Below are 220,761 nucleotides of genomic sequence, written 5' to 3' on the forward strand. Positions count from 1 at the left end.
CAGTGCTTGAGAAAAAAAAAAAAAAAAAAACGAAAAGAAAAGAAAAGAAACACTGACCTCCTCAAACTGCAAAAACACCGAATCAGTTTGTTTTCCTTAACAGCATTACTCTTTAGAAAAAGGATGTGAGCATCAGACCTGGGCTACTTCTGTGTTGCAACCTACCACAGTTACATTTCCTGTCCTCTGTGCATGGGATCTCCATTGGGACGCTTTGTTTTGCTGAATAAGTCACCACACTGCTGTAAAAGACAATGCCACACACATCTGTTTGTCTCATTAGAGATAATAGAGGGGCAAGGTAATATCAGGGCACTGAACTCAAGCCTTTCACTCCTGCTACAGCATCAGTACTTCTGAATGATGAAAGCCCAGTTCTGACGCTTACTGTAAAACACTAATTATCCTCATAAACGTAATAGCAATGCCTGCAATTACTTGAGCTTGCTGTAATGCATCAAGTAGCCATCAAGTACATACTGTCAAGAAGACTCATTTTCCACAATACATACATGCTTGTGTTTATGAAGGAGAAAACTAATTTAAAGGGTTCAAATTTAAACACCCGCTGACTGCAATGATAGAACTTGGAATAGCCAGGACAATTTTTATATAACTCCGACTGGATTCATCTTAAAGAAAAAAAGAAAGTACAAAAAAGTACATATATAAATAATAGCAAGTGTCTCTAGGCAGAACAGATGGAATCTTTAGTAATGTTTTCGATTATCTGAGTTTGATTCAAAATAGAATCAACTTGATTACATTTTTATGTAAACACTGCTAACTTATTTTAAGGTTTAGCCTATTGTAACTGATTTAGCCTATTAAATTAAAGTAAACATACAGATGACCCTGGATTTAAATGCATTTGTTTTTATATTCTAAATACGGTGCCAAAAACAATGATTCTAGGTTTAAAAAAGAGATCACAAGAAATATTATCTATCACAAATAATCTATCTATCTATCTATCTATCTATCTATCTATCTATCTATCTATCTATCTATCTATCTATCTATCTAATAAGCTATCAAAATATGGCAAGAGCAGACATGATTCATTTGATTCCTTATCACTAAAAGTGTAATACAGTCTGAGTCTGCTGGCTCAGGGGGGTGTGATGGCTCATTAATAGTGTTGACACAGTGAATTCTTTCTCATAAAGGGAAACATGGACACAAAGGGGAGGTGGCACACGGGAGAGAAGGGAAACTTAGTGAAAGCATGTTTCCTACAACAGGAAGAGCCTATATGCCAATAAAGCCTGTCTACAAGACCATAAAAGTGCCAGAGCCATATTTAACACACTGATCTGCTAGAAAAGAAAGATGATGATGTGACACTTCTATTTGCAGCCTTGTTTCTATTTCTCCTTATACTCAAACTACTAGGTTGATCACATAACAGAAAAACAGGAAAATTAGGTAAAACTTAAATTTAAATTGTTGTTAATGACCACTAAAGACATTGATTTAAATGCAATTCAAATACAATGTTACTTCCAAAAATAAACAAACTGTCATCATTTACTCAAGCCAGTGTTGTTCTAACCCATGTGACGTTATTTCTTCAGAAGAACACAAAAGTAGTTTGGCTTCAGAAGACTTGGAACAGTGTGTCCTAACTGGCTTAATAGTGCTTATCCGTTCCTAAATATTCAGCATCACAACAAAAGAAATCATAATTTACATGAGTTCTACATATGACTTTACAGTCTGTATTGAATATGATGCAAAAGGGAAATAAATGCAAAAACAAACATATAACATGACCAGTGTAGTCTGATTCATGAACAAATTATGAGACAGTTTTTAAATTTAAAAAGATGAGTTACCAGTTTAAAATCAGTTTAACTGAAACCATCAGTGGCTAGTGAATCTTCCCACAAATATGCGGTTTTCCAATAAAGAAAGAATGAATTGCAATAAAAGTATTAGTAAAGAGTCACAGACAGAGACCATCAACATTAGAGAATACAGTCTGAAACCCTTTAACTATAGATTAAATAAAAAAATAAGAATTTCATATATATATATATATACATAAAATCAGTGTGTGGTTCAGTGCAATCAGTGTGTGGTTACGGAACCTTCTTCTGACTCACTTACTGAACTACAAATCCAACATACGTGTTCCAAGAAATAAAGAAAATCATATGCAAATAGGATGAGTGAACTTTTGCTTTGGGATGGAGCAGTTCCTTTGTTGTTGTTCTGACATGCACTAAACTGTTGCCTTCACAATGAATTACACATCCATAGCCTGTTCAGTGTCAGTGCAACCTCAGACAGAAGATTAGACGGACATGTTGTGTTTCAGTTGTGTGCTCATTTCTCTGGTTATTAATCTCAGGACTTTGACTCCTCCAGAACTGTTAACCCCCGGAGCTCTGCTGCTGAATGGGGTCCCCGATGCCATTGCTGAAAAGACACATCATACATCACCTCCTTGAACACACACACAAATGGAATTCCAGGCACACTTTCACCAGTCTGACCAGATGTCGACTCATCATGGTTAATCATTATTTTGACTACAGCTGCTTTTTCTCATGATTCACAAATGCTTTTTCAGTGAATGCACCTTTGCGTTATACAACCGAGGCTTGATTGTGGCTCTAGAAAACGGTTCCAGTGGACGATAAGATCCCTGTGAGATTAACTCCAGAAAAAATTATTTGTTGCTTGACACCGACACCTCAACACCAGCGGTCTCCATGCCTTAATGTCCCATCAACACATCTGATGTGAGCATCAGTTCAGAAGAGCATATAATGGTTCCTTCAATTGCTAAATCACTTATAGATGTATTTTAACTTAATACTGCTTAGCTAATGGACATGATGCTCATTCAAGCTAAATATGAAGCAAAGGCTCAAATTATTTATCATCATCACCATTCCCTACAAAGGCTGAAGAATTTAATTACTACCATACAAGAAGAAGGGACGGGTGCTTTAGAGAAGACATGATATGATGCAATCTCTGAGTAAATTATGTACAGTGAACGGCAGAGACAGCTGTTGATAAGTGTCCAATAACTAAATGTTATTGTGCAGTCAGGAACTGATTATCCCCAGTGTATAAACAAGTTTCTAATAATCATTAATACGGAATAGAAAGTAAAATTATTTCACAGGAAGTTCATCCATTTGGTCACATAAAAAGCATTAGTGCATCTGTAACTCAAACATAAACCAAGAATATTAGATCCACCAGTGTTGTTTAGTGATGTGTGAGGGTGAAATATCGTAAAGATCTTCTTACACTCCACGTGTCTGAACTGAACTGGAGCTCCACCTGTCTGAACTGGAGTTCATGAAGAATGCGATTAAATTGGAAATGTTTTGCTGCATGCCTACAGATGTATGAGTCTCATTTCCTTCCTTAAAATTAATCTTAAGACTGTCAGAGTGCTATGGATCCATATAGTGACACCCTACAAAAGACAAATCTCACTGGACAGATCCCCAGCTCTGATTTCATGAATTATTATCTGTACATGATATGGCAGACGCATTTACCCGGCTGGTTTCTAATTAGAGTCTAAAAAAAAAAGTGAAGTGAATTGACATACAGCCAAGTATGGTGACCCATACTCAGAATTCGTGCTCTGCATTTACCATTCAAAGTGCACACACACACCGTGAACACACACCCGGAGCAGTGGGCAGCCATTTATGCTGCGGCATCCAGGGAGCAGTTGGGGGTTCGGTGCCTTCAAAATCAAAATCAAAATCAAAAAGTAGTCTTGTGGCATTTATTTCACATCTATTAGTTCTGGTGCCTTCTGCTTGTGTATTCCTAAAAATTGCTCCTAAGATAAGCGAAACATACAGCCACTAAGATCTTAAAGAGGTCATATGATGCTGCTAAAAAGAACAGTATTTTGTGTATTTGGTGTAATGCAATGTGTTTATGCGGTTTAAGGTTCAAAAAACACATTAATTTCCACATACTGTACATTATTGTTTCTCCTCTATGCCCTCCCTTTCTGAAACGCGTTGATTTTTACAAAACTCATCGTTCTGAGAAGTAAGGTGTGCCAACTATCCAGTGCGTTGTGATTGGCCGAATGCCTCAAGCATGTGACAGAAACGTTACACCCCTTACCATACTGTGATGCGTGTCCTGGTCAGAACACTGGCACGTCAAGACAAAAACAATATAACCCATTACAAACAAGCCATTTGTTGCATCCAGTGGGGACATAATTACGGATTATAATGACAAATACTGACTTTTTACGCATTGCGTTGCATCATGTCTGCATTTGTGATCAGAGAAACGACAAACAACAAGCACTACTATACACTGCTCAAAACTCACGTTTGAATCATTAGTGGCAAATCCTTTAAATATGTAAACGTACTTACAGACTGAGAGTCAGAACAGCCAGAATTGTAGTCTACTCTCCTAGGTTCAGGAAACAGTCCTCCATAAAATGTGTTGCTAACATCTGTATATTTGGGTTGGACTGTTCTGGAACAGTGTTCCGGAAATACAACTTAACCACTGATTTCTAGTTGTGTCCTCTTTTGGAAGGCCAAACAAAGTATTTTCGCTTTCACAACAAAACAGCATCTCCACAACATTGCGCAGACGGCAAAATTGAGAATCAAAGTTACACATTCTTTCTTTGCATGAACATTTGGGTGGCGTTATGCAAATCTTCCCACGTCGTGACCTAGACATGTGGGGGCATGTTTAAATGAGCCATTTTAGGAGGGTGTGGACGAGTTTAAACTTTTATTAAGAATATCTCTTTGAGTTTGAGATTTTAGTCTTTGCAACTTTAGGGATCTTATCTATTCACGAACAGCTTGTAACACCCTAAAGAGAAAGGAAAACTTAAAATCACATCATATGACCCATTTAGATTTAAATATCTGAATAAAAGACCCAGCTGGTCTTTGTATCTGGGGTGTAGGCAGGATTTTCTCTTTGGATTAGTCTCCAAAATTGTGCATTGTGGCTGGGTGGGCACGAATGCAGGTCCATGCTAGCCCACCCGAAATGTGCCTGTTTTATATGCACAGTTGTGGGTATATGCTCAATGCATCTGTGATGTGGTGGCAAAATCTTTAGGAACTTTTGGGTCTCCAAGCACATTAAGTTCCCATGGTGATAATGGCAACCAAAAGGTAAAACAAAAAACTTACGGTCCACTTCATTTCTTTCAAAGAAATCAGTTATTAGTCTTCCATCTCCCCTACTGTTGTGGGAATTTTGGCAAGACCTAGTCGTGCTAAATTAAAAGGGTAGTGAGTTAAAGGAGACAGAGATTCCAAGTTCTACTATTAGTCATGTCATGCAACAGTGAATGCACAGCTAAATAAATAAATAGTATACACACATGATCCTTCAGAAATAATTCTAATATGCTAATTTGGTGCTTAATGTTTTTACTATTATAAAAGTTGTGCTGCTTAATATTTTTGTAGAAACTGTTTTTTTTTTTTTTTCCAGGATTCTCTAATGAAGGAAAGTATTAATTTCTTTAAAAAAAAAATCTTACTGACCCCAGCGGTAGCGTATATAGTAATTTGTAATTTTTAAATCATATTTACAAATAATTTAATCAAATACTTCAATTATAAAATAAAAAAGAAAACGTTTTTTTTTAAATGTCACAGTATAAAATGTGACAGCATAGTAGAAAAAAAGTATTGTATTTATTGTACAAACTGTATGTGCACTGCACTTTAAACTACCAGCACCAATGTGTTTCTGAGGACATTCATACAGCTTTTACAGCTACAACTGCAGGTGGTTGCCCAATACATTACCACCTTATAAGATTCAATAAACGACTCAGATCTGAAGGCAAGTCAGATCAGGGAAAAATCCCCAAAGTATGGAGCCGGTTTACATTCCTCTTAACAGGTCAGCCTTTGATTCCAAACAACATTAAGAGCATATCACTGGCTGAGGTAATTCATTTGTGGCTTCATAGTTTATTTGAATAAGCTTTCTCCACCTGCCTACACTCTAGGCTCTCCCCTGGAGCAACATGTACAGACTTGTGCTGGGAGCAATTCAAACATCAACATTTATTTCCCTCCTCTGAGCTTTCCCTCCCCCTTTCCTTTTTCATGCAGTGTACATGCTGAGTAAATATTTTAATTGCCCATCCACCTTCAAAAGAATCCACACAGCGAGGCAGAAATTAGGTAAAGCAGTGATTAAGTGATTTCGTCATACACATTTGTTCATGACTGCAGGAGATTTACAGTGGTGTTTGTAGTTTCTGTGCCATAAACATTTTACTGAATTCTGATAAACAATGTTCACGTTAAACGAATAATAAGAACACAAAGTATTAAAAGTATCATAAAAGTGTAGTCATACAACATGTGTGCTTTATTTCTCTTCTACGCACAATAGTTTGGTTGAGGAACAGTATAAACAGTATAAACTCCCTATGTATGTGCAATAAAAGTTATTTTGTTTCTGCTCAGTGGGCCTATGTGACATTTATAAAGTCTATTCACAACGTACAAAAAAAAATGCTATAATGCAGAGTGTATATTTTAATTTCAATGTTTGGTTAAGATGCCTCTGCATTTGTGTATGGCTGAGTGAAACGTGGATAAGATTTTAATTATATCCTCTGTTTATTTTGAAATGCTCCGTAAATAAACACTTTGTACCATTGGCTTTGTACCAGTTTCTGTTCATAGTATAGATGTTCCTAAAAGGAGAAGAGCATTCAGAATAAAACATCCAGAAGAGAAGATTAATCAAACACTGAATATATCAGTTAGTACCTCAGTAATCCCAGGTTGACACAATGCCATAAATATAATTTCTTTTAGGCTTTTTTTAGGGAGTGGAAAACCTGTCATATGTTAGAAAATCTCTGCCAGCAAACTCAAGGACCAAGAACAATTGAATTTGGCTGGCATGATATCATCAGGAAAATAAGTTCTAAAGAATCAAAGTTGTGTACACCAAGCAGAGGATATTATGGAATGGTTGTTCCCTGATAGCTTGCTTTGATGTGTCACAAACACTGTCATTCATACTATTTAACAGGGCCATTGAGGAAATGGGGGAAAAAACAGGATTGGAAAACGCAATATAAAACTATTATACTTGCGGGCTTTATTGGTTGGTTTCACACGTCCATATTTTTCTTTCGTCTATACACAGCACATTGCAGATATCTCTGGCGACTGTAGCAGCTCTAAAAGATTGAAGACACGAGGCAGTAATCGAAGTCTGGGAGTCAATAATATTAAGCAGTTCGCTTCCGTCATCTACAGTTCATTCACCAGTATTACAGTAATTCCAAACAAACGCAAGCCTCAGCCGAATTAACACTAAACGAGAGAGAAATTATGTATTTTTTAAAATCCTTTAATAATGTTGAAAGTTTTAACTGTAAAATATACATTTATGAAGCGGGTGACCATGTATTCATGGAAGGGACTGTTACATATATAAGGGACATATATTATCCAGATCAGTGGACTGAAAACATTCTGATCTCAAGAGGGCGCTGTATGATCTTGTAAAGTGCCCATTAAGCGGCAACGTTGGCATGTTAGTCTACTACACAATGTTTTATAAACGTATAAAAATGTCTGAAAACTGATAACAATAGTTGTTAAATAAAATTGATGTCGAATTCAAAAGTATGTAAATAATGTACAATTTATGATAACACAATAAATAATATTAGACAATTTACATATTTCAGAGTGCTTCATGTTCAGTGTTTTCTCAGAGCTGATTCATTCATTCATTCATTCATTCATTCATTCATTCTTGGAAAGAAACACTTCATATCTTAATTAGCCCACAAGTATAATGCGATTGAATACGTATTATATATATATATATACAACGAATACAAACAGATAAATTAACTCTGGTTGGCATTAATAATTTCTGCACAACATAAAAAAAAAAATCCAACTTCACTGTAATCCTCTAATGACTTTTATTTTGACACGTTTCCTCAGCCGGTGACATTTATGTTGTACCTTAAACTTTCTCCCTTCACAGTTTAATATGCAGTGATTGTATAACAAGCTCTCATGCTAGATAGTAGTACACAGCAAAACTAAAACGAGATCTGAATGGATTTCACGTTAAACGAATAAATCATTTAAAAGAGTCGGGTCGTTGTGAAGGTTTGTTGTTTAATGTTGTGATTTTTAGAAGTCGTGAGTTGAGTTGAGGGCGAACAACAATAATAATATGCTAGCAGTTAGCATTTAGCGCACAAGCCTATACTATTAGACAAATCGCTATTTAAATAGTTTTCAATTTGAAAGTGAATAACCAAATATCAATTTAACCACATTTGTTTTCAAATTGATCCATTCATCGCGTTGTTATTGTGTGTTACTTTGACATTCGTGGCTGCTGTAGTGTTCAGTTATTGTGTCTTTTGTTATGTTCGTTGACAGTTACTGTAATTGTTCAGTACAGATGCTTTAACCATTTTAAAGAGATATTTACGACACAAAATAAATTTTAAAATGTGATTGTTATATGAGCTTTTATAATTCAACGGTTTCCCTGTTATTAAGATATTTTTACCTTGATGGCTAAATAATCAAATATGTCCAAGATTACAGTCTTAGATCATCCCTGTTCACAGTTACTTGGTAATGCCAGTAGAAGGTAACAAGGACCAGGCCCTGGCTCCTCTGTCCAGCCCTGTCAGTGCCCTAACTCCTGGAGTCCAAGAAGACAATGGCCTTTCCATCCCAGGAAGCAGTAAGGAAGAGCCAGTGGCTACATGTCCGGAGAATGTTGGTTCACAGATTCCCAGAAAATCACAGGCCCTGCTCCAGATCAACCGTCAGGAGATCCAGTCAGTGGACCACAGCTCTCAGGCTGCTGAACTGCAGGGATTGGGAGTGGATGTGTACGACCAAGATGTTCTCGAGCAAGGTGTGTTGCAGCAGGTGGACAGGGCCATTCAGGAGGCCAACCAGGCTGCGGCTAAAGCTGAGGCTGAGAAAGAATACGAGTCCGTACTGGACGATGTCAGGTGAATTTATGCTTTCTTTGTTGATCTTGAAACTACGTTATTTATGTCTTGTCATAAGATGAAGTTAAAAGCTAAATATAGTGTATATGGTTTGTAATGCATTTCAGGTCATGTACTACTGCTATGAAACACATCAACAAAATTTTAGAGCAGTTAACCCCTCATGCTGCCTCTAGCAAGGACATCAGTCGGAAAATTGAGTCTGTCAAACGACAAAAAGAGAACAAGGTAAACATAAGCTGGAATTTTTGTAATTTGTTTTATATTATTTTGACTTGGTTTACCATGTACCACTGTGGATTTTATATTGTTGGAAATGTATCAGACAAAATCTGCCATCTCAATGAGAAAGCTTAATATTTTAATTAATATATATATTTTTTAATTGATTGATATTTTATGTTTAATATATTTGAACTTTAAGTCTTTTGCCTTTTACAGGAGAAGCAGTTAAAAAAAATCAGAGCCAAGCAGAAGAGATTGCAGGCTGTTCTTGACGGAGAGGATGTCCAAAAGCTTGAGGCAGAATTATTGATTGAGGACGACGAAGGTTAGTTTAAAGCACAGCTCTTTGCAGAGGCTTTATATGCATTATTATCCTTATCAGTTAAATATATTGGAGCATCATAAGCTCTTTTGAGCTTGCTGAACAATCATTTCGTGTATAAAGTGAGCACTGCATAATTTACACTTATAGAATATCTGTATCATGCAAAGTTGTCTTTCCTTTAATATTTGCTTGAAAATGTTTTTGTGGAGTACTTACACAATAGTGGTTCTGCTCACTGCATAGGCTGGGGCTCGGAATTTATATATATATATATATATAATATATATATATATATATATATATATATATATATATATATATATATATATATATATATATATATATATATATATTATTTTTTCTAGACATAAAAAACCTCTTAGCATATTGTTTTGTTTTTTTTTTTTATTTATGAGAACTGATTCAATGAGCTAAAATAAATTTTAAAACTGACAATTATGGTTAATATTATATTAAATTATTTAACATTGAAAAAATAGTTGTAAATAATGCACAATTTATGATCACAATTAATGCTACACCTACAATTTAAATATTCAAAAAATTCTTTATACTAAGTGTTTTCAGAGCCAATTTATTTATTTATTCATTCATTCATGAAAAACACTTTCTGCACATTTAAACATGGAAAGTTAATTTCCCTTATTGTCTTTCTTCAGTATTTGCTTTAATATGCTTTTGTGGGCCTATTAGTGGTTCTAATCTACACTCTGTTTGTTTCTCTTAGAACCAGGTCCATCCACCTTGGGCAGCATGCTTATGCCAGCTCAGGAGTCCGAATGGGAAGAGCTCATCCGCACAGGTCACATGACCCCCTTCGGTTCACGGATCCCTCAGAAGCAAGAGAAGAAAGAGCCTCGAAAGGTAATGCTCAGTGAGAACTCCGGATTCGACAAGTACCTTGCTGACCAAGCCATGTTAGCAGATAGCAGGAAGAGACCCATATTAAAGAAAAAGATCACTAAGAAGAACTCAGGACAGACCACGGATGGCAAAGAGCAAAAGAACAAATCCCTCTCCAGCAAAGATAAGAAGCTCCAAAAGCGAATGCGTAAGCTCCAGAGGACTGCTCTGAAGGCTCACCCCAAAGCCAGGCCTAAGGTGGAGAAGGAGCAACCCCGAGCCAGGAGGAGGAAAGGCGATGGAGAGCAGACGTCCGACAGCGAGGGCTCAGAGTACATCCCGAGTGATGAGCTGATGGATCCTGAGGAACCAGAAAGAGATGATGAGGATTTCTGGGTGGATGAAGACGACGAATACCAACTTAAACCATACAAGAAGAAGAACCAAGCCAAAACCAGGAAGCCCAAGAAGGAGGATGAGAGCGATGAGTACATTCCCAGCAGCTCAGAGGATGAAGACTCGCAGAAAGGCAAAAAAGTCAAAAAATGTAACGATGATGGAGATATTGAGTATTACAGGCAAAGGATTAGGTAAGTTTAGTCTGAATCCATTATTTCCTAAACTGTCACAATCATTACAGTCAAAGGCCATTCATATGTTTAGTTACTTTGCCTAGCATGTATGCTAGAACAGATAGCCTAATCCACTGATGAGATTGGCAGCTGTTCCTTGACTAAGCAAATTCAATGCCTATTCATATTTTCTCATTATGGTATGCATGTATTTATTCCAGTGTTAACGTGCAAATAGATGGAAGCAGACCTAACAAGATTTATGCATTTGTATTTATAGTAAGCAAATTGAGTTGGCATACGCTCTCTCTCCATAGTTTCTCCACTCTGGTTGGTTTAAATGTGAATGTGGCTACTCATTTCTGCTATGGTGGAGCGCAAGCAATACCGAGCGATGGAGGAAAGGGGGGAAAGCGTAATTAACTGAACCAATGCTTAGTCTTGACTTAATTACAAGTGCAGTCTCGGAAGCCCCAGATAAAGGGAACGGTTTCATTGCGGAGTGACAGGACCAACTCCAAATGAAGATGGATTTTTTTTCCCTACACTCCTCTCTGTGTGCCTTTCTTGGGGAGCTCAAACTCCTAATTGTCTGTATCAATCTTAATTTGCCTTTCTGACGACTGCCACTAACTGCTGTAGCTTTCCCTGAAGCCAGAAATGGGTCAATTAAATCTGGCCTGCAGGAGTGAGGGGCAGAGGAAGGGAAAGGTCTCTCGCTCTTGCTCTTATTGGTTTCCGTCTTTGTCTGTCTGTAGTTCTTTGGCCAGGAAATTAAAAACCGAGGCCAGGGACTTTTGGTACCTGCCTGTACCTTGCAAACTTTCCCGTAGGAGGCATCTTTAACGGAGTCAGATTTTAAATGTCAGCAGTAGACTTGTTTTAGTTTGAGAAGATTGTTAATCAAATACGTTATGTGAAGTCTTCAGCATGGGAAATGTCTGTGGGGTCTGCTGTTCAGCGTGACACTGTGTCCACACCAGTCTGTGGTGCGTTTCTATTTCAGCACAGCTATTCGAGCCACTTTGTTACTGAACTGTAGCCTTGTGCTTAGTGGTCGACCGAAATATGAATTTTTTGATGGACGATATCATGCAGAGCAGGGTGGCTATAGCCATAATAAAGCAAATACATATATGATTTCACATATCACACTTAATTTAAAGTGTAAATAACACATGCTGCAATGAAATTTCTATATATTTTACATGATGTGTGTTAGAGATTAGAAATAAGTAATTTGAAAACGAATCAATATGAAAAAATATTTTAGTTTGTTGAAAAATAAAGCTGTAAAATAAAGTTATTTATACATTTGATAGCAGTTTCTTGATTCTGTAATCCTAATATTTTTCACAAATAAAGAAATAGTTAAAACATGTCTAAAAAGGAAGTATGCTCAGTAATCTGTGCACACTGTGAATCACATTCAGGTTACACTAATTTTACACACAGTACACAGTGAATATAAAATAGCGGCTGGATATAGCTCAGCTTAGTTTGAATTCAAATAGTTCAGATCAGCCAAAAAAAACTATTTGGCCAACGGCATCATTAAAAAAGGCCAAATATTGGCAAGGCTGATATATATTGGTCAACAACTACTCATACTTAATGCTGATTGGTCTGTATTGGTGAATGTTCAGTGATAATGTGCAGATTCAAAGGGCCTCAAGTTGATGTCTGTAATGGCATTGTTGTGGTTTTGTCTTCTTGCAGGAAGTGGAAAAGGCAAAGACTTCGTGAAAAAGAAGTGAAGAGAGAAGCAGGAGAGGATGAGTCCGAGGAAAGTGACGTGGAGTTTGATGAAGGATTTAAAATGCCTGTTTTCCTCTGGAGGAAACTCTTTAAGTATGGCTCAACACAAATCACACATACAGTACTCTAATAATGAAAGAAAAGAATCAATAAGTCATGGTTTTCTTGCACATGCTCATACAATGGGAAATATTAACTGTGTAAAAAAATGTTATGAGTCCCGAAAGCCTGAGCTGTAAAGGAGGGGAGGGGTGAAGTGCTTTAGACTTCTGTTGTGTTCTGGTTGTGTTTTACAGCACATCAATTGGGCAACACTTATGGCCCATTTATCCAGAATCAATAGTGATAATGGCCCTATGATTAATTCATCAGCCACTGTGTTTGTATTTGTGCTGGATCTGCGTTTTGTACGACAAAACGCTTGCTTTTGTTGTCCAGGTATCAGCAGACAGGTGTCAGGTGGATGTGGGAACTGCACTGCCAGCAAGCAGGAGGTATTCTGGGAGATGAGATGGGCCTGGGCAAGACCATCCAGATAATTGCTTTCCTGGCAGGCCTTAGCTACAGCAAGCTAAAAACACGTGGCTCCAATTACAGGCAAGAGACTCCACTTGGTCATAAATTTTTAGTTTGTATATCTACTGTATTTATGGAAATCTGTTTCAGCTTCAGAATAAAAAAAGGATTTTATAAGTAATCAAAAAGTAATTGATATATTAAAATTCCCTTTTTATTTAATATCTTAAAATCTAAATTTGATCTAAGGCAGAAATGGGCTTCCGTAATAATTGTACCTACTCTCTTTCTTCATTCTGTCTTTTCTTTGAGTCTTGTCCTCTCCAAAATATGCTCATCATCATCATCATCATCAGCCACCCAGTCACACACACACACACATACATGTGTACAACCACTCGTAAACACTAACATACATAAACACAGCCGTCAGCCGTCTCCCCCACCCCTCCCAGACGCAGAGTCTCAATTGCGATGAATATTTCAGCAGCTGGATTTCTGGTGGAGAGAGGTTTGGCGTGAATTATTAAAGACGTTTCAATTATGATATTCCTCTAATTCTCTTAGTGGCGGCATCAAAGGAGAAACAAGGACGTGACATGGAAGAGAGACTGCTCATTGGGCAGGGAGGGTGGAAAATTAAACATGAAACATGTAATTAAACATGTTTAAAGTAGTGCATTTTTACTTTTTTTTGCTTTTCTTGCCATACACACTTGAGGTGGAGGCACTTCTGGATGGTCAATAAGCTGTCTGGCGTCCATCCGCAAATTGATTGTTTGCAAACTCAATTATGGCTCGCTATCAATGGCTTTCACAATCTGGAATATCATATCAAGCCGTAATGCTCCCAAAGCCATTTTAGTGCATTCCGTCAGTTCATCTCTTTTAGTGAACACTCACGTAGAGAGGAAGAGCAGACCAGCTGTGGTGTAAGCTCATGGGGTTCATCACCTTGAAGGTAATGTGTGTAATTGCAAGTAAAACATTTGTAGGTGAATTTCACCAAAAAGGACTACGGATAAAAAGGCAATAATGGTATTGACACAAAACTCGCCTCATTGCAATGTGCATGACATCACTGAAGTCAGATGGTGTTTCAGTAACCGGTCTGATGGACTCAGTTCAGAGAAAGGTTGGTCTACAAGATGCTTTTGAATCACTAAAACAAACTGACTCATAAGAGCCATCTGTGACAACTCTATAGAAAGCCAGTAGACTGCAAACTCACATTCACAACATTTATATTATTTTATTTACTTATTTATTTTATTTTATTTACAATTATATTATTTACTTTTTAATATATACATTTGTAATTTATTCCCATGGTGGATTCAGTGTCACAGAAATTATTGGAATATACTAATTTAGTGCTCAATAAATATTTCTTTATTATTATTATTATTATATTATAATTATTAAAAAATAATAAAAAAAATAGTTGTGCTGCTTAATATTTTTGTGGAAACTTTATGTGATTGAACGGAAAAATTAAAACAGCATTTAATTGAATCAAGAAATCTTGTGTGTCATTCTAAATGTCTTTACTGTCACTTTTGATAAATTTAATGCATCCTTGCTTAATAAAAGTATTAATTTCTTTTTTTAAAAAGTCATCATGACCCAAACTTTTTAACGGTATCATTTATTTATTTATTGCTTTACCGCTGAAGAAAGTGGGGCTGGAATTATATTTAGTTGAAGGCTTTTGTTTACCCCATATGAACACCAGAGGATTGGTTGCACATTAAATACCTAGTGCATATTAAAACTAGTAATCCAACTCTCATAGTTATCCCAGTGTTGTGACCACATTCTCCTCTCATGTAGGTATGCTGGATTGGGGCCCACGGTCATTGTGTGTCCGGCAACAGTCATGCATCAGTGGGTGAAGGAGTTCCACACTTGGTGGCCTCCATTCCGTGTTGCTGTCCTCCATGACACGGGCTCCTTCACCAGCAAAAAGGTGAGTCACGCTTTGCTGGAGCTAAGAACATCCATTCTTGAGACTCCATAATGTACACTGTTTTGTTCCACTCTGTATGTAATCTCAACACCCAAACTTTCCATGAAAAGAAACAACATGACAACAAGATTAAGATGAACTGTGTCACTTCGGCCTGTTACGTTTATGCCAGCATGAGATTTTCCCCTTGTCAGCAAATATCCTAGTGTGTGGACTCGAATTTGCTCCAAGGAAATGTTAAATTAATTAAAGCCAAGGTAGCAGGAGCTGCAGTGGGGCGGCTGTGAAGCGTTTACTGTGAGTGGTCTTCACTGCCCCCCTCCCCATCCTGCCTGACACAGTGATTAATGGGAGTTGTTGTCTGGCAGTCCGTGCTTTGCCCTCTAGGTGGAGAGTTGGTCTCAAGAGCTTGTGGGAGAGAGACAGAGGAACGTTTATGCAGCGTTGGCACCTAATGATACCGCCTTCACGCTAACACTAACACTCCTGTAGAGCAGATGTACCTGATTAATTGGCTACAAAGTAAAAAAAAAAGTGTGGGGGGGTGGGGCTGGGAACAGAGGTTAGTTGCTTTGCAGGTCTATAATTGGAACACACTTGAGACCGTTCATGTGAGACATCAAAGCAGATGTATAGACTAGTCGTTCTGATGAAGACGCTATCGCCAGGGGCCCGATACCGGCAACCTATCGCAATTTCCTCAATTTAATTAACAGCCAAAAACGACATTGTTGTGCAAGCGAGTTTACTTTCTTTTATGTTTTACTCCTTTATTCCTCATCTTCAGGAGAAGCTCATCCCAGAAATAGTGGCGAGTCACGGCATCCTCATCACTTCCTACTCATACATCCGTATTATGCAAGATTACATCCAGAAGTACGACTGGCATTACGTCATCCTGGATGAGGGTCACAAAATTAGGAACCCCAACGCTGGGGTTACTATGTCATGCAAGCAGGTGACCGTTGATTTCTTTATGAAAGATTTCTCCTTCATTTTACAATCAAGCAATCAATTGAAGCCTCAGGGGTATCGTAAAGGATCACAAGTAAAGCTAGTAGACCTTTAAGGAATGATCTTTGTTTAGTGTGCATCAAATTATATGAGCTCCAGTGCTATTGATCGCTATATAAAAAAAAAAGTCAATTGGAAATTTCACAACGCTTTGATTTGGTATTGAATAAACTGAAGCTAATGGAGCTTTAAAACCAAATCCATCATAAAGGGAGCTTTATTGTCAAGTAGTATCTAACTGCTTGTGCAGGTAAGCTCGAAAACTATTTTGATCTCGTAAATTATGAAGGATTGTCACTGATTTCTGTTTTTCTTTTTTCTGTACAGTTCCGGACACCCCACCGTTTTATTCTCTCTGGCTCACCAATGCAGAACAACCTGAAAGAGCTGTGGTCGCTTTTTGACTTTGTGTTTCCAGGGAAGCTGGGGACTCTGCCCATTTTCATGGAGCAGTTCTCCGTGCCCATTACCATGGGAGGATACGCTAATGCGTCTCCAGTGCAGGTGAACCACTCATCACCCAGAGCTTACCGATCAATGCAGTTAAAATTCTCTCATTATTCAAATATAAGGCTATAATTTGCATCAAATATAACAGCATAATGAACACAGAACACATTGTATATTACACAGAGATGGAAGTGCCTGTATTAATTCAAAGGCATATAAAAAAATTCTAACAGCGTAGTGATTGCTGTATGGTGAATGGAATCTAGATGCACCATTATTAGGAAACCTTTTTAATAGCACACTTACTTTATGGATTTCATTTCCGAACTGCTTTAAAAGGCTATTGATGTTTCCTCTGCCAATAATAAAATCCTTTACTAATTATTAATGTTATTAAATGGTTGTAGATAGCTAACCCCTGACTCATGGCGCTCTCTCCTTTCCCAGCTGTCTGCACAGTCCTGCTGACCAGCCTCATACGTTCATAAATTTTGTTTTAGTGGATATTCATTTGAGAAATGAGAGAAGATTTTACAATCTTGCAGTTAGAACACTTACACTTTATGCAGTATGCATTTCTTTGCATGAAAAATATATATATGGAGTTTTTAATTTTGTGATCAAATTGAACTCCCTCATTTCATGATAATATTTTGTAATGATCATTTAAATCTGACTAATTTTCATATTGTTTGTCATAAATCAACATCTCAGGAAAATGTTATGGGGTTTCAAATCAGAATATGACTTTCTTATATATATGTCCACTTAAAGGATGTTTATTATGCATTTTGGGAGACACAACAAGTGAATATGGAAAGAAATTTTATAACAATATTCCTATGACATATTAGATATTATGATGAAAATCTTGCCAATTGTTACACTTTTACAAACAGGATTTTTAAAGTCCTAGTGAGTACATAGCATAGCATATGAATAAAATATTGTTTATCAAAAATGTTATTTTTCCATTTTTTCTTATTCTCTAAATAAAGTAATGACATGCAAAAATAATAAATTCACAAAACTTGTTTTTCTAAAAGTCAGGAGGATATATGTGTGAAATATTCCTTCTTTCAAAAATCTTCTTTAAAAATCTGGGTTTCAGAATTTAAATCTGGAGAAAAAAAATATATAGGATTTTGAGCAAGACAACATTATGACATTATAAATGTTTAAGATGCTATTAAACAACAGTTTGCTAATTATTTTATAATTATGCATGCAGCATTTACATCTTTATATGCTGAGAAACTACATGTAAAATTTTTTTAGTATTGCTGGACGATTTCAAATTAAACCGTGAAGGGAAAGTTTTTTTTTTTATTTTTTTTATTGTTTACAAAATAAAAAAGAAAGAAAAGAATGATGGCCCTAAGTCCAGAAAGAAGGAAACATGAAGTCTTGAGCTCTTTTGCAGCCAGCTTCATTACTGAAGCATATGCTGTGTCACTATTTATTCACACTTCTCTCTCTGTATCTCTCTCTCTCTTTCTCTCTCTCTTTTGTCCTCTCAAATGGGCCCTAATCCGGGCTCGTTGTACGCCCTGCAGTGTTGTGGTTCAACTGCAGGCTTTCTTTTGATCTGCAAACCCCTTTAAATTACAGCTAAATGGCATTTGGCCTAACGCTGGATCAGGAGAACATTATTGATAAAAGAGTGCAGCCCCCTCTGGAGTCCAGCAGCACTCTTATGAATCTTTAATGTGTCAATCTGCTGATAGGAGGAGAGAAAGAGAACAAGCGGCTGTTGACATGCCTCAGGACACACAGATTTGTTTGCCTTTCATAAAGTGTATTGAAGTGGATGCTTGTTAATTAGCCAAAAACATAGATAGATTTCAGTTGGTGTGTTTACTTGCAAAAAAAGTTAAAACATATACACTGCTGTTTAAAAGTCTGTAAAAAAAAAAAAAAGGTATGTTTTTGAAAGAAGTGTCTTGAAAGATCCTTACCATGCATTTAAAATGCATTTATATATATATATATATATATATATATATATATATATATATATATATATATATATATATATATATATATATATTATATATAAACTAAAAAAAAGTACAATTAAAAAGAACATTTTTATTATTCTACATTTTATATTTTAAAATGTGATTTATTCCTGTGATGGCAAAGCTGATTTTTCTTCATGATTCTTCAGAAATCATTCTAATATGCTGATTTGTTGCTTTTTTCATATTTATTTTTAATGATGAAAACACATGTGCTGCTTAATATTTTTGTGCATTTGTTCATTAAAAAAGCTCCTTTATTGTCACTAGCCATTTTAGACTTTTTAAGTCTAAGTATTATCAACCGTGTTCATGTTCCAGGGGAATGTTGTTATTGATTTGTCTCTAATGGTTTAATTTTTTAATTTCTATTCCTTAGGTCCAGACAGCCTATAAATGTGCTTGTGTTCTTCGTGACACGATTAACCCTTACCTGCTGAGAAGAATGAAGGCTGATGTGAAAGCAAACCTCTCTTTACCTGACAAAAATGAACAGGTGCCCTTATAATACATATAACAAATAAATCTATACTCTACTATTTGTCTGTGCATTCCTTCTTACAGCACAGTTGCGAGTAAGAGATTGCTTTTAGTAACTTGCATTTCAGACACAGTTTGGCCAGTTATTTTATAACTCTGTTTTCTCTAAAGATTTTATTTTTTTTAATGAAGCCAGAACATCAAGCTTTATGTCAGCAAGCAATTCCAGAAGATGCAAACATTGAAACTTTCTACTGTTGTTTTAACTGATGAATAATTATTTAATATATTTTAGAATAATTATTAAATATATGTAGCTTTCCATCCAAACATCAACAATTATAGCCTTTAATGTTTTATTTTCCGAACAGGTCCTGTTCTGCAGATTAACAGAAGATCAGCGGCAGGTTTACCAGAATTTTCTGGACTCCAAGGAGGTTTATCAGATTCTGAATGGAGACATGCAGGTAAAGGATCCATGTGTGAAACACTAATGTGATTGTTTAAAATTGATGATCTTCTGTTCCTCACATATTCATTATCCATTTATTTGAGAGCGGTGGCAGGCTGTATCATTATATGTTCACAAACATGTTTAAAACCATGTTTGTGAACCATGGTCACTAAAAAAAAGCTAATTTGCAAATCATCAAGTTGTAAGCTTTTAAAATTGTGGAGTTCTTGCAGCTCAAACTGAGTCAAACTGTAAACTTTTTAAGCAAATTATGCAGATACCAGTGTGTAATGAAAATAAAAAACTGTTAAGTTAGAAAAATGTAAAAGTGGACTTTTGAACTGCACCTTTTGTTTATAATATGTGTATAGATACATTTTCTTTATTGATAATTACCTTGTCACAGGCATGCAGAATCTTTTTCATTGATAAATGTCATGTCAGTCTTATACAGCTGTTAAGATGCTTGTTGCATTAAAAAAACAGTCCCTGAGATATATTGACACTCTTTATGTGCAAAGTGTCACAGCAAGGAGAAGCTCCTTTATTCAAACTATTCATCACAATGCTTCAAATGTGTTTTGTGGAGGCAAAAGCTGTGGGTTGCAGAGCAGTTTACAAACCCCTCTTATGTGGTCACAAACTCCATTAAGCCACATATATAATGCAAAGACTGCTGCATTTACTTCAAGGAAGAGACTTTACTTTGCTCTGGTCAATTACCTTCATTAAATTAACCAGGTTTATTAATATTAAGATTTGTGTTTGCTATTTCTTATGAAGGAAAGGAAACTGTTTTTCTACCTCCATTAAATGTCCATCCGGTGTATTAATCTCAATACCCCACCCTGTGGTTCTAGGTTTTCTCAGGCCTCATAGCTCTGAGGAAGATCTGCAACCACCCGGATCTGTTCACAGGCGGGCCACGGTTGCTCCGAGGCATCCCTGAGGAGCAGCTGACTGAGGAGGAGCACTTCGGTTACTGGAAACGCTCTGGGAAGATGATTGTGGTGGAGTCACTGCTGCTCCTGTGGTTCAAACAGGGACACCGAGTTTTGCTTTTCACCCAATCCAGGCAGGTCAGTAAGAAAGGAGTGACAAAAATAAGGATAGAAAATTTTTTTTTTGCAGGATGGCAATTACATGATTGGTGGATTTTAGGCAAATCCATCCAAATAGATCCATCAGGCCGTCGCTGAAGTAAAGATGTGCGAATAAACCAACAGTATTGATGGATAAGCTGCACTCTCACTATCTCCAGCAGCACCACTAAAGGACCAATAAAGTTATTATGTCATTTTGCCCTCTAATAGAATTCATTAGGAGATCTTATTGCATTGTAGGGTGTCTGTCAGGACCCAGCTGTCTTTGTTCAATAGAAATGAGATTTGGCTTCAGAGAGAACCTAAAACCCACACAGTTGGTACTTCTGTACATGTAATATTAATCTCACTTAATCCTATTAGCACTAATCCTGTTCTCAATGCTCTGTCTGAAACCATTTCTCCCACACACATAGATGCTGGAGATCTTGGAGGTGTTCGTGAGGGAGAAAGGCTTCTCGTATCTCAAAATGGACGGCACTACTACCATTGCATCCAGACAGCCTATGATCACTCAATTCAACCAGGTGAACAAGAGCACGGTCCCTGTGTTATGCTCTCTGTTATGGTTAAGGAGCTTTTAAATCAACTCCTTAATTGCATTTTTTTTTCTTTTTTTCCAGAACAAAGACATCTTCGTCTTCATTCTGACAACAAGAGTTGGAGGTTTGGGAATTAATCTAACTGGAGCCAATAGGGTTTTAATCTACGACCCAGACTGGAACCCCAGCACAGATATTCAGGTCGGCCAAAGCAGTATCTTGCATTTAGAACGCATGTTCTTGCTGTATCTGATGCAAACTATTTTTCTTAAAGCGTGCAGCACTGAATGGTATTGATGTGAACTGTTGACCTCTTCCTGTAGGCTCGTGAGCGTGCCTGGAGGATTGGGCAGAAGCAGCAGGTGACGGTTTACAGGCTGCTGACAGCTGGAACAATTGAGGAGAAGATTTACCACAGGTTAGTTTCCTAGGATTGGGCATTGAGATGGAGCTGGTAATGGTGAGGAAGACTATTATAATCCATAATGTCCTACTTCTGTCTGCAGGAGCTCAATAGACAGTAATTGAAATGCATTAGTTTTTTAATTAGATATCAACACAGTTTGCTAATTGGTTGCTAAAGGCTGTTGTAGACTACTGGGTTATTTGTAGGGAGGCGATGGGAATTTGGAAAGGACTGTGAAGAGCGGAATTGTTTGCATATTAATTTTGCAATTTCGAACTAACCCGAGACACAATGTATTTGTTAAGCAGATAAACCATCCAGCAGGGTGAGATTGTAGCGTGTCAGTGTTTAAGCTATAAAGGAAATCAATCAGGAAATGTGGGACTAGGGTGTATGATAATGATGACTTAAAAAAAAAAAAAGTACAGTATTTCTTGTTTCTTTTCATAGACAAATCTTCAAACAGTTTCTCACCAACCGAGTGCTAAAAGATCCTAAGCAGAGGCGGTTTTTCAAGTCTAATGACATTTATGAACTTTTCACGCTGAGCAATCCTGACGGCTCCCAGGGAACAGAAACCAGTGCAATATTTGCAGGTAATTCATGGATATATTAACAAACTGAACATATTTTCTTTTGGAAGAACAGCTCTGTTCATGTTGAATGTGTTACATGTGTTGAAATCATTGTAAATACAATTTAAAAACATTTTATTGGTACGCTGTCAGAAAAAAATGCTTGTCACTGGGGCAGTACCCTTAAAGAGACAACTTTGTACCTCGACTACCCTGAAAAGATGCATATTATTATTATTATTATTATCTTAAGGTAGCAATATATGCCGTTAAGTTACTACAATTAACCATTTAGGGATAAATAAGACACAAAGTTGACCTTTGCACTAGTGACCAGCTGAAGTTACAATTTTAGCAAATGTTTTCCCTAAGAGTGTAAATACCTAACTTTATTAAATTGTGTTGTCTTTTTTTTCTTATTTTATAGGCACAGGGTCAGATGTGCAGGTTCCAAAAAGACACAAGACCTCCTGTCCTTCTCAAGGGACCTCAAGACCATCATCTTCATCTGCATTTTGTGTTGACGACCAAGATAACACTTCTCTGTCAGGAAATAGAAACGCTACCTCAGTCAATGGACTCTCAAACAACAATGCTTTTGGGTCGCAGAACAATAGCCTTGAACCTCATTCCACTGCTGATCATTTGACAAACAGCACTAGTAAAGATCATTCTTCTGGAAACAGCCCTCAAAAGCAAAGAGAGAAGAAAAAGCACTGTGAAACACCAGAAAAGGACACGTTACCCTCAGACAGACACAAGCGCAAGCATAAAAAGCGCAAGCACTCTGAAGACGCTAAGTTTGAGGGCTGTCGCATTTCTCACCTGGTGAAGAAAAGAAGGTACAAGAAAGAGGAAAATGAAAAGGAGGACGAGGAAAAAAATGAGAAAAAGGGTGACGATTATGTTCTAGCCAAACTCTTTAAAAAATCAGGGATCCACAGCGTCATGAAGCACGACACCATCATGGAGGCATCGAACCCGGACTATGTGCTTGTGGAAGCTGAAGCAAATAGGGTTGCAAAGGATGCGCTGAGAGCTCTGAAGATCTCCAGACAAAACTGCAGGCTTTCTTTCTCAAGAGGGTCAACAACAGCAACCCCACCTCCAGTCAAGTATGTCTGTTTTGATTTTATTAAACTGAATGGAAATTAAAAATAATGTGTATTGTTATATTATCAAATTTGAATACATTTTAGTAAATAGTCAATTTTGCTCTTAGGAGAAGGTTTGGGCATAAGAAAAACTCACTTCTGTCTCAAGCGTCTGGGACAATGGCAAAAGCAGCAGAGAAATGCAAGGTATGTCTATAAGGATACAATATCCTGTGAACCCCCAAAAGAATAATAAATGGTTGTTGGGCACTCATGTTGTGTTTTTTTTATTTATTTATTTTTTATAGGATGCAGATATTATAAAGAAGTCAGTTGTAAAGAAGCCAGGATATGCTGCTCACTTCAGCGGTGAAGGAGCGCAGGAGGAGTCTGGTTCTCTCTCCTCATCTTCTCTCCTTGCTAGAATGAGGGCCAGGAATCATCTTAATCAACCCCAGAGACAAGAGGATGAGGAAGAGGTAGAGAGAGGGTCTGCTGCTGTGCATGCTACCGCTACAGAACACGATGAGCTTCTGGTTGACCTGAGGAACTTTGTGGCCTTCCAAGCTCAGGTGGATGGCCAGGCGAGCACCAAGGAGATCCTGGAGTACTTTACCCCGAGACTCACTTCCACACAAACACCAGTGTTCAGAGAACTGCTGAGGAATATTTGTGAATTTCACAGACTTCCTGGACAGGAAGGGATGTGGAAGCTTAAAGCTGACTACAGGTAGACAGAGCAGAGCATATTAAAAGCTATTAACTGAGAAGCTCCAAATGGAATATATACCTCACACTTCAGAACAGGTGATCTGATACATCAGTTATTTTAAGATTACAAAATGTGTAAATAAACCTCCTAGAACTTTCCAGGTTGGCCATAAAAAGTATACAAAAGAATTGTATTGGTGCTATTATTGTAAAACGCTCCTATTGTATGAAAAAAATGTAATGTCATCCTATTGTTGGTTTTTGTACAATTACTGGAATTTACTTGAACTTGGAAATCTCTTGAAAATGTGCAATTCATGCAGTTATTGTAGAGACCAGTACTTTTTTTTCTATATATTATAATACTATTACAATGTCATTGTAATACTGCTGTAATTTTCTTCTTTATTTCTTTTTTATTATTATTCACTCAATTATTGGTACTCAGTTTTATCAATAATTTGGCAATAATGTAAAATGTACATTTTATATAGGGTTTCTACCCTATAAAGGTGCTTGGTGCCAATTTGTTTCCATTTTAGTAAGTGCAGGTGATTTTGAAACTTATAAAATCAACATTATTTGATGTCTTGAGAGTATCTACCTCTGCCTTTCACTTACTATTTGTTCACCGAGAACAAATGAGATCTAATGTAATTGCAATGTGTAAAGCCAGTGATGAAGTTGAGGGAATACTGTACACATTTTAACAATTAAATGGATTCATCAAAAGTTACCCAATAAGCATCATCCTTTAGATCAACTCCTTAGTACATTTTATTAATATGATCTAGAAAATGTAATGCATCACTAGATGATGAGCCAGATACACCACCTCACAGGGGCTTATAGGATCTCATTTTGAAAAGAACTATGATTTTCTGTTGTTGCACATTAATCACAAGGCCATGGCCTCTCAGGGACAGGCTTTTATTTCTTGTAAGTTAATGTGTCAGAAATTAGTGTCCGTCGTTTATTGTTTGTCAGTGCGAGTTAGCACACGAGCAATTAAAAATAAATATTTTCAAAAATACTTTTTTATTATTAGTGCTTTTGTTAAAATACTTTTCAAATAAGAACGTAGAAATCTTTAAATGAACTATCTGCAAAATGCTTTTTGAAACAATATAAAAGTTGAATTTATATTATTTATATTTCAACCTCATTAAAACTTTTTATTCGTATGCAGTCGATAATGGGCTCAGAATAATAATTTACTAATTCGTTTGTAGTATATTAATCAAAAAGTTATTTTTAATGTTGGATATTTGTGCGCGAGCTTTCCTGTCGCTGACCAGGGTACTGAAAGTTTTTCTTTTCTTTTCTTTTTTTTTTTTTTTTTTTCTTATGAGGCCTCATGCACACACAATTATTTTGTTAGTTAAAAAATTAAAACAGCAATTATTCAGTCGCACGTGCACTCTAAAGACATGTTTTAAATAGAGCGCTTTATGACACTTATTTCATCTGGCACATATACTGTTGTAATACACTCCCAGTCAGACTCTCGCGATCGTAGAAATCACTTGATCTATAGGTTTGCTCAATCTAAATATATCTCCGTTTCTTATAATATTACAAATGTCAAGAACTTATACAGAGCTCGTCCCCCAGTTTCCGATGCATTTTGACGAGATCATAACACCAACTTTATTTTCAGCGGTGCATAAATTAATTACACGCATTTAATAACTAAAATATCATTATATTCCCCTCTTAATATCATAAACGTTCTACGCCAGGGAAGCACTTAATAGTGAGGGGGGCCATAACAGGCTATTATCCTTGTGTAATGCTATTAGAGAACCAATTATGCACCATTACACTTGCTTTTTTGCAGTTTATGTGATTTCATCCAATACCGTCCTGCACTTCAAAATTTCAGCTGCTACTCGGAGCCTCATTTCCAGCAGCAAAGGAGCTGTGGTGTCTGCGCGCGACGTCCCGCGTGCGTTTTAAAAGTAATTGAAAGGGTCCCGCTGCATATCATTTACGCGAGAGTGGGAAATAAATCCTTGGACCCCTTGCTGTGAACAAAATCAAAATTTGGACCTGCGAGCGCGCAGCCAGTGGATTCTCGTATAAAGTGGACCCCTAACCCATATAATGAGCGATTACTGGTCTGACAGCCAATTTTAAATTCAAAAACAGTCATCTAGATTTTTAATATAAAAAGCAACTGTGTAAAAAAAAAAAAAAAAAAAAAAAAAAATTGCATCGTGCTTGTGCCCGTGTGTTTGTGATTTGGGAATATGCATGCATCGAGCTAAAGTTTCTGAGTATTGATGCCTTAGAGGATTTAGACGTTTCCACCACGTGCGCAAGCCGGCTGGCCGAAGAGAACCTATCCAAATGACTTGAAAACGAAAATCTGATTAATTGCAGTTACGTAGGAGATTATAAAGGCAAGTGTTGTCATGCTCTAAACAGTCACAAAGACATCTGGTCACTCCCTCCTTATGCGCGAGAGAGCGGATAAACTGAAGCGCTCAGTGATTGACGGTGGGAGAGCGATTGCTTTGCTGAGGTTGAGCTGGAGACACGAGAATCGCGATTGCATAAAGACCATCTATTGGTACAGATGCTTTTTTACTTCATGTACTTCAAACCGGTTGCAGAAACGTATTAGTATTGTTCAAAGTTATCTTTTTAAGACGTATGCGATTGCAGTAATAGTTGAACATTACGTTGACGCTTGGCCATATTTTTATTTGCAGAGTGAATATTCTCTCCACTCGCAAAGCACTAGGAAACATGTTTTACTTTCACTGTCCTCCACAGTTAGAGGCAGAGTGCTGCAGGACCAACACATGTAAGTAATATCTACTTCAACAATAAAAATTCATCTAAAACTAAAACTTTAACTTTTATTATATTATATTAAGAGAAAAAAAAATATTGAAACGCTTTCTGTGGCAGTTTATAGTTCCATAATTTACCTTCATAATGTGCATTACTATATTTGACAATCAAAGTTACTTAATAATAAGCCTATGTTTGTGTTTGTTTTATGGTGTTTAATATTTTGCCACATGGTAACGTGATCGAGGGGCTTGAGAGCCGCCCAGCTGAGACTTTTTGTTGCAGTCTGTCTGAGAACAGATGTTAGATGTCATGCCTTTCAACTGGCGTTTAGTTGGTCACGGTTTCTCATTGTGCCCAGCGATAATTCAGGTCTCTAGCAGATGAATACAATAAATCAACTGTTCCCTGTGAATAAGTGCATCACGATTAAGTGAGAGACAACCGAGGGGAATCATTTTTTCCATCGCATTTGGGGACATAAGAGAATGTATTTTTTTTATCCTATGGAAATGTTAGATTTTAAAAGTGTCGCGTTACTGTTTTAAATAGTGAACACAAATGGGTTTGGGAATCACGCCTCTGGAGACTTTGATGATGGTTTTCTGCGCAGAAAACAACGCAGAAACAGGACGACCTTCACTTTACAACAGGTATCAAGTCAGTGAGGAGCAAGATTTCCAATAGATACAAAATAGAACTACTGTTCTTAAACTTATTAACATGGTAATGTTGTTTTTTTAAACGTACTATGTTTATTTTTGTTAATTTGTTTTTTATTTTTTGGACTAGGCATGCAATATGTAGATGCACATAAACATAATATATTGCGAAGATACCGCTTTTTAGAAGTAAACTCGTTATTTTATTTGTAAATTAAAAACCTAGCATTTGCTTATTTAGGTTAAACATCAGGAAAGGCCGAAGAGCTAAGGCCTGTTGAACATATTTGTTTCAACATCCATTAAAAGTGTCACAACAATTCATGTTATTTGTAAAGCATTTTTAAATCAACGATTGAAAAGTAGTCGAAAAAGTCTAATGACTTCTCCACCACTTAAGACAAACAATTTTACAGTTTTACAGTGCACTATGCATGTAATTTTTCATTCTCAGCAAACGCAAGGAATACAAGATATTTCTTTCTGAATTATAATGCATAAATTCAAGAAATGAATAGGCCTATGTAAAATATGTTTTACAGTTGGAGGCTTTGGAGACGGTTTTTGCACAGACCCACTATCCAGACGTGTTTACGAGAGAAGAGCTGGCTATGAAAATCAACCTAACAGAGGCTCGTGTCCAGGTGAGACATTTTCCACAACTGTCCTGATCCAGAGATATAACGAATAGATCACGTAAAATGCTCACCGAGCACGTTTGGCCAAAGAAAGTAGGCAAAATGAAGCCACTCTGTCATTTCCGTGATGCGCTTTAATAACATCAACATAATGTAGAATATTAGATTAGGTTGATTAATCGGTCATTCATAATTAACTAGTGATAATGTTCTACACTAATTTGCCCTTGTCTCTAAGGTATAAAAAATTGCTTAGATGCACTACCATTTCCGTGCTTCAGCAAATGGAGAGAGGGTGCAGTGCGTTTCGACCAAGACAAACGTCCCGAGAACGATTTTGCTCTGTTATAAAGCACTCGTGCACCTGAAACCTCCGATTTCATATTCTGCGGCCTTGCAAAACATCCGCAGTAATATCAAGTTGGCCACATATAATTGCATTCAATGTGTCTGGATGCAATTTCCTGCATTCCAGATTTGCTTTTGGGTTTCCTTCTGAGCTCAGATCTAATTGTGGGGAATATAATAGTTTCCCTTTTGTTCCCCAGGGTCATCTTACTATCGCTTAAAACCAATGACTGCGACGCGATAATGGAATTCGCTGCTGTAAATTAGGGATTGTAAACAAATTATTTCTCTCTAATCGGATTACCCGATTCCTTTTATTAAATCTGAACATGAATCGGTCTCAGCATGCAGGGATATTAAACTTACATTATTATTAGGAAATAAATTTTCTTTTTGTTGTAGTATAGTGGGCATCCACCGTTTTTAAAGTGTCAATTGGCTTGTGCTGCATTAAGAACAAACTGCAAATTGAGATTAATGGTGCAATTATGGAGCATTCAGTGCTGGGGGATCATGACTTCTTGCTGGAAGGTGCAAGGGTGAGATAATGTTGCCACAATTACATTGTGAATATTGTTGTCCTGCCAGTAAACTGTTGTGTCATATTATGTGGGGAGAGCAGCTATATGTGTGTGGCGTTTTGTTTGTTTGCATCATTGTACCTTTGCACAATGCTGGCCAGGCACTGGAGATATGGATGCATTATGCAACCTTTCCCATTCAAATATGATTAATGCCTTAGAGAGCACAGACTTAATCTAATCTGATGTTGTCAAACAATCACTAAATAGAGAAATAAACGACTTCATCATGGTTCTCTCTCAGAAGCAGGGAGACTGTCAGTAGGAAGTCATTAAAAAATGATAATGAAAAATTGCTCAATTAAATGTTGTTATAGGCAATGACCTTCATTCAATTAACATACAAGAACTTCGCTGCATATGCTCAGCAATTGTTTTTGTGAAGTTTTAAATAAGTCACTGGCTTGTTAGATTCTGTAGCACATTTCAGAAATCAGCACTGGGTGCAAATAATAATTCTAATATTTATGCAACTGCTACTTAACAAGTGACATTTTATAGATTGGGTTTCAGCAGAGGTGAACTTTGTCCCCAAAATTAAAATTCTGTCATTTATTCCCCCTCATGTTGTATGACTTTTTTTTTCTTATGTGAAACACAAAAGGAGATGTTAGCCATCTTTTGACTAACATCTCCTTTCTGCAGAAAAAATCAATTCACAGGTTTGGAATGACATGAAATTGAGTAAATGACAAAACAGAATTTTTATTTTTAATCAAACAAAGAGAATATTAATCATTATTACTCTATGTGCCTCTTTAGGTGTGGTTCCAAAATCGAAGGGCAAAGTGGAGAAAAACAGAGAGAGGAACTTCAGACCAGGAGGGAAGCAAAGAACAAATGAGTGACGGCACCCCTCCTGCACGAAACCTCAACCAGTCTCCTGTTGACCACGGCAGAAATAAGAAAGAACCAATGGAACTACAGCAGAAGTGTGTAGATTATCAAATTAAATGTCCACATAGGATATGTTTGTTTTTGTCAAGAGATATAATGCCAAATTCTTTCCTTTATCCACAGTATTAACAGAGTGGTGGGTTCAGGTGGACCTTTTTTCCCATCTTGTCTGCCTGGGACTCTGCTGAACACAGCCACTTACGCACAAGCCCTTTCACAAGTGGCAACTTTAAAAGGTAAGATCAAGGATCTACTGAATGTTATCATGGAAACGTGTCAGATAGGTTTGATATTTTAGTTTTTTGTTACTGCAACTGATGTGGATGAAACTACAACAGGTTGTTATCATATTTTGTTGTCTCTGTATATATATATTTAGAAACGTAGAAAGATTGCATTACCTAGTGAGACCTTATTGTAAAGTGTTACCAACTGACACATAGATAGATAGATAGATAGATAGATAGATAGATAGATAGATAGATAGATAGATAGATAGATAGATAGATAGATAGATAGATAGATAGATAGATAGATCTATAGTTCTATCTGCATTCTGAGCGGGTTTGAGATATTGAGCTTTAAAGATTTTCAGCTTTAAAAATGTACACAACTTAAAAAAAATCACATGATGTAAATAAGTGGTCACAGAAGCTGTAAATAACTAAATTTTGAAAAAATGACAGATAGAACCTTATATAATTCTAAGTGGACAATAGGCTGCCAGATTATAACACACTCTTCTGCTCTTATTAGGAAGTCCACTGTGTTCGTGCTGTGTGCCTGACCCAATGGGCCTCTCCTTCCTGCCACCATATGGGTGCCAGAGTAACCGGACAGCCAGTGTCGCAGCCCTGCGGATGAAGGCCAGGGAACATTCGGAGGCAGTGCTGCAGTCAGCCAATCTGCTGGGGGCAGGGTCTACAACCGGGACTGGAGCAGGTCCAGGGGTCGGGCTGGGCCAAAGCACTGTTTCTGTGGGAGGAAGTGATTCCAGTCCTATCTCCGGTACCAATAAGATCACATCAATACGGAGAACTCCAGACAAACATCTGCACTGCCAAAAGGAGGGTCCTGATAAGAAATGAAGGAGTCTTGTTTTTTTCCTAATTTGAGGACACACTTTGGATTTACAGTATAATCAAACATTGACTGCCTGCTGCCTCTTTTTTGAGAGCACTGACATACCTTGGACAGGACGGTGTTAAGTGCAATCCCTTGTTGTGTATTTTGCGAGTATGTGTCAAACTATTCATTCAACTGTAATTTTTCCTCTCCTCGTTCACTTTTACTCATGATTCTTGCCTTTGGTTTTCCCTGTTCGGGTGTATGTGGGTGCTGCAAATCAGTTTTTTTTGTGGCAGAATGACTTTTGAACATGCTGTATGGTAAAAGAAAACTCCCTGGTTGCCAATGTGAACTTATTTAATTTTTCACAATCCACTTTGATGTTTGACTTGTGTACTATGAAGTCAGGTGGTGACAGACATTCTGCATTGTGTCAAGATATATGCCATGCTGAAATATAAATGTACTATTGTGAAATAATATATGTAAGATAATATCAAGGACAGAACTGTATATTATGTGGTTTGTCATGTTTTATGATATGATCCGGCTAACTCTTATTCATGCTGATGTGATGGTAACTGACATCTCTAGTCATCACATCTGTACATCCACGATAGACTGCAAGAGTTCAGACACTGGTCCTGTTTTGACATGTTCTATAAAACAATTAAACATGTAGGCAATCATGTACATCTCCTGTTGCCTATTGCTCATACCATCTGGCTATGATCAATTATTAATAAGTTCACAAGCAGTAGGGCTGCAAAAATGGAAGCAATGGTTGGTCTAATTATTATTTTCCTTAAAGTACATCATGACTTTCTCAATTCTTTTTATTTTCTTTTATATTAAAAAATACAAACAAAACCACAATGTTTTAGATTATCGGTGCTATTATATGATGAGGAAAAGACATTTAGGAGCATACAAACCATCAAATAAGTTATTAAAAGGAAACGTGAGTACTGGTTTTCAAAGAAACACTTAGCAATATTAGAAAAGCATCTTAGTTTAAGAACACTTAACTGCTACCTTTGAAAAGAAGCTGGACTGATTAAATTCTCGTCCTTGAGGATTTTCAGGAAATTACTTTTGATAGTCAATAACACAATTGAGTAAACTGCACACACATTAGCATTAATAATTGATGTTGAATTATGTATTATCACAAAGTAGTGATTTAATTATTCATGATGTGACACCCTGGTGACAAAGCAGAGGCAGATAATGTCAAAAGTCTGGCCTGATGAAACAGTGCAGCTTGGCATTGGCATTGTTTGGTGACAATAATATATGCTTTGTTCAAAATCTGTGTAAAATATGGTATTATTTAGATTGAACTTTCAAACAAAGTAAACTCTTCTTTTTTTGCTACAAATAATATGAATGATGACAATAATAGAAAATGAGACTATTATAATATATACAAATAAGGTTAGAGAAAATTAAGTTTGACCAGGCCACAATATCTTCGCTCATCTCCATATAACAAGAAGAATTACTATTACTCATAGCATGACATTAAGTGCGAAACAAATGAAAATTCTCATATCACACAACACATGCAAACAGATGGAAGAATGCACTGAATCTACAACAAAATATACTGAAAATAACTGTACATGTTCTCCATACTCAAACTAGTTAAATTAGTTGTGCTGTTTTTAATGCCAGATTTTATACATTGGGATGAACTATACAGGTACATCTAAGTCTTCCATGTAAAATATTACTAAATAAAGATTAAAAATGTACACACTCCAAAAAATTCTGGGTAAAATATGGACAAACCCAGTGCAATCAAAATTTTTTTATTATTTAATTATTATTTATTCAACTTATTAATAAATGTTGATTTATTGACCATATATATACATGTTAATTTCCAACCTATGTTGGGTTCATTTATAGAACTTTTTAAGCAGAGTTAAATAAATATACCCAAAAGGTTGGGTAATGTCTAAACTTAAATATGAAATCAGAAGTCCTCTCTAAATATTGAATTATGCAAAGTGATGAACAAAGCAGAACTAATTAAGATAAATTAAGTGACAACTGGTAAAGTACTACGTTATGAATGATTAGGGGAGCACACATATTGTGCTTTTTTAAAATTTATGGATTTTTATCACTCTTCTGTCATAAAACAAAGAGATCACCTGGTCCAGCTCATAACTCTACAGGTCCCAAAAATGGGTAAAGACGCAGTGATTCTAAGGCTATGTTTACACAACAAAAATGTAGTCAAAAACGAAAAGTTTTTCCCTTGCATTTTTAAAAAGTTTTATGTATGTTTTCAAAATGATTCGCGTTTACACATATCTGCGAAAATGGCCAAAAATGCTGTATTACATATGCCATGCCAGTAGTTGGCGCTGTTACTTCGTTAGTAAACAGTACCTGTAGGGAAGTGATGATTATATGTTGTATATGATGGTCTCCGATGTTGGTTGTAATATTGGTGAAGTAAATCCACACTTTGCTGATGAAGCGTTAGCTCATGAGCAGCAACAACAGTATCATATAATCCACCATTGTTGTGTATGTTTGTTCGCACTTGCCTTTAAAATCGACACGTACTGCGCATGTCTACATACCTAACACGTACTACGCATGCGCATGACATCACCGTTTTCAAAGATTCCCGTATTGAGTGTTTACACGGAAATGATAACAGTGGCGTTTTTAAAAACTTGCACTAAAAAAAAAAAAAAAAATCTTTATTATACATTTTGGCTAGGGATGCATCGAAATGAAAATTCTGGGCCGAAACCTATGACTATTATAGATCAGTGGTCACTACACTGAAATAAAGTCGGCAGCAACTTCTGGTTCACGCGGACTTTAACTCAACAATTTTAATGATACTGAATTAAAAAAAAACAAGCCAATGAAATAATCACAACTGCTCCCCGGGCGCCGCAGCATAAATGGCTGCCCACTGTTTCGGGTGTGTCTTCATGGTGTGTGTGTGTTCACTGCTGTGTGTGTGCACTTTGGATGGGTTAAATGCAGAGCACGAATTCTGAGTATGGGTCACCATACTTGGCTGTATGTCACATCACTTTTTTTCACTTTAATAACGGAAATTACAGTTACCTATACAGCACACAGGACTAACAAAAACAACATGACAGACGATTTTCTGATAGGGAAATACACATGACATTTCTCACTAGCGAGGTAATAACAGGGTTGTTTAGAGACGCTGCTGCAGAACACTGTTGAGGGACGCACAGAGGTAGCCTAATTCACACAAGCCATCTCTCCCTCTCTTTCTTTCTCTGTGTGTCTCTGTCTCTCTCGCTCTCTTTCTAAAAACGTCATTAATAACTGCATTAGAATGCTATCAAAGCCTACATTTCCAGCTTTAAAATTAAGTTTTGGAACTAGCAAAAGAAATAATCCTACTCACAATAGCGATTTAAGTACAAAAAACGGACAAATCCCTTTAAATATATCATCTGATCAGTGTCTTGAGGTGTGGTAACTGTAGTATAAGCGGAATAATTGACTCCGGGCTGTTGATTTAGAAAAATAATGCACACCCGAGGTGTAACGGCCACTCCGCGTGTGCATTATTTTTCTAATAATTCAACGGCCCGTTGTCAATTATTCCTTACATTTCACCCTTTTTTACCTACAGATCAACAAAATGTATTCTAAGGTTTTTGTTTGTTTGTTTTTCTGTGCTGATACATTTTGTATTGAATTGTTTTGTCCCTTTTTTAATAGCCAGTAGCCATTTGTTTACATCACGACTATAGCAAGGCTAGTGCTAGTCAGAAGTATGTGTTATTAGGGGGTGGGACATGGTCATTCTAGAGAGCTTTTGATTTGATGAAATGAGTCAGTTCAGGATGAGTCACTTCTTTCACAACTTTATTTTCCGAAATTTTGGTGCATGCCTAATTTGGCATTTGTAGTTTGAGAGGAGTGTGTTAATCTAATCTTGTCAATCGAAGTGCAAATTAGCCTATATTGTAGCCTATTATATCAATTTAAATGATTAAATATTAAATAATTTTTATTAGTTATATAGCCAATGGGAAAGTTAGAAATGGAGTTTAACAGCAAGCGAAATATGTTTATCTTGCAATGATTTGAAGTGATTTGAAATGGTATAAAAATGTGAACTCATGAGCTAGGCAATGTGTCAAAACCAGGCAAGACGCTGGACATAACAATCACAGTTTTTAAATGTCTAAACCTAAAACATGTTTGCTCCATATGTGACCTGTTTTCCTCCATATGTTTCTCTCATACAATAGAAATACTATTGTAAGTGCACATTGCATCGGCTGATAAAGATGTCTCCACTTTGAGAAAACCCAAGGGAAAAATCAATTTAGACGCTGTTGCTGTTGTTAATCTTTTTTTTTTCTTTTCCAAAATGAATTCCCGCACAGCAGGCAAACAGAGAAACAAATGGCCTGTGATGGTTTTAAGTAATTTAGAGTTATTGTAGTAACCTAGTATTTTTAGAAGATTGTTCATAACATTCATTGCACGTGAATTATTGATTATTCAGTGCAGTAATTCATTCTATTATGAGAAGCATTGTTACATCAAATTAACTGGAGAGAGGCCAAGCAATCCTAAAAAACCCTAAACTAAACTAAATAATGACACAAATCATTTGTTTTAAATTCTGTTTGAATGAAGTTAATGAGTTCTTTTGTTGCATTAATGATACATTGTCAGTGAAGTCATATCCAAACTCCGGTGCTCCAGTTGTTTGAGATATGGGCCTCCTGCAGAGGTCAAGATATGGTCAACATTTGTGCTGTTATCACAGCTGCCTGCACTTACGTTAAAAAAGATCAAAAACTCACTACATTTATTTTGACTGGGAAAGATAAGACATAACTATTGTTCATGGATCTGATTATGTTAAAATGTTTTCTTAGACAGTGCTGAATATTTATTATGCCCCCTTGAATTACTGCAGTTTCACAGGACGAAAGAAAATAGAACTTTTAAAATAATTTTCAGCCAGATATTTTTTTATATATATAAAAACACATAGATATGTTTAGATACATCTGTAATATATATTTCATTGATTTACTATTGAATATATAGTTTGTACATACAAAGTGCAATGCACCCTTTGTCCACTAGAGTGGCCTATTGTGCAGATACTGAATTCCCACAAAATCACAAATATATCACAGCACTGAGGTAAAGAAAGCAATGAAGCTCATTCTAAAGTTTACGTCAGATATTACTTGCATTTCTTTTTAAATTATTTTTTAATGCATTAGCTGTTTAATGGTATCTTTTTGAGAAAACCGCAGTCAGTCAACAAATTTTGATTTCACATTTTTCTTTAATGATGATGTAATGAGTTTCTGAAATACTGTAAAAGTGGTACATTGCAATTAGTTGTTTATAAGGCAATCTTTTCATAGTCATACATCAGCAACCATGGCAAGGTAAAGACAGACCACCCCTTTTTAATATGTAATCTGCCAATGCACATCAAGGGAAAAGTTGTTTTAATATGGCAAGTACCCTTAAACTGAGTTTTAAACCTGACAAATGAAATTTTCATGCATATTGTGGGTCATTTGGAAAACCTGACCAAAAAAAAAAAAAAAAAAAAAAAAGAAGAAGATTTTTTTAAAAATGTTTTTATTCTGGCTGGGTCTAAGGATAAGGCCTTAGCATTACCACTTAAAAGTAACATTAAAAATATACTTGCCTTGAATGTACAGTGTGCTCTGTGGGCATTGTCTTTATTGTATTACAAACAAGTGCACTGCAAAATTATTTTCAACATAATTAATTGGAATGCTTCACACTTCTTCCCTTGACTGTTTTTGACAATAAAGAGCCCCTGCCCACCCTGATTACGGTAACTTCAGCTACAAAAAACAACACGGTTTAACAGCAATCCTTAAATACAAATCAAAAACAGTTTTAAGAACTAATTTAACATATTTAAATGTCACATTTAAATAGCTTAGATATACAGTCATTTAGCTTTAGATTTGTGTACAAACAGTATTTACCTAAACAACTAACTTTGCTTCTCATGAGCTCTCCATTGCAAAGTCCTCTAATTCACTCATAGTTTTAATATCTGTGTGTCTTTCATTGTCGTTTATACTGTTTTCTGCATACAAAGATGGATTGTGATTTTGCTCATGTGACCTGTACAGTATATCAGGGTATTGCTGTGAATCTCTGTTGCTATTCTGCAGATGACCATTCTGACTCCACGGTTCACTACCTCTCTCAAGCGTATCCTGGTTGTCTGCTGATGTCGACATTTCAGATGATGACCTCAAGGGTGTTAATGAAGACGCAGCCATTGGCAAAAGCCCACGATACAGCATGTAGGGAGTGTTCAACATCTCCAATGATCCCGGCTGTGTTAGAGCACCCTGAGACCTCTGACGGACATTCAGCTGTACATATTTACCAGTTTCTGGGTCATAAAATGTCTTTGTCTTAACCAGTAATGGTACATCCACCATGAAGTACTGCCCTGAGTTTGGGTCTTGCAAAAGTTTTCTCTGTGTCACGGGGAAAGGTTGGGTGACTATACTGTGTGCTGGGAGGGTGTGATTTGGCTGGATGTCATACTGTGAAAGAGGAGGTGAGGCTTGCACCTCTAGATGTGTTGACAGTGTGTCCGAAGGTGAAGAGGGCACACCAGAGATGTTTCTGATTGATTTGGACTCTAGCTGGTCTTGGTTTTCAGGTGCCATCTTGGGGGTCTCTGCCTTTTTCATACGTCTCGTTGTAAGTCTTTGTGCTCGCCGAAGAGCTTTTTCAGATTTTGGGGGCACCGCTGGAGGTTTACCGAGTGGCCTCATATCACTACAGGCTGATTCGGGTCTTTCATAGCAGGATGACTCTGGTCTTTCGTAGCAGGCGGACGCAGGCCTTTGGTAGGTGTCTCTGTAACGTTCATGCTTGGGCATGAAGGCTACACTTATGTTGGCCACATCTGTGATGCTCGCTGTACAGTTCTCCATATCCTCTGACATTGTGCTGATGACAGAACGAGTTTCTTCTTCCTCAAAATGTTGGCTCCTTCTCTGAAGGCTCTTTGATTGTTTTGTTGCATTTTCTGCTGAGGGCAAGTTGTTGTGGAGTGTCTCTTTTAATTTATGGAGCCGAAGGGCAGCAATAGCTGGGTCATGGTTGACTGGAGGGTTAGCAGACTCTATGGGGTGAATTTCATCTTCTTTCTCTGAACCGCACTCACTCAGGTGTTCCTTTGGGGAGCCAATCCTGAAGTCTTCAGAAAATGACCTGTGAAAACGTGGCTTGACGGTTTTGGTCACAGATGATGTTCTGATGGTATTATCCTTCACTCTGAACATGACAGGTTTCCCCATGGCTGGAGAAGAAGAGTTGGATTGCGTTCCTGTCGCATGAACTTTATTGTAGTCTATTAAACTTTGCAAAAATGAGTCTTCCTTTTTCTCTTCCTCTGATTTTTCAGCTGGGTCTGTGTTTTGAGACACTTTGAGACTTGGAGGAGGTGGTTCAGGTGCTTCTTTTGGCTTTATTTCAGTGTCAAGAGCATTCACTGTGTAATATTGTAGTTCTTCCATTTCTTCTCCAGGTGGTGATGCCATATTTATTTGGTTGTCTGCTGCTTTTACAGTGCCAGACACTGACAAGTTTGCAAGAGATTCTTGTCTTCCACAATGAGAAAGATTGCCCTTTTCAGTTGTTTTGTCATGAGTCATTTGTCTTGATCTGCTTATTGTTCTGTTGGCTTGCAATGGTACACCTTGGGGATTCTTGGACTGATAAATGTTGTTCCTTTCCCTTCTGTTTGGATGCTCCATTAAAGTTGGTTTAGTGTTTGATTCCTTTTGATTTGTTAGAGCCTTTGGTTGGGTGCCCAATGATGCAGGTTCATTTTGTGAACCTGAAGCTAACGGTGATACAGGTTTTAGTTGAACTGTACTGGGAACCAAGTGGTTTTGGTTTTGAGATAAAGTCTCTTTATCTGTTTGTTTTTTAAGTTGTGATGTTTTTTGCTTGAGATTTTGACATTTCTCCATTGAAATAACATCTCTTTTAGTTTCTCCCCCTATATCTGACACATTTCCATATAAATCTTTATGAATTCTTAAAACTGGCTGATCATAACTGTCAGTTTTAGGGAATATATCAAGCTCTTTCGTATCATCTTCAGCAGAGATAACTTTCAGTCTAGCATAGTCTGCGATAGCTGATATTTCTGGTCTAGTCCCCTTCATGTTCCTCTGAGTAGCTTCTGGTTTGGATACTATACATTCTTTTCTTGTGTTCTGTTGACTTAACCGAGCATGTTCTTGTTCATATCTTGCACTTCCTTTTGTTTCTGGCTGATACTGGTTTGTATTACTCTGTTCACCCTGTTTTGTCTCCGTAGCGTCAACATTTCGTTCTTTCTTCCCTCTGAGGCTGCTTCTGTTTTCATTAACTTTCAAATCACCATCGTTTTGACCACTCAGATTTAATACAGGGTCTTCTTTCTTTCTTTTGTCACTGTTCAGTCTGGGTTGTTTATTATCATAGACTTTTATATCTTGTGTCTCAACTGCACCTCGTCTTGGATTAATTTCTGTCTTTTCTAATTTAATTGGACTGTCTTTCTTAAGTGGTGTGATTTCTTTTCCAACATCATATGTATTTTTGCTTGCCATTTCAATGTGCCCTTTCATATTATCCACAGTTTTGGGTTCATTTTGGACTGTAAGGGACTTCACTGGTAAGTTCTTTTGCTCTGTAAAGTCTTTTTCACCCACAAGTTCAGCTACAACAGCTCCTTTCTTTCCTTTCAGATTTTCCTTCTTTATCACTTCATGTTGGTTTTTGTGGCCTGCCATGAATTCCTTGTTTGATGATACTTCCGCTGTAGACACTTTTATGTCCTCTAAGTGAATTTTTGGGACTACAAAACAGGCCTGGTCTTGTTTTACAACAGTACACACATCCTCACCAATAATGCTAACTTTATCCCTATAATTATTAACATGTGTGGCAGCGCTATCTTTTAAAACCATTTCATTCCTCGTGTTAAATTCAACTTGTAACTTCTCTTGTGACCTTTTCTCCCCTCCTTTCTCATCCTCCTTTCCATTCTTTTGCAGAGTTTGAGCATGTTTTTCTGAGACAGATTCTTGTTTCATAGCCATTACAGGATCCTTTTGTTTTGCCTCATCCACAGTTTTCTCAACTTTTAAGTTAAATACTTCTGTTCCATGTATTTTATTCTTTTGAGATGTAAATGTATCAGCATCATTAAACAATTTTTCTTTACCTTCCACCTTTTGAGATTTCTTTTTAGATTGGGGAATCATCCTTTCAGGAATTGTACTTTCAATGAGTTTAGTAATGACTGTATCCTTTGCCATGGATGAAATAGGTGCCTTTAAAACCTCAGTCTTTGTTGGTCTTGTTGATTCATCTGTTGTTGTAGGTTGTTTAGCCGTCAGGGATACATTCTCAGTTTTCATTGGGGACTCTCTAGAATTAGATACAACATCAATATTTCCTGTCATTTTCAGACTTTGCACTTTATCAGTGTTTCTCACTTGCTCCTCAACTTTCTTTTCCTTCAACTCAATATCATTTCCCCTATTTTGCCTTGATGGTTCAATGTGAGTATCTTGATCTTGTTCAACATTTTCTGTATCTTTGAGTATTATGGTGGCATCTCTTGTAGAATGACCAAGCTCTGGCGTATTGTTTCCTGTACTCTGCTGCTTTTCAGCCATGTTGTTGGAATGAGTTACTGATATGGTATCATAGTGTTGCACTTTTACTTGCTTGATTTCGCTCTCAGTCCCCTTTAAAGGTTGACTTGTAATGGATGCTTGCTGATCAGAAACCTGTCTGGAGTCTTCTGGATGTGTTTGTGTTGTGTCTGAGCTTTTTTCTTTGGATGGTAGAGGTCTGTTCATTCCATGATTTATTGGCTTGTGTGGCAGGCGAGTCTCAGTCTCCTCCTTTTCTTTTTGTTTTCTCTCATCCTGCATATGTTTTGATGTGAGATGACCGCAAACTCTGACTGGTAGTCCATATTTAGCTAAGAGGTCCTCATATGATGTACTGATTCTTCCTGTGATGCCTGACTTATCTGTAGTTGCCGGTGGTTCACACTTTCCAATCTTGTCTTCTTTTTCTTCAATGTTTGAAGACACTTCAGTCTGTCTGTGAACATCATCATGTTCATTTTCCACTCTCGTGTTTTTAATACAAAAGCTTTCATCCTTCACAAATCTGTCAGTTTCAACAGAACTCTCCTCTTCTTGTTTTACCGGATTTTGTTGTTCATCAATATGACACTTACTTGACACACAAATAGTGTAGATCATCGGTTCATCATTTGAAGCTGCTTCTGTTTTGCTTGAGACACAAATACCATAAATGATAGGTTCCTCTACAGGCTCCTTATTGCTTGGTGTAAGAATGGTGATGTTTGATGCACCTGCTGTGGATTCTACATTCTGTGTTAAAACAGGCTGTATATTATTCTTTTGAGTTGCATCCTCCTCTACTATTACTTTATGCTGGGGGGAACTATTTGGTTTTAGTGCATCTTCAGCTGATTTTTGGGGTTTGGAATTGGTTGGATCACTTCTTGAGACGCTTTTGTGGACTTTTGTGGATTGTTTTTCTCATGTGATATTTCTAATAGTCTGGGAAATCCTTGTTGTTGTTTTGGGCTTGCACTTTCTGTTATTTTCTCTCTCTGTTGACAGTTATTTACTACGTCTGAATCATCTTTTATTCTTGAGATACCCTCATGGTTTCTTGGAAGTTCATTCTTTTCAAATGAGAACAGAGTCTTTGTATTTTCATCATCTTGATGGATTTCTTTTTGCTGACAGCTTTCTTTTGCTTCAGCTTCAGCTATTTGTGTTTGTGATTCTTCATCTGTTTCTGGTTTTGAGTGACTCTCCACCATTTGGTTTACAGAGGTTGTTTCTACAGTCTTTACTTGTGAAGTGTTGTTTTGTTGCTTAGCCAAGTCATTTTCCTGTGTTATATTGTTTTTGTTTATTAACACTTGTACATCTTCATTATTGAAAGGTTTTAGTGTTTCTGTCTCCCTGGTTCTTTGTGAAACCAGGTCATTTGTTGGTCCAGAGTTATTTCTGACTGTATTGTCTGTTGATGAAACCTCTGAATCTGAATTGACCCCAGAATTGTGTTTGTAGGTTCTATTTATAAGCTGCTTTGGATCTACATTCAATGTATTGGTTTGAAGGTTTGAGGTGAGCTCTGATTTGGCTGGTTCCATCAGCCGTTTAGCAGGTGGAATTACATTTTTAAACTTAATGTCACTTGATGAGGATGTCAGTTGACTAGCTGCAATCCCAGAGCTATTTTTGATTGGTTCATTTTTAGACTGTTCCACGGCAGCAGTAATCTTACTTTTAAGATGTACATCAGCTTCCTCAACTTTGGGTGTGTTTTTCTCCAATCCCAAGAGAGAATTTTTATTCAAATCACTGTTTGACTTTGTAGTTTCAGTACTTGTAACATGTAAGTCTTCTTTAATTATATCAGCAGGTTTAGTCACAGTTTTTTCAGCGGAAGTATACTGACTCTGGCTACTTCCATACAGATTTTCTTTCTGATCATGCTGAACTGTTTGTTTTTCATTATGCTGTGCAGGTGGATTATGGGAAGTGTAGTTCTCTCTGTAAGTCTTGACTGTGGCTGTAAAGTGACCTGACATCAATTCCTCTGGTGACATTTCATGACTTTGCTTTGCAGATTCCTTATTAGTGTTTATACTCTCTGAGCGTGTCATACTTATTTGTTTATCTCCTGAAATTCTGGATGGCTGGTAGTTTTTATGGACATTATTTTTCATATTTGCCACTGTTGCCCTTCTGTCCTGAGTAGACGTTTCTTTCATCTCATTATCATCAGCTGAATGTTTGTCATTCTGTCTTTCTATAGCCAAAGTTTTGTATTTTACATTCTCATCCTTCTTTTCTGGGACTGCATTCTGATTATCTTCAAAATGAAGAGGTGGTATTTCTGTTGATGGTGGAGATCTATTCTTGGGATGATCATTGTGCAATTGAATTTGTTCTTTGTATTGGGTTACACTGGAATAAGTGATATCTTGAAACAAATGATTCAGCTTGTCTGCTGTGATTTCCTTCTTTACAGAATGACCTTCTTGGCCATCATTATTGATAGTCCCTCTTGTTTTTGTTGCATTTCTCGCAAGAATTGCTTGTTTGGAAAGTCCCTTTTCTTTAATTGCTGATATTTCCTTTTGAGCATGTGCTTTCAATTTCGAAGTCAGTATTTCTTGTTTACTTTGGCTTCTTTCCTTGTAAGAAAGCACTCTTGTTGTGACCTTGTCAGTATCTTTACTCATTGTACTGTCTTTTGTTTCATTTGTATTTTGAAAATCCTTTCTCACATATCCAGGTGATGGACTTGTAATGTCCTGCACTTTGTAGCCTTGTTGCTCTTTTACAGGCTCTGTTATGGTTAGTTTTTCAGCTGTGTCATATTTAATTGGATTTTGTGGGTTTTCTGATTTAGCCAAAACAAATGTATTATCTCTTAACCTCCTTGCTTGCTCATTATCTCTAATGGCAAGAATATCATTTATGCTGAACCTGTTTTGTTGTTTAGTTGGTAAACTTGTATTATTTTGATTTGAGGTATCAATGTTTGGGACGACTGAATCTTTATCTGGCAAAGTAGGATTTGATGCACCATTGTTGGTGGAAAACTCATTTTGATGTATGTGTAGTGTACTTGAAGATGTATTGGACATTTTATAACTGTTGGCACCAGTTTGTTCAATCATCTCTGATTTTTTCTGTGTCCATACACTTTCCTTAGTGTGTCTGTCTTCACTTGTTGATGACATGTGCCACTGTTTGTTAGGCTCATACCTGTATGGCTGATAAGAGTACAATCCTTCATTCTTTTGACCTTTAAAGTCATGAGCTCTCTGATCAAATGTATCTTCTGTCACCATGGTGTTTAAAGAAGAATTTTGCACTGGTACTCCTTTAACAAAATCATTTTTGACACTGAAGCTTTGTAAACCACCATAAACTTCTGTAAGAGGAGATGTTTTGGTCTGGAGACTGTTTTTTGGTATTCTGTATGATTCAATAGGCTTTGAAAATGTGCTTAATTGGTTGTCATGTATAGATTTTTCACTGTAAGATGTTTTCCTGGGTGATACTGTATCTTTCCTGACCTCTTTCTCTTCCTGCTTTGCGAGTCGACCAAGTTTAATGTCTTCATTCACTTTTTGCATGTATGTTTCCTTTCGGACAGAATAGCTGTCATTGGCAAAATAATGCTCAGCGGTGGACTTTCTCTGTTTGTCCATTTCAATCAGTGCTGCTATTTCTCCTCTAAATGGCTGTGATTCAGATCTGCTGTCTGTTTCCTTGACTGAACCAATCTGGTCCCATGGGCATTTTTCTTTAACAGCCTCATTTTGACTGTATTCAATAAATGCTTTTCTTCCAAAGTCCTTTCTTTGTTTTAGATCATTTTGACTTGCGTTATTACTCTGGCCGTATCGCTCTGATGTCTGAGCAGGCAGAGAATGTGTCGGTGGGTAAGCCCTTGGAAGCACATTTGCTATTTCTGGCCTAGCAGGAATAAAAGTACCATTGAGGTCTTTTAAATGACTTTCTGAAGTCAGTGAGCTTTTATCCTGAGCTGAAAGATAGCGTGTTGAGAGCTCTGTGTTAGCCAGTGGATCTGTGCTGGAAGAGTGACCCTCTGAACTTTCACGGAACAATTTGTAATTAGCGACTCTGTCCTGAATTTGAGGTGAAGTTAATGTCAAAATATCATATGATCCAAAGCCATCGGTATAATCTTTAGTGGTGATAGGAGCTTCACTGGGCTCTCCAATTAAGTTACATGAGGCCCGTGCATCCTTTCCAATCAAATTCTCCTGAGCAGTTTCTTGGGATACCAAAATATCTGAAAATCGGGATTCTCGGCCCTCCAGCTTTGACGTCTGCTTATTTCGATCTGTTATTTCTAGCCCTTTAAATCTAGTGGGACTGTACGTACTCTTGACTCTTTTTCGGTTATCTTTGAGGTTGAACAGTAGACTTGAAGCTTTAAATTTGTAGCTGTCATGCATATGTTTGACATCAGTCTGAAGTTTAGGGTCAGTTTCACCCTGGGAAGAATAATCAGAAACAGAAGGAGTTTGTGCAAACCGCAGGATCTCAGACGTCTCTGTTTCTTGTCTTGTGTGAATAACCGGTGTGAGGAGCTGAGTGATGTTGAACGGCGTCACATTACTAGGCAGGTTGCTCTTGACCACTATCTCATGTGTAACTTTGTTATTTCTAAACAAATTTGAATCCGGCCTACATGTTCTCTCATTAGTAGGTGAAACTGTGGAGGGCCGGTTGCCTGGAAGTTTGTTCCTTACTAAGTTATTATTTTTCTTCCAAGGTGGATAGTTGGAAGTCATTTCAGATTCGCACCTCTTCTCAATCGCGGAGGTTTTCTGGACAACTGTGGACCTGGAGCACTGGCTGGCCACAACATCCTGAATTTGTTTCTGTTCGAAGCGCCTACTTTCACACGGAGAGTTTGGAATTCTGTGGTTGTCTTTCAGCTCTTTGTACATGGGAGAATCATACCACCGTGGGAATTCTCTAGGCGACATAAACCCCGACACATTTGTACTTTGGAAGGAGAACCTGTTGTACTCTTCCCAAAGCTGGAAGGGACTAAATTCACTATGGAAAAAACAGTTTGTAGAGTTCAGTGCCTTGAACTTACTTTTAGAAGATTTCATCAGGACTGTTGTGTCCATCTGTGCCACTGTGGCACCCACGTCGGATGTGTAAAAATGGTTTCTGTAAGACTGAAAGGGGCCTGACTTAAAATTCTGATGATATCCTGAAGAGAACTCAGAGAGTTCTCTTTGGATGCTTAGCATAGCTGATCTGTCCCATGATTCACTGCCAAAGTCTCTATACCTATCCCTTGCCAGAATAACGTCACATGTCCCGCTGTCATGGTAACATTCCCCTGAACTAAAGGCTTTGATTAGAGATGACACCCTGGAGGTGCTCCTGCTCTTCTGCCATGTCACCTCCTTGGAGCCATTGCTCATATAAGACAAGCTTCCCTCTCTGAAAGCCTGTTCCTGGTGGGTTACATCCACATAGGAATGCTGGAATGTTGAGGCCATCTCTGACTGTACTCCTGCTTCCCCACATTGCTGAATGCTGTATGACAATGCTTCGTGGGAGATTGTCTTTTGCTGGGTTTCCTCTTCAAATGCCTTGTGTCGTTCAGTAGGAGATGAGGAGAATTCTGAGTCATTGTAAATGGCCTCCTCTCCGATGCTCAGGCTCCTGAAGGCACGATCAGTAAGGTTGCTCACCTCCCTGTCTGTGTCGTCCATAAAGCTGCCGCTGTTGGATGCATCACTGAGGCCATTTGAGTATTTGCGGTGGCCCTGCATGCTTTCCTGCTGGCCTGTGTGGCGCTTTTCCAGGGAGCTCATTTCAAGCGCTCACTCTCATGGGCAGGGCACAGTTGTCCCTGTCAGTCTTCAGATGGCTGATGCAGAGTGTCTTGCATTTGAGTAGTTCACCTTCTAAAAGGTGATCAAAATGCCTTCCTTTCCTGCAAAAGTACGAGAGGTGTCATAAACTTGCAGTTCACTGTAGTTTTCGACAAAGTTCACACTGTCAAATCACACTGCTATTGATGAGTGGTTCAGATTTTTAGTAATTCCAATTTTGTAATGACCTTTAAAACTGATCATTTGTTGAGTTGAGCCACACCTTTGCCTTGTATCCTGCATATATTGTGAAGTATATTTAGAGAAGGAAACTGCTTCACATTCTTACACAGGATCACATATTAACCTTGTCTGACACTTGCTTACATGCTAAAATAGGTCCCACTGGAACACCCTGTACATGGACTTCATATGGTAGTATTGGTAGAATTATAGAAGTATTTGGTTCTAGCATTACATCCAATTTTAGATCATTTAAATGAAGTAATACATATTGCAAAACGGCATGTTTACAGTTGTGAAAATTAAATAAAATTAATTAAATATGGATTCTTTCAATATTTCGCCTTTTATGCAGAGCAGTATTCAGTACAACAAATGTAATGGCAATTATTTCAAGACTCTTGGCTTATTGTTGGGGTATAACTATAAATACTTCCCCCACATCAGTGTGGTTACAAATTTAAAGAAGCGAGTAAAAATAAATTCCCCTGACGCTCTGAAACATGCTAGACATTTCAGTGAGAATACCTCTGGAATGTCTTTTCCTTTGTGTTGATCTAGTATATTCAAGTATGTAGAAGTATGAATGTGTAGACACACACGCACACGCACACACACGCACACGCACACACACACACACACACACACACACACACACACACACACGTGTATATATACACACACACACACACTGATTTTTTGAGGCTGATTCGTATAGTCTTTTAACTATTTTATTCTTGTCCCTGACTGTCCTGCATTCACAGAGCAGTTTGAACATTACAGATGCTACTTTAATACAGGGGTGTAACCACCACAGACACATCCTCTTAATATTCAGAATAATGCTCAACCAAGATTAATTTATTTTATTTTAATGATATATTCCTAAACATTTACATTTATTTATTTTTACATTTGGATACATCCTTGCTTAGTAGTATGAAAACATAATATTAAATAGTAGTTAGGGTTAGACTGTCTGCATGTAAATTTTGTTTTATTAAAACTAAATAAATAAAACTTAAAAGCATAACTTCAATTGAAATATATCATACTTTGCATCATGAATCAACTGAAACTAATGTGTTTAACATTGCAATTTCTATAAACTACATAATAAAGACATTTTAGTTATTTTATTGTTTTAAATACATATTTTGGATGATGGTAATAAACTACATAATAAAGACATTTTAGTTAGATTTTAACACCTTTCATAAACTATATTTCTATAAACTACATAATAAAGACATTTTAGTTAGATTTTAACACCTTGCATAAACTATATCCACATTACATTCTGTACAAGTGTGCTTTTTTCTTACCTTTTGCTATTATATCGCATTTTTTAGTGGAGAATTTTTTTCATGCATGAGTTATTCCTCATCTGTTGCCTATGTGCACCAAAAAAATCTCTTCAACAGTGCTTTTGCTGGGCTCTCCTTAAAGTTGACAAAGTGCAGATGTAAAGGCCACTTTGTACAAGGGAGGGTTCCGAAGCAGAAACACGCTGAAACAGCAGTGGCATCAGGCAGAGATGATTGAGCTGGAAACATACGATGATGGCTTGAGACTGCACACGTATTGGAATAACCATGTGGTGTCAAGTGTCAAGCAGATGAAAACAAAATAAATAAATAAATAAACCCAAGCCTGTAATTCTGTTGTTCCCGGTCAGTCCTTAATAATCAAAATTACATTGTAGCACCATTTGAATGTATAATACCAGGAGAAAAATCCCTGTTGTTTGTGGCTTAACATGTATCCACTTGTAGAGTTGTTGTGGTGGATAGCATGTATCTAACCAGATGAACATGTGCCCACGGTGTAAAAATAGCTTCTTGCTTCACATACAAGTGTCACTCTCTTCTTTTGGCTGAACTGTGCCCATAGACTTCAACAGATGATATCTGACCCCCTCTTTGGGATTTTAAGAGTTAAACATGTCCATTCAACATTTTTACCCCAATTTTTTTTTTACCCCAGTCAGCCCAGTAACTTTCAGTTACTAAAGCCTAAGAAAATTGAATAAACTGGACAGTCTCTGTTGCCAATTACCTTAATATAAGGGGTAATAAAAGGGTCACAATAGTTTGAGCCAGCTCCTCCCCCTTTTAGTCAATCCATTTTCAAATGTCCCCCTGATGTCAAGCTATCTCACACCAGTCTTAACTTTGAAGCCAGGCACTGCTATAATAGGACATGGGTGCAGTGAACTCTTTCCCAGGAGTCTTGGCTGCAGCAAAGGGCCTGGTGTGTAAAGGTGATGGACACTCACATGTGGAGCAGAAGGGCCGCCCTCACTCCTCTTTAGAGCTCTGTTGCTAAGCTCTCATCAGAGCTGTTTCTCCCTCCTCAACACTCACAGCTGTAGTTTGCAGCACTGCCTGATACTGAGCAATTCATTATACTCAGCTGTACAAGATGACATGTTATGACCAAAACAACATGAGTCTAACAGCTGAGAACATGAGAGATGGTTACAATACAACATTTCAGAAATCCATCATTTTTGTTGTCATTAACATTTTTGCATTCATTTGCGCAGTCATGAAATTTCTGATCATGAAAAATAATCTTTTTTACACTGCAAGAAAGTTTTTCTAGTAGAAAATTATAATCATCTATAAAATAAGCTTTACATCAGAAGCAATATTCCATCTTATAGATTTTTTTTTTTTTTTCAGTTTAATTTGCATAGACACCTAGAAATAAAGGTTAAAGTTCACAGTATAAACACATGAACTGTTTAAGTAGGCCAAAACAGCAACATTTAACCAGTGGTGTGAGTTTAGGGACGGGACTATCTGTTTAACTAGCCAGTGACAGACAGTGAGTGTTTAATCATTTTGTGATTTTTTTTATTGACATTAATGACAAATTATTATCTTTTTAAATATAAACAATAGTTACTGACATTTATGTTTAACACAAGTAAATAATTCCAGATTTATATATATATAATGATTATTATTATATTTGTACAGATGTATATATATATATATATATATATATATATATATATATATATATGATTATTATTATATTTGTATATATAGATATATAAATATATATATATATATTTTCCTTCAGTGTAAAAACCTTACATATTACAGTAACTATCACTTTCATGGGTAGATAAGATTTAAAGGGGCTCAGTGGGGTACTGCACCCTTTTCAAAAAACATATGTATGTCATGTAGGTGTTGAACCCCACAACCGGTTAGAATGGTCTCTTCCAAGCACTCTTCATTCCCTCTGTGAATCACCCCTCATGACATTTATGGGATCATACTGCAATTACAGGATTTTGCTTGTCAAATATTTCTAAATGCTTTATCATATAACAGATAACATTGCTCCTTTAATACACTCTTAGTGTATTGTTGCACAGCTGCATCGAAACAAATATCTTGTTGTTAAGATACTGAGACTCCTGCTTGCACACTCTTTCGCTTTTATTTTGGATAAAATATCTACCAATAATAATCAATTCAAAAATGTTCGATACCTATACTGATACCTTGTCTTCGATACCGGTTCCTGAACGATACTTTTTTTGATAACAATTTTATTAAATCCATTTTAACAAGATAACATTACACATTACCTCAAAAAAAAAACTGTTTTATTTTTTCAGCTTATTTATGTTTTTAGAGACTCAAAGACTCATCTCCTGAGCCAATGGAGCAAAAAAGCACAAAGGAACAAAATGTAACCAATACAGTAAATCAGTGCAAATTGTTTTAATATAGTTCATATAGTTTTTAGGCTACGTTTACACTAGTGCGTTTTATTTTAAAACACATAGCTTAGACAGAATCAATTTCTATTAATTTTCCACTGATTTACTGATAAGCAATAGCTTCTTCAAGCTATTTATAATCCGCCCTGTCTCCAATGACGAACGCAAGCCCTATTTGACGAACGTCCATCCGCCCTGTCGTTCAGTTCTGTATGAAACCCAGAAAACATTTGCACGAAAACATGAAGCCAATACACTATCCCATGTGTAGCAATTATCTTTTTATAAAAGAGTACAAATAGCATATTTCAGCAAAATTATATGACCAAAAAAAAGAATACAAAAACAAAATTACATCAAAAAAACACTAAAAAAACAGTGTGCATAAATTTCACATAAATTTCAATTAACCATTTATTGGTTCATCTATTCTGAAACACATCTAAAACACAGTTAAAAAAACCAAAATTGAAATGAAAATGCACTAGTCTAAACATAGCATTACATCTATGGCGGTTGGGACGCCTACACATTACAGCCTCACGTGTGAGCCACATCTCTGGGAGGAACCGGCGTAAACTAGTGTTTTTCCTGATGCCTCACCAGAGCCAATCACCAGCACTTGATTTAGGCACATCAAGCATGCTGCATGCTTATTGGCTTACTGAAACCCTTAGGTATCTAAATTTGGTATACAGAACGACAAGACATTTTTCGATACTCGATAGTATCAAGGCAATTCGGTCTGTGCCTAAAAAGTATCGAGCTCGTTACCCAGCCCTAGTCATGGAATTGTTGTATCTTAACTGAAATGACAGTTGTTATTAAACTGTGTGTATCAAAGGTGAATAATTAACACAGTCAATAAGCACAGTCACTGAAAGTACTTAGGCCATCAAGTATTGTCACTGCTCCCCGGCTCATTTACAAAATGCCACTGAGAGAAAATAACGCATAGCTCTTCTTATGGCACCTGTAATGTTCTCGGATATTGATTGTATCAAGGATATTAGCTGCTCTGTGACTTAATCAGCCACCGCCCCCATGTGGAGCTAAATGACTTCCTCTTGAGAGGTCTGGTCTGTCTCTTTTTATTAAAAACAACCAGGTATTTGAATGAATATGTCAATAGATCTTCCCTTACATCTTTTATTTTAATTCAAATGTTATGGGCTTTTTTAAAATGCTGATCCACTGGGCCTACTACAGTATTTCAGTAGTTCACAGCTAATAAGTTGTTTCAAAAAAATGATCGTTGACATCCAAAGATAATGATTCAAGAGTTTTTTTTTTATTCCCAGAAATTTACGTCACGGTTTACCGATACTGGAGAACAGCAACAGGCTATAATATTTAAATAATCTTGGTCATTAAACAGTCCTATTTCCTTGCTGGGTCTTTTTTAGAGTGCCCCAATGCTGGTCCTCTGCATATCCAGTGGTATAATTATAAAACCAATTAACTGAGAATAATTTGCCCTAATGGCAGAGCCAATAAACAAACAAACTGAGCAAGTGATTTAATGGAAGGGTGTCTTTGTGTTTCTTTGTTTCTTTGAGAGTGGCCCAAATGAGTTTAACAAGAGCTCCCTCGAGATGCTACATATACCAGAGATATGAGAGAGCATCTCCTTTTGATTTCCCCTGGTCCTCGACTCCCATTAAAAACTTTAAGAGGCATCTGTGGAGGTCGGTCAAGCACCTTACTGTACCCAGCACTGACCAAGCCAGAGATGCCCATAGTAGAGACCGGACTGGAAGGCTCCTGTATTAGCTGTTGTTGCTAAGATGTTGTTGATGTGATGTGTGTGTTATTGTGCCGTCTCTCCCGCTGACTTGTGTATTACATTAACAAGCCACTTACTGAATGACTGAGAGCTTCTCTCCATGAGCCCTTTTAATCTACTCTGATATGAAATGCATGATTTCGCTGCAGGAGTCAGGTCTGCGGGTGGGCAATGTCTTAAACTGTAATTGAATAAGTGAAAGAATCACTGTGTCTTACGTTATCAAAGGGTAACATGAAATAAGTGATAACCATTTACCCTTTTTATTGGCACGTACCAGTTTATACACATTTGCTGCAAAATGTCACCCAAAACACAAGCTTCCAGACCGTGAACAAAGTGAACCATTTTATATATTCTTTAACTTTAAAAGCCATATACAGTATATAACTATAAAGTGGATCTCATGTTTGCATATGCGTATATGTGAGTTGGTTCCATGTGATAGGATCTGGCATCTTCTAAGTTGTAGCCACATGGAGTCAGTGTAGAGTCCTGATAGCAGGAATGAATGTGGTATGTAATTATTTCAAAATGAATTAGGTTGTTCTTGCATTATACTGGCATGATTAATTGGTTAATTCAAATAAACAAAACAGGTGTTTTGCAAAGAAAAACCTGATAAATGAGCTTGAAAAAAAAAAAAAAAACTAGTTTCAACTCCAGAAATGATGTCAATACTGTTTGTTTTATTGTCTAATGCTTTTTGGAATAGCCTCGCTTATACTGCTATTTCTGCAGCATACAGTATGTACAGTAAGCCTATCCATGCATTTTCAATACAGCATTCCACAATGCAGAATTTACATTTCCAATATGGTAAAGGAACCAGCTGTGATTTTGAACATTTCTTGACTCATTATTGATGTCACGGTCACTGTACTTCTTTTCAGGATGATAACTGGATGCTAATTCCGTTTCACATTTAATTTAAAAATAAAAATAAAAATAAATAAATATATATATAGCTATAATTGAGTAAATGCATGCTATTATTCCATTTGGAATGTAGTCAAAGATGTAAAATACAGGCCTTTTTTCCTTCTTGTAATGTGAGTTGGAGGCAGTCCTGAAAGATAAGTGGTGGCATTTTTAGAGAATTGTTTATACATAGAATTCCTACTTGTTTAGACTGCTGAGACTCTGATCATGTATTATTGTAGACTGTGAAATTCACAACAGGCTTTGTCTCTAGGCAGCATATTACAACATGCTGTATAGGCCTTATATGCTATAAATTCTTCCTTGATCCAAAGAAAAAGTAACGTTTTTTTCCAAACAATACAAAGTTAAAGACAAAAGTATTGCGCTCGCAGGGCACGTGTTAAGCTGTAGTACTTTGTTGCTATATATTAGCACATTGTGTAATTCTACTCCTCTTGGCAGCAGTTGTCAGGAGAAACCACTAGCTCAGCACATTACCCTACCCAATAAACCATTATGCTTCAAACCACGAGATGGGTGGACAAGAACTGTGTGCTGATAACAGAAAACTTCTTACAACTCCAGAGTTAAGGTTTAAAGGGATAGTTCACCCAAAAGTTGAGAATTTGTCATTATTTATTCATCCTCATGTTATTCCAAGCATGTATGACATTCTTTCTTCCACAGAATACAGTATGATTTTTTTAAAAATATGTTTGGTCATTTTATTACACAAAGCTTTTATATATTTTATATAAATTAGGGTGACCAAACATCCTTTTTTTCCCCGGACATGTCCTCTTTTTGGACCAAAAAAAATTCTAAATCACCCAAAATGTCTTGGATTCGGCTTTTGCGTTCTACAGTCGACATTCATTGTGTGCATATTTGTATTAAAGCTCTGCACAGGACTGTTTTCTTAAACCCGCTCCCAATTTCTAACCATCACCGCCTGCTCCCACAAACATTATAATGTTGAATATAATTTTCACGCATCAGGGAGCTGCTATCAATATGCAGAGTATTTAAATCACCAACAATTTATCCCACGGATATATGTATAATTTCAAAATTCATCATATTTTCTCCCGTGGTTTGAAGGTTTGAAATTGCATAGGAGTCGCCCATGTGGGATGAAGGTTTGAAATATTGCATAGCATTTTATTCCACGGAAATGCTTGGCTAATTTTAAACTTTTAGCTGTGGTTAAAATCAATCTGCAGAGTTGACATATTTTGAACCCCCCCCCCCCCCCCCCCCCACCCAAACTAAATATGAAATATTTAGTGAAACTGAAATATGGTCACCCTAGTATAAATTATGTATAGTGCATGAGTTTTTCAGACTACAGTACTGTGCCTTTTTTAAAGCTTAAAATCCTCAGTCACAATCACTGTGATTGCATGGAAGAAATAAACTACATTACGTAACATTAAAATATCTTAGAGTTTGGATCAACATTAATCTTTTTTTTTCGGTAAACAATTTCTTTAAGCTTTGTGAGAGTCCACTTCAATCATTATTTAACAAAAGGATGTAAATGCTACTAAGACCTGGCTACTTTTCCTACTTTCATATGTTGTAGGTCCAGCTGAAATTTTGTGCTACTTCCAAAGATTCTCTCAGGAAATTACATTTCCTACATACTTTTAACTGGCAGGGGGAGAGATTACAGGATAGAGAAAGAGAAAAAGAAAAAGAGAGTGGGTGAAAAAAAGAGAAAGACTAGGAAAGAGGGGTGTTTCTAACTAGGAACAGAGCACGCACTGTTTCAGATTACACACACAACCACACACACACACTGAGAAAGAGAAAGAAAAGGAGAAAAAAATCCCAGGGACTCTTTTCTTGATGTTTAGTTGGGTTTATGGAGCCTACGGGTCTGCAAAATGAAGCTCTCTGCTTTTGCGATAGTTCTCCTGACTAGGGCTTTTATTGGAGGTAAGACTGTTTATGTTGGCCTATTAATATGCAATGACGAAACAACTTGCAAAATAGCTTTCAGGGGGTACATGATCAGTGAGATAATTTTTCAGACAACAGCTACCCATTTGTTACACATGTAACTGCAGTATTCATCTGCATAAAACTATTTTGCATGCTAAAAAAAATGAAGTAAACCAAACTTTTCTATTTTTATTCACTGACCTCATTTTACATTAAATATACATATTTTTCTTCAGTGCAAAAACATATTGCAAAATGTTGCATTGTTAAGAACAATCTAGACATTTTCAGGACAGGGGTTTATTCAGCATTATTATTGTGGGCTTTTTGTTTATGTTTAAATCTCTCTTGTGATGTGGTTTTTGCATTGAAAACAGAGCCCCAGTTGACCCCTGAGGGATTCGAGTAATTGGGACACAACATAAACACGACAAAGGCTTTTAACAGCTGGATACAATCTTGTTGTCACGTTCCCTGCTCTATCCTGTAGTTCAAGAAGGCAGACAAATGTTTTCCACCTGTAGGTTCTGTTTGGCACGGCATATTAAACCCAGATGCATTCAGATATTTTACACCCTTTATGGGTCATGGATTTGGTCCAAAATAGGAGATATCACCATATATATAGAGAGAGAGAGAGAGAGAGAGAAAGAGAGAAAGAGAGAGGAAGGCTAAGGTAATTAAATCTTAAAATCAGGATAAATTTCTATAGTTGTTTATATAAATTAAACAAATGTTTAATTACTACAGATTTTATTGTATTCAATGATCTTTTTGAGGTATAAAAAGTACTATAGGAAAACATAGTAGTAATAAATATTTTTATACATTGAAATTTTTTGAAAAATAAATGTGCAATTTTTTAATCTCTTGGGTTTTCTTTTTATGATTAAAATCTATTTTATTTCTCTTTTGCCTCTGTATTTAAATCTTTCTTGGATTTTATCATAAAATCAGATATATTTAATATAATACATCTGCAGCTATTACACATCTGCAGCAGCAATACATAGAAAGCCTAAATATGTTTTTATTCTTTTTACTCCATGTTTTTCCCAGAGCTGAGTGAAGCTTTAAATGTGACCGTCACCCCTGGGCCAGTCAGCATGTGTATGAAGGGAGACAACATCACTTTGTCCTGCTTAGTGTCTCAGAGAAAGAGAAGCAGCAGTGTTCTGGTGCTACGCTGGCTCTACTTCCCTACCCCTGAAGACGAGCACCTCGTGGGCAGGATGGGCATGAAGAAGACCAAATATTATGGCAACTACAGCAAGCACTTTCCCCAGACAAAGTTTCACCTATGGGAAGAAATGGACGGACAGATATATCGTTTGCTGATCCTGAATGTGTCCCTCAAGGATGGGGGAAACTATACCTGTAAAGTGCAGGAAATACGGAAGCACAGAAACAATTGGAAAGCCTCGTCGAATGGAACAGGAAGCATGGAATTACGAGGTAACTTGAGGATTTTTAAAGCTGTGTCTTAAATGATGTACAGTACACTATGTACCCAGCCTTCTGGTATATGACATCTTAAGGCTACTATCGTCTGAAATGAAGCACAGTTTGTTTGTGTGTTTTGTTTCACTAAATGGAAGCATTTGCCTTTTTCAGTTGATTTATCAAGTGTGCGTCCTCTCATTTTGGTATTGCCATTAGCTTAAGCATGTTAGCTAAACTGAACCCAAAGCATACTTCAGACTTTCCCTCATTTTTCAGTGTGATCACACTACTTGCACTACTTATACTAATAAATGGCATGGAACAGTGCAGATATATGCAAAATGCAAATGACCAAATTCACAATGTAAAAGCCTTTTAAAGGTGACCTATTATGCCCCTTTTTACAAGATGTTTTTCTCTGATGTCCCCAGATTGTGTGTGTGAAGTTTTAGCTCAAAATACCTATAGATAATTTTTTAGAGAAATTGGCACTTTTAGGGTATGAGCAAAAACGGGCCGTTTTTGTCTTTCCCTTTAAATGCAAATGAGCTGGTGCTCCTAGAGAAAAGGGCGGAGCTTCAAGAGCTCAAGCTTCGGCAATACCGGTGCTAGCCTTTGCAAATAAACACTCCACTATTAGTACAAGCCTGTTATCTTTACAGAAAACACACTCGGTTTAAAAGTCAGTCATCTGATTGTTCTGTGCATAAAAAAAAAAAAAAGCACTTTATGAATTACACACGGGAGCACGGCGTGATAAAAATAACTCATGGTGCCATACAAATTTTATAAGCCCCACTTGTGATTATGAGCTTGACTAATTCCAGCGGTCGACTTAAAATTGCATATCAAAAAGCAATGTGAACTCCCACATTCCTATTTATGATCATTCTGGTAGCACGTGAAGGCAGCATCAGTGATAACAGACAGACAATGGTAGCTTTAGCAACATTAGCCTTACAAAGTGCCAAGAAGCTCTTTCAGAAAGTCTTGATGATACTTACTTCTTCTGGAGGTGTAGCTTCATCCTTCAGGAGCAACTTTTGTGCAAAACCTGCTTTATACTGACCCTCATTCACAAAGCATTCCGGTGTAAAATGATTCGCGCAGACATAAACGAATTTCGGTAGAGTTGAGGGAGCATTTTCTTCGGAAAAAAAATTATGTGGATTCATACATCCAGCTACAGAACACCTAAAACACTTGGGAGACATTCTCATCAGTGCAGCAATGGCGGATTGTGTACAACTCGCTATGAACTCGCTCAGAGCAGTTCTATGTTAAAACGGCAGTGTCTTTCAACATTCGTGGGTGGGGCCTGTGGCTAATGTGACGTCACATTAGCACCAAGACAGAAAACAGGTAGATGGGAGACACTGCTTATGATTTATTAAAAACAAAGTAGTTGGTGGACATTTATGTCCAAACACCATGCAAAAGTAAATTTTGCATAATATGTCCCCTTTAAGCAAGTTAGTAATCTGGAGTATAAAACTAATGTTCAATTCATGAACTAGTAACTTGCGCCAGCAAACACTGTTGTTGGTGACAAAGTTCATTGTTAGCTATTTGTAAACCTCTTTTACAGAGGGGATGGTCTGTCTTTTCAGAACATCACAAAAGAGTGACTATATCAGATTCACATAGTGACATTACTCCATGTCAACAGTTCAAAGCTCAAATCCAAATAGTTTTTGAATGGTCCATAAAATTTCAAATAAACAATGAGAAAATAAGGTGTAAACATTCCCATTTCTCACACTGTAGCCTTTTCCACATGATAGCTTCAGTGTGTTTGTAAGTCTCAGGGTTTGACCTTCCACATATATATACATCATTTCCACTATAAATGGGTTCTGAACCAAAACAAACAGACCATGAGGCTGTTATCAAGAGCAACCTGTGGGGACAGAGAGAGGAGAATTGGCAAGGATGCAACTGAAAACATTTACTCTGGCTGAATTATGAGTTCTCCTATGGTGTTTGGACAGCAAGAGGTCCCCAAAGCCTCAGTGTCCATTGGATTAATCATCTGCCTAATAAATGGCAATTGCCTGATGCTAGTGACAATAAAGATAACAAAGGAGTATTAGTTGCATGCACTTGGAGTGACAGTTCACTCAAAAATAAACATTCTGTCATCATTTTATTTAGGCCTGATTTCTGCAATGATGTTCTTACTGCTGTAGAACACAAAAGGAGATTCTGAAGTATATACTAGAGATTTTAGTCTTTTAAAAATAACTTTGCGTGATCAGTAGATTAAAATCTAAGTAAAAATCTTCACCTTCAAGAGTTTAACTTGAGAACTGTATCAGTCCATGAATAAGTCAGCCCGATTTTGAGAACCGGATCAAGTCATTTGAAAAGATACTTTCTGTTCTCTCAAGGGCGTGCCAGTGAGAACTAGGGCAGATGTAAAGATTTTCATTGAATAATAAATTAGACAAAGCTATTATAGGTTTCAAAAGGATTGGAATACAGTCCACAAGTCATTTTTCTTCTTTTATCTTCCACTGAAGAAAGACAGTCATATGGGTTTGGAACAACATGAGGGTGAGTGAATGATGACACAATTTAATTTTTGGATGAACTATTTATTTAAAGTAGCTCAATAATTTATAACGTTCAAAAAGTTATCTACAGTTATGCTGTTATTTACAAAAAGGTATTTATAGTTATGGTACATCACTGACTATGAATAATCATCTTAAAGATTTCTTTGTATAACTGATGCTTTAGAAGCTAAAAAAACTAAAAGTTATAATCTGTGTATTTTAGAAGTTATAAATCACTGTATATTTAAGCAGGGTTTGTCTAGAAAAGAGATAAATCCAGTAAAAATACTTATTTAAACCATTCCATAAAGTGCATATATGTAGCTGATGATTTATTTGAAGAAAAACCTCAGCATATATTTCACAGACATAAACGTGGTTTCGAAGGAATAAAAGCAACAGAATTATTACTGCAGGGGTTAGACAACCACAGATACCCAACTTAACCGAATCTGAGACACAAAAATACAAGAAAAAATTGTGAAAGATACAACAAAACAATGTCAACCAGCTGAGATACCCTATAAACAAACCAATGCAGGACCACAGTGTGGGGTTAACTACTTCAACCAACTCTACAGCCACAGGGTCAGCCTGAAAATGACTTAATGCTTTTACCAAACAAAAGTGGCACTCAAACATATGCTGTTCCCCACCCGTTTGACTTTGGATGTAGTGTGCACTTTGTTGTCAAATGTTTTTGCACAATGTGTCTGCAGATCTGAAAATGTGCTGAACCCTTCAGTTTAGCAGGGGTTTAACAGATTGGCTTTGACTTGAAAGAAAATGTAGATCAGATATGTAACCATATACCTGCTACAGATGGAGACTAATATAGTGCATGTGAGAGGAGATGCACAAAAGGATCCGTTAAGACTCAGAACACAGAAAGAAGGGTGCTAAAAAGGTCTTTAATACGCTGCTGATCAAGGCTTATGTAGGTGTTTTTGGAAGGGTTTCTTTAGTGCTCAGCCCTTGTGATTTTCACTGCTTTAGTAATTAACAATGGGAAATTTAAATTTTAAATACTTTCTTCTAACTGAATAGAGATTTCCATTTGTAGATTGGTTTCTTTAACATATTAACCTTCGCAACACTAGGATTCAATTCAATTCACACTCGAGCAATGGTGTTGGTTTGGGGGCAGAAAATTCTTGGCTGGCCAATGGCAAATGGAGGACGTGTTCAGGAAACTTAATGAAAACTGTTGTGTGTGTGTGTGTGTGTGTGTGTGTGTGTGTGTGTGTGTGTGTGTGTGTGTGTGTCTGATGATAGTGGCACAAAAATTAGTTTTAAGAGAGTGAGAACCTTTATTGTGTTTCATCATACAATGATCTAAATTTTATTCGGGTAATTTGACATTTTAACTAAATATCATACCATTATTTTTGAAAGTAATTCTGTCCAGCAGTGCCCTCAACATCTGTAAGCAATTTTCCCTGACCTGACATGTTTTTAAAAATAACATGCAGTAAGCGTTTAAAGAAGAAAAATTTATGAAAGAATGAGAAAAATATGATTTTCCATATATTCTCAAAAATCTGAATTTTGTTTCCCAGGCAAACAAATGCTAACAGTATTTAATAATATATTTAAACATTGATGTAATGCATGCTGTATGTATTGATAGCTGTTTATGAGCTTTCTGTGATATATTTATTAAAGCCACATTTCTCAGGGTCAAAGGTTAAATATTTTTAGAGGACTCTAACACAAATTCCTTTTAATCTAAATGTCCTTGCCTGGTCATATCGAAGCCTCATCAAGCACAACCCTGCAAAAAATCTGCACGGAATACAAAATGTGGGGGAGAATGACCAGGTTGAGCCTTGAGTCAAATATGCAACAACGTTAATACATTTATCGTGTTTTTCCCCTAAACTTAGACTGTGAAATTGCAATACAAATGTTAAAAGTTTACTCCAAAATGAAAATTAAGTGAATAATGACAAAATTTTCATTTTGGGATGGAGTATCCCTTTAAGCATGATAAAACAATCCACAACAACTCAAAACCAGTTTGCTTTATATATATATATATATATATATATATATATATATATAGTATATATATAAAAAACCTGACCTAACCCCCCAAAAGGTAATAAAAGCAGTTCTTAATGTTTTCAGTACATCATATAGCGAGCACAGGAAAAGCTGATGTCATAATTTTACCTTTTATTTTTTTTTTAACTTTTCATATTTTTGTCTCTTTTAATGTTTTCAGTACATCATATAGCGAGCACAGGAAAAGCTGATGTCATATGGCGCGTGTTTGAAGGTATGCTGTGACCTCATTATTTTAATAAAATACAACAACATGTTGTTTATTGCAGTCTGGAGTGTCTGTCACTGATCAAGTGGATAGGATCACAGCTTACAGTGTTGGACAGACTTTGGCGAGTGTGTTACATTTCCTCCTTTCTGGTGGAGAAAGACTAGACCAAATTCAACCAAGTGTAAACCAAGTGTGCTCACAGCGTTTGGTTTATTTTTGGGGTCAGCTCTTCCCAAGCTTACAGTATATTGGAATAAGGATTCTTCCTTGGCTTATGATACTTTACAACATTTCCACTACATTATTACAAAATCCACGTCATTTTTTTATACAAATTAGAAAAATGCATTATTGTGGGTTGATAAATTATAGTTTTAATTTCATTACTTTTAAAGGGATACTTCACCCCAAAATGAAAATGTTGTCATTAATCACTTACCCCCATGTTGTTCCAAAGACATAAAAGCTTCGTTCGTCTTCGGAACACAATTTAAGATATTTTGACATGGGGAGAGACAGAGGAGACGAATTGTTGAATAAAGTCGTTATTTTTGTTTTATTCGCGTACAAAAAGTATTCTAGTCGCTTCTTAACGTTATGGTCAATCCACTTATGTCACATTGACTATTCAGACCATGCCTTTCACACCATTCTGAAACAATACATTGTAATTTACTTGGCAGTCAATGGGACAATCACAAGCCTCCCGGTGTTTTCATCCAAAATATCTTAAATTGTGTTCCGAAGACGAACATAGCTTTTACGGGTTTGGAATGACATGGGGGTAAGTGATTAATGACAACATTTTCATTTTGGGGATGGAGTATCCCTTTAAAACTAAAAAAAAAAAAAAAAAAAAAGGTAACTGATTTATCACTTTTCAAGAAAGTTTTTATTTGTTGTCTGCAAGGTCAGTGCTTGTTGTAATTTAGTGTTTACAGCACATTGTTTTGTGATCATTGTGATCTTTCTCAGATTTGTATCTGTGTGCTGCTCTCATCTGCTCTATCGGTCTGGTCTGTATGCTTGTCTTTGCCATGACTATCACATGTCAGCACCTGCAGCACAAACGAAGACTACGAGGTGATGAGCTTTTTAAGATCATTTACAATTTAAAAATACAAAAACACAAAATCAAAAAAAAAAAAATAAAAATAAAAAAAAAATAAAAAAAACATACTAATCTTATTATCCACTTACTATACAAAACATTAAAACATATTATTTATTTATTTTTTTTGCTTATTCAATTTTATCTCTATATAGCCAGTTATTACCTTGTGAAGTGTCCAGAAAACAGGTAAACCAATGCAAAATGATTGATCACTGCTTTACTGTTATAATTGATTGATTGATTCTTAGACTGATTCTAAGAACAACATCATTGCGTTTTATATATCCAGCTCGGGAGAGACAGTAACCAGTGTGTGCAGCTCCTCTCCTACAATGCACAGAAAAGAGAGACGACACAAACCACAGCTCAAAGACGTTACTGAACCACTACCACCACCACAGATACCAGCTAAAGGTACACAGACTGAAACCCTTACATTAAAACACCAAATCAAAAATGACTGGGTTATCAAAATGTTAGATAACACTGTACGTGAAGGTTCAATTCAGTTAAGCTAGTTAATACATTAGTTATTTTGAACAATGAATGAGCATTTATTGCATTTAATAATATACAGTACAGTAGGTTCATGTTAATTTATGAATATACTACTGTTCATTAATTAATTCATGTTCATTTAAAATACATGAATTAAATGTTATTATATATACAGTGAAATTATATGTAGACCAAAGTTAATAAATGCTTTAAATTATTTAATGTTAGCAAATGTTGAACCCTTAAAAGTATCACAATTTTTTTTGGTTTCTCGCTCTCTCCTTTTTTTTTTCTAGCACCTGTACCAAGAAAGCCACGTAGGACCAAACTTTTAAAGGTACAACCTACAAAAATGGTATGAATGCTAACTTTTACTGAACTCGTTTTACATAAGAGCATTATTTTCTTTCATACTAAAGCATTAAAAAGATTAAGTGATGCTGATAGGGTTTCATAATTGTCCTAAATATATATCTTGCTAAATTGCTTGTTTTATAATCAATTTTGTATGCATAATCTTTTTATTCACAATTTTATAATATTTGCGTCAAACAACACACTTTTTTTAGCCTCTCAATTGAATTTTCACATGAAACATACAAGAGGGAAATAATGTGGCTTTCTCAATGAGCTTTATGTTCGCCACAGTTATTGCTATACCAACCTCCATTTATGGGTGTTATAATTTTATTTACTATTATTACTTTCCAAAGCGTGATTATTTATTTAACATGCTTGATTCTTATTAGATTCGTTTCCAGGGAAATCATCACCGAAATGCAGAAAAGCAGCAAAAAATTTGAAAATGTTTTACGGTCCAGCATTGTATTGTGAAGTCCAGTTTTAATCTGGTTGGTCAACGATGACAAGCTTTATAAACTCTTAGCAGAACACAGACTTCCTTAAATAAGTGTGACTGGCAGGGGATCGGAGAACATTTATATGTCTATCCTGCTGTTCTGTCCACTTGCTTGTTTGCATTCCATTTTAGAAGCACTTCCTTTGACCATTTGAAATATATGTTTATCAGATGAAGTGGCTGTTCCGACATACTTGAGACTCTTAGTTAGAACCATCTATGAGCAATCCTAAAATTACACCTATAATTTCATGTTGTTCTGACCCCACATTCCCCAGAGAAACTCCTCTTTCAGACCTCTGACCACATACTGTAGTTTTCATATATCTGAAATGCCCTGTTCTCTTCTCGTCTTCACCAAGGGTGGTAGAGGACAGCCTGACATACGCAGAGCTGGAGCTGGTGGAACCGAAGCCTGAGCTGAAAACAGACTTGACTGGATGTGTACAACTTGAGCCTAAAACACAATGCACAGGGACTGTATATGCCCAAATACTCTTTGTGGAGAAGCAAGTGTAAATATTAGAGTTTCATACCAAAATTATTTATAAGAATAAAATATGTTTTACCTACAAACTGATGTTCTGTTATTTCACGCGTACTAGTATTTCTAGTATAAAATCTGTATTACAACAGCAGCATTTTCTTTTATATATGTATGGGCACATTTATGTACCTTTGAATTTGAGACCTTTTTTTCTTTAGGCTAAAAAGGTAAGGGTTGCATTATGGATTTGACTCCAAACATGTGGAATCTGATGATGCAGTTTTGTAAAGTATGTAACAATTTTATTTTTTGCTGTGTTGTACAAAATAAAGATTACTCCTCTAAAAGCAGAGGATGATTCAGTATGAGCAAACTGATTTATTGTCTCATTTATGCACGCTTAAACAGGTCATCATTGTGTTGTTTATTGAAGCATATCAAAGAACATTTAACCCTCTGATATAACCAGAATAAGACCTGTAAGATCAATTCCCTTGTTTGTTGTAGTTTACTTTCATAACTAAAAATACATATATCAGCTATAGTGCATTAAAGGGCAAGTTATAGATATTTCAATGGGAATTTCAATTGAAATTGCCTGAGACTATTTAAAAATTTAATAATTTTTATAATTCTATTTTTATGTGCATAATATTTACATTTTAAGCAACATACATAATACTTTTCTATTTATGCATATAATGCAATTTATGTAATAAATTCTGTAATATTTTCTAATTCAGAGGCGATCATAATTTGTTACTTTTTACAATTTATTAATTTTGCTTGATTAATCATTTTTATCATCTACAAATAGGCATTTATAATATAATTGAACATACAGTATCTTCAATAGCTAAAACCTGTAACCTACAAAATTAGGTTTAGACTAGATGAGTGCAAGTGCACAGCTATTATAAGCATAAAGTCAATGATGCAATGCACATTATGATGTCTCAGTTCGTCTTGTCCTCTCTTATCGTCCGTTCTTGAGTTTAGTCTGTCTCTTTCTCTCTCCATTTCTCTCACACTAGGGCTGGGCGATGTGGCCAAAAAAAATTATCAAAATAAAATTCAAATCTTTATTTCTTTCGAATTTAAAGGCATATTTTGCTCCTAAGTGAAAGTTGTAGAAACCAGACCGTTAACTGTGGTTTTAAACACACAGCTAGTGCCAGTGACTGTGATGAATCTGTTAATGGTTACATTTATTAAAATCATACTAATTGTAATCATGCTTAATAATTAGCTTTACAGTGCATTATAATTGGGTTAGGCTACAAGATGGTTCTGCCTAGGTGCTATAATTTATTTGATTTAATTATTCAGAGGAGCCCAAATGGTTTGACATTTACTATCATAAACCCACCGACGTATTAAAATTGAGATGGCTATTGTCTTTTGAGAAGGTCATTTGCTTCTCTTTGTGAGATATATGGTGACTATGTTCCAGTCTATTAAGCACCTCTACTTAGCACAATTAGCTGCATGCACAAAGGTTAAAGAGAGCGACTCTCTCCCTTCATTGTGGTCACAGCGCATAATAATGAGCAGATGCAGGGTCAGGATGGCAGAGGGGCCCGAGAAGGAGCTTAGAGGGAGTAAGAGAAGGAGATGCAGTTTCTCCTGTGTCCTTAGCCCTGGATCAATCTGAAACATAAGCATCGATTGAAATACAGCTATACTCTTCATCTGTCTACTAGTCTCATCTAAACCTGCGATGACCTTCTGCGGGCCCGCATTGTTTTTGCTCTGCAGGAGTGCTTATATGAAACAACAGATCCTCTCAGAGAAAGTGTAGTCAAGTATGGTGCTCTGCATTTTACCCATTCAAGTGCACACACACAGCAGTGAGTAGTAAACACACACACACACACACACACACACACCTGGAGCAGCGGGCAGCCATTTTTTGCTGCGGTGTCTGAGGAGCAGTTGGTGATTCGGTGCCTTGCTCAAGGGTCTGGTATTGAAGGTGGAAGAGAGAACAGTACATTCACTCCCCCACCTACAATCCGAGACTCGAACCTTTGACTCGAGACTCGAACTCACAAATGGCTGCGCCTTCTTTTGTATTTAGAACTACAGTGTGTGCAGATGTTGCAAGCACAAAACCCATTGCAAAGCGAGAATGAAAGCCATATTCGGGACAGAAATCCACAAACACAGTGTGTACCACAAACTACACTGAGATGCTTAAATATTAGGGCATCAAAAGCAGAGCGAATTCATTTACTCTCAGTTCTGTTGTTTTGAACAACACCCTTGACCAAATATAAAGAGGCAGCAGCAAAGAGAAAAAACCAACAACTTATTTTCCGCACTCAGCTGCAACTTCAGCAAAAAAATAAAGCCTGTGATTATTTACTCACGCTCATGTTGTTCCAAACCCATATGCTGTTATTTTCGCAGAGAAACTCCAAATGAGAAAATCTTATGATTTTTTTACACCGCTCTTCTTCTAATGGCAACCTAAGGCAGATGTGTAACGCCATGTCATTTTTACATGACAGCCATTTAATGTACTGAGCTTTTAAAGAAAGAGTTAAGCAAACATGTATATCGTTGTTTACTCACGCTCAGGTTTTCCAGCTTATGTGTTTTTATTTTAAACTACAAAGGTGAAAAACTGTTTGTTTGTTTTTTACACTATTTTCTTCACATTCAAAGTAATGTCAATACTCCATTTGCGCCATCCAGCGGTGTGACATCATATCGTCCATGGCAACGCTTTATCAAAAATGAATCAATTTCTCAGTAGATGGTTGTTATTTACGCTTTTGGCATTTTTGTGTATACATTTTTAAATTTTATATTTCTTAAAAAAAAAAAAAAAGAATCACGTCTTGACTCGAACTCTTGGTTCATACAAACGCAACTGGCGCCATATTGCGGTTCAGTTATCGATTGCAGTAAAAATTTACTATTTTTCTATACAAATAAAATTACAAAATTCCATTCAAACTCGCAGATTTGAAGTCACCGTATAAAATAAACCACTATACATGGTGATCAGGTTCTTTTATCATTATTTGGAATAAACTGAAGTTTGGAATAAGCATTATTTAAGCGAACGATTCATTTAAATATAAAAATATATGCAATCTTACTGTAATGAATACAGTGGACTTTAACATTTCTTTATTTTCCGCATTTTGACAGCAACCCCATTTCATTGCTCTCTCTATACACACCGGAGATATAACCTCATGGAACGGCTGAGTTCAGATTGCCATCCCCGGTTTTTATTTATTAATTTATTTTATGGCCCGACCCCCATCGCTGGATTATTCATGCTGTTTAATGACGGCTATTAGGAGAAGACAGTCTCCAAAGGTTGGAGGAGAGCAACAATTAGCCCTCTTCCCCAGAGAGACAAGTGGAGCGTGGCCTGGTGGGAGCTCCCAGTAATCACAGCTCTTTCCCTGCAGTCTGCTTGCTTGAGAGAACCAGACTCAGCCCTTTAATACACAGCAAAGTCTACACAATACATCTGGACAGCTGAACAGAGGAAGACTTCAGTCTATTCAACAAGTCAGCCCTGGAAGCCTGAATATGTAGCCGAGTGTCTAAGAAATAAGTAAAACTACAGACTCTACAAAAAAAAAAAAAAAAAAAAAAATTCTAAAATATGATAAAGATGCATATTTAAGTAACATTTTTTTAAGTATATTAAAAATCAGTAAATTACATTTATGAAGGGTCCATGGTCCACATGTTACTCTGCATGCAATGACCCATATTCATAAACTTAATGGACATCTGTGTTGATTCTATGGCTTTAACTACCGTAGTAGCCCTGACAACTACAAAAAACATTACATCCACTTCTTTATGCTGCCAGGGAACCACATGTACAAATGTTCAATTCACAGAAAGCTTTGGCTGTATTTGCTAGTATTTCTGTGGAATAAACACACTCACTCATGATTCATTAAGGATGTCAGAATCAGGCTGTATGCAAACAGAACCGTCATTCAAGGTCATGACTAAATGATGCTATTCAAATCATAAGAATCATTAGTATTCCTGACATCTTTAACAGATGATGTTACATATACACTTATGTGTTGATGCCTTTAAAATTAATCAGATTAATGCATTGGTGGGTAAAACAGATATACTGTATTCTACATTGTAAAACTGAAGGTAAAATTAACAGTTCTTGAATTTACCACGAGAAGGAATAGTTTGGTAATGATGAAACGAGGTTTGGTTTGTTGGGGATTAAAGCCTGTGATTGAGGGCGAGTACAGTACAAACATGTTTTTTCAATCAAACAACAAAGAATAGTTCTTTCCAGTCCTTTACTACACTGCAAAGACAAAATGTTCCACAATTAAACTCATTCATATTGTATATAAAACTATTCCGATTTGACATTCAGACCAAAATAAAAGGGTTAGAGGTTATATGTTAATATATACTACTGTTCAAAAGTTGGGGCAGTTTTTATTTTTTTCTAAGAAATCAATACTTCTGTTCAGCAAAGTCACATTACATTGATCAAAAGTGACACTTAAGACTTTTACATTGTTACAAAAATACTTATATATATTAAAATATTATATATATCCTAAAAAAAAAAAAAATCACAATTTCTACAAAAATATTAAGCAGCAGAACTGTTTTCAACACTGATAAGAGTTAGAAATGTTTCTTGAACACCAAATCAGCTTAAAATACATTAAAATAGAAAAGAAAAGTTATTTTAAGCTGGTGAGCATAAGAGAATTTATATATGAATGCATTAATGTTAACAAATTTGACTGTTACCAATAATAATTCTTTACACGGGCAAAACAGCATATCACTGTTGTTTCCTGTATGCCATAATTTAGTGGCATTTATTTCAGAATTCTCCAGATCATGGAATGCATGTAAATGCAGCTTTATAGATCCACACCCTCTATGATGGGAATCTGGGGCACATTGCCAATGGAAACGCTGACTCTAATTGGCTGAGGAGGTTGATTCAGCCCTTTAACAGTAGCATGTTCAACACTGAGCTAGCAGGACTGCATAACGAGTGAGCAATTTTATTTGGATTTAATTACAACTAATAAAATCATCTTGATATACAGTATATACTGTATAAAAAAACCTTCCAACATAAAACACAACTAGTAAGCAGAACCCTGCTGCTTTATAAACAAACACCATTCAGTATGTCCACTGGTGTAGTTTAAAACAAAAATACGAAATGGCACAAAAGCGAATGCCTTTGAAACTCCAGCATAACAGTGTTTATAAAATAAACATTACTTTGGTTTTCTGAGGGTCCAGTGAGAGAAAGAGCGCTACTGTACAACAAAACCGATCCACCAAATGGGCCTAATTCATTTTTTTAAATGGCATCATCTTTCATTTCTTAAATAAGCACTGTTGTGTTTCCGGCCCTGGCCAGCGAGCCTCACTCAGTCCAAGAAAGAATGCGTCATCCCTGTAATTCACCAGATCCAGAGTGGGTCTCCTGAAGTCAGCAGTCCTGCTGGAAGTGGTGAGAGCAAAGTGCATACGTAGGCAGCACTTAAGCTGGACTCTCCGCTGACATGTGGCTGCATTCAGCTGCAGTTACAGCCGACTTTAACGCTGACTGACGGATGATTGATTGATCCTAGCTTTCACAGGACCAGCTGTACACCCTGCCCCAGGCATCACCGAAAAAAAGTAAAACAAGCATTCCTCAAAATAATATCAATAAAACATCTCCAACATAAAAAACTTTAAACAATACTCTAAAAAGAATCAAAATCATCATAAGCATTAAACTTTTTTTTAAAAAGACACAAAAGTATCACATTCATCATGTGTCAGGCTTTCTGTGGGTAAGTCAGAATGAACTGCGATGCTAGTAGAGTCTCATGAGTCTCACAGTCATGTACAGAAGACCAACGGACAAGGTCAAGATTTTAATTAAATAATAAATTACATTTCAGTTTTTTTTTTTATTTTTTTTTCCTTCAAGTTTGATGCTGGTCACTGTCCACTGCCATTATATGGATTAGTGCGAGCAGGACTTTTTTTTTTTTTTTTAAATCTCCAAAAAAGAAAGAAGGGTAGTGTATATGGCATTAAAACAACACCAGGGTGAGTACATGATGACTTAATTATAATTTTTAGGTGAACTAACCCTTTAATCCTGTACTGAATCATTTTAAACATTAGAGGATCCATTTGAAACCAGGTTTCAGATCATATTTTGGTATGAGAGACTGGCCTTTCTTCAATACCTTGATATGCCCAGAGCCGTAATCGCAGGGTTATTTTTGCAGCGTCGACGAGAGACGGTCTGATTGCGGTTTAACTCTCGACAGAGCACCAGGTGTCTTTCCCACTTCCATGAGCTGCTGTCTAAGAAAAGCAAAAGCAAGAGTGAGATGTGAGAAAGAGATTATTTATGGTCAGCATGTTGCTAAATTGAGAGAAATACATCTAATATAAAGCCTTCACTGTTACAATGAGTTCCCCCAATTTAATTTAAACGTGTTGATACTTACACGCGCTGACGCTGTGCTGTAACCAATGTGTACCAAATTGGATTTGTTTATTATTGCTTTCTAAATTGCATGCCTACATCAGCAAAATTGCTCATCAGTGTTTACAGGCTGTATGTTTAATAACTTTGCCCCATAATTCCTCGCAGCTAGCCCTAATGCGTCACACAAAACAGTAGATCATTATGAACTTTTCTTCAGATCGCTCAAAAACGAACCTCAGGCTGAGCGGCTGCACCATCACACTTAAGAACAGACATAATCCGATTTATACAGCATTTTTGAAGGATTTCTAGTATTTGGTCTGGCTATTTAATTTCAAACATTACTTGTATATTAGAAAATAACGATTCTCGTGACGTCACGAAGCACATTGTTTTCCAATATTCCAGGAGTGAGTTCCTGTTATTTCATGTTGGTCATTAAAGAAGCTCATGGGTTATAACAGTACTATGAACAGAGGCGAGAACAAAAGCACATATTCACGCTCTAGTTCAATTCTGCACTTAAGGTGAAGTGTATTAGTGTTACCTGCTTCCTCGTGAACTGATGACAAAACATGCCCTTGAGACACCGAGCACTCCTCATGTCCAGGTAATTGTGCTCTAGTATATTCAGTCTTCCATATCTGCAACAGAACCACACGGTTAATGAAAAAAAGAGGGTGAAAATATCAAAAGCGATTGAAGCTATATTCATAAATCAAATCTGCTGGCCATTGATGTCGCAGGTCCAGGCTCCACTTGATGCCTAATTTAAAAAGCATTTTGATTTAATAACTGCTCTTACCTCATCTAAAGTGAGCACATGTAACTATTAATGCTTCTGTGGGACTTCTCAGCCAAGCCTGTGAGCCCCATTTCAATATCCCAGTTACCATATTTTAATATTTTGCAGCTATATTACCTGACTATTAAAGCAGGAAACACTACAGGAAAGATTTATTGCTTAAACACAAAGGTGTAGTCTTCGGAGAAGACTTCTCATTTAAACTCTCTCATTATAAAGTTCGCTACGTGAATGCTACACCTCATCATCTTTCGGTCAGAGCCTTCGGAGGAGCACCGAAAAAGCCCGTTCTGAAGATCTACCCTTACCCGGACAATGCCGTCAGTGCTGCCGGTGATGATCACGTTGCGGGGGTCCCACTCATACTTCTGTGTGAAACAGCAGCACAGAATGTTTCCTTCAGGCCGGCAGGAAGTGTTTAAAGAGGCCAGCAGCTGCCCCTTCATGGTCCACAGGTACAAATGGGTCCCTGCGCATGACACAATCTCACCCTGAGAGGGACAGAATGGCGATTAATGATGCACATACAGTAGCAGGCAAAAGACACAGTATTTGTTTGGGCTCCAAAATTTTTTTTTTTTGAAGAAGAATTCATTCAACTGATCAGAAGTGACAGTAAGGACTTTCACATTGTTATAAAAACACTATTTCATATAAAAAAATTTTTTTTACGTTTGATTCATCAAAGAGACCTAAAAAATGCATGATGATTTCTGCATTCTGTTTTCAATTGTGATAATAGGAAATGTTTTTTGAGCACCAAATTAGCATATTAGAATGATTTTTGAAAAACCATGTGACACTAAAGACTTAAGATTGCATTCAAAAAAAAAAAAAAATTTTTACTGACCACAAACATTTGAATGGTAATTTATCTCTCTCAGTCCACAAGTTTTTTTAAAAGGTTTTTTTAAACTTTCAAACAAGCCAACATTCAAAGTTTGTTTTGAAAAATGTTGTTTTTCCTAGTAAAAAAAAAAAAAAAAAAAGCAACCCGTAAAATGTATGAAGAGATAATAATATATGGGTAAATGACTATAAATACTTTCAATTTGCTATAATCCAAATTATTTGAAGGAGGTTTGGAATTGTATTTCCACACTTGTCTCTCGTGCTTTTTGTAGCAGGTATGTTTCATGCTGTGTAACAGGGGGTTTTAAGCATTAAAGCAGGTCTGAATGGGAAGGATGTGCCCACCCTTCCCTCACACAGCTGGCTGAGGGGAGTTCCAGAAACCACTTTGTGGGTGCAAATGAGCCGGTGTAAATGTGTCATCCGGACGGCAACATGAGCCGAACGGCCCTAACCAAATTAAATGTGCGGGAGTGAGATGGATGGAGAGAGATTTGGGAACTGAAAAATGCAGGCTGACCTCAGAGCGTGTATGTTTTTTCTGGAGTGTACTCACGGTCAGGTCATTAATAGCCAGGGCAGACACGGCAGAGGAATGTTCTGGTAACTGTGTGATGTAGCCAAGGTCCTCCAGGTCCCACAGGATGCAGGTCTGGTCCAAAGAGCCGCTAATAATCATGCTATGTGCTTCTGATGCTACCAGACACGTCACGGTGTCTGTGTGTCCATACAAGGTCTAGGATGGAAAATAAAAGAAAATTAATTTATTTATTAAAAAATGAGACAAACCCACTATTTCGATTATTAAAATTTCAAAATTGCTTTGTGACGCCAAAGCATGAACATGGCTCTCTAGGAATGATAACTCATGTGAATCTGACCTGTCTGAGTCTCATGTGTTTAAGTTTGTCCTTGCTGATGGAGACATCCCACACACAGACTACAGTGCTGGTCCCGGCCGTGATGATGGTGCTGTTGTTGGGACAGGCAGCACATACAGCATATCCCCAGTCCGACAGGCTCTCACACACTGCAAAGCTCTGAAACACAGGTAATAAAGCCATCAAACTTTAACAGCCAACCAGAAGTAACCTTGTTTAATAATAAACAATTCTTCAGTTACACAATAGGAAAACATCAAATGAAAAATGAATCAATGAATGAACACTACAAGCAGGCCCATCATGTTAATTTATTTATGGATCTAGAGAAACTATGAAAGCAAACCTTTTCAGCTGTGTAGCTCCCAAAAGAGCAGGTCTGGTCATAAGAGCCCCAGCTGAAGTATGTGTTCCAATGAGGTGGGATGAGAAGTTTGTTTTTTTCCACGACCAATACATCTTTCTCTCTACACACTATTTGACCAACAGGACCCAGCGTGAGCTCTTTGTAGAGAAACAACAGAAAAGCAGGTTTATGCAGTGTGACATACTCTCTCTCTTTCTATATATATACATATATATATATATATATATATATATATATATATATATATATATATATATATATATATATATATATATATATATATATATATACATATATATATATATATATACATACATATATATATTATATATATATATATATATATATATATATATAATATACATATATATATATATATATATATATATATATATATATATATATATATATATATATATATATATATATATATATATATATATATATATATATATATATATATATATATATATATATATATATATATATATATATATATATATATATATATATATATATATATATATATATTAGTAAATGTTTTTGATCAAATTCATGTAGACTTGCTGAATAAAAGGATACATTTCTTTCAGAAAATAATCTAATAATGACTCCAAACTTGTAAAAGGTAATGTCTATTTAAACATGTTGAACTTGCTATTAAAATGTAAAAATAAAAAAATAATTGAATACTATTACAGAATTTAAAAAAAAAAAAAAAAAAATTAATGGTATAATACTTTTTGCAACTCCCTGTTTATATATATATACACATATATATATATATATATATATACATATATATATATATATATATATATATATATATATATATATATATAATAGATGTTGAAATGGCAATGCATTTTGTCTTTTTACACTTATTGCATCAATCTATCAAGAACTTTTGAACCAGGCATTTAAGTCATTTTAACTGACCATGTTTACAATGTGAAAAAGTTGTTGAAACAACTAAGCATAAAAAGGTTTTATTTTTTTTTTATTTTTTTTTTTAAAGGAGTATTCTACTTTCAAATGACCTACATATGTGAGGACAATCCAAGTCTCCCTGCTCACTGGCAGTACAACATGCAACAACTAAGATGATCGCAAGTTTCTCTCAAGATGCCCTTTAAATCTTTCCTTGAAGGATTTACTGATCAGAATGATAAAGTAACGCCTGATGTGAGAACAAGATATTGAGTGAGAGACAACAGAGCGAGAGAGATGGAAAGAGAATTATCTAATTTTCCAGAGAGATCCTTTTGGGACATTCAGATTATTAAATAAGCCTCAGTGGCTGTATCTTCAAGAGTGGCCTAACAAATAGCTGAATGGAGCTGAGCTGAGCTATGACTGAGAAAATGAGCCTGTGAAAAGGCTAGCCAGCATCTTCTTCCTCACGGCTTCTATTGCTCCCTGTAGACGTGGCCCCATCTTGTAAAAAATAATTGAGGAATGGAATAAAATAACAAGGTGACTATGAATGATTAAATGGAGGGGAGGGGGTCTCTACCTCAGAGCTGCAAATGTTCATTTAAAGCAGTACCTTTAATAGCCTGGGCGGAAAGCTTGAGCTTGTCCAGTTTAAAGAAAAAGGGGGTTATCTGACTGGATACCGATGTCTCTTTCCCAGCAGCACCCTTGTGAGATGTGCGGCTAGGGTGTGGTTTTGTGAAGAGCTGGAAGAATAAAACTTATTTTAGTATTGCATTTAAAATAGAATACAGTATCACAATAAATCATTTCATTACCGGAAAGAACCTTACCAAACATTGGAAATGCTGCATATATTAGGCATGCATGATATAATATCCATTTTCATATAATGATGTGATGCCTAAATTTACTTTTAGCACTTAAGACAACTGATTTTAATTTTTTTAATTGTTTATATATATATATCTCCGAATATTCTTTAAATAGTGTGCTCAACTGGTGTACCTGCTTAGGCATTTGGCCAAAGTTGCTGATGTAGCCAAGGACAGTGCTTTTCACGACAGGGTCCTTCATGCTCGCTCTGTCGTGTTTGTCAGTGTAGAAATATGGGTGAAAGGTGTTGAGGGCCTCTACTGCGGGCGGACCCTGCTGTTTGTATCCGAAGATCAGATCAATCCAAAGATGCAGGCGTGCACTCACGTAATCACTCTCAAGAGCCTGCAGAGAGCGCAAACTCAGTCAGTCAGCAGATCTGGATGGGGACTAATATGCTCTCAGTGATGCCGTAACTTATTTCTGTAGAGGTGCAGGCGGAAAAGCTGTGCTTACAAATATCAGGTCAAAGAGATTGCACAATAATGTATTTTAAAAAGATATTATTCCATCTTGGCGACTGATTACAGTTCAAACAATCTGATATAAAAATTATATTCCAAAAGTCTGTATTCATATTTCATGTTACTAAGTCATTTTTCCTATATATATATATATATATATATACATATATATATATATATATATTTTTTTTTTTTTTTAAACTAAAGTATTTTAGAATTGGCTGAAGTGTCCAAACAAAACATAAACATATATACAAAAGCAAAAAAAAAAAAAAAACACTTAAAATAACAAGTATAATCAAAGCAGCTCTAAGTCACAAGCACTAAATTGTGGAAGATCCCTATATTACCCTTCATTTGCATATGAAGGAAGGCGAGCAGACAGAATAGCTCATTTTATACCATCTGGAAATAATACAAATATTGCTCTGTAGATTGGGAACTGATAAAGCCTGGCCCTTATATGCCTGCAGGCGTAACGTAGTGAGAAAGAAAGCATTCATACCAATAACCAGCAGGCCTCAGTAATGGAGTTACAGGAGAGTGCAGATATTGTACTTGCGCTGAATTGGGCCTGTTATCTTCTAATTACAATGGCGTTAAACAGAGTAATGGGGCTTCCTTGATGAACTCAACAAGTGCTTATTATCTCAAGACAGGCAAAAAATAAAGCAGCTGCAAAAATTATTTAACTACCGCCAAGTTTATCTGGATATGAATGGTGCAGCAACACTGATACTGTTTTAACCCTATGCTTGCTTTCATAAAACTTGGTATGTGCTCTGATTGCACTGACCCTTGTTGTCTTTCACAATATAGTCTAAGAGCAAGTAAAGCAGCATCTAAAGTAGAATTGGATATTGTGATGCTGGTGGTCCACAGTAAGGCATATTTTTAGTTTGATGGACTGCCTTGACCAGAGAAACTGACCTCTCTGTGCACTCTGATGAACTCCTGTGGATCTCCTTTGGCCCATGGTGGCAGAACTACATCATCTAATGGTGTTCCATCCTGCATGCAACCTGTATTATCCATACACACATTTACAGACTAATGAAGCAGACTATTTACAAACAAAATATTAAAAACTAGCTTCTATAACAATACATTCAATTGTTGAGCTAATACTTATGGATTACCAAAGTCAAATTGGTTGGAGTTGACAAGAAAGTCTGGGAGGTAGAAAAATTCTGGAATGAGCTCTCTGACATCACTCATGTTGTCCTTAGATGCAGATTCCCACTCGTTCTGAATGCTGTGAAACATCCGCTCTGGAACATCAAACATTCCGCCCTATGAAAAGAAAAAAAAAAAAAGAAAAAAATTTGAAACTCTGGGAAGGGTGCATTTCCTAATGTTATTTGAAAGGAAAGTGGCATAATGAAAAGTAAAGAAAAATTACAAAGGATGAAAAAAGACATGTCATCATATGTATTTGTTTAACACAAGGTTGGGAGCTCCACCGCCAGCAAGACTAGCCTAGAACACAAAAACGGCCCCATGTGTGTATATGAATCATAGTCAAGAAAAAATTGTCTTGATTTGAGACATTTTCAAGCAATTGATTCAGGCTTTTTATTTTTCAAGGGAGTTTATACGTCCTGATGAAAATCTTTGGAGAAGTTATGTAATTTGCAGTAAAAGCAAATGCCCTCATTGAATGAAAGTAATATACTGTTAGTGGCACAAATCTGGTTATGAATATTACTGTACGGAGGAAAGCTGCTCAAGTGAAGCAAATATCATTGCAAAGTGTTATCCTAATGTTTGCATTATGTTACACCGGCTATCAAATATGCATGACATTTTATTTTAATCAATTGGTTCCATGTGTATAAATGAGATATTCTTTAAAAACAAAATGTGGTTTTGCACACAAGTGACGCAAAAGAATTTATTTGCATACATATTAAAATCATACCCTAATTTGGTTTTGGAAAGAAAAAATGAAAAGCGCACACAAGCCCAAACAAGGCCAAAACCAATAAAGCTCAGTTCATCCTGTAAGTTCAATTTAGAAAAATTGAATTTTATAGAAGTTCTGTCACGCTGATGTGCTTTGTGCTTCATTTGATAAAAAAAAGAGGCCAGTACACATTATTTATTGGAGTTTCTGTAGCACTGTGTGCCCTATAACAACAGTAGTGTGATGTAATTGAGCCTGGTCAAACAGGTGAGAAGTTTACCTGCAGGTGGAGGAAGGTCTGGGAAAAAGGCTCCATCCTCACCAGGTACGAGGCCACTATGATGGCTGAAGAATAGTGTGTGCAGTAATGACACTGAGCAGACAGATCACCTGTAATCATGACATTCACTTAGTAAATGAAAGCATTGGTCCCCAAATGTTTTTTTTTTCCCCCGAACAGCCCTGATTCTGCCTTTATGTTTTAAAGTTGCTCTTGGCAAACTGAATCAGATATTTTATTCATTTATGGGAAAGAAAACATAAAAAACACCCAGAGCCTCCATGTCTGCAGGTGAAATAGACAAACTGCATGAACTTCAGCAGTATGAGCAATAGGTTTTTCGGTCTCAGTTACAGAATAGTTAAAAATAAAAATAAAAAATGCTTTACCATCATTGTTTTCCACCTCATTGTATCTCTGAATGAATTTATCTCTTCTCTTCTCATTTTGAGCTCCCATTGGTTTGGACAGATCTCTGAATGAAGCAGGGCAGGACAGATCCAGAGTCTAATATGCGGTGAATAAGATCATAAAACAAACAAAAATGTTTAGCATTAAAAAAAAAAAAAAAAACATTTTTGGGTCAAAATTTTTAAAGTTTGGGTGCATATTAGTTTTACCTCTGATTCATAATCAGCAATTATCCATGGAAAAACAGGATATTGCATCAAGTCATTGTATGTCCGTCCAGCAAGTGTGTTTAAATGCATAAGGTATTCAAAGTTACTGATTTCTCCTCTCTATGGAAAAAGAAGATACACACTGTCAAGAACAGAAGAAAATAATACAAAAAATATATACATTTGTGTTTTAATGTAAAATAAATTTTCAAAGAGCTTATATTTATTTAATGGCATTCAATCAATTCACTGTAAATTCAGGATGTATATTACTAATATTAATGGTTAATAATGATTCAAGTAGTTAAAGCCTCACACGTTACCTGCCATTTAATTAGGGCAGTCTTCTCAACTGCTGCCATCTTTCTGTATGAGCACAACAAAAGAATAATTGCAGAAAAATTGTATTCAAAGATTTTAATTGTGAAACATTTTGTGATTTTTTTATTTTTTTTTACTTATTTTACACATACTGTGACTTATTGCAATGTCACATAACGTAATGCAAACAGAGTTGTTTACTTCTTAACAATTACAGAATCAAGCTCCTTGAATACAGTGAATTCTGAACTAGTCATCTGAACCAAATCAGCAATGGTTGCATAGCAACAGGTTAAGGAATAGAAAGAGTTTATGGATTTAAACCAAGGAGGGTCTGTCTTTCATCAGACAAAAGGGCCAAAAGAAACACATACATTCTTGTGGGAAAAAAAGGTTTAAGATTTTATTCAGGCAAGCCTTTCCCTCCTTGAAAGGAGTATAGCGCCATCTATAGGTTTTGGAAAATATCTGTAAACACACAGTAACATATTACCTTGGAAGTTTTCTCCTTCACACACATTACTGAATTACAAGATTACAAGTGCAGTTTCTACAACAAGCCATCTAAACATGCAAAATCACAGCTGATTTGATATGCATGCATAGGGATGTTCAGATTTACACTATTAAAACTGGTTTGCTCTGAAATATTTATCACTGCTTATAAATGAGAATATATAAATGAAAAGAAAGCGATGAGAGAAGAAAACGCAAAGTTCAATCTAATGGGCTAATGGGTGAAACAATTAATGTCCTGGACTTCAAAGAACATTCTGGAAACGTAATCTGAGGGAGTGTACAAACACAAATGTTGCAACACTTCTTTCTCCCCTTTCTTTTGTGCAAGCTCCGGTCACAGGACAATAAAACTTTTGGCACCCCGTGCAAGCATTACTTGGTAACAAAAGTTAAACAGGACAAGGTTTCCTTTTGGACTACAGTCTGAAGATCCTCCTCTGATTCTCAAGCAATTCAGCTGTGGACCTCATTTAAAAACTGTGAGTAAGAAAAACGTATTTAAGTCTTCCTTCATACCAGAAAGGGGATGAAATTAATCCTGGGAAACAATAGCTGGTTGGGGCAAACTGATGGTTTGTAGTATCCTTTTACCTGTAATCCTTTTAGCCTTTCTGTTGTCATGTAGCATATTTATGCACAGGCAAAAAAATAAACATAAGGCACCCTAACAATAAAACGTTTCAAGATATAAATATTCTTAATGTGCTTACTGACTGATTTTGTAGGATGAATACAGGTACAAATAGTGGCACAAGTTATACACTGAACCTTAATCATCTATCACATTATTTATATTTGTCTATTACTAGAAAAAAACATTTTACAATTTCAAACTAGCCATTTGGATCACATTTTAAAAACAACAAAAATAGCAAATTAAGAGAACGTGTCTGACTCTATTAACTCTTATCTTTTTTTAGTTATATGTAAGTGTTCAAAATATATTTTTTTAATGAATTTTAATTTTGAAAAAAAAAAAAAAATGTTAATACTCAATTAAGACTCACTGAACAGTTGTTTAAGAGATTTTCAAAAGCATATACATCAGTTAAAAAGTATATTTTGGTAACAAATTGTTACCGGTTTTAAATCATGTAGTTGCAAAATCAATTTCACATCACATGTCACAAAAATAACAATACCATCCAATTTTCTCTCCATTCGGAGGGGTTCAGAATCAGCGAATCACAAACAACATGAAGATGGATCACACCGATGGTCAGCTCCCTGTAATTGCACCTCTCAGATGCAACAGACTCAAAACTAAAGGTCTAATAGAAACAGGATGAACCGTATTAGCCCATCCACCAATGTGATTAATGAGTCGCCAAAGGGCTTACAATGTAGTCACTCCTCCTTTTTAATGGAAAGATATGAAGGGAGCGATTTAAAATTTCTTTCCAGTGTCATTTATCAAAGTACTGATTTGACTCTCTCTACTGCTAGCGCCACCCTAGATCAATCAGATGGAACACAAACAGCTTTTCCCAGAATATGTGTTGGGTGCTCGCCATACCCACTGTTATCTGGTATTAGCCATAATTAGAGAACGACATTATCCCAAAAGATCCCTTTAGGGTGAGTTGGGTGAGTGAGTTGGGTGTAAACATTACACCCCTCTCATTCCCCAAATGGCCCAACACCTCCATGCCCCCGATACTGCCTGCAGGCATACATGATACCACTTTCCCCATCCAAACAGCTAAACTGTCCCATCATTAAGTCATACATGCTTAAAGCTATGAGGTCCTGAGATAATAATTACATGACTTGAGTTAAGACTTAATCAAATTGATGCTTTAGAAACACTTAACCATTAATCTGTGTCTATACAGCTCCATGGCCAAAGGAAAGAGAGCAGGTGGAGCCAAAGGTACGAAGATCACTTTGAAAATGGCTAAAAATGCTCTTAAAGTAACTCCAGATGGCAAACTACGACTTGATCTGAGCAATGTAGGCATCGCCACATTTCCCAAATGCCTCCTAAAATTAAGAAACATTGAGGAACTTGACCTGAGCCGGAACAAATTGAAAATAATCCCAGAATTCATTGGCCAACTCTCTGGACTGCGTTGGTTAGACCTTCACAGCAACCAAATCGAACAACTGCCGGAAAGCATTGGACTCCTGCGATCTCTGGCCTACCTCAACCTCTGTAACAACAACCTGGACTCTGATGGTTTATCGCCTGAAATAGGAAGTCTGAGAAACCTCCAGGTTCTCAACTTGGGTATGAATCGTCTAAACGCCCTACCTCCCACCTTGGCCACCCTGACAAACCTAACAGAGCTGGGAGTTTTTGATAACTTGTTCACACGGATGCCAGAATGCATAAACGTGTTGCCCAACCTGACAAAGCTGAACACCAAACGTAACCCTGTTTCCTATACACAGCGAGACGGCAAAGACTCTGACTCTGTAAAGCCTACAGGAAATCTGTTTTTGGTGAGAGAGGGAGATTTGTGCCATCCCTGCCTAGAGAGGTGCAGAAGGAAAAAGCTGCTTGACAGGTCACAAAGAAAGAGTAATATTTCAGGGCTGATCTCGCCCAACTCTATAGCTCGAGGTAATCAAGAAAATTGGCGGCAGCAGTCTACTACCTCACCTCCAAGTTTTCAAAAAGGACAAGCCAGACCTGCCGGAGATATCAACACATTGTCTTTTATGAATAACCTTTATGCATAATGACATTCTACATAATGACTCAACATTTAAAACTCCTCCTGTACTTTTAGGAAATAAATAGGTTTTGCAGGGGGTCCACCAAATATTGTTGGATCTCAAGCTCATTTACGTGGGAATTTTTTTTTTTTTTAAATGTATGTCAAACACAAAACTACAACAAAAGTTATCTTCAACTAAAGCTAAAATTATGAAGTTAAAGTTCAGCTAACTGTTTCATTGTGCCTCCCAAATAAAGTGTTTTAAATAGAATTAAAGTGTAATGTACATTTATGTACAAACATGACTTTGCACATCAATAATGAATATTTAAATACGCATATACATTATCTGACACTAAAATACATGTTTTTACATGCTAGCCCAAAACTGCAACACTTTTTCACAATATCCCCTCTCTCCCTCTCTCCCTCTCTCTCTCTCTCTCTCTCTCTCTCTCTCTCTCTATATATATATATATATTTCTTATTGTAAGAAAACAACTTTGGCTTTGAAGCCAATGGGACACAATAAACATTAAGTCCATTCCCACTTCATCATGTCAAAATGTCAGGGGAACTTAACATGATAAAACTAAATTGAGTAGAAATTGAAATGGTGAGTTAAGGAATGATAATTTGAACCAAAACAACATCTAAAATAACGAACAGGTAGTAAGCTTATGGCATCCTTGCAAACAATTAACAGCTATAAAATTGTGAGTTGTATTGGCTGCTGATGACTTTGAAAAGTTACTGAGGCTGTTTTAATTGGTAGGAAGTGCTGAAGATGCAGTAATTGTAGTTTCAGTGTAATGCTGGGATATTGTTTAGGGGATTGAGAGTCTTCCTGTCAATCGTTAACCGCACACATAAGAGAGTGTGTTTTCTGGAAACTTTGAAACCACAAAACTCTGTCTGTTTCAGTATAAAAGCATCACATTCTCTCAAACTGAAATAGCAGCAGTCTGTGAGTTCTGGCAGATGCTTTTGACACTCACCTCGCATTAAGTACAGTCTCTCCCCTTCCTTTTAATGAGGAGACCACAGAGCACAGTCTAGAAAGAAAAAAAATCGAGATAAATCAATCAAGTCTGTAACCTCACACAGTTGTTTACCTGCCTGAATCACAAGCACTTTCTTGTTTTACCTTTTATATGCATTGACGTGGTCATTGTTGAAGAATACCAGGAAAACTGAAGTTCCGTTCTTTAAGAAAATTTCCAGAGCATTGTCCTATAGTGTCATAGAGAATTAATTACTACCAAACATGATAAAAAATAATACATATAATGGCTAATAAATGCACTAGACAACACAGACATGTATGCTAAGACAAATTATTTATAAATGACAAAAATTTACATAAAAATCAGTAACATTAAGTTACAAGATTTATCCTATAGAATAAATAAAGTACAAAAGTTTAATGACTATGGGCTCTGTGAATCTCACCTCAAGCAGAAAGCGCATGAAATTGGCCTCTTTGATGTCATCATATGACCAGCGTTTGCAGCTTGGGCTCACTGAGCTTTTCTCTTTAGTCATCATGTTGCAAATATACGAGTCTCTCACACTATAATAAATACCAAAAATTTAAGATACTGTTAAATCTATAAACAAATATAAAGAAAGCTGTTCTCAGTAAACCTAAAGTTAACTTTACTGTGTTTTAATAATAATATAACTATCACATAATTATATACACAAATAAATGATATAATTACACAATTCTGATAAAATGCATCTATTTAGCATTTTTGCTATTTAATACAAAAACGCTCATTGTAAATGATATAATTTTATAATGAAATAATTAAATGTTTACAAATTCTAAAACCTTATTTGCAACTTTAAAGTAAAAAAAGTGATATTTAAAATGTTTTAAAAAGTAAAATATTTTAATATTTTAAAGGTGTTATAAAAATAAAGATACACTACCATTTAAAAATTTCTCATAAAGATTTTTTTAAATCTTAGAAATTAATACTTTTATTGAGCAAGGATGTACTAAATTGATCAAAAGTAAAGATAATGTAAAAATATTTCTATTTCAAACAAATACTGTTCTTTTGAACATTCTCTTTATAAAAGACACCTATAAAATATATCACCGTTTCCACAAAAAATATCAAGCAGCAACTGAACATTCAGCTTTCCAATCGCAGAAAAAAAATAACATTTTTTAATTATAATAATATTTCACAATATTTTTTTTAACAAAATCATAAAAAAAAAAAAAACAAACAAAAAGAAAAATAAGAGACCAACCTCAAACTTTTGAACAGTAGTGTATAAGTAGAGCAGAGAGTTATGCTGAGAGAAAACAGTAGCTTTACTTGGTCTGATGATGGATTCTACAGCACACATCTCCTGTGGAGGTCAGCGTGAAGCCCTCACATATGTAGAGGTCAGCTTTGCCAAACAACAGCACTCCTTCAGTCACTACGTGACCACTGATGACCACCACACAGTGTTTCGCTTTGACCTGAGGTATGGACACATTACAGCAGACAGCATGTGTATCAAGTAGCTCATATAGGAATCTGTGTTGTGCATTGAACTGTTTAAAATAAAGCTGTAATTTGTTTTACATGCTGCCAAATTCAATGAATGAGTAAACACAATGTCAAGCGAAGTTTTCAACAGTTGTATGAAGTGTCACTGCAGCCTGCCTTCTGGATTGTGCCCTGGGGCTAACGTGTCAAAGAAGCGCCACCCCAGTCTTGATTGATCACTGTAACCACTTCATTAACTAAACAATACGGTGGAGAGACAAAAATTAAAGGGAGAAAAAGGCAAGATGCTGAATGGATGTGGTGTATGTGAAACGGGGCCAATCTTCCGCAGGCGGAGTTCGCACGAAACCTCTCGATTATGCACGGCTAATTGTATTGTCTCCCTTCATTTCACACCAATGCAGCTGCACCTGGCCTCAGCCCTGAGTCACCACAACTCTGGGCTCCGGGGATCCACGTCCCCAAAACATATGGGGTCCAGCCGTACTGCCAGCCGCTCCACAATTAATACAAATCAAATCAGAGCCTCCTCTCCATGCAAGCATCCCCTCACCGGCACAGAGAGAGGGCCCCACTGTTTATTACCAGAATTAATCAATGACACAGCAACAATAGCAACACGCTAATTGATTAAGGCCCTGTTTAAATATATTGTCCACCTGGTGGGGTTTTGGTTTCAAACAGAGCTATAAAACAGAATCAGCCTTGACCTGAGTCAGTCCTAATTCTGTCCGGTCTTGGGGATTTACAACAACGTCAAATTACACCTTGCTAGAGGATGTTTTCAAGAGTGCTCTGTTATAGTTTACTTCAGAAAAAGATTAAATATGCACCACTCATCATTTCGTCAAAAACTACGGGCATGACTAAAACCAAAGGGAGCCAATTAATAAATCTATAAGCATTTTTGTTTTGAAGGAAGGTCCTAAAGAAACCAGTTTCAGACCAGGTTCCAAGTCATCATCATAACAACATACATTTAGTTATAAACCAAGCAAATATTTAAATGCATTTCTTCAAAGAAATGGTATTCTAAAGAAAAAAAATGGGGTTAAAATGTGATTTTTTATAAACAAATGTACTTTTGTCAACCCTTTAACTGCCAAACCACACACAGAGATTTTACGGAGTAAGCACTGAGGGATCTATGTAATTAATTAATTAATTAATTAATTATTAATAATAATAATAATACTAATAATAATAGTCATAAAATAAAAGTCATCAAAGTAAAGGCAAAAATAATAATAATAAATAATAATAAATAAACATAACAATATATCATAACAATAGTCATAATAATAATAATAATAATAATGAAATTGTTATTGTTGTTGTTTCTAATAATAATAATAATAATAATAATAATAATAATAATAATAATAATAAATAGTCATTTTCAAGTTTAAATGTGGCCTTTTGGCACCTTTATTGATAGGAATATTTGAGCTAGTACAAGAAATTCTGGGTAGGAGAAGGATTGGGAAATTATATTCGAACTCACATTGCCCACATGTGCACCACAGCTAAATGTGCCACAGCATGTGCACTAACTGACACACCTCAACTCCATACAAAAGCAATAATGAACACCACATAATACTGCATCTTTGAAGTTATTTCCTGTTTGAGCAATAATGAAAAGCTAAGCCTCAGAAGACATGGTGGCAGTAAATTAAAATCATCACATTGCCTCTGGAATTGAGGAGTAGGCCGCATTAAGTGTGTGCATTTCTGTATTAATAAGTATGGAGAGGGCAATTCGGCTGACACGCAGCACAGCAGGACACACCACCTACTGGATGAATACAAGACAGCAGACATCACCCCCTACTGTTCCTTATTAATACTTCTGTCAGCCACTCTTGGCCCTATTAATGCTGAAGAGCACTGTCAGGCTCAGCACACTACAGCTGTCCACACGAGAATGTGTTTTCTGTACCAAAGGAATGTGGCTCCAGGTGAATATGGGTCACTCTCACCTCTTCAGTGGGTTCCAGCTCCTTCAGTATGAGTTGAGTATCCATGCACTGCTCTGAGAAATCCTCAGGCAGAGGTGAGGCCTCATTAAGGACAGGGAAAAAGGTCAAACGCTGACAGTCCAAACTGTGCTCCTCCTCAACCTCCTGGGTTGGCTCGCATAGGATCCTGGGGTCTGGGACACACAAAATATGTACTTTTAAAGAAATGTGCAGATACAGCTGTTGCTGCACAATATAAAAAAAAAAATGATCACTGATCATAAAAATGACAGGAAAAGTGTGATACCTGAATCAGCCTCAATCATTTCTGTAGCTCCTTTGCTTTCTTCAACAAAATTCTTCTGAATGAGGCCTGAAGTCAGTGTTGGCATCTATTTAAAATAAATATATAAATAAATAATATTTAACAGAACATAACTGAAATTGATAAAGAAGACAAATATTTGTATATTTACTGTTATAAATTAAAATATTATAAAAATAAAACCTGCATTTAAAGATTATTCAACAGTGACAGAAAAATGGTTTAACCTGTTAGCCAGCACCCCCCATTATGGGACTCACAGCTGAAAGTGCCTTACCTAACTTAAAAGAAGACCCTTTGGGCTTTACTTTTTATCAACCCGAGTTGATAATGCTCAAAAATATTAAAAGTTATAGACACTGAAGTGTCTTGAAATTTTTTTTACCACACTGATTTTTTTTTATTTGATATAAAAATACATGAAATCAGTCCTGGAGCAATCTAGAAAAGTAATGGGTTGAAAGTCAAATGTCTTGTGAGTTTATATTTCAAATCTGAAGAAGATACCATGAAAAATTAGATTCCTGCAACCATTTTTCTGAGAATATGTCTGCGTTTTTATTCTTCATGTTTTGATGTGTACTGCTTAGACAAATCTAGCAAATACATTCTTTATAAGCTTTCCATTGAAAAACACAGATCTGTCGTCGATGCTTGAGGCTTAAATCTTTATAATGATATATAGTTTGTCAAGATTGAATTTGTCCCGTTTCATTTAATCTATTCGTAAACACTGACACGTGCAAACAAGGAGAGTTCAGTGCACCCACGTCCTGGTGAACGTCAAGAAGAAATAATAACAATAACAATTAAAAAAAATCTAATAAAACCTGCATCTTTGCTTTTTTTAAAAAATTCAGAATTTTGTTCCATCAATATTCTTCAGCCAGAAATGATTATTCTTATGTACAGTGGTATTAGTTCACCTTTATGGATCGATGTAGCTGCTGTCTGCGAATTCGGGATCGTGTGCGGTTACGCCCCTCTGCGGTGTTCTGCACCCAGCCTTGTTTGAGGAAGACTCCTGGACCAGGGCCAAAGAGACCTCTCTCTCTAAGCAAGTCTTCCTCTATTCTTAGCCACTGAATGGCCATACGATCCTTCTCACTATGCATCATCTGTACAAAACAAAAAAGCAAAACAATTACTTTTTTCTGGATTTCTGGAGCACATCATTATAGGTGTTAATGGTAAAAAAATATATATATAAATAAAATAAAAACCTGTGCGTGACTCTTCAACATGCTGTCAAATATGGTCTCACAAGTTTGCCAGTGTGCTTCCATGTCTGAGACAAACCCCTAATGGAAACAAACACACACAACATGACCACACATGAAGGTACATTACAAAGGTAAACATGCAGAAAGTTATATGTATGTAAACGGTCCTCTGTAGCTATTAGGTTTGCACACAGTTACAACAACATTTTGTTATTTGCATTCATGTGGGAAAAACAAGCTAGTGGCTATTTAACCATACAATAAAGCTGTCTCCAATAGTCCTCAGTGTGCTTTAATTAGCTTAAAGTATAATATAAGCGCAGTGTGAGCTGGCTGCTGGCCCTGCACCATGCTCTGTGCCCTGCTGATTTATTGTACTGATAGGCATTAGCCCTCCAGGAAGCCTGTGTACTTCACCACCGACCTGCTCATCTCCAGATTTACTTAAAGGCTCATTAAACCAATCATCACAGTGGTGTCCTCTCGGAGCCAGCCCAACAGCCACACTGACTACAATTCAGAGACTGGAGGTGAATCCAGTACTGGTATAGCCCAAACTGAGACAAAAACGAATTATGAAAGCACAAGATAAATCTAAAACTGGTTAAAAAGCATAACTGCATGAAAATGTGTTCTAAAAATCATCTCGTTTTGTTCTTTTACTGATTTAAAATCACAGTGGACTTAATTTGGCTTTTTTGGTGCATCTACTAAATGCTGACTTGAGGCCGATGAATAGTTATGAACAATACATTTTGACCAATTTGTAGAAACTTCATTTTGACATGAAATAATTTTCCTGTTATTTGTGTCAAATGCAGCAAATTAAATCATCTGTTGTGAAATAATAAAACATGAAAATCTCCTAAGGGGCAAATACTTTTTATAGGCACTGTGTGAAAAGGACTTCTGCAAGTAAACAGGGAAACAACATTTCAAAAGAGCTATAAACTTATAACATTAGGTTTGCAATAAAAAAAAAAAAAAAAAATCATTTATTTTGTAGTTTTTCTTACTAACTCTACATTTTGCTGCTTTGCATGCCATAGCAAAATCAGAAAAATCCCCCCCCCAAAAATCAGGAAAAATATAATTTGGGTACTTTGAAAGACAAACAGTGACAAGTTATAAACCTAGAAAAAAAAAAAAGAAAATTGTGCATTTGTGTGCTAAATGGATGGCGGGATTAAGAAGTGTTACAAAGGAGTTCACAGGAGTAATTTCGGCCCTGTGCTGACAGATAAACACTGAATCATCGCCTAATCGTATTCTTTTATTTAGAGAATCATAAGTAATATATAGCATTAATTACTCCATTTACCCAAACAGCAAACTTATTGGCCTTGTACGCGCGCCACATTAAACAGCATCCCCTCTGCAATTAACATCACACTGATTTCCATTTTAATTACTTTCCACAGAAAAACACTACCTTTGATGATAACATAACAATGTCAGCTTCATTTTAGGCTGTTGGTGAATGTGTAATAAACTTAACTTGATCATTAGCTATGTTAATTATCTTTCCATTATGAAGATATAATTAGTCCGTAGCATATATCTGAAATGAATCCAGAGGAAAGTTTGCCCTGTGCCGTGCTAAAAAGGGAAGTTCTCTGGTGTACAGGAAACTGGATTAGACTGTGTGTGCTAAATAAACGTTTTAAAATGCTGAAATTGATTTAGCACCCATTAGACAGAAATGATGTAATAATAACAAATAACTAGATTGTAAAGTCCGTAGACAAACTTTAAGTTGGCTTGAAAAAGCCAAGCCAGAAAATTTTTAAAAGTTTTAAAAGCTTGAAGTTTGAAGGTTTTCAGTTTGAAGTAGTTTGAAATACTTAAAATAGTTTTAAAGATTAAAATTTGAATGTTTTGAAGGCAATACAGTCTATCTGAAGAACAGACATAGAAAAACAGATCACTAGGGTACCTGGGATGGCTTCTAGGGTGGTTGCTAGGGTACTCAGGGTGGTTGCTAGGGTGTTTCTAGGGTACCTGGGGTAGTTGCTAAGGTATTGCTATGTGGTTGCTAGGGTACTTGGGGTGGGTCCTAGGCTGTTGCTCTGCAGTTGCTCTGCAGTTGCTTAGGTGCCCAGGCTGGTTGCTAGGGTGTTCAGTGTGGTTGTTAGGTTGCTGCTATGCGGTTGCTAGCGTATTTATGGTGGTTGCTAAGAGGTTGCTAGGGTGGTTGAGTTTGCAGTTTTCTTCGTGGTTGATAGGGGGTTGCTGTGTGGTCACCAGGGTAGCTGTGGTGATTGCTAAGGTGTTGCTAGGCTACCTGGGTTGGTTGCTAAGGTGTTGCCATGCGGTTGCTAGGGTACCCAGAGTGGTTGCTAGGGTGTTGCTAAGCTACCCGGGGTGGATGATAAGGTGTTGTTAGGTGGTTGCTAGGGTGTTGTTATGTGGTTGCTTTGGGTGTTGCTATGCGGTTGTTACGGTACTCAAGCTGGTTGCTAGGGTGTTACTATGTGGTTGCTAGGGTACCTGGGTTGGTTGCTAGGGTGATGCTATGCGGTTGTTAGGGCACCCAGTGTGGTTGCTAGGCTACCTGGGGTGGTTGCTATGGTACCCGGGGTGGTTGCTAAGGTGTTGCTAGATAGTTGTTAGGGTGTAGCTATGGTACCTGAGGTGGCTGCTAAGGTGTTGCTAGGCGGCTGCTAGGGTACCTGGGTTGGTTGTTAAGGTGTTACTATGCGGTTGCTAGGGTACCCAGAGTGGTTGCTATCTAGATAGTGGTTGATTATCCAGTTACTAGCATGTTTGCTAACATAATTCTAACATGATTAGCATGTTATTAGCATGATTCTAACATGTTTAACAACTTGCCAGCATGTTTCTAGCATGATTAGCAAGTTGCTAACATTTTGTTAACATGTTTCTAGCATGATTCACAAGTTACTAGCACGTTGTTAACATGATTAGCATGTTACTAGCATGATTTTAACATGATTATTATGTTACTAGCATTATGTTACAATGTTTTTAGCATGTTTAGCAACTGGCTAAAATGTTTCTAGCATGATTAGCAACTGGCTAACATTTTGTTAACATATTTCTAACATGTTTATCAAGTTACTAACATGTTTCTAATAATTAGCACGTTACTAAAACGGTTAGCATTTTGTTAGCTTGTTACAGGCATGTTTCTGGCATGATTAGCATGTTACTAGCATTTTGTCATAAAACATCAATAGTGTTACTAGCATGTTGTTAGCATAACTATGCTAATCCAGCTAAAACCAGTTGATTCAGTAAAAAAAAAAAAAAAAAAAAGTTAAAAACCAGCTAAGACCAACCTGACCTGCTAAAAAAGTGGCCAAACCCACTTTAAAACCAGCTTAAGAGACTTATCAGCTTAGGCTGGTTTTAGCAGTAGGGCTTTTTCAGCATGGAGTTGTTAAGCTTTGCTATAGCAATAGACAGCTTAAATACATCATAAGTCTTATTATATAAAAGGTTTCACCCCCCCAATGAAAGTCTGAGATTTTAGGTGGTTTTGATAGTCTGGTTTAAGAAAACCGTAAGCCAGATCAGTTAGAAAAGACAGACCAACCCGAGTCAGATCAGTCTGAAGGTTGTAGCTTTAAAAGTCTAGGAATCTAAATATATATGAGAAAAAAGAAGTAAAATCCCATTCTAGAGTCTTATCTTGCTGGACATTATTTACATTTTCATAAAATAGCTAGGGAAAAAAGTATTATATTCAAAATATTTCAATGTAGCCCTGCGAATATTTCTGAATGTTATATATCATTTTCTGCATTTGGACCAAAAATTACAATGACTATTAATTGAGCAACTAACACAACTAATCATTTAGTTAAATCTTGCTCAACTGAATTTTCTTCCATGAGCTAAAGTTAACTTTCTATCAAAACTGATTATGTGTACTTCATGATGTGTCTATGATGACTAGTTTCCAGGAGAAATTCAAAATCCACAAAACTCTCAGCAAATTTCAAGCAGCACGTTTCTGAGGAGGACAATTCATCAAGACAGCTGATAGGCTGTCACAAGCTGATATGATACAGAGTAACACAAAATGAATGTTTTCATCGGTTCGGGACTGCCTATAATTACCGCCCCCATGTTTCTGAGGCGGAGACAGAGATAACAGCAGTTGCAAAGAAACAGCAATTTCATGCCCTTGTGCCTGAGTAATATCTCTGTGCATCCTTTTCCAGATGGCGACGTCTTCAGCGGTAGGAACTAATGATGTGGGCCGCGTTTCGGGGGGGAAAAACAACAATAACAGCGTCTTTAACCTTCAACAGCAAACGCAATGTTATAGTGAGTGTTCCCGTGGTAAAAATAAACAAATATCAATTACATTGTCCACTGAGGTGTACTCAGCTGTAATAATCCAAACTGATTTAGAGACAGGATTGAGACAGTGCCACGGGGTAGGTGGTGGCTTCCGGTTGCGGTGACATTGGGATGGTGTGAGAGCACCTGTGTAGGAATTCTCACTGACTAACCCAATCACTTCCTGTCTGTCCATAATATCATTCATAGGATACACTCAGTAAAGCGGTTCTGGAAATCATCGCATCAAGGAACTGGAATATAACAGAAAACGTGTGTTAAACACAAACTTGACTGTCCTACCTCAGGAGTGCAGACTGGATCCTTCCCAAACCTCTTCTGAACAGATTGCAACGCACTGCTGAGAAGTCCTGCCCTCTTCTGGTGACCATTATTTGCTTTTTTCTTCTGAGATTCTTAAAAAAATAAGTTAAAATATGAAAAAATGTTTGCAGCATACAGTATATTATTAATATCCAACAAAATAAGATGACTGACAATAATCTCAAATGCTGACACCAAGCAGAGACTGACCTATAAAGAGCTGCCAAGCTTTCATGGCCGTCTCCTCCCACAGAGGGCTCACATCACCCATAGAAACCTGGCCCTCCTTGCTGCCTGGCTTAGCAGAGAGGTCGATTTTATATGCCTCCTCTAGTGCCTGTCTCCGCTCCCTCATGACTCTATTCCAGGTGCTTTCCACAAGCAGCATCAGCTCCGACTCCACTACTAGGATAACAACCATATTTAAAGCTTTTAATTTGACTTGTGTGCCTGGCAGACAAAACAAAACAAAACAAAGAAGTAAATACAGTGGTGTGAAAAAGTGTTGGCCTGCTTCCTGATTTCTTATTTTTTTGCATGTTTGTCACACTTTGTTTCAGATCATCAAACAAATTTAAATATTAGTCAAAGATAACAAGTAAACACAATATGCAATTTTAAAATGAAGGTTTTTATTATTAAGGGAAAACAAAATCCAAAACTACATGGCCCTGTGTGAAAAAGTGTTAATAATAAAAACCTTCATTTAAAAACTGCATGTTGTGTTTACTTGTGTTATCTTTTACTAATATTTAAATTTGTTTGATGACCTGAAACATTAAAGTGTGACAAACATGCAAAAAAATAAGAAATCAGGAAGCGGGCCAACACTTCTTCACACCATTGTACATACACAGGTGCATCTCAATAAATTTGAATGTTGTGGAAAAGTTCATTTATTTCAGTAATTCAACTCAAATTGTGAAACTCGTATTAAATAAATTCAATAAACACAGACTGAAGTAGTTTAAGTCTATAAATTCTCAACAAATTAGAATACTTCATAAGACCAATAAAAAAAAAACATTTTTAGTGAATTGTTGGCCTTCTGGAAAGTATGTTCATTTACTGTACATGTACTCAATACTTGGTAGGGGCTCCTTTTACTTTAATTACTGCCTCAATTCAGTGTGGCATGAAGATGATCAGTTTGTGGCACTGCTGAGGTGGTATGGAAGCCCAGGTTTCTTTGACAGTGGCCTTCAGCTCATCTGCATTTGTTGGTCTTTTGTTTCTCATTTTCCTCTTGACAATACCCCATAGATTCTCTCTGGGGTTCAGGTCTGGTGAGTTTGCTGGCCAGTCAAGCACACCAACACCATGGCCATTTAACCAACTTTTGGTGCTTTTGGCAGTGTGGGCAGGTGCCAAATCCTGCTGGAAAATGAAATCAGCATCTTCAAAAAGCTGGTCAGCAGAAGGAAGCATGAAGTGCTCCGAAATTTCTTGGTAAACAGGTGCAGTGACTTTGGTTTACAAAAAACACAATGGACCAACACCAGCAGATGACATTGCACCCCAAATCATCACAGACTGTGGACTTAACACTGGACTTAAAGCAACTTGGGCTATGAGCTTCTCCACCCTTCCTTCAGACTCTAGGACCTTGGTTTCCAAATGAAATACAAAACTTGCTCTCATCTGAAAAGAGGACTTTGGACCACTGGGCAACAGTCCAGTTCTTCATCTCCTTAGCCCAGGTAAGATGCCTCTGACGTTGTCCGTGGTTCAGGAGTGGCTTAACAAGAGGAATACGACAACTGTAGCCAAATTCCTTGACACGTCTGTGTGTGGTGGCTCTTGATGCCTTGACCCCAGCCTCAGTCCATTCCTTGTGAAGTTCACTCAAATTCTTGAATCGATATTGCTTGACAATCCTCATAAGGCTGTGGTTCTATCGGTTGGTTCTGCATCTTTTTCTTCCACACTTTTTCCTTCCACTCAACTTTCTGTTAACATGCTTGGATACAGCACTCTGTGAACAGCCAGCTTCTTTGGCAATGAATATTTGTGACTTACCCTCCTTGTGAAGGGTGTCAATGATTGTCTTCTGGACAACTGTCAGATCAGCAGTCTTCCCCATGATTGTGTAGCCTAGTGGACCAAACTGAGAGACCATTTTGAAGGCTGAGGAAACCTTTGCAGGTGTTTTGAGTTGATTAGCTGATTGGCATGTCACCATATTCTAATTTGTTGAGATAATGAATTGGTGGGTTTTTGTTAAATGTGAGCCAAAATCATCAAAATTAAAATAACCAAAGACTTAAACTACTTCAGTCTATGTGCATTGAATTTATTTAATACACAAGTTTCAAAATTTGAGTTGAATTACTGAAAAAAATTAACTTTTCCACAACATTCTAATTTATTGAGATGCACCTGTATATAAAAGAATAAAAACAGACCTTCTGCTGAATCTGTGACACTGGTCTGTGACATCACCCTGTTGTTCTTGTGTAGGAAGATGTGCCTCCAGATGTTTCTTGTGGGTTTTTTATGAACTTCACAGCCAAACCCTTCAAGAAAGCTAGAAGAGAGCAATTTTTTTAATTATTTTTTTTCTTATTCAGCAAATGAATATTAAAAGGAGGTGCCTGAATTTAGGAAAATGTTGAAGTATATCAATTATATTATAAATAACTTTATTGGAAAAAATATAGTTTAATTAACGTTTAACACCTGTTATTTCTTTATTTATTTAGCTAGCTATCTGTCTAAAACTAATAATTTTATGATTGCAAATATTTTATAACCAATGATATGTTGGACTTTTTTAATACTTAGAAATAAGACAACAAAGTGTAACCTGTTAGTGAAAAGTCCCACTATCACTAACAATGAAACCCACCTGCCAGAGCGGATAAGGACAAGGCAGTGCATGAGACAGATGATGAAGTGGACATTGGCATTGTATGTTGCCATGATCACATCCCAGTGCTGCTGTAACATGCGAAGTGTTTGAACAATGAGTTCCTGCTCAGCTGGAGTCTGTCTGGGTCGAGACAGGAAGTAAAGTAGGGCTCGGTTTAGGTTTTTGTACAGAACGCTGACTGTTATTTCCCGATTACCGTGACCTCTCTCCAGTGCCTGATGTCAATACAAACATGCAGTGTAAATACAGGTTTGTCTAGGCTTGAAACAGTAATACAGTATATTGGATAAATCAGAAGATAAACTCACCACTGCTATCTGTTCAGCCATGAAGACCAGGAGGTTCTCTGGTTCTACCACAAACATTCCAGAGTAGAGTTTTTCCACTAGCATTTTACTGAAGAATGCTACATTCTCAACCAAAACAGCAGCTTTTCCATCCTGCTTGGACCTGGATGGATCTGGGACAATATATTGGGACATGTGAGTGGTATAAAAAAAAAAAAATCAAAACCTACTTATTTTTACAATATAATTTCAACCAAAAAAGATAAAAATAAATTTCTGATATTCAACAAATTAATTTAAAGAAGTTTTATATGGTGTCTGATATATTTTACCATCTCTGGTCACGTGAGTAGACTGGCCCTCTTCCTGTCCTGTCATGTGGATGATGTCCATTACAAACTCCAGGAGTTCAGTCTGAAAACTCTGCCTCTGCTCTTGACAGACACCATCTGGGGAAAACTAAACACAAATCATTCAGAATGCTAAAATAATGCTGGGGGAAAAGGTCTTCACTACAGTCCACAAGAGCGCTGTCAGCTTGACTGTATAAACCGCTAGATACTGTCCCCCAGTGAGCAGTAATGTGCGTCTCATCGTCAAAACTGAGCAAAGAGTGGCACCTTATGGAGGAAAAATATTATACACAGTATCAGATGCTGGTTTAACAGTTCAGATATGACTGCGTTGCAATAGAAGTACCTTTTATTATTAACCTGCACTTGAAAAATTATTATAATATATATACATCATTAGTAATATTAAAATAAAATATAAATGTATTATAATTATAATGTATTATAATTTAAAAATAATTAAGTAAATTATTATTGTAATGTATTTTATATATATAATATATAGTATTATTATTTAGTTATAATAATAATAATTCTTATTATTATTAATAACAACAACAGCAATAATGTTTATAGAATGTATACTTAATGAATTATAGATACATAATATTTTGAAAAAGCAGTTTGATTTATTAAATATCAATATTTGACATCTCTTACCTCTACTAGTTGTATTAAAGGATGAAAACCATCTTTGACAGGAATGTTAATGAGGCTGTCCATCAAGAGGATGCGGATGAAGTCACACACCTGCTTCCTGCCTGGGTGGGAGGGACGGAGCAAGAGGGGCTCCCCCAACACTTCGCCACTTTCTTTGATACCCTGGACACCTGTAGAGCTCTGTATGAAAAGCACAATACCACTTCTGTAAACTGCTTGCCTATGGGACAACAAAATGTCTCTTGGGTGTATTTTTAAATTGCACGGAAAAAAGGTACAGTCCCCAAAAGTCTCACCTCTGGGGTTTCAGAGGGGAAAACAGCACTGGCCAGTGAACTTAGGAAATCAGGGGAGGTCCAGAGAGGATCTTGAGGAAACAAACTGTTCACCAGGCAGAGAAACTGCATCACACTACCCGGGTAATGCACTTCCCAGCCATCTGCACTTCCTGTTACAGGCTTTTTAGAGTAATACAAATAGCTGGTTTTACTGGTCTTGCATCAGTGACTATGGTGACACAGATACCGCCTTTAAGTAATTGGATTTTACAACCTCTTTGCAATAAGTGACTGTAATCATGCTAACTGCCTCTCAAAGAATATGTACAAGATTACACCATCAGACATGCAACTGTCTGTCTATTCCAGTACTGCCTTTTTTTGAGCATGATGACTGCTTCCAGCTGCTATAAAATCTGAATGTTTTAAATATAAATACAAGTATTTTGTGTTATGCCAATAAATTTAGCAATTTAGACACACTTACCTTAGTAATGATAACCTTAATCAACTCTAAAAGAACACAAGCTGCATCTGCACATAGTTGAATGCCCTCAGATCTATCAATGCAGCCATCAATCAAACTCTGAAGCATCATGTCAACATCCACCTGCCATCCAAAAGACAATGCATAGTATATCAAAGACATAACCATGAAAGACATAAGCAGAGAGGGGAACTGGTCATTTGAACAATACAAATAAATACATTTTGACATATCAGACAATTAGGCAATGTGACCTCTACCTGCCCAGCAGGAACCTGGAAATCAGATTTTCCTATAAGCAGTGCAGCGATAGCTCCATAAACTTGAGGCAGTGGGATGTGGCTGACAAGAAGCTTCTGCAGGACTTCAAACCCCGGGCAGATACAGCTCAAACATTCAAACGACAATGAGCGAGACTTCAGATTATCTAAAATAAATCAAAAATAAATGTTTGTCAATTTTTTTTAAATAGTTGTAGTGCTGTACATAGCAATCACAATGACGGTACTTTTGAAATTTTATCTAGAATCACCTGTGATATTGGTGGGCATCTCCATGGTCTCCACTAATGTTCCTGGTGACACACCCTCTCTGAACTTGGCCAGGATGCTTGGATATGATAGGAAGTGAGTAAGCAGTGTGAGCACCAGCAGCACTGTGCTGGTGTGGATGTGGCCCTGTAAGAATAGTAGGAACCAGTCGGATCCCAATGCGAAGAATACCTCTTCCTGGTTACTGTCATTTAAGAAACATTAACATATTTAGAACACTAGATTAAATTATTTGTCAGTGGGTTCATAGAAACAAGGATAAAGAGTGCAAAACTTTGTGTTGTTACATTGCTAATCTTGACTCACATGCTTGAATTGTTTGAGATGATTAGAGAAGACAGCATAGAGAGCAACTGGTTCCTGATCCAAACTGATCTCCCAGGAGTCTGACTCCAGCCTAGAGCCACAAAGAGTTTAAAGAGCATGTAAGCAGTGAGCTTCTTTCAAAATTCAAGATTTTGGAGCAAAAGCACAAATCTAAAATCATTAACAAAGTGAATATTTATTGTAAAAATCTGTACCTTGTGACTGATCATCAAAATCCAAATCAGAGAAACTGCATTTCTCGTTCAAAGTCGGAGGCAAAAGACTATGAACTAAGAAGAGTCCAAGCCTGTATGAACAAACAGGAATGTCAAGAAATCACATTGGGTGACATTTTTATTTTTATTTTAAAGCGTTTGTGATTTTCCCAAAATTGTCTGATAATCAACAATGCAACAAATTATTCAAGTTAACCTATACAAGTTAACAGACATGCCTCTTGATGTCTGTGATATTGAAATGTTCCTCGAGGAGGGATCTGATGATGGTGCAGATGACAGACACCTTCCTGCGGGTCACACTGTTATCATGCAGCAGGATCAGAAGTTTGCTCATCATGTTGAGTCTGTGCATGACTTCAGCATTCTGTTGACTCCCACTAGAAATAAACTCACAATCATGAACATGTATCCACTGCAAAAAGCACTGGCATGGATAAAAACAGGAAGTGAGTACACATCTCTTTATGCTGCAAACTAAACAGAAATTCGCAACAACCTGACATCAGTAGCTTACAACGTACCCTGGTGACTTCAGGATTTCAACAAAATGATTTAAAACACAAATGTCAAGATTTTCTGGAGCACTCTGCCACACCTACAGGAAAAAGAAAAAAGAAACTTGAAGAAATGACAATACTTTTGCAATTTCATGTCTCGTGAAACAATAGAAACTAGCAACAAAATTAGCATTTGAATCATGGATTCCCTCTGGATTTTCCTATGAGTTTTTAGGATGGCAGTAAAATAAGGTCTTTTAACTAATTGTATGTAGCAAGGACACATGAAATTGACAATAAAGGCACTTATAATGTTACAAAAGATTTATTTATTTTAAATAAATACTGTTAATTAAATAATTCTGAACTTCAAAAAGAAAGTTTTGACTTTAAAAACAAAAATATTCTACAAATCTCACAGACCCCAAACTTTTAAATAGAAATGTACCTTGCTAACATTGTTTCTACATAAGGACTAAAAGATCTGTTGATTTAATTGCACATCATTAATCAAGCATAAACACTTGCTTCCTTGTTTTGCGTACAGAAAGTACCGTTAGCACTATTTTTATACACGCTAGCCCACATATTCAATAACTGAAAGGAAAACAAGAACATAAAATAAACCTGTCCATGCAGAAATCCTGAAGCTCTTAAAAATGAATTTCTATGTCGCATCTTATTAGATTTGCAGTGGTTTTCAACCTTCATAACACTCTTAAGTATTTGAAGAACATTGTCACTAAATATAGACTTAGCCAGGACCAGATTTGCTTTGTAGTGACAGCAAGCAAGTTAGCCTTCTGGGTAAGTTTACAAATTGACTTCATGACTGAGCAGCTCTTTTAATATTGAGTTAAAACATTCAGAATGGCATTTAACTCAGGAGAACAGAAAATAATGTACCTATGAAGAAACATACCATACCAATCTAAAACTTACCTCAAAGTCACAGAGGATGTCCTGGAAGGCAGTGATGTTTGGAATGCGAACAGTGAAAATGCCCAGCTCCATTGTGCCAACTATGGCCATAATGAGCTGGAAAATTCTGCTGCTGATCAGCTTAGACTTCATCTTCAGCAGGAAGGACAAGAGCTGAAAACACAAAACAAATCAAATCTGCAGCTTGGATTCGTTATACTTGCAAGTCTTAACTTACTTTATTCAACAGCACTACCTTATAGCCATTGGTCCGTTTCATCTCCTGATCCATCACAGGATTTATCTCTAAAACAGAGAGCAGAACTTTGACAGCAGCGTACAAGGAGCTGTCATCTGAGGCCATTGCCACCAAACTCAGAATAGCAGCAGGTCCACCAATATACTGGAAGCTACTTGCAGCACTGTATGACTTGAACGTCCTTACACCTGGAAAACAAGGTTTAAAAATAATCCTTAAATTAAAAGTTCACTACAAAAACAAAAATGCTGCAGTCTTGTCACACATTAAGCAATTTAGAGAAGTAGCTAGTGGACGTTTTACCAAAACAACCAACCAGGGCTGCCCCAATCGTCCGAGCAGTTCCACTGAGGTGCTGGCTGATGTTATGAGCCAGGAAGACAGGAGTAGAATTATCACGTGACGTAATCCCCATCTGTGATCAAAATAATGGATGAATAACTCATGATTTAACAATCAAAATATTCAATGCATGAAAAAAAAAAAAAAAAAAAAAGTAAAAAAAAAGCACCTCTTTGGCTATAAGGCGACAGTCTACCTCATTGTACTCGTCTCTAATATCTACTATTGTAGTGATGGTGGATACAGCCATGTTTATGGCAAAGGAAATCCTTTCCGGGGAGACCATCCTGATTTGAGACATTGCACCATCTGTCTCACCTCCTAATTAGCACATGTACTTGTGTGAATACAGATTTCCATTAAATTCAGAACTATTTTTGGACAGAGAGAAGCAACCTTTCTCACCTTGGGCACTGAGAGCAAGGTAGTTGCCGATATATTTGGTGCCTTGCTCATAAATAGTCTCCACTTGATCAGAACTCAAAACTTCCTCGAACAAGTATGTTGGACCGACCCGCCAGACCAGAGCCGCATGCTGTTTCCATAGAGATGGAGTGCCAATAATCCCACTCACATCAATGACTGCAGAGGGATCCATTGAGATTGACTGACCAGGAAACGGCTGAATGTATTTTATCTGCAAAAAGACAAATAGAGACAGATTTTGTAAGTTAATGCTGACTAACACATATTACATATATTATATGACATATATTGGCAAAAGCTTTTGTCCAAGGCAACTTAAATTCCATTCAACGTATATTATTTTAGGTTATGCACTGCCTGGGACCCATGATCTTGGCCTTGTTAGTGCCTTGGCTCTACTGATTGAGCGCCATGAGAATCAATCCATTATTAAAATTCTGTGACCATTTTCTCATAATTACACTACTATTCAAGTTTGGGATCAGTAAGATTTTTTTTTATTTTAAGAAACTAATGTATTTATTCAGCAAGGATGTTAAATTTATCAAAAGTAAAGTAAAGACAATATTATAAAAGATTTTAATAGTATAATTGTACAAAAATAAGAAATGTTTCTTGAGCATCAATTCAGCATATTAGAATGATTTATCCATGACAGGAATAAATTACATTTTAAAATATAATAATATAGAACACAGTTATTTTAAATAATTAAAAATATTTTTGTAACAATATTATACAATACTGTTTTTAGCATAAGAGACTTCAAAAACATCAAAAAATCTTACAGATTCCAAACACATTTGACTTTCGTGTTTTTGGAAAAATCCTTCATAATGTCCAGTCAGAATATTTTTGAAAATTTCATCTTTTGTTTTCCACAGAAGCTACAAAGTCAGACACAACTTGAAAGGAGGATGAGTAAATGATGAAAGAATTTTCATTTTTGTGTGAACTATCCTTAACTCCCTGCACCAACCTTTGCTGTTCCAATAGATGTTGCATTCAGATAAACATTGACTAAACAGCTCTTCTTGATTCCTTTGGCCATAACCAGACAAAGATGGTGCCACTGGCCTGGTATCAGCTGTTTGGAACATTTAAACCGCACTGACGATGGTAGCGTGCCGGGAATCTGCTCGTCTGGCTCCATCATGTCTGCAGAATAAAATAAGTACTGCCTAAACTAGTACAAAATGGTAAATAAAAAGTAACCTCAAGTGAAAATCGTCACCTAAGGACTGATAAGGTTCCTCCTCAGTGGAAATCACCAAGCAGGCGTCAATGGCAGAGATACTGACAGACAGGCAGCTGAACTGCTGCTCAGCACGAGACATGTGGCGCACTATCGTGAGCAGACGCACAGGGTGGGATTCACAGGCTGAGCTGAACCTACAGATCATAAACCAGCAGGAGAAAGACAGGCCGGCTGAAGGAGGGAAGCCTCTGCAGTCTGTAATGATAAACAAGAGGATACATAAGAAGAACAAGACCTGCATACCACTTTTATATATTATAAAAGCGTAAATGGGTACTTGGGTAAATGGGACCTTTCAGAAGCAGATAAATCAATTTGGAACCAATCTTTTATGAAGTTATTTGAATATAAATTTTTCATACAAAATAACTGAGATGTACTTATGTTTTAGATGGGGTTTCTATTTGAATCTCCAGTTATTTTTATGCAGCAATGTAATTCTATAGATTTTCTTACCAGTGCCCAAGCCTCCTGTGGAGATGAAGTCTGCACTAACACCTTTTACTGTGGCAAGCGATGGCAGAAACAGACATCTGTGGAGACAAAATGGTTATCTGCCATTTAACAGAATAATCAAGGCTTAATTACAAAGTTTAATTAATATATCCATAACTTTACTTCCAGTGACATTTTACATTTGGCAACGATGACAATTGACCCCATTGAGTGTCCTTTAAGGCTGTGGTTGTACAGTATAAATTCATACTTATACACTATAAATTAACCACAATAATTTTGTTATCAAGTTTCAAGAAGAGTTTGTTAAATAAAACCAATAGTTATTGAGGGGTGAAATAAAAAATATGATTACAGTTAACTTCCTGACTTAACATGTGTAAATCAAATGTATTGGAATATTAAATATCATAATAATAATAATATTAAATATGAAATGTTTTTTATTTAAATAATCTGAAGCCATCCATTGTGGTCACTGTGATGACAACCACAGCCTTAAAGGACACACATCTGCACTGTTGCCTATAAACCGATTAATTTATGAGGATATCTGCAAACACTTACCCATAGCCACTGTCTGTCATGTCAAACTCCACAAAGGAAGGGGAAATGGAGACTTTGTGTGGCTGAAAGCTCCGTGGCGATGTTATGGAGACAAGACTTATGATTCTATGAAGAGGAACTACAGTCCCACTGTCTGACGATGTTTTCAGTAGACTGAAACTTCTTTTCATTGTCTTTTTTAAGGATTTTCTGTTATCCTCTATAGAGTCTTTTGTCTGGTCTGCAATAGATAAAAGATAATTATGAAAATCTAAACAGCCTCTTCAATCAACAGATGTAAAAATAGGATTAAATGTTTTCATGAAACAGGAAGTAATCCAAAAAGTAAGCTCGTGAGGACTAAGAGGAACTGTACTTGTGTTTTTGGCCTCTTTACAGCAGACAGAAAGACGATTTTCTCCACTACACATCAGAGGATCCCCAAGACACAGGAACTGCCTAAGATAAAGCACACTATTGTAATGGCATACAAAACATGTACACTTCATCTATCATTTAATATCACATATTTAACATCTGTCATGAGGAATGCATGAGCATGTCGACTGCATCTGCTTATGCTGACCTGAGGCACTTGTGATCCATGGATTGAGATGCGAGTTTCTCAAGGATCCGTACTATGGGCAGGTGTAGTGAATGGGAATTGTCAATGAGGATATCTTTGCAGTGAGTCAGCAGTGTGGACACCAGACCAAACTCACACATGATCTGTCTGTTTCTTTCCGACTTCACCAGAGTCTGCACATGATGAGTCACAGCCAGCTGCAGCTCTTCAGACAACTAAAAAAAAAAGATTGTCTGTAATTATTGTAGTAAATAGTATGCTCAAAAACAAACACATATTTGCTCTGCATACAGTAGTTTTCAAAAGTTTTGGGTCATTATTCTAATTATTGCCTCTCAATCATTACACCAAATAAAAATTATGTAGAAGATATGAACATGATACTGGTTTTACTTACACAAGGGTCACTGGGACAGTAAATACTAGGCAGAAGAGTCATGATCAGCTTAACAGCTCCAGGATGATGAATGGTGAGGTCACAGTAAGCCCTGAATAAGCACTGATATGTTTAACAATGATAGACAGACAGAAAAAGGAAAGCAGAAACGGTACCAGTCTAGACAACAGCAAATCTATATCAAATAACTATTAGGCTGTACATCTTTTCTGGAGTGGTTTATATGTTATTGTCTAGACAATAAATAAATAAACAAACAAAATAAAATAATCTTATATCTATAAATATATAAATTTGATTGAGAGTAACTACCTCCCAGAATCTGTTGATATAAATGAGACACTTGCGGCCCTTGTGTGATTCAACGCCTCATCGTCATTGGATGGCTCCCCTGTCCTCTGATTCTCATCAGCATCATTATTATCATGCAATCCTGCGCATGGATCTGCAACCAAGTTCACACCGGTAGCAAATTGCACCAGGAATCCCAGTAGTTTAACACAGTCTCCTAAAGGTGGTGGCAACTGAGGTTCTGGCCTCTTCGCCGCCTCCACAAACTCTTTGAAAGTCCTGCAGTTTGAGCTTTCGTTGTCTGTTTCCACAGGAACCCCTCTCTGGAAACAGCCCAGCTGCATCAGAGCATCACCCAGCTTCTCGCAGACTCCGGTCGTGTGGAAAAAGTGGCCATTGACGGGGTGCATGTGCACAACAAGGGCAAGGGTATGTAGGGTGAGGAGCAGCAGCTCAACAAGGCTCTGGCGGCTCAGTGAGGCCCATGGTCCTGTTGGGGCTTCCAGCAGAGATCCTTCCATGTCCACGACTATGGAGAGCAGGCCAGTAAATCCTCCAGAAGTGCGGAAGGCGTTCCAGCTGTTTGGGTTTTCCAGAACTTTCATAATAGACTGTGCAAAGGCAAGGCACAAGGTATTATTATTACTAATGGGGTTTATTAATGTTTTTTTTTTTTTTTAAGTCTCTTATGCTCACCAAGGCTCACCAAAAAAAAAAAAAAAAAAAACAGTAACATTTGCAATGTTAACATAAAATAAAATAATTTATTCTTGTGATGGCAAAGCTGGATTTTCAGCAGCCATTACTCCAGTCTTAAATGTCACATGATCCTTTAGAAATAGTTGTGCTGCTTAAAGGGATACTCCACCCCAAAATGAAAATTTTGTCATTAATCACTTAACCCCATGTCGTTCCAAACTGCTAAAAGCTTTGTTCGTCTTTGGAACACAATTTAAGATATTTTGGATGAAAACCGGGAGGCCTGTGACTGTCCCATAGACTGCCAAGTAAATAACAGTGTCAAGGTCCATAAAAGGTATGAAAGTCCTCGTCAGAATACTCCATCTGCCATCAGACTATACGTATGCTCTTCTGTATCATCCACGCCACAAGGATGTTGTTTCTAAGTGTATTTAGCTTTGAATTATTGAATAAAGTCGTTATTTTTGTATTCTTCGCTTACAAAAAGTGTTCCCGTTGCTTCATATAACCCAGATTGCATGTCTGATGGCAGATGGACTATTCTGACAACGACTTTCATACCTTTTATGGACCTTGACACTGTTATTTACTTGGCAGTCTATGGGACAGTCACAGGCCTCCCGGTTTTTTCATCCAAAATATCTTAAATTGTGTTCTGAAGACGAACAAAGCTTTTACAGGTTTGGAACGACATGGGGCTAAGTGATTAAAGACAAAATTTTCATTTTGGGGGGGGGGGGGGGGGGGAAGTAATATTTTTGTTAAAACCATGATACTATTTTTAGGATTCTTTGATGAATATAAAATATTTGATTGAAACATTTAATTGAAATAGAAATCTTTTGTAAAATTATAAATGTCTTTAGTGTTACCTTGATCAATTTAATCCTTGCAGAATAAAAGTATTAATATAAAAAATAGTCTTATTGACCTCAAACTTTTCAACAGTATTGTACTTCAGATGTAAATGCTTTTCAATCAACAATAATATAGCAGTTAGTTTTTACTATGCCTACCCAGGATGTGTTCAGAATATCTGTTCAGATATAATGCATCAATATGAAAAGGGAAACAGGACGGGGTCTCCTGTTTCGAAGAGCCTAGCACTAAATGCATTAACCCTTATTCAATCTACCATGCTAATACATCAAAGAGCTAATGTGTCATAAAATGAAGCCCAAACCTAATTAGGACCAATAGAAGTAATCAGAATGGCTTTGACACATTTCACAGAGTGGTAGGGGTGAATGCAATTGTCAGCAGCCTTAACCCAGTTACACTTTAATGGTCTGCAGGTTAGTATTCCTGCGCTTGAATCTAAAAAATGGGCATGTACAGTAACTGAATAACATAGTTATGCGTAATTGGATTTCTCTCACATTCTCTGATCTGATATTGCTCATAATTTTGTGTGTGTCACACCACAAGGCTGCAAGCTTAATCAAATGAAGCTTGAGTTAACAGCTAACAGTATATTAGCAAATCAATCTGAATTTGGCTATAATAGAATAAGGCTCCCGAAACCTGATATAATAAATTCACCGGCTCATTATGCTTTAAACATGTTATAATTTGTTAGAATTAGGAATGGAATCTGAACTTACAGGCAGGTATATGATACCTGAGCTCAGTTTAGTTTTAGTAGGTTTAGTTCTCATGCTTGTATTTCAACATGTTTACATGCGTAAGAAAACAGTAAAAAACAGAAAGTCAGACATACTGTTAATATGGAGAATCACAATTTCATGCGACTAAGCATGTGGGTTAGCCAAAAATAACAAGCAGCAATGGAGTAAACACCTGTAAGAGATCCTGTTTGAGTCTGATCTCACTCTCAGTGGAGGAGCAGAGGGCTCCGATGGCGGTGCTCATGTATTCCTCTGGATTGACCTCTGACAGCTGCTCCAGGATGCACAAAGCTGGACTGCGGAACTGCTCAACATCCAGAAAGATCTTCACATAGGGAATCATTCCCAAGTCCCTGATGAATACTATTAAGCAAAGAGACTGATTAGATATAATAACTTTGGATGTACTATGGTTTCAAACGCTTTACCTCAAACTGTACATATTTGGCAGATTTAAAAAAAAAAGATTATTATAAATGAATTTATTATTAATTTTAACTATTTCAATTGCTTCTGACCTCTAGTTTATTTTAATTATCTTCTGCATATACTTAAAAAATTGGTGTAGAAAATTTTCACAGTAAATTTCACAAAGAAACAGCAAGTAACATGAAATTTCTATTTTTAACAGTGTTCAATACTTGTTATAAACAAAACTACTTCAACTAACCAGTGTTTCTGACTGACTGCAAGGCCAGGGCTGACACCACATTCAAAATGTTGTTGGTCAACTTCCTCTCATAGCTGTCAGCTTTCTCCTCAACTGAGGAGGAGATCAGGATCAGACATATGCAATTCAAACTGTCTTGTTTTCGTAATTCATAATACAGAGAAAACCAAAAGACTCACCAGCAACACCAGCCTTTCTGATTATCTTTGCCCTTCTTTTAAGCTCAAACAACAGTTGTTCCATCAGTCCTCCATCACTCAGGACTTCAGACAGCAATCCGCTGTGAATGATAAGCCTGTAGAAGCAGTCCAGAGCTGCGACATTAAAGGCCTCTGAACAGCCCTGCTTCAACACTGCTTGGACCTTCCTGATTGTCTCGTGTGGGATGTAGGAGAGCTGGTAGATGACGGTCTCAAGCAGTTCGAAGAAAATGAGGTGAACAGGTGGCGATTTCTGCCACACACACTCAGCCAGCTGAGCCAGAGACTGCAGAGACCACTCCAGCAGGAAGAAGTTAGCCTTTTCCCAAGACCAGATCATCTGGATGGTACGCAGGATTTGGCTGCAGATCACTGTGTTGCCTGAACGCAAGAAGGAGGACTGGATGATTTTGAAGGCTGTGAGGTTCTTCACTGGCGAGCCTGAAAATATTAAAAGACAGTCAGGCACAGTAAGTAGTTAAGCTTATATTCATTGACAATTTCTAATGCCACTCCTAGAAGTATACTGTAAGACAGAAGCATTATTGAAGACATTATATATACTGTAACTAAGAGCTCATGCAATTGAGAACTACAGTATATCAACATCCAAATGCATCAACATATGAAAAAGACTGACTGGCTCTTTGGACAAAGACTCTCTGATGGCAAATAAATATAGCTGCAGAGGGTAATAAGATTGAATTTCACCCATAATTAAAATCACATCAAAGCCAAATGAAATAAAGGTTAAAAAAGGGGGCTGTTTTTCTCTCTCTCAGGAGTAAGGTGCTCTGGTGGTGATGAATGGAGAATTGCTGTATGGATGAGGAGAATGGATGCAGGGTGGCTTAACCGAGTTAGTGAGGAGAGCTACACTTCATCATCTTGGACATAATTGCCTTTTCTGTGGCGTTACCATGAGGTGGCGAAGCAGAGATGCAGAGTGGCACTCACTGTCTGTCATGGCAGCTTACCGTTAGTCAGGGTGGGGTCAAACGTGAAGCCTGGCGGTTGGGGGTTGTTCACACATATGGCAACCTTCAGTTCAGCCTTGCCAAAAAGCGTGAAAGACGCGATGAGGCCTAGCAGGTCTTGAACGGCTAGATACTGCTCCTCTGTCATTTCCTCCTCACAGCTACAAAACGGGCAAAAATATGTCAATATGGCCTTCACAGTAAACACAGTATGAATGAATACTACTGTTTAAATGTTTAGGGTCAGTACAATTTCTCTGAAAGCAATGAATACTTTTGGACATATTCAATTGATCAAAAGTGACAGAAGATTTGACAATAGATTTACAATGTTATACAAAATATATTTAAAATAAACTGTTCTTCTGAACTTTCTATAAAAATCCTTTAAAAAAATGCATTGTGATTTCCACAACAAAAAAAAAAATTCCGCAGAAAAATTTTCAACATTGTTAGTAATTAGAAATGCACCACATTAGAATATTAGAGTTTCATGAGACACTGAAGACTGCCGTAATGGCTGCTGAAAATTCAGCTTTGCCATCACAGAAATATATATATATATTTTTTTATGTAATATATTTAAATAGAACATTTATTTTAATGTTATTTTAAATAATATTTCACAATATTACTGTTTTTCAAAAACATCTTAAAACCCTTAACTTTTTGAATGGTAATGAAGTTACAGACAACTAGATAACAGTGGCCTCATTCACTAAGTTCTTTTAGTTACAGTATGTGCGCAGAACAGTTTTTAACATGAACATTTCTGTTGGATATATGTACAACCAAAATAATGTTTTCACACAGGTTATACTAACAAATAAGTGCGTACACACGCTTAGTGAATGAGACCCATTGTTCAGTGAGGGCCGTTTTGTCCTGCAGTGACCCTTGCTGTGAGAAAACACAGAAACACAGCGAGTAAGAAGGAGCTGGCATGATCAGTAATGTGATTGAGCTCAATTTACTGCTGATCTCATTACGAGCTCTTTAATTATTGAATTCTGCAGCATTCAAAAAGAAACTTGCAGGAGGAAGGAGCTGAGACTGAGAGGAAGAAAAAGAGTTACAAAAGGGAATGGAAAGTACCTAAGAATGAAGTAAACAAATGTATTTTCTGAAGGTGGTGGTCCATCTGCTTGTCAAAGCATCAAAGACATACAGTCCTCCATTTACAAATCAAATTACAGCAGTTGTACAGAAGTATGAATACACAAACTGCTCAAAAACATCATAAAAACGTTCTCCAGAGAAAATTAAGGCACCGTGCGTGCCTTTCATATATGTGCAAAATTAATAACAGTCCCATATTATATTAAAGATTTCCCCCAAAAGAATTCATGAATTTACCGTATTAAGATGGCCTGAAAGATGCTATAGCCATCGTTGTTCTCAAACTCCTCAAAAAGAGCAGGGCTGACTGGATAGGAGTCCTTCACAAAGCTGAAAACACTCACGGCCACCTCAGCTAGAACATGACCAGGGATGTTCTCGCTGATCTTATGCATGTTCTGGATGCAGATCTTCATGGAGTTACTAGCTAAAGAAAACAAAACACACCAAAAATAAGTGTAAATACACTTGTACTGAGTATTTGAGAAAATGCCTGCGCTTCTGGATCATGTTTAGATATGGCTTCTTTTTTGACCTATAGAGTTTTAGCTGGCAACGGCGAATGGTGTTCACCGACAATGTTTTCTGGAAGTATTCCTGAGCCCATGTAGTGATTTCCATTACAGTAGCATTCCTGTATGTGATGCAGTGTCGTCTAAGGGCCCGAAGATCACGGGCATCCAGTATGGTTTTCCGGCCTTGACCCTTACGCACAGAGATTGTTCCAGATTCTCTGAATCTTTGGATGATATTATGCACTGTAGGTGATGATAACTTCAAACTCTTTGCAATTTTTCTCTGAGAAACTCCTTTCTGATATTGCTCCATTATTTTTCGCCCCAGCATTGGGGGAATTGGTAATCCTCTGCCCATCTTGACTTCTGAGAGACACTACCACTCTGAGAGGCTCTTTTTATACCCAATCATGTTGCCAATTGACCTAATAAGTTGCAAAATGGTCCTACAGCTGTTCCTTATATGCACAATTAACTTTTCCGTCCTCTTATTGCTACCTGTCCCAACTTTTTTGGAATGTGTAGCTCTCATGAAATCCAAAATGAGCCAATATTTTGCATGACATTTCAAAATGTCTCACTTTCAACATTTGATATGTTATCTATATTCTATTGTGAATAAAATATAAGTTCATGAGATTTGTAAATTATTCCATTCCTTTTTTTACTCACAATTTTTTAGGCACACCTTCGTTACTGCTCTGCATACAGTGGCCTTACTAACGTGCTCTGCACCCCCGATATAGAAAACTACCAAATAAATATGCATGTGGATGGGGCACAAAAAAATTTTAACTCCCTATGAATTAACAGCCTCCCCATCTACAGTATAAAAAGGCATGCCATTTTTGTCACTTTGACGGTGTCTGGTGTTTAACGGGGGGAGGTGGGGAAATCAAATAATAATAATCTTGCTTACATTTGCATTAAAATGATTTTTACCCCATGGCGAATAATTTTACTATACAGAAGTTACCACAGTTACTGACTCTGAGTATAAGTTACCTCTCTTTTAGAAACGGGCTTGACTTACCCTGCTTTCTCGGGTTTGACAAACCTCCCATTCTGAAATGGAAAACCCAGAGTTTCCCTCATTTCAGGGTTAACATACTCAGAGTTTTCACTTACAGTAACCTCCTTTCTGAAACAGGCCCCTGAAGTATATACTAACAATCCAAATAAACATCAGTAACAATTCTGGAACTAAGTTTCCCTAAATTGGTCTGTAAATTTGTTCTTATTGTTACTGGATTCAAGACAAGATGTCCCCGGTCAAACTTTCCGACTTGATTTTCTAAATGCTACCCTGCCTTATGGAGACCTAATAGAGATCTCCAGCAAAAAAAACATACATTATGTAATCAGAGGTTTGGGACAACAAGTAATTTTAAGTAATCAGCATCATGTGAAAGCAAATCTGATGATGTGCTTACAGTACCTATCTATATTTACCCAAAATATAATCATTTTGTTGACTGATTAGATATTACCTACAGTACACTTACTACACCAATATACTTGTGCACCAATAAACTAATATCCTGATAAGAACGCTCTGATATAAGATACATTTAGTTGGACAATGAAAGGGCTGGAGCTTGTGTGTGTAGTTGTTGACCTTGCAGTGCAGGTACAGTGTTGTGAGCTTGAGCAGCAGACACCGCTCTGAGCACACAAGACGCCTTCTGTCTCCATGAGGGGCTGCACTGATCCCACAGCAGTGTGAGAGAGATGATCACACTTGAAAGCTCCTGGGTCTCCAACAGAACCTCCACAAAACACACATGCCTGCACAGCTGCAACATAACCTAAGCAGAGATGAAGGTTTAAAGAGACATTTTTCTCTTAGTTTGACACCAATGCATTAGATGATTTAGATATGTATGCAAACTTTGTATACATGGTCATACACTGTAAGAAATGAATAATTTTTGCATCTTTCCTTCTGAAACTGGAAGTGCTAATGGGGAAGCAGTATCCCATTTTGATACACAAGTTGAGCATTTGTGGTGTAACTGATTCACAATATAAAATAAAAAATGTAAAAACCTGAATAAGAGTGTCCTGAAAAGAGCATTTGACTTCCTCTTCAACATCATTCCGAGAGACAAAGCTCTCTTTTCGGGGAGGCAAAGCTACAAACAGGTACAGACACTTGACTAACGCAGCCGGTAGACCTGTCTTGATCATGACGCCAACCTCCTGTCAAAAAACAAAAGAACGTCAAAACATGACTAGACTGGATTTTCCTCTGTCAAACAGAGGAATGCTTTCAATGACAGATCTACTGTAGGACATCTAGAACACTGAATTGTATAATAAAACCATAGCAAGAAAAAGGTATTTTCTAGAAGAAAATAATTATTATTTTTATGCTGAATGGAATCATTTTTTTATTTAGCAATCATAAGTAAAATGCTCTTTAACTAAACTTTTAAAAATGCGTAGTTATTAACTAAACACTAGCAATGTAATTATGGAGCTGATTGTATTAATATATTATAGATTTAATAGTAAAACTTACGGAGTCTCTGTTAGACAAAAGAGATATTGATTTGAGCAGAAGCCATCCTTGGTTGCTTCTGACCTCTGACCTCTGAAACAACTGCTCCAATTCATATCGGGCTTCCTCTATTTTAAACAAAGCCATAAAAACAACAGACAGCAAAATTTAAATCATTTGATCTTAGATCAGCATACAACAGATAAGTAAGGTTTTCAGTTCCTTCCACACCAACATTTTTAATAATAATTTAAATAAATACTATAAAAAGAAATGAGAACAAATGCATCACACAGACAACAGAAAGTATGGTCAACATTATCATGCAACTTATTTTGCCGCATGTTTGTGAAATAAAGAAGTGAGCAACTTCCCTTCAAACACCAACAGAACCTCTAAGCTTGCTTTTTTGTTGGCCTTTAGTGACCTCACTAATGCCACTGTCAACTACACCTTTGCAAATGTTATTTTGGGTACCTGCAGGCTTATCTGCCACTCGTTGCTGTATATGACAGACAAGAGCTTCTCCAACCTGCAGCGCCAACTCCTGGAGTTCCAGATCATCAAGGACACTGCTGCTCTCTGAGACCTTATAAAGAGCAAGTGGAATAATTATTTCTGCTAATATTTAAGCATGAACACAAAATAGGTTTGAGATGTTTATAACATGTTTCCCTCAAAGGCAAATATGATAATAGTAAATGGATAACATAAACAGCACTTATCACAAAGAAGAAACAAAAACATCTAACCAGAAGCGAACTTGAACATTTTCAAAAATGAACATCTTCATAACAACACAAGTTTCATTTCCTTAAAGGGGTGATATTATGCTTTTTCACTTTTTCAACATTAGTTAGTCTGTTGCTGTTTGAGCATAAAAAAAGATCTGCAAAGTTAAAAAGCTCAAAGTCCAATTCAAAGGGAGATATTTTATTTAACAGAAATCACTTTTCAAAAACTACAACAAACCACTCCTTTGGACTACAACACATATTTTCCGGGATCTGTGATATCACAAATACCGACGAATGGGACGCGACCGGCTTGAGCTGCACTAGAGAAGGCAACGAGTGTTATCGCTATGTCAGAGACTATGTCATTAACTTACCTAAGGCAGATGAACTTAGAGTGGTAACAATCATCCGGGTTTAAATCGTGCTCAAATTGATTTGATTTTGATGCAATATTTACACTGAAGCTCACAGCAGGCGGCTATAGTAAGGGGCATGACATTTCCCGACCAGGCGCTGTCACAGTGTCTGGTTTGTGTTCCCTGGGTGTCCACTAGAGGTCTCACTTCCCCATATCGTCACCCCACCTCAGGAACTACATTTCCCACAAGTCTTGTCTGTATTCATCACTGTTCATTGTATTCAGCTGTCCCCACTTACATTGTTTGCACCTGTCTATAAATACCCTGGTTGTTTCTGTCATTGTTACGGAGTCCTTGTTTAATGTCACCCTGGTTTTTCGTGTTTCCTGGCCGATGTGTATGTTTCTTGTTTTTGGACTGCTTACCTGGATCGTGACCTTTGCCTGGCTGATTATGAGTTTTGGATTATCCCAATAAAACACTGCAATTGGATCTACCTATTTGTGTGCGTGTCGTGACAGGCGCCGAGTGCAGTCAATCACAACACACACTGGCCCAGCTAACCAATCACAGCACATCTCATATTTCAGAAGGTGGGCATTCATTTGATAAAGGAACTATTCAATCCATTCATGCCAGACTGGGGAGAGAGGTGTTGTAACAATGTAAAATACGTGGAAAAAAGTATGTGTTTTTCGAACAACCTAGTATGAGAGCCTGTTCCAAAACAAAATCAAGACCTTGTAAAAGAGCATAATAGGACCCCTTTAAGCTGTGTGAATATTTCAGCATTCCCAACTTCAGTCTCTGCTTCTGTGTGACTTTTCAAGCAGATGGTGGATGTGGTGCCTTACTCTCTGTATGGTTAAATCCCAGTAAGAATCCAGGAGTTGTAAGTCAATGAGTCACACGTGTGTAAATCCCCACACATGCACAAACAGCACTAAGCCTGCTGTTTGTGCATGTGCAGCGTTGGGCTCTCAAAAAATGAACAAATCTTACCAGCCCCAAATATGACCAGTAGTGTGTTTGTGTATGTGTTTGTAAAATATACAGTATGTATATGCATTTGTATATAAACTAAACATATTATATGCAATTAATCATATTTAAATGACTGCCAATGTATTGAATAATCAGTTCTCCTCCACTCCTCTCACTGATTTTCTGTACCTGGATGAACAGAAGCAGAAGTCTATTGAGCTCTTGGTCTCTTTGTTCTGGTAACCGTTGTCTTATAGTACCCAGCTGAGTTAGCTGATCTTTCAGAAGCACCACTGGATCCTCATGTGCTTTCAGGTCCCCATTTGTCTGACTTTGGATTTGGGTAGTTTCCGCTTCTATGCTCTCTGAACTCTCCCCTGACGCACTAAGTTCCCCGTTGTCCTTATTGATTCTGTCCATTTCTCCAACTGGCTCCTTAAAAAAAGTTAATAAATAAAAAAAGCAATGGGTTAATTTTACAGCTCCAGGATTTCTACTGTAGAACACCTGAGAGAAACTTGATACCTGAAAGTCTGAGCGAAAAAAAAAATTAATTAAAAAATAATAAATTGTAGGAAGTTGCCGCAAAGTGTTCTAATGATTTGTGCTACCCGCTCAGATTGTGCTAACTCCCATTAAAAAGATAGGTAGCACAAATCGATAGCGATAAATGCTACCCGCTCAGATTATGCTACCAGCATCTTATTAATGTAGTTTGAGGCTTTTTTAATGTCCATACCTACCCATACCCTAGACTTACCCTTAAACCAATGCAATATATTTTTGGTAGCACCTGATAGGTAGCATGTTCTCTTTTAAACATTCGTTCGGTATTTCACCATGTTTCGTCGGTACAAACTGAAGCGTCTAACAATAAACTTTCAGGCAAATCTGCAACTGCCTTCTTTCTGTTACTAAAAAGCAATCACAGCTTACTATCAGCTGTTCACATGTTAATGGGATCTTGTGATGTAAAGAAGGGAGCTTGTTTTGCTACAGGGAGGACAATTCACATTCCTGAAGAAATTACATGTTTGCACTGCACATTCCCACCAGTTTATTCATACAGCACATGACTGTCATCTCGTTATTTTATTTAAATCTTAGACTGCGGTAAATATTCTTAATGCTCCATAATTATTCGCTTCTCTCTTGCCTTGCTGAAATGTTAAACCTGATACAAACAAATTATAGGGCAAACAAATCATGCTTTAAGTACCCGATTAGAATCAGTCAAGCTTCCTTGTTTATTTTATCTTCATCTTGTTGCCCTCCTAGAAGTTGAGTCTCTAACCAACAGAAATGCTTTGAATGCACTTAAATGAGAAAAACAATTGAATTATGACAGCAGGCAACCTCACAACAACAGCTGTCAAAATTAGTCTGTTAAGAGATATGTGAATTAGCCTTTCAAACTAATATGAACCCCAGGCAAAACTCTAGTTTAGTCAGCCTGTAACCCCACACATACCTGTTGTTTGGTGGGTGGCATCTCAAACCTCTGCTAAGGCTTGTGTACGTAGACGCATGGCTGGACAGAAGGTTTTCCTCTGGTGTCCCATGTCACAGCAATCAGTGAATGGCCAGCTGAGACATGCCTCCTAATCTGTTTGCCTGAACTTTGCACAGTATGAAACTCTAACATCAGCTGCGCATGATCATGTGCCTCACTTCCTAGTGAAAAAGAAGAAGGAGGACTTTCTTGTACAAGTGTGTGTGTGTGTGTGTGTGTGTGTGTATGTGTGTGTGTGTATGTGTGTGTGTGTGTGTGTGTGTGTTTTAACACTTCACAAGACAAATAGTGTCTAACTATGCCTTCTGGTCTTTATTTAAAATGCGTCAGATGTTGAGCAATAGTGACATCATGTGGTAATTTAAGATTACAAAAATATTACACGACTAGATACCATGGAAACTGTAAACAAATATAAAGAATATTTCTAAAATAAGAATAACGAAAATCACCTAATGACTAAACAATGTACTAGATTAAATTATCGTACAATTGATATTTATCTGTTTAGAGATTTTAAAAACATAGAAATTAGAGGATATATATATATATATATATATATATATATATTTATATATATATATATATATAATAATTTTTTTTTTTGAGGTAAGGTTTTATTTGTACCAGTACCAGTCTTTGCATTTAAATATTTTGCATATTTCAAACGATTATCTTTATGAAAAACACCTTGACCGCCGAGCGCCCACTAGAGGAAACATCCGTTGATTCTGTGGGTTGAACATAAACAGTTTCCTATAAATCAGTACAGCGTATTTACATATGATCAGATTCGCTCTCTTATCGAATGAATGATCATCTAACGGGAGAATATTATAGTGGATGTAGACTTTTCCGCCGCACCAAACCAATTAAGACATCCTTTTATAATGAATTTTTTACAGCTGGCCAAGAATTTCTTCAGCCTGCAGAAGAAGGCGTAACTTAAATATATCATGGTGGCAGAATGCTGCAGTCTTCAGGAAGTTGTATATTTGAATCCATTCAACGGGGTGAGATCGATCGAGTTTCCCATTTATTACAGCAGGATCGGGGTCTTTTGAAACAAAAAGGTGAGTTTTCTGTTTTAAAGGGGGCTGTGACTGATCCACAGAGGCATATGATGACAGAGATTGTCCTTCGTTAGCATTTCACTTTTACCTTCCTGATCCTATTCAGGTCAATAGAGCGTCATGTAAGCGGGGTTTTTTTTCCCATTCGTTCACTCACTTATCGTTTGCTTATTATCTATTGATGGCCACTATATTATCGATTAAAGAAAATACCTAGATGTGCGATACGTTTTGATTCATTTGTCGTTTCATTAGCCACGCTTCTTCCTCCCAAGCTGTTTCCGATACCTGTTACACTTTGTAAGGTGTCCTAGCCTTCGACAAATATACCATACATTTAACCATGTAATACCCATGTAGTTAATTTCTCTTCTAAATTCTATACAGAAATTGTCAACACGGTCATTAAAAAAGGGGAATTAAACACAAATACTCACTTGTATGGATTATGGATTTACATTTGCAGCTAACGTTACCTGTAGCAACCTGTATTTTGACTAAAATGATGATTAATAATAGGGAATTATTGATTATTAATAGGGAATTAACCTTTTGAGCTCTATAAATGTATTTGTGATTTAAGTGTTTTCTGCAAGCTTGAATAATTTATTTAAAATATATTAATTATAACTTAATTATTGACTATATGCACGTCTACTTCCTGGTTTTAGATAAGCCAGCTCAGTCATTTCCAGTCAGCTGTCAAAATCTCTCTATATAATCCATTCACAATTTGAAGAAAAGTTTTGTTTGTCTAAGAGGACCAAACTGTATACTATATACTACCGTATACTGTTTCAGGAATGACGAACGCGAGTGTAAAACATTTAGCGAGTGAATCCTCTAAATTATTCTGCAAGTCACTGCTATGATTTACAATAGTAACTGTAGCAATGGCGGAGCGAACTATCTGACCAGCCGATGTCAAAAATAAACCTGTGCATTCAGTGATTCTGAGTAAATTCAGAGTAACAAAACTACAGCAGCAAGTCTATTTAGCAGCTTCTACAGTTAAATATAAAACTTTAAAATTGAAATTAAATCTAAAAATATTTCAAAATATTTAATGCATTTTTTTTTAAATTGTTATACTATTAATAATTAACTTGTTTAATTTGTAGTTAACTTAGTTAAGTATTTAAATAATTATCCCTCCTAGGCTGTTGGTGTCTGTGCTTAATTATTTATTTATTAAATGACATGAGACTTTGTGACTTCCTGCACTTGCTATACTTTATACTTCAGGGCAGAAAAGTACTAAAATGTGTTACAATAATCATTTTATAATAAATCCAAAAACAAGAGGTGAAAAAACTAGGCTGATTAGTGAACCTCTGCTTTCATCTACTGGTTATAATGCTAATTTCATGTCGTTTTCATCTTAAAAAGTCTTTGTTTTCCACCAAGAGATGCATTTTTGACACATTTTTTAATGTGGTCTTCATGAACAAAAAGTGAATTTTTAAAGTAAAGTTACTGCAGAACTGTAACTAATCACACTCCAGCCAGGGAACCAAAGTTGGCAACCCTGTGTACATATTCAGTTCATGACTATGAAGTTATCGATTATCAAGAATACCATTTTGATGTCATTTACGAGATAGCATCGCTAGCTAGCTCACGATAGCTTAAACAGTTATGATAGTGTTTAGTAGTCAGCATTTAAATGTACAATTACGTGTCAGGGTACTCTCCTGGGATGACCAGGCTTGGCATATAAAATTATATGTTGTTAAATAAAATTAAACTCTAAGTTAATGCCGCTTTCATAATTTATGGTGCTGCAATTATTTGGTTTATGAAGAGAACGAGACAGGAGAGGTTTCCGTGAAAGGTCTCAACCTATATATACCACACAAAAAAGTACTGTAGATTTTGACGTCTTTGAAATGTTTTTAATAACACAATATTGTTTTCTATAATGTAACTGGCTAAAATTTTATAAAAGTTAGACAAGCCAAATAATACCACAAAACATAACGGAATTTATCCAATCATTTGCTAATACCTGCACTTTTTTTTCCTTTTTTTTTTCTTTCTGGTTTCCTTCCAAATATGATGTCATTTCCTGGATGATTATCTCATTAAGGACCTGGCTTTTTGTTTACTAAATGGGTATTATAAAAAACTAACACAATTTATATAAATATAAAAAGGTATTCCCAAGAAAACATTTGGAAAAAAACATGCTGAAACATTTAAATATATCTTAATATACTTGCATGTTTTATACAGTATAAGAATTCCATCTTTACAATGGTTACAAATACTGCATACTAGGAATAATAAATACTAGTTCTGCTCTTAAAGGGATACTCCACCCCAAAATGAACATTTTGTCATTAATCACTTACCCCCATGTCATTCCAAACCCATAAAAGCTCCATTCCTGTTCAGAACACAATTTAAGATATTTTGGATAAAACACCGGGAGGCCTGTGACTGTCCCATAGACTGCCAAGTAAATAACAGTGTCAAGGTCCATAAAAGGTATGAAAGTCGTCAGAATACTCCATCTGCAATCAGACGTGCAATCTGAGTTATGTGAAGCGATGGGAACACTTTTTGTAAGCGAAGAATACAAAAATAACGACTTTATTCAACAATTCCTTTGTCAACAGTCTCCTCTGTGTCTCTCCATATCACCGTATGCTGCATATGCACTTCTGTATCATCTGCACCACAAGGATGCGCTGTTTTCTTTCAAATCAAAGCTAAATACACGTAGAAACAACATTCTGACATCCACTTTCATACCTTTTATAGACCTTGACACTGTTATTTACTTGGCAGTCTATGGGACAGTCACAGGCCTCCCGGTTTTCATCCAAAATATCTTAAATCATGTTTCAAACAGGAACGGAGCTTTTACGGGTTTGAAATGGGATGAGTGATTAATGACAATTTTCATTTTGGGGTGGAGTATCCCTTTAACTGCTTGATTGTTTATGTCGTCATCAAATGTCAAGTATACTATCGCTAAGCTCTAGACTGCTAAATGTGGACAACTAGGCATTAACATCATGAAACACTGTAAAGCTGCTTAGGAACAATATGTGTATTGTGAAAAGCGCTATAAAAATAAATTGACTTGACTTGACTATAAACTTTTAAAGCTGATGTTATATCTTTGTTAATTATCAACTTTTGAATATCGTCCCCTTGGAATTATAAGGTTCTACCTGACATTTTTGTCAAAATTGAGTTATTCACATATTCTTATTCTGTGTCAATGTATTTACATTATGTGATAGATTTTTTTTAATGTTGTGTACATTATGGGACTTTTTATTTAAAAAACAATAAGGTTCTATCTACACAGTCAAATGGAACAAAAAAACTTTGCAGCTCAATATCTCAAAACTACTCGGAATGCAGATAGAACCTTATAATTCCAAGGGGACGATATGCAAAAACCTTTCCCAGCACAATGATATTTGTGTTTCAAGGTTAGTGGTGGTAAACGTTTCTGATTTTCCCAGGTTGGGGAGGTTTCACAGCCCTCCACTTTGCTGCTGTTCATGGAAACCGGCCAATGGCTGAGCTTCTGCTGAACAGCGGTGCTGATCCAAACATTCCCTGTGATGCAGGACAAACTCCTTTACACTTTGCTTGCAGGTACGAGAGACCTCATCCATCTTATGTTTGTGAATTTAATTAAAACATCCATCATAAACTTTGCTTCTCCTGAAAGATCATAACACCAGTGTCCTATAAAGAGGGCTTACTGTACTGTATTGTTATTCTAACAGAAATGGCAATATTTATATCATGCACAAAATGATGCAGCACGGTGCAGACTTACACATAGTAGATGAGCAAGGGAAAACATCTCTTCATCATGCAGTCGGTGGAGGAAGCGTGTAAGTAACTGGGCCTGTTACACTAGTGGCAGTCAAATGTTAAAACAAAAACAAGAATTATAATTAGTATAGTTTTTTTTGGTTTATACTGCATGCTCAAATATATTTTCCCCTATGTTTTTTTCTCTTTCTTATTTCTCAGTATTGCCATGCAGTACCTCTGGGAGACTGGAATGTTCCGTTTCACAGATGCCGATAACTATAAGGTCACTCCGCTGCATTTGGCAGCTTCCACAGGCAATTCTGACGTAGTCCGCTATCTCCTTAGAGCAAATGTAAGCACTTTTATTTTACAGCATTGCTTGTAGCTCTCTTTCAGGGTACAACTGGACAAAATGGACACCAAAACACTGATAGGAGAATGCAGAATGCTTGAAAATTGCTATAAATTGCTCCTATCACTGTGGAAATTCATTACATTTTTTACTTTCAGAACCAGCCTTTACACTTCTACTATTCCTAGAGAGAGAGAGAATCAAAACAATGCCATTAATCAGTTAGTTCTTCTCTTCTGAAGGTTTACATTTTCCTTAAAGGAATAGTTCACCCAAAAATGAGCATTGTTGCAGCATCATCATATTCATATCTATAACGCTAATCTTTTATAGTGCAATAACAGGCAGAGATCACAGTTTATTGGTTCAGATATGTATTTAATCAATTTCTTGTTTATGAAGTGCTTGCATGACATTTGCTGCTTTTCTGATTTTCAGTTGTTTTTGCTCTAAATCTTTAACCAGAGATGCACACCAGAGGCAGTTGACCACCAGGGGGCGACAGCACTTCACGTGGCTGCAGAGAAAGGCATGATTGAGGTGTGCTGGCTACTGTTGAAGAGTGCCGGGCTCCACATTTTACACATGAAAAACCACACTGGCCTCACACCTCTAGACCTCTGTAATCAAGGGAATACATTTAGGTCTGTTGAGAATCAATGAAAATGTAAAGGCTAAAAAAAAACATATAATTTTAAAATTTTAACATTTTATTTAATGATTTATGCTACCCAGAGTTATCGCAGGCTAGGATATTTGTATACATTTTATGAAATTCATTGCATTAAAAAAATAAAAAATTACATGGTCAAACCAGGAGTCTTAAATAATACTTTACTTGATCTTTACTGCAATTAATCTATAGCTTTAAGTAGGGCACATTTAAAGAAAACCGGGGAAGTCATGCAGTATTGTATTTTCTATTTGTGATTACTGTTACTTTGGAAGTTTAAATTGTGAACCCTAAGATTATATCTGCTTTTTTTCTCTAATATTTCTGTAGACATCAGCAGCTCTCCAGGATTTTGACACATTTCAGTCAACAACCAAAAGATCTGATTCCTAAGGACTCATATGGTATCATTGTTTTTTTTTTCCTTTGGATTTGTTGTATAATGATATTCATCGGCTGTAATGTTTATTTGTGAAATGGTCTGTTCTGCAGTCATGTACATTTGGATGCTGCTGGTGCCGTCTCTCAGCGGGGCTGTGGTTCTCATTATAGCTGCAGCTGTTGGGGAATATGGCGCTATCCTCTCTGCAGTGCTTTTCCCCTGTTTGGCAAAAGTCATTCTTTCTCAATATCATAGACTGAGCAGCTTTCAAAGGTTAGAGGGTTGTGATTGGAAATTGCATTGCTTATCACTAATAATATAAAGGATGATGATGATTGAATGATGACTTTTTTTACTCTTTTTAAATTTGGACTTTAGGTTACCAAACCCTGTGTACTTGGGAACACTGACTGCGGGTGTAATTCATTCCGCAGCTTGCTTTCTCTATAAATTTTTACCTAATATCCTTTGCAAATAGCTTATGTCATTTAACCTCTTTCAAAAGTTGAAATCTTTTGGTTGTTTTGTAAATTATTCCTTGACAGCTCACGTTTTTGGCCAGCTTACACCCTCTTCAATTTTTCACTTGTCCATTTTTGTGTGCTCGTTGGACTTTTTTGGAAAGTTCTAAATCAGAACCCAGGACAACTCAAAGAAGCTGACACTGATTCCCAGTTTTCCAGCATAGGAGACTTAATAGAAGCCGGAAAGAGCCCGGACAGATTCTGTATTTACTGTGAGGTGAGCACTGGGTCTGAATCGTTTTTCTGATTAACATTTAAAATTGACTTGATCAAAATGGTTTTCTTTAGAGGGTTGTAACTATTTTTGGATGGTTAAATCAAATTTAATTTTTTTATTAATATATTATTTAATATTGTTGTTTAAAATAATAATTAAATCAATATTTTTAATGAATAAAAATAATAATGTTTTATAATAAATAATTTTTTTTATTTTAAATAATAAAAAAAATAATCAGAACTGGATCCTAATCTGTTTGGTAAAAATAATAATATATATATTTTTAATAATAAAAATTATAAAATATAATTATAATAATCAGTACTGGGTCTCAAACTGTTTGCTGACATATTTTGAGATTGAGAAGTTGAGATTTGAGAAGTTAATTTATTCACAGCATTAAATATGTGTATGGTTGAACCAACCATTTTGTATAGTTAAATCCCCACGTATAAATATTACATATTTTAAAAATTTATTATTATTATTATTATTATTATTATTATTATAAAATTTCAAAACTGCACAAGCTATTTTCTTTCAGTTGATCCAAGTGGACAACTGTAAACACTGCCGTTTGTGTGACATGTGCATCCAAGACTATGACCACCACTGCCTCTTCCTCAATCAATGTGTGGGACGGAACAACCATCGCATCTTCATCCTCTTCATCATATCTATGGTAATGTCTCACCTCATCTTCATCCTCAGTGCCGTGTACTACCTCTCCCTTAAACTCTCAGGCTTGCAGATGTCTGACTGGGGCTCATTGGCGGGAAGAGAGGCCTCAGTGCTCCTGCTGACTCTGCTCAATATATTCTCTCTGATCTGGGTGGGATGGTTGCTAGTTGAGCAGCTTGATGCCATTTCCATGGGAACCACCACCTATTTTAGGCGGTACGACAACAAAGGGCCTTCTAAAAGACAACGATTGGGAACAATCCTCACTTTTTTGCTTGAAGGGAGAAGACAGGAGCACAACAGTCTTTCAGTATAGAGAGGCATTTTGAAATTCCAAGCAACATCATGTTTTAGTCTCATATTTTTGTTTGTAAAGGCTTGAATATATAACTTCTGTTACATAATTCACAGTCCCGTAGTGTATGATGGGCTCAGATTCAGATTTTCTAGCTTCAGACTATGATTTTATCCATTCAAAGGATATCAAACATGATCGATATTTTGCGCTGATTTTAGACCATACATTGTTTTCATTTCTCATGTACCTCCTATCAAAGAGGTGCATGTTTCGGCGAGAGTTATGTTTGGAACAACCTGAAAGTCAATGCGATCCTTAGTCGTTTAGTGATTTTTTTGGGGGGGGGGTAACCATTTACAATGTCAGCAAGTGTGTGATGCATATTGTGTTAAAAACTGTTCAGAGTCTAAAAACTGTATAGTGCATTCCAGCCTTAATTTACAGGGAATATTCCCTGAATTTAAGATTGTTAATTTGAGACTCCCATAGCTTGTAAAAATAAACACAAAAAATGACATTACCTAAATTATAAATATTCAAAATAGCACTTTACATAAACAAAGGTCACTGCTGCCTTGCCTTCCCAAAACTGTATCTGTATTTTTTTTTTTTTATAAGAAACATTTTTAATAAATGTCTTTGCGTGTAAATTTATAGTTTGATTTTATTTCATTTTTTGTAGTAAAAAATAAATTTGTAAAGGATGGAAATGGATGTCCAGTCATTTATTAGCATATTATATTGGGATGAAGTATTTGATTTTGTTATTCTACAAAATAAAGATTAAAACATTTGTTTTGTAACATTAATTTAAGCATTAGGATTGTGAAGCCTCTCATACTGCATTCTCAGCCCTGCTTTTAAGATGGGTGTCCATCATCAATCATCTGCGAGGCCTGTGTAGTCTGCTGCTAATTTTCCATTGATTTTTCTGCAGTGATACCATGCAGGGTGGGGGATCTGCAGACCTATATCATTGGTCTAAGTGACATGGCAATGAGTAAAGGCATTTTTATACTATTGTGGCAAAGTCCTGCAAATGCAAGATAGCTTATTCAGTCTTACATTCAAGGTTATTCATGAGACATCCAAGACTAGGGTTTGGTTCAAGCCATTTGTTGTATTTTCTTAGACAACCTCTTGATCTGTATGAGGCATTTGTTTCCCTATCAGTTGAAAACTCTTCAGTCTTTCACAGTGAATCAGTGCATCATGTGCTCATCTTCATTCCCTCTATATCTATTATTAAATTAAATGATAATTCAGTCTAATTGCTAGTTTATTTGGTCCCATGCTAGACTCGGCCTGGATGAATTGTATTTTAATGAATATTTTACTTGGAGTCTGAATTACATTTTGAGACACCCAGATTTTCCTCCTGTATCGGTATTTACACCTAATATTACATGACTTTGCCAGGGCAATCACACATTTTACACTGCCCTTGGCTCGACTCCATAAAGTAATACTGTTGTTATACATACCACTCTGGAAAAGAGCAACAATAAATCTTGACTTGATATTGTTGGTTTTCATTTATTGCATTTGTTTAATCAGTACTAATAAGTGTAGGAAAACATTCAACTAAATGACATATACGGCCATAATAAGAGGCACTTGCACACTGCACTGCTGTTTTCACTTCTGCATTAGCATTCGTCATTTCCTTAGATGTCTCCATCAGTCTACCAACCTTGTGATTTTACACCTCTCAGCTTTTGGAAATTTCCCCTTTATTATGCAGTTAAGCATATATTTGTAGCTAGAATTTTATTAATCTATAGTGAATGTAAAAATTCTGATCTCATAGTGTTTGTATTAGAAGGACAAATTTTGTTCTGAGAACCACTCTTGTTATTTTTTTGATGATTTGAAACATTTTTCTTTAAGATGTGGTTTTATTAAATGTGATAAATTCTTAGCAAATCATTCTCCTCCCCTCAGTTTCTTAAGATATTAAGTGGGAGTCTCTGGCTGGAATAACTAGTTCTCTTTTTACTTATACAGATATTTGAGGCGGTTAATTTTCAAATGCCATACGTGAATATGCTAAATTGTAAGCCCTAATGTACAACTCAGAGTGTTTACTGCGATGGAGAGACGATGGAGATTTTTAGGTAAGTAAGTGAGTTTTTTAATCATCTTATTTGACTGAAAGTGTTCTTTATGGTAATTTGATTGCAACAACTTGATGTGTATGATGAAGTATGAATGGCAAAATCTTTATAAATTCATAACATATGACCTATGATTGTGTACAGTATGTTGTATATTGTTCATGATTTTTGGAATGCCTCATTGTTAATAAGTAATTAGAAGCTTTGTCTATATAGTAGCTGTCACTGTAAACCTTTCAGCATAAACTTTTTTAATGAAATCTCAGATCTTCTGACATACAGTCACCATGTAGTTTTGCAATCAGAGCATTATTACTGTTGCAGTTGTTGTGAAATGTAGGCTACTATGTGTAACATGGAGGCTGTGAAAAGTGTTGTTTTAGGAAAGCATTTTTTAAATAAATTCATTATCAAAGCAACTACTAGATCCTAATAAGACAGTTAAAGCAAAATGAAGGATGAATAAAAATTCAAAGGATTAGTTTACCTAAAAAGAAAAATATGCTATTTACTCACGCTCATGTTTCTTCACGCCCATGCTGTTGTTTTTCTATTATATTTCTATCTTTAGAATTATATACAGCTCTTTTCATAAATGACATAATGACCATGTCTGTCGCCTACAAAAACTACAAAATCACGATAAAAATAGCTAAATGAATTTTGCAGTACAGTATATTCCTATTTTATTTCATTTTATTCTGAAAATTCTATAAATAGCACACAAATTATATACAAGTAGACTACTTTTTTATACTTTTTGGTTGTTTTTGGTCTTTTTTGGAGCTTGTTATATGGAAAATATCAGAAAATTCTTCAATGATAATAATAATACTAAAAACTCTTCTTGTGGTCCACCAAAAAAAAAAAAAGTAAATGAGTAATTCACATTTTTGGCCAAACTAACCCATTAGCAGCTTTTTTTTTTGTTTGTTTTGTTTTGTTTTTGGAAGTGATTTGAAATGCAAAAAAGCTAGACGTTGAAAAGGCAAAACATAGAGTGAAGGAGAGGAATAGAGAAGTACATAAAATAGTACACACAAGCACATGCAGATACAGTCACCATACTAAAGAACCAATTAGGAGGGAAAGCGAAGGGGGACAAATGGCAGAAGCCCTTCTGTTTCTGCTTCACTGAACTACTGAGTGTAATCATCCAGGCCTTTAATGGCTGGTCCAAAGTGGAATTAATTTGGGTGGTGTGGGATAAAAAATGCATTATGGGTAAGGGTGGATCTGAGCGTGTGCAAGAGGTCTCTCTCCTCCAACTGCCTCTGCATGATGAGGGTGGGAGGGGCCCGGGAAGCGTGCCGCTCAGTGCAGTGGGGTAGTGGGACATGAAACGGGGGAAAGAGAGAGTGAGGAAGGGAGGGAGGTAGACAGATGCTGTCCAGAGCAGGCGGAAGAAGTGCAACAGGGCGAGGCTCAGGAGGAGAGGAGAGTACGGATCCCAACATGTGGATAGGGGACAGTGTTGCTCAGCTATGAACACCATGCTAAGTCCCAAGATTAGACAGTCCAGGAGAGGTAAGACCTTTAATTCCCACTGCTGTTTCTCAGCATCAGTGTCCTGTGTACCCATTCTCTTCTGGCTGCATTAGCTGCACCAAGTACCGGCTCCAGCTCCGCTAGTCCGCTGATCTCACTGCTCAGTGATGGGCTGTTTAGGGCTATGGCAGTGATCTAATAGATGCGGTTGCTTAGTAACATCTTTCAGCTTGATTAGTGGTTAATGAGTGTAAGTGGTCTTTGGCTTTGTGTCCCGCTCCTTAACCAGGAAGTCATGATTCGGATCCTGACAGATGCTGATGATGATGTTTCATAGTGGGGGTTTTTTTTTATATACAATCTTAAAAATAAAGGTGGTGTTTGCAGCAATGCTATAAGAAAGATTGTTGGGTTCCCCAAAGAACAGTTGTTAAAGATCCATTTTTTCTTAGTGTAAAGAGCATCTTAATAACAAGAATGTTTTTTATTTTATTTTATTTTATTTTACTATAATTAACCTTTTGTGGAACGGTAAGGTTCCATGATGTTAAAGGTTCCTCTTGGAACCATCATTGCCAATAAAGAACCTTTATTTTCAAGAGTGTACAGTACATGACGGAGAAAAAATCAAGAATAAGTGTAATCATTATAATCCAATACCATTTTTCTGTCCATGAACTCTACTAACATTCTATTCTTGGTCTATGATGAATTGTAGTTCCAACACTTAGAATCAAGGGATTTGCAGGTGTAATAAATCATAACAGCTGAACGTCAAACTGTTTCACCTACATGAGTAAAAGCATGCTGGCAATAGCCTGTAGCCTACTGTACATGTCATATAATGTCAATTAAATGTACATACAGTATCTTATAAAATTGTTGATCAGATAGTACTGTACAATAAGTTTTAATGAGTTCACTTTAGGTAATGCTTAAGGTATCATGAACTAACAATGAAGAATAATTTTGCAGCATTTATCAATACTTAATGTTAATTTCCAATGACGTCAGTGTTAATTTCCACATATACTAACACATTTTTAACAGCTGTATAAATTACCATAGCACTATGAATGGACAATAGTATATTTGTAAATTGATGTTTACTTACATTAATAAATGATGTACTAATAAATATACTTCATTGTTAGTTTATGATACCTAATGCATTAACTAATGGTAATGGATTGAACCTTATTGTACAATGCTGCCATCAATCAGTTCCAATTACAAAACAGGTGCAATATCATTTTTAAAGTTGAATTGATAATAACATAATGTTTTTTCCTGATTATTTCTCCTGGAGAATAGGCTTGTCTGCTTCAGCAGCAAGATGCTATTTGGGAATTGATTTCTGCCCTGCTGTGCAACATAAAGCAAACAGGAGCATTTGAAGCCCACTGTCTGTCTGCTGGGCTCTGCATTTATCATCTAGCATATGGATTGTGTCACTTTTGATGATGGTATTGGGTTCCAGCACAGCAGATTCAAAGCAAAGTCAAAGACACTGCCAGGTTTCATTTGCAGTTCTAAGTGTCAGAATATTAGGTGGACTGATAATTGCCTTTTTGTTAGTTTTGTGCTGTACATTTGTGTAATTTGTTATCATGATGTATGACGGGTAGCGTAATTTTTATATATTTAAATCTGTCTAATTTGATTTATTTACATGTTCCTTTACTGTTACATTAAATGTTAACATTAGATGTTTTTAGACGTATTACCAGTGGAAAAATGAAGTCATGATGGATCTATTTATTTACTTGCATTTTGCATATATTTATTTTAATGCTTACTGTAATCTGCAAGATGGTTATAATAGAGCTGGATTCAAGCACTTAGTGGAACTAAGAAATAATCCAAACCAACTAGGAGCTACACAAGATTCATTATTATTCTGTTCCTCATGCCATACTCAAGGTGTCCTCATAAAACATGTCTAGTACAAAATTCTTTATTACGGGACTATTTTAAGAAGGATGATCATTTCAGGCAGAGATTAATTGTTCATATTAATTGTTAATGATTTTAACAAGTCTTCATATTTAGTACCAGAGCCCGGAAAGAATATTTAAGGAGCAGACACATAAAAAATTGTCATTCCAAAAATGAGTCTAAATGAAATATGCATGGGCCTGGTCAGACTTCCAGTATTTTTAGACTGAACATGTCACAAGAGCAGAAAATCAGACAAATGGAGGAAAATTCTGATGCTGAATGCTCTGATGGTCGGCAACCTGTGTGTTATTGAGAGTTGGCCACTATAGGTTTGTGGGTAATAAGGAGAAACACCATTCTGTGTGTCCCTTGAGACTGCTGTTCAAAGGGCTAGATCATTTTAGGGGCTTTTCTCCCACCCTCTTCCCTCCCATTTGTGCTCTCTCACTCTTTCTGTCTCCATGAGGCTGTGAGGTGTACATCAACACTGATGAGGCTTCCATTACTTACAGTCATTTAATCAGAGTGGCAGCGTTTGCAGCCCTTCAGACTGAGGAGCGGTCGGTTCATTGCTGTAATGCAGTACCTTTTCAACTCTGTAACATAGAAAGAAAGAATATACTTGTGTTATAATTTAAGGAACTATAATTATATATTTTTAATTATAACTTTACTGTATAATATACAGTAATTTTATATATTTAAATATATATTTTAAATACTTGTTTTATATTTGTAACAATTTATATATATATATATATATAATGTGTGTGTGTGTGTGTATGTAATTTTATAAAACAGGGCTGACAGTGACACAAACCAAATAATACCAAATAATAATAATAATAATAATAATTATGAAACCAATTGTTAATACTAATGTTTGTGTTGATGTTTGTCCACCAAAAATGATATGATATATCCTGGAGGATGATGTCACTGAGGAACTGGATTGTGTTTGTTACAGAGATGTTAAAAAATCTAACAGGATAGAAACTGATATTGGAAATTTGATTATCGTTATATTATAATAATATTTCCAATAAATTAAAAAAAAAAAAATCAGCAATTTAAAAAACTAATGACATCTGAAGAAAGGACAAAATAATGTAGATTTTTTTCTTAATATATTATATTATAGTATATATTAGAATATAAATAAAATATAATTGCAATAATTATTATTAGCAATAAAATTGCATTAAATTGGCATTAAAATGAAAGTAATTAATTTAAAATTCATATTGTGTTCACTTAATTAAGTTTTATATATATATATATATATATATATATATATATATATATATATATATATATATATAATTTTAATATTTTATCCAGTAAATTAAGACATATTCTCAGCACATGAAAAACAGCATAGTGGGAATGTCCCAGCAACTGTAGGCCACTCCGATAAAGGCTAAAAAAATATCCAGAGTGATCCTAAACATGGCTGTAAGAAGAAAGCTTGGGAGTGCACTCTCATGTTTACTGCTATCCTGCTGCTCTCAGCACACAGGAAAGCAAGGATTGATTTTTCTTCCCCTTCCGGCCCACGAGCATAAAGCGGCTGCTTGTGACTCTGGACAAGCCTCTCAAAAACAGCTGCCCAATCTCATCTGCTTTGCTGTGGTTTGTGGTTGTATTTGGTCAACACAAGGGGAATTTTAATTCATGAATAAGCCAAAAAAAAAAAGGCTTTTGCATAACTGAGAAACCGGTCACAAGGCATGCATGATACATCATGTCTTCAGCTGTGGTGGGCAAATTTCTTGCATTGCCAAATGCATCTATGCGTTTTTATGTGCGTTCTGTGTATATACTTGTCCAGACTAGTGGAGGCTAATTCACCTGATTTAGACGAGCAGAATGAGAATCTACTGTAAATGTGACATGAAATCTAACCTAACAGGTTTGAATGTATGTGTTTGTGTTTACTTTCTTAGCTAGGTCTAAGAGCATGGTCATGGGAGAGCTCTCCCGCGGCTCCAGCAGGCCATCGTCCCCCAGTCTCCAAGACAGGGCATTGAAAGCAGGCTGGCTTAAGAAACAGCGCAACATCATGAAGAACTGGCAGCTGCGCTGGTTCGTGCTTCGAACTGACCACCTCTATTTCTACAAAGATGAGGAGGAAACTAAACCACAGGTACGGTTGGAAGAGGACAGACAACCTGAGAATAAAAATAAAAGGCATATTATTTTATTATTATATTATTTATCTGAAATATAACGCTGTCTTTCAACAACATTCATCAAAATAAAATCTGACCCTGTTGTCTAAACAATGTGTCAGTTAATGATGCAAAAATAGGTTTAAAAAATAAGAGACCTTGACCTTTTATTTCATATCTGATCAATAACTCAACTTCTAAAAAAATCTATATGTTATCTATCTTACCGATTTAAACATTGATTGTGAGATAACAAATGACTTCACTGTTTTAAAGTTCAACGCCTCAAACCACAATACACACCATCTACAGGTTATTGGACTCGACCTGAATCAGTGAGAGAGACTTAACTGCATTCATTCAGGCAGTTATGAATGTCATTGCATTAGATATCTGAAATTGTGGGCCACTATATGTTCATTTGTTATAAACATGTACACTACCTCTCAACAACCATTACCATAACAACTACCTTTTTTTTTTTTTAAAGAAATTAGTACTTTTATTCATCAAGGATGCATTAAACTGATAAAAAGTGACACTAAACTCATTTATAATGTCACAAAAGGTTTCTATTTAAAATAAATGCTGTTCTTTTGAACTTTCTATTCATCAAAGAATCCTGAAAAAATGTATTACAGTTTCCAGAAAAACATTAAGCAGCAAAAGCATTGTCAATGTTTTGTGAGCAACAAATCAGCATATTAGAATGATTTCTCATAGGGTTAATGGGACACTGAAGAGTGTATTAATGGAATATATTAATGGAACAAATGGAATAAATTAATAGGAATAAATTACATTTGGAATTATTATAAAACAGAAAACAATAATTTTATATTGTTCAAAATATTTCATAATTATTACTGTATTTTTTATACAATAAATTCAGCCTAGGTGATATATATATATATATATATATATATGATTATATATAAATCACATATATGCTAGCGATTCATTCTCCCCTGTCAGTGAAGCTTTAGGAACACAGCTGTATCCTCCTTACTGTCTCCATTACACCAGGATGACATCAGCATGCTGTTAGCCTGACAAACTAATTTGGAAACAGCATGTCCTCCTGCTTGGCTGTAGTGTAAGTCAAAGGATTTAGCGGATACCGAGTAGCTGGCCTGTGACCCCTAATGCAGCATGACTTTCCTCAGCGTATACCATGACTCTGGCTCATCCATCCTTTAACTGGTATTATTCTCCTCCGGAGCCTGTAAACTCACTGTAATGCTCCTGCTCTCTTTCTCCACCCCCACCCCCACCCCATCTCCATCCCAGCTTAATTCAATCTCTGCAGCAGAAATGTGCCCAGCTTGCATCTGAGTGGGTAACCCTATAAGCATTTACCCTTATCAATGCATACCCACGTAAATTTCATTTAACTGCAGCTGAATGGTGGAGAGGAATCTTAGTTGAGCAATGAGAACTTGCATCGCTATGTTAATGCTGGGGCAGCGAAGAATGGAGGATGAGCCAAAGGAGGCTGGTACATAATTTATGATTTGACTGTGGTTGGGTCTAATTATGCATGACTCAGCATTGCTGATTACAGCGTAAAATTGGGCCATGCACACAACTGAGAACTATAATCCCACACTGCCTTATCTGCCCTGAAGGTGAGCCCCTGTAGGTGCGTATTAGCACCACAAATCAATTATCAAATTACAACATATGGAACACACTCCAGTTATCCCTGAAGAGAAATTGTTCAGTTGTTTAATGTTTTAATAGATAAAAAACCTTAAAATGATGTAAAACACACACAAAAGAGAGACCTATTCACTGTTTAAAGCAATCTTTTCTTTCTTTTTCCCTCCAGGGATGTATCCCATTGCAGGGTAGTCAAGTCAACGAGCTGACAGCCAATCCTGATGAACCTGGGCGGCATCTTTTTGAAATAGTTCCAGGTAGGAGATAATTAAATTTACCTGAATCTTCTGTGGTCTGATTTAATTAAGCGTTTAATGGTTTGTGCCATCACGGTATAAGCTTTGCATGTTATATTTTATACTTACTTATACTCTTCGTCCTACTCGTCACTCAAGGAGGCATACAATGGCAAAGCAAGAAAACAAACAAGGCACTGTGTTTGCAGGCTCTGAGTGGGAGCTTGCATATTGTTCCTGATGAAATACTGCTTCCTCATTACCAGAGTTAATCACTAGAGGGCATTAGGTGTCCTCTGAGGATATGCGAAGGACATTTGTGAAGACTAAACTCCATTCATGTGCAAAATGCTGACCACCTAGTGAGGTACAAAAGTCTGAGACCAAACTGAAAATCTGATTTGTTTTCTTTAAAAAAATAAATAAAAAAAATCTATTGAAAAATGTTTGACACAAAAAAGGAAATAAATGATAAAGTAAAAAGTAAATATTTCAGACTATTTCTACAACATAATGTATGACATTGCAGCCTGAGTGCTGCTTTCATTAGGCAAAAGTGCAACGTACACAATATTCTGTCATTTCAACTTTTGACACAAGTTATCCTTGTAATGTAATGTAATGTAATTTAATACATTAATACATTTTCTAGTATATTATGAAAAAATAATTTTTTTTGGTAACACTGCACAATAAGAGTTCCATTTATTAACATTACTTATCTACATTACAAAAGTTGTTAATATTATTGAATGGACCTTAGCTAACATGAATTAACAATAAACAAATGCATTCTTACCAACTAATGATAACAAAGATTAGTAAATACTGTAACAAATGTATTACTCATTGTTCATTAATATTAGTTAATAATTATGTTAACAAATAGGACTTTTTTGTAAAGTGTTACCTAAATTTCACCAGTGGTCTCCACTAGTCGATCCTGCTGTGTGGACCCACTGTGTGAGGTCATAATCTTTATCTTTATAATTAACCACAAGGTAAGGTTATTGTTGAGTCATTCATCTGGTTTATCTATTTAGTTGTCGTTTAATTAGTTTGGCATACATTATCGACCGGAGTGTCACATATCAGGAATAATATACGATTAGCCTGAATTTCTAATTCAAAGCAAACAATCCACCTCGGTGTGTCACATGGGTCATGCTACAGATTCAGCAGTATGTTCCCGTGGAACAAATTCTGCTGAAGCCTTTATTGTTTACATGTTCTCTGGGAACCTCCACATATCACATCATTCTGCACAGCCTGACCCAGTATCTCATAAGCAAAGGACGTGACCTTAGTTGACCTTGAATTCAGTATGGAGTGTCAGGCCAACATGAGCTGATGTAGGAGGTCCTTGATTTAAAATAAAGACTAAATGGGTGAAACTTATAGGCATTTGCCTGTGTGGTCCATGGCAATGACACATGCTTAATGAGACCTTCAGGATGCATTTAGTGACACAGTTGCTTGTGTTGAAACTGATGAGAGCAATCATTAGCCGTCAAATATTAGAAAATCTCAATCACTCTTAAGTATTTTTAAGAATGACAGCTGGACTTTTTATCTCCATTTATCTCATGCCCTGCTGTAACTGTCCACTAGAGACATACATGTGATGTTAGATTTTGATGCTAATTATGATGAGTTTTTTTTTTTTATTCCCATCCTAAAAATCTTTTTGCATTATGAAACTCATCCAGTGTGGTCAAGTTTATATAGCTTTGGTGATGTTATAGTGAAATGCTGTTGTCTTTTTACTAGGGTATTTTATTTAGGTGCCTAGCAACGCTTAGACACTCTCCCGTCTTTGTCGTAAAATGACTGATGATTGAATTCTTTCATTTACAACAAGTAAATATCACAAGCTGTTGCTACAGCAGTCAAACCTGAGTGTAAAAGTTCAACATACCCCAGGGGTATCCAATTTTTTAATTTTATTTTTAAAGGGGTTTAGATTCGATGATATGGACAGACACACACACACACACACACAGATATATATATATATATATATATATATATATATATATATATTATATTATATATATATATATATATATATATATATATATATATATATCAAATTGTTACATCTGGCCTAAAATTTTGTGCTGTCACCTAGTGTTGACATTGTGAAACGACATTATTTGTAAATTATGCTTTGCTGCCACTTATATATATATTTTAATAGACAAGCTGCGGGCTGTTTGAAATTCATCCATGGCTGCATTTGGCCCGCGGGCTGGACTTTGGACACCCCTGACCTACACCAACACGTGGCTTCACTTGGCATTCAGGACTGAGGTGTCTGTATTCTTTCCTGAGACTTTAATACTTTAATTGACTTTAATACATTAATTTCATGCTTAAGCAAAATCTAAGCATGAACAAGTACATGATGGAATGGAAGGGGAAAAAAAAGAATAAATCATTGTTACCACCACCATTCAAAAGTTTTAAGACACTACAGTTTTTTAAAAAGGGTGTAATATTTGCTTAATATTTAGCAATGGTGCATTCAGTTGATCAAAAGCGAAAGTAAAATATTTAATGTTACAAATATTTATATTTTACATAAACGCTGTTCATTTGAACTTTGTGTTCATCATACAATACTGAAAAAAATGTACCAGTTTTTACAAACATATTAAACAGTACAACTGTTTTTAACATTAACATTAACTAAAGTAGAAATCAGAATCAGAATGATTTCTGAAGGACCATGTGTCACTGAAGACTAGAATAATGGCTGCTGAAAATACAGCTTTGCCATCACAGGAATAAATAAAATTTTAGAATATAATAAAATAGACAACAGTTATTTTGAATTAATAAGTCATAATATTTCAAAATATTACGGTAATACTTTAGATAGCATATCACTAGCATGCTGGCTGCTTAGTATAAAGCACATACTAATGCTTTATTCTGCATGACCATATTTTAGATCCCTTAATACTGCCCCATGCCTAAATTTAACAATTACCTTACTAACTATTAATAGGCAGCAAATTAGGAGTTTATTGGGGCAAAAGTTATAGTCAGTAGTTAGTTAATAGTGAGAATTTGGTCCCCAAACTAAAGTGTGACCTATATTACTGATTTTACTGTATTTTCACAAGGTATTCACAATGGATTATGTGAGTTCATATACTTCAGTGAAACAGACTATTTCATGCTCTGTAATTACAACTTTTTGTGTAAAAATTAAATTGATTAGTCATTGATTATTTTGAATGTAGAGTGGACACAAAAAACTCTGATGTGTCTTGGTGGTCTTGCATCCCAGATCATTGAATTTAAGATTAAAAGTAAATAAAGGCTAAGTCCCTCATCTCTGATAGTCTTTGCACACTTCTTAGGAGTTAGAGAAAGAATAGCTCTTAAAAATAGGCTAAACAAAAGGCAAGTCTTAGCAACTTCTGCTGAGAATGAAGCATGCATTAGTTTTTGAGATTCAGCAGTGACCTCCATTTATGTATTTCTTTTACATTCCGTACTTCATTTTTTACACCATCACATTATTATTGTCACCCTTTATAATCTTTTTGAACGGTGGACACCGTGAGCTTCTCCATATAATGGTGTTTGCTAAGTAAACCAAACTAAACCCGCTTTCCATTAGACCTGGTCTTTTTATATCAGTCACTCAAACAATGGCTCTATTTACGCTTGCTCTCGACACAAAAGCACGAATGCAGACTGGAGTAGGGAGGTCTGATCTGAGCATGTTCTTACAGCTGACAGAAGCATCATGCTCTGTCTGTGAAGATTGCAGTTTGGTACATTACAAGCTCTGATCTAAAGCCTTCTGGCAATGTGCAATAAAAGCATCTGTGTAACACACAAAGCCCCTTGTGGTTTCCGAAACGTCTTCAAAGAGGGGAAGTTTTAATTAATAAGCTGTTAGATTTAATAGGGGAAAAGATCCAGGCAACATGCAGAGATTTCTGCATCAGGATTGCAGACATTTTAAACTGCCCCCCCAAGAGAAGTCACTTCAACCCCCAAGCACACAGACACACAGACACACACACACACACACACACACACACACACACACACACACACACACACACACACACACACACACACAGATTGATTAGCTGGGTCTGTTTGTGTTAGGGGGGGGATGGGGGGGGGTTGCAGTGTTTGGCAAAGATGAGCACTGTGGTGGCTCTGCTCATGAGGGTGAGCGAGGGCGAGTCTGACAGACCAGGGAGGCGGGGAAGAAAAATATAGAAAAAAAAAGAGAACACAACAACTCGTTTTTTTTTTTTAATGAATGAATGAAGCAGACGGAGGACTTGTTTTTCGGGTTTCTGGTGGTGATGGTACTGTGGGGTTCTTTGCGCTCTCTCTTTCACTCTTTTTTCTTTTCCATTCCCTCTACTTTTCTCTTTCCCATGCACACCTTTTCTCCTCTCTTTTCTCTATGTTTTCTCTTCCTCAATCCCACACCACTGGCACACACCTATGTTGCGTATTCACCTTCCAGGAGGGCCAGAGATGTAACTAACATGGCACAGCTCTAGCGCTGCCCTCTTTGGCGCCCGTGTGCCAGTATGGGTCTCGGTTGCCGCAAGCTGCAGGAGCACCGATCTGTTCACGCTAAGGGTAAGGATACACTTTCCTCATAAAGATGACAACTTGTATGGATCGATAGGTGAGATTTACCGTGGTGAAAGTACAGTGTGACATTTATAGCAGGAATTTAGGGGCGATGGGAGTTTTGTTTTTTAAATCATCTATGTTGGATGCAGCTGTGGGTTGTAAGGACTGTAACATCTGGCATGTCAAATGCATGAAAAAGAACCAGGAAGCTGTGGCTCTGTGAGCCGTGTATTTTTGGAACAGGCTGTGAGGAGTGGAGCTGCTGCTGGTGAGGTAGTCTTGCATGAATGTGAGGGCCTGTAATTTTGCCTGAACTATTCTTAAAAATATGGCTTTGCCTGAACTATGCTGAAAGGTGTTTGTCTGCTCTCTGATCTGAAACTGACACTTTAACCCTTTCCTTGCTCATTTCGATTCACATTTCGTATGAAGTTCCTAAATTAATGTGATGGTAACAATATGGCTGTTTCTTTGTGATATTCTGTTATACTGATTTGCATTTACAGATGTCATGATCTCATATAACAGATCCCAACCAGGACAACCACTATTCCTTATGGTCTACTTGAGCAGTTTCAAGGGGGTACAGACTTGCTTTGTTAAACCAAAAACATGACTAACAAAGAACTTTACAAACTTTGCAAAGATTTTACAGAAATACTGGGGCAATCAAAATAATTTGTAATTAACACATAACATTACATACTTATATTTACTTAATAACATTAATAATGTTCTAGATTCAGACTTTGTGTTTCTGCAAAGCACTTCAGGCAGCACAATACAACTAGAAAAAAGACTTAAAATGCTTGTGACAAGTTCTTGTCTGAAGTTTTAAAGAGTTTCAAGGTCTTGTGTAGTTTGAATATATGAGATGTTAAATAAGATACAGTGTTAAAGGGATGTGAGTTACGTGCTTTTGAATGGTTTCTAAGCAGTTACTAGGGCATTTCTATGTGGTTTCTGGGTTGTTGTGATTTTGTTGTTGCTAGATTTTTTTTTATTAGATATATATAGAGAGAGAGACAGTCATCAGACAGATGTTATTATACACCAATATTATATACAGTAAATGAAACTATGTAAAGCTTCATAATTATTTGAATAAACATTAACTGTTGAGCAAAAAAAAAAAAACTGAATGATGTTTGTTGATATAAGGTTTTGCTGAACTTTATCCTGCTGTCAGATTTCTCATCAAGTTAAAATGCAGACTTTCACCTCGAAAGGCAAGTGTGTCTGCAAAATGCTGGATTTAAAATAAAGATCTTCATCTGAAAGCCTCAGGCCTGTCGTGCTGGATATCCTCCCAGTCTACTGCTGGCCAAACCGCACACTGTGCCTTGGGCTTTGCGCTGCCTCCCATTTTGCCCTGATACATGAGAGAGGAAGACATGCGGCAGCCACCTACAGTAAAAGCTGCTGACTGAGCTCTTATAGTGTGATTTCATTCAAGGTGTGAAATCTTTGTAACAAAGATTTAACAAAACAATGCATTTTAGTGCTCAAAGACAACTAAAACAAAATTATTACCGAAGACATATATTGTAAGTGGAAATTCTTTAAAAAAAAATGATGATAGGACTCCTTTAACTAATGGGATATTAGTGAAGAAAATTCAGCTCACTCCGTGGCAAAGACTCCCCAAGAGATGAAATTCCCAAGTACATGTTTTATCTTGAACAATGCATCATGTATTAAAGAGTGGGCTGCAAGGCATGACATTGTTTAGTTCTTACCACCAGCAGAATGCTAAACATGCACATCACTGTTCAGTCCTTCATTTTATAAATAGTCCATATCCATGACTTTCCCGTGGAAATATGCTGAATGTCATAGTAAAATCATTGTTTGGGAAATGCACGCTAGGAGAATGTTGAGCAGTTTAGCCTAGCTTTGGGTAACAGATAAGGCGGCAAGGACATCTAAAATCCTGGGAATTCAAAATTACCAGCTATTAGAGTATGTTGTGAATGTACGGCAGAGTGATTATTCCTGACCTTGAATTTGGCCTTGCATTAGTACAGAATGAAAATGTGTCAAATGGTGCTTTAAGGGTCCAAGAAGAACCAAAATCTGAGGGCTGATGTACCTGCAACACCAGAACAAATGTTCAGTCTACTAGTGCACATATGAGCAGTCAGTTTTAGTCCAATGTGATAACATACTAGCATCTTCGGGAAAAAGAAAATCCTCTCTGGGTCAAAATGAACAGAACACAAAATGAGAGTTAAACCTTTCTCTGTCTGTTGTAGTGTAGTAAGCAAATGTGCAAAAACAATCTACATTCAAAATATGCGTGGGTATGGCAAAAATATCATCACACTGTTTTTCAGAAAAATCACGATTTTATCATGATTTTTTTTTTTTTTTTTTTACTATTTTGCAAGTTTGCAAGCAGTGCAGCCAAGATTTTTCTCTGTTTTGTTGTTTTATTACCATTAAGGAATAGCTCACCCAAAAATGAAAACTCTGTTATCATTTACTCACTCTCAAGTTGTTTTAAACCTGAACGTGTTTCTTTCTTCTGTTGAACATAAGTTATTTTTGAAGAATGTGGGTAAGCAAACAGTTGCTGGTCCCCAGTGACTTCCGTAGTATTTTTTAATTTTTTTTACTATCAAAGTCAATGGGGACAAGTTTGGTTTCCCACATTCTTCAAAATATCTTCTTTTGTTTTCAGCACAATAAAGAAATTAATAAACGACATGTAAGTGAGTAAATGATTACAGAATTGTAATGACAAGTGGAGGCAAGTTTTAAAAGCTGCACGCATCCGTTTTTCTCGCAACTGTTTATTTTCACTTTAGACATAACTAACTGTGATTATATATAAACATTGTGTGTTTTCGACAGTAATAGCACAATCAGATGCAAAATATAACTTAGTCCAGTCATCAGGTGCTGTTTGGCAGGCTTTTTAGTGTGCACGCCCTATGCAAATAATGTACTTTTGTGATTGCGAGTGCAGTGTCCCGTGAGTGTAACTCTACCGCTGAGTTATCATTTGATGTGATGTGAATGGGCAGTATGTTTCGTTGTACAGTATATTCAGACAGAAGCACCAGAACTGCAACTGTTAGAATGTGTGCTGTAACACCATACTACGATATTTCTTCAAAAGCAGATCGTGGAGACATTTTAATCGTCCATGTACAAAAATCGTGTTATCGCATACCCCTTAATCAAGGTCAAAAGACCCATTTCTAAATAGAAATAAAGGTCAGTCCATTATAGAATCAACAGGTTGTGTCTTCTGAAAGGTCACACTCAATTCTCTACTAAGTCAGGCTTGTGGAACTGCATCTGCCAAGGGCACAAGCACAGAGGCAATGCATCACCCACTCCCACTGTCTTTCAGACATGCAGACAGAGACAGTCAGGTGTTAGTCAGGGAATTCTATGTGTGTTGTCTGACGCAGCCACAAGCTACCTGACAATACTCTGTTCATTCTGCAGCCAGGCACAGACAGATAATGAAACCATCCATCAACAAAAACTAGGTTGAACAGAATTTATGCTGAGGATATTTTTGGAAGAAGAAGAGGGAGGGCTGTTTGTGGAAGGAAATGAAAAGAAGTCACAGTTCCATAATGCTAGGAATTTAACACGGCATGCAGTGCTTGTGAAAACCACCCAAAAGCAAATCAACTGAAGATGAACTCTTCAACTCTAGGTCATTTGAATAACAGAATGACTGAAAAAAATCAGTTCAAAATTAAGTTCAAAAGATGGCTTCTCAGATTGTCATGGCACATTTCAGTTAATCTGATGTCCTTCCTTTAAGAACAAAATATCACGTTTCTCCTGTGCTGCTATGGTTAATATCTGGTATGTAGGATGATGTCATAAAGAGAAATCACTGTTTTGTCCCCATGGCTTTGGTGCCATCTAGTGGTAAATTAACTATAAAGTATTGTAAAGACAATCATACTATGTGCAGATGATATAATAAATTGAGATAAAACAGTATTGTATAATACAGATATTCTAATGTCTATTGATTTCTCCTTATATATCTTGTCCCATTCAAAAGTTAAGGGTTGGTAAGATTATTTTGTTTTTTGAAAGAAGTGTCTTATGCTCACCAAGGCAGGATTTATTTGATCACGTCCTTCAGAAATCATTCTAATATAATGATTTGCTGCTCAATGTTGAAAACAGTCATGCTGCTTAATATTTTTATGAAAACCATGATACATAGTTCAAAGACCAGAAATCATGATTTATATTATCCCACAGCATTAGCATGTACATGTACATGCATTATGTGCTTTTAATGATTTCCAATAAATAATTATGAAATGTGTTTTCAAGTGTTCTAATAAATACAGTAGAAGCATTTACAATGATGTAAAATAATATACAGTAAATATTTATTTTTTTGGTATTTGTCTGTCGTTTCAAGTGTCAGGGGGCTCTGACAGGCTGAATGCTATCAGCGCCAATCAAATGACTTATATGTATTTTTGTGTGTGTGTGTGTGTCTCCACAGGCTGTACAGGAGAGAAGGACAGATCGGCTCTCAGCCATGAGGCTTTCCTGCTCATGGCAAACTCCCAGAATGACATGGAGGATTGGGTCAAAGCCATTAGACGTGTCATCTGGGCTCCCTTTGGAGGAGGTAGCTTATTTACCTGGACCTCACACACAAATAAGACCCAAGGCAGCATTCTATCTTATGAGGCAACACAGTCAAGAAAAAATAAAATAAAACTAAACTAGCAAGTATATGTCTGGTTTTCTGACCTTGTTTGGGTAGAGTGAATGATCTAAATCTGGCACACAGCTTATATAATGCTGCATGGCTGATGTACAGGCACACTAAAATAACAACAGCACTAGCAGTGTCTGAATGACAGTGTCTGAACCTTTAGGTATTGTGTTACATGTATTTAATAACATAGATTATTTTGGGGTGTCTGGAATTACGGCAAACATTTTAATATAATTTTAATGATATTAAATATTCACATCGGCACAGAAAGATTGTTGTGTCCCAGAAAGAATGAAGTTATTTCTGATACTTTGAAATTCAGACCGATGGCAAAATTTGTGACAGTTCATTAAAAATAAGGTAATATTAAGTAGCTTACATTTTATACCGTTACTTTGTCTATTTTTGCTCGTTAAAGAACTTGTTTCCAAACAAAACTTTAAAGAAATGGCCGTTGCGATTCTCAGCACTGTACGTGGTGATTCGTTTCTGAATGAATCAGTGTTTTGAACGAATCAGTTGATTGAATCATTCAGTGACTCACTCATAAAGATACTTGCCGCCACCTACTGTCTGTGTTTGTTAACTAATACTAAAATTAAAACTGTTAGAAAATAGTTTTTGTTAACTGAAATAAATCTGAAATTAAATAAAATATACCTTAGGTCAAAAACATTAACTTAACGTTAAAATAGCTTATGAAATGTTGCTTTTGCAACTAACTGAAACAAAATAGCTGAAGTACTGAAATGACTAAAACTGAAAAAAAAAAATTTAAACTAAAATTTTAATATGAAAAAATTATAATAAAAAATGATAAAAGCACAAAATAAAAATGCTTTTAAAAACTCCATATAATTAATATGCTAATTCATGCTATAATATTATATACATAATCCTAAAATATAATTGGTCTGCAACATACAATAAGGCAGAGTGTCAACAGTGGTCCCAGTGCTGCTGGACTGTATATCAGCACTTGTGGAACGTTGCAATCACTACAGTTGTCTATTTAAATAATCCTAAATAGTCAGAGTATTTAAATCGTTGTGTAAATAATTCTAATCAAGACATCGCTGGGGTAAACCTGGGCATTGATGGGTTAAGCAATATGATACTTCTCTGCGTAATCACTTGTGCTCATCCCACATTTTCATTCCCCCATTACAATGAAAGAGGGCATAAACAGGTGTGCACTCACTCACTCACATTCTCATGCATCACTGTTCACTTGTGCCTGAAGTGGACTGCTGCCCATACCAGCAGGGATCTGTCATGTGCCTCACGCCTGAAGTTAAAGCTCTGTCTTGTCTGTTTGCTCATCGTGGCTTGTGTGTGTTTGCTGAAGACTGTAGTATACAAGGCAGAACCAATGTATTGCAAGGTAGGATAGGACACTGTATATTCTTTGACACAGTCAGTTTTGGAGATTTAATTGAATTTTGTTTAACATATTTTGATTTCTAACATTTTAATAATATCTTGGCAGGTTTACAAATGTGTTTTATACATTATCACTGTTTTTACATGTTTCTCTGGTGCTTGTATTATTGTAGGTATCTTTGGCCAGCACCTGGAGGACACAGTACAGTCTGAGAGAAAGTTTGGCCCCCGACTGGCCCCTCTGCTGGTGGAGCAGTGTGTGGATTTCATACGGGAGCAGGGTCTGAAAGAGGAAGGTCTCTTTAGGATGCCAGGACAGGCCAACCTGGTCAAAGAACTCCAGGATGCTTTTGACTGTGGGGATAAGCCTCTGTTTGACAGGTAAGACAAGTTTGAAACATCCTTTTACATTTGCATTTAATCATTTAGAAGACGCTTTTATTCGAAGTGACTTACAAATGAAGAATAGCACAAGCAATTTACTAATAAATTTATAAAAGCCAATAATATTTGCAGAAAATATTTCCAAGTTTAAATTATCAGTTAGAGTAGCACACAAGCTGTAGCAGAAGTCAAATGCAGACAAGTAGCTTTCTTTGGAAGGTCCAGTTAACTGATTATTAGAAACCATTTAGACTGTGGATTTCAGTCTGAGACAGAGCAATAAGATGTTTTAAGATGATGTTTTAGATGTTTGCTTCGGTCCACCAGTTTGTAGTTTCTGCTGTATGTCTCGGCTGGATTGTAAGGGTGCTGGAACAGTTTACCATAATTTTCTAGTCACGAAAACTAAACTGAAGTATTCTGACCTGTGTGTGACCTCTTGCAGTAACACTGACGTTCACACAGTGGCGTCCCTCCTGAAGCTCTACCTCAGGGAGCTGCCCGAGCCTGTGATCCCCTTTAACAAATATGAGGACTTTCTAACCTGTGCACAGCTTCTGCTAAAAGATGAAGAAGTGGTGAGTCTGCTATACATCAGTATTTCAATGAGATGAAGTAAAAAAAAAAAAAAAAGATTGACCTTGCCAAAAAGAGATACACTTTAGCATATATTTAAAGTAGTTTAGGAGTATTTATTATGAAAATAATATACTTTTAAAGAGTATACTTATAAGTATATTGTGTACTGAATGTAATGTTTTCACACACTTAATTGCATGTTATTTACAGTATAACATTATTGTATTATGTTGCAAAATTATTTTAAATGCAATTAATTGATCTTGAAAGTGCTTTTTTGAACCACTTAAGTGTACTTAAGTACATCTTTACACATGTAGTTTCATAATTTCCTTTGTCTTTGAAATATGTTTAAAGTGCACTAATGAATATTCTGACAAGCATTTATAGTAAACAAAAATATACTTTACTTTAAAATAATTTAGCTTTCAATGTAATATTAAAAAACACAGTGCAGTTAAAATTTTAATCAAGTACTTTACAGTACTTAGTCAACAGATCAATATAAGTGTTTTACTTTAAAGCATGACAAAAGATTATAGATTAAAACATCAATTTCATAAGTAAAGTAAAACTATTTGATGTTATTACGAAGGGTACTCCTCTTTTATATACTACACTTCATTGGCCTTTTGTTTCAGTAATCAAATATTATCTTAGTTTTTAAAAAATATACTTTTAAGATATTTAGTACACTACAAGGGCACATTCAGTGCTATTAAACTCACTTCTTTTTCACAAAGATGGTTTTGAAAAGCTCTCTGCGTGGCATTTTTTCCTTACCAAAAATCTTGTTTCCTGGATTTGTAATGGATCTTATTCCCATGTGTCTCTTAAAGGGTCTCAGTGAGCTTGTGAACCAGGTGAACACTCTTCCTCAGGCTAATTATAACTTGTTAAAGTACATTTGCAAGTAAGTGAATATATAGCATTCTATCAGTTTTCTTGTACATGGCGATGTTGTTGAAACGATTCCTTTACTTATTTAAATAAATGATGAATGGATGTCTGTTGTATTCACTGTATGTTTTCATGTAGATTCTTAGATGAGGTGCAATCACATTCGAATGAGAACAAGATGAGTGTTCAGAACCTTGCAACAGTTTTTGGACCAAATATCCTTCGGCCTAAAGTAGAGGACCCTGTTTCAATGATGGAAGGTAAGTAAGTCTTGCCATAGTAATATTTATCAGTTTAATATAATTCAAGTTTAAATAACTTGTATTGCCAATTTGATTTTTTTTTTTTTTTTTTTTTTTTTTTTTTTTTTTTTTTTTTTTTTTTTTTTCAGGAACCTCCCAGGTTCAGCACCTGATGACAGTGTTGATCAGTGAACATGAGCGTCTGTATGCCGGGATTGAGGGAGATGCATTTTCTGAGCAAACCAGAAGTTGTCTTCAGGGTCAGCGTGGCATGGCAGAGTGGATCTCCAGTGAGGAAATGCTGAACTGCTCATCGCTGAGCCAGACGTCCAAAGTGGCAGAGAGTGTGTGTGGCAGTGCCACGTCTTTAGATATGAATACAGGTGCCCCTACCACTGCCAAAATGACACCTCAGGGAAAAGTTGGGGTGACAGTCAGCCCGAGCAAACAGGCTAAATCCCTCCCCTCTTGGAAATACTCCTTCAAGAGCGGAGGGGTACGCTCTCAACCTGCAAAAATAGGGGGCTCGTCTCTGGATGTGTCCACCTTGCCCAGTACAGGCAACTGGTTAATGAACGGGCTTTCCTCTCTGCGCAGCCACCGGCGTACATCATCAGGAGAGCGCATGGGCAAGGATTCAGTCCTGTCACACCGTCTATCTACTTACGACAACGTGACCTTATCGAGTCTCAGCGTACCCAGCGTTGCAAGCACGCCCTGGTCCACGTCCTCCTGTGAGATCTTAGTTGACGACTCTGTGGATAGTGACCCCTCTGGAAAGGTGGATTGGTCAGTAGGAGGGTCTGTCCAAGGGCAAAGTGGGGACAGGAATTCGGAGGTCACTAAGAGCAGTGAAGCACTGGAAATGTGTGTGAGCAGTGCAGGCTGCAGTGAGAATGGAAGTGGAGAAGATGCGGTGAACGTCACAGGAGATACCGACATTAGCAAGACAACACTTAACAGCCTGGTAACAGAGCTGAAAGATGAGTTAAAGAAACAGAAGGTCAACTACGAATCACAAATACGAAGGTATGTTTGAAATCCACAGCACATTGATTAAATGTATTTTGTCTTTAGACTTCGTAAGGTAAAGTTTACTTGAAACATTAAATTAAGCTTAACACTTTCTAATTATTCCAGTAATGTTAAGTGTTCAGTGTTAAAGTAGGAATGAAACAAAAGTTGCAATTGTCATTTATTTCCTTTTGTGACATATGAGTGAAACTGCTTCTTGAACAAGAAGAAATGCATGATGGAACTTAATTTTTAAAATAATAATAATAATAAAAAAATAAGTAATTGTCAATTTCGATATTAGTTTGACCACATATTACTGCTTCTGGTTCCAAACGGATGCCAAAAGCAAGCTACAAATGGTGCTAATATACACTTGTGTGCTAGTAGTACTGAAAAATCATGATCCTAACCTTTATCTTCACAGTGAATTCTCAGTTGGCCAGTGAGGGATTCATCTTTTATAAATCAATATTAATTGTGAGCCTGGAGACTGTTGTATACACTGAGTTTATGAAAAAGCTGAGCTTAAATGTGTGATGCAAAAAAAAAAAAAAAAAGCGCTCATAAACATCTGAAGCAAGTAGAGACTTGGACCTGGAAACAGTATTCCTTACATTTCGACTTAACAAGCGGATTATGGTGACTAATAAAATACTTACACCTATTATAATTTTAATATGCAGACATGAGAAAGCCATTTTGTTGGTTGATTTCCCATGAAAAAGAGTAAAGACTGTGCACATTCTGTCTCTGCCAATATAACAACAGAGTGTTTGAGAAACCTGCTTGACAACATGTATTATTTTTGCATTCGTATTTGATATTTGATTTTATTTGTAAAAAAAAAAAAAAAAATAATATATATATATATAATATATATATATATATATATATATATATATATATTATATATATATATATATATATATATATATATATATATATATATAGTGTGTTAATATTTTGGGAGAAGAACACCTGCTATTTGTAAATAACACCATTTTTATTTTTTATGGAGTTTTTTTGTATTTCCTACAGTATCACATAGAGTACTTGGCATTAATGTTAAAATCTAATTATCATAATTGATTTTTCTAAGCTAGAGGAATCATGTGTCACTATGCGTAACCAAATGGAGAGACTAGAGGAGGAGTTGGACCAGGAGAAGAAAAAGTATCGCATGTTGGAAATTAAACTCTGCAACTCTGAGCGGGCCCGTGAGGACGCAGAGACCCGCAACCGCTTGCTTCAGAACGAGATGGAGGAGTTCTTCTCCACTTTGGGAGATCTTACGTTGGGAACAAGGACAAGCGATATTTGACTGGCCCTCTTACAGGCCTCCTGATTTAACAATGAGAGACTATGTGTGTGTTGTAGATAGAATTTCGAAAAACCTCTCTGCTCATGCATCATGAGTATTCAGAGGTGATTTTGTTACAGCGACTTGATCATGTGTAGCAGTTATACTTTTCTCTCTGATCTTCAGTCTTACATTTCAAAGGGATAGTTCACACAAAAATACGAATTCAGTGGTTATTTACTCACCCTCATATCGTTCCAAACCAATATGCTGTTTTTCTGCAGAGAACAAAAGGATAGTTTTTGAAAAATCTTAATAAGTAGTGCACATTTTGTGTGAAGAACATACCAAAATGTAAATCTTGTTCTTAATGTCAAACTTGCCACTTTTTCTTTGTAAATAATAATAATATTTAAATTTTCAGGTGAACTATTCCTTTGAGTTGCCATTCAGTTTCCATTAGCATTCATCACTTGCATAACCTAACCTGCACAGATAATACCAAAGCATGACATTTCTGACCAGACTGTCTCACAAAGGCAGATCATTTTAATGGCATTTCCTGTTAATGCATGGTGTGAAAGATGTCCTGCTGAACTGTCTCTTGAGGTTTTGGTAAAATGATCACACAATCCTTTTTCAGTCAAAGTCTACATAATTTAAATACAAGCTGCATCTCGTCACACTGTGCCTCACACTTCCAGACTTGCCATCAGACCTCACAGACACAAATTCTTTTCAGCAAATCCCTTTATTGTAAGTAAATTGCACTAGAATAAAATACCTTTTTTTTTTTTTTGGATTAGGTGAGGTAACACCATCCAAACTGTACAACTGTCTTAATGTACAACTTGTCATACACACTGTACAACTGTCCAATTGTACAACTGTTAAAATCTCAACTATATTGTAATATTATTTCAGCTGCAAGATTGCCAAGGCTAGTATTTATTTAAGCTTCCTCAGGTGGTGTTTTTCAAAACACTCAATAAGTGAGTGTCTTTATATAAAATAGATGATGGAACTAAGGCTGACATATACTTGAATGTGTTAAAGTATTTTTTTTTTTAAGTATGCACATGCTGTATGTTTGTGTGGTCATTTTTTCTGTTAATTGATTCCTGAATGCAGAAAGTGCCAAAGCAGAGGTCTTCAAAAAATGGGTGTTTGATTTCAAATGAAGACTGACTAGTCTTCATAATAAATTGTTGTAATGCATCAAGGAAAGTCTGAAGGTAGATAATGAGTGATATAAATACTGAATCATATACTTACTGATAACAGTGTCAAACATTTTGAAAATTAAAAAAAAAAAAAATTCACCCAAAAATCCAAATGCTGTCATTAATTACACTTGTATTTGATCATCATCAAAACATTTTTTTTTTTTTTTAAGGAAACCTGAGATATTTCTGTACTTCCATTAAAAAAGTCCATTCTACCAAAACTTCAAAGCTTCGAGAAGTATACATTTGAGCAATTGACAATTTTCATTTTTGGGTGAACTAACCCTTCAAAGTCTTTGGTAATATATGTAGAAATCAGCAACCATTTCCAAAGGTGTTCATGGCCAAGAAAGAGAAACTAAAAATAACTTCTTTGAGAAGGAACAATGATGGGTTAAAAAAACACACACACAAACAAGCAAACTCATTTTCCAATTGTTTATTTTCATTTTTCCAGTTGCTATAATGGTAACACAATTGAATTTCAGTGCATTCTAATGAGATGGTAATCTGCTAACCCTAATATAAAACAACTGCATCAGCTTGTGCAGTCTAATAAACCCAGCACCATGATCTTATAGTTCTTGTACAGTGTTCTGGACTTAAAATCAAATGCTAAGCAGGACATGCAAGATACCGCCCATCGTTGAGATTGGGGATGAGAAACTTTTCCACTTCTTTTTTAATATTCTCATTTCTTTTTCTCGAAACAGCAAAACATGGACAGAAACCTTCCAAACATTTTCATATAGATGTCGAGTCTGAAATAACATGGTTCATTGTTCAGCTTTGAGTTACTGCACATAAGCTGAAGAAAACAAAAAAACAGTCTAGATTAGAATAAACAAAGATACTCGCTGAATTGTATACACATACATACAGTACTTTCTCATAGATTCAAACTATACAGACAGTTGAACACTCCTATTTTTTCCGAATAAATAAATAAAATGAAATAAAGGTTACAATAATACTATTAAAATGTGAGCAGTATGGTATCAGTGTGAGGTAGTTCAGACTCGACCTTCAAACGGCTTTGTGTTTCATGTCCAGAACATATCACATGTTGAGAAGCTTTTGCTCTTTGCAGGTACAGCAGACTCAGGCTTCCCAGGCAAGTATGTAGGGTTTAATATCATTGCCACTGTTAAGAGCACTTAAAACAAAACAGCAATAATATAAAGTAATAGCAAAATATTGAGTTTTTTACCCTGTGCACAGGTAAATATATCCAATGGGCTGAACCCCATGTCAACAACATTCAGATTCCCTCTTTAAACTCCTCAACTTTAGGCCGATTTGCCATTCTCTATCACCTTCACATTCAGAAGCAAATGTAAAAGAAACCCACTTCCCTGATTATTTCTTAAACGTTTTATCAAATAATGTGCGGCGCTCCACAGTATTTAATGACACAAGTTACAAAGCACCCATTCATTTACAGGACATCACATGCCAATAAAGACCTTCCAAAATGATGAAAAAAAAAAAAAGGAAAACCGATCTAGACATAAATCATTTTCAAATCTGGTTCATTCACTGTTGTATAAAAATAAATAAGTAGCTTAAAACTCTAATGGAATATGCTAAAAATGAACCAGTGTAGACTCTATTGGTGTTCCAAATAATAATAATAAAATGATTGTAAATTATTAACATTTGTTCTACCAGCTCATGAAATTTCGGACTCATATGTCACGAAACCAAACCTCATTAAGGGTTGGAAAAAACATTAGAGAAAAAAATGCAAAATGCAATGATACAATAATGAAGCGCAATGCTTGTTCTATATGCAGATTTTGAAGAGGTAAAACAATTTTTTAATTATAAAAAAATAAAAAAGGTGCTGAAATCCTAGGTAACTAGGACTAGAACAAAAACTAGAACACCAGAGACATACGCACAAGCACGTCACATTTCACATTCAACCAGGAAATTAAACCAGCAGCAAAACTATTCATGAAAAAAAGAACATCCTGGTAAAATAAATCAATGTACATAAAAAATATATTTTTTTGATGTTGTAAGTTGTTATATCTAAATGAAACTGTACAAAATTTAAATAAAATACGCTGCGCTCAATGACGGAAAATATGACCCAGAAAAAGCCACCTCAGGCAGGTTATGCCAAAATGAACTTAAATAACTATGCTGATATTAATTTGTGCAATATTGTTATATCCATTTAAAAATACTAATATGGACTTGTTTCTAAAGATTTTCATATCCCAAGTGACCAAGAAAATTATACATTGACCAGGAAAAAAATTATTTGAGAAAATATATTCACAATTCAATCTTTACAGATTACCTTCCAAAATCACTCTACGACAACTTGACAAATTACCCTAAACGTAGCTTATAAAAGAAGAGATTTGTTAAGGAGTTCACTATCATTGGCTGAGCCTATTAGGGCTGCTGCTAAAAAGATAAAACTGTGTAGTCATTTACAGCATCTAGAGCGGAACTCAAAAAAGCCACACCTGACCCGAAATGAAGTATTAGACTGGCCTAAATCTGATACCATGCCACACACAGAGAAACTCCAGGGGAAGGTGATAGTCATCTGCAGCAGCTCAGGGGTCCTGCGGAGGCCTCAAGGCTGCTGTCTGTGTCTGAGGCCACGGTGGGCTCTGTGGACATGGAGGAGACATCATTGATGGAGGAAGAGGAGGAGGGCTGGGGTGAGCCGTTGATCACTGCTGCACCTGTGCTATGTGAAACACAACAGCCAGTTAGATCACCCGCACATGATGTGTGGCTATACGCAAATGGAAAATACATTAAAATAAAAAATAATCAACACAATCTGCATTAGACTAAGAGAAACTCGTCTAACTAACCTAGAGGAGAAGGCTGACCTCGAATGGCACCGTTTTTCATCCGTTCTTCCCAATCCAGAACTTCTTTATAGATCAGCTCTGAAGACAAAGAAAACAAAGAAAGAATAATTAAAATACAATGCGAGAGAAAGTCATTTATTTTGAAGTAGTCAATTCAAGTTTATTTGCTTATTAGACTACACTACACAATTTTTATTTAAATACAATGAAGCCATTTAATGGAATATGGCTTTAGAAATGTATCTATTTAGCACAAAAAAATATAGGGATTTCAATTGGCTTTAATTAAATTAAATAGATGCATAAAAACTAGGGGGAAAAATATAATAACTTGAAATCATGGTGATGAACACCAGCATGTAATTACATACTTGGAAGAAAAAAAAAAGGAATTGAAATGAATGTCAATTGTTTTGTTTTTCTCCAAAATTGGCAACACTTTTAGGAACTTGTAGCATCATAGCAAGACTGTATTGAAAACAGCTGAGCTACTGTCATGCAGCTGAAAAAAGTAAGTTGCATTGTTACTTAGATATTTACGGTCATACGCTGAACAGATGAACGAAGTCATGGAAACTGGCAAGGTTTAAGTTGACAGCACATGTTCCATGAGTTGAAAGAAATATCAATCTTTCTAATTTTAGCAACTGGCGTCAGACATTTAAACATGCTGAGGAGCTTATTAACGCTATTCAATCAGGTGACCCCTGCAGACAAGATTTCGACTGCGTGTGCAGTTTGCCCATTGCAAATGATGCTCGTTCTCAACCTCTGGATTTCATTCTGTGAACTTTAAAATTAGGAAAACAAACCACCTTTCCACTCCTCCACTGTGTGTTCCCTCTCATCGAGCTGTTTGTCTGTGATTACAGGAGGTGGCTGAAGAGAGAAAGATAAGCACATATAATTATACTGCTGAGAAAAACAATCAATGTGTTGAATGTGAGCTTATCTGAAATAACAAACAAACAAAACAGAACCACAAACTCCATGTTTTTGTTGTGAGAACTTACTATTGGATAGACTACCGTTGACAAGTATGAAGTCAATAAGATTTTTTGTTGTTGTTTTTAAAAGAAATTAATAATTCTATTTTAAATAAATGCTGTTTTTCTGATTTCTTGAAGGATCATGTGACACTGAAGACTGGACTAATGGCTGCTGAAAATTTAGCTTTGCCAACATAGGAATAAATTACACTCTAAAATACAGTGAAATAGATAACATTGTTTAAAATATTTTACAAAATTACTGTTTTTGCTGTATCTTTGATCAAATCTATGTGGCTTTGGTGAGCACAAGAGACCTCTTACAAAAATATTAAACAAAAAAAACTTAGAGACACCAAACATTTTAACAGTAGTGTATATTAAGTTATCTAATTTTTAAAAACATCAAGTATCCTTGACATTTTCAAACCAATATTAATATTTACATGTATAGAAATGATAAAAGCTTATCAGTAACTACAAATTTTTCATTTGCACGATTAAAACTTTTTTTTTCTTTTTGTGCAAATTGACTGCTAGAAAAAAAAATTAATAATAATAAAAATAAAAAAGTAAGAGTTTTGATAAAAAGGTTTCCAAACTGCAGCCATTGGTTTGACAATTTGGGAAAACAAAATCCAACATTATTTTTGTAAACTATTCATCAAAATTACATCAAAACAATAAGCTTACATGTTAGTTGATGGCAAGGGATTGGAAATTAGTGTGTGTGAATGTGCATACGCTCACCGCTTCCACTTCAGCTGGGTCATACCACACGTTAATGTAGGGGTGCTGCAGAGCTTCTTCCACAGAGATTCGCTTGGATGCATCTATCACCAGCATTTTAGACAGCAGGTCCCGCGCCTGGCTTGCTGCATAACAAATCACATCCAGTACAAAGCGTTAATGGTGCTTCAGTTGTTCTCAAGTGGCTTGACATGTCACCTCGACCACACACGGCTACTCACTGTGAATGCACTGGAAATGATTAGAATTGCAAATGAGGTTGTTTGTGTTCTGCAAACGTGTGTGTCAATTAAATGATGGTATTTAAATACTACACTGACAGAATACCAACATTTAGGCATCCACATTTGCAAGCAGCGATTACAAAGCTGCCCAAATAAGAAAAAAAATACTACAGAAACAAATGTCAACCATTAAGCAGATGTACCTTTCAGTTTGTTGTGTTCTGAATCAGCAGGGAACAGGACATCGGGAAAGAGCTTCTCAAAGCTGTATCCAGTGTATCGCGGCCTGTTCTCCACATAGGTTCGCACAGACTGGTTGAGTTTCATCATGAACTCCTGCGTTGGTGTTCCCAGCTGCTCTATGACTTTGTTCCACTGATCAATATCTTCAGGTATTAGAGGGTTAAGAAAAGTATAAACAGGCCTACAATATCTAAAATGATCTTCTTGAAGGCTTTTCATAAAACTTGTACATTGAACCAATTCATTTTGATTGCCTATGCTAAGTCTATTTAGTTCTAAAAATCACAGTGGACCATGGAAAACAAAGTATTGTGTTTATTAAAGAGAAGTGATGACCATGAAATGGATGACACATGACTGATAGGTAAGGATACGATCTGAACCCGGAAACAACACACTACCTCTGACAATTTCAGCCATGATACAGCCAACAGACCATACATCCACTGAAAAATGAAATGAAAGTGAAATTAGCATGCAACACAGAGCTAAGGGGGGGGGGGGGGGGGGGGTGATGAAATCAGATTGCAAGAAGAGTGATGTGCGTCATGCAGGATCTGCCATGTCTAGCAGGGAAAGTCAGTGAGGATGGAGCACAGATGTAATAGAATGATCATAAGACTATAAATAAACTGGAAACGAGGTTCACAGGCCTGAGCATTTACACTCATGTTGTGACTCATTAACTAATTATGATGGAGGGGACAAAAACATTGTACAATATTACAGATTTAGATTTTTTACAGATGACATCAAAATCCTGATGTAGGCTTGGACGATGGGACAATGTGTTCTCAAACACCATCAAGCCACTCTCAACCTAATGGTATACCTCAAAGATCCCAAATATACTGTTGTAGAGTTGGTTAGATTTTTTAAACGTGTTTAAAAGTCTCTTATGCTTTCCAAGCCTGCATTTGTTTAATCAAAATTCAGTAAAAATCATTAATAGTCTTATTTTAAAATATTTTATTCCAGAGATGTCAAAGCTGAATTTTCAGCAGCCATTACTCTAGTCTTCAGTGTCACATGATCCTTCAGAATATGCTGATTTGGTGCTCATTTCTTATTTCATTTATTATGTTAAAAAACTGCTTAATACTTTTGTGTAAACTGTGATATATTTTTCAGGATGAATAGAAAGTTTAAAAATGCAATTTGTGCATTTATATTTTTTAATTATTTGTAGTATTATAAATGTCACTTGATCAATTTAATGCATTCCCTTCTAAATAAAAATAGTATCTCATAAATGCAACTGACTCAGAAGTAATTTTACAGTATGAAACAATGTCAGACCCATATCACAAGAGCAGAGAACAGAAAAGCTAGAATGGCTGAATGAATGTCAAAACAAGTACCAACATACTGTACAACTGAGCTAAGTGCCACATAAAATACATTTTAAAAGGATTTCTAGGATAAACCTGAGAATAATCTCACAATATGCATTTGTTATGACTTTATTCTCAAACATTAGCTAGATGAAACTAGAACAAGTAACGAGAAACAACTAATTAAATAAAAAAGCAGGTGCCAGTGTAAAAATCCAAAACTAACCCTTAAAATTAGTGGTGTTCAATAATTTTAGCCAGAAAGTAAACTGGAAAGTCACCCCCACCCCACAGAAATAAATAAGGGAGTGAAATGCAAAATAAGAGCTATAACCAAAACACAACCAACCAATTTTTGATGAACACACAGTGTGCATAACAAAGAACACAATCTAGAAGAAGCGAGGGACTATCTAACTCAATATGTGGCCCATGAGCAAAATGCAGTTTGTCAAAATGACAACAGACAATTCTAGCGTTGATGATGCAGTTTTCTTTACTTGTACGGCTCAAGGATACAGTCCCTCCCAGGAAAAAGGATTTTGTGACGGACCATTTCTGCCAAAATGCAGCCCACAGACCAAATGTCCACTAAGCACGTGCAGCAGAGGGAAAGAGAGAAAACAGTTAAGCAGGAAGTCAGGGGGTGTTAGTATTTTTGTACTGTTGCATAAGAGCTTGTTTTATTCATTAAAGTTTGGGTAAGAAATTAATGAACACACCAAGCCATTGTCTACTCATCACAAACTGAACAGGCTTCACATTTTATCAAAGAGAAAACAAAAAAGATAGAATTCCCAACAAATCTAATCCCTCGTAACACATTTTGGTGCTGAAACCACAAAGCTATTAGTGCAAGGAAAGCATTAGAGAGGCCTATAAAAGCGTGAAATGAAACCTGCAACATGAGGATGATATTGGCCGTTAAGCATGCATAGGATGTGCCAACTAGGCATTCTGCAACTTGTCAGCAGCACTGACCATTGGCTTGATATCCCATTCCCAGGATGACTTCAGGGGCCCTGTAGTAACGTGTCACCACATATGGTGTCATCAGCAGACCTGTAGCTGCTGTCCTGGCCAGACCGAAATCCAGGATCTTCAGCGTACAGTCTGACTTTACCACAATGTTACTGGGTTTCAGATCCTTAAAAAAAAGAAAAAAAAAAAGAAAAATCACAAGATAGAATATTAGTCAATTTAGCATTTTTCATGAAAATGAGAGTAAATAAGAGCTTGCATCTCATTTACTGCATTTGTATGTTTTAACGCAGATTGAAAAAATATAATGGCAGTCCAAAAGACCTAAAAAAAATTAAAACCTAAAAAGAAAAACACACAAAGTTTTAGGATTAAAAAAAAAAATGTAACCAATAATAATGAAAAGGTTGTGACATACTGTTTGGTGCTGGTACGATTTTTAAATATTTTTGAATTAATTATCTTATGCTCACCAAGGCTACATTTATTAAAATAAAGAAGAATCAGTAATATTGTGAAATATTACTACAATTTAAAATACCTGTTTTCTAGTTTAATATATTTTCAAATGTAATTTATTCCTGTGATGGCAAAGATTAATTTTCAGCAAGCATTACTCCAGTCTTCAGTGTCACATTCTTATATTGAACAGTTCAAAAGAACCACATTTATTTTAAATAGAAATTAATGTCAATTCAACTTTCCACTCAAATTGTTATACTGATAGTATACTATAAATATAAAAATTTTATTAAATTAGAAAAAAGCAAAACAGAGGCAGATCTTTGGACGCGTGGTTGTAACTATTGACATTCAGGAAATATTTATGGGTAAATGTAAATATCCCCATATTTCCCCCCAAAAAAGGTTTGTCAATTTTTATAAAAATAAATAATTGCAAATAAACTGCCGTAAGTGGCTTTAGAAAGGGATTTAGATGTAAGCTACATTATTCACTATTTTTGTTTTCACTTATGGTCCTGTCTAACTGATAATTGACCAAAAAAAATTTTTTTCCAAGGGCTAAAGTGTATCAAACCTAATGTTCTGTATTCCACTCTCAACAAGTCTTTCCACACCATTAACCTTGAAAAAAGGACTTATTCCCTTTCAGTGTTCACCTGTTTTGAATGTCAGAATGAAACCATTTTTATTCATTTAACACTTGATTATCCACGGTTGCAAATGAAATTTGTATTTTTAATGTTCAAAGGTCGACATTTATGAGACATGACCTTGTGCAGTGACACGAGATTCATTGTATTAACAAAAGTCTCCGGTCATGTCTGTGCAAAAGCAGTACACTGTATAAGACCGAGGTAAAGTCAAGGTGAAACGGGACTACAGGACAGCGGTGTTTACTGAGGATAACTTGATCGCTTCCCTCCTGTCCCCTCACAACACGTCCCTGCCTCAACAGCGCAATGCAGTCCACAGCAGCAGCTGCAGTCAGGCAGGCAGGCAGAGGTCTAGCTTTTTGTAATCAGCCCAGGGGATGAAACCCTTCCCCCTCCCTCACCTTAACTGATTATTAAGCTTTTCGCTGTCAGTGCAACCTTCGCTGCGTACGACAGTCTTTTTGTTTAGGCGGACAGGCTTTAGGCTAAAGAGCACAGACCCTGTGGATGATCCCCGCCGAGTGGAGGTGTTTTATCCCGCACAGCATCTGGTACAGCAGATAGGACAGCCGCTCGTGATCCAGCTCCATCTGAATGACCTGGCAGAGGTTGGCATCCATCAGCTCCATTACTAGGTAACTGTCGTTGGGGAAAGGGCGGGAAGGGGAGGGACAAAAAAGAGGGTGTGTTGGGGGGGCCAGAAAGAGCAGAGAAGAAGGGGAGGGGTGTGTGTGGATGGGAGAGAAAGGGGAGAGAGCATTAGGGGGATATCAGCTGGGATCTGGCATTTTTAACCATATAAATATGCAATATATACTCACACGTCTTGGAATTCGTCTAATGTTTTTTGTGACGTAAAAACATTTAACAGACCTATTATCTGGAAATGAAAATGCACATCTATTAGACTGCTTATGCTCTGCTGGATTTCCCATTGCATGCAACATGTTACGACCCGTTTGGGGTCATGACTTACGTTTTTATGGTTGACATACTTCATGAGCACCAGCTCTCTGTATGCGCGTTTGGCATGAGTCTGATTCTGAAAAGGCCGGCTGAGTTTCTTTATAGCCACATTTCGCTCAAGGTTGTGGTCATATGCTGAGCTAAAAGGAAAAAGGTTGCATAAATCAGATGAAAAGATGTGGTGACTGTGTAACGTCATGATTTGAGGTAGAATACGAGCTCTAGAACATACCAGACTATTCCCTGAGCACCCGAGCCAATGGGTCTTAGATTCTGATACCGCTTTAACACTGTGAATGTTGAATCACCCACATCGACGCTGTAGAATTCTTTTTCTCGCTTATTTTTGTTCATGGTGAAGCCGATGTGTGAGCATCCGAACAAGGCAGACTTTTACAGACCTAGACCATAAAAACAAAACAAAACCCAGTATAATATTGCAATTGTTCTGATATATTCTGGCACAGCAGAATAAACTGAAAGGACAGAATAGAGTGGTCTTGAATCTCTTTTTGGCTCTGGGCCTTTATCTCTATGCCATCAAAAAGAAAATAACTAGAGCATACAGCTGTTAGAAACACACGCACACATAAAAAGGGGACTCATACACCACTAAAGAGTAGGGCAGTTTCCTAATAGCTCTTAAACTGAGTTAAAACAGCAGGACTAACAGCATGACCCAGTTCCACAGAAAAATGCTTCCACATTTTTTGTTGTTTCCGCAAATGGCATAATATCAGGGATATTTTTTCCTGACATGTCGCAGTACATTAAAAGTAACACAATTAACTGTGATAAGAGGAAGCAGCACTGCATATGTCTGAATATAAAAAGCATTTTGGATCCACAGCAACAGAGAGAAAATTTTGCCAGGATTTTATTCTGGACAAGCTTTGATTTGTGGTTGTAACTGTGTACAATCAAGCAAGAAAAAAAATATAAATAAATAAATTACTTAACATGTTTTGACATACTGGCCAATGTCAATGCTTATTTTGTATAATCAGGCATGCACCCAAAAGAACCAGTTAATCAAGTAACACAATTTCTCATTTTAATCAGAGCCTAATAAAGGCAAAGACTTCCTGGCTAATAACACCGACTCACAACTACTTAGCGCAACCTTCCCAGAGAGAATAATTTCAAACCACAAGTATTATTATGCACAATAAAAGAAATGAATAGAAACTGTACTCAAGTAATTGAAGATCACTGATAAAAAAGTAAAAATCACACAGTGCCTGCTGTCATATAAACAACGTGACAAATCCTGATTAAGAGACACAAACTTTTACGGTTTGTTCATGCCACTAAAAATTAGGGCTCACAGTTTGTTTTCATTTCATTAGCATTTATAACAATTTATTCATCAAAAAACACATCTAATGAATCAATCATCCTGTTGTCAATTCATTCAGAAGTGACATTTAAATGTTTTAAAAATATGTGTATCCTGATTTATGACAGCACAGGCCAGGAAGATACTATATACACAAGAAATGTATAGTATAATGTATAGCCTAGTCTATTGTCTAGCCTTAGACAGTGATCAGTATGCATTCTAAACCGATAAGTAATTCAGCTTTTCATATGTTACGTTCCTGATTAAACTGTATCCAGAATACACACACAGTATGGTTACAGTGGACTGCTGGCAAAGCGAGCAGCTTGACAAATATCATTGTAAGCGATCTCACGTAACGTTAACCCACGGAGCCCGGCTCATTTATTAGCCGGTACGTTTAAAAGCCTCATCATTCAAAACAGCGACATTGTCGTATTACTGTTTCAGATAAAAGAGAATGAGCTGTGATGTTTGCTGACACCCTCCCCCACGGCGTAACAATACCACGCATTAAAACCAACTTAAAACGCTTACTTACCTGCGACGACTGAAATATAAACACTCCCGCTATCCTAAATGCCACGTAAATACCAGGACTCTTCAGAAACGATGTGGCGAAGACTCTATCGATTATTAATAGCGCTTATTCTGCTGCTTGTCTCGATAACATGACCTCACTGTATTGAAAGCGCTTTCTTCCTCTGGCAGCAGGCCTCGCGCGAACTGCGGACGACGTGCGCTCTACGTCACCAAACGCCCACGCGCTTCCGTGCCATCACGCCGGTCTATTCATAGATATAGCATCCTATCTATCTATCTATCTATCTATCTATCTATCTATCTATCTATCTATCTATCTATCTATCTATCTATCTATCTATCTATCTGTCTGTCTGTCTGTCTGTCTGTCTGTCTGTCTGTCAAAATCTGTCAAAAATAATATTGATATCAATTCTGTTGTGCATCCTTTTAAGGATATTATATTTAGCCCACTCGGATAGTTATTTTAATTAATAAAATATGAAAACTCTTTGGAAAAAAATACATTTAAAATCTTAAATCCTTTTCATATTTATTGCATGAAAATTGCTATATCATTCTGTTTCTCAGGGCTGTCCACAGTTATGGCACCTAATAAAGTTTTTTCAAAAGTTTTTGTTTACCAAGGAGACAACAGTAGCAGTGATGAGCTTGAGATGAAATAGACAGGTAAAACCAGTTGTTTTAATATACCTTTTTCTTTTTTAATTCTGTGTAATTTTCGATCAAGTTGTGTATTTTAGATACATGTGCTAGCTAGCTTTAGCAAGACAGCCATTTTATTCCAAAAAATGTTTTAAATGTAATTTCCACTACAGAATGATATTTAACACAATATGTGGTGATAAGAATCAGAATTATTCTCTGCATGCATTGCAAGGGTGGCCTTAACAAGGCATGAAATGACACATATTTAAATATATACATATTAGGACCAAAGCTTCACTTTTAGAAAAATGTACCAGACTGTGAGCAGCAGCCTTTCAGAAGGTACTGATATGTACAGGTACATTCTAGGTAGTAATATGTACCTTTAAGCTACTAATATTAAGAGTAAGGTACAATTTTCCTTTTAGCTTTTGTTCCTTAAGGTACTGTCCCTGTGACAGATTTGTACCTTTGTTTTTGGGAGTGTCGAGTAAAAAAAAAATGTTCCTGAAGACTTCCTTATCCTCTTTTGTCGCTGGTCATTTAATCCAATTGAGCTCTTAGCTGTAGTCTAAGAATAGTTGTTCAATTTGCAAAAATGTTTCGAGGTCCCACAGACATCAGTTGCTTCTTAGTGATTAGATGTGAGTAGTTTATCAGTAAATGCATTTTTGAATGGTTGTACGAAACTACAGTATGCTGAAGCAGAGATTGTGCATGGCTGGGTCACATGAGGCATTTTGTAACAGAAGATAAACGAAACATGTAGTGATCCACAGGATTAAAGTGTGTGTGCTGGGACTGAAGGCATCAGAGGGAGATCAGGACCTTAAGACATCGAATGCTAGAAGGTAAAATCTGTTGATATTCCCAAGATGATAGATCACATTTAGTAGTTAGAATTTGTAATATTATGTGATTCTATCTAGCATAACATCTTTATTTAAAATTCACAAACTTGTATGTTCATAGATTAACAGCAGAGTCTGTTTGTGATTAATGCTGCTGCCATGACTTGGTCAGTTATATTGGTATGCTATTAAAAAGCTACAGTGCTGAGCTGTTATTGGTGTATGTGTATCTTTAATTTTGGACAGGGAAAGCCTAGAAGCTCTCGAACAGTACAGGATGCAAAAAGAAGAATATAAAACAAAAATCACTTTTATTTTTCTGATATATTTAGTAATTAAGGCGGTGTTTGTACATGCCCCTGTAAGTATTTGTGCACAAAGGCTACACTGTTTGTCGGAATATTCTCTGATTTGATTATTGTAGGAATGCAGAGAGAGTTTAGTGTCGTTTCTTTCTCTTAGTACATGAGAATTTGCATGTCTTCAAGATACTGATGATCTGAGAGAGCTCAAGCTTATTTAGATTTTTATTTTAATTGTAGAAGCACATATACACAGCTTCGCCGATTTCAGTGTTTTTAGCATTTGTGTGCTTAAAATAAAGCATTCTATTTCTGACAGGCCACAAAAAGAACCTCAAGTCTTCTTGTAATGCTCAGACCTATGTTTACACATCTGCAGGTCCTGCTTAACCTTCTTTGGAGTTCAAGCTCATTATTGCATTGGTACAGTTGTGTGTGTGTATGTGTCAAGCCCAAAAGTTTGTTGTTCTAATCGATCTGATATACTGAGGCAGTGAACAACCTCAGGTATCCATTAATAACTTATATTTAGATTTTTGCATTTAACATATTTTAGTATGTCCCATTTTACAAAGGTGTTGAGTCAGCCTGTTAACACTCAGGTTGTGTAATTAACTAGAAGCTGTAATCTCCCTGTATTGGCACATGGACTTGATCTAGTTTAATATAATAAGCCTCAAGACAACCAAACAACAGACTGAATGTAAGGTTTTGAAATACCCTACATTCTTATTTAAATGCATTTAGTATATTTACTTAATATAATTCATATATTTTTTTAATGTAATTTTTTAAATATAAATTACATTTTTCAAGCAGTTATTCAGATTCTACTAAATATACTGCTAAATATCTGAGACGGTTAAAGAGTCAGCAGTAATTAAAGCAAAATCATTATTATTATATATACTGTACTTGAATTGAAATGTCTCCCTCTGGCTTCCGTTTTGAGTAGTTACAGTTAGACTCTTCAGACTACATCAAAAGACTTCAGGAAACTGTCTGTATTGTTCAGTACTGCAGCAGGGGATAAGACTATAGACTTAGATGTGGAGTAGAATTAGATATTTTAACAAATATATTTAATATTGGGGAAAAACAGCTGAAATCTTTTGGCATAATTTGTAAAACACATATGTACAAAATTAAAATCGGTCTGTTTGTAGTTTTGGTTTCCTCAAAAAATGATCTGAAAATGACAAACAAAAGTGAAGAAATATATTTATATGTGTCCTATGAAGTTAGAAATGAAGTTGATAGCTGGAATGAGGTCAGCAAAAGACAAAAATAGATCATTGCAGACAGATTTAAATTTGCACATCACAAATTATAAATCATGTATATTACACAATATCGTTATGAAACATTGGTGATGAGCTCAGAGTCCCTGCTGCTCACTTTGTTTAGGCTCCATCCTCCTCTTTCAACAGATTTCTCTCCACCTCCATCAGCCAGTTAGCTTGTGTCTCTCCTTGTCAGGTATCTGTCTCTCGATTCCGCAGGATGAGCAGCACGTTTGTGACCCTTGCTGAGGTGCTGGAAGCCAGAGGAGGACCGCTGGAAGAGGACGAGGTGTGGTCGCTCCTGCTGGGCTCAGCTGAATCCCTCTTAGACCTTTCCTACAAAGGTAAAACACTGCCCTTGAAGTTAGGTGAATTTTCCTGATGGTGAAGAGTGCACTCCATGCAAAATTAATTGAATGTGGGTCTGTTTTTCTAGGTCACAATATCTGCAACATTATAACTCCCGCATCACTGCTCTTGTCCACGACTGGGACGCTGGCATTCAAGAACTGTGCTATGACAGATGAGGTGTGTGCCTTCACAGCCCCAGAGATGCTGCAAGGACGTGCCATCTCCACCAAGCTAGCCATGGAGAAGGTCAGTGTCATTCAGCGATGCATGGCATGTAGCACTCTTGTCAGAGATTGAGACACACACACACAAGCATATTGTGTAGCCTATATATTATACATAGCAAATCAAATCAGGTCCTCTTCACAAAATGACTGATTTTTGCGAAGAACACTGCAAATAAAGTCATATCAATAGGAACAGAACACTATAGATAACTATATAGCAACCTAAACAATCTACATACCAATTTTACGGCTTTTTTTCACACCATCAAAAATGAGCTAAGGATTTTTTTTTGTTTTTTTTCACACCCTCAGAAATGAGCTAAGGAATACTGACCTGTCAAATGCTCAGAGCATTCTATAGGTGCCCTAAAGCGGTCATATGATATGCAGTGAAAATAAATGCATTCTCATTTATGAGTAAAATTTAATTTATTCTATTTTTTTTTTTTTTTTTTTTTTTGACACTTTACAATAAGGTTCCATTAGTTAATGTTAGTTAATGTATTAACTAACATGAACAAACAATGAACAATACATTTATTACAGTATTTATTAATCTTTGTTAAAGTACAGGTACAGATGTTCATTGCTAGTTCATGTTAATTCACAGTGCATTAACTAATGTTACCAAACCCATCTTTTGATTTTAATTTTAGTTGAAATTAACATTAACTAAGATTAATAAATGCTGTGCAATTATTGTTCATGCTTAGTTCATGTTAACTAATGAACCTTGTTGTTAAGTGTTACCTTTTGTTTTTTTGAAATTGAAATTTAGTCGCAAGAAGGTTGGATTTATTTTAGAAAAAGTGCTTGAATGCTCAATATGCTGATGATTTTTGTCTTTTCTTCCAGATAATTGTGTATTCTCTAGGGATGACTCTGTATTGGTCAGTTGATTATCATCTCCCTCAAAACCAGGTCAGTCTCATTGAAATTCGAGTAAGAAAAAAAGTAAATCAAGTAAAAGATTGATGAACAAATGCCAGTTTAGAATAAGGCAGCTACATTAAGTTTCTCACCTTGAGTGTGAAAATAAATGTGTTTTCTGCTTGTTTAGCCCATTCAGCTAAGTGACTCTCTGAACTGCCTTCTCCTGAGCATGTGTGAGGACATGGCCCATCGACGAGCCAACCTGAACTCTATCTTAGAGGTGTGTGAATCACACCATAAAGCATCTCTGCTGCCTACTCCCAACAAAGTCATCAAACAACTGGCAGAGTACGTCTTCCAAGACACTGTGAGTTAAAAAAGAGCATTTATCATTTATACCTCAAATACTTCTCAATTTCTCAATTTAGAAAAATATTTGCCAAGACGTTCATGAGATTTCATTTCCAGGTGGATCGAGCTGCTTTAACTGAAAATGTTGTGCAGTTGAGTGGGAAAAGTCAGATGATCAGAGAAAGACTACATGGTAGGAATTTCATCCTCTTATTTTCTTATAGTTGTGAAAGTGTAAAGAATTGTTGTCAAATGAGTTAAAATATGAAAATAATATAAATGTATTAGTTTCATATTTTAAAATGTTATTTTTATATTTTAATTATTTTAATATTTTAAAATGTTTATATTGCATGTAAATGTGATTTGATGTTTTGATACATATGCACATTAGTTGCTGTAATGGGTATTTATAGAAGAGTTTTAGCCTGTCATGTTAGATTCTGTGCACGTCAGATCCTCTGCATAACAAGTCTAAGTGAGTGTGGATGCCACATATTTGTTTTAAATGCTGTCCTTAACTAATTGTTTCAGTGGTAAAGTAATCCCCACATATTCCTTGGATTATAATGTTTATCCTAAAAATTAAATTAGTAAAACCCTGCAGGTTTGACTAGCATGTGCGTGAGAAAGCACCACCACACTGATAAAATAGTGTCTTCAATAGGATTAACGGTTTAATTTAAACCGAACATGGGATTACAAAAGGTTGTAATCAGGCTCAAAGCGCTGATTCTTAAACACAAACTGTAATGTAAAGTGTAGTGATCTTATGTTTGGCCATTTTCCAGAGGTTACTTGTGCAACTATGTGCAATATAAACTGCTGTGTATGCTTTGGATGCACAGTATGCGTTTCGTGTGGGTAGTGATCAGGTCTCTGTTGAGCAGGTAAGCGTGGACCATATCCTGGTTATACAGAGGGGAACGGAGCTTCAGGAGAGACTCGTAGACTGTCTTTGGACTCCGAGCTAAAGCAAGGTAAGTTCATACACTAGTATTCAAAAATATGGGGTCTGTATGCTTTTTTTTTTGTTGTTGTTGTTGTTGTTGTTGTTAAAATGTTTTAGAAAAACTCTCTTATGCTCACCAAGTTCATTTGATCAAAAATATAGTAAAAACTAAAATTTTGTCAAATATTATTACAATTTAAAATAACTGTTTTCTATTTTGATATATTTTAAAATGTTATTTATTCCTGTGATGGCAAACAGAATTGTCTGGAACCATTACTCCAGTCTTCAGTGTCACATGATCGTTCAGAAATCATTAGAATATGCTGATTTGGTGCTCAAGAAACATTTTTTATCATTATTCTTTTCCAAAGTTCTTTGACGATTGAAAGCTAGAATAAAAAGAACAAAATGTATTTAAAATAGAAATCTTTTGTAACATTATAAATGACTTTACTGTCACTTTGGATGAATTTAATGCATCCTTGCTGAAAAAAATAAAAATAAAATTTGATTACCTTATGATCCCAAACTTTTAAACAGTAAAGTATATCACCTGTTTACATGTTTAGTGAATCTATTGTTACAGTTTAAAATGTCAATTTCTTAAATGGTCAGTCTTTATTTCTCTTTATTGCAGAGCATTTAGACATACAGTAACTAATTATTTTATTTTTCAGTATTCAGTTTAGCTGATTTTTTCCCCCTCAGGAATTTCCCAACAACAGAAAACCTGGTCTCTCAGAAGTAGACCTAATCAGACCACATCCTCTCTGGGTTCAAACAAGTTAGTAGTAGTATAATGCATTTTTAAATTTAATATCAGGCTGTTAACTATAAGTGCTGTTAATGTCAATCTCTGATGCTTTGTTATCCCAGAATTCCACTGGGGCTTCACCACAGACGAAGCACAAGTGGTTGGCTGTCACAAAGTACATGCCCCTACGTTCCCAAAAAGGGTGAAACCCGACCATCCAGTCCCTGTATCACTGTTAGTGAGTCTGCAGTCAGCCTGTCCCAAAGGAAAGCCAAGGTAATGTACTTAGCATCTGTGTTGTACAATAATATGTTTACTGCATCCTATGCTTACTTAATTAGTTGTTAATTGCATGTTTCCATGTTTTAATTGTAGAGTCTTGGGCCTGAATTTACCAGGATGATTGATGAACCTCAAACAGTTTTAGAGCTGCCGGGATCTATAGTGGTAAACTATGTCTTAGTACTTTTGGTAACCTATATAACGCACTTCAGTTTTAAGTGTTCAGCACTTCTGTTCAGCTTTACTGCCAAGTTTGTGTCTCTGTATATTTAGTTTCTTTCACCTTTCTCTCTCGACCGATAAAGTCAAAGAAAGGCAAGTCAGGCTTGTCTCAAAGGGAAGTTAATATGATCATGCCAAATGAACAGTGTGTGGCAGTGAAATGTGACATCAAGTCCCGTGGGAGAGATGTCTTCGACATGGTTGTGGCGCACGCTAACCTCGTGGAGCACTTTTACTTTGGCCTTGCTTTCATTGATGGTAATTCAGGCTTTATATATACCTTTGTGTGCTCTTGTGTGGTTTTAATGACTGTAAAGGGATCAAGTGTTTGTAATGTACATTTTGAACTGTCTTACTTAAGTGATTGAGCATTAATTACATTTATTTTTCTCATTTAGATGGTGAATTTTTCTTTTTGGACCCTGAGACAAAAATCTCGAAGGTTGCCCCAGATTACTGGAAGAAAGTGGCTTCTGCAACATTTACGCTTTTTCTCCGTGTCAGATTTTTCCCTGATGACATCTCCTACATATTGTATGTCTTTTTCTACTGTCTTAGGGGCCATTCACACAGAACACACTTTTGCATTCCACTGTGCTGCTTTTCCATTGTTTTTATATGTAAACGTGCTAGACGGATGTGTTTGACCATTGCATTGATATTCCATTCTAAAAACTATGTGCATAAGTTAAAAGAAGTTCAACTTAAATAAAACATTTCTCTATAATTTTTTCACTCTACTGCTTTGCATTCTGTGTGAATGGCCCTTTACAGTTTGCACATACATAATATTTAGATTGTCTATTTAAAGACCACATGATATCCGTGTTTTGTGGCTTTTAGTCTATGTCTGTCAGGTTTGGGGTCATCTATGTGCTAATTTACTCCAAAAACAAACTTTTAGTACACATATACTATTCTTTTCAAAAGTTATTACTTTTATTAAGTAGATATGCATTAGATTCACAAAAGTGACAATAAAGACAATTATAATGGAACAAAAATTTAGATTTTCATATAAATGCTGTTTATTTGAATTTACTATTCAGCCAAGAATCCTGAAAACAGCATATCATGGTTTTCACAATAATGTTGAGCAGCACAGCTGTTTTCATCATTAATAATAATAAGAAATGTTTCTTGAGCACCAAATCAATATGTTAGAATGATTTCTGAAGGATCATGACACTGAAGACTGGAGAAATAGCTGCTGAAAATTCAGCTTTGCCATCACATAAATAAATTACATTTTAAAATATATCAAAACTAATAAAATGTTAATATTATTTTGCAATATTACTGTATTGACCAAATAAATGCAGTCATGGTAAGTATAAGAGACTTCTTTAAAATATTAAAAAACCTTACTAAAAAACCAAACTTTTGAACACATTTAAAGATATTTTTCTTGCAGGAAAATGAATCAAAAGAAAACTGCACTTGTCAAGTGATTTCACGGGGTCTTTAATGGACATTATATCTAATAGTTTGCAGTGAAGTGGTACTCTTTTATTCTAATGCTCACTTTTTTTTTCTTTTTTTTAAGCATAGACTTACACAACACCAGTACTATCTCCAGCTGAGGAGGGACATTCTGGAGGACAGAGTGTACTGTAATGAGGAGACTGCATTGTTTCTTGCTGCGTTAGCCCTGCAGGCTGAGTTTGGAGATTATATGCCTGAAGTGAGTGAGATATTAATGAACATTTAAACTTTCAACAGATCTAACTAGACTCTATTTTGAAATATCACACTGACTTTTTCAGGTTTATGGGAAGAACTATTTCCAAATGGAGCAGTACATCTCTAAGAGAGTCATAGAGAAAGTGGCCTTGCCCTGTTTAAGAGAGGAGTTGCCAAGGTTACATGCCAATAATGCCCACATGCTTCCAGAGGAGGCTGAGATGGAGTTCTTAAAGGTTTGTTCAATTGGCCTTCAGTTAGAGTCACTCTTTCTAAAATTACTCTTGTAATGCTTTTAAAACTAAGCAATAGAATAAATAAGCTCTCAGATCAATATAATAGTAGTTTTGCTCAAACATCTGGCTATTTGATCAAAGTTTGTCAGTAGTCTTTCTTGCTTTTATAGATTGCACAGCAGCTGCCAGAGTACGGGGTGCTGTTCCACAGAGTTGCCCGTGAAAGGAAGCCTATTATTGGAGAGCTGGTTTTGGGAATTTGTGCCAAAGGAATTATGGTTTATGAAGTCAAAAACATTTCTCGGGTGTTAACCCGCAGATTTCCCTGGACAGAAATAGACAGTCTCTCAACAAATGTGAGTTTATTATTTGTGAGGCTTATATTGCCGGTTTAGGTCTTTTTTTTGTTACTTTGTGAAATCCAGAAACATGCTATTTGAAGTTCAAAACACCATTATAATGAGATTTTAATCATTTTCCATTAATCCTGTCAAAGAGAAGAAAATTTACCATTGAGTGCCGCCCGAGTGGGAAGAAGCACTCCTTTGTGACAGAGAGCTCAAAGATCGCACAGTACCTTCTGAACCTCTGCTCAGCCCAGCACAAGTTTCACAGTGAGATGACCTCTCGTCAGCTGACCTACTGTTTAGCCTCAGGTATGTAGAATTATTTCTGTATACACAGTCATTTGAAGTTGAATATACATTAGTGTTGTGCTCCAGTGGACTCAAGAATTTTTTTTGTTTATCGTTTTCATCAGCTATTTCTTTTTTATTAGTTTTTTATTTTCATCAGCCACAGTTTTTTTATGTCAACTGTTAGTTAGTTATTTTTCTTATATTTCATCCTAGATGACAATGTGGCAAAATATACATCAATATGCCGTGCTCGACAAGATCAGATAAAGAGGCTGTCTTGCTCTGAGATTGTGCTCAACAATATTGGTTTGAATGTGTTACCAAATGACTCCATGAGCAAGTCTTGCGATGACCTGTCAGCAAAAATCGGAGTCCGGATTCGGCAGCCGAGCGAAGTAAATTACATTCCTGAACCAAGAACTCCAAGTGAGCTGAAAGACCAGAGCCAAAGCAACAGGTTTGTTAATAAATCTGCTCTGCACAACATTTAAATCAAAATACAAAACCAAATATTTATCATACTGTGTTGATCTTCCTTGCTTGCAGCCCACCAGAAACTTTCAGTCCTCCAGTCTATCGCATCACGTCCAATGTCTCTTTGCAAAAGCATGACTTAGAGGTTCATTCCACCACCTCGTCTATCAGAGGTAAAAAGTTTCTCTCTGGATTTAATTTCAAAGTTTGATTTTGACTTTTAACGATTAGCTTATATTTCTTAAGTTGTGAACAGGCACAAGTCAGGAGATAGATACAAAATTTTTTTCAAAGGCTTTATCAATGCCTAGAAGCACAGCAAAGTCTATTATTAAGAAGTGGAAGGTATTTGGTACAACACAGACCCTCCCTGCATCAGGACAGGTGCTAATATCCTGTTATGAGGTGTTTCTCTGCAGCAGGGACTGGAGCACTTGTCAGGATAGAAGGAAAAATGGCTGGGGCAAAATACCATCTAATTCTTGAGGAAAATCTGCTGCCCTCTGCTAGAAAGTTGTCAATGAGAACAAGATTTACCTTTAACCATGACTGACCCAAAGCACTCACCAAAACTGAGCACACAGTGGTTGAAGAAGAAAAAGGTGAATGTCCTTGCATGGCCTAGTCAGAGCCCAGACTTAAACCCCACTGAAAATCTGTAGAATGACTTGAAGAATGCAGTCTACAAATGGTCACCATCAAATTTAACTGAACTTGAGCAGTTCTGCAAAGAAGAGTGGGCAAATTTTGCAAAGTCTAGAAGTGCAAAGTTAGTAGAGACAAATCCCAAAAGACTAAAGGCTGTATTTAAAGCAAAAGGTGAATTTTTTTCTGACATGTTGGTGTTCTTTATATCTTTCACTTGGATATTATAAGCTGCACTGAGTAAATACAGCTGGATAAAACAAAAACTGTGTCCATCTTCATTTTAGAGTGCAAAGTAAAAAAAAAGTGATTATTTTAAAGGGGGCTGATTCTTTTCTATACCCACTGTGTGTCATTTTTTTTAATCCATTTCTTTTTCAATATTTTTTAGTGGACACACCCACAAGAACAACCCCAGAGAGAGAAATCATCTGTGTTACTTTAAAGAAGGATCCCAAACTTGGTTTCGGTGAGTATGTAACATTTTATGTAACATTAAGCATTTGCAGTAATCGTGCTCCAAAATGCTGATGTATCCCTTTTGATGAAGGTTTTGTAATTGTCGGGGAGGACAACACGGGGAAGTTAGATCTTGGAATTTTCATTGCATCCATCGTTCCCGACGGACCAGCTGATAGGGACGGCAGAATCAGACCAGGTAAATATCCGGAACATTTTCCCTCTTTTATGCCAAAAAAAGAGAAAAGTAACAGTCTTTTATTTTCTTTTGTTTGTGTTTAGGTGGTCGGCTGATCTCTATGAATAAGATCAGTCTAGAGGGGGTGACGTTTAATATAGCTGCTGCCATACTGCAGAGCAGCCCAGACGAAGTAGAGCTCATAGTGTCCCAACCCAAACGTATGTCTTCATATTGTACCAATTAATTATGTATTTTTATGTCTTCATAATTAAACTATTAAAGATGAAGTGTGGACATTTTTATATTAAAATACATTCTCCTATCCCAGCAAGCCATTTCTGTATTTTAAGGTGATAGTACATTTGGTGATAGTAGTAATTACACATTTATCTTTAAAAGAAAAAAACTAACCACTGTCAGGTAAGTTGTTTCCATTTTTTTGTTCCTGAGTAGAGGATCGTCGGGACAGTAAGACCTCACTGGCTACAAGTAATTTAGGGATGATGCTGGAAAGAGGCTTTGGCTCTCAAAGCACCCTGAGTGCAGAGTACAGGCCTGTGATGGAGGAGCTGGAGGAGACCCTCTCCAACATCATGACTCCAAAAATGGGCAAAAGGCTGCACATACCTGTGGTGCGGATTCTGGATGTTCAGGTATGATTTACAGTGATGCAGTCGATTCAGTTTATTATAAAACATCTGACATGAACAAAAGCTAACCAAAATCATGTTCTATTATTCATCCTATACAGGATAGGATGTCTAATTCTTCCAGCTTCAGCTCAAAGCCTGGTGACGCAATCTACATGGAGCTCAGAAAGATCAACAGCAGCTTGGGAATCAGTGTTGCTGTGAGTTTTTACTCATTGTGGTGTTCATTTAATTTCTCAAATCTTAAAACATGGAGTATGATACTATTTTTTTATGATTTTTAGGGGGGAATCAACACTAATATACATCATGGAGGAATCTACATCAAAAGCGTGATACCAGGAGGAGCAGCAGATCAAGATGGAAGAATACAGATAGGTTAGGATCCATCATTACCAATTATAAAACCTAATATTCAATTCAAAATGTTCTGTTAGTCAGACTTTTCCTAGAATAATGTTTTAGTTCTAATTCTATTCTTTAAAAAAAACTTCTTAAAGCCCCTTTTAGACTTGCACTCTATTTATTTACTAACAGCTTGTTTTCTTTAAAAAAGAAAAAGAAAAAAGAAACTAACACTAGCTTCTCTAATCTTTTTGTATTCTATCTATTTGTTTTCTTTTTTATTTATGATATAATTAACAAAAGCAAAAGAAGGCCTCTATCACTAGCTTGCGCTATTCTTTTTATTCTATTCTATATCTTTTTATTTTATTTTATTTTTTCGTTTTCTTTTTATTTACTTTGATTTAAAAAACCTTGCTATGTGTACTGCATTAAGCTAACTGAGACATGTTTTAGCACTTGCATATCATTGCTCTTTTGTTGATTTTGATTGCTTACATTGTCCTCAGTTGTAAGTCGCTTTGGATAAAAGCGTCTGCTAAATGACTAAATTTAAATGTTAATGTAACTGTAAAAATACAGAAAAAAACACTAATATTGTAAAATATTATTACAATTTAAAATAATTATTTTCTATTTGAATATAGTTTAAAATGGAATTTATTCCTATCACGACAAAGCTGATTTTTTTAACAGCCATTGCTTCAGTCTTCAGTGTCACATGACCCTTTAGAAATAATTCTAATATGCTGTTTTGGTGCTGGAAAAACATTTCTTCTTATTATCAATGCTGAACACAGTTTAGCTGTGTAACGTTTTTGTGGAAACCATGGTATATTTTTTTTCAAGGTTTTTGATGAATGGAAAATTCAAGAATGCCATTTATTAGAAATGGAAATCTTTTGTTACAGTCTAATTTATTAATATAAAATTTAAAATGAGTAAATTTACTGTCACTTTTGATGACAAATCCTTGCTGCACAAAATACTAATATCTTTGAAAAACCAAAAGCCTTACTAACCCCTTTTGGACATAGTGGTATCTGTTCCAGTTTGTGTTCTATTGTGTCTTATGCATATCTGTCATGCACAAATATGACCGGATGTGTCCCTAACATGCTAATAAGCATGAATATGCAACATCCTGACTGGTTGTGAGGCATGATTGGTGTTGACAGCTCAATTAATTCTTGTATGTGTGACAGGTGACAGGCTGCTGGAGGTGGACGGCTGTAACCTGCGTGCCGTCACACATAGGCAGGCAGTAGAGTGCCTGAAGAGGACGGGGGAGGTACTGACATGTGTTTGCTTTACTTCCGAGTGGTACAATCACAACGGTTTATGTAATTGCGTATGATTGAGCCCATAGTATGACACTAACACTCCTGATTACATATGTAAGACAGTTACCTTTTTTCATATTTAAAGTGATATATATTTTTCAGTGATATTTTCATACTTTAGTAGCAGTCGTTTTCATTTTCTTTAGTAGCAGAGCACTTACATTAAGTTTGTTTTTGCGAACAGTTAAAGAGCAGTTACTTTCATTTAATCTTAGCTGACATTTTGAGAAGTAACTGCTCTAGATGTGAACTGTAGCACAGGGGCGAGCCAAAGGTCACATTATGTCTGAAGGACCTTTGCTCCTCTCTTCAGCATGTCATTTACTTTAAGAGAACAACATCAGCACCCTTGTGTCTTACGGGTTCTCAAACAGCACAAAAGAAAGATCTAAAGTGACACACGGTTGTGAAAGCATATGTGTCGGTCGTTATTTTTGTCTGGGCTAATAAGATTTTCTGAGGTATGACGCTGAGCCCTGCATCGTCATACTGACACACTATCACACTTAAGCTGACCAGCCACATGATCTTCAGCCACACGCACTGGTTAGGTAACAGACCTTGATGACGTGAGAATGTTCACTATAGGTATGCAGCTGATATGATAATATAAGAAGACGTATTGCTTTAATGACGGTGTTATTTTCAGGTGGTGAGCCTGGTTCTGGAACGAGAGCCTCCAGTGGTGTTGGACACTTACAGTGCCTCGTCCACATTGGAGAGACCGAGATCTCCTTCACCCTTCAGTGCACAGAGCACGCCCACCCCCCTGAGGAGAGACGTGACCATGGAAACGCCCTTGTCTGTCAGGGCCAAGGACTTCAGCTTTGTGTCAGATGGTGAGACGGGGATCAGAGAGGGGGAGAAAACACTGAAAAACATTTCAGCTGAACCTGACAGCGGCGCTGTGCTAGCTGCCAGACCCATGTAACTCAAAGACCCAGCCAAATTTAGATCTCATCCGGAGGAACATTGTTTTTTTATGTATATATTACATCACCATAATTACATTTTTGCGCTGACGTATGTTTTGCATCAGATTTGACAGTTAGAATCAGTTTTGGATGCAAAATTTCATTTATTTTAAATATTTTAAATCCATCATCAATTACTCAACCTCACGCCATTCCAAACCTGTATGATTTGTTTCTTTCTTCTGTGGGAAACAGAAAGTGAAGTGTTGCAAAAGCATCATAAAAGCAGTCCGTTTGACTATATTGCAAATCTTCTGATGTCGTATGATTAGTGTTGTTATTGTTTACTAAAACTATTAAAAATAATTTTGGATAATTTAAATTAAATAAATGCATTTTAAATAAACTTAAAATATAAAAAAGAGAAATTTTGCCTTGCATAGTAAGTAACTGAAATAATATAAATGCTAATACTAAAACTAAAATAAAAATAAAGCTAACTAGAATTATTTAAATACAAAAAATACTAAAATTGACAAAAGCACATGACAAAATTGCTAAAACCTCAACTAAAATTAAAAAGAAAACTGAAAATATAAAAATAAAAGTGAATTGCAATGAGCAGTTAACATTATTAAAGTATATAAATATGTAAGTTAAATACGATAACCGGGTCAGTCTATTTGGTAAATAAATCATTCAGACTGGTTTTGTGAACTGGATGGACTGATTTATTAAAAATATCCAATTCAGAATAGTCATTTTGGAGTACTTATTCACTTTTATTTTATTAAAGAGTGACCAGAGTATAATGTGATTACCACAGAAGAAAATAAGTCATATGTGTTTGGAACACCATAAGAGTGAGTAAAATATTTTTATTTCATTTTTCATTTTTGGATGAACTGTCCTTTAACTGATTTTAGTGTGTGTGAGTCTGGACTGATTATAAACTACAAATTAAGAGAGTTCGGTTCTGTCTTTGTGGCAGATAACATCCTGGAGGTGACGCTACAGAAGAGTCTCAGGAGCCTGGGGTTCAGTTTCATCATATCTGAACTGGGTCCGGATGAGGGCAGCATGGTGCATATTAAGAGCCTTCCTTCTGGTCAGCCTGCAGGGGATTGTGGGCTTCTGGAGGGAGACATAATCCTGGCTGTCAATGGAGAACCTGTCAGAGGCCTCTCCTATGAGGTAAAAGATGTATTATTTAAATTCAGTATTCCAAGATCGGATACATCAATGCAGAGTGAGAGACAATTAACTTAAAGAAGAACTGAGAATCTGTTTGTATTTGTATACAAATATTTATTTGTACATTAACAATTCTGTAAATGTAATATATTTACAGACCTGTTAATGTATTTGTATACTTTAATAAGTCATAATTTACATATTACTGTTTTAACTTTATTTTTGATCAAATAAATTCAGCCATGGTGAGCATTAGAGGCTTTCAAAAACATAGAAAAAAAAATTACAGACTCCAGACTTTTTAACAGTAGTATATGTCATTCAATTACCACAGGAAGTTCTGCATCTCTTCCAAAAATTTCCATCTGAGATCAGGCTGTCAATCTGCAGACCCTCACGGGATGAACATGCAGATATCGAGACCTCTCTGGTAACATCCTTTTTGCTACATGGTTGGCAACGACTCTAAATTTGACATGTTATTTCTCAAACTCGCATCTCTTTTTGACAGGGTCCTGACACACTTTCAGCCCGTGCACTGAGAGCCAGATCTCTAGACCTGCAGGTGAGGACTGTCACCCCAGACTTTAGTGAACTCCTCAAGAAGCGGGTGATAGAGATGGGTCTAAAGAAAGAAGTTTCCCAAGAGAAAACCCAGGAGATCCTCTTGACACAACAGAAACAAGATACTGAGCTGGTGGATATGACTATATCATCCCCTCCACCCCTACCTCCACGTCCATCCTCAGGTGAAGCTGGAGAACCAAAACCTCATGCCATAATAGGGGAGGGGCATGATAACAAAGCTCCACCCCCAACTCCTCCTCCAACACCAAGCACTGTAAAAGTGACAGCAGCCAACACAGCACCAACTCCTGCAGAACCTGAAACAGCAATTACAGCCCATCAGCAAGAACATGATACCATCTCAACCAACCAAACTGTCTCAGATTATACCAGGTAAAGGCCTGTTTATTTCTATGTGATATGTTCTATAAAATGATCAATATGATCCTAACATTAAATGTAAATGTGCCATTTAATGCAGAATCAAATTTTCGTTTTGGTTTTGAGAAGGTTTAAGATACAATACCATTTAAAAAAAATTGGACATTAACATTATAAATGTCTTTTTTTGTCACTTTTGGTCAATTTCATGCATCCTTGTTGAATAAAAGTTTTAACTTCAAAAATAAAAAAATAATCTTACTGACCCCAAACTTTTGAATGGTAATGTAAATTCAGAACGTCCTCCTTGACCCAAAAACTAACCATTTATTAAAACCAACATTGTGACATAACCAGATGGCAAATGATATGTTTCCGGTAAATTCAATTTTTCTGTCTACACTGAACACAAAAATGCTGCACAATGTAACACAGACAGTTCATATTTAATGTTTAATATGCAGCTATGTGGAATAGACTTTTGAACCAATGAGATTTCACTGTAGTTTGGGCTACCCAGTACAAAGCCAAATAAATAAATAATAAATAAATAAATAAATGAGAAATGATCAACAAAATTACATCACTTGTGGTTTATAGTTACAACAAAAACTGGGGATGTTTATTCATACAAGACAATGATCTTGAAAGACTAAAATATGTCTTTATCACAGTCACACAACTGAAGGCGTGGAAGAGAGCATCACAAGTTTCACAGCTAATGGACTGACTGTCATAGCTGATGAGGAATACTTGACCATCACCACCACAGCACCCTCTCCTCCAAGCAGCAGCATTGCTGTCTCCAATGAACTGCCCCCTCCACTGGCCCATTCTCCATCACTGCTAAGCACACCTCCATCCTACCAACAAGCAACTCAAGCCTCATCCCCAACAAAACCTCATGCCCAGTTCACCACCCCTTCAGCCAACAACAACAGCGGCTGGGACGATGATGAAGAAGAGGAGGATGAGGAAGATCCCAGAAGGGTAAAGTCTGATTGCATTTGCCTTTAGATATACAAGCCCTTAACATAAATTTCAATGCTGGTTAATGCTCCAACTTTAAAATTCACTACCTAAAACATATTTTTAGGATGGTCTTTACTTGATTTAATTTGTTTATGCATGCATTGTAACTTGTTTTTCTGTTTTCTGTTAAACCGCCTAATAATAAACTTTAGCACTCTATTTTAAAAATAGAGTGCTAAAGTTTATTATTATTATTATTTAATGCTGGTCTAGCTGGTGAACTAGCATACCCATGTTGTTAACCATCTCTTTTCTTCTACTTTTAGGACATATTGAAGGAGTTTGAACTGACTGTCTCATTGACCAAATCATGGTGTGGCAGTTTCGGTTTCACAATAACCAGGAGCAAACTGGACAACTGCTTTTATGTCCAGGAGGTCCTGGATAATCCGGCCAAAGCAGATGGCAGACTGAGGGCAGGAGACAGGCTTGTCATGGTACAGCTTTTCCCACCATTATAAACACAATCACATTTATGCAGTAATGACCGTCCCTCTCTAAAGATTTCATAAGAATTGATTTGATTGTAAGTGATTAGAATTGGCTTTATCTCCTTATATTTTTCAGGTAAACGGTCACGATGTGACCAGTGTGTCAGATGATGTGGCTATTAGCATCCTCAGGTCCTCCTCTAAAAGACTGCACATGGTGCTTGGCAGAGCTGTGCAAAATCTCCTCCCTCCACCGCCTCCTGACACCCTCCAGGACATTGTCATTCCCAAAACTCCATCCGGACAACTGGGTGAGGAAATGCTTTATAGTAGTACAAACCAGGGTAACATTGTATCACTTTATGAGAATTTTTAAGCAACAACAACAAAAACATTTTAAGGTTTGTAAGTTTGTATTCAATTCAAAATGATCCTTTTGTATTTGTCTATGCAGGTATCAAGCTAACAGGGGGTATTGGCAGCAAGTGGCAGGGAATTTATGTCCAGGAGGTGGTGCCAAACTCCCCTGCTAGTGAAGAGGGCAGCATCCAGCCCAATGACAAGATTATTTATATATGTGGGAAGTGCACCCTGGGAATGATGCTTGAGGATGCTGTGAAAGTGTGTGAGAGTGCCCCGCGCAAAGTCAGATTAAAAGCCATGAGGTGGGATTGGAGTATAATTAAGTTAAAATGTTACTTACATAAAGTATCAGTTTTTCCTTTGTAACTTTTTATTAAATGTTTTTTCTTTGTTTCAGAGATGATCAACCAGTGATACCAGTAGATAAATGGAATGGTAGGTTTGAGCTGAATCTACTTGAATTACAGCAATAATTGGTTTAATCATAATCTGTACAGAATAAGAAGTTGCAATTATGTTTAATGTTTATTTGTTTGCTTTGAGAGTGTGTTTGTTGCTATTATTGAGTCTTGGGATTATATGGAGTTACATAGAGACTTTAACCTTCCCATGGGCCAGGTAACTGCTCCGGCTGTCAGTGGGAGGTTTTTTTTCTTGCTCTGGGCGTGTTTAGTTTCCAGCTGGGCTGCAGAGGGCAGTGGTGGTCGACGTGTTTCAGTCTAGTCTGAAGTGACAGAAAAGAGGCAGAGAGCTGCTCCAGTGCTTTTCCAGAGCAGCCTAGGCTTTCACGCTTCACTAGACATCGCGTCATTTTAAGCAGAGTGTCAACTTTTATTAGACAGCATTACCCACTGTGTCAGTCCTGAATAATATTTGATTATTTAGATTTCAATTACTACCTTTGAATTTTTTACTCTGTCCATATTTATATGTACAGTGGAATTTATACAAAAAGTATTTATTAAATCAAAAGCAATTCATACACAAATATAATTAAATTTTTTTTTACTGGTGCTTGCCTGTGCGAAACCTGTTGCCATGATGCTAGGTTGTTGATGGTGGTGGTGGTGCAGAACTAGTTATGTTATTAAATGAGCCTGAGCATAAATAATAATAATAATAAAATTCATGCCATACAGAAAATGTCAGAAATGTCATATATTCATACACATGTAAAATGAAGCAAATTTTGATTTATGGAGTAACATATTTAAAACCAAAAACATCTGTTTATTCCTTCTATTTCTCCTCTTCAGGTATGTTTGAATGGAAGGAGAAAAAAGTCTTTCCTCGCCTTGAAGAGCCTGTGTCCCCCGACATGGAGGCAGCTCCTGCCAATGGTAAACCTTTGGTTTCCTGTGTCTCTGTTGTCTGGGAGTTGTGGCATTAGATCTGTGCTGACAGACATGGCATGTCCTGCTCAGAGGGCAGCGGGTGCAGGATTAATTATTAGCAAGGGACATGGCCTCCTCTGGTCGATCAAAGTGCGCTTTCGTTGTGTCTGACGAATAAAGGCCAGCTAATCTAGTGGGCATCTCGGTTGCTAGGAGACCTCTAGCCAGGAGGTCCGAAAGAGCTTGAAAAGGCAAGCATAGTTTACCTACAGTAGCACAGAGCAGGTCATCAACACATCTCCCCCAAAATGGCAGCAGAGGAGGGAGACATTCGTGAGTTTGGGAAATGTTTTAAATTTCTGTGAACTTGTTTCTCATTTAGCAGGAAGAATAAGATTTTATGTGATGCTTGGATTGATTTTTATCTTAATTTTTGATTAACTTTGCAACTTTGACATTTGTTGAATGAGTTTGATGAACAATTCGGTGTGTAAATGGTCTTGCTTAAAGAAATGCATCTAAAATTTCTATAGTTTTTGTTGTCAAATCTTTCTCTAATTTCTATTACAGTTAAACCTGTCGCTGACAGTGCCATGCAGTTCAGGAAAAGGCTGTCTGTTGCATCAGAGCAGGAGGTAATTGTCCCTCGGCCTTGTTTTAGGCTGATGACATAGGCTGTAACATGACTCTTGCTTTGTAATCTATGTCATTCACCTCTAAATACCTTTGTAATCATCAGCATCAGATTCTTAATTCATTAATATTACACTATTCAAACAGCAATCAATTAAACCCTTCCTTCAAAATGGGAGCAGATGCTTGTTCTGAAAGGACTTGCATGTCTGGCCCTGTGTCAAAATGTACTCATTTCCACTCTGTCTTTCTTCATTTAATGATTGGTAACATTCATTCATTTACCGTCCACAACATAGTAAATAAGTTAGCAGTTCTGAACACAGTATATACTTGAATGTGTTAAATGCATATATCCCTTATGTGTAAAAAATTTAAAATGTGCAATAATATTTCACAATTTATGCAATCTTGGTAAGACTTCTTTTAAAAACAATCTTACAAACAGCCTTTCAAAACAGTCTTATTGACCCATCTGATCTGAGCAAATTGATCTGATTTTATCACTTGAAAAATTACAGTGTGAACAGTCTGTCCTTATGATTGGATTTGAAAACCAAGTTGTATTTGTGTGAAGTGTTAGCAAGGCCTCAGAGTTTATGTTGCCTAAATGTTCCTGTTCCTTTCTTTTCTGTAGAGCTGTATCCTCCAGGTGGAGTTCACCAAGCCTGAGAAAGGTGGGCTAGGCTTTGCTCTGGTGGGCGGGTTCAATGGAAGCACACTTAGAGTGAAGGATATTTGTTGTGGGGGTGTGGCCGAGCAGGACGGTCGTCTCCGTGTAGGTGACATTCTTTTGGAGGTATGTGCAAATCATTCACTCAGTGATTTTTCAGTGATAAACCATATAGAGGTGTACCAGATCTGTGTATGTTGTGCAGGTGAATGGCATCATTGTATCAGGACTGAGCCACAGTAAAGTTGTGGATGTTTTGCGGAAGGCAGAGGGCACGGTTCAGCTGACGGTATGTAGGGACATCCTGCCCATGTCAGCCTGCTCTGGTTCCAGCTCCCCTGCTGAGGCCTCTCAGGAATTGATCACATCAAATTCTGCAGGTCAGCAAGCCTGATTCCCGTATGCCCTGCTCTGTGGCTCCCTCTGCATTATCACTCATGTCAGAGTGGCAGCATCATTTATCACTCAACGTATATCATTCAAAAAAATTTATAAATTAATTAAGGTTATGGATTGATGGATGAATATGTAGGTCAAATAGTTATCACAAGTGGATAAAGCTTTTTGTTTTGATCTCTTTTTTATCCATTCATTTTTTTTGGCAATTTTAACTAGTACAAATTATTTAAAATATTAACTTCTGTTCAAAAGTTTGTGGTCTGTATGATTTTTTTTTTTTTTTTTTTTTTTGAGCGAAATTATTGTTTATTTTGCAAGGGTGCATTAAATTGATCAAAAGTAACAGAATTCTTCTGTAACATTATAGCTGTCTTTACTATTTCAAATAAATGCTGTTCTTTTTAACTTTCTATTCATCAAAGAATCCAGAAATAAAAGTATCAATCGATTATTCAATTATGATATATTAATAAAATATAATTTATAAAAAAATCTAAATAAAAGAAATGTTTCTTGACACCAAATAAGCATATTAGAATGATTTCTGAAGGATCATGTGACACAGATTAATGGCTGCTGAAAATTCAGCTTTGCCATGACAGGAATAAAATGTATTGTAAAATAATTTAAAATAGAAAAAATTACTTTTAAATTGTAATAAAACTTCACAATATTTTTGTAAACATAATTTGTTATTATATTATGTATATTGCAGGATGTCAATTTAACATATTTAGTGTGATTAATTATGATTAATTATTTTTTAAATGTTTTGATCTATGCATTTCATTTGATTACTTCAATTAATTAATTACTCCATCATGGTATTCATTCTGTTTTGTTTTGTTTTGTTTTGTTTTGTTTTGTTTTGTTTTGTTTGTTTTGTTTTGTTTTGTTTTATTATTATAATTATTATTATTAATATTTTTATTTTGCATCACATTTAAAATGACAATTTTGACATCTAATTATAATGGTCACCATTTCCTAGACATATTTGCGAACACACAACCTTAAAAAGCTAAATTGTTCATACACTAGTACTGACACTTGTTAGAAACTAGTTATTATAGATATTAGTTCTATTATTTTAATTGTCTTCTTCATTTACAGATATTACATCACAAATGGAAACACATGCAGATCGTGTGTCTTTCCAGACCTCAGAATGTCCTGGTCTTGGAGGGGAATGTGAGCAGGTATAAAAAAAAAATTATTATTATTATTTTTTTTTTACACTATCATTTAGATTGAACTTGTAAATTACAATACTGAGATGATGACTTTCTCGAGTGAACTGAAAGCCCTTCCTAGAGCAGATTAGTAGACAAAAAGCTAATCTAATAAGTGACCAGTTTCAGCACCTAGAAAGGGTCACCATAAAATTAATTAGCACCGCCTCCAATTTCTCTCAGAGGAAACCGCTGAAACTTAGATAACAGTAAGGGTGTCTTGAGCAGAGTTAACTCATCACCTGTCTCCTCTTTCTTTCTCTTTCTCCTTTTTCTGTCTATCTCTTGCCTGTAGGAAAGTTGTAACTGTACACCTAACTGTCAGAGGTGTTGTCCATCTCTGGGAGTTACAGACATGCTACAGGAAAGGTGAGTGTCACTGAATTCCCTTTTTTTTTTTCTCTAAGGTTTTTTTTACTTTTTTTTTTTTTTTGATGCTGCTGCAATATTACATTTGGCATCAAGAGTGCTGCAAGTGTATTGTACAGTATGAGACCTGAAAGTTTGTTCTGAATGAACTAAAACTACAATATGTCTTATTTATCCATGAATCTGCTTGTTGTCACTGAACATAAACCAGGTCATAAGGGCTGAATTTCACTGCCGTTTGGTTTTTGTTTTTATTTTTTAACATAGCTCTCAAAAGGAATCGCCACAGGGAGGCACTAAAGAGTCATTAATGAAATACAGGCCCAATAATCACAGCTTTGGCTTCTAGTTAGGCTGGCCTACAAGCCACACTTGTTATAGTACGTAGCACTTGCAATTAGCAGCTTTTTTACATTTTAGGTGGAAAAATCGCAGGAAAATCAGCCTTGCATGATAACAGGCCCCGGAACGTAGCAATGTGGTCAAGGTCTCTGCTCATTCCTGCCCCGTACCCCCTTCAGGACAGACCCCCAGAAGGAGCATCCAGAAAAATCTGCCATGAAAACAGAGCATAGCCATTCAGACGGCTGGAGCAGTGATGAAGATGAGGAGGGTGATGATGATGACGACAATGGTTCTCAGCCATCGCTTCCCGAGACAGTTACTCAAACAGGTAAATGAGACTACATAATTTTCATGTCTCACATTTTTCACCATCTAAGTAATGTAATTCCACAGTAATTCTAAAGTAATGAATTCTAGAGATCGGTGACTTGTGTAGATCCTGAAATCAACTGAAAAAAACTTTATTACATTAAGGTCAACCAATTGTGTCAGAAGAGGAGCTTGCTAGGCTTGCAGTGATATCCCCATGTAAGAATGGGCAGTATTCTGGCTCCAGGGTCAAAGCCCTCATCCAGGCCCTTGAACAGTTAGAAAAGCAAGATCTGATCAAAGAGTTTATGGTAAGTAACTTTTTTTGACTTCAATACAAACAGCTATATTTTATTTCTTATTGATACAAGCAGACACATCCACCACATTTATTTTCTTGTAATATTTTTTATATAAATCTGTAGTTTCTCTTTAATACTAAAATAGTGTCTACAATACACATTGAAGTATTTTATTTAAAGAATGGTTACTCAAATGTGTTGAAGAGAGAACATGTGTGGCTCTCTTTTTAATAGGCTTTAGAGCATCTGAAACCCTCAGACAGCTGCCTGGTCGGAAAAGCACCTGAAAACCGGGATAAGAACAGATACAGGGATATCCTGCCCTGTAAGTTCCTCTGCTTCTCCCATAATCCACCACAAACCCACCTTTTGTTAGAATTTTTATTGCCGTTTTACAGTTTGTAAGCCTCAGTTCTCATAAAATAGATTTTTGGGTGTACCTTTTCTCACCATTTTGCAACCACATGGACCACACACTGTATACTGCCAGGAAACTCTAATTTCTTAGAAAATAAAAAAACTGTATGCAAATTTTTACAGTAAAATCACTGTAGTCATTTTTGATAGTAAGATCACTGTAAATAAAATAAATATATTGTCATGCATTGTTCACTGTGAAGACAGAGTATGCAGTTTTATAATAGTACTTGTTCAATTCATTTGATTTAAATTAATCTGAGTCACACTGTTTAACTTTATTTTCATTATATTAATATTTTTATTACAATATATTAATATATTATTATTTATTTCAATTAGATGATTTGTAATAACTTTTTCAGCTGCTACTAAAAATTACTTTAATTGACAAAAATATACTGTAAATTCGCACTGATATTACAGAGCAAAGAACATTTGTTCAGTTTTAGAGAACAGTGAATGTGAGGAGAGGAATGACTCCTGTATACATTTACCTGTAAACAGTGGAACACATGACATGGTAATTAAGTGAAATGCAACCAAGTGAAATGGTTGTTTATTCCCAGATCTCCTACCAGTGAAGGGTATAAGATTACATTGCTCTTGTAGGCATCTATTTGACTCTGTATTTCACACTCTATCCGTCGCCTCTTTGCGGTTTTCCGGGCCTCCTCACCCATGTGGTGCCATTTTCACACTATAGCCACGGTTATCCTGTTAGTATTGATTCAGTTTTTGCTGGTGTGAAGTGTAAGCAGGTCAGAGGCTACATGAGGTATTGTTTGCCCTCAGTTTAAAACAAAACAAAAATGCTGAATGTAAATTCAAACAGGAGAAGTGTGACTCATAGATCTGCTTTCTCTGTTAATGGGAAACATCCATTCATGTGTGGGGTCAGAACAAGTATGCAGAGAGTGGGCTGCAGTTGTATTGAAGAGAGGGGGGTCTCTGTACAGAATGGGCACAATACGGCGTTTCATGTGCTGGCAGGAGGCAGACTTGCCCTAGCCTGGCCTGGAGTGTTTGTTTATTATCATGGCAGCTCTCTGGGCTTCTGTTCCCCCGAATAAAGCGCCCGGGTTTGAAAAGTGTGAGGCCCCTGAGACTTAACCACTGTTATTGCTGGAGGGAGTTCAAGGGCCGCAACCTTCTCCAGGAAGCCTGATGCCACCCATTGTGGAGGCCGCTCTGCACGAATTTACCTACTCCTAGTGACATACGCTTCCTCAAACATATGCCCCCCTTGTTTATCTCCTTCCCTCTCAGTTTCATTTTTCAGCCCTTTTCCTCTTCCGAGCTGTTGAACATGTTTTCGCAAGAAGCCCCCTTTAAAGTTTTACAACAGCATTCCCTTCAGCACTCTCACTATTAATCGCTTACTGATTCTTGCGTAACTGGACAAAACAAGCTATTAACAAATAGGACCTATGGAGAAAAAAAAAAAAAAAATAAAAAAAAAAAAAAAAAAAAAAAATATATAAATTATATATATTATTATTATTATTATTATTATTATTATTTTTTTTTTTTTTTTTTTTTTTTTTTTTTTATATAATCGTAGTACATTTAGGTCAAATATGGTAACACACAAAATATGAGCACAGTTATTTAAATATTTAAAACTCACCAGAGCCTAACTGATGAACTCATAGTACATGTAGGTCAAATATGGAAATAGGATGTTTAAGAAGTATTATTATATTATATTATATTATATTATATATTATATTATATTATATTATTAAAATAAACTATAATATATAATAAAAAAACATAAAATATTATTTGTACACCTTTACACTATTGTTCAAAAGTTTTTTGTATTTAATATATTTCATTTATATATTATGTAAATACAATTTAAAATAATTGATTTCTATTCTAATATATTTTTAAGATGTAATTTATTCCTGTGATGGCAAAGCTGGCTTTTCAGCAGCAATTGCTTTAATCTTCATTGTCACATGATCCTTCAGAAATCATACTAATATGCTGTATTGGTGGTCAAGAAACATTTCTTATAACTATCAATGTTCAAAACCAATGTACTGCTTAATAGTTTTGTGGAAACAGTGATTATTATTATTTATTTTATTTTATTCTGGGTATCTTTGATGAATAAAAAGTTAAAAAGAACAGCATTTATATGTAATTTAAATCTTTTTTAGTGGTTGTCTGCTTTTCTAAGTTTAATATATATTTAATCTATATAAAGTATTAAAGTAATAATGTTATTTTAACTGAAATAAACAAAAATCAACCAATATAGTTTTTTGTTTAAAAAAAAGAGTGATATCATATTGATAAATGTTGCTATTTTAAAAATGCCAGGTAAAGTCTCAAGTCTCGGTGGGCTACATGAACCAACATGCCACCATAAGAATACACTAAAGTATTCTTCTCACTCTGCTCCCCTGTGTTCACCATCCTTTAGGCTTAACAACATCATGACCTTGAGAGCTAGTTTTGTTTATTTGGAGCTATTTGTTGTACCTCTGTATAATTTGTTCCTCCTCTTTGGGGAAACCAACAACGCTGCATTCTTGGTTTGCAGATTAATAACACTGTTTTCTGCCGAAGCCAACAACAGCAATTATCTCATTACAGGAATGCTGAAGCCTCGTATAAATCTCCTACATGCGTTTCAAATAAAACATTTGTTTGTGGTTTGGGAAACATACATTAGATAGTAAATACACAGGAGTTTTGTTTGTTTGCTTATGCATGGATTTAAAAATGAATCTGAAAGGAGAAAAACTATACCTTCTGGTTTTCATAAAGAGCACTCGATGGTTAGGTTGCCCTGTGGGAATCAAGCCGTCAGAGAGTGTTTAACTGTTGTTTTCTTATCTTATATTATGGCCAAATAACAATGCATGCTTGTTTAAGCTGAGATGTACTTGGCTGAAGAACACATTTATCATTACAGCAGAAGCAATTACTCAGTTTTTCAAACTGTGTACGATTAATTGATCACAATCTACAATCCCTGTTTATCTCAACTGTTTGAACACTCAGATGATAAGACGCGTGTTCCTGTTGGAGAGAATGAGGGCTACATCAATGCCAGCTACATTCGTATGAAGGTGGGCACAAAGGAGCTCTTCTACATCTCCGCTCAGGGCCCTTTGCCTGGCACTCAGGATAACTTCTGGCAGATGGTGTGGGAGAACAAGTCTGATGTTATCGCCATGATGACTCAGGAGGTGGAACGTGGCCGGGTAAAATGCCACAAGTACTGGCCCGAGAAGCTCGATGTTCCCAAAGAAACCAGCCATTACCAGCTCCACCTGGATAACTACCAGATGCTTGGCTATTTCCACATTAAGGTCATCAAGATGGTGGAAAAAGAGGTTAGGAGTGTGTAACTGATGGAAGTTTTTCTTATTATAAACAGTTCAGCGTAAAAGCCACCATTTTAAACATTACAATCATGCTATGTTTTCAACATTCCTAAAAGAATAGTTCACTCAAAAAATAAAATAAAATGGGCCATCCAAGATGTAGATAAGTTTCTTCATTGGAACAGATTTTGAGAAATTTAGCATGACATCACCTGCTCACCAATGGATCCTCTGTAGTGAATGGGTGCCGTCATGATGACACAGCATATATATATTCTTTGAAAATCTTAAATTTATTTAAATGTATTTTAAATTTAGTTTTTATTTCATTTTTTTGAACATTTTAATAATGTTTAGATATGGAAACAAGACAAAAATACTGATTTAACAATAAGTTTGTTTTTGCAGTTTATATTCTAAATTCCAAACCTCCAAAATCTCACTTACTGGTTTTTTTATACAACATTGTATTCAATACTCATTATTGAACTGTGTACCTTTCCAGAGTGGAGACGTTCATTTTGTGAAGCATCTAAAGTTCACCACATGGCCTGACCATGGGACACCACACTCCTCCGAGCAGCTAGTGCGCTTCATTCGTTACATGAGGGCTGTTCACGCTAAAGGGCCAATCATAGTCCACTGCAGTGCAGGCATTGGCCGAGCTGGAGTCCTCATCTGCACTGACGTCATCCTCAGTCTCATTGAGAAAGACTTAAGTGTGAGTATTTTGAAACAAGTATAGCATTAACACCAAGATTAAAGCAATAGTTCACCCAAAAGTGAAAATTTTTGTTCATTTAAATATAAGAAGTGACAGAATTCTCTTTAAATACACAGCGTAACATTTAGTATGAGCAGCTGAATGTATGTACTTTCTGTTGCTGCCATAGATTAACGTGAGTGGCATAGTAAAGGAGATGAGACTCCAGCGGCATGGCATGATTCAGACCAAGGTGAGTATATCAGGACATTCAGTAGAAATACTTCTTTCAGATGAATATATAAATCAATGATGGGAAATTCACTAGGCCACATAATTTCCCAGCCCATGAACAATAAACCTGCCAATCATAAGTTGCTCTTAGATAGGTTTCATTTATTTAACCTTTTCATTTACATCAAAATATGTTTGGGAAGAATATAATACTTATCCACTATGATTGTGTATTTATTATTTCTGCATTATCCTTCTTCTGAATATACCAGTATAGTCGTTATAAATCCTCTGGGCTTTTCAAGCCAGCAAATTGCTTTAATCTTCATTGTCACATGATCCTTCAGAAATCATACTAATATGCTGTATTGGTGGTCAAGAAACATTTCTTATAACTATCAATGTTCAAAACCAATGTGCTGCTTAATAGTTTTGTGGAAACAGTGATTATTATTTTTTTTTTTTATTTTATTCTGGGTATCTTTGATGAATAAAAAGTTAAAAAGAACAGCATTTTTATGTAATTTAAATCTTTTTTAGTGGTTGTCTGCTTTTCTAAGTTTAATATATATTTAATCTATATAAAGTATTAAAGTAATAATGTTATTTTAACTGAAATAAACAAAATCAACCAATATAGTTTTTTGTTTAAAAAAAAGAGTGATATCATATTGATAAATGTTGCTATTTTAAAAATGCCAGGTAAAGTCTCAAGTCTCGGTGGGCTACATGAACCAACATGCCACCATAAGAATACACTAAAGTATTCTTCTCACTCTGCTCCCCTGTGTTCACTCCTTTAGGCTTAACAACATCATGACCTTGAGAGCTAGTTTTGTTTATTTGGAGCTATTTGTTGTACCTCTGTATAATTTGTTCCTCCTCTTTGGGGAAACCAACAACGCTGCATTCTTGGTTTGCAGATTAATAACACTGTTTTCTGCCGAAGCCAACAACAGCAATTATCTCATTACAGGAATGCTGAAGCCTCGTATAAATCTCCTACATGCGTTTCAAATAAAACATTTGTTTGTGGTTTGGGAAACATACATTAGATAGTAAATACACAGGAGTTTTGTTTGTTTGCTTATGCATGGATTTAAAAATGAATCTGAAAGGAGAAAAACTGTATACCTTCTGGTTTTCATAAAGAGCACTAGATGGTTAGGTTGCCCTGTGGGAATCAAGCCGTCAGAGAGTGTTTAACTGTTGTTTTCTTATCTTATATTATGGCCAAATAACATGCATGCTTGTTTAAGCTGAGATGTACTTGGCTGAAGAACACATTTATCATTACAGCAGAAGCAATTACTCAGTTTTTCAAACTGTGTACGAGTAATTGATCACAATCTACAATCCCTGTTTATCTCAACTGTTTGAACACTCAGATGATAAGACGCGTGTTCCTGTTGGAGAGAATGAGGGCTACATAAATGCCAGCTACATTCGTATGAAGGTGGGCACAAAGGAGCTCTTCTACATCTCCGCTCAGGGCCCTTTGCCTGGCACTCAGGATAACTTCTGGCAGATGGTGTGGGAGAACAAGTCTGATGTTATCGCCATGATGACTCAGGAGGTGGAACGTGGCCGGGTAAAATGCCACAAGTACTGGCCCGAGAAGCTCGATGTTCCCAAAGAACCCAGCCGTTACCAGCTCCACCTGGATAACTACCAGATGCTTGGCTATTTCCACATTAAGGTCATCAAGATGGTGGAAAAAGAGGTTAGGAGTGTGTAACTGATGGAAGTTTTCTTATTATAAACAGTTCAGCGTAAAAGCCACCATTTAAACATCACAATCATGCTATGTTTTCAACATTCCTAAAAGAATAGTTCACTCAAAAAAATAAAATAAAATTGGGCCATCCAAGATGTAGATAAGTTTCTTCATTGGAACAGATTTTGAGAAATTTAGCATGACATCACCTGCTCACCAATGGATCCTCTGTAGTGAATGGGTGCCGTCATGATGACACAGCATATATATATTCTTTGAAAATCTTAAATTTATTTAAATGTATTTTAAATTTAGTTTTATTTCATTTTTTTGAACATTTTAATAATGTTTAGATATGGAAACAAGACAAAAATACTGATTTAACATCAGTTTGTTTTTGCAGTTTATATTCTAAATTCCAAACCTCCAAAATCTCACTTACTGGTTTTTTTATACAACATTGTATTCAATACTCATTATTGAACTGTGTACCTTCCAGAGTGGAGACGTTCATTTTGTGAAGCATCTAAAGTTCACCACATGGCCTGACCATGGGACACCACACTCCTCCGAGCAGCTAGTGCGCTTCATACGTTACATGAGGGCTGTTCACGCTAAAGGGCCAATCATAGTCCACTGCAGTGCAGGCATTGGCCGAGCTGGAGTCCTCATCTGCACTGACGTCATCCTCAGTCTCATTGAGAAAGACTTAAGTGTGAGTATTTTGAACAAGTATAGCATTAACACCAAGATTAAAGCAATAGTTCACCCAAAAGTGAAAATTTTTGTTCATTTAAATATAAGAAGTGACAGAATTCTCTTTAAATACACAGCGTAACATTTAGTATGAGCAGCTGAATGTATGTACTTCTGTTGCTGCCATAGATTAACGTGAGTGGCATAGTAAAGGAGATGAGACTCCAGCGGCATGGCATGATTCAGACCAAGGTGAGTATATCAGGACATTCAGTAGAAATACTTCTTTCAGATGAATATATAAATCAATGATGGGAAATTCACTAGGCCACATAATTTCCCAGCCCATGAACAATAAACCTGCCAATCATAAGTTGTTCTTAGATAGGTTTCATTTATTTAACCTTTTCATTTACATCAAAATATGTTTGGGAAGAATATAATACTTATCCACTATGATTGTGTATTTATTATTTCTGCATTATCCTTCTTCTGAATATACAGTATAGTCGAATAAATCCTCTGGACAGGTTTTGCCATTCTTCTCTCTGATTTCAGGAACAGTACCTCTTTTGTTACAAAGTCTGGCTGGAAGTGTTACAAAGTATCTCACTTCTTCATGATCACCACTGGCAAACTGAAACCTCTTCATGAACAAATCCTTAAAACAAGTGTTTCCTCAGAAAGGCAACAATATACTGTATGTGTTTTTGAGTGGCAGACATGGTGATGTGTTGATTGTGTGTCTAATATAGTACGACCACTTCTATTATTAATCGAATATATCATAGGAAATATGGTAGATATGTTCATTATCTGTGCAATGTCCTTGTGTGATTTGGTATATATTTTGTACCATTTTGGCTTAAAAACACTGATTTCATAGCCTTTCTAGACTCTTAGTCATTTTGCCTTGAAAATGTTTTTTATTTTAAAACAAAAGTTATGCACATTAATTATTAATTAAAAATTAATTTAACTTATTTTTCATATTTTGAACAGAAGTATGTCCAATTATGTGATTTTCTTATAGTATTGCACTGGTTTGATTTTGACAGTATTGCAGCATCTGATTTTAGTAGAGAGGCCATCTTCGTTTAAAATGCTTTTTACACTCTCAGAAGAACCAGCTGCTAGACAGATACTTTTAGCAAAGTGCCTTTTAATTTCTCTATGTGGGGAGTTTACCACTCATCTTTCTTTATCTGCACTCTCCTTGATTAAAACAAGCTGTTTTACCTCTTAGTTGACATTAGGTCAGAGCAGGAGGAATTAACCCAAAGAAATAGGACTGATGCTAAGAGATTACAAACCACAGCCTTCTTATCTGAATGCATAGCCTATAAGGGTCTGCCAGCAGGCGTAATCACTTAGAAACCAGGATTTGACTTTGGACAGTAGAGCAAGTATCTGCTTACACATGTAATGGAGAAAGAACGCTTGCAGTTAACCATCTTAACACATCGGTCTCACAATAGTAAGCAACAATTGTGTGAATGGGTTGGAAATTCTAATGGACCAATATTCTGTGAAACTGTAGTACTTTTTTTTTACTGTTTAGCTTGATGCAAAGCAACAGCACAAAAATTTGCAGCACACTAATGTCTTAAAATCTAAGTTTATTATAGACTATCAGAGCACATTTAAAATGGGTAAATTGTCCAATTTGATCTATTTATTTGCATTCATTTTCCACAGGCTGTGTGAAAAGATGATCAAACTATTACATTGCTGTATTACACTATAAATTATTAACCTTGTATTTTGATGGAAAGCTCAGTTATAAGCTGTAGTTATGAGATGTATCAGAAATATATTACGCTTCCTGTACCCATTTTTACAAATAAAAACACTATATAATTGTATTTCATGTGTTTCATAATGTCATTTATCATATTCAGGTTAGAAACTGAGAACCATGTTTTTCGCTGACAAAATACCATACCAAAATACTCTTGCACTGCAGTGGACCATGCATTACTTTCAATGGCACTGCAACACTGCCATTTAATCAGCAGATAGAAACAGACAACATGACCATCTCAATCTCATTAGAAAACGTGACTATTATGTGCAGTTTCATATAAACTTTTAGAAAATAGCATGAAGGTCCATACCTAAACCTACTGTCAATGGGGCATAAGCATGAGATGGTTCATAGGAATTAGCCACTGGTTCACCAAAATGTGCAATAGTTACAAATTTCTCTTAGTTCTGTAATCAGACATAACTTGCCAACACATGCTAATCATTCTTATGAGCCATAAGAATCGGAAAATGTTAAATTCTTTTATAATATCTATTAAATATCTTTTTATTCATAACCTCAGGCAATACTATGTCAGCACATCTCAGAAGCCTTTCTTCCTGCACTTGATCTGTACACATCCTGAGGTTTCCAGATGTCACTGCGGCCACGCTGTGGATGATAAATTTCAGTAGGAGAAACAAAAACAAAGACTTTACAGCCAAAAGCCATGGCACACGGGGCAGAGTGTTCCCACTCTGCTTTTACTGCAGAGTAAATACCGCCTCTCACATGGGCTCTTGTGACAGCATGGAAAGCCTTTTGACCTTGCAGAAGAGGAGGAAAGCCTTCAAAGCCAAACATTTGTGTGAAAACACGATTACCAAGTTTGTCTGTTCCAGACCTTGTTGGTATTGTGACCTATAGCAGCCGCCGCTTGAGCTGTCTTCAACTATTTGTAAAGTGCTAAACCACAAATGAGTGGTAATTTCGCATCAGGAGAGATGTTCCCTATTATAATTAATTGAACAATCACTCTTTGCTGAGAAGCTACCTTTACGTGCTGGAAATGAAACACTCTTCCCCTAGCTGATGTGATTTCAGGCATGTTTTGCTATAATAAAGACCCATCTGGATTTCATTATTACTTCTGTTTTCTTCATGTTCTCCAAATGTTTCCAATTAGTAAAGACCAACAATGCCACTGTTGCCTCATAGTAAACATAATGTGTTGGTGGAATTAAATCCCTGACATTAATTGTGTTATTTAGTACTTGGCAATCATATATTATTTAATTATTTTTCTGGTTTGTCCAAATATTGCTATATTTTTTTCCATCTACAGTGTGACTATAAAATAGCTTTTCTATGAAACTCATTAACAACAGCAACCCGTTGACATAAAGCAATTCCTTTAGCAAGGTCTGATTTAGTGAACTTGCAGAAGGGAACTGGTGGAGGATGTGGTTGGTATCTGACATACCCCAGTCATTGATCATGCAATTGAAACCACATGTGCGGAAATTTGAAAATACTTTAAGAATTAATATAAGCCCTAACTGAGCTCTTCTTTCAGTTTTATAACACTTCCAGAGCCGCTGCTATTGTCACTGAGCTGTAGAGTTCAAGAAGACAGTGACTTTCATTTCTGCATAAAGCTCTGGAGTGGGTGTATTGTCTAGGTAAAGTCATTTGGAACCGTGTATTAGGAGAGAGCCAGATGTAACCCAGGTTACTAAGAGCCCTGTTAATGTAAAATAGAAAAGGGAATAAAACACCATAAGACTTGTGAATATGTAAATCAGCACTTTACTTTAATAACATTGTGAAGTAGAAAATGTATAAATGAAAAAAAGTAAATAATAAAAATAAAACTATTTTAGAAACTTCTTTTTTTTCAAATAAGTGAAAATTGGTCCAATGAGGAGAGCGAAGAGTTAGCCCCGCCCTATGATCGGAGCTGTGCGAGGGAGTACGAGCGAGAACGCGCGATGCGGAGACAACAAAACAACAGCTGCGACACGGTCCTGAAAAAAAAAAAAAAAAACAGAATTAGAACACATAAATCAGCAGTTGTGTTAAGAAAAAAAAATGTGAATTGAACATCAGTCGTTTAACACGATTGATGCTGACGCAAACTGTTATAGAGGAGAGAGAAAACTCGCAGAGGTTGGAGTGTTGCCTGTCTGAAACCTTCATAATTAGAAAATTTGAATTCTCTTGGTGAGTAAAGTGATTAAATCCTCAATTATAGAGGTTGCTTTGTATAAATGTTCCGTAAAATGTGTTTAACCATCAAATGCTGTTGTATTATGTGCAGTAGTGCACATAAGATGTATAAAAGCTAATCCTCTGTATAAAAAGGGAGAAATAAAAAGTGAATGTGTTAAATAACTAATGTTCAGGTTTAAAAGTTACTTTAAGCAGTTTACAAGTGTTATTTTGATGGGTTTTTGTCGTGTATTCGGCCATGAGAGATGGCTGATTGTGACGCACATGTGATACGGGCAGATGAGGCCTAAGCGCGCCATTTGAAAAATGCTCTTAGCATGTCCATGCAAATTTCAATTAGTTAATGTTAAATGAGCATGGAGTTAAATATGTTGAAATGTTGTTTATTCGCAGATTAACTGCTGTAATGATGTATATCTTGAACGGAACGTCTAATTGTATTTTTGGCCTTGTCTTTTGCAAGGTTGGGTTTTTTTTTCTGTCCTTCTATCTATCTCCCCTCTATCTTCTATTTTCCATCATCTTTTGAGTCGGGTGCAGCATATTTTCTGGTCTGGAACCAGACGATCGTCGAAGACGACTTTGAACTTGAACTGTCCCTGCATTGCACTAAAAAGAGCCTGCGAGCAGGAACTGGCGAGCCATGCCCATATAAGGATCGAGCTACGTGAATCAAGAGAGTGGTAGGATTGTAAACACCTTCCCCTCGTTTTTTTTTCCTGACTGACCTGTGTTGCTCAGAACTCAATTGCGGAAGACGGATCTCGTGTAAGCAGCACTGAACTGGAGCTAAAGTTTGGTGAAACCCTAATCCACATTGTGACTGTTATCGTGAGCATTAAGGTTGATCCATTGTTTTTCTTTTTATTTTATTTTTTTTTTTTCTTCTCTCTATTTTTTTACTCATATTCCACTGTCTAATTATTTGGTTTTATCTTTACTTTTTGTTGTTGTTTTTCTGAAGAACAAGAGTGAAAAGGGTATTTTAAAGAGTCATTTGGAAGAATTGTATTCACAGTCAAATTCAAAGTTATTATCTATATCAAATAAGCCAATTAGAACACAAATTAAATAAATAGGTGAAATATATATTCTATATTATTTTATATATCTATATTCTATATTAGCAGAATGAGAGTCATTTAACTTTATTAGGTTGAATCTAAATAGGTCAAAAAATAAATAAATAGACAAACAATTAATAAAATAGAAAAATAAATAAATAGAAATTTAAATATATAAGAGTTATAAGAAGAATACTTTTTATAACAGAATTTACTTATTTCATTCTTTTCATTTCTTTCCATTTTTGACTTTTTGTTGAATTTTGATGATGTATTGAAACTCTGACTTACTATTATTATCATTATATATTTTTTACTTTTATTATTGCATTATTGCATTCCCTTTAATACACCTTACCTGTTTCTAATGCAGCCAGTGTTGTTGTCATTTCCTTCTACCCTTGTTGCTGACACAGTCTCTTAAGCGAATCTGATCTTCTGGTCGCTGGTCCAAAATTAGAAACAGTGTATTCCTTTTCCGCTCATTTCCGTTATTTACTGTTTGCCTTGTAAATCCACCAACTCTTGTGTCAACATTAAACTGAGTGATTTATAAGAGTGTGGAAAGTGTGGAAATGATCTCAAAGCCACCTTGTAAATCCACCAACTCTTGTGTCCACAGTACAGTGCAGACAACTTTTTGGTAACAAATGTAAAAATAGCACACAATGTAATACAGCACTAACTTGTCAATGTCTTCCTGAAGCGGTTCCCCAGAATTACATCGAAATTGTTGCTAATGCAAATAGATTCTACAGTCAAAGTATAAATTAAAGCACAAAACCATTTTGTTTTGCAGCATTTAGAATCAAACCATTTAAGACTTAAAACCTCTGGTACCCTTTTGAATGTTCTCTCACGTTGTGTATGGGAAACTGTTTATACCGAAGCCTGATTTGTTCACGTTTGTGTAGCTGCACAAACCAATGGCGCTCTAGCCCACAAGAATGGGCAGAGCCGACCTCTATATAAGTTGGCTTGGAGTGCCGTTTAATTTGCTATTGTGATAATTACAAGAACTCTGGTTTGGAGTGCAAATAGTTAATTGCAATTTTTATTTTATTTTTGTCACACTTTATTTTAAGGTCCAGTTCTTGCTATTGACAAATTATGACTTTTGCCTTAATAAACTCCTAATTTTCTGCTTATTAATAGTAAGTATAAGGTAGTTGTTAAGTTTAGGTATTTGGTAGGATTAGGGATGTAGAATATGGTCATTCAGAATATGTGCTTTAAACAGCCAATATGTTAATAATAGGCATGCTTATAAGCAGCTAGTTATAGTGAGAATTGGTCCGTCTACTAAAGTGTTACCATTTTTTCTTATCCCACTTGTTTAGGCAGCTAGCCTATGTAATTTTTGCATATGCGTGGTTTCACTTGGTTCAAATTTGGTCTTAAAATTAAAATAGGCTACATCTCAATGCAAACTAAGGCTATGATGGATACAGTAATATGGTGAATTACAAATTGTATGCTACTTTGGCCACGTTCACACAGCAGCAGAATACGGTTGTGTCAGTCCTGTATTTGAGTCCTTAATATGGTTAAATTCACACACAGTACGGTTATTAACGGGCTTGACAATTGCATTCTGTAACCGAACTCACACCTGTAAATTTTCAGGACACACAACTGCATTCTCGGAAAACCTGTGCTGTGTGAACGGAACAGGACTGGACAAATAAGTCTAGTTGTCTGTCACGTTACATAGTGTGAGAGAGAGCCGCTTTGCTGCTCTAACGTGTGTCTACCGTGTGTTGTGTGTTTTCATGTGTGGTTTCAGAAATTACGGAGAAATTAGTCCTCTGAAAGTTTTAGATCCAGTCTCCACCAGAGCCGCTTCCGCAATCTCCATCCAATGATAAAGTCACCATTCTCCACTCTCCATCCAAGTATAAAAGCTGCTGTCGGTTAATGAAGATTTAATGGATGAACTTGCGGTTCAATAGGTTCAAACTTGTCGTTTCAGAAAGTGAGAAGACTTTATCAGAAAGTGATAAAGTCACCATCTTTAATACTACTTTGGTCACTGTCGCTATGGTAACTGTAAGGAATACAGGCTTGACTACCATTGCACTACAGCCAAGTATGGTGACCACTTAAGACTTCAGCACACACACACGGTGCCTTGCTCAAGGGCACCTCAGTCGTGGTGCCTGGGGAGCAGTTGGGGGTTCGGTGCCTTGCTCAAGGGCACCTCAGTCGTGGTATTGCCGGGCCGAGACTCGAACCCACAACCTTAGGGTTAGGAGTCAAACTCTCTAACCACTAGGCCACGACTTCCCCCTGCAGTCACACTGCCGTGACCTCAATATACTGTAAGAGACGCTACTGTAAGTTGCTGTGTGTGAACGTGACATTTTGAGACTCACATCTGTAAGTACATGCGGTTGTTAATCCCAGAAACTGACATTGTGAACATAGCCTTTGTTTAGCACTTTATCTACACATAACTGTGTGAACTCATCTTTGTGAGCTCTTTTAAATGAATAAGTGTAAATTCATACAAACCATTTGAGTCCATGTGCAAATATGGTCAGTTCTGTTTGCAATTAGATGCCTCATTCCCGAAACCTATGAGTGAATATTGTGAATCTGCAGTGAATTATAGAGAGCAAAGGATCAGTTCATAAAGGGGAGCCAATGGATCTTTGAGAGCAACCAGAGACTTGTATGCAGACAAAAGGCGTCCTGTATACATACAGCTGGAGCTTCACTTATGGACTTCTTCAATTCAGAAAAGGAGGATGAAAAAGAAATGATGGGAAAAGCAGAAGAGTATGGATGGTTAGAAGAACAGGCCAGGTGTTGACTAGGAGGTAAGTAATAGTATTCCACCTGTGCTGTATCCCCTATGTAGTCATGTATCTGATTAACAGCAGGAAGGGCTCTCTTCCAATGTGAGCTGTAAAATATGACCAGGTTTCTTGAGTGCTACAAGATGAAGTATAGATTTTATCTTTAACAAAATAGTTTATTGCAATGAAAAGCAAGGGAATTACATGCAGTACAGCACATTTAAAAGTATTCAAGTGCAAAAAAGGCCTATGAGTTATGTATGGAAAGTAAATATGATTGAACTTGTGCGCTGACAATTCAGCTCTTGTTCTGTGGAAAGTGATGTGAAATGTGAGGGAAAGTTCTGTGGGTTCAGTTTGCAATAAGTGGAAAGGGAGGTTGCTGAACAGGAGTAGTCTGAGGATCTGCCAATCTGGGCCAGTGCAGTGCAGCTGGTGCTTGTGCGTTTGTTTCTTACATTGTCCTTTGTATAGATACGCTCCCTGGCGTCTTTTCTGTGACTGCATAGTGGCACAGACAGACCAACCATTTATTACAGGCCTAAAAAAAGACTCTTACTCTGGTGGGCTTCAAAAGAAGTCAGTTATAATGAGTCAGGAGGCTTGTAGGTTTGGTTGTAATCATCTGGGGGTTGTGATGCATTCTCTCTCTCTCTCTCTCTCTCTCTCTCTCTCTCTCTCTCTCTCTCTCTCTCTCTCTCTCTCTCTCTCTCTCTATATATATATATATATCTATATATATATATATATATATATATATATATATATATATACACACACACACACACACACACACACACACATACAAGGTCTTAAAAAGTGCAGGACATTTGCCTTGGAAGACAAGACAAAATACTAAGGATGAACACCACTTTCTTACAGTGGGATTATTATTTCCATATTCTAGTGGTTGGGAGTAGAGTAGAGGTGTTCTGTTCTGATAGTTGCCCTTTTGGCAGTACAATACTTTGTAAGAGATGTCATATTGTGAAATTGCGGCAAGACAGGGCTTTCAGTTTGTTGTTGGCTTGTAAACCTTTGGATTTAAAATAAAGGGAAGTTTGCAAATGTTATACTTGGTTTAGATTAACAGACATTCTGTTGGATGTGTACATTTGTATCACCCTTTGCATCAACACTGTTTTGTTGCTCCACGCCTTCAAAAAATGGTCCCAACAAAAGTACTACTCCTAAGGATGCAGACTTTTTAGACCTATAGACCTATATTAGATAAAATCAATGCCTTTATGGCGCTGTTCCAAGAGTCTAATATGGAAGAACAGTTATTGCCAGTGTGATGACTTGGGAGTTAGAACGAATTGTACATCTGCAAGCCAATTATTATCTACATCATATTAAAGGGTTCAGTGATTCTCCAAGGACATGTAAAGTCAATGGAATAACCAAAAATGTTTCTGAAAAGTGTTCACTGGAGGACCTCTCTGGTGATTAGACCTTTTCATGTCACTCATTGAGAATGCTCTGAAGACATAACCGTCTGTCCGTATGTTAAATGGAAGAGCATTTGGTGTTATTTTTCAGGATTAAACTTGCCAGCAGAGAAGAGGCCAAGGTTGTGAAAAGTGAATGCTGTTGCAGCTGTGGTTATGGTGTTTCATTTTGAGTAAAATGCTGCTTTATGTCCCGCTGTTAACCTGAACTGTTTGTTCAGTGATTGACAGATATTGTTGATTGACATTGGGTATATTGGGTATTTGACAGTGAAATGAAGTTCTTCTGTGGTATGATAATGATTCTTCAATGCACACACCTCTTGCAGTTGAAACTCAAATATATCGTTATGGATGTCATCCAGTCTTCCACACATGTTGCTAAAACCAAAACTTAGACATTAAAAAAATCACAGGAATTAGCATTGTGTTAGTCTATTGGCCGATATTTTTATAGGATATTATTATTATAGTAAATTGGTATACAATGTAATAATAATAAATAAACAATTTAATTATATTTTAATGATTTTTGATATTTAATCAAATATTTTAATTCATTATTTATTTTTACAAACAAAATATTTTATTAGAATTATAGTAATTTTGTTATATTTAAATAGTCTTAAATGAAATATTAATAATTATTGTTTATTAATATTGTTTTTATTTTTAATATACCTATTATATATTTGTTTATTATAATATACATAAACATAATATACTATACTATTTTATATATATATATATATATATATTTATATATATATATATATATATATATATATATATATATATATATATATATATATATATATATATATATATTAAACTACAATTAAATACAAATATTCCAAAGTCTTAATTATTCTAAATAATAAAAAAAAATCATAATAATAATTTTATATATAAAATTATAATGTAATACATATTTTTGTGGGGACAAAAACTGCTTGTTTTTTTTTAACTTCTTGAAGAAACCATCTGTTTTTAGACCCACTGGCTGGCCTCTGTCTCGGCCCATCTTCAAAAACTCACTTTTCCACGACACCAGAACAATTATCGTAAGTTCTTCCAGGGAATGAAAGACATTGAATGAGTGCCTGTCATTAACACCACTGTGGGTTGGCAACACGCTCCCAAAGGCTGCTCTGTTAGAATGAACACCTTTATTCAAAGTGCAGTTAAATCCAGTGCCCGCTATGTTAACCATTCAGCAATTACATCTTAATGATGTTCCCTTGCAATCCGAGCCTGCAGAACTTTACATTTTTTGTTGAAGAGATGACAGGACTAATACGGCTCTCCAGAGATCCTGAGAGGTACACTGAGTTGCGTGTATTTGGATAATAAATCACAGACACAAGTGTGTGATGTAGGCGTGTTTAAACAATTCATAGGACTCTGTATGTTTTTTCCTATCGCTATTGTTTATATTGGCCCAGTCGATCATTTTTATTGTGGATAAAGAATGAGAAATATTATTTCAAAGGTGATAAATCTGAAAGTTGTTTTACAGTGCACCATTCAACCAGGGATCCGGTTTGCGTCAGTGGCCGAAAGCAGCTTGGACCAGGAAACCTGAGCCACTTGCAGTGACAGAGAGGTGGATGTTGACATATGACAACAGATCACTTGGCTTGTAGGGCAATCTGGGATGGAGCATAAATGCCAGATTGAGAGGGTACCGACAACACTTTGAAACAGCAGTGGCTTGATTAATCTAAAGACTCCGTCCACAAAAAGTAAAACCCAGACTTTGACTTTTATAAAGAAAACTTGCTGACATGATGTTAATTACTGTTAAATCGGCATGTGGTAAATAGGTTTTCTGATCAACATGCAGTCCTCTGTTTGTTAATGTTCCTGCCCAATCAAAAGTGTAATTAGCACCTGCTTTCAATTATATTACTGCGATGTCAAGCCAGAGATATAGACAGATAAATCATGTCTCACATCATGCAAGATGTGCCTAAATTAGAAAACTATTACAATGAGGTAGCAGACACTCCAACGTACCGGGAAGATCGTTTATCTTCATCAAAGTGGGCTATCCTTGAGCAACTCAACAGGGGGCGTGTAATTGAAAAATGCAGGGAGATGTGATTGTTGGGAGCAATAATAATTTATTACACTGAGCGCCAGGAGCTCAGGGAGCCATTTGTTTTCATTAATGTGAATTCAAATTACCTTGGCGATTAAAACGTGACTTTGACAGACAGAAGAGCTCTGATCCGAGAGACAGGAGTGATGAGACCCCTAATTCGGGTCATTTGTTTTCCACCCGAAGAATGGGAGAGCGCTGCCTTTCCTGGCTGCCTTCATTTGCCATTTGATTTGATTTGATTTGAGACATTAAAAGTGATGGCCACAAAGTGTGCGATGGATCTCCCTGGTTATTAAAGAGACTTTCAGCAAAAGTATCAAAAGGCGTCAGCAATACACTTCGTTTTAAAATCTCTGTGTCATATAGAGTGATAAAGACCAGAAATAGGTCAATGTCATAAAGATAATGTCAAATGATGCTGAGCAGTCACTTCTTCCCCTGACTGTCTGTCAGAAATGGTGACGAACATGCAAAGTGAGTAACTTTATCAGATGTGGTCCGCCATGGGTCATTTGATCAGCAGGTTGATAATCTGGCTTTGCTAACAAAGTCACTTCTTTATTTGTGCTTTAGCGGAGATGAAGATGAATGAATAACAACTCAATTCATAAATAAGCTATCGTATGAGTTCAAAAGAATTGGAATGTTGTGGTGTGGACTAAATTTACTACACTTTTTATGATGCTTTATGAAGTAATGAAGACAAAAAATAAGAAATGAATGCATAAATGAAAATTTAGCCAGAATGTAGCAACAAAAAAAATGATAGATGAAAGACGGTAACCTAAAGTGCACCCATAGGTGGCGCAAGAAGACTCAGCGGCACCTCTGTTATTTCTGGGGCAGCAGTGTGAGTCTGATAAGATCTGTGTTTTACCTGAGAAGGAAAATTTCTTCTCTTCTGTGCATTCATTTCTGAGTTTCAGGAAGAGATCATTAAAATACTGCGGTGCTGTTTTCCATGGGCAACTCTTGAGTGTTTCTAGGACTTATAATGAAGTGTGGATAGAAAAGGACTTAAAACCATCAAATATCTAAATCAGAAAGTTGCATGGCCTTCATACAGCACAAATGTTTTGCTTTTGGAAAGTTAAACTGATTGATTGGTTTTGAATGGTCTTTTATATGTTTCGCGCATATTAAAACTTTAACACTTTTCTTCATTGTTTACACCATAAGAAACAGAAAAAAAACTACTAGAAAATTGTTCCATACGTCTGTATTATTAAGAAGAGGAAGTAAACAATGTGTCTGGGGTTTATTTAGACTATGACAGATGTGGAACATGGCATGTTTCTCACACATCTTTCACTGCTGCCACTTCATTAATAATAAATGACGGTCACTAGCAGACACACACACTGCTCAAGTGTTTCAGACTTTTGTAACATTAACCCTCTGTTTGATGGAAATCTCAGACAGAGACAATGGGAAACGGGAGCTTGTCTGTCTCTACATAAAACACACACAGCTGCCTCTCATCGTGTGGTAGATTCAGCTTCAGTTACTGCACTTCCTTGCAATTCATCACTCACCCAATCAAAAGGAAGAGCTGTCGCCCCCAGTCCACAGCTCAGGTTTCATCCAAATATTGGTCAATAATCAGGAATATCAGCCCCTCTGATCTGAGTGAACTCAACTTGGAAGGAGAGCTAAGAAAAGGCACTTCAAACGGGTTAGTATGTTGTGTGTTTGAATATTTTGCCAGCAATTTACCTCAGTAACAACTTAATTGATTCATAACAACTTGGTTATATCTACTGCCTTTTCATTGTCCAAAAACAGCACAAATTAGAGAATTAAGCAAAAGAGAGGAAAAAGATGACGAGGGAAGCCCAGGTGACGTGTTTGCACATATGGAATCCCCCTGTGTCTGAGGCCAGCCTGTTACTTTTTCCAAGCTTCTAAATACAACAGGCGTTTCATGAGAGGCTCCCCTTCCTTCTGAGAGGACGACATTCAAAGAACAGCTCTTTTTTCTCTCTCTCTCAAATCACCTGGACTGTCAGAACGTATTTGTATCCATGCCCCACATGCAAAAAAGTGCCTTGAAATTCAAAATGTGGAGGCAAAAACGTTTTATTTTTTATGCATACATTTTAATAAAAAAAATCCATCATACATTTATATTAATGTTATTGAGATTTTTTATTAGTTATTTTATTAAAGTGTTATATGTGTGTGTGTGTGTGTGTGTGTGTGTGGGCGGGTGTGGTAAAATACACCTTCATTAAAGAAAAAAAAAATGGAAATGTTTTGACACATGGTATGGATAATCTAACGCAGAAAAGATTTTCCAGGCCACTGAAGAACAAACAAACAAATAAATAAAAAAGGTTTTGTTGATAGAGTGCAAAAGGTATCAAAACTAAAAAAAAAAAAAAAAAGTAATTGTATCACAGTATCCATCATGATTACAGATGAAAACTGAGCCACTGCAAACAACAGTGATGACATGAAATATCACCAAATGAAAATATCTAGTATCTCTGAGACCACAGATCTTAACGAAACACCTGTTTTTATGGCTGACTTTTACTGCTTGTAACACTGAGGTTCAATGCCATGATTAATGCCATCAAACAAAGAACTTTCAGTCGCCTTTGTTGTGAAGTGTAAAGTTCACTAATTGTTAGCCAGAGTTGAAATATTAAGTTTCCCTCCTCCACCCATCATGTTTTAATAGCAGAAGCAGGAGAGGGCACGAATGCCAGAGGCAAGATCCTGGCCATCTGCTATTCTCTTTGTAAAACACTGACAATCTGAGCAAAGATATTCTTAGAATTTTGTTTTTAAGAAAAAAGAATTAAAAACTATGAATTTGCATCTCATGAGAAGACATCCAACCTATTTAAATGTATCACAGGTTCTGTAATATGCAACAAAAGGTCAACAAAATCCTCAATCTGAAAATTATTGTTACATGTTATTGCAGCAAACTACAGAACTCTCAGTGCCTTGACCCAAAAATAAAAACATGACAACTGATAGAAATCAATGCACTTTGTGTACTTATGCTTCAAACATTTCAAGGACAAAAATTTCCTTCCTCCCTTTTTTTTTTAACGAGGCCTAATTTCTTGCCTTTTAATAGCTTGAGTTGTACACTTTCCCATTTTATGAATTCTCAGGCATTTTGCTGTCCCATTTTAAGCTCCAACCAACTGCCCTAATGCCACAGAAGAATGATCATGATAAAGCTTTCTGACATGTATTGTTTGCAGGAGAGAATTTAAAACTTGGGCCTTTGGCCTCACCTACAGTCTGAGCTCAACCGCAGCCCTCAGCGGGTGAGTGTGACTAATTAGTTAGAGAATGGTATTTATACATGGCAGGGCCATTAGCAATTTAAGCTCATGGGTGGCACAGCAGGGAGAAACGACAGGCATTGTTTCGGACCACATCAGCCTTGCTATGTCTTATTCAGCCCTAAAGCAGAGTCTGCCATTTCGGAGACCTTAACCATCTTAGTGGGTTAGCAAAACAAACAACAACTGCCATTATGAAAAGCTGAACTTGTTCTGCTTAGTTTAAAAAAAATGACATCACTAGGGGAGACAAGACTTATCTGCAATAGGCTCTATTGATTTTGCTATTTATTAAACATAAAAAGGGAATATGATATTTTAAAATGTAGATTAAAATAGCTTTATCACAGTCTTACCTTTGGATTGTTTTAGTTGTGATGAAACATACACTCAGCTCTACCAATAGTCTGATGTTCGAATCAATCACTCTTGAGAGTTTTTTAGTGAATCAAAGACAAAACAAGACTTTTTAGTCTGGTTTTCAAACAATATCTCTTGTGAGTTTTTAAGTGAATTAAAAACATTAAGCACGACCAGTGTAGTCATTTTTTTTTTTTTTGAATGAAAGAATGAATGAATGAATCTTACGAGTCTGTTATTTTTAATGAATAAAACTATACAGCACGATCAGTGTAGTCTAATTTCTGAACAAATGACTCATTAAAAATCGGTTCTATGTATCGAATCACAGCCATACAGTGTGACCAATTATGCCCGATTCTCAGACTAATGTCAGGTTCTTTTTAATTAATTAAACATAAAAAATCAGTAGCTACTGACTGATTGTGTTTTTCACAGCATGTTAACAATTCACATTATACAGTTTTGTCAGCAGTATTTTATAATAATGATTAAAAAACAACATTTGCAAGAATTGTTTTATATGTGTTATATTTATTTGTTTGTTTATTTAAATGATCACTTCTCAATGCAATTACATTTATTTTCAAATAAATGTAATATGGAACCATTAAGGAACCCAAATTGTTAAATTCCTTATAGATTCTCATCCCTAATGATAACAAGTGTAACCACTAGGAATTGTGTAAGGCATATGTATAGAGTCAAACAAAAGACTAACTCCTACTCTAAGAAAAAAAGAAAAAAAAATCACCATCTGTCCACTGAGGGAAGCCTGGTGGCAGATTGGTCAGACATAAGCTTTTATGAAAGGTGTAAAAATAGCAGACGGGTCCAAGATAAACTCACTCTCCCGAGGCCTGACATTTACCCTGGCCAAAGCTAGAGGTCTTGCACTTACCTGGAGAAAAGCCCCATTGATGTGAGCTGGCGCAAACCTTCAACCCCTGTTTTAAGTGTACTGGGCACTCTGTAGGCTCTGGGAAATACTGTGTTTTTCCATACGCCTCACTTGCAGTGTCATGGGCTACCCCTGTTTGTACATGTATGGGTGACAACTTTTAAGTGCATGTAGTAAATTACTCATGCTCAATTGGGAATTTGGGAAATCTGTTTTCATAAGAAGGCTTTCAGATGCACTTTTCGGAACCATTTAAAAACTCCTACAGGAGTAGCCCACCAGGATAAATACATAGTTATATGATAAATACTACATCTTAAACAGTAAAATAACATGAAAGAACTGAAAATCTAATGGAGTTTGGAGCATAATAAATCATAGACTAATAGACTAAATGCAGATCCTTAAATGGATATGATCACAATGAAAAAGGTGCAAAGCAGTCACAACTTTTATTGTTTTTCTTTACTTTTTGGCCCTCTCAGCATGTGTTACCTCACCCATTGTGTCAGTGTGTTGCTACAGTGAATAGAAAGCAGAGTTCAGGATTTTTTACATGTAAAAGTCCTATGTTTTTTTTTAGGAGCTGTGCTTTTAGTGGTTAAAACGCAGCAGCAGAAGAGCAGAGCAGTGACTAAATAAACCTTAAATCCCCCTTATGGATTTCTTTGGCACTTTTTTGCTGTGTTGATGACTTTATCTCCAATTTCAGATTAATGTATTTATTTTTAATGTCTTTACAGTACCAGACTCCCCATGGTGTTAAATGGTTTTTACAGTAATTTAAAAATACCTTGAAATGTTGTTTATCTGGTATAGACTAACAAAGAGTACCTCAGGGAAAATAAACAAGAACAAACTGGATTTAAACTTTGAGTTTCTTCAGTTACATGTGTGAGTGCCGTGAACAGCAAGATTCAAAAGTTCAGAAAATGTGAAATTATCACAAGTGTGTAAAATTGAGCACACATACTTTACACTACCATTCAACATTTTTCTTTAATGTTTTAAAACAAACATGTTTCTTATGCTCACCAAGGCTGCATTCATTTGATAATAAATACAGTTTAAACAGCAATATTGTGAAATATTATTACAAAAATAAAATAACAAAAAAATATATATTTTCTTTGGAAACCATGATACTTTTTTGAGTATTATTTTATTAATAGAAAGTTCAAAAGAACAGCATTTATTTGAATCAGAAATATTTTGTAACATTATAAATGCCTTTACTGTTACTTTTGATCCATTTAATGCGTTTTTGCTAAATAAAAGTATTAATTTCTTAATAAATAATTTCTAATTTTAAAAAAAAAATAGCAGTGTAGTGTATGTAGTTGTATAAATGACTTTGTCAAATTAGTAAAGAAATCAAAATGAAAGGGATTAATTTTTTTAACTTGTTCTTTATTTAGACATTCTTCTCTTAAGGATTTAGTATTCAAAGATTAAATATCTAGGAAACATTTGAAGCATCTCTGCCAAATGTTAGCAAAGCATCACAAAGAAAATGTGATATCCCATGATGCCCTCAACGATGCTGCATCACTGGACAGAGCAGGATGAGGTCATGGGTTACAGGAGACCTTACTTGTGAGGTAAGCGATCAGTCAGCTTTGATCTTGAAGGTAAAAATCATTAGACCCGCAGGCAACATCACACCTGCCACAGAGGCTGCTGTCATTTCCACATCTGATAGCAATTATTCCTCAGTTAACGGCACCACGCTATTAACTTGACGCACCAGTCGCACCAAGGATGACAAAACTCATTATTCTTGTGCTGTCACTTATCTCAGAGAAACTGCTGTGCTGTTAAGTGTTGCACTTACATCCCAAGAAGCTCTATGCTGACAGACAAGCCTCTGGTTCACAGGCTTCAATCAAAAACAATCATGCTTTTATCTTTTAATATGAAACTGTTTTTAGTTCTGCATTTACACTCTCACTTCATCCATTTGCTTTGCTTGGACACGAGGAACCCTTTCTTACATCAGTCTTTCAAAACCTGCAGCAAGGATACCTTTTCAGACGTTTGGCTCACATTCTCAAGTGGAGGAGCCCACAGTGTGGAGGTATCCTGTATGAGTTCACCAGCACTCGCAGTGTCCCAAGGGCCATCTCTTGGATAAGACTCTGACAGAACATGAGGACTGTCATGATTGATCTGGCAGAGATATTGGTTGTCTCTGTTTTTGCAGAGGCCTTCCCTCTCTCGGCTCCTCATGTCGTGGATGTGTTTTCAGCATTCCCAGCAGGTTCTTGACTGTCCACAAAGGCCTCTTCATTCACAGACAGAGAATGCCAGCTGGTGTGAGTACTAACCAAATAATGACTTTATCTGCTCCAGCCCACTGACCTGCAGCAACAACACACATGACACCCCGTGTACCTGGAGCAATGTTTTGTGGGAAAAAACCTTGGATCATGAGGAGATCTAAAAGGGTAATATGACTAAGAAGAGCTGGAAGACAGAAGAGCTGGGAGTTTTATAATGAAACCCATACAAATCGAAAATAAACAAATGTGTGTTTTATGATGTTTACGTAATGTATTATGTATTTGTTATTGCCTGCTTTTTGACTACTAATATTTAATATTAGGTTTGTTTGTTTTTTACCTCTAACGTGACAGCATCCAGTTCTTCTAAGATTTTGATTCATCTCAATAGGTCAAATCTGTTTCACACAAAGTTCCTTTCAAGTTTGTGCACTGAATTTGAGAGAAAGTGTTTTTTGTGTATTATGAACGAATCATAACGATACCCTTAAACAATGCCACTTTCATTTATGTAAGGTTGCTTTATTCTAATATCATTTTAATTTTGTATGGTCATCAGTTTTTAAACATAATTCTTTAGGAATAGTATTTGTTAGTGAATGCAAGAACGATTTGTTTACTTGATTCTTTAATTTAAAAAAAATCACAGTGTGTTTACATGCTTTACACTTGAAATATGACAAAACTGAAAATGTGTCATTCCTCCCACTCCTTATATTCCATTTGATTTAAGAAAAGCCATTTAACATTTGAGACTGTTTAGACCATCAGTAATGCGGTAAGTGCAGACAGTTTAACAGATTTTAGGAGGCAGGGCTTTCTGGGTCAAAGCAAATGTGTACATGGAGCACTGCGGCCTCATTTGCCTTTAAGTGTCAGTAGTAAATTACATTGGCCTTTCACCTAGTTAGCTTTAGATTATGTAAGACATTATCAATCATAAAATTCTCTCAGTCACCTGGGAGGCAGGGAGGACTAGTGTAGCAGTCTCTGATTGTTTATTTAATCTGTGTTACCCTGAGAGCTAGAGCCCACAGAATTACAAGCATGTATTTATGGGTGTGTTTGTCATGTCTTGTCTGCAAGAGTGTTGCTGTTCCAAATATTCAGACCAACACACATTGCAAGTAAGATATTACTTTTTATACAATAGTTTAAACTATTTTAGGTAATAGTTATAATTATATTTATCTTTATAGTTATCATACTTTGATCAAACAATACCCTTAAAAATATAAAACTATATCCATATATTTGAAACAATCACCAATATCCAGATATTTGTCACAATGAGCAAGAGCCATACTGACCATGGACCATGCAAAATGGTTGTAAAAACAAGCTCCAATGAGAACAGAGAGTCTACAAGCGAAAAGGAAAAGTGACAGAGTCCGCAATAAATACCCGAATCAACACTGGCTTGGCTTTTTAGAGGAGGCGAGATCTCAGAGAACTGAAAGAACGTAAAAGTGACACAAAGATGGCTTCTCTCTTATTCAACAGGTAAGATTTTATTTAACCAATATGTAGCTCTCTAACAGATTTTCATTTCATTTTTATGGCTTGTTGTAGTGTGGTGCCGGATTTTTTAATATATGGACCATGTAAATTAAAAATCTATTTGGTCACTAAATTAACAACATCTTCAGTTGTCTAATTAGTCAATTTGCGAGCCTTTTGGTGTTTTGGTTGCTTTTCATCCTCAGAGCTGACAACTTTCATGAAGTCATTAATTTAAAAAAACAATGTTTCCAATTACTCCAATTAATATCATAAGATATAGCATACCTGCTCTAAATATTTTAGATTTTCATCTAAATTTAGATTGCATTTACATTTTAGACACAAGTCTGCTGTTGTGGGGAGTTTTTGAATGGGTGGTGTGGTATAAGAATACAGTGCATGCGTGTGTATGTGTTTACCGAGGGAGGTGTTAAACATTTATTCTGGGAGGGCTCCCAATGTAACACCTCAATAAAGCATCCAGCCAACATTTATTCCGGGCCTGGGAAGTCTTGCATGGTGGTCCATGGTACGACCTTTTGAATAAGAGAGTAGCAAGCTAAAATATCTCTGAAGTTTAATCGAATGCTGCATCCTCTTCATCTAAGGATACCAACAACACAATGTTTAGTTGTGCAATAGCTGCTAGGACTAAAATGGCTTCCGATAATTATTTAAAGACTCACAGCAACATTTGGTGCTTTCAAAGCCTTTGGACTATTTAATGCAACCACAGAGTAGTAGACCTCTTCAAACAACCACAGTCCAAACAAGAAAGATCTCTTCCAATTCCCAATTTGCGACATTACCTTACTGCTAGGATATTTTTCTCTAACATCTGCATTCCATTACTTTTCCAGAACTCCAGCATGGTGTTGATTTAGCTGTAAAGCTGATACTGTCTTGATCATGCTAACCGCATTCGGGTTGATCCAGGCAGCAGCCAGTAAGCTGGGATCGGACGTGCCCCTGTGCCACGGCTGATGATTGTATGGCGGGGGGTGACTTTCTGACCTGTTCACATGGCTAATAAAACATTCATAGAGGGAGAGGAATTCCAGTGTATAGTTTTGCCCTGTCTGTGATGCTTGGAATCCTGCAGTGACCCCATAGAGAGCGCCATTCTGTCTGCAGACAAAGGCCTGCTGTTTCTGTCCATATCATCGTGGACTAGACCAACACTACTGACTGCTTGCTGCAAAGCTAATAAAATATTTTTCTTCCACCACAGAATTGGTCAGTGTTAAAGTAGAGGGAAAGACTGAGTTCACTCTTTTTCTTCTACAAATTCATCTTGTACCACAACGGTGCTATAGTTCATGCAGGTGGTCAAGGAATTTTTGATTGAAAAATAATCTCAATATCTCTCAATAGTGTTAAAGTAGAGGGAAAGACTGAGTGAATATGAAGTTCAATTGCTCTCACAACGACCTGATTTGCCCAAATTGCCTGGCTTGTGTGTTGGAAAAATATTCTGCAGATCTCTTTGTTGTTATTTGGCTTTTAATTGCGTTACAACTCTGCAATGCTTCACCTTAATTATGCTTCACCTCTGTCAGTAAAGTCTAAAGAGGCCTATGGAATATGAATTGCTCTGTCTGTGCATTATTCCTTCGAGACCACTTTTAAATGGTTCACACAATCATTTCTTAATGAAAGAGTCATTCTGGAGTGTGCTAAAGTAATCCACTTGGCACAAGAGGCTGTTCACCAAAACAAATGATAGAGAATTCTTGCTGAATTTATGTCTATTCACTTTCCTGAGCCACAGGCACTTGCCTTCCCTTTTCATCTCACAATAGACACTTTATGTAGCTGTCGATGTTTGCCATGAACCACAATGATGCCTAGTTTTTTTTTTTTTCTGGATAGCATTAAAGTCATCTCTCAGTGTCTGTGAGGCTTACATTTCCCAACAATGAGAACGGAAAGGACTTCTCATCAAATTCTCTTCATATTTCAGAGGGAGCCTCATCTTTTCATGAGCCACTTTCTGCCATGTGAAAATGGCTCACTGCAGAGCAGTTTCCCTCAAATCTACACTCTAAAATTGCTTTCCAGGAAGGAAAACCTTCTAAACCTACAGACTTGGTGTTGTATTTACAAAGACAGAGTTATATTCATTAAAGTCTAAACGGCGTGCTGTCATTTCCTGAACAAGTCCCAGAGGCCCGTGACCTTCACCTTCACGGCAATGTCTTAAACCACTGTCGGTGGCTGCCAGGAAGAAATTACAATCAAAAGAAATGCTTAACTGTTGTGATTTAACAATGGCTTGACAAGGATTATAAAATATATAGAAAATTATGAGAATAAACCTTTTGTATTTGTAACCCAACTTTAATGGTTTGTAAATACAGTTTTTTGGCTCCATGCTGGCTTTCATGGATGGTTTTCATAGAATAAATTTTTTTACCACCAAAAATATTTATTTGATTTTACAGATTCCTTAAGATTCTTTCAAAGACAAATCATTTTGTAATTTCCGTTCACATAAACCTTCATTTTTTATTTTTGTTACTGTCAAGGAAAACCCTTAATGCCGGGAATTGCTGATGAGCATTTTTTTCAATAATAGAATATTTTGGAATAATATTTGCCTCTTTTGTCAGCGTTCAAGTGGGAAACTGTGGCAATAGTTCCAAGCAAAATATTAATGGAAGTTTCCATCCAACATTTTCACTCCATTCAAATTCCAAACAGTTGCATTTGTTATTTTCTGACTGATCTGTAAACAAAACTAATACTAATTAATGATCTGAACTTAAAACACATTAGTCATCAATTATTTTGTCTAAAGTAGTTTTGGGGAATGTGAATCTGCATTAAATTAAATGTATGTATCTGAGGAACAGAATTTGTTTTACTGGTCAGAAACTAAAGCTATTTTATTTTATTTTCACAAGTTCACACTTACATATAATCAGATTGAGCAAATAGTAAGCATATTTGGCATGCTGTCTGAGGGGAGGGCTCCGAGCCCGGAATATAGCCCAGAGAACTCCCCATATCCCCAAGCTGGGATAAGAATAGTTAGGAGTGAGGAGCTGGGGTGGAGGAGGGAAAACTGAAAACAGAAAAACTGTCGTGGGACAGAGGTAAGTTGGCTGTATATATATTTGCTATCATGCTAATTAAGTTGATTATCTGAACATGGTCCACCTGTGCTGAATTAGTCAATTATCTGAATCTGCTCTTCCCGAACTTTGTTAATAAAACATCATTTATTTTATTTTATTTTATGAATTCCAAAAATCATCACTAAATTCCCTTCCCATGTGGGAATATCAGGTGTAATTTACATCCAATTTTCGTCATTACATTTTGCAATCTAACCGAATAACCCCATATTTCATGCTCAGTGGCATTCTGTAGAAATTGCTTGGATTACCACTGAGTGTTTGATCAGTGTGCAACTGTTTGAGTGTATTGTGCCCTCTGGCTCACCTCTGCCTTAAGAATGATGGCTGCCAGCATCCCATTCCAAGAGACTTTGTTTACTTTCTTATTGCAAACAAACTGCATTTTCCAAGTTATTCTCCCTGTGTAGAGGCCATCAGAACATTAAAGGGTCTAAGTGATATCATTCATGTAACATTAAGACCCCTACATTTGAGGAGGCTTTTAATGGCCACATCATGTTCTCTCTCTGTTAAAGCCATCAACCGCATAGTGTTTAAAACATTAAAAATGTGGTTTCACTGATCCTGGGACTCAGAATCATATACACAATAAAATTAAAATGAACTGGCATTGGTTTTTACACAGACATAAATAATAAACAGCAGGGCTGGTAAAATGATCCAGAGTCTTGCATTTATAGTATTAATTAGATTTATCTGCTGCTCTGGCTCACTCTTCCTGCTACAGACTATATTTTACAAACTCAATGAATCTGAATACCCCAAGGTAGCATTAACCTTTCTCCCCTGGCTCTGTAACCCTCCTAGTCTGTATATTTTTATTGGCAAATGTTTCAAAAAGCCCATCAGAAATTAACACAGGTAAAGAAACTTGCTGAATGTGTTTAGACACTCGAGGTCAGGCTTCTTAGAAAGATTGGATGCTCTGTGTGGTGAGGACAAGCAGATGTCTGTTGTGGTATGTTGTTTCTGAATGTTTCGGATTGTTTCGAAATTAAGTATTGTAAAGGCTGGGTTTGGGATTGGTTTATTGGCATGCACAGAACGTATCAGTTAGAGACAAGGGCATTCTGTGGTGCTTCTGAACATGATTTTGTATGAATAATACTGCATGATGTTATGTGAAACTTTGTTCATTATGCTAAATTAAATTTCTTAGATAAACATGAGAAATGCATAGAGAAGGCACTAAGTATAAATAATGGCTTCACACTATCCAATAGATCATCTTGACATAAAAATAAATGTGATATTATTATATACCCCTACTCAACCCTCCAAAATAAACAAATTAATAAGACTAACTATTGAGACAGAATTTTTTGTCAACAATGGCATTTTTTTTCTTGAAGCTTTTAAAATGTATATGTCAGCTTTGATTTATGCCATATTTCTATGTTCTGATTGGCTAGTAAAGTAAACCTCTAGTAGCATTTAGCTTTTCTCATAAGAAATAGATGAGCTTTCTTTTAAAAGTCATCATTATGACTAGATGATTTTAGCGATCTATTAGTGACTCATACATACACACAATAATTGAACTTCATACACTCTCCATTAAAAAAGATGCTAAAAGGGACAAAAAAATGGAATGATGTGGAAAGATGAATAGGAGAGTAGAACAGCGATGACATTTATTTGGCAGTTGGAAAAGCACTTTTGGAAAGTCAATCCAAGAAATCAAGTCATTCTAAAACTTTAAATTCAGTGTTTTGTTTGGATGCAGATTAAGGTAAGCAAGAAACAGTTTAAGTAATATCTGTATTGCAGTGATCTGAAGATAAATGTCTACAGTATGTTCCTTTCGAACATTTGTATAATTTAAAGGACAGACATTTCACAGAATGTTAACTGTAATAACGTACACCAATATTTTTCAAAAGTGTACATTTAAGAATAACTTCAGAAGTACAAATCTTTGAAACCCATTCATATGCTTCAGCATGGCATGACAAGTCTCTTAGTACTAAAAATGCATGGTGACTGTAGTCTCGCTTTAAAGTGAACCAATTGCCTTATATAGTCATCATGATACTTAATGTAGCATCTTTGGGAATTTAAAAAAGCCTTAAAAGGAAGTTTAAAGTCTGGCTTTACAGGTAAAAGAGCCAGTTGTACATGAGCATGTGCTTAGATGTCTGCTGGACCAGGCTGAAAAAAAGTTTTTTGTTTGATTTGAGACTTATGTATTATTTTTGCTTTCATAGATGTACTTGCATTTCCAGAGATAGCTGACGGGGTGTTGAGAGAATGTTGTGTGTTGTTGAGAGAAAGGACTTGTCTTAAAGCAATTTTGGTTGTCGATTCTATAATAGAGATCTTGATATGAATCATGTGAGTGGGCTTTATTTTCATGTGTCCAAAAGCCATTATACACCTCCTAAACAGGCTAGATAAGTGCTCGTCTTCAGATCACAACTTAATCATATGATAGAAATGCAGCTCGTCACAGTAGCACATGGACTGTGGGCTCAATGGTGACATGTGGCACTCGTGTGAAGCAACTCAAACTCAGCATGTGGCTGTTTTCATGAAGACATGGAGCACAGACAAAGCCGTGCTTGTTCTTAGACAGGACTCTGCATGGAGAGAGGAGGAGTCGGTATTGAAGGATAACTAATTTTGATTGACAGAGAGTTAAAGATCAAAGCCAAACTGGTCCAGAAGACCTACTGATCACAGCAGTCAGGGGTGAAATCATGTTAGCCATAAAGCGACAGCAGTGGGCTTTTGCAAATGGGACAGCATAAGGGAGTTTTATTGCTTCTGGACCAGAACAATGGAAGCACTGCATCTCTTCCCAAAGCCAAGTGAGCTCATGCCTTAGTCCAAGGCCACCATCCAGAACTGGACAGACAGGAGGGAATCTGCCATGTGTATGGGATGCATACAAGGACCATGGACAGATTCAGATCAGTTTATTCTATTCATCATATTCCTTTTTTGGGATCCCGTTTAAATAGTGCCTTTTGTGCTACACAAAGATGCTCTGTATATGGTTTAGCAAATAATGAGACAAAAAATAGATGGGGATGTTTAATAACAAAAAATTACATATTGCATGTTATTAAGGCATACATATACACAAACCAAACTCAGCAGGCTCAGTGATTTTCATAGCCAAGTAAAATGTTATGTTTTACTCAGTTATGTGCAAGTATACTGGAAGTAACTGAAGCCAGAAGAGAATGCTCTATGCCATTAGCTCCATTTGGCAAGACTGGCACATTGATATTGTGCAGGTCCAAGAGCACCAGGATTTTGAGAAGTGATTGATCACTCAAAGCACTGCAGGGATAATTGTATTTCACTTGAGCTATGAAACACATAGCCAATACAAGCAGGAAAGAGAAAACACAGAGAGTAGGCAACTACTTGCATACTGCCTTTCAGAAATCCAGAGGCTGACAGATGTATGCTTAAAATGTATTTGTCCTGGTGCCAAATAACTTTCTAATATCAGCAGCCTCTTCCTTTTTACTACAAATATACATAAAAAGAAGGAATTTCTTTTTAAGTTGCAAAGCTAAGAGCTTTTATGTCAAATAATAATTATCAATGGTAAGAAAATTCTCACTGTGCTACTTTAATTTTACAGTGCAATTGTTTCTAGCATTTTGTTTTGTAATTTAAATTTTTATTTAGTATGCATTTATAATACCAGAAACAGATAAACAGTACTTGATCCCCTAGGGAAGTGAAGGATTCAGTTACACAAATCTGCTTAAAGAAATTTCCATGCCATTACAAATGCTAATTTCATGATGATCTAGCATTTGTCACTTATAAAATTAATTCTATTTCTGGTTTGACCGCAAATGACAGTTTATTCTTCCCTCATTTTAACAAAACAAAACTGCCTCAGGAAATCAAAGACCCATCTGCCATTTATGAAGCAAACCAGGCAATTGAGTTAAGGAACTATTTGTTTTTGCCACCCATATCAAATAACATATCCATTGAGTTATGAACGATTCCCCACAGTCAGTTTTTTATGACAAGCAATTAAAAATGTCATATATCATGATAATCAGTGATATAAAAAATAAATACATATATATATATATATATATATATATATATATATATATATATATATATATATATATATACATATATATTCAAAAAATACAATAAATTAAATCACATGAAGTCAAGTGAACTGATTAGAGAGCAAACAACTAAAA

At 36.3% G+C, this 220,761-nt stretch overlaps 10 protein-coding genes across 27 annotated transcripts; 7 read left to right on the plus strand and 3 right to left on the minus strand.

Annotated features, from left to right (window-relative positions):
- The first annotated feature begins 8,008 nt into the window (after nucleotides 1-8,008).
- On the plus strand, nucleotides 8,009-24,828 carry ercc6 (excision repair cross-complementation group 6). Its single transcript, XM_042769111.1, has 20 exons — nucleotides 8,009-8,144; nucleotides 8,618-9,013; nucleotides 9,121-9,241; nucleotides 9,455-9,563; nucleotides 10,312-11,017; nucleotides 12,719-12,850; nucleotides 13,196-13,354; nucleotides 15,107-15,242; nucleotides 16,030-16,200; nucleotides 16,584-16,760; nucleotides 19,107-19,223; nucleotides 19,579-19,674; nucleotides 20,522-20,740; nucleotides 21,181-21,291; nucleotides 21,388-21,507; nucleotides 21,630-21,724; nucleotides 22,163-22,308; nucleotides 22,715-23,402; nucleotides 23,510-23,588; nucleotides 23,690-24,828. The coding sequence occupies exons 2-20, from the start codon at nucleotides 8,628-8,630 to the stop codon at nucleotides 24,113-24,115; spliced, it is 4,194 nt and encodes a 1,397-aa protein (XP_042625045.1). The 5' UTR covers nucleotides 8,009-8,144; nucleotides 8,618-8,627; the 3' UTR covers nucleotides 24,116-24,828.
- A 1,507-nt stretch (nucleotides 24,829-26,335) lies between these two features.
- On the plus strand, nucleotides 26,336-31,777 carry LOC109109711 (dorsal root ganglia homeobox protein-like). Of its 2 annotated transcripts, XM_042769112.1 has the most exons (7): nucleotides 26,337-26,667; nucleotides 26,810-26,904; nucleotides 27,447-27,547; nucleotides 28,099-28,200; nucleotides 29,886-30,055; nucleotides 30,144-30,256; nucleotides 30,777-31,777. In XM_042769112.1, the coding sequence occupies exons 2-7, from the start codon at nucleotides 26,847-26,849 to the stop codon at nucleotides 31,106-31,108; spliced, it is 876 nt and encodes a 291-aa protein (XP_042625046.1). In that variant the 5' UTR covers nucleotides 26,337-26,667; nucleotides 26,810-26,846; the 3' UTR covers nucleotides 31,109-31,777. The 2 variants fall into 2 exon arrangements, with proteins under 2 accessions (XP_042625047.1, XP_042625046.1); XM_042769113.1 differs by having other exon boundaries at nucleotides 26,336-26,904.
- Nucleotides 31,778-41,632: 9,855 nt separating this feature from the next.
- LOC122147254 (cardiac-enriched FHL2-interacting protein-like) lies at nucleotides 41,633-48,650 on the minus strand. The gene is made up of 2 exons (XM_042769114.1): nucleotides 48,159-48,650; nucleotides 41,633-46,712 (listed from the first exon to the last, which is right to left on the minus strand). The coding sequence occupies exon 2, from the start codon at nucleotides 46,588-46,590 to the stop codon at nucleotides 41,641-41,643; it is 4,950 nt and encodes a 1,649-aa protein (XP_042625048.1). The 5' UTR covers nucleotides 46,591-46,712; nucleotides 48,159-48,650; the 3' UTR covers nucleotides 41,633-41,640.
- Nucleotides 48,651-55,047: 6,397 nt separating this feature from the next.
- LOC109108803 (V-set and transmembrane domain-containing protein 4-like) lies at nucleotides 55,048-64,836 on the plus strand. Its single transcript, XM_042769115.1, has 8 exons — nucleotides 55,048-55,229; nucleotides 56,295-56,690; nucleotides 61,464-61,517; nucleotides 62,490-62,597; nucleotides 62,781-62,814; nucleotides 62,918-63,042; nucleotides 63,423-63,463; nucleotides 64,343-64,836. Exons 1-8 carry the CDS (start codon nucleotides 55,178-55,180, stop codon nucleotides 64,502-64,504), a joined length of 972 nt encoding a protein of 323 aa, XP_042625049.1. The 5' UTR covers nucleotides 55,048-55,177; the 3' UTR covers nucleotides 64,505-64,836.
- Nucleotides 64,837-70,435: 5,599 nt separating this feature from the next.
- Nucleotides 70,436-117,234, minus strand: LOC109109392 (WD repeat- and FYVE domain-containing protein 4-like). 4 transcript variants are annotated; one of them, XM_042769119.1, is made up of 61 exons: nucleotides 116,981-117,234; nucleotides 115,699-115,944; nucleotides 113,907-114,018; nucleotides 113,451-113,557; nucleotides 112,976-113,128; nucleotides 112,545-112,734; nucleotides 110,649-110,838; nucleotides 109,293-109,453; nucleotides 108,295-108,756; nucleotides 108,116-108,208; nucleotides 107,618-107,808; nucleotides 105,137-105,726; nucleotides 104,825-104,915; nucleotides 104,428-104,642; nucleotides 104,218-104,300; nucleotides 103,863-104,082; nucleotides 103,296-103,372; nucleotides 102,816-103,034; nucleotides 102,561-102,739; nucleotides 101,561-101,792; nucleotides 101,325-101,476; nucleotides 101,117-101,228; nucleotides 100,811-101,001; nucleotides 100,576-100,728; nucleotides 99,658-99,731; nucleotides 99,352-99,513; nucleotides 99,113-99,204; nucleotides 98,898-98,988; nucleotides 98,573-98,775; nucleotides 98,301-98,467; nucleotides 98,041-98,163; nucleotides 97,572-97,733; nucleotides 97,276-97,455; nucleotides 96,595-96,721; nucleotides 96,284-96,435; nucleotides 95,952-96,190; nucleotides 95,509-95,630; nucleotides 93,314-93,505; nucleotides 93,083-93,195; nucleotides 88,469-88,546; nucleotides 88,172-88,363; nucleotides 87,228-87,312; nucleotides 86,942-87,114; nucleotides 84,780-84,928; nucleotides 83,896-84,016; nucleotides 83,591-83,676; nucleotides 83,442-83,498; nucleotides 79,264-79,306; nucleotides 78,941-79,060; nucleotides 78,710-78,827; nucleotides 78,321-78,430; nucleotides 77,274-77,427; nucleotides 77,065-77,156; nucleotides 75,803-76,015; nucleotides 75,408-75,540; nucleotides 73,838-73,995; nucleotides 73,492-73,650; nucleotides 73,167-73,346; nucleotides 72,067-72,249; nucleotides 71,501-71,597; nucleotides 70,436-70,826 (listed from the first exon to the last, which is right to left on the minus strand). In XM_042769119.1, the coding sequence occupies exons 1-61, from the start codon at nucleotides 116,999-117,001 to the stop codon at nucleotides 70,699-70,701; spliced, it is 9,468 nt and encodes a 3,155-aa protein (XP_042625053.1). In that variant the 5' UTR covers nucleotides 117,002-117,234; the 3' UTR covers nucleotides 70,436-70,698. The 4 variants fall into 4 exon arrangements, with proteins under 4 accessions (XP_042625053.1, XP_042625052.1, XP_042625051.1 ...); XM_042769118.1 differs by having other exon boundaries at nucleotides 93,314-93,508; nucleotides 116,981-117,233; XM_042769117.1 differs by lacking the exon at nucleotides 116,981-117,234 and adding an exon at nucleotides 116,270-116,536.
- Nucleotides 80,184-82,686, plus strand: LOC122147255 (leucine-rich repeat-containing protein 18-like). The gene is made up of 2 exons (XM_042769136.1): nucleotides 80,184-80,259; nucleotides 81,616-82,686. The coding sequence occupies exon 2, from the start codon at nucleotides 81,620-81,622 to the stop codon at nucleotides 82,463-82,465; it is 846 nt and encodes a 281-aa protein (XP_042625070.1). The 5' UTR covers nucleotides 80,184-80,259; nucleotides 81,616-81,619; the 3' UTR covers nucleotides 82,466-82,686.
- Nucleotides 117,235-117,747: 513 nt separating the features above from the next.
- Nucleotides 117,748-126,531, plus strand: LOC109045406 (palmitoyltransferase AKR1-like). The gene is made up of 10 exons (XM_042769129.1): nucleotides 117,748-118,095; nucleotides 121,578-121,713; nucleotides 121,848-121,958; nucleotides 122,101-122,233; nucleotides 122,699-122,877; nucleotides 123,237-123,310; nucleotides 123,399-123,561; nucleotides 123,667-123,749; nucleotides 123,839-124,029; nucleotides 124,577-126,531. The coding sequence occupies exons 1-10, from the start codon at nucleotides 117,990-117,992 to the stop codon at nucleotides 125,027-125,029; spliced, it is 1,629 nt and encodes a 542-aa protein (XP_042625063.1). The 5' UTR covers nucleotides 117,748-117,989; the 3' UTR covers nucleotides 125,030-126,531.
- A 134-nt stretch (nucleotides 126,532-126,665) lies between these two features.
- LOC109084934 (rho GTPase-activating protein 22-like) lies at nucleotides 126,666-152,490 on the plus strand. Of its 3 annotated transcripts, none has more exons than XM_042769128.1 (10): nucleotides 126,666-127,128; nucleotides 132,504-132,703; nucleotides 134,560-134,647; nucleotides 143,745-143,873; nucleotides 145,523-145,730; nucleotides 146,179-146,311; nucleotides 147,152-147,225; nucleotides 147,351-147,472; nucleotides 147,604-148,483; nucleotides 149,570-152,490. In XM_042769128.1, exons 1-10 carry the CDS (start codon nucleotides 127,104-127,106, stop codon nucleotides 149,790-149,792), a joined length of 2,082 nt encoding a protein of 693 aa, XP_042625062.1. In that variant the 5' UTR covers nucleotides 126,666-127,103; the 3' UTR covers nucleotides 149,793-152,490. The 3 variants fall into 3 exon arrangements, with proteins under 3 accessions (XP_042625062.1, XP_042625061.1, XP_018955124.1); XM_042769127.1 differs by lacking the exon at nucleotides 126,666-127,128 and adding an exon at nucleotides 128,417-128,655; XM_019099579.2 differs by lacking the exons at nucleotides 126,666-127,128; nucleotides 132,504-132,703; nucleotides 134,560-134,647 and adding an exon at nucleotides 138,807-139,252.
- Nucleotides 151,422-162,528, minus strand: LOC109084935 (mitogen-activated protein kinase 8A-like). Of its 6 annotated transcripts, none has more exons than XM_042769132.1 (12): nucleotides 162,329-162,523; nucleotides 160,678-160,846; nucleotides 160,456-160,585; nucleotides 160,301-160,359; nucleotides 159,980-160,118; nucleotides 158,362-158,527; nucleotides 157,900-157,971; nucleotides 156,007-156,189; nucleotides 155,580-155,704; nucleotides 154,656-154,719; nucleotides 153,859-153,918; nucleotides 151,422-153,705 (listed from the first exon to the last, which is right to left on the minus strand). In XM_042769132.1, the coding sequence occupies exons 2-12, from the start codon at nucleotides 160,797-160,799 to the stop codon at nucleotides 153,560-153,562; spliced, it is 1,266 nt and encodes a 421-aa protein (XP_042625066.1). In that variant the 5' UTR covers nucleotides 160,800-160,846; nucleotides 162,329-162,523; the 3' UTR covers nucleotides 151,422-153,559. The 6 variants fall into 6 exon arrangements, with proteins under 6 accessions (XP_042625066.1, XP_042625065.1, XP_042625068.1 ...); XM_042769131.1 differs by lacking the exon at nucleotides 157,900-157,971 and adding an exon at nucleotides 156,421-156,492 and having other exon boundaries at nucleotides 153,841-153,918; nucleotides 162,329-162,522; XM_042769134.1 differs by having other exon boundaries at nucleotides 151,422-153,710; nucleotides 162,329-162,522.
- Nucleotides 162,529-162,569: 41 nt separating this feature from the next.
- On the plus strand, nucleotides 162,570-195,540 carry LOC109061264 (FERM and PDZ domain-containing protein 2-like). 7 transcript variants are annotated; one of them, XM_042769122.1, is made up of 48 exons: nucleotides 162,570-162,999; nucleotides 163,748-163,829; nucleotides 165,611-165,758; nucleotides 165,851-166,011; nucleotides 166,848-166,913; nucleotides 167,053-167,232; nucleotides 167,334-167,409; nucleotides 168,107-168,196; nucleotides 168,880-168,955; nucleotides 169,048-169,201; nucleotides 169,301-169,372; nucleotides 169,513-169,687; nucleotides 169,828-169,963; nucleotides 170,975-171,113; nucleotides 171,196-171,348; nucleotides 171,519-171,704; nucleotides 171,845-172,004; nucleotides 172,200-172,443; nucleotides 172,533-172,633; nucleotides 173,497-173,574; nucleotides 173,656-173,763; nucleotides 173,847-173,963; nucleotides 174,199-174,398; nucleotides 174,497-174,595; nucleotides 174,680-174,773; nucleotides 175,946-176,031; nucleotides 176,733-176,922; nucleotides 177,989-178,191; nucleotides 178,526-178,621; nucleotides 178,703-179,151; nucleotides 179,814-180,129; nucleotides 180,438-180,608; nucleotides 180,739-180,913; nucleotides 181,057-181,267; nucleotides 181,363-181,400; nucleotides 182,222-182,305; nucleotides 182,870-182,934; nucleotides 183,570-183,731; nucleotides 183,811-183,985; nucleotides 185,118-185,203; nucleotides 185,532-185,605; nucleotides 186,127-186,278; nucleotides 186,425-186,570; nucleotides 186,796-186,886; nucleotides 190,000-190,334; nucleotides 190,831-191,046; nucleotides 191,219-191,281; nucleotides 194,234-195,540. In XM_042769122.1, exons 3-48 carry the CDS (start codon nucleotides 165,635-165,637, stop codon nucleotides 194,327-194,329), a joined length of 6,669 nt encoding a protein of 2,222 aa, XP_042625056.1. In that variant the 5' UTR covers nucleotides 162,570-162,999; nucleotides 163,748-163,829; nucleotides 165,611-165,634; the 3' UTR covers nucleotides 194,330-195,540. The 7 variants fall into 7 exon arrangements, with proteins under 7 accessions (XP_042625056.1, XP_042625058.1, XP_042625054.1 ...); XM_042769124.1 differs by having other exon boundaries at nucleotides 165,634-165,758; XM_042769120.1 differs by lacking the exon at nucleotides 163,748-163,829.
- Nucleotides 195,541-220,761: the final 25,221 nt, after the last annotated feature.

This window comes from Cyprinus carpio, chromosome A13 (genome assembly GCF_018340385.1).
Source record: "Cyprinus carpio isolate SPL01 chromosome A13, ASM1834038v1, whole genome shotgun sequence".
NCBI classification, from domain to species: domain Eukaryota; kingdom Metazoa; phylum Chordata; class Actinopteri; order Cypriniformes; family Cyprinidae; genus Cyprinus; species Cyprinus carpio.

Bases quoted from the DNA above. Each gene is read 5' to 3' on its own strand.
- LOC109109711 (XM_042769113.1), top strand. From the start codon at position 26,847: ATGTTTTACTTTCACTGTCCTCCACAGTTAGAGGCAGAGTGCTGCAGG. The intron at 26,905-27,446 runs GTAAGTAATATC...TGTTTTAAATAG, and splicing joins GTGCTGCAGGACCAACACAT to TGAACACAAATGGGTTTGGG. The intron at 28,201-29,885 runs GTGAGACATTTT...GTGCCTCTTTAG, and splicing joins TAACAGAGGCTCGTGTCCAG to GTGTGGTTCCAAAATCGAAG.
- LOC109061264 (XM_042769122.1), top strand. From the start codon at position 165,635: ATGAGCAGCACGTTTGTGACCCTTGCTGAGGTGCTGGAAGCCAGAGGA. The intron at 171,114-171,195 runs GTGAGTGAGATA...TGACTTTTTCAG, and splicing joins TTGGAGATTATATGCCTGAA to GTTTATGGGAAGAACTATTT. The intron at 172,634-173,496 runs GTAAAAAGTTTC...AATATTTTTTAG, and splicing joins CACCACCTCGTCTATCAGAG to TGGACACACCCACAAGAACA.
- LOC109084935 (XM_042769131.1), bottom strand. From the start codon at position 160,799: ATGAACAAAAATAAGCGAGAAAAAGAATTCTACAGCGTCGATGTGGGT. The intron at 158,528-159,979 runs GTCTGTGCTCTT...CTTTTTTTTAAG, and splicing joins CGGCGGGGATCATCCACAGG to GATCTGAAACCCAGTAACAT. The intron at 153,919-154,655 runs GTGGTTTGTTTT...CTTTGTCTTCAG, and splicing joins CACAGTGGAGGAGTGGAAAG to AGCTGATCTATAAAGAAGTT.
- LOC109045406 (XM_042769129.1), top strand. From the start codon at position 117,990: ATGCTGCAGTCTTCAGGAAGTTGTATATTTGAATCCATTCAACGGGGT. The intron at 123,562-123,666 runs GTTAGAGGGTTG...TTTGGACTTTAG, and splicing joins AGACTGAGCAGCTTTCAAAG to GTTACCAAACCCTGTGTACT. The intron at 124,030-124,576 runs GTGAGCACTGGG...ATTTTCTTTCAG, and splicing joins GATTCTGTATTTACTGTGAG to TTGATCCAAGTGGACAACTG.
- ercc6 (XM_042769111.1), top strand. From the start codon at position 8,628: ATGCCAGTAGAAGGTAACAAGGACCAGGCCCTGGCTCCTCTGTCCAGC. The intron at 9,242-9,454 runs GTAAACATAAGC...TGCCTTTTACAG, and splicing joins AACGACAAAAAGAGAACAAG to GAGAAGCAGTTAAAAAAAAT. The intron at 23,403-23,509 runs GTATGTCTGTTT...TTTTGCTCTTAG, and splicing joins GCAACCCCACCTCCAGTCAA to GAGAAGGTTTGGGCATAAGA.
- LOC122147254 (XM_042769114.1), bottom strand. From the start codon at position 46,590: ATGAGCTCCCTGGAAAAGCGCCACACAGGCCAGCAGGAAAGCATGCAG.
- LOC122147255 (XM_042769136.1), top strand. From the start codon at position 81,620: ATGGCCAAAGGAAAGAGAGCAGGTGGAGCCAAAGGTACGAAGATCACT.
- LOC109109392 (XM_042769116.1), bottom strand. From the start codon at position 116,332: ATGTTTAAAAGAGAACATGCTACCTATCAGGTGCTACCAAAAATATAT. The intron at 109,454-110,648 runs GTAAATTCATGA...CCCGTTTTGTAG, and splicing joins TTTCAGGCCATCTTAATACG to CTGTGAGGAGGAAATGACAG. The intron at 73,651-73,837 runs GTTTGCTTTCAT...CCTGTGTTTCAG, and splicing joins GGAGCTACACAGCTGAAAAG to AGCTTTGCAGTGTGTGAGAG.
- LOC109084934 (XM_042769127.1), top strand. From the start codon at position 128,613: ATGAACACCATGCTAAGTCCCAAGATTAGACAGTCCAGGAGAG. The intron at 143,874-145,522 runs GTAGCTTATTTA...GTATTATTGTAG, and splicing joins CTGGGCTCCCTTTGGAGGAG to GTATCTTTGGCCAGCACCTG. The intron at 148,484-149,569 runs GTATGTTTGAAA...TGATTTTTCTAA, and splicing joins TACGAATCACAAATACGAAG to GCTAGAGGAATCATGTGTCA.
- LOC109108803 (XM_042769115.1), top strand. From the start codon at position 55,178: ATGAAGCTCTCTGCTTTTGCGATAGTTCTCCTGACTAGGGCTTTTATT. The intron at 62,815-62,917 runs GTAAACCAATGC...TTATATATCCAG, and splicing joins GTGAAGTGTCCAGAAAACAG to CTCGGGAGAGACAGTAACCA. The intron at 63,464-64,342 runs GTACAACCTACA...TTCTCGTCTTCA, and splicing joins GTAGGACCAAACTTTTAAAG to CCAAGGGTGGTAGAGGACAG.